Source organism: Hylobates moloch, unplaced genomic scaffold, assembly GCF_009828535.3.
Source record: "Hylobates moloch isolate HMO894 unplaced genomic scaffold, HMol_V3 SCAFFOLD_2, whole genome shotgun sequence".
In the NCBI taxonomy this organism is placed as follows: domain Eukaryota; kingdom Metazoa; phylum Chordata; class Mammalia; order Primates; family Hylobatidae; genus Hylobates; species Hylobates moloch.
In genome coordinates, this window is record NW_026652277.1 from 66621836 (window position 1) to 66851136 (window position 229301).

The 229301-nt window shown below is 39.4% G+C and overlaps 5 protein-coding genes across 13 annotated transcripts in view; 3 read left to right on the plus strand and 2 right to left on the minus strand.

Annotated features, from left to right (window-relative positions):
* The window catches only part of SRD5A3 (steroid 5 alpha-reductase 3), a 31313-nt gene extending 22371 nt beyond the window's left edge, over positions 1-8942 (plus strand). Inside the window, exons 3-5 of the mRNA XM_058435721.1 lie at positions 1729-1926; positions 4261-4395; positions 6452-8942. Coding sequence (XP_058291704.1) covers positions 1729-1926; positions 4261-4395; positions 6452-6711 — 593 coding nt within the window. The 3' untranslated portion in view covers positions 6712-8942. The remainder of the gene's footprint in view (positions 1-1728; positions 1927-4260; positions 4396-6451) is intronic.
* A 21973-nt stretch (positions 8943-30915) lies between these two features.
* Positions 30916-64841, plus strand: TMEM165 (transmembrane protein 165). 3 transcript variants are annotated; one of them, XR_009211927.1, is made up of 7 exons: positions 30916-31405; positions 46507-46732; positions 52233-52408; positions 52959-53141; positions 60090-60195; positions 62610-62727; positions 64530-64583. XR_009211927.1 is itself a non-coding variant. In XM_058434370.1 (7 exons), exons 1-7 carry the CDS (start codon positions 31121-31123, stop codon positions 64748-64750), a joined length of 1320 nt encoding a protein of 439 aa, XP_058290353.1. In that variant the 5' UTR covers positions 30916-31120; the 3' UTR covers positions 64751-64841. The 3 variants fall into 3 exon arrangements, 2 of the variants coding, with proteins under 2 accessions (XP_058290353.1, XP_032007302.1); XM_058434370.1 differs by having other exon boundaries at positions 62605-62727; positions 64530-64841; XM_032151411.2 differs by lacking the exons at positions 62610-62727; positions 64530-64583 and adding an exon at positions 60932-61727.
* A 1099-nt stretch (positions 64842-65940) lies between these two features.
* Positions 65941-184277, minus strand: CLOCK (clock circadian regulator). Of its 7 annotated transcripts, XM_058434357.1 has the most exons (26): positions 183839-183917; positions 146934-147087; positions 125518-125609; positions 125262-125344; positions 122510-122666; positions 118843-118932; positions 115784-115843; positions 114955-115103; positions 112107-112198; positions 106835-106924; positions 99659-99779; positions 95069-95182; positions 94813-94931; positions 92132-92214; positions 91812-91918; positions 89288-89435; positions 88659-88734; positions 85694-85835; positions 84994-85094; positions 84378-84467; positions 80152-80304; positions 79184-79393; positions 77930-78132; positions 73809-74073; positions 70990-71154; positions 66202-68969 (listed from the first exon to the last, which is right to left on the minus strand). In XM_058434357.1, exons 6-26 carry the CDS (start codon positions 118887-118889, stop codon positions 68934-68936), a joined length of 2571 nt encoding a protein of 856 aa, XP_058290340.1. In that variant the 5' UTR covers positions 118890-118932; positions 122510-122666; positions 125262-125344; positions 125518-125609; positions 146934-147087; positions 183839-183917; the 3' UTR covers positions 66202-68933. The 7 variants fall into 7 exon arrangements, with proteins under 7 accessions (XP_032007239.1, XP_058290346.1, XP_058290340.1 ...); XM_058434345.1 differs by lacking the exons at positions 125262-125344; positions 183839-183917 and adding an exon at positions 184135-184277; XM_058434366.1 differs by lacking the exons at positions 66202-68969; positions 125262-125344 and adding an exon at positions 69559-70342.
* A 9275-nt stretch (positions 184278-193552) lies between these two features.
* PDCL2 (phosducin like 2) lies at positions 193553-219029 on the minus strand. The gene is made up of 5 exons (XM_032166732.2): positions 218904-219029; positions 217606-217696; positions 206809-206952; positions 199515-199723; positions 193553-193818 (listed from the first exon to the last, which is right to left on the minus strand). Exons 1-5 carry the CDS (start codon positions 218932-218934, stop codon positions 193664-193666), a joined length of 630 nt encoding a protein of 209 aa, XP_032022623.2. The 5' UTR covers positions 218935-219029; the 3' UTR covers positions 193553-193663.
* A 9438-nt stretch (positions 219030-228467) lies between these two features.
* Positions 228468-229264, plus strand: LOC116467590 (coiled-coil domain-containing protein 43). Its single transcript, XM_032151424.2, has one exon. It carries the CDS (start codon positions 228495-228497, stop codon positions 229167-229169), a length of 675 nt encoding a protein of 224 aa, XP_032007315.1. The 5' UTR covers positions 228468-228494; the 3' UTR covers positions 229170-229264.
* The last annotated feature ends 37 nt before the right edge of the window (positions 229265-229301 follow it).

Consider the following 229301-nt stretch of genomic DNA (forward strand, 5'->3'; position numbering starts at 1 on the left):
GGCCTCTCAAAGTGCTGGGATTACAGGCGTGAGCCACCACACCCAGCCTGTTTCTTTTATTTGTTTTGTTTCTTTCTTTCTTTCTTTTTTTTTAAGAGAGAGGGTCTCACTCTGTTGTCCAGGCTGCAGTGTCGTAGCATGATCATAGCTCACTGCAGCCTTGGACTCCTGGGCTCAAGCCATCCTCCCTCCTCCACCTCTTGAGTAGTTGGGACTACAGGTGCACGTCACAATGCCCAGCTAATTTTTTTTTAATGTTTTTAGAGATGGGGGACCTGCTGTGTTGCCCAGGCTGGTCTCAAACTCCTGGTCTCAAGCAGTCCTCCAACCTTGGCTTCCTAAAGTGTTCTGTTTCTGGATCTGGGTGCTGTTATATGGGTGGGATTGGTTGGCTTAATTTGTAAAAGTTAATTAAGTTGCATCTTTATGGTTGCATGCGTGTGTGTGTGTTTGTGTGTATGTGAGACTCTTTTTTTTTTTTTTTAATGGAGACAGAGTCTCGCTCTATCTCCCAGGCTGATTGCAGTGGCCCGATCTTGGCTCACTGCAACCTCCACCTCCCGGGTTCAAGCAGTTCTACTACCTCAGCCTGCCAAGTAGCTGGGACTACAGGCGCACACCACCACGCCTGGCTAATTTTTTGTATTTTTAGTAGAGACAGGGTTTCACCATGTTGCCCAGGCTGGTCTCGAACTCCTGAGCTCAGGCAATCCACCCGCCTCCAACTCCCAAAGTGGTAGGATTACAGGCGTGAGCCACTGCCCCCGGCCGTGACTCATTTTTTTTTTAAGTGACTGGGCGTGGTATCTCACACCTAAAATCCCAGCACTTTGGGAGGCTGAGGCTGGAGGATGGCTTGAGGCCCGGAGTTCGAGACCAGCCTGGGCAACATAGGGAGACCTTGTCTCTACAAAAAAAAAAAATGTTTTTAATTAGTCAGATGTGGTGGCACATGACTATAGTTCTAGCCACCAGGAGGCTGAGACAGGAGGATCACTTGAGCTCAGGAGTTCAAAGCTTCAGTGAGGCCTGACTGTGCCACTGCACTCCAGCCTGGATGACAGAGCAAGACCCTGTCTCAAAAATAAAGAAGTTGACACATAAAATTAACCAAAAAATAAAAAACAAAAAATAAAAGAAAAAAAGAGAAACTAAGTGTGTGGTTTTTTTAAAGCCAGCTTTTCTTCAGATTTTTTGGTGGGCAGGTCGTGAAAGACAGGTGGGGAAGTAGATCTTGGGCTCACCATCCCTCTAAAAGTATAATTTCTTTTTTTTAATGTGAAAAGAAATGCATAACTCTGTTTCTGTTCCTGTCCCCCTGTCTGCCTCTGTGGTGCCTGAGATGCTGGGGATCCCACAGCTGGGGCCACTCAGAGGCTACCGGGAACTCTTCCAGTTTGCATCTGGCTGTTAGTGCCAGGGACCAGAAACCTACAGACTTCTTCACAGACCTCCTGACCATGATGTCCCTGAAGCCTAGAAGGCTGTCACACAATGAAGCAGAATTGAGGGATGGGTGTTTGGGCCAGCCCTGTCACTAGCTTACTGTATAAACTGTGTAATCTGAGTGAAGTCAAGTTCCTTGACTTCATTTGGCCCATTTCTTCCTTACTACCAAAAAGGAAGATGTTAGACGGGATTTAATACTCTGCTTCACAGTAGGGAAAAACAAAACTGTGGATTAATCCCAGAAGAGAAATGCTGACCCTGTCGCCTTCTGAATTGTAGGAGGGGAGCTGGCACTGTCTGCATTCTTAGTGCTAGTATTTCTGTGGCTGCACAGCTTACGAAGACTCTTCGAGTGCCTCTACGTCAGTGTCTTCTCCAATGTCATGATTCACGTCGTGCAGTACTGTTTTGGACTTGTCTATTATGTCCTTGTCGGCCTAACTGTGCTGAGCCAAGTGCCAATGGATGGCAGGAATGGTGAGTGGATCCAGCCCTGCCAGGAGCTCCCCACCCCAGGGTGTATGACGTGCTTTCAGGGCTTGTGCTCTGCTAAGTATTATGAGACATGCAAAAGTAAGAGACAGGCCCAGTGCATTTTGCATTTGAGGAGATAAGACTCAAATCGATTTTAAAAGGCCGAGCGTGGTAGCTCACACCTGTAATCCCACCACTTTGGGAGGCTGAGGCAGGTGGATCACTTGAGGCCAGGAGTTTGAGACCAGCCTGGCCAACATGGTGAAACTGTGTCTCTACTAAAAATAAAAAAATTAGCTGGGCATGGTGGCACATGCCTGTAGTCCCAGCTACTGGGGAGGCTGAGGCAGGAGAATTGCTTGAAACCAGAAGGCGGAGGTTGCAGTGGGCTGAGATCGCGCCACTGCACTCCAGCCTGGGCAACAAAGCAAGACTCCATCTCAAAAAAAAAAAAAAAGAAAAGAAAAGAAAATGAAGGAAGGGAGGGGTGCTTGCATGGAGTTGGGATTTGCAGAGGGGGTGGGGAGCCGTTTTGTTGCCACTTAGTTCCTGTGATTGTTCCCATCACAACAGAGCTTTTCTTCAAGTGACGCTGCCTGAGAGGAGAGGACAAAGAGTACTGTGGTAGTGAAAATTGTGTTTTAGTCTCTAAGCTCTCACTAGCCAGGAAGAGGGAAGCCAAACCACGACCTTGTTTATGAGAAGGAAATGAAATGGATTTTTTGTTTTATGGGGGGAGGAGGGGACGTTATCTAACACATATGACTACCATTTTTGTAAAAACAATGCATGATTATAAAGAATTCAAGTCACTTGGGGTGATGGGAATGAGTTTATAGTGCTGAGGTTAACCTGACCTTGCAGCCTTAGTATCTGTCAGTCTGGTCCCTGTAGGTCTGTAATGACCATTGTCTCTAAACCCAGGGCTCCATGTTTCCAGCTGCCCTGTCCATCCTTGTAAACTCAGGCTGAGGTCTAGCGATTTCCAACAATCTGTGAGTGAGCTTCCTCCTCAGATTAGATTTTGGTATGAGTGCCCCGTGAAAGTCGTCTCTCTGTTGCTGTAGCTCAACCTAAGGCCTCTGACTAGAGGAGTGATTTTAAAGGAGGATTTATTGATGATCTTTCTCAATTCATGAATTATTGATTGGCTCCAGCCACTTAGCTATCATCTCTCTGATTCCTCTGAACTTACTCCTCGCCGGCATGTCTGTGATGGCATTCTGCCAGCCAGTACCATGGAAGGGGCTGTCATTCCTGGTGGGCAGTGCTGGTTCTCCCGCTAAAGGAACTTTGCAGAGCACTCGGTGGCTGCTAACTTTCAGCATGTTTGTGTCTGTTGGCATTACCTGCCTCTCCCGGAGGTTCCTCTACTGGCTGCATCTCAACTTCTGCCTTCCCTCCTGCATAGCCAGTCAAGGAAGAGGAGCCCACAAAAATAGCTTTCTAAGCACTCCTTTCTGAAGCTGTTTTCTGTTTCACCTCCTTGTCCTTCAAGGGTCATCTGGGATCATTTGGGACGATATGGGGAAAGTTGGTTTCAGTAATTCATTGAGAGAAAACACATTGGGGCATTTGCCAACCAAAGGGTGTGATAGAAATAACATGGGAGGCCGGGCACGGAGGCTCACGCTTGTAATCCCAGCACTTTGGGAGGCCGAGGTGGGCGGATCACGAGGTCAGGAGATGGAGACCACGGTGAAACCCCGTCTCTACTAAAAAATACAAAAAAAAATTAGCCGGGCGTGGTGGCGGGCGCCTGTAGTCCCAGCTACTGGGAGAGGCTGAGGCAGGAGAATGGCGTGAACCCGGGAGGCAGAGCTTGCAGTGAGCCGAGATTGCGCCACTGCACTCCAGCCTGGGTGACAGAGCGAGACTCCGTCTCAAAAAAAAAAAAAGAAAGTGTTTTTCTTCACTGTAAAACATAAGAAAGAAGACTTAAAACTGGACTTAGCAAGGGAAACACAAAGGAGTCTTACCATGTGAAAGTAGATCACAGTAGGGGAGCTGAACTTTGTGCTTGAACCATTTAGAGAAGAAGCAGGAGAATGTGTCTGTGTGGAATTCTCTGCCGGGGAACTGAAGCTGCCCATAGCTGAGAAACATATCTCCTTTGTCCAGAGAGACAGGGCTTTTCCCTCTGTATTGGGAAATTACATCAGGAAATTACATCGGGATATTGAGGAACAGGTTCCCCTCTTTGTACTTGGGAAATTATATTAGGATATTGAGGAACAGAATAAGTGGATAATTGTGTTTCTGCTGACTAAATGATTTGTTTAATTCCCTGAGCCTGTGAAGTTGTTTAGTGTTGGCTAACAATTCTCATTCCTATAGCCTACGTAACAGGGAAAAATCTACTGATGCAAGCACGGTGGTTCCATATTCTTGGGATGATGATGTTCATCTGGTCATCTGCCCATCAGTATAAGTGCCATGTTATTCTCGGCAATCTCAGGAAAAATAAAGCAGGTGAGACCTCTTTTAGAGCCTCTGCATATGGATTTTAACCCTCAGAAGTTAGTTCTCCGTGGTCCTGCATGCTTTTCCTTCCTGCCCTAGTTAGTTGACTGTATCAAATATTTATTTTTGGCAAGACACTTCTCTGGGCCTTGATCTTCCCATCTGTGAAAATGAGAGCCTTACATTGAAAGACCTCTCTAGACCCAAGTAGCCCTGACATTCTGTGATGCTACGTTTTGTGTCTGATCAGCATGTGAGAGCTAGTGTTACCACGGAGTTAGTACCAGCCACAGCATAAAAACTTGACCTTTAAGTTAGCTTGTGTTGACTTATCATAGGTATAGTTTCCATTAGGTTTTTTGAAATATTAAAAATTGAATAGGCCAGGCGCAGTGGCTCACGCCTGTAATCCCAGCACTTTGGGAAGCCAAGGTGGGCGGATCACTTGAGGTCAGGAGTTCAAGACCAGCCTGACCAACATGGTGAAATCCTGTCTCTACTAAAAATACAAAACTTAGCTGGGTGTGGTGGTGCGGGTGCCTGTAGTCCCAGCTACTTGGGAGGCTGAGGCACTAGAATCACTTGAACCTGGGAGGCGGAGGTTGCAGTGAGCCAAGATCACGCCACTGCGCTCCAGCTTGGGTGACAGAGCTAGACTCTGTCTCAAAAAAAAAAAATTGAATAGTTTTATTTATTTATTTTATTTTTGAGACGGAGTCTCGCTCTGTCACCCAGGCTGGAGTGCAGTGGCATGATCTCAGCTCACTGCAACCTCCGCCTCCCAGGTTCAAGTGATTCTCCCGCCTCAGTCTCTCAAGTAGCTGGGACTACAGGTACGCACCGCCATGCCCATCTAATTTCTGTATTTTTTAGTACAGACAGGGTTTCGCCATGTTAGCCAGGGTGGTCTTGAAATCCTGACCTCAGGTGATCCACCCACCTCGGCCTCCCAAAGTGCTGGGATTACAGGCGTGCGCCATTGCACCTGGCCTATTATTTATTTATTTTTGAGACAGAGTCTCACTCTGTCACCGAGGCTGGAGTGCAGTGGCACCATCTCAGCTCACTGCAACCTCCTCCTCCTGGATTCAAGCAATTCTCATGCCTCAGCCTCCCAAGTAGTTGGGATTATAGGCGTGTGCCACCACATCTGGCTAATTTTTATATTTTTAGTAGAGATGGGGTTTCACCATGTTGGCCAGGCTGGTTTTGAACTCCTGACCTCAGGTGATCTGCCCACCTCAGTCTCCCAAAGTGCTAGGATTACAAGCACGAGCCACCGCGCCCAGCCAAAAAATTGAATAGTTTTAATATTTATCAAGTACTTATTTTGTCCCAGGCCCTGTTCTGAGTGCTTTACATATAGCTTCACGATGCCAACATGAGATGACTACAGTCCAGTCTTCATTTTACAGATGAGGAAACTAAGGCACAAAGAGGTTAAGCAACTTATCTAAAGTTACACAGCTAGTAAATGGGAGAGCCAGGATTTAAACTTGTGCAGTCTGACTCTGGAGTAGTCTGAGTCCATTGCTGGAGTAACTGGCTTTTCTCTTGTGCTATTGACAGTTGACAATTTAACCTAAGCATATGACTTTTCAATATGTAATAGACTGACAGTAGAAGTGTGACAGGATGGTGGTTTACACATATGTATGATACTCTTTTCTAAATAAGAGTTTCTGGGCTGGGCAGGTTGGCTCACACTGGTAATCCCACCACTTTGAGAGGCTGAGGTGGGAGGATCACTTGAGCCCAGCAGTTTGAGACCAACCTGGGCAACGTAGGCAGACCCTGTCTCTACAAAAAATTCAAAAAATGAGCCAGGCATGGTGGTGCGTACCTGTGGTACTAGCCACTGGGGAGTTTGAGATGGGAGGATTGCCTGGGCCTGGAAGGTTGAGACTACAGTGAGCCATGACTGCACCACTACACTCCAGCCTGGACAACAGAGCAAGACTTTGTCTCAAAAAAAAAAAGTTTCTGTAAATGATTTGGGAGTGAAGTGGTGAAACTTTCTTTTCAAACCTTTAAATGCTTATGAGATCTTCTTTTACCCTTTCAGGAGTGGTCATTCACTGTAACCACAGGATCCCATTTGGAGACTGGTTTGAATATGTTTCTTCCCCTAACTACTTAGCAGAGCTGATGATCTACGTTTCCATGGCTGTCACCTTTGGGTTCCACAACTTAACTTGGTGGCTAGTGGTGACAAATGTCTTCTTTAGTCAGGCCCTGTCTGCCTTTCTCAGCCACCAATTCTACAAAAGCAAATTTGTCTCTTACCCGAAGCATAGGAAAGCTTTCCTACCATTTTTGTTTTAAGTTAACCTCAGTCATGAAGAATGCAAACCAGGTGTTGGTTTCAATGCCTAAGAACAGTGAAATCTGGAGCCCAAAGTACAGTTTCCGCAAAGCTGTTTGAAACTCTCCGTTCCATTTCTATACCCACAAGTTTTCACTGAATGAGCATGGCAGTGCCACTCCAGAAAATGAATTTCCAAAGTATCTTCAAAGAATAAATACTAATGGCAGATCTGCGATTTCTGGGTCCACTTTCTGAGATGCTTTATAAAACCAACCAACTGACAAAAAGTAGATGAGACTTCTCCAAGCTGCTTCACAAGCAAACTAACCAAAAACATACAAACAGCTTCACACACACACACACACACACACAAAGGAAGAGATAAGATCATCAATGGCTGCAGTAGCCTAGTAGGAATGGACTATATAATAATATAGCAGGTGCTCAATAACTGTTGCATTTCAGTAAAAGCAGAATAACCTTTCAAAATGATAATAGGCTGGGTGCAATGGCTCACACCTGTAATCCCAGCACTTTGGGAGGCCAAGGTGGGCAGATCGCGTGGGCCCAAGAGTTCGAGACCAGCCTGGGCAACATGGTGAAACCCTATCTCCATGAAAAAATATAAAAATTAGCCAAGAGTGGTGGCACATGCCTGTAGTCCCAGATACTTGGGAGTGGGCTGAGGTGGGAGAATTGCTTGAGCCCAGGAGGTCATGGGTACAGTGAGCCGAGGTCACACCACTGCACTCCAGCCTGGCCTGGGCAACAGAGCAAGACCCTGTCTCAATAATAATATATAATTTTGGCCGGGCGTGGTGGCTCATGCCTGTAATCCCAGCACTTTGGGAGGCCGAGGCGGGCAGATCACGAGGTCAGGAGATCGAGACCATCCTGGCTAACACGGTGAAACCCCGTCTCTACTAAAAATACAAAAAATTAGCCGGGTGAGGTGGCGGGCGCCTGTAGTCCCGGCTACGTGGGAGGCTGAGGCAGGAGAATGGCGTGAACCCCGGGGGGGTGGAGCCTGCAGTGAGCCGAGATCGTGCCACTGCACTCCAGCCTGGGTGAAAGAGTGAGACTCCTTCTCAAAAAAATAAAATAAAATAAAATATATTTTTACACCAAAAGTTTCAGGGAAAAATGAGTTTGTTAGAGTTAGTTTATACTTTCACATATTACCACAAAGATCTCCAGTTAAATAACTATCAATAGCCATTTCCATTCATCTCCCCCTCAAATCATAGCCTAACAGAACACTTTGAAAGCTCTTTTATGTAATATTTTTTTACATCCTTTGAAGGGAGTGCTTCAAAACTGAAAACATCAGAAGATCAAATATTTTTATATGCATAGCAAGCCTTCATGAATGGAAGTGACACACTCTGGATTGAATAATACTGTAGCCTCATTCATATGTAGTTATTCAAATTGGATTAATGTCTGTGTGAGTTTATTTGAACTAGCAGAATGTATCTGAAGATATTCAGGAATAAAGTTTATACTTAAAATAGCTTATGTTAAAGAAAATACCTGTGATTAATTCAGAGGGAAATAAATGCATGGTATAAAAGAAAACCAAAAACTTAAAAAAACAATACTACAGCCTGAGCAACACATTAAAACTGCACATTTGTGCAGCATAAGATTCTCCGGCTTATTGGCTGAGGTGTTAAGTTTATTCCTTTTATGAAGATGTCCTATTACAGTCAGCTAAGCACTAAAGCTTTGCATTTAAATGTACTTTGCTATGGGAGAAAGAACCTTATGATTAATAAGACACATATCAAATGCATAGTCAATCATTCCCACCCCCATCCCTGGAGCTGTAACCCAAAACTGTTAAACTAAGATTCCTTTTTTGTTGTTGTTGTTTTTGTTTTTTTGAGATGGAGTCTCACTCTGTCGCCCAGACTGGAGTGCAGTGGTGGGATCCTGGCTCACTGCAACCTCCGCCTTCTGGTTTCCAGCGATTCTTCTGCCTCAGCCTCCCAAGTAGCTGGGATTACAGGCACATGCCACCATGCCTAGGTAATTGTCGTATTTTTAGTAGAGATGGAGTTTCACCATGTTGGCCAGGCTGGTCTCGAACCCCTGACCTCAGGTGATCCACCTGCTTTGGCCTCCCAAAGTGCTGGGATTACAGGTGTAAGTCACCGCTCCCGGATGCGTGTCAAGCACATTCGAAAGTTCTTACAACAATTCTGATGGAGCATTTTCTCTCCCATCAGCCAAACACCACTTAAGATTAACCAGTGGCTCAGTCTACTTAAATAAATGACGTATTTATTTTACTTATAGTTTAGAATTTGCCATTCTCAGAAACAAAACTCTTTGTACATTGGAAATGGAAAACATTGCAATTTGGTCTTAATTTCCACATGAATATCAAATGTAATTTTTAATAAATTATTTGGAGAAAAATGTATTTTATTTTAGCATGCAATTTTATGCCCAGGTTAGACTAGAGATTTGGCTGATGTTCTGGAATCTCATTGTACTCTTAAGTAAAATAACGAGCATCCCATTACGCACCCTGTCAGGGGTTGTGAGAAAGCTGCAGTGTCCAGTTTCCCACCCCTGTTTCCTGCTGTCTCCCACTCATCCCTGTTTCTTACTCATCCCTTTTCCTTCTTTGCCCAAACATCACATTTCTAGGCAAAGATAAAAGAGGAAATAGTGATGTCCCGAAAGGGGTTCAGAACAACGTAGCATGGCCTTTGATGAAAGCGTCACCGATGGGAAGTAATTGAGAATTGTGCAGTGCTTGCAGTGTCAGAATCAGCACTGTTTTTTTGTGTGTTGGTGAAAATATTTCATGTGTGTAAAGGGAGAGCATCAGGGACTTTGCAAATTCTTCACAAGGACCCAGAAATAGCTTAAAGGTAGAGATTCATGATTTTCCTGTTGGCTTGAATAGCCTTAATCTTTCATTTTCTACTACTATGAAGTCAGGGGAAATGACATTGAACTACCTCATTGGCAGCCTTCCCTTGATTAACTACTGACTAAAAGTGTGCTGAAAATGGCCTTTGTTTTTGTGAAGCTCATCCTATACACTAACATTTGCTTACTCTAACCATGGATTATTTTGTCTCTACAAAGCTGTGCCCTGTATTCGATTTTTACTTCAATGAGTGGTTATTGCTAGAATTCCTACAAAAGCAAAAAAAACCGTTGCAGATATTTTTGTATGTAGCTTAATAGATATTTGGTTTAAGGAGACTGCAATATTTGCATAAGGTGCCTGAAAACTCAAGAGCCATTGATAAGTGAGATCACTCAAAATGAGCTGATATATTAAAGAAGACCTTAAAACAGTAAATGAGCAGTCAAATTTCTTTACCCCTGTAACCTATCTAAGCAACTTCTGCCCACTCTTTCACATTACTTATCAGGGGAAAAAAAAAAAACCAACATTCAACTGGTTTTTCGTAAATAAATTAGTCTAATCTAAGATTTTCCTGATAAATAGACAAGAAACAGTGGAGAGGCCAGTGATCCATAAATAATGTATATGATACCTCATCGTTTTTCTCAAATAGCATTGATCTCCTAGAAAGCCAAGTATTGGTTTTGGGAGAAGTAAAACCTAATTATCCAAATGAAACTATACGTCAAGGGCTACTTTATGCATATAATTGAGAAAGTATAATATCGGGTCTCTTCCTTCAAGAAGACTGAATGCTTGAAGCAATTTGAGGATACCAGTCCACAAGGGGTTTTTCAACAAAAGGGCACATCTCCCTCCAGTTCAGCCCTCTGGCTTAAACCCCATGGTGCATATGCAGTCTTTATCAGAGCCCCCTGGCCTATACAGCACCCTTCTGGGAAATAGAAAAGGCATGACCCAAGGAACAGCCCCATGGTGGCAGGGCATGAGCCTTTGTGGGCCAAAAAAGTCAGCTGGTGATGGGGCCACAGTCAGTGAGCAGAGCTCAGGATGGATCTCAGCCCAGTGTCCCTTGTGCAGTGTACAAACTGCACAACCTTCCACAGAGCCCCTGCTCATCATGCTGCCTGCCTGTCTGCAGATTTTGTTCACTCCTGGAAAAAAAAAAAAAAAAAAAACTTGATTGCATGGAATCAGCACATTGAGAGAGACTAGAAGGAGGAAGAAGTAAGCACTCCATGGAAAACACCTGTCCTCCTACACACAGAAAGGGGAGTGTGGTGGTTAGCAGGTAAGTGATCCTCGAACAATAGAATGTCTGTTCAGATGCTAGAATGCTGACCCCAAACAGAAAGTGTTGTTTTCTTCCTTTCTGACTACTAACACCTGCCTTTCCAGCTCGTTGTTTTAGTGCTGCAACTCCAGCAATCTCTCAACTCTACTGGGATCTCCAGTCTTTTGATCTCATCACATTTTCACTGTCATTCATTTCTCATGAGTTTTCTCTTACCTTCTTACCTGGATTAAATTCCTAGCAAATCATTATAATCAGTCCTTTATATATATCCCCAACTCTCTTGCCTGCTTACATTGCTTCTGCCTACTCACTTAGCAAAGCCAAAATCCTGGTTAAATTCAACCCTCCCTCCTTTGTGTGTGCACCTGTGCAGTTGAACTGTGCCTGGAGAAATTCAATCCATTAGCAGCTCACTTTAAATTCATGACCACTAACCTCAAATGGCTTTTTTTTTTTTGAAGACAGTCTCCCTTTGTCACCCAGGCTGGAGTGCAGTGGTGTGATCTCAGCTCACTGCAGCCTCTGCCTCCAAGGTTCAAGCAGTTCTCCTGCCTCAGCCTCCCAAGAAGCTAGGATTACAGGTGAGAGTTACAACGCCTGGCTAATTTCTGTATTTTTAGCAGAGACGGGTTTCACCATGTTGGCCAGACTGGTCTCAAACTCCTGACCTTAGGTGATCCGCCCACCTCGGCCTCCCATAGTGCTGGGATTACAGGCATGAGCCACTTTGCCTGGCCTCAAGTGGTGTTTAATGCTGCAGTCATACTAAAATTCTCTAGTCCATTGCCACTCTCCTATTTTACATCTTTTCTTTTCTCAGAAAAGTGAAGCTATTGGAAAGAACTTGCACCGGTTGGCACCACCACTTCCACCCACCTAAGCATCTGTGTGTGCATTACCTCCCCTCGTGTTATTACTGTTGAAGTTGAAGGATCCTTTTTTTTTTGTTTTACTAGAGTCAAGGTCTTGCTATGTTGCCCAGGCTGGTCTTGCGCTCCTGGCCTCAAGCGATCTTCCCATCTCAGTCTCCCAAAGTGCTGGGATTACATGCACTGCACCTGGCCTCTTTAAAAAAAAAAAAGTTTCTCATATAAATATAAAATGAACATGTGCCAAAGATTTTACTTAACTCACTAATAAAGGAACTACTAAGATGTTGGAACCAGTTTAAAAAATAATCCTAAAAGCAGATACATATATAGATATGAGGCATGTCAAAATGAATTTGCTTAATAGATGCACAACTGGCCTCTACAATGGGGGAGGGGAATCAACTGTGCCTCCACTAGGCAAAATTCACTTGTATGTCTATGGAAAAGAATTATTTGCATTTCTATCAGTTGTCTGCCATTTACAGAGTTGTAAAATACCTCAAAGACAATGAAAGACACAGATAATAACTTGAAGAGACTACTAGATAAGACACCAGTAATATTTCTTGTTCATTTCAGCCGTTTACATTTTTTTTCCTGAAACTGTAAACGAACTTTGAATTTCTACCCAAAACTCAGCCCTCTTGAGCACTAGATTGGATTCCCTTTCACCTATCTAAGGACATTGGCCATTTTTCCCTCTATTATATCAATTTTTTGCCCTCTTCTCAACATTCCCACTTTCTTATCAGAAGACGAATCTCTTTTTGAGGCCGGGTCCCCTTCTGTCACCCAGGCTGGAGTGCAGTGGCATGATCACGACTCACTGCAGCCTTGACCTCTCTGGGTTCAGGTGATCCTCCTGCTTCACCTTCCTGAGTGGCTGGAATTACAGGTGCGCACCATTGTGCCCAGCTAATTTTTGTATTTTTTATAGAGACGGAGTTTCACCATGTTGCCCAGGCTGGTCTTGAATTCCTGGGCTCAAGCAATTGGGCTGCTTTGGCCTCCCAAAGTGCTGGGATTACAGGCATGAACCACTGCGCCTGGCCCCAAATATCTTTTTAAAACCTAACTCCATTTCCCTCACCAGATACCACCTGATTTCACTGGTTCCTTGGCAGCAAAGCTTCTGGAAAGATTAGTCTATTTTTACTAACATCAGTCCTTTCCCTCCCACCGCTAAATCCCCTATGGTCACTTTTTTTATTTTTATTTTATTTTTTTTTTAGCTCTCAGAACTTTACTAAACTGCTCTTGAAAAGGTCTAATGACCATGCTGCTAAACCCGACAGTTGTTTCTCAGTGTTCATCCCAGCATGGTAGCAGTTGGTTACCTCATTTGAGATGCGTTCTTTAATTGGTTCTGAGACACTACACTGTGGATTTTCCTCCTACCTCCCTGTCTGTTCCTTCCCAGGTTCCTCTGCGGATCTCGTCTGTTTCCTGATGTCTGAATGTTGAATTGCCCCAGTTCTCAGTGCTGAGTCCCTTTCTTTATCAATACTTGGTGATCTCATCCAGTCTCATAACTTTAAATACTATTTATATGCTGACAACTCCTAAATTTATATATTCAGCCCAGACATCACCCTGACCTCCAGACTCATATATCTAGTTGCCTACTTAACAGCTCTACTTGACTTGAACAGCACTAGCTGTTCTCAAGTTTGACATGATTAAAGGTGAATTTCTGATTTTCCTCTTCCCCACACCTGATCCACCTACATTCTTCCTGTTTTTTCACTTACTCAAACCAAAACCCATGGAGTCTTCCTTGACTCTTTCTTTCACAGTCCAGAAATCAGTGGGTCCACAGTTAGAGCATGTCCAGAATCTACCTCTGTTATCATCTTTCTACAAACTACCATCGTGATTTTCATTCATTTCTTGCCTAGCTTATTGCAATTGACTAAGTGAGCGCCCTGCTTTCCCCCTTATACCTTACAGACAATTCTCAACACAAGCTAGAGTGATCTTTCACAAACATAAATGAGGTCATGCCACTACTGTCTCCAAACCCTGCAACACAGATGCCAATTTCTCTCGGAGTAAGGCTAAAGTTCTTCTAATAACCCACTAGGCCCAATATGTTGTGGCTCCCAGTCACACACATTACCTCGTCTGCTATTCTCCTCAGTGGACTGTAGATGATCATGTACATGATGCTCCTTATACACATCAGTCATGCCCTGCTTCAGTGTCTCTGCACTGGCTTTTTCTCTGCCTGGAATGCACTTCTCCAAGATATCCACATGGCCTTCTCACTCAGCTTCTTCAAGTCTTTGTTCAAACATCACTGTATTAGTTATTTACTGCTGTGTAACAAAGTACTCCAAGTCTTAGGAGCTAAAAACAAACATCTATTATCTCATTGTTTCTGGAGTCCGAATTCCAAGTACAACTTAGCTGGGTGCCTCTGCCTCAAGGATTCTCTGCAGTCAAGATGTCCCCACGGCTATTGTCTCATCTTTAAGCTCTACTGAGGGAGGACCCACCTTCAAGCCCACTCACATGGTTGTTAGCAGGATTCAGTTCCCCATGGGCTCTTGAACTAAAGGCCCTAGTTCCAGGCCAGGCATAGTGGCTCACACCTGTAATTTCAGCACTTTTGGAGACCAAGGCAGGTGGATTGCTTGAGCTCAGGAGTTCAAGACCAGCCTGGGCAACATGGCAAACCCCATCTCTACAAAAAATACAAAAATTAGTCGGGTGTGATTGCTTGCATCTGTAGTCCCAACTACTTGGGAGGCTGAGGTGGGAGGATCTCTTGAGCCCAGGAGGTAGAGGTTGCAGTGAGCCAAGATTGTGCCACTGCACTCCAGACTGGGTAACAGAGGGAGACCCTGTCTCAAAAAAAAAAAAAAAAAAGAAAAGAAAAAAGAAAAAAAAGGACCCTCATTGGCTGGGGCCCCCTTCAGTTCCTTGCCTCTGTGGAGGGACCTCTCCATAGAGCATCTCACAACATGGTACCCAGCTTCCATCAGAGCAAGTAAGCAAGGGCGTCCACAAAAAAAGACAATCTCATTATAACTTAATCTTGGAAATTTCGTCTTGTCACTTTTGCCATATTCTTTTTGTTAGAAAGGAGTTACTAGGTCCAGCCTATACTCAAAGAAAGAGGATACACAAAGAAGCCCAGGAAATTCAGACTATTGGGGAACATCAAAGAGGCTGCATACCACAGCTGCCTTCTCAATCAGGTGATCCCCTTATTTAAAATTGCAATCCAACCCCCTTGTACCTCTCCTTCTCTCTTCCTCTTTCTCTCTCTATCACACATACATTTCCATTTTCCTTTCCCTTTGCTCTGGTGAACAATAATAAATACTTATTGTTTTGAGTCACTGGTTTTGAGGTGGTTTGTTCTGTAGAAATGAACCTCTACAATGTACTTTTTCACTTATGTGACTGACTGCCACTGCTACTGCTTGAGACCATCATTACAAGACTGAAGGAAGGGACGGACGTAGAAATGTAAACTTAAGACAAAAGAAACTATTTTAAAGGAAGGGGAGTCAGGAAAGAAGAAGAGAGCTCCCCGCTTCTAGTGAGCAAAGGCAGCCCCCAAGTTTCCACAGCCCTTCTTATTTATTGGGTAGAAAGAGCAGGGAGGAGGAGGTAACGATTGGTCAGCTGCTTAATTGATCACAGGTTCATATTATTACTAACAGGCTTCAGATGTACATAATCACAAGAAACACTGCGCTTGGGGCGTGACTGCCCTCAGCATTCTTTCTGGTGGCAGACGCAGTTTGTCAGTTTGCCAACATTCTGCGTTTATGAGAACAGTTTGCTGTTTACTCACATAGCCTCCAGTGGTATACTGAGTTGATAACGACCCTCAATCTTTCGGCCTCCAACACACTTAGGTACATTATTTTTTGCCTGTGTTTCCTCAATGTAATGTGAGCTACATGAGGGCAAAAATTTTTGGTTTTGTTTTTATTGTTTTGTTCACAGATAGATCCCCAGCACTAGTAAAGTGCCTGATATATAGTAGACACTCAACATTTATTAAATGTATGACTCTGTTACTGTTATCTGCATAAGTAACTAGGTCCCCTGGCTTACTTTACTCTGTTGCAGAATTGCAATAATATCTTTCTTTCAAAGATTGAATGCAGTTTATACTGACATGTGTGAAATGCATCCAATTGTGCATTTATATTACCAAGAATCTGGTAATAATTCTCATTAGGAGGAAGTAAAATGAAAGGCAAAATAAATGTTTAGGAATTCATAAACTGTTACAATCTTTTTTTTTTTTTGAGACGGAGTCTTGCTCTGTCGCCCAGGCTGGAGTGCAGTGGCACAATCTCGGCTCACTGCAAGCTCCGCCTCCCGGGTTCACGCCATTCTCCTGCCTCAGCCTCTCCGAGTAGCTGGGACTACAGGCGCCCGCCACCACGCCCGGCTAATTTTTTGTATTTTTAATAGAGACGGGGTTTCACCGTGGTCTCGATCTCCTGACCTCGTGATCTGCCCGCCTCGGCCTCCCAAAGTGCTGGGATTACAAGCGTGAGCCACCGCGCCCGGCCGGCAAACTGTTACAATCTTATCCACATCTTTTTGTCAGGTTTTTCGATTTTTGTTTTGTTTTTTTCTTCGAGACAGGGTCTCACTCTGTCACCCAGGCTGGAGTGCAATGGCATGATTACGGCTCACACCAGCCTCGACCTCCTGGGCTCAAGCTATCCTCCCACTTCTGCCTCCCAAGTAGCTAGGACTATAGGCACAGGCCACCACACCCAGCGTTTAACAGGTTTTATTAGAGAAGTGCAGCATTTGTGGGAATTGGAATAAATATATTTACTCTTCAAAATATTAAGATTAAGACCTGTTGGTGAAGAGGACAGTGATTAGTCTTTAACTTAGAGACTTAGGTCTTTAATATTTGTTCTTCCCATAAACTTAAAAAAAAATCAGCACTTTGAGATTTCTTGCTCCCTCACATCTAGACCTATAATCCTGTGATCTGCTATTAACTAATAGCATGACTAGTGATCATGAATTTTTTTTTTTTTTCCCAAGACAGAGTTTCACTCTGTCGCTCAGACTGGAGTGCAGTGGTGTGATCTCGGCTCAGTGCAACCTCTGTCTCCCGGGTTCAAGCGATTCTTCTGCCTCAGCCTCCCGAGTAACTGAGATTAACAGGCACTTGCCACCGTGCCCGGCTAATTTTTGTATTAGTAGAGTCAGGGTTTCACCATGTTGGCCAGGCTGGCCTCGAACTCCTGACCTCAGGTGATCCGCCCGCCTCGGCCTCCCAAAGTGCTGGCATTACCAGCGTGAGCCACCACGCCCAGCCAATCATGAATTTTTGACATGTAGGTTGTGTAAAATCTTTGAGGTTAAAAAAAATTCATGCTACAGGAACCATGTAATCCAGTAAATGGGAAATAACTCATTCCTCTATAATGTTATCCCTCCTTTCTGTTCTTATGCAGTGAACGTAAATAATGTTCAGTGCAAAACGTAGCCCATAGTAATAGATGGAAAAGGATGGACTTTGGCTTATTAGGTTAATAAGTTACTTCTTATTACTTTAAGTACTTTAGCTTATTAGGTTAATAAGTTTCATCACCCTTTCCCACCTAATTGTCATGGCCAAATTGAACTTCCAATCCTTTCTTCTTCTCTATCTGAAATTGTCCATAGAGTTTCCTTCTAGGATTTTGCTTTTAAGACATGGAAACAAAAGGGAAAAAATGAAATCCATCATGTGATTCTCTGTATATGCAAGCAAAACTAGAAGGAGTCTCCTTTACCAAACTCAGGAAGTTTATACAGGGCACATTTGTGGAAAGAACACAGAAAACACAATGCTTACTAATGATATTTCTCCTCCTGGATCAGACAAGATCAGATTTTTTTATACCAGTTTTGATCAGTTTAATGCCTTATATAAAAGGACCACCTGTTTCCAACTCTTTACATGTTACCCTTCTGAAACAGAAGAATAGCAATTTATGTGTTCAACCTAACGTACTTAACATCTGCTATATGGAAGGCACAGAGGTAGGTCCCATGGGGAATACAGGGCTACATAAGACAAGATTCTTGCTCTCAAAGAGCATTCATTTAAGTATGAAGATGATGTAGATTTATCAACAACCTATTGCTTTAAGTTAAGATCATGGAGGAAATCTGTCAGTGCCCATCATTTCCTCACCACCTTATCCTCTCTTCTACACAAAGCCCAAATCCTGACACCTAATCGACTATCTATAGGACCATATGCTGTGCAGTTGCACTCTCAGAAGGGGCCCATGCTTGGTTTAATCCTCTGCTGCTGCTGTCTTGGAATTCTTAGTGATTTTATCTTTGAATTTGTGTTTGGTAAGTGAAGCCAGTGAGACAGTGAAGCATGCACATGAGCAGTGGAAACACTCCAGCCGGGAACGCATGCATGTGTGCATGATTCCGGGCAGTCCGGAGTGCAGCTGAGCCAGTACCTGGGCCCAGTTGCAGTGGTGATGGTGGCGGGCAGCAGGAGTAACAGTCAGGACAGCAATGGCTGTGGCTCCAAAGACAGGAAAGGGCTCTGCATATGGACATTGCCAGGACCAGCAGTGGGAGACCAGCTCACCTGTCCCTTCCCAGAGCTTAGCCCTGCATCATCTGCACAAATAGTAACTCTCCACCCTGAGTACTGGGACAGGAACTCATTCTGCTAACTTCTCAGTAAATTAGTACAACATATATACAATAAAAGTGTATACATGAATATTGTCAAAGCATAGCAGGGGGTTATTAGAATTCTTAAAGGATTTAGAATGTCTAATTTTGAAGACTACTACAACATGGCAAAGCAAATAACCTCAGGCTTAGAAACAGAAATTAAGTTTAAAGACTGCCACATTCTACAGAAAAGAATGCTATTTTCCTAAGAAGTACAAACCAATTGTTTAGCAGAAAGATAATTAAACATGTTTTTTTTCTTGTAATTGAAGAGTCAGTGACAGAATACATAAACAGGCCTTATGAATTATATGCAAATTATGAAGCCACTTTCAGTTTCTTGTAAGACCTCCACAAGTTTCAGGAAATATTTCCTTATGTCTGCAGAAACATTAAAATATCATTGTATAAATTTATACTTAAAATTAAATTCAGACTTTTACATAAAACTGAGTTGTCTAAGGAGTTAAGTCCCTTTAGAAAAATTATTCCACAAGAACCAACAACTCTAGAAGTACTAAAATTTATATTTCAAAATAATTTATCAGAAATTTATCTCAGTGTTGTCACAGTTTATGAAACACTCTTAACAGCTGCATCAGCAGAAAGATCCTTTACAAAATGAAAAATCATCAAAATGTATTTGCGATTTTATATTTCCCAAGACTGGCTGGTGTTGCTTTCAGTCTTATCTATTGGTAAAGAAATTGTATTACATAAATTTCCTATCTACTGAAAATGAAAGTGAAATGAAAAGAATAAATTTTGATGAATTTGCAGAAAAGTGAGCCAGAAAAATATAATAGTCAGGACATCACATTAATGAATGATTATTGTTTATTGTATTATATAAAATTATGACATCACAACTATTAGTTTTGCAATGTTTAAGTTCATGTAGTTACTCCAGTATCACGATTATTCCATTACATTAGTATCTTTAACTGTACTTTTTTCCTGTTTTGTACAGAGGAGGTCCCATATTTTCATTTTGCACTGGGCTCAGCGAATTATATAGCCAGCAATGACCACAAGTAAGAGTGTTACAGATTTTTGTTGTAAGCCATCATAGTAGACAATGCATGCCTATGAATGCTTAAGGAGAGTAGAAAAAGAGCAAGAAATGCAAGAAAATGCATGTTCTTAATGTGTGCCATAGAAAATCTATCAGGTAATAGGCATTTAATCTATATTAAGAGTAAAGCAATATAGCCAGGCGTGGTGGCTCACACCTGTAATCCCAGCACTTTGGGAGGCCAAGGCAGGAGGATCACGAGGTCAGGAGTTCAAGACCAGCCTGACCGATATGATGAAACCCTGTCTCTACTAAAAATACAAAAATTAGCTGGGCGTGGTGGCACACGCCTGTAGTCCCAGCTACTCGGGAAGCTGAGGCAGGAGAATCGCTTGAACCCGGGAGGCAGAGGTTGCAGTGAGCCAAGATTGCACCACTGCACTCTACCCTGGGCGACAGAGAGAGACTCTGTCTCAAAAACAAAAAAAAAAAAAAAGAAAGAAAAAAAGAGTAAATAATACTGTGGGCTATAGTGCAGAATTTGTCATAAGGAAAAATCTGTTTGCATTTGATCCAGGACTGATGTCACAAAGCAACTGGGGACAATGTCTTCAATGGATGCCATTCTCATTAAAATGAGGAGTTTCGGCTGGACACAGTGGCTCATGGCTGTAATCCCAGCATGTGGGGAGGCCAGGGCAGGAGGATTGCTTGAACCCAGGAGTTCAAGACCAGCCTCGGCAAAGTAGTGAGACCCTCATCTCTACAAAAAATAGAAAAAAATCAGCTGGGTATGGTGGCACGTACCTATAGTCCCAGCTACTCGGGAGGCTGAGGTAGGAAGATAGCTTGAGCCCGGGAGGTCGAGGCTGATGTGAGCTGTAATCATGCTGTTGCACTCCAGCCTGGGCAACAAGAGGGGACTCTGTTTCAAAAATAATAATAAAGGCCGGGCGCGGTGGCTCACGCTTGTAATCCCAGCACTTTGGGAGGCCGAGGCGGGCGGATCACGAGGTCAGGAGATCGAGACCACGGTGAAACCCCGTCTCTACTAAAAATACAAAAAATTAGCCGGGCGTGGTGGCGGGTGCCTGTAGTCCCAGCTACTCGGAGAGGCTGAGGCAGGAGAATGGCGTGAACTCAGGAGGCGGAGCTTGCAGTGAGCCGAGATTGCGCCACTGCACTCCAGCCTGGGTGACAGAGCGAGACTCCGTCTCAAAAAAATAAAAAAAATAAAAAATAAAAAAAAAAAAATAATAATAATAATAATAATAAAAATTTTAAAATTATGTATTTTGCTGTCCAAAGCATAAGTTTGACAGGGATAAACATCCATTCAAATGGGAGTCAAATTCAGGTATCTTATAAATGGCAAGCCTGTTAGATTGTCCTCCTATGAGCATTCTTAGTTTTCAAATATGGAGAACTATTTTTCTAAAGATCAGAGAAATGGCCACCACAGTATGGGCCCACCTCATCTATTTTTGGTTTCTTCAAAAATGATGACTCCAATGAACTTTGCAGTAAAAACAAAATGACAATACAGATGACTTACTTGTGAAAAGTAAACAGCAGGGAGAAGCACTGAAGCCAGATAAACCAAATCTGCTTCCCATAAAGTGAAAAAAGATCCACTGAATTACAATTGTTTTTATTTTTATATGATGATTGTTGCATAAAGCTAATTTGTTGCTGAATTAAGAAACATAAGACATATATTTACCCTAAATAATTTTAGTTCTATCTCCTGGCTTTTAGTGAAATTATCGATTTCTAGGTGATATAATTTGTGTGCTGGCTGGGCACAGTGGCTCATACCTGTAATCTTAACACTTTGGGAGGTGAAGGCAGGAAGATCACTTGAACCCAGGAGTTCAATACCAGCCTGGGCAATAGGGTGAGACTGTGTCTCTACAAGGAATTTAAAAATTAGCTGGGCATGGTGGTGCACGTGTGTAGTCCCAGCTACTCAGGAGGCTGAGGTAGGAGGACCAATTGACCCTGGGAGTGAGCTGTGATCACGCCACTGCCCTCCAGCCTGCATGACAGAGTGAGACCCTGTCTCAAAAAAAAAAAAAAAAAAAAAAAAAGTGTGTGTCAATGCTTTTTTTTCCTCCTTCTTTTTGTTTTTATTTTTTCCTCACTCTGTCACCTAGGCTGGAGGGCAGTGGTGCAATTATATCTCACTGCAGCCTCTATCTCCTGGGCTTAGGTGATCTTCCTGCCTCAGCCTCCCGAGTAGCAGAGACTACAGACACATGCCACCATACTCGGCTATTTTTTTTTTTTAATTTTTTGTGGAGATAGAATTTCACCATGTTGCCCAGGCTGGTCTCAAATTCCTGAGCTCAAGCAATCTGCCCACTTCAGCCTCCCAAAGTGCCGGGATTGCAGGCATGAGCCACTGTGCCTGGCCCAATGCTTTTAATGGGCCCATTTTAGCCACATTTCTGGTACTTATATTATTCAAATAGACTCAGAAAAGCTGTAAGCCTGTACAGAATTACAGTGTAAGACATCATAAACAATGTTTTAAAAATTAGAAAAACCAATTGCAATACATGTAAGAAAGAAAAAATAAATATTCACAATATATAAACCGCTCTTACAAATCAGTGACAACACAACTTTACAGCATGACAACTTTGAAAGAGAAACACCAGATAAGAACTGTCTGGGGTGAGCATAGAAGAGTCTCATTCCTCTGTCTGAGTGGTACTGGGTGAGTAGAATGGTTGGTGATTACATGCTGACAAAGCCCTGGGCTTTTTCTTAGCCCCAGCTCCCTACCTTCTCCCCTCGCTGCCCCCTCCTGTGACTCTAAATCACTACCTAGCAACTGAGGTTTGGGTTTTACAGTGAAAATAATTTTATGAGTCAGAAAGGAGTCAGAAAAGTGTGTTATCAGATAGCATTCCACAGTGGTAAAAGCAAAACAAACAAAAAACAGGACTATTTCTGTACATACTGTCTGGGACTTTGGGACCTTCACTGCAGACCTCTTGTGGCAGTGTATGTGTGATTCCAGTCGCAAGGTGGGTATGTGGTTAGGGTATTATCACATCGTAGGTCTATAAAGGGCCAAGCCCCTTGCTCCAACATGCAAAGAAAGGATTGCAAACTGGCAGGCTGCAGGTCATACCCTGCTCATAGACAGCTACTGTTTTGTATGCACAGTTTTTAAAATTGTGAATTAGTGTAATGGTTAATTATATGTGTCAACTTGGTTAGGCTATGGGGCTCAGTTTTTTGTTCCAACACTAATAACAATGTGGCTGTGAAGATATTTTGCAGATATAGTTAATATCTACAACCAGTTGACTTTAAGTAAAGGAGTCTACTTTCAATAATGTGGGTAGGCCTCATCTAATTAGTTAAAAGCCTTAAGAGCAAAATCCGAGATTTCCTGGAGAAGGACTTCTGCCCCAGGACTGTAACTTAAAAATCTGGCTTGAGTTTCCAGCCTGCTGGTGTTTTCTAAGATTTCAGACTTGTTGTATGCCTCCTACTGGTTCTGTTTCTCTGGAGAACCCTGACTGATATAGTTACTATGACACAGACTATTAATTGCTGACCCCAAGAGCCTTTCTCCCTTTATTCTCTATAGTAAGTGCCTCTGAAATAGAGACTACATTTCCCAGCTTCCCTTGCAATTAGCTGTCACCATGCAGCTAAGTTCTAGCCAATAAGATGCAAGCAGATGTGTTTTGTGGCAGCTCCCTTAAAACATACCTGATGCATACCCTGTGTCTCCTTGTTTTTCCAGCCAGTCCTCCATCCTTCTGCTGGGAACTTGGATGCTAGAGCTCTTGCAGCCACACTGGGCCATGAAGATAAAGGTCACCCCCTAGGAATGATAGAGCAGAAAGCTGGAAGGAACCTGGATCCCTGATCTCTGTGGAGCCACTGAACTGCCTCTAATGAAGGAAAACATTTCTCTCTCATTTATGTTGCATGTTCTTTTCGATTTTATGTTATGTTTAGTGGAGTATAATCCTAATTTGATACAATTGCCAACTTTTAAAAATTAGGAAATTTCACACAAATATTCAGCTCTCTGGCTTTTCTCTTGAAAATTTGGTCCATCTGACAAAACTTGAGGTCATGCTTCCCATTGCAGCAACTGACCTGGGCAGGATAATGGATGCCTGCTTCAGACAGGGCTGGAGACCTGGGGGAGATGGAGTGCCCTGGGTTGAAGGATTCTTGGTGAGTTAAAGACCCATTATTGTCTTTGGCTGTAAATGAACTCAAGGTCGCTAGGAAGTGAGTGGAAAGTCAGATGAACTCTGTCTCTCAGAGGCAGGCCAAGCGCAAAGAAGGCACAGAAGCCACTTCAAAACTGCTCAGGCCTTTTGGGAGGAAGTGGTGGGTATGGAATGAGGCTGACTTTCAAAGATGAAGCTGTGACAGATCAGAAATCTGTATTTTTGAGCCAGACTACGTCTGTGTCTAGATTTGCCTTTGTCTTTTTGTTGTCAGAATTTCATTAAACTAATTATTCATTCATGTATGAGTGTCTTCTACAGCCAGGAACTCTTTAGACAAGATTCTGGCCCCGATGACACTTACGTTTTAGTTGCCAATACAGATAATAAATATAAGAAGTAAACAAAGGCTGGGCATGCTGGCTCACACCTGTAATCCCAGCACTTTAGGAGGCTGAGGAGGGCAGATCATTTGAGGTCAGGAGTTCAAGACCAGCCTGGCCAGTATGGTGAAATCCTGTCTTCACTAAAAATACAAAAAAAAAAAAAAAAGAGCTGGCAAGATGGCACATGCCTGTAATCCCAGCTACTCAGGAGGCTGAGGCATGAGAATTGCTTGAACCCAGAAGACGGAGGTTGCAGTAAGCTGAGATCGCACCATTGCACTCCAGCCTGGGTGACAGAGTGCGACCCTGTCTCGAAAAACAAAAAACAGGCTGGGCGCAGTGGCTCATGCCTGTAATCCCAGCACTTTGGGAGGCTGAGGCGGGCAGATCACTTGAGGCCAGGAGTTCAAGACCAGCCTGGCCAACATGGTGAAACCCCGTCTCTACTAAAAATACAAAAGTTAGCGGGGCACAGTGGTGCATGCCTGTAATCCCAGCTACTCCGGAGGCTGAGGGAGGAGAACTGCTGAACCAGGACTTGGGAGGCGGAGGTTGCAGTGAGTGGAGATCACGGCATTGCACTCCAGCCTGGGCTACAGAGTGAGACTCTATCTTGAAAAACAAAACAAAACAAAAAAAGAAGTAAACAATTAGATAATCAGGATGGCCAGGTGTGGTGGCTCACACCTTTAACCCAGCACTTTGGGAGGCCAAGATGGGTGGATCACTTGAGGTCAAGAGTTTGAGACTGGCCTGGCCAACATGGTGAAACCCCGTCTCTACTAAAAATGCAAAAATTAGCCAGGCATGGTGGCATATGCCTATAATCCCAGCTACTCAGGAGGCTGAGGCAGGAGAATCGCTTGAACCCAGGAGGAAGAGGTTGCATTGAGCTGAGATCATACCACTGCACTCCAGCCTGGGCAACAGAGCAAGACTCTGTATCAAAAAAAAAAAAAGATAATTTCAGATAGTGATAAATGCTATGAAAAAACTTTCAAAAATCCGCAAACTTGAACCAACAATGAGACACAGTGACAAGGGTGAATGGAAGAGTCTATTTTAGATGGGTGGTCTGGGAAGGCTGCTCTTGAGGAAGTGGACTTTAACCTAAATGACCAGAAGAAGATAAAAAAAAAAAAAGTTTTCTCAGAAAAGAAACCAGAAGTATGAACAGTCTGAGGTGGAAATAAGCTCTTGGTTGGGCATAGCACATGAGGTGGAGAAAGCCAAGAGACAAGGTCACACAGGGAGGCAGGGGTAGCTCACATTAAACTTGCTTTTCTTTTTTTTTTTTTTCGAGACAGAGTTTCACTCTTGACACCCAGGCTGGAGTGCAATGGCGTAATCTTGGCTCACCGCAACCTCTGCCTCCCGGGTTCAAGCGATTCTCCTGCATCAGCCTCCCGAGTAACTGGGATTACAGGCGCCTGCCACCATGCCCAGCTAATTTTTGTATTTTTAGTAGAGATGGGTTTTTGCCATGTTGGCCAGGCTCGTCTCGAACTCCTGACCTCAGGTGATCCACCCGCCTTGGCCTCCCAAAGTGCTGGGATTTACAGGCGTGCGCCAACGCACCCGGCCTAGCTCACATTAAACTTTAATTCAGAGACAGGGACTTTGGACTTTATTCTCTGTCCATTTAGAAGTCATTACTTTTAAGCAGTGGAATGAAATTATTTTAATTTTGAAAGCTCATTCTGGCTGCTTGTTAGATTCTAGATTGGCAGAGACAGGGAGACCAATTAGGAGGCCATTTAATTGTCCGGGTGAGAAATGACACCTGGTTTGTACAAGGTGGTAACAGTGGAGATAGAGGTGAACAGATTCAGATAGATTTTAGAATTAGAGACAAAATTTGCTGGTGGATTGGATGTGGGGTATGGGGAATCTAATGGAGTAATCTAATATGGTGGATGTTGGTTCCATTTACTAAGATGGAAAGCCTGAAGGAGGAACAGGTTTTTGGAGGGATATCAAAAGACCTGTTTGCCGTTGCTCTGTTGGAAATGCCTGTGAAACATCCAGAAGGAGATGCAAGGAAACAGTTGGGTAAATGAACCTGGAGCATGTATTTAGCATTCTTTTTGGAATTTTCAGCCTGCTTGTGGAAACCTAGGAAAGCCCAAGAATGTAGCGAAAGGGCTGCCCTCCCTTTCCCCTGTACCAGCAGAGTTCCCATACAAGGGTCCAGATCCCCATCATTTAAAGGGGTTTAGCAAGCTGATGGATAGCAGTGTGCTTTGTTTCATGTGCTTTAAAGAGTTGAGAAGGTCAAGCAAGTTGCAAATTGCTATTCGTCATTCACTTACATTTGCTGAGTGCTTTAATTTTTTTTTTTTTTTTTGAGACAGAGTCTTGCTCTGTTGCCCAGGCTGGAGTGCAGTGGTGTGATCTCAGCTCACTGCAACCTCCACCTCCCGAGTTCAAGCCATCTCCTGCCTCAGCCGCCCAATCCCAAGTAGCAGGGACCACAGGCACACGGCACCACACCTGGCTAATTTTTGTATGTTTAGTAAAGATAGGGTTTCACCATATTGGTCAGGCTGGTCTCGAACTCCTGACCTCAGGTGATCCACCTGCCTCGGCCTCCCAGAGTGCTGGGATTACAGGTGTGAGCCACTGTGCCCAGCCTGAGTGCTTTAAATTTGAATGACCTTCAGTTGACTCTTAGTGTGAAGTTTCTGGTTTTTGCTTCTCTTCTTTACTCATATCTCCCTGCCCTGGCTTCTTTAACCAACCTTTGCTCTGTGGACTATTTAAGGCAAAAAACTTTAATGGGCCTTTGCTGATTATGGGGAAGGAGGGTTGTCCAGCAGAACTCAGGAAATAGCTCACTTCTCCCTATTTCTGAAACACTGAGGATGAAAACAGAGAGTGACACAGACAGGAGGCCAGGTTGGAAGGAACAGTTTTAGGTCTGGTGGCCAGGTGGGCTGGGCTGATACTGAAGTCCAGAATCAGGAGCTGTTGAGTTGCAGGCTGCACTGGGCTGGGGGCAAGCCCCGGAGAGAACAGCAGATAATGTTTTTCCCTTAGGGGTCTGTCTCCCCAGAGGAAGAAGGCACTTACTGCTACTTACTAGCTGTGTAATTTGGGGAAAGTTCCTTGACCTAAGTCTCAGATTTCTCATTTGCAAAAAGGAGGATAGAAATAATTCATGTAACACACTTAGTGCTCTGACTGGATCAGAATAGCATTCAATAAAGTTTTACTACTACTTTAATGATAACTATTCCCATTACTTTCTTATATAATCTACTAGGCGCTAGGAATATAAAGATAAAAGGCATAACCTTACCATCTAGAAGCTTAAGGCTTAGTAAGGATGTTGGAATAAAAGACATTAAAATACAGTGCAGGCCCGGTGCAGTGGCTCACACCTGCAATCCCAGCACTTTGGGAGGCCGAGGTGGATGGATCACTTGAGGTCAGGAGTTTGAGACCTGCCTTGCTAACATGGTGAAACCCTGTCTGTACTAAAAATACAAAAATTAGCCAGGCATGGTGGTGGGCGCCTATAGTCCCAGCTACTTTGGAGGCTGCGGCAGGATAATCGCTTGAACCTGGGAGGTGGAGGATGCAGTGAGCCGAGATCGCACCACTGCACTCCAGCCTGTGTGACAGAGCGAGACTCCATCTCTACATAAATAAATAAAAAATAAAATATAGGTCGGGCACAGTGGCTCACGCCTATAATCCCAGCACTTTTGGGAGGCCAAGGCGGGCAGATCATGAGGTTAGGAGATCAAGACCATCCTGGCTAACACAGTGAACCCATCTCTACTAAAAATACAAAAAATTCGCAGGGCGTGGTAGCACGTGCCTGTAATCTCAGCTACTCAGGAGGTTGAGGCAGGAGAATTGCTTGAACCTGGGAGGCGGAGGTTGCAGTGAGCCGAGATTGTGCCACTGCACTCCAGCCTGGGTAACAGAGCGAGACTCCACCTCAAAAATAAATAAATAAATAAATAAAATACAATACAATGTAATGCACATGTAGCAGCGTTTCTTTCCATAGGATGCCTGACAGTGGTTACATTTTAGTAAGACTGTATCGGTGCAGGGTATGATTAAAAAAACAATCATCTTGGAATTGTTGAGCCACCACATCCTTATTGGGTAGGGGGTCTAATAAGTAGCTTCAGTTGTTCTTCAAGAAAGGTATCAGGAAAGCTCCTATAGTTTTTAAATTGTTTTTCTTAAGGGAGTTAGTCATCAATGAGGACTAGAAGAATGACGGCTCTAAACCCTCAAGGTACTGAAAACTGGAACCAGCCTTGATTTAGCATGCCTGAGCATGGACCCCAGGAGGTAGATGTGTGTGGAAACAGAAATACCAGATCCCATGAGAATCAGACACCTAGAGCCTAGCCTGGCAGCACCTGAAGCCCCTTGGTTCAGGGTGACACTGGGGCAGGCTAGAAAGGTCTCACTCTGGCCCAGATTCTGATGCTTTGCTGAACCACTGTGCCAGTTCGCCGATGCTTTATTTCCATTTATGTTACGTCTTCTGCCAAATAGCTTTGCTGCCTTGCCCCTGAGCCACTGCATGCTCAGCAGCTAGTGCTTCAGCATCCTGCAGCTGTAGCCCAGAAGTCCTCACTACCGCATATGTTGAGATGACTGAATTTGGCTAGGAGTCCTTCCTGTGAGAAAGCCCTGGAGTGTGGGCAGCCCATCCTAGAAAATAAACAAAGCAGCTTTCAGCAATGAGGGACACACAGCCAGTTTTGCTACATTCACCCTTCTGGCTGGCTCTGTCTTCAGCCTAAGCTGCTCCTTTCAGGTCCCTCCCTTGGGACCTCAAGCCTCCTTTTCAGGCCCCTTTTAAGCACAGCAAATCCTGTATGCATTAAGGGGAGGTAGTTGAAGAAGTTTGGGCTTCTGGGTTTTATGTTATTACTGGCTTATGAAAGCTCAAACATTTGCACTCCAGCGATGATAGTTGCATCTGTTAAATTTAGTGTAAAGCTGCCTCCTTACGTATTTTAAGTTCAGCCTAAAGGTTTCCCCATACATAGTGAACTGTAGCCTAATTGGGTATGTAAACAGACTGTAACCTATTCTTGTACCAATCACAGAGTTTTGGCCAATCACAAGTGGCCAACTGTTCAAACCGTGTTCAAATAAGGCAAACCCGAGTTATAACCAATCCAGCTGTTTCTGTCCCTCAATTATGTTTTCTGTCAGTCACTTTATTTTTTCCGACCACTGGGCAAGACTGGAGCCTCTCTGAACTTACTTTGGTTTGGGGTCTTTTTGATTTGCAAATCATTCTTTGGGTTCTTTGCTTGATTAAAAGCTGCTAAGTTTAATTTGTCTAAGGTTTTTCTTTTAACACACCCCAAACTGTAAGGGGAGGCATCCTACTTACACAATAATAGAAGAATGCATAAAGCTATAACATGAAGGAACAAGTGACAAATTCTGTAACGGCATGTGTTGGGGAAAACTTCTGAGAGTGGTGGCTTGAATAGGTATTGGAAGTATGAGTAGGAGTTTACAAGGAGAGAATGGAAGGAGGGGAATTACGGACAGAACAACATGGACGGAGGCCGGCCGCGGTGGCTCACGCCTGTAATCCCAGCACTTTTGAGAGGACGAGGCCGGCGGATCACCTGAGGTCTGGAGTTTGAGACCAGCCTGACCAACACGGAGAAACCCCATCTCTACTAAAAATACAAAATTAGCCGGGTATGGTGGAGCATGCCTGTAATCCCAGCTACTCGGGAAGCTGAGGCAGGAGAATCGCTAGTACCCGGGAGGCAGAGGTTGCAGTGAGCCGAGATCTCACCATTGCACTCCATTCTGAGCAACAAGAGCGAAACTCCGTCTCAAAAACAAAAACAACAAAACAAAACAAAAAAACAGACGGAAATTTTATTATCCTATGACAAACGCTGTATCTTCGGTGAACTCAAAGTAGGTTTGCCCACTTTCCCACAGATTGTTTTGGTGAATTAATTTTTTGTTTCAGTTAATGATAAACTTCCTTAGCTCTTTACTGAGTTCAGGTTTACTGTATGTAAATATGTGTAATATTAGATTAGCGCCTGACACATGGTTAGCATTATCGATTTTTATTAGGGACTAGGTCTCAAACTTATGGTAATTAAGTAGCTTTTTCTTTTGGGAAGACGTAAAAATATTCTCAAGCCTAACTAACCATCCTTTCCTGTCTTCTAGTCTTGCCCACCCAAAGCTCCATCCTGCAAAAGTCTTCAACAGTCCATTTCAAAAGCCCAGCATTGTTAAACGGTCTAAGGAATAGCACAAAACAAGATGCACCCAAAACGTCAAGGCCATACTGGACAAGGGCAACGTTAGCCATTTTTGGTCTGGGGTAACTATAGGCAGTATCTTAAAACAAGGCTTGAAAGATGTCATGTTATTTCCAAATCCCATTTCAGAACTTTAAAAAAAAAATTGCATTTTGAGCTCCCAAGAACGTTTTTGGCGGTAGGTGGCCACATGGAGGGTGGCACAGAGGCTCGGCGGCGGAGAGCGGAACAGAGTTGGGCGTGGCAGTGCCTGCGAGTCAGCGCCACGTAACCAGAGGCGCTCGCACTAATTTGACCTCTAAGACTAAGCGCAGGAACAGCGGGTGCGGACATTAAGGCGGAAGGCTCAGGAGGAAGCAGAAGTGAAGGGCCCCGCAGTCCTGGGACGGTGGGGCACAGGGAGAGAAAGGAAGCCCCGGGCGCGGCGCGGCGAGGATGCGAGCAGAGGAAGGACACGCGGCGCCAGGTACCTGCCGGCGTTGCCGGATCCAATGGGAGGAGGGCGCGCGCCGCACCTCAACCTGGCCGAGGACGTCACGACGTCAAGGCGGACGCCGGGCCAATGGGAGGCCGTCGCGGGCAGGAACGGGGCCGAGAGGAGTCGGGGCTGGGCCGCGCCGAGGCGGTTGGCTGACTCCAGTTTAGCCGCCGCCGGAGAGAACGGGTCCCGAGCCGGGGCTGCGGAATCCGGCCTGCCCCTCACCTCACTCCCGCTGCTCGCACCTCCCGGATGGTGCTGACTGCTCCCTAAGCGGCGGCAGCGGCGAGTCGTGAGGACGCGCGGCGGATGCTGTTTGGAGTCGAGGCTTCCCGTCGCCGGCACTTCCTCTTGCGGCGCCCGTGCGCGGCCGGCCCGGCAGGCGGGATGGCGGCCGCGGCTCCGGGGAACGGCCGCGCATCGGCGCCCCGGCTGCTTCTGCTCTTTCTGGTTCCGCTGCTCTGGGCCCCGGCTGCGGTTCGGGCCGGCCCAGATGAAGACCTTAGCCACCGAAACAAAGAACCGCCGGCGCCTGCCCAGCAGCTGCAGCCGCAGCCGGTGGCTGTGCAGGGCCCCGAGCCGGCCCGAGTTGAGGTGAGCGGGCCGGGATGGGGCGGGCGAGGCTGCGGGGCCGACTGCACCGGGTACCAGGCTCCAGGCCTCTGAGAGCGCCGCACTCCCCCGGCCTCAGCTGGGGGAGGGGAGCCCGGCCCCTGCTCCCGGGGTGGAGGGCGGTCTGCTGCGCTGTTTTCCGGTGAGGCCTGGTCTTGCCCGCTCCTTTAGGGAAAGGGAGAGGGAGAGTCCAAGAGGAGCCCGCTATAAACGTTGATCTCCGGAGGACCGAGATGCTGCTCAGGAATGGGCGTTTTATTGATTAGATGTGTCTTAGAGTAGCTAGAAAGACTCATCCCTACCAAAAAGTTTTTAACAGATGGCTGCTAGGAGGCTTTTTGTATTCCCTGAGGATCATCACATCGGCCATTTCATTGTTGAAATAGCTTATCCCAAACTGCTTACCCGAATTCAACTTGGCACTGCCTGTGCTTTTTGCCAAATAAATATGGATTATGAACCATGACTCTCACTTTTTAAAAACGTGCTTTGGCTAGCAGGAAGTAGCCTTTAGCAACGCAGAAGAATTAGTCTCCGGCAGTACAGCGTGCTGCAGCGATGTGGGATGCCAAAACTATATTTATAAGTAAAACAGAATCCTGTATTTTGTCCTTCCCTGAATAGATACTATAAATCAACTTTTTAATCTGTTAATAGGATCAGTCCTTAGTCACTTGGCAGCGTTTTAACATTTCTCCCTTCTCCCAGTCGTGGGTTTTGTCGTCATTTCCAGTATCTGCTCCCTGAATCCCGGCCAGTGTGGCACTCAAACCCCCACTCCCACCCAGGCCACATCCAGCCCATCTCCAAGTAACTAATCTTCCCGAACATTGAATTCTGCCATCTTGTCAGAAGTCGTCGGTGAGTTGCCTCCACTAATTTCAGTCCAGCCTTTTTAGGAGGGTGATGTTCAGGTTTCTCCTGATGTGGCTGCAGCTCACCTCCAGGCTTTTTAGCCACTGCTTTCTTGCTCATATGCTAAAGGGATATGCTCATCTGCAAAAAAGAATGTGCTTCAAGAAGCCTTTGGGACAGGCTTTGTGCTCTTTTGCCAGTTCCTCCCAAACACAAGACCTTTTCAAAGAAAAAAAAAAAGACCTAGAGTTTGAAGCCACGGCTCAACTCTTCCCACCTTGGAGAACCAGCAGATACCTACTCTCTGTGAAGCCTTCCCTGAAATTTCTTGGTTAAGAGTGATTTATCTCTGACCCTTTCCTTTCCTTTCCTTTCCTTTCCTTTCCTTTCCTTTCCTTTCCTTTCCTTTCTCCTTTTTCCTTTCCATTCCTTTCATTTCTCCTTTGCTTTCCTTTCTCCTTTCCTTTCCTTTTAACGTTTTCTTTGTTGAGACAGCGTCTCGCTCTGTCGCCCAGGCTGGAGTACAGTGGCGCCGTCTTGGCTCACTGCAACCTCTAATTGATCCTCCTACCTCAGCCTCCTGAGTGGCTGGGACTGCATGCGTGTGCTAACACGCCCGGCTAATTTTTGTTTATTTTTTTTTTTTAGAGAGGAGATCTCACTATGTTGCCGAGTCTGGTCTCAAACTCCTGGGCTCAAGCGCTTCTCCGGGCTTGGCGCCCCAAGTGCTGGTGAGCTCTCACACCGGTGCATTGTTTTCGTGTTTCATGTTTTCATTACATGTTACTTTCTTAGGCTTTTCCAATTTTCTGTTGTTTTTCTGTGTAAGACCATAGGATAGAACTTTCTGAGAGACTGATCTTGGTTTCAGTAAGCAAGAACATTTGTAAGAATCAGTGCTGTCCCAGATGTAGTAATCGATATTGAGAAATAATGAAGTTCGCCTTACTGGAAGTACTCAGGAGGAAGTTGAATGACTAACTGCCTATGAGGAGATTGTGGTATGCGAGGGAAGCTGGGAGATAAAGTTACTGGGAAGTGAAGATTCTGTGAGCCAATTTAATCCTCACAACAGCACGTTAAACAGGTAGAGGAGGTTTGGAAGGAATAATGGTTTAATACACAGAGCTAGAAGCTAGTTTCAGCAGAACCAGAATTAGAATCTGGACTTCTGTGCCTTACTGTTCTATTAGCATTCATTGTGTCTTCCTCTTTTGACTTATTTAATTCACTAATGGATTTTAATGGTTTATTGGATTGTATGCTGGTGTACTTCTTTGATCTTGAGCTTAGCTTTCTCTTTCTCCTCTTTCAGGGAGCTTTATTGTGTATATTGTGGCATGTTTACACACACATCTTGCTGCCTTGGGTTCTTGCAAGTTGTGTGCATGTTTTATGTGTCCCTACTAGCTTTTAGGTGTCTTGAGAGCATGACTGGTTTACTCATGTCTGTCTATTCCAGAAGACCTTGTCTGTTCTTGGCATTTATTAAGTAATTTTCTAAGACTGGGTTGAAGTAGTTGCATGTCAAGTTTATATCAGCTGTTAAATACCTTTATGGAAAAACTGGCTGTAAAATAAACTCAACCAGGAAAAAAAACAACAACAACCCGATTTTTAATAGTGTCTATCCAACCTTTTTTTTTTTTTTTTTTTTTTTAAGTTGCAAGGGATCCACCAGATGGAATTAAGAAAACTAAGCTTTTATCATCTGCTGGATATAATGTGATTTTGTACCCATTATTGGATTGGTGTTGGTTTAGACAATTTAGTTTCAGCTGACTATATAGTTAATTCTGGGACTCTTACAAAGTTTTTTTAAGAAAGAGAAGATCAAAAGCACTGGAACTCACGAGTAAATAACCCATGATAACAGATATAATGCAGTGATGTCAGAGGTGTACAAGAAGTGTGAATCATTTAACATGTGAAGCCAGGGTCTTTAGTCCACTTGGGCAGAGCACAGTGGTGAGTGGGCTTCTTCATCTTTTTCCTTCTGCCTGCCCTGCTGCCCCCAGCCATATGCTTAGGAGTGGGACTCCCATTTACACTGCTGTGCTTGTCGCTCCTGGGCTCAGCTGACCCTGCTTGACATGTCCACTTCAGTAAATTGAACTGAAATGCTGATTCATGAACTTAATTCTTAGTGTTCATCTTTTAGCCCTGTCATTTACCCCAGTATCACGTTTATTTTTAAACAATAACTATTTTGGATTAAGTTAATTGTGTGAGTGAGAGATTATGAATATGAAACTTTGAAGGTATTTTGTTGAAGTTTTAGTCATATTGGAATTTTTAAGATTGAAATAATGGTAGGTGTAGAGCTACTAATATCCTTTTTAAGAAGCTAGGAAAAATCTAGCCATGCAAAATGCCACAGTGGTAGAAACAGTGTCCAGTAAACATATTAAATGGTCTTGAGGATTCTTGTCTTTTAAAGTTCTATTTAATTTTTTTTATAGAGACAAGGTCTTCTTATAGCTCATAACTCATTGCAGCCTCCAGCTCCTGGACTCAGGCCATCCTCCTGCTTCAGCCTTCTGAGTAGCTGGAAAGGGATCCTTGTCTTTAAACTAGGGGTGTGGAGGGAAGGGCGGGTATAATATAATATGATTTTTCCATTGAATATTGTCATATATTCTTGGTGATTCATTTTAGTTAGGCATTTATTTATTATTGTTTATTCTAATTTTGTATTATAGTATATTATAGTAGAATATAATTGTCTTGTTTTCTTCCTTTTTTTTTTTTTTTTTTTTTAGAGACAGGGTCTCACTATGTTGCCCAGCCTGCTGTCAAACTCCTGGGCTCAAGGGATCTTCCCCTCTTGGCCTGCCAAAGTGGTAGGATTACAGGCATGAGCCATCATGCCTGGCCTTGTCTTGTTTTTATTTTATGTATGTATATATATACATATAAAATAAATAAATATATATATATATTTTTTTAGATGCAGTCTCGCCCTATTGCCCAGGCTGGAGTGCAGTGGCCCGATCTTGGCTCACTGCCATCTCTGCCTCCTGGGTTCACGCCATTCTCCTGCCTCAGCCTCCAGAGTAGCTGGGACTACAGGCACCCTTCACCACGCCTGGCTAATTTTTTGTATTTTTAGTAGAGACGGGATTTCACTGTGTTAGCCAGGAGGTCTCCATCTCCTGACCTCGTGATCTGCCCGCCTCGGCCTCCCAAAGTGCTGGGATTACAGGCGTGAGCCACCGCACCTGGCCTTAATTGTACTACACTTGATCTTAGCCAAAAGGCCGAGAAGCGGTTTTAATTGTATTTTTATGTAACTTTTTGATACTATTCAAGTATTTTTTCCTCTATGGCACTCACTATGCTGAAAGATTTTTCTTTCACGTTTTCTAAACTGTACAATATAAGCGTCATTTGCTATTTTTGTCCACCTGATGGAGGTAAGAAATGATCAAAGTACAGTTTAACAGCAGTATTAGCAAGAGTTGAGCATTGCTGAATATGTAAGTTTCGGCGGATTTGCTTTGCAACTACATGCAGTAGATCTTTTAAGAGGGTAGGATGTTTAAATTTAACCTTTTTGTGCCACTGTGTGAGAGTGGGCTTCTGAAAATGGAGGGGGGAAGCATCTCTTCTTGGTTAGTAGGCATTCAAATGGAAGATATGTTATAAAAACCTAGTTGTATGTTATAGGGTGCTAAAAGCAAGGTGACTGAACTTCTAACAGGGCATTCTACATTGAGTATGTACTTTTCTCTATAATTAGGCTAAAAAAAGTTGGTAAGTAATATGAACTTACAATCATGATTAACCCCCAGTTTACAAACCCATGATAAAAAGTGTTGTTGATTACTTGGATCCTATCTTTTCTGCAGTTCGTGTTTCTAGTGGCTTACTCAGTAGTTTTTTCTTACTCATTCCCTGGGCAGAATTTGTAATATAAGAAACATAAGTCCTTTGAGTTGAGGGAGATTAGATAGATTTAATAGAAGTCATTTATACTTTATTGCATATTCTGGAAGTCCAAAGAAGAATGACTCTGGTTGCATAGCACTTCTAATAAAGCCACAAAATCATTACCTGACTCAGTGCCAGTTCTTGTTATCATATTTTTACTTTACTGTTTTTGGTATTTCATTTATTTATTATATTTCAGCTGTGAGAGTATCTTCTACAAAACATTTTAAACTTTTTTCTATTTTCATTAAGTTGCAGTCCCTCTCCACCCAGTCCAGCCTCCTAATTCTAGCCTCTATACAGCTAAGATTGAGGCCATCAGTTATAAGGACACCTGCTCATAATTACCTTCTCAGAAGGTAATTACATTAATACTGAATTTATTTAGTGGTATTCTGTCATCAAAAAAATTCATTAAAAAAAATCAATGAAGGCTGGGTGCAGTGGCTCACGCTTGTAATCCCTCCACTTTGGGAGGCCGAGGTGGGTGGATCGCCTGAGGTCAGGAGTTCTAAACCAGCCTGGCCAACATGATGAAACCCCATCTCTACTAAAAATACAAAAAATTAGCTGGGCGTGGTGGCGTGCGCCTGTAATCCCAGCTACTCAGGAGGCTGAGGCAGGAGAATCGCTTGAACCTGGGAGGTGGAGGTTGCAGTGAACCAAGATCGTGCCACTGCACTCCAGCCTGGGCAACAAGAGCAAAACTCTGTAAAAAAAAAAAAAAAAAACAAAAAAAGAAAAAAAAAAAATAAACTAAATACATTTAATAAATTTCCAGTGCATAAATACATTACAAAACAACATTCATAAAAATAAACATTCATTAAAACAAAAAAGATAATTTTATAACAAAATAATTATTACATATAAATTCTAATATAAATTAACAAGTAACATTAATAAAGTATTTAAAAATAGTGAAACCATTCACAAAAATACATAATAATGAAAATTAAAATATATTATCTTTAATGACATCTTTCGAAATCAGGTTTATCTGTGGTGTCATGTATATGTGTATATATATATTTTTTATTTTTTTTAATTTTTTTTTTTGAGACAGAGTCTCACTGTCACCCAGGCTGGAGTGCAGTGGCGAGATCTTGGTTCACTTCAACCTCTGTCTCCTGGGTTCATGCAATTCTCATGCCTCAGCCTCCAGAGTAGCTGAGACTACAAGTGCATGCCACCACGCCCAGCTGATTTTTGTATTTTTAGGAGAGATGGGGCTTTGCCACGTTGGCCAGGCTGGTCTCAAGCTCCAACCTCAAGTGATCCATCTACCACGTCTCCCATGTTGCTGGGATTACAGGCATGAGCCACCATGCCTGGCCTAAGTGCATATGTATTTTTGTGCACATTTTTACAACTTTTAAAAAAAGCCTTTTTTTTTTTTTTTTTTTTTTTGAGACGGAGTCTTGCTCTGTCGCCCAGGCTGGAGTGCAGTGGCGTGATCTTGGCTCACTGCAAGCTCCGCCTCCCGGATTCACGCCATTCTCCTGCCTCAGCCTCCCAAGTAGCTGGGACTACAGGCGCCCGCCACACGCCCAGCTTATTTTTTGTATTTTTAGTAGAGACGGGGTTTCACCATATTAGCCAGTATGGTCTCGATCTCCTGACCTCATGATCCGTCTGCCTCAGCCTCCCAAAGTGCTGGGATTACGGGCCTGAGCCACTGTACCCAGCCTCTAAAAAAAAGCTTTTTTTGACTTAGTAGTGCCCAGGAGACAGTTCTAAGCAAATTGTAAGCCTTTTCTTCTGACTCCTTTGTCTTCAGATAATCTCACCTCTTGTTTGATAACTTATTGAGCAACTTTGTTTTTGTTTTTTTGCTGGGACATCAGTCTTTTTCTTGGTAGCAAGCTGTAGATTTTGTTTCAAAGAAAGCATCTTCATCTTCTCTAGTTTCATCATGTAGAGATGGAGATTCCGATACAGGTATCTGTATCAATTTCAATACAGTCACATTTGTGTTCATTTGAACTCTAGAACTAGAATAGGAATTACTTTTTTCTTTGATTTTCTTTTTCTTCTCTTGAGGATCATGAAAGTATAAAAGAATACTTTCTAAATGAGGGTGCTTTTTTCATTTTTTTTTTTTACAATTTTTAAATGTGGAATTAAAATTTTAACTAGAAAAGAGTTTTTATTAAGCAAGTTTTTTAAAAAAAATCTAAGTGGTTAATCCTGCTCTCAAGATGTAAGTAAGGTGTGTTTCAGACATTATTAAAATACTGAAATAGTGGTATTTGTACCAAAACACGAGTATCTCATTACTTACTATGATATATAACACTGTATAACTGAATAGTGGAATACCAAAATTGGAATTGCACACTGCATCTAATCCTGTATGCATCTAAGTATATTCTTCTGTGCCTGTACTTTCTGCCTTTTCCATGTTTTGGACAAAACTGTCATCCTTTGTGTACCTCCTCTCTTGTCCACATTCCTATTCTCCTCCCTCAGTGCCTTTATTCTCTCTCTTCCCTTTGCTTCCTTTATATCTGCTTACACATGTTCATACATTTCTCCTATTTTGGAAAAGAAAAAAAAAGGTCATTCATTTAATCTTACTTGACCATTAGTTTCTTTTCTCTTTCTTTTCTTTCCTTTCTTTCGTTCTTTCCTTCTTTCTTTTTCTCTCTTTCTTTCTTTCTTTTCTTTCTTTTCTTTCTTTCTTTCTTTCTTTCTTTCTTTCTTGAGATGGTGTCTCGCTCTGTTGCCCAGCCTGGAGTGCAGTGGCACAATCTTGGCTCACTGCAACCTCAGCCTTCTGAGTAGCTAGGACTACAGGTGTGTGCCACCATGCCTGGCTACTTTTTTTTTTTTTTTTTTTGGTACTTTTAGTAGAGACGGGGTTTCATCATGTTTGCCAGGCAGCTCTTGAATTCCTGACCTCAGATCTGCCCACCTCGGCCTCCCAAAGTGCCAGGATGACAGGCGTGAGCCACCGTGCCCAGCCGTATTAGTTTCTTCAGTTTTATAAACCAAACTTCTAACTAGGGGATTTGCTGCTTTTTCACTTTACTGTAGTATGTTGTTATCTGGCTTCGGTCCTTGCCTTTTTCTTGAAATTTTTTTTTAATTTTAAAGACAGTCTTGCTCTGTTGCTCAGGCGGTTCAGTGGCACAATCATAGCTTACTGCAGCCTGGAACTAGTGGGCTCAAGTGATCCTCCCACCTCAGCCTCCCAAGTAGCTGAGACTACAGGTGCATGCCACCACACCTGGCTAATTTTATTTATTTTATTTTATTTTTTTTGTGGAGATGAGGTCTCACTATGTTGCCCAGGCTGGCCTCGAACTTTTGGCCTCATGCAATCCTCCTGCCTTGGCCTCCCAAAGTGCTGGGATTATAGGCATGAGCCACCACAAATTCCATTTTTTGAAAGAATCTTGTAAGTTAGCAGATTGCTAAATCCAGGGGTCTTTTTCAGTTCTCATTTGACACTTAATTCTCTACTTTTTAAGAATCCATCTCAGGTGTATGAACTTGGCAGAATAATGAAGCCCGTTTGACCTCAGTTTTCTTGCGTTAAAACAGCTCCTAAGTTTTTTTGAATATCAAATGCAACAATATGTCTGAAAATATCTGGCATCTAGTTAGTAGCTCACCCTAACCTGATGGTCTGTGATGCTTTAGTTGCTGCCTGGCTCTCGAAATATCTAAGATAGCTTTTTTTCCTATTTTTTTCCTCCTTCCACCTTCTTTAAATAAAGACATTCTCTAAGGCGCATTCTTTGAACTTTATCTCTTTGCCTTATCTGTTGGAAATCTCATCTACTTGCAGAGCTGTAGCTGATAAATTTGGGCCGCCGGTAACCAGATACAGTACGTCCTCACTTAATGTTATTAATAGATTCTTGGAAATTGTGACTTTAAGTGAAGTGACATCAAATGATGTCATTTTAATTCAGTGTTGTTTCATTATAACATTGATGAGAAAAGAAAGTTGGTTTTCTTTTACATCATTTCACTTAAAGTTGCAGTTTCCAAGAGCCTGTTGAGGACACGGAGGCTGTCAGCCTTGAGGCTACATACCTTGAGGCTGTCCTAGGCTAAACTCTGGTGATCCATTTCCGATAACCTCTTTCAAACCTTCATTTGAAATGCTTTTTATCACCCCAAGTGAAATGTATATGAAACCAAACCCCTTGTTTTTATTCCCCTTTCCCACATACCTTTTAAGAGTACTAAATACATAATGGCATTTTAAAAGTACTAATATTTCTGCCAACCAAAAAACCTCATCACCATCTTTGATTCCCTGCACCCCGCCTACCTTTTTTAAAGGTCTAGTGATTTTTCTTTCCATCGTGTGCAGAATTTTTTCCTTCTCTTATTTGTCTTAACACGGGTTTCATGCGGCTGACCTCCTGATCCAGTGGCTGGTACTCTCCACTCTGCGCTGATAATTGATCACAGTGCCTTGATGGTGTTTATGTGTTACACAAAAATAAAAATATGTAAGGACTTCCCTCTTGCCTCTGAGCTTGTCCACAAACATAAAGGATTTCAGGCCCAGTTTATCTTTCTCATCTTGCCCCACCCATTCTTCTGATGGTTTACTTCTTGTTCTCAGAACATGCCTGTATTCTTTCACATTGTCAGTACAGAAAAGAGGTATACGCAGAAAAGGAGTGATGTATTTTCAAGTTAGCCACTCCGTGAGTGACTAGTACTGAATCCCACTGAAACTTCCAAGGAGGCTTATGAAATGAATCTTAGAACCAGCTTCCATATTGGTTGCCCCACAGCTATTAACTCCCCACACTTCCAGGTAGTGAATGAGTAAATACAGAGCAGTGCTTTTTGGTTGGACCTGCCCGAAGTCAGTCACAGCTTACAAGAAATTGATCCTCTATAGCTGGCATAAGATGTTGGGTCAAGAGGTTTTTGAAATGGTACATAGCATGTGTCTATAATGGTGTGAAAGTTAAAAATTCCAGAAGATACAGAAGAATGTAGAGTGAGAAGTTATGTCTCTTTTCCTTTTTTCTACTCTAGAAAAAGTTTGCCAACCCCTGTTCTAGTCATTCTGGTTCCTTTCCTGGAAACATTTATCATTAACTTGTTTCTGGAGACTTGGTGTGTATTTATGATTCTTACACCATCCACTTACACACATACTTAGTATATACTTTTTCTCAACTTCAAAATATCTTAATGATTTTCTATATTAGTATATCGAACATTCTTATTATTCTTTTAGTTCTATAATATTCCGTTATGTGGATCTACCGTTTATTTAACTAGTTTTCTATCAATGGACATTTAGTTGTTTTTTTCTCTCTTTGTTTTGAGACAGGGTCTCACTCTGTTGCCCAGGCTGGAGGGCAGTGATGTGATCTCTGCTCACTGCAACTTGCACCTCCTGGGCTCAAGCGATCCTCTCACCTCAGAGCCTCCCAAATAGCTGGAAACTACAGGTGTGTGCCACCACACCCAGCTAATTTTGTATTTTTTGTAGAGATAGGGTCTCACTTTGTTGCCCAGGCTGGTCTTGAACTCCTGGGCTCAAGGGCTCCACCCATCTCCCAAAGTGCTGGGATTACAGGCATGAGCCACTGAGCCCAGCCGACATTTAGTTATTTTGTGTCTTTATTACAAATGATAGCATTACATTTATACATATTTGTAATCCGAAAAGGTCAATTCCTTGAGTGTTCCTATCTTGAAATTTTTTCTGTAATAGGCCTCCCATACTCATTGCCCACAGTTTGCATTCAGTTTTATTGTAGTGGGTCAGGATCATTAAGAGCTGGAGTTGCTGGGATAGGCCTTTCTCAAGAGGTTCTACTTGAGTTGGACCTTGAGGAATCTGGATGAAGAGGGGGATAATGAAAAGGAGGTAGGAAGGGAAAAAGGACTGTGTGGCTGAAGGCTTGTGGTTAGCAAAAGCCTGGCCGGCCTTCGAGCTGCACTGCCCAGCACTGTAACCATGAGCCATGAGTACATGTGGCTGTGAGCGCTTGATATGTGGCTAGTCCAGAGTTGAGGTGTGCGGTGAATAAATACCTACCAGGGTCTGAAGACTTAGTATGAAAAAAAGAATGTTAAAATATCTCAGTAGTTTTAAAAATATTGCTTATAATTTAAATAGTAGCATTTTGGATATATTGGGTTAAGTAAAATGTTATTAAAATTTTTACCTGGTTTTACTTTTAAATATATGGCTACCAGAAAATGTAAAATTGCATTATGTGGCCTACCTTTGTGGCTGCATGATTTTTTGTTAGACTCTGCTCTGGCTCATCCTTCAGGATGGAGAAGCAGGTTCATTTGGGGAACCTGGTATGTGCTTCAGTGAGAACTGTTGGATAGTTATCGGAATCAAGTATTTGGTATGAAAAGACCATTACGTTTCTTAAAATAGTGAAGTTAACATGAAATTAGTTTCAGGAAGATTCAACTGTTTATATTTTGTGGCACTACAAAAACTAATTGAGCACTTACTGTGTACTGAGCACTGTCCTAAAGGGCTTTATTCATTTAATCCTCACAGCAACCCTTTGAGACATAGGTAGCCCTTATGTTACAGATGAACTTGAGTCACAGGGAGGTGTACCTATTGGCCCAAGGTCACGCCGTAACTGATAATGACTTGGCTATGAACTGGCAGTCTGATTCCAGAGCCTATACACTTAACCACTACACTGTGTCCCTGTGAAGGTGAATTAGACAAAGAAGATGATCCTTGCACATAGCAGCGAAGGAATGGTAATGGATCACTTTTTAATCCTGTTAATATTTTAATTAAAAAAAATCTTCTATCTTCACAGTACCCTGATACTTTTCATTTTAAGTTCTTCTCACCATGATTGGTTGTATGATTTTGGCCATCCAGGACTAGCTTAGTATGTAACAAGCTTTAAGTTTATTTTTCTGGTGTTTTGTGTATAGGAAGGTTTTAAGAATATGTAGTTTTTAAAAATTTTGTTTTGTTTTACAGTCATGCATCGCTTAATGATGGGGATGTGTTCTGAGAAACGCATTATCAGGCAATTTCATTGTTGTGCAGACGTCCTAGAGTGTACTCAACACAAACCTAGATGTATAACCTGCTATATACACCTAGGCTAAATGGTATAGGCTGTGGCTTCTAGGCTACAAATCTGTACAGCGTGTTACTATATTAAATACTGTAGGCAGTTGTAACATTATATATATAAAATATAGAAAAGGTACAGTAAAAATTTGGTACTGTAATCTTATGGGACTACTGCTGTATATTCGGCCCATCATTGATCAAAATGTCATCATGTGGTGCATGTCTGTACTCTTAAAGCAAATTTTATTTTATCCCTACATTTTACAGAGGAACAGAGATTAAGTAATGTGGCTGAAGTTTCATGGCTGGGAATTACAAAACCATGAGACTATGTAGCTTTGATCACTATTGTGTTTGATTTAAAAAGTAAACATTTTGTGTTTGAGCTTAGAGCTAAGTGATCATAAATGGTGTATATTTATTCCTAAAATTTTTCTGGGATTTAAGATCCTGAAATTTCATATGAACCTTTAAGAAGCATTTTCAGGAGGAAAATGTGTCAGAGCCAAGTTGAAATTTGAAATGCCTTTTTTTTTTTTTTTTTTTTTAAAATATAAGGATTCTTAATATTGGAAGAGAAAGGAAGTTGTTGTTTTGAGAAGGGGGCTTGCTCCATCACCCAGGCTGGAGTGCGGTAGTGCCATCATAGCTCACTGCAGGAAGCTCATTTTTAAAGGGCCATCAACGTAGATGGAACCAAAATAGTAGTGGAGAGAAAGCAAGAAGCTCTTAAAATGATACTTGCTTAATTAATTAAACTTAATTCATTAAGAGCTAGCTGTCAAGGCAGCAAATACTTTCCATTTTGTTAAATTTCTCCAGTATTTAGCTCAGAGGTCTAGTCTGAATGGTAATACTTAAATTTTTCTGATCTTTACTGTGGAATTTTGGAATCAAGTTTATGTTATGTGTTAAGGAATGACATGCACACTAGGAATTTACGATTTTATTCTCACCTGTGACTAGGGCCTTTGTAATAAATCTGTTTTTACCCTGTCCAAAATTACTATGTTCTTGGATTTCTTTTTCCTTGTCTCTTGGGTTTCTAGAGATTCATAAGCTTTAAAAATTAAAAATAAGTTATTAGGATTGGAAGAGACCTTTGGAAGTGGTTTATCTAGCCTAGGGCGTCTCAGTCTGGGAACTGCTGACATTTTGGATACATAATTCTTGGTTGTGGAAGGGCTGTCCTGTGCATTGCAGGATGTTTAGCAGCGTATCTGGCCTCTACCCACTAGATGCCAGTAGTTCCCCTTTGATTGTGACAGCTAAAAATGTCCCCAAGCATTGTCAAATGTCCCCTGGGAGACAAAATCGCCCTGGTTGAGAACCACTAGTCTAGCCCATTTCCTGGGAGTGGTGGTTCCCTTCTCTGGAACTCAGAAGTTGAGAAGAGAAGGGTATTTACCACCTCCTCTAGCAGTGTATTCCAACTTTGGGTGCCTCTTTGGAGATAGAAATCTCTCCTCTCTGTTAAGCTAAAACCTGCCATCTCTAACTTTTTAGTTCTGCCTCTTAGGACCGTATAGATTGGATAGATTCACATATAAACTTTCCCAATTATTGGAACATGATACCCCATCCTTCCTGGTCCCTCATGGGATTGTTTTAGAGCCAAGTCAGCAAACTTTTTGTAGTTGCCATGTATTTGCAGGCTACCAATCTCTGATGCATAATCTTCCTTTCCTTCCCTCTCTCCTTCTTGCCTCCCACCAGCCTTCTCTCCCTTTCTCTTTCTTCTTTCTTGTAACTTCTTAAAAATGTAAAAAAACATTTTTTTGCCCTTACAGGCTGGGTTTTGGCTTCAGTAACTTGCCATCCCTGGTTTTAGAGTCTTTGACATCTGCTAATCTTCAAAGGGCAGTGCAGTGCTTTAGAACTGTATAATAGAACTTTGGGGAAGGTCTGAGCAGCATAGAATAACGTTGGACTTGTCATTAACTCCTTCAAGCGAACAGCTTACTGCTTTTTTGGAGCTTTGTCACATTTTCAGCATAATGACAGCCAAGACAGTGGTTTGTCTTTTTCATTAGGCCACCTTACCTTCTTTTTTTTTTTTGAGACAGAGCTTCACTCATTGCCCATCGCGCAATGGCGCAGTCTCAGCTCACTGCAACCTCCACCTCCCAGGTTGAAGCAATTCTCCCGTCTCAACCTCCCAAGTAGCTGGGATCATAGGCTTCCGCCACCATGCCACTTTACCTTCTAAGATATTTTTAGACTTCAGCGTAGAACCATCCGTGTAAACAGCTGTATTAAACTTGTCTTAGCTGGAACCAACTCTCTATATCCTGCTGAGGTTTGTGGGTCTTAGTTTGTCCTTTAGAGTGTTAATGAAATTTTTCTTAGCTTCATGTCATTCAAATGTTTTTTAAACATAGCTGGGTCTTTCACGTAAGTTGCTAATACAAATTTAAATGAGATGTAGCTAAGAACTAAATCTGAAATCACAAATGCCTAACAAATAAGGTTATTTTGGCCAGGCATGGTGGCTCACGCCTGTAATCTCAGTGCTTTGGAAGGCTGAGGTGGGTGGATCACTTGAGGTCGGGAGTTCGAGACCAGCCTGGCCAACATGATGAGAAACCCCGTCTTGACTAAAAATATAAAAATTAGCTGGGCTTGGTGGTGCATACCTATAATCCCAGCTACTTGTGAAGCTGAGGCAGGAGAATCGCTTGAACCCGGGAGGTGGAGGTTGCAGTGAGCCAAGATCACACCACTGCACTCCAGCCTGAGTGACAGAGTGAGATTTTGTCTCAAAAAAAAAAAAGGGGGAATTTTAATGCATTGATAGAACAGGTCTGTACTCTGTTCTTAAAATTGTTTTGGAGAATTATATGTAAATCTGCATTATACATGTTTAGTATCCTCAATCTAAAATCCACAGTGCTCCAAAATCTGAAACTTGAGCACTGACATACATGAAATGCTCAATGGAACATTTTGGATTTCTGGATTAGAGGTACTCAACTATGATATAAATATTCCAAAATCTAAAAAAATCCAAAATTCCAAATACTTCTGGTCCCAGGCATTTCAGGTAAGGGATACTCAAATTGTAGCAACCATCGTCAGAGGTTACTGTCATTACTGATGGCTTTCAGAGTGATTAGACAGTAAATAAGTGTAATGACCATGACAAGAATATTTTCAAAAAAACTAAATCTTATTTACGTGCAAAATAAAATAATTTTGAATAATGATTTTAAGAAGTAACTGCTTTTTTTTTTTCCAGAAAATATTTACACCAGCAGCTCCAGTTCATACCAATAAAGAAGATCCTGCTGCCCAAACTAATTTGGGATTTATCCATGCATTTGTCGCTGCCATATCAGTTATTATTGTATCTGAATTGGGTGATAAGACATTTTTTATAGCAGCCATCATGGCAATGCGCTATAACCGCCTGACCGTGCTGGCTGGTGCAATGCTTGCCTTGGGACTAATGACATGCTTGTCAGGTGAGTGTGCTTTTCCCCCTCATGAGTTCGCTGAATTAAAGGGAAAGCATGTTGTGTGACATGGAGTCATTGAGTCATTAACCTAGTCATATGGGAATTTGACTTACACCATATTCGTGGTCTTCCAACCTTTTCCTTGTGTATCCTCTAAAATAATTTTGTACCCCCTTTCGCATAGTTGTCTAAAATTTTTCATCTTAAATTTAAGAAATTGCAAAGGTCTAATTTCTGTTATATTGTGTAAAGTAAGATTGTTAGGGCTGGGCACAGTCGCTCACACCTGTAATCCCAGCACTTTGGGAGGCCAAGGTGGACGGATCACGAGGTCAGGAGTTCCAAGACCAGCCTGACCAACGTGGCGAAACCCCATCTCTACTGAAAATACAAAAATTAGCTGGGCATGGTAGTGTGCGCCTGTAATCCCAGCAACTCAGGAGGCTGAGGCAAGGCAGAGTTGCAGTGAGCCGAGTCCAGCCATGATCCAGCCTGGGGAAGAGTGAGCCCCATCTCAAGCGGGGGGAGAATGTTAGGGTGTTTTAAAAATATACCCAGTGACTCTGAATACCATTAGCAATTTGATACCCACTATCACCATCATTCCTTTAAAACAAGTGTGAATATACTTTTTTAACAGTTGGAAATTTACATTTTTTTCTTCCTATAATTTATATTTTCATCTGCTTTCCTTAATTTTACTCTGATGATTATAAATTTTTGCTTCAAAATTTATTACAAAGCTGGTCCAAGTGCAGTGGTGTTTACAACTAATCGATGACAAACCAGTTACAGATTTCTTTCTTCTTTGTCTACCCCCAGTGCTTCACTTCATGAGCCTAAAGAAATATATATATGGATCACCCCATCATATCTACCTGCAATAAAAATATGCATTTAATATCACTGAATTTTCAAAGATATTGTAAATTTCTCCTAGTAAATCTCTTAAGTGTTAACTCTATGAATTGAGTTGTTACAGTTATTAGTACTCAAAGAAAATATGTTACAAATTTAAATAATCATTTTAAAAAATTGGAAATACATCTCTTAATGAGATGATAGGGCTATTTTTTATTTATTTATTTTTGTTTTTTGTTTGTTTGTTTGTTTTTGAGACAGAGTCTCACTCTGTCACCCAGGCTGGAGTGCAGCCACGATCTCGGCTCACTGCAAGCTCTGCCTCCCGGGTTCACGCCATTCTCCTGCCTCAGCCTCTCCGAGTAGCTGGGACTACAGGCGGCCGCCACCACGCCCGGCTAATTTTTTGTATTTTTAGTAGAGACGGGGTTTCACCGTGGTCTCGATCTCCTGACCTCGTGATCCGCCCGCCTCGGCCTCCCAAAGTGCTGGGATTACAAGTGTGAGCCGCCGCGCCCGGCGTTATGTATTTTTTTTTTTTTTTTAGAGACTGGGTCTTGCTCTGTCACTCAGGCTGGAGTGCAGTGGCGTGATCATAGCTCACTGAGACCTGGAACTCCTGGGCTCAAGTGATCCTTCCACCTCACCCTCCTGAGTAGCTGGGACCACAGGCTCATGCCACCTTGCCCAGCTAAATTTTTTGTTTTTTGTAGAGACAGGGTCTGGTTGTGTTGCCCAGGCTGATCTTGAACTCCTGGGCTCAAGCTATCTTTCCACCTTAGCTTCCCAGTGTACTGATATTATAGGTGTGTGTGCCTGCCCTTCCTTTTACCTTGTTTTTATTTTTTAAATTTTTATTTATTTATCTTTTTATTTATTTTGAGACAGACTCGCTCTGTCACCCAGGCCGGAGTGCGGTGGCATGATCCCGGCTCACTGAAACCTCCACCTCCCAGGCTCAGGTGATTTTCCTGCCTCAGCCTCCCAAGTAGCAGAGACTACAGGCACGTGCCATCATGCCTGGCTACTTATTGTATGTTTTGGTAGAGATAAGAGTTTTACCATGTTGGCCAGGCTGGTCTCAAACTCCTGACCTCAAGTGATCCACCCACCTTGGCCTCCCAAAGTGCTGGGATTACAGGCGTGAGCTACCGCGCCTGGCCCCTGGCCCATCATTTTACAATTTTTAAACATTTTATAGAAATAATTTTAAGTTTACAAAGCAGCAAAAATAAAATAGTACGAAGAACACTTATATACCTTTTGCCTAGATTCACCTGTTAACATTTTATCCCATTTGTTTTAGCATTTGTACTCTATCTAAATAAAATTGTAAATGTGTATATATACACATTGTTTAAATACCTGTCTACAGTGTGTACATATACATACATTATTTATAAGCTATATAAGCCACACATATAATCACAACATTTAATATATATTATGTATTGATACAGTACTTGAATCTGTCATCCATATTTTAATTTTGGATGACCTAATGTCCTTCTTTTTTTTGTTTTTTGAAAGGACATAGGCCGGGCACGGTGGCTCACGCCTGTAATCCCAGCACTTTGGGAGGCTGAGGCAGGTGGATCACAAGGTCAGGAGATCAAGACCATCCTGGCTAACACGGCGAAACCCCATCTCTACTTAAAAAATACAAAAATATAACCAGGCTTGGTGGCGGGCATCTGTAGTCCCAGCTACTCGGGAGGCTGAGGCAGGAGAATGGCGTGAACCCGGGAGGCAGAGCTTGCAGTGAGCCGAGATGGCGCCACTGCACTCCAGCCTGGGTGACAGAGCGAGACTCCGTCTCAAAAAAAAAAAAAAAAGAAAGGACATAAAATTTATTAAATATTTCACTTGTGATACCAGTTTTATGTAATTTAAGTGGGTTTAACAGTCTTTATATTATTATTTTGCCTCAACTGTTAAATCATATTTCTTTATTTCTACATCTTCTCTTTTACAGCTTTATTTAGTTTTATAGATTTAACCACTTTTTTTTTATACTTTATGTTCTGGGATACATGTGCAGAACGTGCAGGTTTGTTACATAGGTATACATGTGCCATGGTGATTTGTTGCACTCATCAACCTGTCATCTAGGTTTTAAGCCCTGCATGCACTAGGTATTGGTCCTAATGCTCTCCCTCCCCTTGCCCCCGACCCCTCGATAATGTCCTTTATATCAGTGTTTTTCCCTTCGGTCTAGGTCAGATGTTGCATTTAGTTATTTATTATCTTTTTAGTCTTTTAATCTGAAATATATCCATAGCCTTTTTAAAAATGTTTTCTGACATCAACTTTTTTGGGAGAATACAGTGTATCCCTCCTCCCTCCACCCCAGGAATGGACTGTTCCCCATTTTTTGTTTGTCTGATGTTTCCTCATGGTTAGATTGAGGTGGGCATTCCTGACTAGAAAACTGCATAGGTGATACTTTGGCTCTCCAAGAATGTCTCATCTGGAAGCACATGGTGTCCATTTATTCCTCATTGGTGACATTAATTTTGGTGACCCAGTCAATATTTCTTTTCTGTGTTGTCTTTGTCTTCCCTTGCAACTAATATCTAATCTGTAGGGATATACTTAAAGACAGTACAAATACGCTCTTCCTCATCAAAATTTCTCCAGAGATTTTGCATCAATTGATGATTCTTGCATAATTAAATCTTTCCTTGATGCTTGCAAAATGATGCTTTTAATTCTAATACTTCTTGCATATTCACCAGTGAGCCTTGGTATTCTACTGCCAGCAAGAGCTCTCCTTCCTTTCCCATTTGTTTGTCTTTTTAGTATCAGTACAAACTCATGGATTCCTTTTTTCAGTGGTTTATAATTAATTATTTAACTATTTTGCTGATTAAATTATCCCATGTTAGGCCAGTGAGAGCCTCTCCAAACTGTGTTCTGTGTCTTTGTGGCATGCTCCCATTTGTTTTTGCTCCTCACTTTCTAGTACAACAAGATATTACACGTTCATCAATCACCTGCTCTGCCCAGTCCTGGAACTGGCCATTTCTCAGCGGAGTTTTGAGGAGCTTTGTAGGGGAGAATGGTATTAGAACCAAGATCTAGGTGCAAGGTTACTGAGCTCCTTGTTACTGAGATGTCTTTGCCTCTTGTCTTTTTCAGTGGACAGAACTAGAAAATATATGCTTGTATCTTGTGTGTACACATACATATATACAAATATACATCCATACATATACACACACACAATAATTTAAATACAGATGTGCACACAAACATAGGTTTGCTACATTTCTAACCATGATTTTAAGATCTTTTCAGTTTTGTAATATAGGGAATTATTTACATACAGGTTATACATTTAATCTTCAGGCAGATTTTTAAGTGTTGTACCCATTTTATAAAAAGAGCTGGTGAATTAAAGAGTAATTGTATTTTTCTTTCTTTCTTTTTGTTTTTTTTTTCTGAGATGGGGTCTCATTCTGTTGCCCAGGCTGGGATGCAGTGGCATGATCGCAGCTCACTGCAGCTTTGACCTCTTAGGCTCAAGTGATCCTCCTACCTCAGCCCCTCAAGTAGGCTGGGACCACAGGCGTGTGCCACCCCGTCAGGCTAATTTTTGTATTTTTTTGTAGAGACAGGATTTCGCCATGTTGACCAGTGGTCTCAAGCTCCTGGGCTCAAGTACTCTGCTCGCCTCGGTCTCCCAAAGTGCTGGGATTACAGGCATGAGCCACTGTGCCTGGCCAGAGTAATTGTGTTTGTTATGTGTATGGTCGTGTCCTTTGTTCCTTACATAGCAGTTTTTGTTTGTTTATGAGACAGGGTTTCACGATGTTTCCCAGGCTGGTCTCGAACTTCTAGGCTCAAGCAATCCTTCCACTGTGGCCTCGCAGAGTGCTGGGATTATGCCATTTCGCCCAGCCAAATTTTTAAGTTTTAATTACTGAATTAGTATTACTGATGTACTTGTGTTTCACCATTAGGATTTGAGTTCTTGATGTAATTCCAAGCATCATTTTTTCTATAACTTACACAGATGTCTTTCCTTATCAGTGGGAAAGAGTGGAACTGAATGTTTGAGCCTGTTGTAACATTATTTTAATATATGTTATAAGAAATTTTTAGATTTTTTTCATAAAATGTACTTAAATAGTTACAAAGGAGCAGAGTTTGAATTTTGCTATGTGAGAATCTTGTCATGATTCTTCACTAGAAGTTTGTGATTGAAAGATTTGTGATAAAGAAATACCACTACGCAAGTCGCGTGGCTTCCAGGTTATAAAATCTGAGCTCTTGAGAGGGCCTCAGCTAACTTCTACTCCAGGTACCGTGCCTTGCACAACATAAGGCAAGCCAGCCTCTGGCTGAACATGCCTGGAAAGGAGTTTAGTATCTTACTTAACATCTCTCAGGAAGATGTGCCATCTTCAGCTGGACCATTGGCTTCTGAGTAAGCTGTGTTAGACCTGGGCTAGACCTAATGGTTTATCATTGGTGGAGAGAAAGAACTGGAAATACTTGAGGTTATTACATACTAGATTAGCTTCTAATGTGAATTATTTTTCTTTTAACAGTGATAAATTATTATTTCTGAAGTTAACTGTTCCTTTAGTCGGTCGTGATACAGACTCGATTAACAAACATGCTGTTGTATTTTTTCCAGTTTTGTTTGGCTATGCCACCACAGTCATCCCCAGGGTCTACACATACTATGTTTCAACTGTATTATTTGCCATTTTTGGCATTAGAATGCTTCGGGAAGGCTTAAAGATGAGCCCTGATGAGGGTCAAGAGGAACTGGAAGAAGTTCAAGCTGAATTAAAGAAGAAAGATGAAGAAGTAAGCCATGGCACTGGTGATCTGGACGAAAAAGGCACTCAACTAGGAATAAACACTCTACAGAGGTTTCTCAGTGGCCCCATCTGCGTGATATGTGGGGCTACACAAAAATAGCTTCTTTTGCTTTGTTCTGTTCTTATACCTGTCTGTGATCTGACTTGGGGTTGGTGTGAATGTAGTAGAGAAAGGAAGCTGACAGATGAATACTGAACACAGGTAATCAGTTTCCTTAATTAGGTTGATTATAAGCTCCTGAAAAGCAGGAACTGTATTTTATAATTTTACATATTTCTCCCGTAGTGTCTAGGATAGTAAGTGAGCAGAGCAGTAAATACTGTTTGGTTTGTTCAGCTGAGGAGAAACAGAAGAATTGAGACTATAGCATTTATTGCTGTGTGAGACCAGTGGTTCAGAGGGGAGGTTTGGGGGTCACATAAATGTATTTTTTTTGGAGCATATTTCATAGAATTTAAACACTTAGAAAAGTGATTTGTGTGCTATTTTGATTTGCTTCCTGTGCTTACTTTCATTTGTTTATTATTTATTTTAGTTTCAACGAACCAAACTTTTAAATGGACCAGGAGATGTCGAAACGGGTACAAGCATAACAGTACCTCAGAAAAAGTGGTTGCATTTTATTTCACCCATTTTTGTTCAAGCTCTTACATTAACATTCTTAGCAGAATGGGGTGATCGCTCTCAACTAACTACAATTGTATTGGCAGCTAGAGAGGTGAGTGATATTTGAGAGGAGACTGTTTAAAATGAAATGTAATTAATATTACTTTGTTCCAGAAAACACTGGACACACTCAAGTGGGCCACAGCATTCCTTCATGTGCAAGACTGTTTTACATCCGATAATTCTGCTGCTGTCTAAAAGTGGCCTTCTCTCAGTCCCTCAGCATTCCTTCCTGTGCAAGACTGTTTTACATCCGATAATTCTGCTGCTGTCTCAAAGTGGCCTTCTCTCAGTCCCTCAGCATTCCTTCATATGCAAGACTGTTTTACATCCGATAATTCTGCTGCTGTCTCAAAGTGGCCTTCTCTCAGTCCCTCTACCTGCAGGTGAAATTCTTGTAACCAAGCTCAGTTGGGCTCTTTTTACTCATCCATTTCCCTTTGGTTTTGCCAAAATGATGCCGTGGTACTTGTCATCTTAGCTTGGTTTTCTTTCTTATCATAGAACTTTCTTTTTTATAGTTGTTGAGAATATAAATCAGTATAATATTGAAGGCCATTTTGTTGTTTAATATCTAAAGCCTTAAAAATGTGTAGCTAGCCGGGCATGGTGGTATGCACCTGTAGTCCCAGCTCCTCAGGAGGGTTGAGGTGGGAGGATTGCTTGAGCCTGGGAGGTTGAGGCTCCAGTGAGCTGTGTTCGCGCCACTGCACTCTAGCCTTGGTGACAGGGAGACCCTGCCTGAAAAAAAAAAAAAAAAAGTGTATAGCTTTTGGTTCATCTGTTACACTAAAGAAATTGAGTGTTGCACAGACTACTTACAATTATTGTAACTTAGTAAAAATTTAGAAACAACCTAATAATCCAGCAGAAAATTGGTTCGACTGTTTACAAATCTCTGTGTAGCTCTTAGAATATTCACTCTTCAACATCATTTCAGTGACATGGAAAAATTTTAAAAGGAGGTTTACTTTTAAAATATAAAAAGAAGGCCGGGCGCCTTCCCTCACGCCTGTAATCCCAGCACTTTGGGAGGCCAAGGTGGGCGGATCACCTGAGGTCAGGAGTGTGAGACCAGCCTGACCAGCATGGAGAAACCCCTACTACTAAAAATACAAAAATTAGCCGGGCAAGGTGGCTCATGCCTATAATCTTAGCTACTCAGGAGGCTGAGGCAGGAGAATTGCTTGAACTGGGGAGGCAGAGGTTGCAGTAAGCCTAGATTGCGCCACTGCACTCCAGCCTGGGCAGCAGAGCGAGACTCTGTCTCAAAAAATTAAATAAGTAATATATAAAAAGAACAAAAAATACTTAAGGAAATAAAAACATTATTTTTATTTCAGTGCTTATCTATCGTTGTGTACTGCTAATATGGGTAATTTATTTATTTACTTTTTGGTAGGAGTGGGGTCTCACCATGTTGTCCAGCCGGTTTTGAACCCCTGGCCTGAAACTTCCTGCCTCAGCCTCGCAAATAATCCTTGCGGGATTATCGGCGAGAGTCACTGCTCTGGCCTAGGTGACTTGTTTGTTTCTGTGTAGGAACTTTTTGTTAAGTCTTAGCCCAAGAATCCTAAGTTCTAGACTGGGAAGCTAGAGACCTCAGCTCATCTTGTAGCTTTTACTCTTCAGATGAAGAACCTGACTCCCAGAGAGATCGGGTGACTTGGTGAGGGAGTAAGCTGGCTGGCTGTGGCCTTCTTCACAGTTCAATGCCACTTATTTAAAACATGCCCATTGGCTTTTGATTTTTTAATTTTTCTTTTGAGGGGAATAGTGAGGTTTTATATGAGGCTCTTGTCATTGTTCACACGGATTTATTAAGATTTCCTGTGGAGATGGTTGTGGAATGGAATACTGCTGCCACTTTTCAACCTCTTTTTCATCTTAACTAATATTATTTCTTATGTGTGTTTATATCAAATTCTCTTTTTATAAGATTAAAATTGTTTCTAATTCCTTGGAACTATCATAAAAGAACAAGTTCTTTACTTATAGGCTATGGTTTAAAATATAAGACAGTTGAAGGCCAGGACTAAGATAGATGGGAAAGGCTACTTTGTCATCAGAGAAGCCTCAAAAATGCTGTATTTTGGGAAAAAAAAAAATGGAACTCTGATTTTCATTTGATTCTCGTAAAACAAACTTTTCTTTAAAAATATCACTTTAATTAGCTGGGCGTGGTAGCGGGTGCCTGTAATCCTAGCTGCTCGGGAGTCTGAGGCAGGAGAATCACTTGAAACCAGGAGGCAGAGGTTGCAGTGAGCCGAGATGGTGCCACTGCTCTCCAGCCTAGGTGACAGAGTGAGACACTATGTTAAAAATATATTTTTTTTTTTATTTAATGGCTGTACCCTATATTCTTCTTGATTTCCAGCCTTTTATTGGCTCTCAGATTGCCAGAGTTGGGACTGAAAAGTAAGTAACCATTTTGTTGAGGTGGTAGTGGTTCTACCAGGGTGAGTTATCATGACAGCAGAATCACTGCATTTTTCTGTCTACTCTGTGGCATAGACTCTATGCCATAGAGTGACATGTGAAAGGCTTGAGGCTCCCTATCTACGAGACACCCTGGTCCATTCTAACAGTGTGGCACGTGCTGACTGGGTTTGAGTCTCTCGCTGTATAATCATATTACTGCACTTCCCTGCATTTTCTCATCCAAAAATGGGGATTACCTGCTTTGTGGATCGGTTTGCAGATGAAATAACACACGCAGGGCATCTAGCACGGTCCCCCACATGGCACATTCAGTGTTAGCCACACTTCCATACTAACTGCACTGCGGGGATATTTAATGAGCTCTTAAATGGCAGAAATGTTGTGTCTTTTCCTGTTCCCTTAGTATTCCTATTTTTTTTTTTTTTTTTTTTTTTGAGGCGGAGTCTCGCTCTGCCGCCCAGGCTAGAGTGCAGTGGCGCGATCTCGGCTCACTGCAAGCTCCGCCTCCCGGGTTCACGCCATTCTCCTGCCTCAGCCTCTCCGAGTAGCTGTGACTACAGGCGCCCGCCACCACGCCCGGCTAATTTTTTGTATTTTTTAGTAGAGACGGGGTTTCACCGTGGTCTCAATCTCCTGACCTCGTGATCCGCCCGCCTCGGCCTCCCAAAGTGCTGGGATTACAAGCGTGAGCCACCGCGCCCGGTAGTATTCCTATTTTTGTTGGTAATTTTTCTTATGAACCATGCAGTTGTCTAGTTCAGGCCATTTTAGTATGCCGTTTTATCTTTGCTTCCAACATGATTTAATGTTCCCAAATTGGATTTCACATAATCCTAGTGTCCTTTGAGACTTGAACTGGTTCTAGGCCAAAAAAGGGTGAGGGGGAAAGAAGAAATTCAGAGTCAAATTTGGCAAATAATATATGCCTGGTGTTTTGTTTTTTTGTTTTTAAGACTCGAGCCGGGTGTGGTGGCTCACACGTTTAATCCCAGCACTTTGGGAGGCTGAGGCAGGCAAATCACCTGAGGTCAGGAGTTCGAGACCAGCCTGGCCAACACGGCGAGAAATACAAAAATTATCTGGGCGTGGTGGCACACACCTGTAGTCCCAGCTACTTGGGAGGCTGAGTCGGGAGAATCTCTTGAACCCAGGTGAGCCAAGATTGCGCCACTGCATTCCACTCTGGGCGACAGAGCTAGATTCCATCTCAAAAAAAAAAAAAGACGACTCAGTATACAAATAAAGACTGAAAAATCCTATGTTGAACTAGTTAAATACTAGTTTGTTTTACTTAATCTAGTGAATTTTTAAATTTTTTTCTTTTTTTTTTTTTGAGACAGGGTCTGGCTCTGTCAACCAGGCTGGAGTGCAGTGGCACAATCTCAGCTCACCTCAACCTCCACCTCCTGGGCTCAAGCCATCCTGCCACCTCAGCCTTCCAAGTCTGGGACTATAGGTTCCCGCCACCACGCCTGGCTAATTTTGTATTTTTTGTAGAGACGGGGTTTTGCCATGTTGCCCAGGCTGGTCTCGAACTCCTGAGCTCAAGCAGTCTGCCCACCTTGGCCTCTCAAAGTGCTGAGATTATGCCCGGCCTAAATATTACTTTCAAATAGAACCATCTTCATAGGTAGCAGTTTATAATACACAAGTAGAATTTGGGAAATGGAGTCCCAGTCTTGCATTCTCCACAGTGGATGATGCTTCAGCCGGTTTCCTGTCTCTGCACACACACTGCCCGGCAGCGGACTTTCCCTCCTCCTTCAGAGCAGCAGCAGTTCCCTTTCTTCATTCCCACCCATCACAGTGGCAGCCCCTCTGCCCTCCTGTATTCTGAATCCCACCCTTATAATATGCTTAGATTTTGCCTTTCTCCCAGCCGTTTTGTGAGCATTGTTAGTGTGTACCAATTTTTTCTCATCCTTTAAAAAGAAAAACAAAAGCCCCTTTTCTCAATTCTACATCGCAAATCCCACTCTTGCCCTCCTGCAGTGTCAGAGGGCTTGGCTGTGATGGGAATAAGCCTTGGCTCGGTTCTCCTTGCATACTTAGCCCATGGGAACCTGGTTTCTGGCCTGGTTCTGACCTGGTTTCAGGAACGTTGTTGTGCTTTGAGCTCCCTGTGGCCTTCGATGGTGCCTCCATTGGTCCTTACAGGAGGTGATTGGCTTTCTCCTGTGGACCCTTCTTTCTCAGTCCTTCCTTGAATGCTGCCTTTGTCCCTCATGATTATGCCATCAACATTCTTCTCTTTCTGCTTTCTGTATAACAGGGTTATTGACTCTTTTTTTGAGAGTCTTACTCTGTCACCCAGGCTGGAGTGCAGTGGCACAATCTTGGCTTGCTGCAGCCTCTGCTTACTGGGTTCAAGCGATTCTTCTGCCTCAGCCTCCCGAGTAGCTGGGATTAGAGACATGTGACACCAAGCCTGGCTAGTTTTGTATTTTCAGTAAAGATGGGGTTTCACCATGTTGTCCAGGCTGGTCTCAAACTCGCAACCTCAGGTGATCTGCCTACCTCGGCCTCCCATAGTGGTGAGATTACATGTGTGAAGCATCCTGTAATCAGAGTCACCCTGATTCAGCTGACTCTAAACTTTAAAAATCACATTGGTCTTACCATAGTTCATCCAAAGAATTATGGGAGAGAAACTTGGGTGTCATGCTTGATTTTTTTTTTTTTTTTTTTGAGATGGAGTCTCACTCTGTCACCCAGGCTGGAGTGCAGTGGCATTATCTTGGCTCACTGCAACCTCAACCTCCTGGATTCAAGCAGTTCTCCTGCCTCAGCCTGCCCAGTAGTTGGGACTACAGGTGCCTGCCACCACACCTGGCTAATTTTTTGTATTTTTAGTAGAGATGGAGTTTCACCGTGTTTTAGTCTCCTGACCTTGTGATCCGCCCTCCTCAGCCTCCCAAAGTGCTGGCATTACAGGTGTGAGCCACTGCACCCAGCCAATTTTTCTTTTTTTAATAAGAGATGGAGTCTTGCTTTGTCACCCAGATGGAATTTGTAGCACAGTAGTGTGATCATAGCTCACTGTAGCTTCAAAGTCAGGCTCAAGTGATCCTCTCACCTCAGCCTCCTGAATAGCTGGAACTACATGCATGAACCACTGCACCGTTATTTTATTTTTAAGAGACAGGATCTCGCTGTACTGCTCAGGCTAGTCTTGAACTCCTGGCCTCAAGTGATCCTTCTGCCTTAGCCTCCTGAGTGGCTGGCTCTACTATGCTTGGCTCTGATATTTTTCCATAAAGCCTATCATTCATTTATCATGGAGGTGTGTTAATTTTGCCTTCTTACTTTCTCTCAAATTCACCTGATCTTTGCCTACAGTCATCTACCCCGATCTGGGGCAACACAGTTTCTTCCCAGGGCCGTTGCTGTAGCATCGCAGTGGATCACCCTTCCTTCAGTCTTGTTCCCCTCTGATTCTTTCTCTCCAGTAGACTTTAAAAAATTTTTGAGATAGGGTCTTGCTCTATTGCCCAGGATGGAGAACAATCACAGCTCACTGCAGCCACGAACCTCCTGGGCTCAAATGATCCTCCCACCTCAGCCTCCCGAGCAGCTGGGACCACTTGTACTTGATAGGATGCCTGGCTGATTTTTAATGTTTTTGTAGAGATGAGGTCTCACTATGTTGCCTAGGCTAGTCTCAAACTGCCAGGCTCAAGCAATCCTCTTGCTTCAACCTCCCAAAATGTTGGGATTACAGGCATGAGCCACTGCACCTGGCCTAATGGACTTTTAAAGCATAAATCTGTTCTGTTACTTTCCAGCTAAAAACGAACAAGTGTCTGAGGACACAGTTTAAACTCCAAGATGATAGGGTCCTCCCTGATCTGGGCTCCCACCTACCCTCATGACCTCCTTTTGTGAAATGCTGAAGGGCTCTGCAGCTGGTTGTCTGGTACTGCTGGCCTTTGCTTTCTATTTAGCATGTTCCTTCTCCCACAAAACAAAATCACATTCTCACTGCCCCCTGCTCATTCTTCAGGGCTATCTTCTGGGAAACTTTTACTAAATACCCCTCTCCCCCTAATCTGAGTGCCTGCTTTGCTCAGGTAGCATGTGTTCACTGGATAAATCCTTGGGTCCTGGCACTGAGGCAGGGTTTCTGTTCCCAGGAAGCAGAGGCATACTGTTCTGTGAAGGATTGACTGAGTTTCTCGTAATACCAAGCAGTACCTGAGGGAACAGATGTCTAGCTTAAAATCCTCCCTAGAACTTGTCATAGCAGTGCTACGTATTGCCTGTGAAGGAAGGTTAATAACTGCTGAAAGGTTCGATTAACTTTATTTCATCAGGATTTGTTTGACTTTACAAATTGATTTGGGTTATTTCAACTTTTAGGTCTAGTCTTAAGTATAACTGGTACATATTCCTTAAAACAGCCATTATACCTTTCATAAATTTATTATATACTTGCATTTTTATAACTATTATGCTTTTTAATTGTTGGCCACCATTTTTAGTGCTTCTGAATTGTTACGGTTCTCAAGCAGCAGTTGTCACCTTGGTTTTGAATTAATGCTGTGACGCTTGCTTCCAGGACCCCTATGGTGTAGCCGTGGGTGGAACTGTGGGGCACTGCCTGTGCACGGGATTGGCAGTAATTGGAGGAAGAATGATAGCACAGAAAATCTCTGTCAGAACTGGTAAGTCTTGAAAATTACAAATCAGATAACATTTTAGAATCACTGAGAGATTAAAGGGTGTTAGTTTTTATTATTTAAATTTCTGCTGCTGAAGTATACTTGGTTTTTGTAATTACCTACCATCTCTTATAGAGGTATTACTCGTGGTATGGCAAATACGGACTTTCTTCACCTGTGTACAAGTTAGCAAAATACAAAGTCATTTGTATTGAATTCATAGTAGCTTCTTGTTAACATATTATCTTAGTAAAACAATTGTCATTTGGAAGTATGAGAGGTTTTTGGCTCTAAAAATGTGTAGTACAAGACTGGAATCATGTGGAGACCATATGTACTGATTCTGCTGAATATGTCCTGTGAAGCTACAGTTAGGTCTAGAGATGGAAGAATTGCCTCTTTGCTAGTCAGAAGACTTGAACATTTTCTTTTATAACTGGATTTTAACATGAGTTATATAGTTCTACTATTGCTTGCCAGCACTGTCTGGATTTAATACAGTCCTGTCATTTATCAAAACAGTGCTGGAGAAAAACCTGATTCTTACTGTTCACAGTCAAGCATGTTAAGTATTGTTCCTTGCTATGTAAAAGGGGTTGAAGTGATTCTAATTTGTTTTCAAGGTTAGTTTAATAGATGGGAAGAATAATTGGCCGCCTCATCGGCTCCCTTTTCATTTTGTACAGTGTCAAGGTACAGGAATTTTGCTGTATTTGACTTTTTTCCCTCTCTCTTCCAGTGACAATCATAGGAGGCATCGTTTTTTTGGCGTTTGCATTTTCTGCACTATTTATAAGCCCTGATTCTGGTTTTTAACAAGCTGTTTGTTCATCTGTATTTAGTTTAAAATAGGTAATATTATCTTTCTGTACATAGTGTACATTACAACTAAAAGTGATGGAAAAATACTGTATTTTGTAGCACTGATTTTGTGAGTTTGACCCAGTATTATGTCTGAGATATAATCATTGATTCTATTTGTAACAAGGAGTTTTAAAAGAAACCTGACTTCTAAGTGTGGGTTTTTCTTCTCTCCAGCATAATTATGTTAATATGGTCCTCATTTTTCTTTTGGTGCAGAATCGTTGTGCACTGGGGTCTACCATGCAATTTTCTTTCAGCACTGACCCCTTTTTAAGGAATACAAATTTTCTCCTTCATCACTTAGGTGTTTTAAGACGTTTACCTTAAAGTTTTTCTTGGGGAAAGAATGAATTTCTGTTTCTTAAAACATTTCCCTGAGCCAGTAAGCAGTAGTTTAATCATTGGTCTTTTCAAAATTAGGTGTTTTAAAAAAGAGACATATATGATATTACTGTTATATCAATAACATGGTACAACAAGAACTGTCTGCCAGGTCATTCTTCCTCTTTTTTTTTTAATTGGGTAGGACACCCAATATAAAAACAGTCAATATTTGACAATGTGGAATTACCAAATTAAAAGAGAATACTATGAATGTATTCATATTTTTTCTATATTAAATAAACAATGTAACATAGATAACAATATAAATAAAAGTGGTATGACCAGTGCTTGTTTTTCCTTGTGTGTCATATACAATTATCAGTATTGATAGGCCAATTTCTAAAGCTGATGTAAAAACACTAACATATTAAATATGTGAGATGCCTAAAGTAGCTACACAGGGGCCAGGCATTGTTCGAAAGCATTGTCATCGCCCTTACAGTTCTGTGAGGTAGTAGGTACTAATATAAGGTTAAAAAAGAAAAAAACTAACTCACCCAAGGTTACATGGTAGAGTCACACCAGGCGGTTTAATTCCAGAGCCTAACGTCATTCATGATGCGAAGACTACCTCATTTTTTCATAGCAACCTCAGTCGTCACTGTCGTTTGAGTATATTGATTTGACTACTACTTCACCCAAGTAGCATAACAGCTGCTTTCTCTCAGCCTTTTATATTCTAAAATCATATGCAGTAACATTCCCATTAATAGCCTCACTAAATTGAAGGACAATTCTACAGAAACATCCATGTTATTTGTGTGAGGTATAATAGGAGACCCAGAGCAATTCAGGTTTATGAGCTACTACAAAGGTCCACAATGTAGTTTGCAATTTGAAGAGATTGTGAAAGAACCCAGTTAATCATCCAGCACTGTAGGACGCAGCAATTGTCCTACATGGTAACTAACTCTGTGAGGAAGACAGCTACTACTGTGGAGATCTTAGGGGTTTCAGCTAAAAAGTAGCTTTTAAATGCCAAGTTAGAAGTAGCACATGTTGGTGAAAAAGGTCATATTTGTAGTTCTCTGCTATAGGAAGTATCAAAGGGTAGAAAACAATGTCTGTGGATTAAGATAAACTCTGTGGTTAGGCAGTCTATATTGCCTTAGATTATTATAGTGAGGAATTCTCACTAGTACGTTGTTTTTTTTTTTTTCTGAGGTAAGAGTCTCACTCTGTCGCCCAGGCTGGAGTGCAGTGGTGTGATCTCGGCTGACTGCAACCTCCACCGCCCAGGTTCAAGCAGCTCTCCTGCCTCAGCCTCCCGAGTAGCTGGGATTACAGGTGTGTGCCACCATGCCTGGCTAATTTTTTGTATTTTTAGTAGAGATGGGGTTTCACCATGCTGGCCAGGCTGGTCTCGAACTCCTGACCTTGTGATCCGCCTCCCAAAGTGCTGGGATTACAGGCGTGAGCCACCATGCTTGGCCTACTAATAAATACTTTTTTTTTTTTTTGAGACAGTCTCTCTCACTCTGTCACCTGGGCTGGAATGCAGTGGCGCAATCTCAGCTCACTGCAACCTCCGCCTCCTGAGTTCAAGCGGTTCTGCCTCAGCCTCCCAAGTTGCAGGGATTACAGGTGCCTGCCACCACGCCTGGCTAATTTTTTGTATTTTCAGTAGAGACAGGGTTTTACCATGTTGGCCAGGCTGGTCTTGAACTCCTGACCTTAGGTGATCCACCCACCTCGGCCTCCCAAAGTGCTAGGATTACAGGCGTGAGCCACCGCACCCAGCCGTTTTTTCTAATAACAAACAGAAAAGACAATTCCTCGTAGAGAGTAGCTGGCACCATCATCGCCTAACCTCAGTTCAGGTAGCTTGGTCCCATTACTAGCTTCATAGGCGAATAACAACAGCATCGCATTCTGAGCCACCACAATCTTGTAGCAGGACATAATTCCTCTGAGAATTTGGTAAGTCAGACCTAAGCTACAAGGTAAAAATCGCTATTGCAGTTAGGCTCCATTGTTGAATAAAAGAAAGGGAAATGTCATTGATAGTGATCTTAAAATATTTAATAGTCTTTCTTTAAAATCCAAAATGTGATTCTTACAAGTTATGTGCCACATGAAGCAGGTGTTATTTTTTGAGAAATGCAGGTGATACTGAAAAACATAGCACTGAGGTATTTTTTATTTTTGAAATTGAAGGAAACAAAGTCTGGATCTAATTATTTTTACATTTACAAAAACTGCTACTGCTTGGCTCTTTTGCTATAAGTTTAGGTTCTGAATACATGACAAGAGTATGGGAAAGAGCAGAATAATAGTACACGCAGTTTTAAAAGCTACGCACATCATAACCTGGAATAATGATTACACAGCAAGAGGCCTGAGTGGAGGTAGGCTAACAACACATTTTGACTTTCTCCTCAAAGGATAGCTTTGAAAAACAAGTGTAACCAATTGTTACACCAAATTAAAATGGCAATATTAAATCGGTAACAAAACGATCCACATTTTATACAATATTGTATTTCCAAACATACATAGGTCATGAAAATCAGAGAACCTAATATAGCACCGTTGAAACCATTCATTATCCTTCATGCGTGTATGCAATTCAGAATTTTGGCAGAAGACAACAAATGGAAAATGTCAGTTTCGTTTCTATAAATCAATTTGGATTTCAATTAAATCTTTGCCTTAGTAAAGGGTATTCTTATCTCAAGATCAATTAGCCGTTTTTAGCTCCACCGTTTTGGAAGTAAAAATGATGGGCTACATCTACTTTTTAATTTAAAACCAAGAACCAAGCAGTAAGGACAGCAATGTCAAGAATATCACATTGAGAACCACACAGAACATTATAAAGAATTTGGTGCATGTTTTAACAACTACCAACTGATGTTAACAATGAAAAATTTACAAAGGTAAAACTTTTTTTTTTTTGCACTGACTGGTTTCAATACAGCACTGAATTTAACTCATCTTTGGGCTTCAATCTTTACATAGAGTGAATATGAAAGTGCCATACTGAGGCCTTCCCCAACTTACACCATTGTAAAGATTTCAAAATCATTCCAGAATGGTCTGAATGATAGCTGTTCTGGCTGACACATCTTTTTTTTTTTTTTTTAAAGACATTTCCTGGCCAATTTTTTTGCTTGAAGATGATTGTCTGGTTATACAGGACATCAATCTGAAGGTAACAACTTATTTTAACTTTACTGGCATAACCATTGCCAGCAGTGAACTTGCACTAGTCCAAGCCAACTCAAAAACACATTATAAACATTTGAATGTCATTTTTAAAAGCGATGTCACAGTTTGTTTCCTAAGAAATTTAAAAGCTTTTATTTGAAAACGTATCTTCAGTTCAACCCTCGGAGTTAAGAAATATTTTTTAGATCATTAAATTCAATTGTGGTTGACGTGCTTTAACTACCATTCTCTAAGTTGTGTGCTATACCTAGCCTGTGGGACTCCATAGCTTCTCTGAGTCCTAAAGTGGAGGATTCTGTTCCAATGCATGTGAGCAAGAAGGATCCTCAAATGTCTAGGCTTCCAATATTCCAACACTGCTTTATTGGGCAGTGCCGTGTGTATGGAAGTTTTGTTTTGTTTTCAAAGGACCAAGTAACATGACACCATATTAAAGACAGCAAACATTTTTTGTAGAAGTTTACAGCCTGTATACATTATTCCACCAAATTTAAGAACTTTAAATGGATTTTAATATGGATATGATAATGACAGCCATTAAAAGATGCTATTTCTTTTATTAACATTTCCCCAAATGGGCAAAATAGAGGCATCATGTGCCATTGGTTCTGTCATACTGGCCTTTGGCTGTGTTGGGGAAGTAATCATACAAAAAGTGCCCATAAAACAGAGAAGGCAGCACGTGAAACTAGAAAAAGGTCGGAACTGTATGAATCCGATTTGAAAGGAGTTATTTTTAAAATTCTTTCTTAGATGACGTGAGAAGAGGAGGGAAGTGCAGGGGCATCTGGAGTTGGCCCCTCCACTGCCATCCTGAAGTAAAGTAGATTCAGACTGTCCGTAAAGATTATCGTGAAAGTTGGTGACTGCACCCCAAATCGGAGCCAGTTCTCTAAGAATATGGTGCAAAACAAAACAAACCACAAATTAAATACATGACACCGAAATCACTTTGATGAGAAAACAGAACACACAAATATTTTAAAATATAAATAAATACATTTAGCCATTTTTATTCAAGAACCCCAGAGAACTGCTTTAAAAGCAATTGCTTCTTTGAACCCCTTTCTAAATTCTTTCATAAATACTTACTAGTTTGATTGTCACTTAATGCAGCACCTCAGTGTTTGCTGGTGGTGGTGATGGAATTTCACTTAATTGTCTCTCCATAAACTATATCCCTATTCCACTAAATAATGTTTCCCTGAGGAAACCCAGGCAGCTTACAAAATACTGTTAAACACAACAAAACCTGCGGAGTATTTTATTTAAGAAAAACAAGGAATGTAGTGTTATGACAGGGGGAAAAAACTATGCAAAACAGTCACATGGAAAAAAAGTATTTTAATTTTTAAAATCCAAGTTTGCTTAATTTCTTGTGAACTGTTCAACACTGTTTTAAATATCCTGAATAACTGTGCCAACAAAATTTATCCCCAGTGTTTCCACAAGAGACATTAAAATTAAAGACCAAATTATACTATTTTTTTCCTTTAACCAAAGTAGTCTTTTTCTCAGTCCTTTTTGTGCAAAAATATTACAGGAGCAATTCAAATGGAAATGCTGAAATGACATGCCAACATTTCAGGGCACATTTAAAACACTCAGAATAATTCTTGAAATTATTATATTCTAAAATACTACTAGCAATCACTTTTAGATTAGTTCTGTACATCTACTCACACGGATGCAATTTTCCTACACCTCTGAAAAATAAACAGGCTCATTGGTCTCTTTTGGTGTCCACACAATAGGCAAGATAGGTTTACAATAGTGTTTAAATCAAACTAGGCATCTACAATCTCTTGACTCCACATTCAAAACAAAAGTCAAAGTTGATTTGGCTATCTTGAAATCACTCCCATAAACCAACTACGGTTCACTGGACCTAAACATTTCTCAGAAATGTGTCATTTTATATAATTTCACCTAAGTAAGTGATGATTTGGGGATCCTTTAGAAATGGTTAACGCCTAAGAATAAACTTTATCAAAATGAGTAATTGCAATAAAGTGCTTGTTACATTTCAAAATGATGCTTTTAGACTGTGGTAGGTTGTTTTAAAAGTGTGTGCTATTCCTTCCGTAAAGGATCCCCAGGCATGAGAGTTGGGTCTTCTCACCTGTCTCATAAAGCAGCAGCACTATCTTTTGGTAGGCTGACAATAGGCACATTACCCATGCGGATGAGGCTATACTAGTGCTATGGCAAAAGGGGAAGTAAATTAGAAAAGTGGGAGGCATGTAGAGGGTTCCTATTATACTCATAGTTATATACAAATATATTAAATATACTATAAAAATAGTCGATTCTATTCCTTTGCAATTACTTCAGAAGCTCCTTTCAGAAGAAAGCTCACCCAATCCAAACTTAAAAGGTTCTCTTTCTGCAAACACTTAAAATGGCAAGCGCCTTTGTGCTGTTTCTTCTCTACCATTCAAAAATTCCAATCAGCTTGTCCTGGCTAGAAAGACTCACTCAGCAACATTAATATCCAGTGTTTACGCCCTTCCAACAGGGACTCCCCGTGGGACTAACAGGGCCACAGGTAATTGGAAAGGTTATAGACTTGAATGCGTTTTACACAAATATTCATCAACAAACTTTCAATTACCAAAGAAACAGAAAGAAAAAAGCAGAAATACTAAAGTAAAATGCTATTTGCATTCCACTTTTAAAAAGTTTGCCTCAATGTAGTGGAGACATCTGAAAACATGTTGAGTAATATCCAGTTTGAAAGAATTTTCACTTGTCTGCGTAGAGTACTATTTTAAGGATCCCTTTCTACGGCTTCCTGAACAAGGGTTCTTCTCCCTTCAACACAGTGCTCTTGATGGAGCTGGACTGCTTCAGTGCTCCTAGCGTCAAGCAGACTGCTTTAAGGCAATGACCAACAACTATAGCACTTCTGAAGAATCCAAACATTTTCACTATTTTGCACTGAATATTCTATAACAAACTATTCCAAATCACTGGCATCTTGTTATTACTATTCCATTCCTAAGCCAGATATAAATGACAAAGGAGAGCACAGCACTGTCAAGTTACCCCCAGAATTTGGGATGCTTGAAGGCTAGACCATAGTATTTACTCACATGCTACCTGCATCTCCTATACTTGTTCCTCCAATATTTTCCATTCAAAAAATGAAGTACTTTCTAAGTATCTGGGTTCTGGTTTGACACCACTCTGAGGAGCAACTTTATTAACGCTTGTAGTTCTCACTTGCATTTGTTAAACAATACTGACTCCCCCAAAACTATGATAACTGCAAGTCCAAAGCACGGTAACTGCAGAGTAGCTAGCACTTTTCCTGAAACTCAATAGTTTCTTCCTAAAAAGTACCACCCAGAATAAGTGTTTTTAAGAAAGATGAATACCTGTGAGAGTAAAGCAGAGGGAAGACTTTTTTTTTTTTTTTTTTAAGCTGGAAGGTGTTTCTATTTGGCATTTTTAAATGCTATAGATTTGGGATTTTAACTAACAGCTTTGGCTATAGAAATGAATGAAGAACAGACACTGCTGAATCTTCACTTGAATGCTCAAGTTTCATGGGGCAGGGTGGGGGGCGGGATAGCTTTGCAACCCAAATTTAAGAGAATCAGGAGGAAAACAAAGCAGCAAAGAGGCAGCTGGTGTTTACTACCTCTTCCACTACTATGCTTCAGACTGACAGAAAAGCAGCTAGCTGCTCCTTTAAATTAGCAATGGTGAATTCTAAGCAGGAAAAGATGAGCTGCGAAGAGCAGTAACAATCATAAAGGAAAATTTTAATTTTTTTCCCCAACTATTTGTGGAGATGGGAAATAATTGAAGGGGCTGGAGTAGGACAATGTGAGTAAACAGTTTAGACGTTTACCTGGGGCTTGTCTTATGCTTTGTTGCTGTCAACCTAAGTAGTACTCACAGTTCACCATCTTTTAAGTGTGGTGTGTAGAGGGCAGGCCTCAATATAATCGTTCTTCATATCTTTTGTTAGCTAAATCCATATTACTAGGTATTGCCAATAAATAAATGAGGCACAACTCAGATATATATGGAATGGCATAAGGTCAAGAAAGGCAATTTGAAAGGGGAGAAGAACAATGCTATTGCCATATTCCACAACATCCCCCTTGTCTGTGTACGTATGCTCAGGTACATACATATTCTGACAACTATTCTTGATATTCATGGGAATGTGGGAAATCTCTACTGGATGGTCATTTAGCTAGAAGAGCTCCTTGATATGTTAATTACGGATTAACATGATTGGTATCTGGTCGCACTTCTTTTGTAGAAGGGTAAGTACCAATTTTCTTTGGTTGTTTTCTTTTTCAACATTAATGTTCAAAGTAATTGTAGCCAGGTAGAATTTTCTGCAGAAAGACAAAGTATATGCCTTAAGGGTAACAGCAAAGCAGAGGACAGAGAAGTCTTAAGAACTGGCTTAGCATTCCCCTGACCTCTTTACCTAGCAATTCTGCATTAGGTTAATTTTCATTGTTCAGAACCTCTTCTGTTTTAACAACCTCAACTCTGTTACACATTTTCTTTTGAGGTCAATTTTGATTACACTGTCCTCTCCTCCCTTTCCTCAGTAATAACATTTTTTATATTCTAATAATGTATTTCTACTAATCCTCTTCTGTTCTATCACTGTAAATTTCATTAGTACCATAAAATCTATAAAAGGTTTTTAAAATGTATGTAACTTGTATTGGAATTTATTACTTTTAGAATATGATATTGCCAAAGGAAATCTTAGTTCACGTTTAGAAGGCATGTGAGTTACAATATTCCAGTGTAGTAAAGGCATAGCCAAATCTCTACCCCTTCTTTTCTCTTTGTAGGAATATCAAGATCATATTGAGCAAATATTTGTGGTAAATTCTTAAATGACTAACTTTAAAGAAAAATGCTAATTTAGGAAACAATTTTAGGATCACATTAATAACTATGATCGTGTTAGGTTGTCATCTTTTATTTCTAAATTATTTGTACCTCCAGTCCAAGAGACTGATAGCAGTCTTCAAAGGAACTTATTAGGAGACTAATAATGACACTGACACTCACATGCTGTTAAAAAGGTACTAAAGTTTCAAAACTGCTACAGAAACCGGACAATGACTTCAAGATGGTGAGTTATCACCTGAATTAAAATCAAGGCACTATGGGGTTTTTTCCCCTCAAATAACCCTGAATCATTTCTGACTAAAAGAAGCATTGAAATTGTGAAGGATAATAAAAAAGATTCCAACAAATCCCAAAAGTTAAAATTCCCATGACTGAGAATGTTAAAAAGTGCCTAAGATGTTTTGTGTGCAAATTTTACCTCTATAACTGAAACATTCTTGAAATTACTTTCAGGCTTGTTGAAAACCATTTACACAAATATTTCCAACTATGAACTATATAACAAAATATGCAATCAAAACTCCCAACCACCTAAAATAAAGCAGTGCAAATCCTATTTTCAAACATAATTGAAAAATAATGAAATGAGGGATATTTCTGAATAACTTGAAAATCCTGCTGTATCAATAATTTAACCTGAAAAAAAAAAAAAAATCCATTCCCAGCAGCACATCATACCTCACTGAACAAACTGTGACATCACAGCCAAAGTATGAACAAAAAAACTTGTGCCCCGGAAAAGTGAACAGAACACTACTGTGTTGTAAACAAAAGGAAAAACAGAGGATGGTTCAGTTTGCACATGGTGTCAGAATCTCAGGAAAGGTGCTCATACCTGTAAGGAAGAGATAACGCTTTCATGCAGCATACAAAATGTTTTGCTTTCTCTCCTTTTATCTAGACATATATATATTTTTACATCATCTGTACATAGAGAATTTGAACCCACACAACATTCTGAAAGTAATTACTGTTCCATCATTATCTGAAAAGGGAGAGGGGTTGGGGGAGGGGGTCGCTACCAAGTCTACTGGACTGTCTTCATGGCATCACCGTGAGAAAACCCCTGACATGGCAGTGCTATGTCCTCTGTAACACTTGATAAGAGGCACAGAACCACTGAAAGTTACTAACATCATTAGTGCCTTTCTGATTCCCTGGAGGTCATTTCATAGCTGAGCTTCTTAACATTTGGCAATATATTCTTTTTCCATCAAAAAATATCCAGGCACCTAAAACACTGTCAGAACTGGCTATGCCCCTATGATCACCTCCTGCTGGCTGGTATTTAATATACATCTGTAGCACTAGGCAGCATTTTCTCTGCCAACTAATTCCAGGAACTAAAACACTCAATACTGCATCTCATGAAACTGCTGGAACTTTCCCTCCTTTCCTCAGGTCATTTGAGTAACTCTTAATGGGCCATCCCCTTCCTCCCTTGATGTCAGAGAGGAAGCACGTGTGCTACTGTGGTTGAACCTTGGAAGGGTCGGGCAAGCTGTCAGTCCTGTGCCGGCTGAGTTGCTGCTGTTGCTGAGACTGATGTTGCTGGTGATGTGACTGAGGGAAGGTGCTCTGTTGTAGAGGAAATGCAGCAGAGAGAATGAGTTGAGTTGAGGGATTCCCATGGAGCAACCTAGAAGTCTAAAAAACAAATGGATTATGCAGCATTGCTTTACTCCCTTTATGGCACCCACGTAAGATTTACTCACACTCTCCCCTGTCCATAGGGACAAAATCCTTAAAATTCTACATAATGCATATCACTTTGACTCTCTGGTTTAAAAATTCTAATTTGGAAAATGCTTATCAGGCCTTCCCTCTTTCTAAAAGTATGAGAGAGTTTCATTTTTTTAAAGGAATCTGAGCTGCAGATTTTATGGTATAGAAAGCAATCTAGATCTTGAGCCAAATCACACAGGTTTTTTCACTTTATGTCCTAAAGACCCATGTTTTAAATTATAAAATTTGAGCATAGTTATGACTATATGAAAAACAAATACTCTGAGGCCAGACAATGCCTTCTGCACACAGGTTCACTCAGCTGGTTAGAGTGGCACAGTTAAGTGGCCAGGAGCGTGGGCCCTGAGGTAGACTGAATGGTTCAAACTTGGGCTGCCCTACTTACCACATGTGTGACCTGGTCAAGCTGTTTACTTCTCTGGGCCTCAGTTTCTTTCTTTAGAAAATATGAATAACAGTGCCTACGACACTGGCTTCTTAATAAAGATTAAGTATTTATATTATTTAAAAGCATCATAAATATGAAGGCAAAGTTGGAGCCTTAGGTCCGATAAGCAGCAGTGTGGTATAAAGACAGACAAAACAAAACAAAATGAAAAAAGGCACAGGATTTGCAGACAGAAGCCCTGCATTTGAGTTTTGCTCTGCCATTTACATAAGTAAGCTGTGTGACTTTGGGCAAGACTCAAATATATGAGCCTCTGTTCCTTTCACCAAATTTTTACTTCTGACATGCTGTTCATTAATGTAAAATTTTCAGATACAAAAAAACGTTAACGGAAAGAAAGTGAATTTTTACAATGAAAGTCCTTTCCCCATTACTGACAATACAACTTGTTGCAGGGTTCTTAATTTCAAATGGAGCTGTGGTGGGCGATTTTTGCAAATGTATATGAAAGAAACATGCACAAACACACACACAAAAGAGCAAATCCCTGGCAAACCTTAAAGACTACTACACTTTGTCAAGGACCTTCAGAGTTTTCTTTCTCTCTTTGTTATTAGGAAAAGCTGTGTAAGGCAAGGACTTCGGGATACTTATGAGCCTTATAAGGTTACAACAGAAGCATGTTTTAGAACTAGATATTACATAATTTAGAAAAGCCAAATTGTGTATTTATTACCTACATACAAGTGTATTTATGAGGGGTATTGCCTGTCTCATTTCTTTGTGGGTCCTATGTCTTTGGGATGCCATCTGAGAATGTTTATTCTTTTAAGGGCCTTTCTTCCTTGACAGAAGGCTGAGATGTTAAGGCAGGTCCTCTCCTTTTTTAGCTTATGCTTACTTCTCATTGGATACATTTTCCCTACATAATTTAGAACTTGTCTTAAACTGTTGTTATTTCTTTATTTGTAATAGTAGCTACCCCAGTTATGTCTGCAGTATAGGCTTAAGGTCTAAGAGACTGTATGACTCTCAGATATTTAGGCAACTAGCCTGTTTTAGTTTTCTACATCACAAAGACAAGGATTATATTTGGACCAGGACACAAAGGGTGACAAATTAAGACTATATTTATGCCTGAATATAGAGTACAATAATCACATTACGTTATATAACTCAGAAATTGATGATAAGTGCCCGGCCTAGATGAAGTGGTCTCTAGTACATATCCAAACAAGCCTACATTCAAAATTGCTCCAGCTAGGCCAGAAGGGGAAAAGGTAGGTTTCTAGTAAGGATCCTGAGGTCCAGATAAGGGTTTTGTTCATTTCTCTGCTGAGGATCTTGCCTAGTGACTTTCTTCTGTATCCTATAGATAAGGAGAGCCTGTCTGATTTATGTACATGATATCTGTGTCTATATTTTGGCTAATCCAAGTGTCTATTACATTTGTCAATATAGCGGTCACAAATAACAGCTAGCTATGTGCCTTGTCTTATATTCAGTGATTTACAAGCATTATTAATCCATGAGGTATCAACTATTATGACCTCCACTTTACATGTGACGTTTAGCAAGAGTAAGCAACCTGCCAAAGGTCACACAGTACGTGGTGCAGCAGTGACTCAACCCCAGGGCAGATAGACTTTACAGCCCAAGTTCTTAGCTATACATATACTTAGCTCATAGATATACTACACCTCCGTGGTATTTCTCCTGATATTAATTTACAACTGAAAAATTATAATGATTGAATTCAACAAAATAATTTAAGATAACACCTATACTAGTAAAAAGAAATCCTGCTCTGTACAGAGTAGAGTTTATGGTAGGCTAGAAAAAGGAGGAAAGAGGTGCTTGCTTAAGTTCCAGAAACTCTAGCCAGAGACTGAGAAAACAGGTGGGCAGGAAGTAGGCCACTCACTCTATCCAGCAGTTCTGATAACTGGGTATGCCCAATGGCAGGTCTAAAGTCTTCCAATGACTGAGAGCAAGGGAAGAAAAAAAATCGCCAACCAGGACAAGCTTTCTATCTTTGTAGAGATTTAAACTGTACAATAAGCTTTTGTGAATTTTTCACATCATTCACAAAGCTGTTCACTTAATGCTTAATTTCATTATATGAAAGTAAATGAGTTTGAAGCAGCTTCCCCATGGGAAGAATTACCTGTAAAAATTGTTGCGGTGGCTGGGTCAGCTGAGCCTGAGATGGTTGCTGAACTGAAGTGAGCTGCTGCTCCTGGGAGCTCTGCTGCTGCTGCTGCTGCTGCTGCTGCGTTACTGACAATGTCTGTGACTGTTGCTGTTGTGTAGCAAAAGTAGGATATGCAGTCACCACCTGGCCCATGAGCATAGTACTAGGTACCATGACTGCCCCACAAGCTACAGGAGCGGTCACTAATTTGGTCACAAGTTGTTGACCTTGAGAAAATCTGTTAGAAGAAAGAAGGAAAAAAATTGGAGTCCAAAGTACAAGGTATACATCATAAAAGGCAGTGGAGTAAATACTTACCTAAAATAATACCCAATGACATTGCCAATTTAGTTTTTCAAGGTCTGTATATTCCTACTTTGTTTCATTTGAAGATTCCCTTTGGTATAACAGTAAAACAAAAAATTCATACAGCAAGATCAATGTATAACAAAAATACAAAAGGTTTTTGGATATTCACATTCAAAAGAATAAAGTTAGATCCTTACCTCACATCACAGACAAAGATTAACTTGAAATGGACCAAAGACCAAAACATAAGAGCTAATGCTACAAAACTCTTAGAAGAAAACATAGGGGAAAAGCTTCATGACATTGGATTTAGCAATAATTAGCAGTTGGAATTAGCAATGATTTCTTGGATATGATACCAAAAGTACAGGCAACAAAAGAACAGATAAACAGATAAACTGGACTGTATCAAATTAAAAATCTTGTGAATCAAAGGGCACTATCAACAGAGTAAAAAGGTAACTCTCCCATCCCACAGATGGGAGAAAATATCTGCATATCATCTTTTTGATAAGGGATTAGTAACCAGAATGTCTAAGAGCTCCTTCAACTCACCAACAATCAACCCAATTAAAAAAATGGGCAAAGGTCAAACTTGAACAAACATTTCTCCAAAGATACACAAATGGCTAATAAGCACATGAAAAGGTGCTCAACATCACTAATCATTAGGGAGATACAAATCAAAACCACAACAAAAGGCTACTTTATACCCATCAGGATGGCTATTATAAAAAACAAACAACAACAGAAAATGACCAGTGTTGGCAAGCAAGTACAGAAACCTTGTGCAGTGCTGGTGGGAATGTAAAAATGGTGCAGCCACTATGGAAAACAGTATGCAGTTCCTCAAAAAATTTACCATAGGATTACTATATGAAGGAATTCCATTTCTGCTTATATATCCCCCAAAATGAAAGCAGGGACTCACAGAGATATTTGTACACCCATAATCATAAGCAGCGTTATTCACAGGAGCCAAAAAGTGGAAGTAACCCAAGACTCCATTGACAGACGGAATGAATAAGCCAAACACAGTAGAGTGAAATATTACTTAGCCTTAAAAAGGAAAGAAATTCTGACAATTGCTGTAACATGGATGAACCCTGAGAACATTATCCTAAGTAAAATAAGCCATTCACAAAAGGACAAATACAGTATGATTCCATTTATATGAGGTACTTAGACTAGTCCAATTTACAGGGACAGAAAGTAGAATGGTGGTTGGGGAGAGAAGAATGGGGACTTGTATAATGGGTATGGAGTTTCTGTTTGGGAAGATGAAAGAAGTTCTGGAAATGGTTAGGGGAGATGGTAGCAATCGTACTCAATGACAATGAACTGTATACTTTAAAATGGTTAACATGGTAACTTTTATGTCATTTGTATTTTTCCACAATAAAAATTTTTTTAAATCTATAAAAAAAACCTTTTTCTTTTTATAAAATTACTAGGTTCTAGGGGAGTCAGATATATGTGGCACATGATTCATCTGCTACACTGGCACACAGTTCATGAATAAACAAAGCTATTATAATGTAATTTTTTAAACTCTAGGTTTATACAAGAAATTTACACAAAATTGTATCTTATAAATTTGATTCAAAACCAAATGACATTCTAACAGTGAATAAAAACTCCTCTCAATTTATAAATTTATCAACGCAGCATAGAGTCCTCTGTGCTAGAATTCATTAATTTTTCCCTCTTTCCCTGCTTCCTTTTGCTTTTTGAAATGAAAGAACAATAACACACAAAAAAAGATGCTTCTTTGTGCAACAATATTTCCATTTGCCTTTTCTGTGAGATGAAGTTAGTTTATAACATTGGTCATTATGGTGAGATATGACCCTAACGTACATGTGGCATGACATAACTGTACTTACAAACTCTTTAAAGTATGTAACAATATTACACTTAGTACAGATCTTGAAAATAAAATACCGTATTTTATATACTACACAACCAAATACTTTAATGCAAAACAAAAAAGAATTAAAATTGTCCAGATTAAGAAAGTCCAAAGAAATAAGTAATATTTACAAAGTACACTTAGTCACAGAAATACTAAGTGCTGACTTCTCCGTAATCTTAAATGAAATTAACGTCTGAATTAGCCCATGGCTCACTGGTAAATGTGATAACATTTTCTGTAATTTGCTTTCCTGTAACTCACACTTCTGCAGCTTTGTATACTCTGGGCTCCCTCTGCTCAGAATGCCTCCCTAGACTCCATGCCACACCCACACCTAAAGCCAAGCTCAAGTCTTGAAGAGTCAGGGCAAGTATCTTTGCCTTGGTGAAGCTTTCCTGACCACACCTTTATTCACCTGCTTGCCTCAACCCATGAAACTGCTTACAAAAACAAAACAAAACAAAACAAACAAAAAACTGCTCACTTCCTTCTTTCTAAAGACCTCTGAAGTATTCATCACACCAAACAATACTGATTTGTTTATCTTTCTATTGCTTTTACTAGTTTGGTCTTTCCCTTGGGGAAGGGATGATGCCATACTCATCTAGGTAGGCCTTCAAATGTTTGCTAAGATGTGGTTTCTGTCCCCTTCAAAAGATAGATGTTCAGAGAAACGCAACTTAAAACCACAATTAAATATCACCTTACCCAGCCAGACTGGCCATTACTAAAAAGTCAAAAAACAATAATGTTGGCGCAGATGTGGTGAAAACACTTACACACTGCTGGTGGGAACATGAGATTTCTCAAAGAACTAAAAGTAGATCTACCATTTGATCCAGCAATCCCACTACCGGGTATCTACCCAAAGGAAAAGAAGTCACTGTATCAAAAAGACACCTGCATACATATGTCTATCGCAGTACAATTCACAATTCCAAAGATATGGAATCAACCTAAGTGCCCATCAACCAGTGAGTGGAGAAAGAAAATGTGGTATGTATACACCATGGACTACTACTCAGCCATAAAAAAAAGAACAAAATAATGCATTTTGCAGCAACTTGGATGGAGCTGGAGGCCATTATTCTAAGTGAAGTAACTCAGGAATGGAAAACCAAATACCATATATTCTCACTTGTAAGTGGGAGCTAAGCTATGGGTACAGCAAAGGCATACAGAGTGATATAATAGACTTTGGAGAAGGATGGTGGGGGTGAGGGATAAAAAACTACATATTGGATAGAATGTGCACTGCTCAGGTGATCAGTGCACTAAAATAAGTCATAGATGGTTGCTTTTCCAGAGCAGTCCCCAAAACCTCCCTGTAATACATAATTAAGCACTTGAGCACTGAAATGAAGACACCAAGATCTGTGTTCAGAGCTCCCTTCCTCATCACCTTAACTAGCTATAGATCCCTTGGCTGATTACTGAAAACTCACTTTTTTCTTATCTGGGAAATAAAAGAAGGCCCTCACGTACATTTAAGTTTAATAAATGACAATTTGAGATAATATATTTTGAGCATTTAACAAACTTAAAAAAGGTAAGCTACCCTAACCACTGTTACTACATGGAAATTCTCTAGCATCTATATTGAAAAGACAAAAGCTTCACAGTGACACAGAGCCTGTCATAAATCTTTTCTAACAGTGTGCTGTAGAATTTGTATTCTATAATATTTTGTAGCATATTTTTAGACAAGAAAAAAATTTGTTGTTACCCTTTAATTATGCAGTCTTTAAACAATGAATACATTCTGTGTTTTTATTTCAAATTTAAGAACACTGGCTGCAGTGAGCAAATTATTATTTTCTAATCAATCGGTTTACAATTTTCAAAATAACAAATGAAATATGACAACTACCTTATCTGCCTGTCCTGAGTGAATGTAGTTACTGCAGCACTCTGGGTGCTGTTTTGTGGCATACTAGATGGAATCTGGACCATGCTTCCGGCTGCAGGCTGAGAAATCACCATAGTGTTATACAGTGGGGCTGTAAGAGTGCTCTGTGTCTGACTGGGTAGAGATGTTTGCTGACTGTGCCCACTCAGTACATTTTGTTGACTCTGTTAAAAATAAAGAGAGATTTTATAGACAGATTAACTGAAAATAATTATTTGAGAAGTATGCTAGAATTCATCATTCTAACAATATGACAATATGACAGAGAAAGAAGTGGCAGGATATATTACTCTGGGAGAAAGATAACCACAAAGGAATGACTCGTGGTAATTGAGAATGAATTAGTCTTGAATATCTTGCTGGAAGGCAAGCTATGACTTTAGAAAGGAGTGTGATTGTAATAGAGATGATATAAAATATACCCAAAGAATTTCTGTTAAATGCCCAAAGTGAATGACTAATTAGTGGGCATTTTTCTATTTTTCATTTAAATCCTTGAGATTTATAGTCACAGATGTACAATAATTACCAACATTTTCTGGAATATTCAATAAACTATTATGCCCCCTCCCCCAACAGTCTATTCTGCACATATGGGAACAGGCTTCCTGGTCAGCCTCTTGAGCAAGTCGTACCTTTTAAACACACAGAAATAGTCTAAGTTACAAGAACTTGGTATAACTACTAGACTACATCTTTAAACAGATTGTGACATATTTTAAAGCTTGGCCAGGCGCAGTGGCTCACACCTGTAATCCCAGCACTTTGGGAAGCGGAGGTGGGCGATTACCTGAGGTCAGGAGTTCGAGATCAGCCAGGCCAACATGGTGAAACCCCATCTCTACTAAAAATACAAAAATTAGCCTGGTGTGGTGGTGGGTGCCTATAATCCCAGCTGCTCAGGAGGTTGAGGCAGGAGAATCGCTTCAACCCAGGAGGCAGAGGTTGCAGTAAGCTAAGATCACACCATTGCACTCCAGCCTGGGCAACAGGAGCAAAACTCCGTCTCAAAAAAAAAAAAAAAAAAAGCTGAAAATACTTGATACTAACATGATTTGCACAAAATATTTTAAAAATCACTCTCAATACTGTACTTTCTAAATACTATTAAGTTTTGAAATGATATTTTATCATTAGAGCTTTACTTCTGTTTCAGCGATAGTGTGCCTTCCAACCACTGATCACTCCATAGCCCGCTGTGCTCAGTAACATTACCTGAGTTGGTGTACTCTGTAACGTCTGTTGTTGTATCATGTGCTGGGTTGTGCCAATGTGTCCAGTATTCATTCCACTTTGAATCTGGTTAGTAGGAACAACTTGGCCTTGCATATTTATAGGTGCAAGTTGCTGGATGTTAGATGAATTTCCAGAAGAAAGTTGAACGGAACCAAAATTCAACCCAGGATTTGATTGTTGCAAAAACATCTTTAAAAATAAAGATTATGTTAAAATGAGCTTTGTAGACTGAGAAGAAGAACGAGCATTAAAAAGAAGGCAAAATCAAGCTACAAAGTACGTTTAAAAAGCAAGTAACAAGGCTAAGTCACTTTGAAAAATTAGCAATAAATAAGTAGTGAATAAAATATGAAACTTTATATTCAATCCTTCAGTTATCTTAATTTTATCATGTTTCCAATTGTTAGAAAAAGTGTAACCAGTGTTGGTCTGTGGACTGACAGCTCTGTATCACTTATCATTTATAATTTATAATATCAGACAGAAGTAGTTTTCACTCCAAGTTTCCCTTTACCAAAGTCATAGTCTCCTAGAGTGGTCCTGCTGGTTGGTCATATAAGACTAATTTGAATCATACATACTGGTAGCTTAATAAAAATATTACTGATGATTGATTTATAAGTTCTGTACCCAAGATGTACCTAAAACTTTATGTAAAATATAATTTTTATATTATGGATTCAAACTTACTAAAATTTGGACTGGTAAAAAAAGATGACTGGAGAAACAAGGATGTTGACAGAAATACCCTCAGGAATGAATTTTCTTTAGAGACTGTAAGTATAATCATACTGAGTAGGTAACCAGTGAATATTTATTGAACTGAATTGATAAAACATATCTCTTGCATCTCACTTAATTCAGAGAAGTTAATTTTCCTAGAAATCCAAAATTTCCTAGAAATCCCAAAATGGGATGCTTTGTTTGTATTCAAATACAACAATTACCTGCAGCCCCTGACCATGGACCATCTGAAGTTGTTCTTGAATTTTTCTTAGTTCTTCTTGTTGCCGATGAATATTTGCTTCTATCATGCGTGTCCGTTGTTCCAATTGGTCTTTCAGATGTTGCATGGCTCCTAATTGAGCTGAAAACTGAAACTAAAGTACCACGTATGGAAAAAGTGTAATATATTTTAGAATTACTTACTCCTTGTAATTGCACAATGTGAAAAGTAAGCAGTATAACATGAGTGAAGGATGTTATGCTACTTAGGCCCTTAGTTTCTAATCCACCCATCTTTGCTCTGCTTTGTAATATTGGACCTGGACCTTCAAAGTATTTCTCCTTTGCCAGCAGGCACAAAGTTATCCACATCAGTAGGTGGTGCTGGAGGGACACTGCCAAGAAAGTGCTCAACTCCTGGTTCTGGTGCTTTTCCTTCTTGCTCTTACGTCAGGGTGCCAACGGGAAGCTTCCCAGTTAGCCTTGTCAGCTCCCCAGCGGGTGGCTTTTCAGCAAGTCTCAATGACATCCTAGTGGGCAGCTTCCCTGCAAGCTTTACCAGTACCCCAGCTGATGGCTTCCAGCTCTCTAGCTCTAATCTGTGGCATGTCAGTGAACTTCTCTATTATCCAGTTGCTATAGTCACATTTGCCCCCAAAAGATCTGCATCTTAGCCTGGTATGGGGGAAGAGGAGGTTAGGAGCTTGTGGGGAGTCTTCTAAGTATGTTCCTTCCTTAGGTACTCTCCATCTACCTTACAGTTAGTGGCTGCTCTCTGCATCTGCTATTTCTATATTCTTTTTGTTTTTTTTTTGAGACAGGATCTCACTCTGTCACCCAGACTGGAAAGCAGTGATGCAATCATGGCTCTCTACAGCCTTAACTTTCTGGGTTCAAGAGCTCCTCCCATCTCAGCCTCCCCAGTGGCTGGGACTACAGGCATGCGCCACCACATCTGGCTAATATAAAAATATATTCTTTTGTACAAACGGGGTCTTGCTATGTTGCCCATGCTGGTCTTGAACTCATTGGCTCAAGAAGTCCTCCTACTTCAGCCTTCCAAAGTGCTGAGAATACAGGCATGAGCCACCACACTCGGCCTTATTCCTATATTCTTTAGGTTCTCTTTACTTCTTTTAGGAGTTAATCTGTGTTAGCAGTTAATAATTTTTTATATTATTCCTGTTCAAATTTCTGGTATGCTTCTGGCTTCTGACTGGATACTGACTGATTACACATACACCCTGGATTTACAAGACCTGAGCTCATATTGTGGCTACCACCTACTGGAAAAAAATTTAACTTTTTTTTTTTTTTTTTTTTTTGGAGACAGAGTCACCCAGGCTGGAATGCAGTGGTGTGATCACAGCTTATTGCAGCCTCAACTACCCAGGCTCAGGCAATCCTCCCACTTCAGCCTCCCAAGTGGCTGGGACTACAGGCATATGCCACCATGCCTGGCTAATTTTTTTTTTTAAGAGATGGGGTCTCACTATGTTGCCCAGTCTGGTGTTGAACTCCTGAGCTCAGACAATCCTCCCACAAGCCACCATGCCCAGCCTTATTTAACTTCTTAGTTTCATTTCTACCCCTTAACAGAGGAAAAAGTAGTCTGCACCTGGAGTTAATTTGTATCAATTTCTGTCATCCCTAGAATGTCCTCTATGTGTACATGAGTAGAATTACCCAAAGTTGCAAAAATCTGACAGATAACCAATAATAATATTTTCACTTCTGTCTTCAATGGAGACTATACTCAGGTGAGTATAGAACATGGGCTTTTAAAGACTAGGCAAGTATGAATGAATAAACGCATACAGGAATGAAAATAAAATTATGTTTTCAATCTTATTTCACTGTTTTACTTGAGTCATGAGCAGCTCCTATTTTCTTCTGCTTATAATTTACCCACATTTGGTGATTCATCTCTTAAGTCTACACAGGCTCTTTAATTATTCCCATGAATTTTCAGTATATGATACAGTATAAGAGCAGAAAGAGTTTCACTTTATTGGAAGGAAATCTGTCTTAAAGTAGCCTCTTACAGTGAACTGTATGTAAAAGTGAGAAATGTCCTTCCCATCCAAAGCTTTTTAACTCTATCTTCAATAGTTTGTATTCGGGATACTAAATTACATTTCAGGGCACACAACTTTGATTTTAGAAATTAACAATAACTGGACCATATCATATATTAAGTGGTTGAGAAAATATTAAAAATTTAGTACCTCAACTTCCTCAAGCTTTTTTTTTTTTTATATTAGTCAAAATGTTATAATTATGGCCGGGCATGGTGGCTCACAGCTGTAATCCCAGGACTTTGGGAGGCCGAGGTGGGCAGAATGCTTGAGTCCAGGAGTTTGAGACCAGCCTAGGCAACATGGCAAAACCCTGTCTCTACTAAAAATATAAAAATTAGCCGAGTCTGGTGGCATGTGCCTGTAGTCCCAGCTACTCGGGAGGCTGAGGCGGGATCGCCTGAGCTCAGGAAGCAGAGGTTTCAGTAAGCCAAGACTGCGCCACTGCACTCCAGACTGGGTGACAGGGTGAGGCATCATCTCAAAAAAATAAAAAATAAAAAAGTTACATTTATGTCATACAAATGTTATTTTATTATAACTACAGTTATTTATACCTTTGGACAAGCATTATATTGCTATCACTTAAAAGATTTCTATCAAGTACAAAAAGAAAATAGTAACAAACACAGAAGGCAGGATAACAGGAAGTAAAATTACAGAACTAAGAGGCAAAGCATTTGGCTTTATTGGTGAACAAAATGTGAGATGTGAATGCTTACTAACATTTTTGACATAGTACATATCCTTTATTTCATGAAAATATCCCCATAACATGTTAAGAAATGCTTTAGAATCCTGAGATTAAAAAACTAATAATATAGAAAGTATGTATCTCCTATATGTATGATTTAAATAACCATATAAGATGGAGCTTTTTTTTTTTTTTTTTTTTTTTTTTTTTTTTTTTTTTGAGATGGAGTCTCGCTCTGTCACCCAGGCTGGAGTGCAGTGGCGCGATCTCGGCTCACTGCAAGCTCCGCCTCCCGGGTTCACACCATTCTCCTGCCTCAGCCTCTCTGAGTAGCTGGGACTACAGGCGCCCGCCACCACGCCCGGCTAATTTTTTGTATTTTTAGTAAAGACGGGGTTTCACCGTGGTCTCGATCTCCTGACCTTGTGATCCGCCCGCCTCGGCCTCCCAAAGTGCTGGGATTACAAGCGTGAGCCACCGTGCCCAGCCAAGATGGAGCTATTTTTAAAAAATACTGTTTTTACTTATTATTAATGATCATTCCTTGAAATCAAGACCTGCTAAGGTATATTTAATGCCAAACAAAACAGAAAAGTTGAAGAAAAATACTACTTCTCTGTAGCATTTTTAATGTGTTTGAGGCACTGAATGAGTACAGAGTCATAAATTACAAGTTGGGAAGTTAGGCTCCAAAGTAACATAGCATCACTCTTGGAATCACTCCCCCTTTTTTTTGGCTACTTTCCACATTCAGGCCTCCTTCTGGACTTAGGCCAAGAAACAATTCTCCTAGAAAGTTTTCTTTCACTTCCTCAGGTTGCATTAAGGAGTCACACAATCTGCTTACATATCAACTTACATACTTTCAGCACAGGCAATATAACATGGTATTGTAGGTATCTGTCATTCCCTCTACATGTAATGGTATTTTAGTACATATATTTGTACTGTCAGCATCTGCAATGCCTGTTACACACAAGGAACTCAATAAATATCGAAAGAATGAATATACAAATAAAGTTACTCAATTCTTCCAATATTCATAGGAAGAACAAGATGAACAGCTACATTTCATCCTTAATATCTTTATGTCTATAGTGTTTCTCAATGAGGGAGTGTTATAGCATATTAGGCAGGACAATTCTTTGTTGTGCAAGACTCTTATGCATCCTGAAAGATATTTAGTATTCCTGGACCATGCTCACTAAAGGCCAGTGATACCCCACAATCATTACAACAATCAAAAATGTCCCCAGATATCCTAAATGACCCCAGTTAAGATTCACTGCATCTGTAACCGTGTGTGTGTGTGTGTGTGTGCGCTCCTACCTCAGCCTCCCAAGTAGCTGTGGCTACAGGTGCTTGCCAGCAAGCCTGGATTTTTTAAAAAATTACATTAGCTTAAAAGCAATTTATCATTTTCAAATACACAAATGAAACAAAAACCAAAAAATACCTGAGACATGCCTTGTGGAATTGGTAAATTTGTAGCTTGAGACATCACTGGCTGCGTTAATGATGAACCAACAGACTGGGAATTTATGGACTAGATAGAGCAAAATAAAAAATAACATTGAAGTGATTCTCATTCCCATACATGAGTACTTCCAGCAGAAATATCAATATGATATTCATATTAATAAACTTACCATTTGCCTCATACTTTTGTTAGCTGAATACAGCTATGTCTTCCCATCTATACTGGAAAGGCCTGTTCCCTATTTATTTTTTATTTTCCAAGGAACTTCCTACAGTACCTTGAACAAGCTCTCAATAAAAGTTGGCCAGACTTAAGACAATTGGTATTTGAACTTAGACATAAAACAGCTATCAATTATGAGCTTTCCACAATTAAAAAAAACTAATATTTTACTTGAAAAATAATTAAAAGGACCAATACATAAGACAACCACTTCATACAAAAAAAGGAAGTCTTGAGTAAGTGTCATATATCAGTAACTATTTTGATCTTCACAAAGAGGGCTAACAAATAGATGAATTTCTGGAGATTTAGATCATTTTTCCCCTCTTAATAAATCTTTACTCAGAAGAATATCCACTAAAGAGCTTACCTGACTACTAAATGATGACCTTCTTTGCACCATCTTCTCATGAGCTGGTAAATGCTGCCTGGGCGGAGTGCTCGTATCCGTCGGGATCTTGGTTGGTGTTGCTGAAGTTAGTCAACAATATCAGAAGAGCATTAGTACTTTATAAAATATAGTTTTTAAAGATTAATCTCAAAATGTATTTCAGTTAATAAAAATGGCTTTTGAATTATTTTTCCAAACCATTCAATGAAAGTGAAGTCCATGACAGATGATTCAGTGTAGTTACTGCTATCTTTTTATGAGCACAAAGAAAGTATTTGAAATAGGAAAATTTTAAATACAAAAAGTTACTAATTTAATGACAATTATACAAGTCTTCATAAAGAGAAGACAATAAAAAACTTTCAAAAAAGCAAACCTAAGAACACTTACTGGCCCTACAGTAAAAAACACAATATAATAGTTACCTTTCTTTTTGAGGGATGATTAAGAACACCCCCACCACCATTACCACCTATATATTTTAATAGGCTACGTGAAGAACTTAATTCTTTGCTAAAAGTGGGCAATGTGCCTTTAATTCACTGGAAAGGTTAATACATTTCAGAAATGTAAAAACCTATAATTTTAAAGAAGCATTTGATGAGAAATGCTGATATAAGTAACTAAAAGTTTAGTTAGTTACTTTAAAGGAAGTCTGCTTTGAAGCAAGGGTACTCACAGGAAGGGTCTGAGACTGCCGTGTGAGATGATTTTCTTGAACTCCGAGAAGAGGCAGAAGGGGTTGGGCTGTGATCAAATCTTTCCAATGCTTCCTTGAGACTGACTGTGTTTATACGATTATCTGACCCAGAATCTTGGCTCTATGGAGACAGAGTAAAATAAATGTTTTCTTGTGGTTCAGTTCAGAGATCTCAAATTCACAATACTGTTAACAACAACAACAAAAAAATCAGTTTTTGTCTATAACAAGGCAAAAGTACCTGTATGTATACACATGTAAAGAAATGAAAATTTATGTGTTATAGCCAGAAAGTTTTGGCTTCATTTTCTATTTAAAGAAACAGAAGAAGAATGAAGTTGGAATCTCTTACACCATATACAAAAATTAACTCAAGACCAGGTGTGGTGGCTCACACCTGTAATCCCAGCACTTTGGGAAGCTGAGGCAGGTGGATCACCTGAGGTCAGGAGTTTGAGACCAGCCTGGCCAACATGGTGAAACCCCGTCTCTACCAAAAATACAAAAATTAGCCAGGCATGGTGGTAGGTGCCTGTGATCCCAGCTACTCGGGCGGCTGAGGCAGGAGAATCCCCTGAACCGAGGAGGCGGATGATGTAGTGAGCTGAGATCTTGCCACTGCATTCCAGCCTGGGCAAAAGAGCGAGACTCCATCTCAGAAAAAAAAAAAAAAAAACTAACTCAAAATGAATCAGAGACCTAAACATTAACAGCTAAAACTACATAACTCTTACAAGAAAACACAGGGGAGAAAGCCAGGTGAATGCCTGTGGTGCCAACTACCCAGGAAGCTGAGGCAAGAGAATTGCTTAAAGCCCAGGAGCTAGAGTTTCATAGTTTCATACAGTGATACTAATCTTTCCCATCACCAATGTTTCTTTCTCCATCAGCTCATTCTCATCAGTATACAAACATGCTGTTATTTCTCCCAACTTAAAAAAAAAAGGCAAAAACTTCCTTTAAGCCCACTTTCCCTTCCTACCACTGCCCCATTTCTCTTTGTAGCAAAACCCCTCCCTATTCACTGTCCCTAATTCCCCCATCCTGGAAAATTGTCTTTTAAACCAATTCTAATCATGCTTTCACTCACACTACTACCCCATAAAATCTGTTCTTATTGATCACCAATGAATTAAATGTTAAAGTCAATGCTCAGTTCTCAACACTCATCTAAAATTTAACTTATTTCAGCTGAATCTGATAAAGTTGATCATTCACTCCTCACTGATAACTCTTGTCTTCTAAGTAACTTCCTGGTTTTATTCCTAACTTACTAGCTATTACCCCCCGTTGTTGACTCTTCCTTGTCTCCATCACCTCTTAATACTGGAGTGCTCCAAGACACGCCCATCCCCTTGGTGATCCCATCAAAATTCACAATTTTCAAAGCATCCACACATTGAAGTTTCTCAAAAATATCTCAGAAGGACCTCGTCCCTAAACCCCAGGTGGATCATGATGCTGGCAGTAAACATGGTGGGAAAGTAGACATAGCTGGAGTGTATTTTGGAAATAGGGCTAATTTAGGATTTACTAGGATTGAATCTTTGCATAAGGGAAAAAGAAGGATAATTAATCTCTGTATTACTTCAGTTTTCATAATGGTCCCCTAATCAAGGAACCCTAGATTTTAAGAACTTTTCTCAGAAAATAATGTCTTTTACCAAAACATACTATGTCTTCTTCTTCTAAACATACAAAACCTCTTTGGAAAAGTTCTTTCACGTGGGATCCATGAAAGCAGGGAAGTTGTTTGCATTATTCAGTGCTATATTCTCAGTATCTAGATCCATGCCGGGTAGAAGGTACTTTATAACATTTGTCGAATGACTGAATGACATCCACCATATTGTCCCCTGGAATGCTGCCTATTTAACTCAAGTTTTATATAGATTTTTGACTCTTTTCATTCTGCTTATTTTCTGCAGGTCCAAAAATACTGTGGTAGGCAATTTCTGACATGGCTCACAATTCCTGCCTTCTGGTATTCATGCCCTTGCATAATCCTCCCATCTTAAGTGTGGGCTGGATCTACTGATTTCCTTCTATAATGCATAGAATAGACAAAAGTGGTGAGATATCAATTCTGTGATTAGGTTACAAAAGACTGTGACTTCCATCTTGCAGGTAGTTTCTCTCCCTGGCTCATCTTGCATGTTTGCTCTGATGGAAAAGGTCACCTGGAAAGGAACTGAGGATAGCCTTCAGGCAGCAAGAAACCAAGGCCCTCAGTCCAACTGCCCATGAGGAACTGAAGCGTGCCAGCAACCACTAAGTGAGGTGGAAATAGATTCCACCTCAGTTGAACTTTGAGATGACTGTGGCTCCCACCAACACCTTGATTACAGCCTCATGACAGAATCTGAAGTAGAGGGTCCAGCTAAACTGTGCCTGGACTCTTGACTCACCAAACTAGGAGATAATAAGTGTGTTGTTTTGTATCACTAAATTTTGGAGTAAGTTGTTACACAGCTATAGATAACTAATATACTACACTTCTGACCTGATATAACAAAAAAGAAACCAGAGTTCCAATTCTTACTATAATTTCCCAGCCAGTGTCTTTAGAGAAGATTTTTTTTCCCCTCTTGAAACCCCAATTTCAGTATTTTCAAAGTGGGGATATTACCTACCTGATAAAAATATCTGAAGTGTAAATTATATTTCACAATTCATATAAATAACCTAGCCAGAGACTAGTACATCACTGGGAATAAATGGTAGTTTTAATCTGAGATCAGATATCTCTCATCCAGTTTTCTTTTTAGAGGCAGGTGAGACTCTAAAATATTAAATTAAAAATAAGTAGTAAAGTATAATCACATCCCTGTTATAAGTGAGGAAATAAAATATTTTTGAAAACTAGTTTCCCTATTAATTGAGTTTCATCTTTTATTGGGGAGAAATTAAAAATAATTTTTTTTTTAAATTATAAGAAACATACTTTGTCAGCAGCTGTCTCAGGAAGAGACTCTTCAATGCCAAGTTCTCGTCGTCTTTCAGCCCTAACTTCTGCATAACTACAAATGGAAAAAATAATCAAATTTTAGTGTTTGGTCATTCATTTAAAATACTGCACAGCTGTAACTATTCGGTGTTGTTATGTGTCTCATCTGTTCATCTAGACTATTTGCTATGTGCTACACAAACTTAAAATATACCTATAATGTCTTAATTTAACTTGCATTTTTCTAGGTATCTTAAAGTTTCATACACTGCTGTAAATGATCCATAACCACATAATACTTAAATTAAGAAAAGCTAAATAAAGGAAGTGTATGCTTATCTACCTACAGTTTTCCTTTTACATGACTGACACTACTGCATAAATGACAGTAACAACTTCTGCTGTAAAGCACAAAATTTATATCAAGGCTTATATATCTATATCATTCCTATATTATATTTATATATAATGCCTATAAGTAAATTTAATAATATATTGAAAGGATCTATCAGCAATTGAGAAAAGAGCACTTTGTAGTTCTTTAACAACTTACGCATAAAAGTTACATTGCCAAAATCATCATAGGATGTTACAATAATTCAGAAATTCTCTAAAAGAATTATTACCTTACTACAGTGTGAGTACAAACAATAAACTCTGGCCTTGAATTCCACTGATGGTAAGTGATGTAATAATGAGTCTGAAGCCAAATCCACTGTTGCCCTTTAGTCAGGAACCTATAATAACATGATTTGCCTTTCCCATATTGCATTACTAAAAGGAAAATAGAAAAATATTTTTTCTTTAATTCATATTATATAAAGATTCTGTTTTTTAACCAAAAGCTATCATTTACATTTAAGTTTACACATACTATTATTTTTCTGGCCTTTTGATAACATATATGTCCATGTGAAAATGTTATTCTTTAGAGCTAGTTTAAGGTCCCAAGCAATTATCAGATCTACAGTGCCCAAGTCACAGCTAGTCACTGCTGATCTTACAATCTTTCCATACACAATTAATACTTAAGAATTCACACTGCTGACTTCCTCTTGCCTAGATATACAGAGGGTAATAACAATAAATAATCACCCCTGAGTTTTTTCTCCTAACTACTCTGGCAGGCACAGAATCTTTGAAGCATTTAATTTTAAACCTTAACCAAAATCAAAATAACTTCACTGTCTGAAGTAACTGAGTGCAGTAACTGCCAAAACATGTGCTGTGGATTTTAAATTCTGAAGCCTTTTAACAGATATTAAACAAAAAAATGGGTTTTGGGCTGGGTGTGGTGGCTCACGCCTGTAATCTCAGTACTTTGGGAAGCAGAGGTGGGCGGATCACTTGAGGTCAGGAGTTTGAGACCACCCTGGCCGACATAGTGAAATCCCATCTGTACTGAAAATACAAAAATTAGCCAGGCATGGTGGCACGTGCCTGTAATCCCAGCTACTCAAGAGGCTGAGGCAAGAGAATGACTTGAACCCGGGAGGTGGAGGTTGCAGTGAGCTGAGACACGCCACTGCACTCCAGCCTGGGTGACAAAGCAGGACTCCATCTCAAAAAAAAAAAAAAAAAAAAAGGGTTTGTAGTTAAATTAATTTGGGAAACGTTTTGTTAAATAGGTGTCTTCAGTTTTCTCAAAACCTGAGTATGCATGTACAGATTCTCTGAGGGATTATGAAGTGTTTCCCCGTCTTCCTTGACTATAAAGTCTTTTTTTTTTATGGACTAACATTCGGTGGAACAAACCTTAGGAAATGCTAGTCAAGAATCTCTCAATCTGTCCCCCGACCCCCCAACCCCACCGCCACCACCTCTCACTCTCTAAGGAGGAAATCAAGGTCTACAAACAAACTTGCTGTCCAAAGTTACCCAGCTAGTTAATAGAGGTATCAGCTCTTTACACAACGTCATGGTGCTTAATGCCCACATCTTTTGTGCTGAAATGACTTTACTCTGAAAATTTTCCATAGAGTTAATGCTGTTATACAACCTGCTTCATTTTTGTACAGAGAGGTTTATAACAGCAGCATAAAATGTCATGAAAAGGTCTAAAATATCTAGTTAGGCTTTAGTGAACACTCAAGAGGGTAAGCATCTGGGAGGAGGATCAGAGAAGCAAATAAAATATATCATGAAGACAAACCTCATCATTAAAACAAACTTCTAAAATAAATACATGTGATAAAAAGAGTAGGCCTAGGCTCCAATCCTGTCTCTGCCACCAATGAGCTATGAAATTATGAGTGAATTACTTAGCCTTATTGTGTTCTCAGCTTACTCATGAAGATAATAATAGTATCTACCTTTTAGAACTGTGATGGAGATGCTGGGCGTGGTGGCTCACGCTTGTAATCTCAGCACTTTGGGAGGCCGAGGCGGGCGGATCACGAGGTCAGGAGATCGAGACCACGGTGAAACCCCGTCTCTACTAAAAATACAAAAAATTAGCCAGGCATGGTGGCGGGTGCCTGTAGTCCCAGCTACTCCGAGAGGCTGAGCCAGGAGAATGGTGTGAACCCGGGAGGCAGAGCTTGCAGCGAGCCGAGATTGCGCCACTGCACTCCAGCCTGGGTGACGGGGCGAGACTCCGTCTCAAAAAAAAAAAAAAAAGAACTGTGATGGAGAATAATGGAGATAATAGATGTAAAGTGTTTAGAACAGTGCCTGGTACAAAGGATGATAATGCTCCTGCTCTAACAACAATAATAATAAGCAGATAACACCAAGCACTCACTATGAGCTTTCTAAGACAGATTTTTCCAAACATGTACCTAGCTCCTGAAAAGATTCACATGCCTCAAAATCAAGATTTAGGAAACAATACTCCAAAAGTTTGAAGTATTACAATTTTCAAAGGAATCTACTGCTCTTACTCCAGATATAGAGCTCACATGCTTCAGAACAAGGTGTATTAGATGCAATATTATAAAATTCTACTTATTATAAAAATAGGAACAAGTTTAATTTAAACTTGATCTATGATTCCTACTAGATTGGTTACATACATAAAGCAAAATCTTTTAGCATATTTCAAAAATGTGAAAATGATTATAAATCTGTGTCTTACTACCTATCATTTCAGGACAGGACTTCTGCTTATATAAACAGTTATTATCACCAGAAATGTTAAAATCTACTTACAGTGCTCATGACATTTTGCCAAATTTTCTAGGTCATCCACATGATAGTAATCATAGCCTGATGTTCCCAGAACTTCAAATGGCAAATACCCTATTATGGGTGGTGCCCTAAATTACACAGAAAACAATCATTATTATAAGTTTTTCCTTAATAAGAAATATTCCAACTAGAAATAAAATGGGGGGGGGGGCTTTATTTCTCAAAAAATGGGAACAGGTTTCAAAGTCCTAATTTAAAAAAAAGTTTGCCCTTGATCCATTAATTTCAAGAATTATATAACATGACTATTACCTTTTCATGGAATTTAAAAATGGAATTACCTGTGATCTAGAAACAGAAACTTCCATTCTAAACTATGTCTAGATGTAAACTCTTCATTGGGTTCTTCAACAGTGCACATTTCCTACAAATAAATAATTAAAATTTATAAATACTTTGTGTCCTTAAGAATATTAAATATTGCTACATATAAAAATAAGTCATGGCCAGGTGTGGTGGCTCACACCTGTAATCCTAGCACTTTGGGAGGCTGAGGTGGGCAAATCACTTAGGTCAGGAGTTTGAGACCAGCCTGGCCAACACGGTGAAACCCGATTTCTACTAAAAATACAAAACATAGCAGGGCACGGTGGCGGGCACCTGTAATCCCAGCTATTCGGCAGGCTGAGGCAGCAGAATCACTTGAACCCAGGAGGTGGAGGCTAAATAAATAAATAAATAGTCATTACTAGATAACTTTTCCTAAATAAGTTAGTTGTTTCTATGTATGTATGTATATATTTACTTATTTCTTTGTTTGAGACAGGGTCTCACCCTGTCACTCAGGCTGAAGTACAGTGGTGTGATCTCAGCTCACTGCAGCCTCAACATCCTAGGCTCAAGCGATCCTCCTGCCTCAGCTTCCCAAGTAGCTAGGACTATAGTGATGCACCACCACGCCTGGCTAATTTTTGTATTTTTATTTGTAGAGGTGGGGGTCTCACTATGTTGTCTAGGCTGGTCTTCAACTCCTGGGCTCAAGCAACCTGCCCACCACAGCCTCCCAAAGTGCTGGGATTCTAGGCATAAGCTAAAATGCAGGCCCTTCTAAACAAGTTAATACATTTTAATTTTCCAGTACTAAAGAATGTGGTAATAAATAACCTTTAGATGCAAGCTTTTGGGTGGGTACTTCTCACTCTACACATTTTCCATTCACACATGCCTATAAACCCTTATTCAAAATTCAAACCCCTCTCCTGAATTACAGTTCCATATTTCCAAATATCTGAATGTCCTCATACATCTCAAATTCAATATGTCCTAAAATAAACTAATTGCTTTACTCCTCACACCCAGTCACACAATTTTCCATATTATTCTATACATGTATAGTGGCCACTGTCTAGAAATCTGATAGTTAAAAAAACATACTCTTTCATTTTTACCTTTCATCATCTAAGTGGCCATTACTAAATCTTTTCCATTTCATCTAAGTATTTAAAAAATCAATTCTATCTCATCCATCTTGAGTGCATTGGTTTAGACCCCTGCCATCACTGATTTGCTACAGTGTTCACCAGTCTCCCTGTCCTTCAACTCATCTTCTCTTCTAGGGCCACAATTACCTTACCAATACTCAAATATTATACGACTTCCCTGCTAAAAAACCTTCAATGGTTCCTTGTGCTAAACTCTCTTCAGCGTGGAGAAATAAACAAGAAAGAAACAAATTTTATTTCTGGTTTCTGATTACTTTTCTAGCCTTACCTCCCACTATCTCTTCCCCCTCCACACACTAACCTTAGACTCTAGTCATACTAAACAATGTATTCCACTCTGCCTCTGTGTCCCTGACTGACCTGCAGCACACTGTAATAGTTGAGAGCTTGGGCTTTCAGAAAAAAACAATTATTAATTAATAGAATCAAGTCCTAGTTTCATCACTAATAGCTGAGACTTTGGGCAAATAACTTAACTTCCCTAAGCCTCTGTTTCCTTATAATGTAAAATGAGGGAGCGTAATAATGTCTACCTTATAGGGTTGTCATAAGAATTAATGAGATAATGCATGTAAAATACACAGCATGTAGTAAGCACTCAAATGTTAACAACTATTATTTCATTAAGATCAAAACAAACCAAGCAAGACTGGCTTAAGATCTTCTATTAATTCAGTACTTTGTCCTATACTATGATGTCCCCCCAAATGTATTTGAGACAGAGGGAGACTCTGTCTCAAAATAAAATGCAAACACAGTTCACTGCAGCCTCGACCTCCTGGGCTCAAATGATCCTCCCGCCTCAGCCTCTTGAGTAAGTGAGACCACAGGTGTGTAACACCATGCCTGGCTAATTTTTTGTATTTTTTGTAGAGATGGGGTCTTGTCATGTTGCCCAGGCTGGTCTCAAACTACTGGGCTCAGGCAATCCTCTCGCCTTGCTCTCCCAAAGTGCTGGGATTACAGGCATGAGTCACCTTGCCCGGCCCCGCCTAAATTTTAAATCTTAGCCTGGCTGCCTCTTTTCAGTCAGTTTCTAGTGGTTGAACTCTTTCACTTTCCCACTTCCCTACTTAACATCTGTTTGTTGGGTCCAGGAAATAAAAATAAGATACTTAATTTTACATTTGAAAAGGTAAGTTATATGTGGCAAAGAGCCACTTGTACATTTCAAATAAAAATTTAAAAGTGACCTTCTAAAAATAAAGATTCCAAAAACCTAGATTTTTGGACTTTCCCTTTTAATAGAGATAATGAATAACACACAAAAGGATCCTAAAATCTTCCACAAAAGTAGGGCAATATTGGTATATGATAATCACTGGTTAACTGCAAAGGATATATACTAAAAAATTAGTTATACAATTTAATGAGTGTCTTGATAACTCGTCGTTTCAAAAATATTATCATGCATATTTAATGACTACATAGCCATTCCACCTCAATGTCTGCAGGAAGTTTCAGGCAGTTCTAACCATATGAACTGAAATCCCCTTTGGGAAATAAAATTAGAAACATACCTTGATGAACTGAGGTGTAGCTAACCTGACAGTAGCTACAAAACAAACTCTATCTTCATAAGATGGCCTATGTGTGCGTTGTATAGTTCCTTCAAAACCATTGTGTGCTGAAGAGGATACTAAAACAATAGGGAAATATGTATCATCAGTTATGCCAGCAAAACCTAATTGTTACTGATATTCAAACATCTATGTCTTTAAGAGCATAGAAAAATAACAAGTTAAAACACATTGTGAGAGAAGCATTTTAACTCACCACTGTTTAAAGATTTGAAATTTCCTATAAATTTTACATATTCATAGGTAGATGGCTCCTTTGGGTCTATTGTTCCTCGGAGCATATGACAACAGAATTCTAACTGATTTTTTGCTGAAATAAAGAGATTTAAAAAATCACATATTTGTGATATAAAACAATGATTGATATACCATATTAAATAAGATCATAAAAGTTGTGTAAGTTTACAAACATTATTTTCCCCAACAGAAGTCGTCAATGACATTTAGTTCATAAAAGTAGAGTACCTTCAGGAGAGGACCTCACTTTGTCTTTAACAGAAAAAATAGATTTTCTGGTGCAAACAACTTAAGTTTCCCTGTTTTTATCTACTCATCCTTTTCATTCTTTACTCACTTTCAAAGGAAAGTTTTGCTTCACATTCTAAAGCTAATCCTTCCATCTCTACTATTTATAGTCTTTCCTATTTTCTCTAGGACCCGGGCCACATCACTGTTGCTTATTCCTTTAGCATCTACACCTTTGGGTCCTTACTTTCTTCTTTTTTTTGAGACAGGGTCTTGATTTGTCACCCAGGCTGGAGTGCAGTGGCATGATCACAGCTCACTGTGGCATCGAACTCCTGGGCTCAAGTGAGCCCCCTGCCTCAGCCTACCAAGTACCCAAGACTACAGGTGTGAGCCACCATGCTTGGCTAATTTTTAATTTTTTGTAGAAATGGGGTCTCACTATGTTGCCCAGGCTGGTTACAAGCTTCTAGGCTCAAGCGATCCTCCTGCCTCAACCTCCCAAAGTGGTGGGATTATAGGCAAGAGCCACTGCACCTGGCCAAGGGTCCTTACTATCTACTTTTAAATTTGTTCAGGTCTTCCATCTGAAACAAAGGAGTTTTGCTAATTATTTTGGTATTATAGATCTCCTTCCTTTTCATTATGGGCTCCATCTTCCATATATTCATTTCCCTTAACTTCACACACCGTGGCTTTCATCCTTACACCTCTACAGCAATTATTCTTCTCAAGATTACTAACATTTGTATTGTTAACTTCAATGGTTTTTCATTTCCACTTCTTCTTAAAAGTCATCCTTTGTCATTCCCACAGCATAAATTTACCTTCCTACCTTACTGACTATTCCTATCTCTTCTGCTAATCCATTTTCATACTAGGGGTTTTCACAAAGGTTCTTCTGATCCTAAATCTCTCTCTCCAACTCTAGCATTTTATGTGAGACAAAGTTACCTATCATTTGCTTTCAGGACATTCGTACTTGATTGTCCCATCAGTAACTTAAATTCAAAATATTTGAAAGTGAATTTATCTTTCTTTCAAGCTCCCTTCGTCTATGTATGCTTATTTCCCAAGTTAGAAACTGTATCAATTTGGTCTCTTCCTATCACAAGTCCCAAACCTAATCTGTCACCAAGACCTGCTACTTATTTCACCAAGGAAGCCTGCCAATTTAGTGCAGTTGCAAATTACCTTGCATTTAGGTAACCGAAATATGTATTCATTATGCCTCCACAGTCTGCCACTCTGATTCAGTCTTGTCTATTACTCTTAGACTTGTAACTACTTTCATGGTATTATTTCGGCACTCAAGGACTTACTAGTCCTTAACACCTTTCTTTGCTCACTACTTCAAGCTTATATTCTTCAGTTATTATCATCATAGATGGCTTTTTCATCTAACCTAACAGGTTCAAAGTCTAACTATCTTCAACCTTCCCCACTGATGATTCTTAGTCAGTTGGTCACCTGAGCCTACCACATCAAGTCCTATTGAGTTTACACACTTAACAGTCATATACTTTCCTCTCCATCCTTTTTTTTTTTTTGAGACAAAGTCTCGCTCTGTCACCCAGGCTGGACTACAGTGACATGATCGCAGCTCACTGCAACCTCTGCCTCCTGGGCTCAAGTGATCCTCCAGCTCAGCCTCTTGAGTAGCAGGAACAACAGACATGTGTCACCACACCCCAGCCAATTTTTTTATTTCTCTTTATTGTATAGACGGTGTTTCACCATGTTGCCCATGCTGGTCTTGAACTCCTGGGCTCAAGCAATCTGCCTGCCTTGGCCTCCCAAAGTGCTGAGATTATAGGCATGAACAACTGTGCTCAGCCCATCCTTACTTTTATTGCTAGGATTATATGGTTTTCCTTTTTGTCTCCAGTCTGGTCCTTTTCAAAATTTTCTCCCTGAGTGATTTTTTTAATCTCCCAAACCAGATGACGAAAATGGCAGCAACTTTTATAAGCAAGGTACTGCTGCTCTTTCTAGGCCAGAGATGCTGGTGAAAGATGCTTTCACTGCAATGAAGACCTGGACCTCCATGAGGCAGAACAGCTGTTACAGGAAAAGTAGTAATAGTTACTGTACCAGGCAGTATGGCCAGCTTGATCATCAGAATGGTCTGATCCATAAGATCTCTGGTTGTGTTTAACTGAACCCTAGGAATGAAACTGAGGAGTAACTCCATAAAGCTATCACTTGATTTGTATAGTACGAAATCTGCAGGTCAGGTGAGCACAGCCTGAGTTGAGCCACTATGATGAGAAATCCAGGGCTCTTCTTATTCAGCTCTCAGACTCAGGGCCTCTTTATGAAGCAGAAGCCAGGTAGGCCTGGGGTAGGCAACCCACTGCTCCAAGTCTTCTTCCTAGCCTTCTCCAAATCAACTTCCCACTATTTACCTGATTTTGTTTTTCCTTTTTTTGCAGACAGCAAAACTACCCAAATCTCCTTCACTGGCTCTCTACTCTGTAAAAAATAAAACTCAAATTCCTTAGCCCCTTTATAATTCTGTCCTTATTCCTTCTCTAGACACAAATTTTACCACCTGTACAATCTCAACTTCATTATGGCCAAAATGACCTACCGAATTTTCTAAGCAATTTTCCCTGTGTTTTAACTTGTGTTTATTCTTTTGGCATGAAACTTTCTTTTTCCTGGGGCAAGAACTCTTTTGTATATCATTTGTTTAACTAGGAGATCAGCAAGCCATTTAATTAAGACTTTTCTTAAGTATTCTTGCCATTTTCATTCCTGTTCTTGGAAGCAGAAGCCTAAGCTCTTTCTGCCAAAGGCTTTTATTTAGTTCTCCAGCCAATTTTATTCTTAGTAGGGTTTTCAAAGCAAATGCCTTCTCCTTTGTCTTCCTATTGCTATCTCCAAAGGGTTCCACCTTTCTTTCTTTTTTTTGAGACAGAGTCTCGCTGTATCGCCCAGGCTGGAATGCAGTGGTGTGATCCTGGCTCATTGCAAGCTCAGCCTCCGGGGTTCAAGCAATTCTCCTACCTCAGTCTCCCAAGTAGCTGAGACTACTGAGCATGCACTACCATGCTCAGTTAATTTTTGGTACAGTTAATTTTTGGTAGAGATGGGGTTTCGCCATGTTGGCCAGGCTGGTCTCAAACTCCTAGCTTCAAATGATCCGTCCGCCTCAGCCTCCCAAACTACTGGGATTACAGGCATGAGCTACCAGGCCCGGCTGGATCCCACCTTTCTAATTTTTCTCTCCTTGTTCTATATATTTACCTCAAGCTTTCCATTCCATCCATGGCTTCAAATACTAATTGTAGGCATCTATTATATCCAGCCTAAATCTTTCTAAGTACCAGACTAGAGTGGCCTAATGGTCAATGTCATATAAACTTGGTTTTAAAACAAGGCTTGAAATGAATTCTCCAAGTCTAGTTTTTCTCAACTCTCGCTGAAAGCCCATCCACTCTTATCAAAGTTATAGATACATACAAATTTGTGTGTGTGCGTGTGTGTGTGTGTATGTGTATATCTCAATTTTTAGACAGTATGCTACAGAATTTGAGGATTCAAATACAAAGAATCTTTAAGATAATGTCAGTATTAGCAGATGAGACACATTTAAAAATAATGAAAAAGGTGATTAAAGAAGGTATCTAATAGCTAATGGCCAAATGTACTGCTGTAACAATTCTGGATTTTATACAGGGTAATATATGAAGAAAATGAGGTACTCCAGTCAAATAAATTTGTCAATGGACCTAGTAGAAATGTCTGATTCTACCATAATATGCTGTGTATCTTGACGGTGAGAACTATTTTCACTATTCTTGATATTTTTATGATACAGCACAAGTACCTAGCAAATTAGATACGTCTAACAAATGACCGTTCAATTGTTTAATAAGGTAGATAATTTACCTTTATATTTAATAATTTTAAAAGAAACAGAAATTTCTTCCAGTTTGAGTGTCCAATTGGTTAACAATCGTTAAAATTAGAATGTTTAATTTTCCCTTATTAAATATGGTAAAGTTTTATTTATAAATTAATAACAATATATTTCCAGGTCTCACTTTTGCATAAAATACAGCTTTATGGAATAATGGGAGTCCAGGATTTATTATAACAAATAAGATGGGATTTCAATATACTCTGAAACAGATTACAGATTTTTAATATGGTCACAATTTCATTTTATATATATTTTAATACTGAAAAAGGACCTAATAGGGCATATGGAGTAATGCTGTATTTAAAGAAGTCTGTATTTTTCATAAACTTGCAAAAGGATAGTGCTACCGAATATAACATTTGACTTTTTTGCTTAACAGCTACTACTTACATTTTAAATATTCTGGGGTTAATGAATCACTTTCCAGCAGATGAGTAGAGAGTATTTTATAAACCTCTGAATGTTCCCCTTCTGGGATAAAATTAAATATACTTTGATCCACAAGATCAGACTGAAAAGAAAATTGTTAAAAGTAAAATAACTTTAATGATTCAAGAGACAATTGCTTTAAAAGTACATAATCGCTATTAAACACAGCAGTTAACTTTCAATTATCTGTGAAAACCAACAAATGTCAAGTTATAGACCAAATCTCAAAAAACAAGATTGAGATGATACTGTCATCCGATCCATGACCAATATGACCTTGAAAGCCTGAAAAATTATTTGCAAAGCTGTGTTTCACCAAAATGTTTTGAACATTTCAAAATACAATGGGACCAAGAGAGTTAATAAGAAAAATCTCTGGCGACAAGTCATAGCCTTACCATATACTCAAACCTATGGTAAACAATGGTGGTATATCCTACTATAAAGGACTACGCACAAGCTAAATAAAGTGGAGATTTTGTTTTGGTGTGATTTCAATTGTCCAATGTGTCCTTTATTTCATCTTTTCCTGGCATTTATCCTGCATCCCATTGTACAAAAGCCTTGTGTTTAGTTATCCCCCCTCAAAAGGACAACTAATATGTTAAGCATTAGAATTCTTGTTAATACATAACTTTAATCGTGATTAATCAATAGCAATTTGACAAACATCAGGTTGGCTACAATGTGCCATGGCTGTGGAATCAAAGATGAGTAAGATAGTTCCTCTACTTAAGTACCACTGATAACAAAACTTCCATGACTTTACATTTGCTACTATGCATTCTACCTGGTTTCCTGTGTTTCCAACTGCTCTGTGGAATCCTAGGGATACTGAGACAGTATCTCAAAGACTGTAAAGGTGGGACTAGAGGGTGGGGAAGTAAAAAGGAGCTGTGAAGCAGGGCCCAGGGTCCTGCCTCTGTATTAAACTAAAGCAGTTCTATTTTTTGTTTTTATTTTATGCATCTGTAAAGATTTTGTTTGAAGAGCTCCACTGCTTAAAAATAAAAAACAAACAACAACAAACACAGGCAGTAAGAATGGCGAGAGGGGAGAAAGGGGTGTTGTATTAGGTTGGTGCCATACTTTTAATAACAAAAACCGCAATCACTTTTGCACCAACCTAATACTATTCTTCATATAGGCCACACATTCCCATCATTTCTTCTGTCTTTTCTCCAGCCCTCCAAGCCCACTCCATGAAGTGAAATGACCTTCCCCTCTCTCTACATATCTGTATCTTTCTCCTTTCAAAGACCAGTTCAAATCACTTCTTTCAAGAAAGCATTCCCTTAACATCATAATCCACATTAAAAATAAAATTCCTTTAGTATTTATTACTTGTATCATTCATTTCCCATTTAGCAGAATTCAGCCAACCATGGATCAAAACTATTCAGGAAAAACAAACAAAAAATGGATGGTTGTGTCGGTACTGAATACGTGCAGACATTTTTCTAATCATTCTCTAAACACTATAGTATAACACATATTTACACTGTATTAGTTATTATAAATAATCTAGAGATGATTTAATGTAAATGGGAAGATGTGTGTAAGTTACATGTAAATACAACACCATTTTATCTATGGGGCTTGACGATCCATGGATTTTGGTATCTGCAGCAGGTCCTGGAACCAATTCCCCCATGGATACCAAAGGATGACTATATTTTAATGTCTATGTCCTGTTGCCCTACAGGTGAATAAAAGGGGCCTCTTACATCTTTATCTTTCTCACTTCCAATCAAGGCACATTAACACCGTGCCTTGTGTTTAACAGTTATTAGTACAATAAATGATTTTAGACTAAGGAGGTATTTGATAATGGCTTAAGGGATAAACACACCAAAAATATATCTGTACTTCAATAAAGGATTTTTCTGGAAGTCTGAAAAGCCGCTACAACTAAAAGAGTGAACTAAAAATTCAGGCATGGCTGGGTGCAGTGGCTCATGCCTGTAATCCCAGCACTTTGGGAGGCTGAGGCAGGTGGACTGTCTTGAGGTCATGAGTTCAAGACCAGCCTGGCTAACATGGAGAAACCTCGTCTCTACTAAAAACACAAAAATTAGTTGGGCATGGTGGTGTGCACCTATAGTCGCAGCTACTCGGGAGGCTGAGGCAGGAGAATCGCTTGAATCCAGCAGGCAGAGGCTGCAGTGAGCTGAGATCCTACCACCACACTCAAGCCTGGGTGACAGAATAAGACTCTGTCTCAAAAAATAATAATAATAAATAAATAGGCCTGAATAACACAAATGCTAGAAAGTTGCCTTCTATTGACAAAATAAATAATCAAAATATAGTATATGATATTGATGCAAAAAATAATCTGATATGGTTTGGCTATGTCCCCACCCAAATCTCATCCTGTTGTTCCCATAATCCCCATGTGTTGTGGGAGGGGCTGAGTGGGAGGTGATTGAATCACGGGGGAAGTTACCTCTATGCTGATGTTCTCCTGATAGTGAGTTTTCCCAGTTCTGATGGTTTTGTAAGGGGCTTTTCCCCTTTTTGCTCAGCACTTTTGCTTCCTGATGCCATGTGAAGAGGGACGTGTTTGCTTCCCCTTCCGCCATGATTGTAAGTTTCCTGAGGCCTCCCCAGCCATGCTGAACTGTGAGTCAATTAAACCTCTTTCCTTTATAAATTACCCAGTCTTGGGGAGTCCTTTATGGCAGTGTGACAAGACTAATACGTCATCTTAATAGAAAAACATGCCACCAACTTGAAATATTAATAGGAACTAAAATTTTCATTTTTGAGAATGATTATAGTTTTCTACTATTATTTGTTACTAACAATTTCTTCTACTACTATTCGGTAAATTATGATGTGACCTATCTTATCCTTGTTTTTTCATCTATAACTTCATAGGATGTTTCGTATTCATAGATAAAAGAAAATGAATGCCTGTATCAAGAGCAGTACGATCACAAGCAATGCCTCCCCCAACCATTATGCCTCTCCTGCCACTTTAATAGGTGTCAAACTTTCCATTAACCACTACATTTAAAATCTCTAAATAAGGCTGACCATACTTTATGTGACCATACATACACTCAGTTCTCAAACACAATTCAAAAATAAGAAAAGAAAATGGTAACTACTTGGATCTTTTTATCTCCCTTACTCGTTTCATGAAAAGGAAATATAAGTTCTGCTGATTTACTTCTATGACATAAATCAGTAGCCTTTGTTTTTTTTTTTTTTTGAGACGGAGTCTCGCTCTGTCGCCCAGGCTGGAGTGCAGTGGCGCAATCTCGGCTCACTGCAAGCTCCGCCTCCCGGGTTCACGCCATTCTCCTGCCTCAGCCTCTCTGAGTAGCTGGGACTACAGGCGCCCGCCACCACGCCCGGCTAATTTTTTGTATTTTTAGTAGAGGTCAACATTACCATTTAGTGATTGGATGACACAAACAATTTTTTAAAATCTAGAAGATGTTAATAACAGAGGAAACTGGGTATAGGGCACATGGGAATTCTCTGTACTACCTTGTCCATTTTTCTGTACATCTAAAAATGGTTCCAAAGTTAAAAATGTTTTTAAAAATGTCCAGAAGAAAATGGGAAGGTGAGAGGTTTTCATTCAGGGAAGTGGTAATCAAACACTTCGATTCCAATGAGATCTATCACATGTTGCCTATTTCAAAGGGCAATTAAACTCACTAAAGATTAGAAAGGGATTTTTTTAAAACAGCCAAATCAAGTAGCATACTCATTTTCATACATTCCACAAATAATCACTGAGTGACTCTCCAAGAAAACAGCTAGCTCCTCTGGATACAGAGATAAAGTTCCTGCCTTTAAGAAGCTACAACTACCATAACTATCCAAATAAACAGAAAATTACAATTCTCTGTATCATGACAGTAGTACATACAAGTTAACAGTAGAACAGAGATGAAGGGCATCTAATTCTGAATGGAATTCAAGCAAGTGCCAAGAAGCAGGCTTTTAGAAAGTGTGAACACATTGCAAACGATGCTCTACGACTAGATTATATAGTTTCTGTAAACATGACAAAACACAATACAGTTATATATGGTTTAAAAGATATTATTATACTTATTTTAAACTAATTAAACATTATCTTAATCCTATAATGGGATTCTTTCCCTGGGTTTTCTTGCTATGAAAACAAATTTTTTTAAGTTGTCCAGAAAACTCAATCAGTCTGTCCCTTTTTCTGCCTATGCTAGTTTACTTATGTGTTGCTAATAATCTCATGTTTTACTCTCAAACAAGTTTTTAAATGTTGGGCTTATCCTACTATTTGAGCTTACTAGAAAATAAAGCCCCAGAAGAGTAGTAAAGTCAAAGTTATTTTCTGTATGAACCACAGAAATTAGCAAATTATGTACTGCGTGGCTTTCAACTTTAAAAAATGCCCCTTTAGAGCCTGGACTTTTAAGTGCTAAAATCCATTCATTCTCTTTATAAGGTATGAAGTATCAAAGTAATCAGAGGGAGAGAAATACCACTTTTCAATATCTCTTGAAAGAGATATTTACAAGCAGAATTACTTTACCCTGTTATAGAGATAAGCTATTTTTTTTTTATTTTTTGTAGAGACAGGATGCTTCACTATGCTGCCCAGGCTGGTCTCCAATTCCTGGCCTCAAGCAATCCTCCCACCACAGCCTCTGAAAGCATTAGCATTAAAGGTGTGAGCCACTGCACCCAGACAGAGAGAGGCATTTTAAGAGTAGTTATAAGTAACTTTAGAATATTTATACCATGAGCTCCATCTTCAATAACATCATTACATATTAAAAACTGAAAATTCCCCCCCAAAAGCCTATCAGTTGTGGCACAGCACCTAGCATGGTGTCTGGCACAGAGTAGATATTAATAAATACACATTAGAAAAAAAGTAAGCACATAAACCAGGTATTCACCATCCTAATGAAACAAAATACACTTTTCTAATTCTCTACCCTTTTGGTCATATAATGAATTAAAATATGGCCAATAAGACATTATCAGTTCAAAGTCACATAGCATAAAAAGTTCTGTATCTACTATTTTTAGAGTGTTTTTTATAAGTAATTCTATCGAGAAAAATATTTACGAGTTGCCCTAATTGCAACAAGTATCTCAGCAGAAATTTATTCTCAAGACATTCTCAGTGATTTAACATTTTAAACAGGCCGATTAAAATGGAAACGCTAAAAAGTTAGCATTAGAATAAAGAAGACAGGAAGAAGAGAGGTTAGATAAAGTGGTACGACCTTGCACTGCATAACAATGTTTCAGTCAACAATGGACTGCACATATGACCACAGGTGGCCCTAAGATTAAGGTGGAGCCGAAACATTCCTACTGTCTAGTGATGTCATCTGTTGTAATGTCATAGATCAATGCATTACTCATCCTTTGCACTTGTGTTTGTGGTGATGCTTGTGTAAACAAACCTACTGTGCCACCAATCATATAAAAGTTTAGCACATAAAATTATATACAGTACATATGTACATGATAATAAACAATCATCTTACTAGTTTATGTATTTACTATACTTTTAATGATTTAGAGTATTCTCTATTTACATTTTTTTATTTTTTGAGATGGAGTTTCGCTCTTGTTGCCCAGGCTGGAGTGCAATGGCTCGAACTCGGCTCACTGCAACCTCTGCCTCCCAGGTTCAAGCGATTTTACAGGAATGCGCCACCACGCCCGGCTAATTTTGTATTTTTAGTAGAGACAGGGTTTCTCCATGTTGGTGAGGCTGATCTCAAACTCTCAGCCTCAGGTGATCTGCACGCCTCGGCCTCCCAAAGTGCAGGGATTACAGGCGTCAGCCACCACGCCCAGACTTATATATATATTTTTAAGTTAACTCTAAAACAGCCTCAGGCTGGTCCTTTAGGAGGTATTTCAAAAGGGCACTGTTATTATAGGAGATGACTTCATGCCTATTGTTTCTCCTGAAGACCTCCAATGGGACAAGATGTAGAGGTGGAGGACAGTGATGTTGATGATCTTGACCCCGTGTAGGCCTAGGCTAATGTGTGTATGTTTCTGTCTTAGTTTTACAAATGTTTAAAAGGTTAAAAAAAGTTTTTTAAATAGAAAAAAGCTTTTGAAATAAAGATATAAAGAAAGGCAATATTTTTGTACAGCTGTATGATGTATTTGTGTTTCTGAGGCAGGGTCTTGCTGTCACCCAGGCTGGAGTGCAGTGGCACTATCACGGCCCACTGTAGCCTTGGCCTCCTAGGCTCAATGCAATCCTTCTACTAGAGCCTCCCGATTAACTGGGACCACAGGCGCATACCACGACACTCGGCTAATTTTTATGTTTTTTTAAAGACAGGGTTTCACCATGTTGCCAAGGCTGGTCTCAAACGCCTGAGCTCAAGCAATCTGCCAGCATTGGCTTCCCAAAGTGTTAAGCTAAGTGTTACTACAAGAGTAAAAAAGTTAAAAAAAAAATTTTAAGTTTACACAGTAAAAAAGTTATAATAAGCTAAGGCTAATTTATTATTGAAGAAAACATTTTTATATAAAGTAGCCTAAGTGTACAGTGTCTATAAAGTCTATAAAGGTGTACAGTACTGTCTTAGTCCTTCACATTCACTTATCACTCACTCACTGACTCACCCAATGCAACTTCCAGTCCTGCAAGTTTCATTCATGGTGAGTGCCCTATACAGGTATACCATTTTTTACCTTTGAGACTGTATTTTTTATTGTACTTTTTCTATGTTTAGGTATTTTTAAACATATAAATACTTACTGTGTTACAACTGCCTATAGTATTCAGTACAGCGGCATGCTGTACAGGTTGTAGTCTAAGAGCAACAGACTATATATACCATATAGCCTAAGTGGGTAGTAGGTTATACATCTAGGTTTTTGTAAGTATACTCTATGATGTTCACACAGTGACAAAAGTGCATCAGAACATATTCCCGTTATTTAGTGAATAGCTGAATATTAAGTTACTACAGATTAGTTATGACTGAGCTGAGAAAACACATGCTAAAACAAAGACATACTGAGAGCTCTGATTCCTACCCCTTTAACCACTGTTGTACACTGCTCTCAAAGTCCACTTCCTAGTGCTTTAGAATATTTAAAATAGGCATTTTAATAAGAAGTAGATTGTAGGATCTTTATACTTACTGGTAAATGTTCAAGTAATGAAGTTACACTCTCAGACACATATATTATGCTTCCATCTGTCATGATTGCTAAAAAAAAACCATCAAGAGCCTGAAATTAAACATAATGATATGTTAAATGAAAAGAAAAAAGTATTTTGCAGGACAGAAATAAAAATCTGAGATAAATGACAAAGGATTTAATATGGAAATATCTAAAGTTCTGTCAAAATATAATACTAGCTTTCCCCCTTTACAATACCTTGGTATGTATCTTTGTTCATTTTTAAATGTTTCTGGAGAAAAAAAGTCTCTCTCTGTCCATCTATTGGACAACTTGTCTCTAAAAGATAGAGACAATGTTCTACGTTCATCACTAGGTATATTACATCATCCAACCATGTATATACAGTATTATGGCTTATTTGAAGATGCTAATGTCTCCAAAGCATACAAGACATCAACAATGTTTTGTAGGCACACAAAGGAACACTTTGTTATTATCACGGATATGTTAACACAGAGGTGTACATTTGAAGTTTAAGGAGATAAATGAAGAATAAAGTAAAAGGGAGTAGCAGGAAATTAAGGTGAAAAATTAGACTGAGTTCATATCATAAAAGGCTTTGAATGTAAGGTTAAGACATAAGAATTTTATTCTGTATACAATGGTAAGCCAACAGAAGATTTTAGGGCAGGGGGCTGTGCTTCAATAAGAGTAGTATGGAAGCAGGGTGTAAAATGGATTTAGAGGGAAAAGAAAATTCAGTTAGGAAAATCATAGTGGCTTTTGGAATAATTAAGGAAGTTAATGGGAATCTGAATGAAATCAGTAGTATTAAGAATAAAGAAAGTACTTTGAGCAAGCACTGAGAAATGTGAAGTTCGATTTCAGAAGAGAAGTCAGAGTAGGGAGTACAAGACTTAATAAAAAAGCAATTTTGTACTTTATACACTACAAGGTATTTTCATTTGAGAATCCTAGGCACAGAAGTGACAGCTGAAGAAATGAGATCTACAAAAGACAAATCCTAGAAGAATTATCTACATATAAGGGATGAGGAAGAGAAAAAGGCCAGAGAAAATGACAGAGAAGGCTGGGTGCAGTGGCTTACGCCTGTGACGGTAGCAATTTGGGAAGCCAAGGCGGGAAGAGTCTGAGACCAGCCTGACCAACATGGCGAAACCTTGTCTCTGAAAAAAATTAAAAAATTAGCCATGTGCGTGGTGGCACATGCCTATGGTCCCAGCTGCTTGGGAGGCTGAGGCGAGATCACATGAGCCCAGGAAGTTGAGGCTGCAACGAGCCACGATCATGTCACTGCACTCCAGCCTGAGCAACAGAGTGAGACCCTGTCTCAAAATAGTAATAAAAATTAAAATTACAAAAAAGAAAATCATAGAGAAGACAGAATACACTGTCATCAAGGAATCAATGGAAGAGAGAATGACAGTGAAGAGGAGAAGAATGGTTTGGTATAAAATGAGATAAAGAATAAGAAAATGAGAAATGAATTTTGGTGATTTTCAAAAAGTTATATTAACAAGAAGGCAAGTCAGACTACAATGAGTTTAAAAATGAGTACAAAAGCAGAAGGCTATTACAAGTCACTCATTCATGAACTTCAGAAGGGAAGAAAAAGGCAAACAGTTCTAAGGGGGTGAAGTATAAGAGAAGGCATTTGAAAAAAGAGCAAGTATATTTGTAGTCTAAGGGAAAGGAAGATCCAGTGGAGAAGTAGAAGATACACAGCAGAAAAGATACTATAAGAGGGATTCTTCTATTAAAATGGTTAACACACTAAATTCTAATTTCTTGTTTATTTAAATGGCTCTCGAAAAGGATAGTGACCTCTGGTAGGAACCATGTATATATTATTAATCCTTGTATCTGCAGCACTAGTGTAGCACAAGTAAAAATACTTGCAGTATATAATTTATAGAGCTGGGAGTTAGAGTAACCTTTCCTAACTCTATGTAATTTGACGAATATATAGAAAATGGTACCCTCCCCCTTGTCCCTTTCTTTTGGGAAAGAAATCTGGATATCACGAAGAACTTATTTTGAGTAGATGCCTATCTTCTAGAATGGCTCAAACAAACCCAGTCTTTGCTAATATAGAAGTAGAAATCTTGTCATTCGAGCAAACTCATGAATTATTTTTTTAAACCCTTTAGTACAGTAATGCCAGTATTATTATTTCATAATAGGGTCAAAAGTAGACAACTGTTCGCCAGGCTCACACCTGTAATCCCAGCACTTTGGGAGGCCAAGGCTGGTGGATCACCTGAGGTCGAGTTTGAGACCAGCCTGACCAACATGGTGAAAGTTCGTCTCTACTAAAAATAAAAAAATTAGCTCGGCGTGGTGACACATGCCTGTAATCCCAGCTACTTGGGAGGCTAAAGTGGGAGAATCACTTGAATCTGGGAGGCAGAGGTTGCAGTGGGCAGATTGTGCCACTGCACTCCAGCCTGGGCGACTGAGCAAGACTCCGTCTCCAAAAAAAAAAAAAAAAAAAAAGAAGACAAGTGTTCCTCAATTTCCCCATCCGAAAGCAAGAAACAGACACTATTGTCTACTTCATAAATACCAGCTATTATGACACATAGATACTAGTGTTTTCTTCATAAGAGTATTGTAAGGATTCAGTGAGTTAATATATAAAAATTATTCACTTATTTTTCTGATTTAAAGTACAGGTTTAAATGTTTATATTTATACTCTAACATTTTCGAATGGTAACATTTCTGCTGAATACATAAAGAATTAATCACACAATTAATTGTCCCATCTAAAATACAAACAGAAAAATAACTCAAGTTGCAAAATACTCTACCTTGCTTTAGACTTGAGACGTGGCCATAATCTATTTATGATTATGTATTAACATAATCTATTTATGATTATGTATTAACAAGGCATACCTTGTTTTATTGTGCTTCGCTTTATTGAACTTCAGTTACTGGGTTTTGTTTTGCTTTTTGTTTTTTCACAAAGTGAAGGTTTGTAGCAACCCTGGGTCAAGCAAGTCTATCAACATCATTTTTTTAAATAGCATGTGTTCACTTTGTGTCTCTTGTGTCACATTTTGGTAATTCTTGCACTATTTCAAACTTTTTCCATTATTATTATATCTGTAATGGTGATTCGCCCACATAAGGTGGCGAATTTAAATGTTGTGTGTGCTCTGACTGCTCCACCAACTCACTGGCCATTCCCCCATCCCTCTCCCTCTCCTTGGAGCTCCCCATTCCCTGAGACACACAACAATATTGAAATTAGGCCAATTAATAACTCTACAATGGCCTTTAAGTATTCAAGTGAAAGGAAGAGTCCCTCATCTCTGACTTTAAATCAAAAGCTAGATGTGATTAAGCTTAGGGAGGAAGGCATGTCAAAAACTGAGACAGGCCAAAAGCTAGACCTCTTGCAACCAAACAAGTAGCAAAGTTGTGAATGAAAAAGAAAGGTTTTAGTGAACACATGTATGATAAGAAAGTGAAACAGCCTTATTCCTGATATGGAGAAAGTTTGAGTGGTCTGTACAGAAGATCAAACCAGCTACAACATCCCCTTAAGCTAAAGCCTAATCCAGAGCAAGGCCTTAACGCTCTTCAATTCTGTGAAGGCAGAGAGAGGTAAGGAAACTACAGAAGAAAAGTTCGAAGAGAACAGAGGTTGGTTCATGAGGTATAAGGAAAGAGGCCATCTCCATAACATAAAAGTGCAAGGTGAAGCAGCAAGTGCTGATGTAGAACCAACAGCAAGTGATCTGGGAGACCTAGGTAAGATCATTGATGAAGGTTGCTACACTAGATACCAGAGTTTCAGTGCAGATGAAACAGCCTTCTACTGGGAGAAGATGCCATCTACAACTTTCATAGTTAGAAAAGAGAAGCCAAAGCTGGCTGCAAAGCTTCAAAAGACAAGCTAACTGTCTTGTCAGGGGCAAATGCAGCTGGTGACTTTTAAGTGGAAGCCAATGTTCATTTGCCATTCTGAAAGTCCCAAAGTCCTTAAGAAGTATGCCCTGTAAATAGAGCAACAAACCCTGGATGACAGGACATCTAATGACAGCACATCTGTTGACAACATGGCTTACTGAATATTTAAAGTCCACTGTTGAGACCTACTGGTCAGAAAAAATAGATTTCTTTCAAAATACTATTGCTAACTGATAGTGTACTTGGTTGCCCAAGAGTGCTGATGGAGATGTACAAGGAGATTAATGTTGTTTTCATGCCTGCTAACACAACACCCATTCTGCAGCCCATGGGTCTAGGAATAATTTTGACTTTCAAGTCTTATTTAAGAAATACATTTCATAAGGCTACAGCTCCCACAGATAGTGATTTCTGTGATGGATCTGGGCAAAGTCAACCAAAAACCTTCTGGAAAGAATTCACCCTTCTAGATGGCATGAGAACATTTGTGATTCATGGGAGAAGGTCAAAATATCAACATTACCAAGAGTTAAGAAGAAGTTGATTCTAACCCTTGTGGATAACTTTGAGGGGTTCAAGGTGTCAGTGAAGGAAGTAACTGCAGATGTGGTGGAAACAGCAAGAGAATTAGAATTAAAAGTGGAGTCTGAAGATGTGACTGATTGCTGCAATCTGCTAATAAACCCGAACTGATGAGGAGTAGCTCCACTGATGAGTAAAGAAAGTGATTTCTTGAGATCGACTCTACTCCTGAAGAAGATGTGAATACTGTTGACATGACAGCAAAGGATACAAAATATTACATAAATTTAGTTGATAGAGCAGCAGCAGGGTTTGAGAGTACTGACTGTAATTTTGAAAGAAGTTCTACTCTGGGTAAAATGCTATCAAACAGCATTGCACATTACAGAGAAATCTTCTTGAAAGGAAGAGTGAATCGATGTGGCAACTTCATTGCTGACTCATTTTAAGAAATTGCTGTAGCCACCCTAACCTTCAGCAACCACCACCCTGATGAGTTAGTAGCCACTGACACTGAGGCAGTACCTTCCACCAGCAAAAAGATTAAGACTCGCTGAAGGCTCAGATGATTGTTAGCATTTTTTAGCAATAAAGTATTTTTAAATTTAGGTATGATCAGCATCTTTTCTATAAAGCTATTACACACCTAATAGACTACAGGGAAACAAAACAATTCATGTGACTCATTTTATTGAAATATTAGCTTTATTGCAGTGGTCTGGAATTCAACTCGCAATATCACCAAGGTACACCTGTATATTAAGTCACCCTGTGATTTCTTTTTTGAGGAAAATAAAACTTTCAAAAATTAAATCTGGACATACCTCTAACATTAATTGTGTAAACTCTTCATTACTAAGGAATGTAGGTTTCCAGTCCTGTCGAATTTCACTAGCATCTGACTGTGCAGTGATTTCTGTAAACAGATTGACATATTAGTGGCATACTCCAACCACCAGAGGAGTACAAAAGCCCTACAAGTTGTCTTGTCTCTTCCCACTCTAATTAAAGATGACAACCATAGGCATTAACATTTATTGGGTAGATATCAAGAGGTCCAGGTTTTGGTATGATGAAGTATTTGAGATAACATGGCAAGTTATCTCCTTGGATTTGGTCTCTTGGTAATACCAGTCTCTTCAGTTTTTCTCTTGGTGCTCTGATAGTTATGTTGTTGATGGGCCTGAGATTGCTTCCTATTTGACACAATGACCAAAGGAGATTTTTGCTCCAAGAATTTTGAAGAAATTCTTTTTTTCCTTTTCCTTCCCTTGCCATTCAAATAGCAATATCTAGAGCAGCACTAGGGAAATTAGCTGAAAAAGGCCAAAGAGGTCACTAGGTTTGCTTTCAACAAAAAAGGCCTTAGGCCTGCCTACTGCTGGGCAAAAAGCTTCTTCCCAATCTTAAGTGCTCTATCTTAATTAATCAAAGAGACTAAATTAACATTTTACGCAAAAACTTTACTACAGTAATATTCCCACGGTGATTTTTCTTAGTGTCCTCTTTGTACAATAGCAGAGAGCTGGTCAAAAATTTGGAGATCCCTGCTGTGGGACATACGTTTGTCACAATTATTACTATTTTATTTCACTACATACTTCTAATAGACTTAGTTATGAAAAAGCTATTCATAAATGATGAAACCTAGTAACAAATGTTTTTCTATTTTTAAATGTAGACATATTAAAACAAGCAGGCAGAATAAAAATCTATGTCATAGACTATATTCTACAAAATATACTCTACTTTGTAGTAAGAAGTATAAACTAAATTCTGATTTTATCATCAGATAGAGAAATACAGCATACTGTCCCTCATCAAAAGTTAGCATATTAGAAATGCCTGTAGTGGAATATGAAGAGTAACTAAGAAGTAGAGCTACTAAATGTGTGGAATATAATTGTGCTTTTCAAATTCACATCAATTATATACACTTGGGAAAAGGATTTAAATCCACAAACAAATCCAGTCAAGTTTCATTCAACATAGGCCTATTTTAGGATGATATGTATATAAAATCCTTTTACCTTAACAGAAATATCATTTTTGTGAGAATTATGTATCTGATTTTGAAAAAAAAAATTACCTAATGCCAAAATTCATCCTCTATTGTCAGGGGGAAATATATGCATTTCATTTCATTCAACAACCATTTATTGAACTCCTAGTATCTTTGGACTGATTTCAATGAGTGTGCCATTTAACAATAGGCACTGAGGTTAGTGAGATACTATTTGTAGAGGTAAAATGTAATAATAGTGGTGGCAATAAATATTGACATGTTTACAAAAGAATCAACAGAATTTGGCAACTGTGATACGGTGCTAAGGAAGCTGAAAAAAAATCCTAAAATTTTTTCAGGTTTAAGTCTTAGGTGACTAAAAGGATGGTGGTATAAAAATGAAAAAAGGCAAGTTAAGAGAAAGAGGTAACTTGACAAAATGAAAATAAATTCAATTTTAGATGCACTGAGTTTGAGGACATGCAAAAGAAAGATCTAGAAGTTATCTGGAAATATATGGCTAAAATGTTTGCATCTAAAAATAGAAATCTGGTAGTTTAATAGAGACACAATAGCTGAAGCTATGGAATGAGATAAGCAAGAGAAAGAGTGTACAGAAAGCAAGAGAACAAGGATAAGACTTAGGAATGTCACATTTAGAGGGTAGAAAGAGAGGAAAGAAGTTAGTTTCAGTTAGACAAGGGGAGGTGAAAGTACAATATAAGGGAAGCCAAGGGAGGAGGGATAAAAATTTCCAGTGCTGTACAGATGCAGAAGAAGATGAGGTATAAGAAAAAGCTATTGCTTTATTGAGGGATAGGAAGGTAATGTCATTAGTGAAATTAACAAAAACAGTTTCAACGAGTGGTGGAGCATAAACCAGTCCGGTAAGGCATTACCAACTGAGAAGGCGGAAGTAAAACAGAGGCACTAATTACTAACTGTCCTGAGTTTAACAGTTTCATTTGCATTTGAAAAAGGAAATCTCCTTTTACAGTTTTTTTTTTTTAAATCTATTATGTTACCAAAATTCTTAATATTCTTTAAATTTTCTTTCCATGACTCATTTGTCAAGATGATCTTCTTCTATTAACAAATATTTATTTTATAGCGTTGATTTACTAGATATACATTGAACCTTTTAAAATGACACATAAGAACTTTATACTATCTAGTTTTTTCCTTTCTTTCAAATACACCCATAATTTTCCAACACGAACATGCTTCAGTGACAATGAAGTCTCCCTGCCTCTCTGCTTTTGCACATATTCCCTTTGTGTGACATGCTGTCTTCCTTAATCTAAAAGACTCAGTTGAAAAATCAACTATTTTTAAAGTCTCCCTGACATACTCTTTCCTGTGTTTCTGCTGCAAACAGTTTACAAGCACTACTCACATTTGTAATTATGTGCTTACATGTTTGTCTGCCCTGGCTTGACTTACTTGAAATCCAGAACTGTTACCCTGCATCATGAGGATTTAGCATGTAGTAGGCACGGAGTAAATGTTTGTTGAATGAAAGAATGAACATATTAGGAAATCTTTTAAAATGCAATTGATTTCTCTCTCTTAAAAAAGCCAAGGAAGCATTCAATCTTAAGCATCTCTGCCAAGATTCTAACTAATGCTTTGAGAGTCTGTTCCATTTTACAAAGTTAAAAATTTACCTTTATGTTTTCGTAAAAAATCAATGCTTTTCTGCAGAACAGTAGATTTGTCCATCTTTCTAGCATTACCAGGAAGCATGGATCCCAGTTCTTTAATGAGAACATTAAATTGATCTCTACGTTTCTTTTCAGATTTGTTTCTAGATACTCTATGAAATGAAAAATATGCATTTTTTAAACAATCCATTTAATTACACAAGTAGTTTAATACAATGTTAATTTAGACATGACACAGCACGTACTTCTATCAACATAGATGGCAACAAATATCTCCTAGGTTACCAACAATATACAGTTAATTTGGGCAATAATTTTTCAGCTTAGTTTACTACTACAGAAAATTTTACAAATCATGCATTTGACATACATGTTTTTATGAAAATGCCACTAAGAAAAACTGCATTCAAATCACAAGTTTTATTTAATCTAATACTTCCAGTGATTGTTAACTTATATGGTTATTATAAATATATGTACTAAATGAATAAAGACGCTATTCTGTGTGAAGCAGTAACCAGTAAACAAAGAGCTATTGAGAAAAATAAACTTGATTACTTATAAAACAATCATTTTATGATACCTGTAATTATCTGCTTTGAAGTTAGATTTTCTAATTCAGTCTGTTTAAGCAAAGCATACTACTTTTCCAAAAGGTCAGAAGATATTTAATTTATAAACTACATACCAATATTCTAAGTTCTTCCACCTTGCTAATATATCTAAACTCCTAAAGCACATAGCTTTTGGAAATCATTAATTCACTATTTATTTACCATTATATTTATCTATTATTCATTTATTTACTATTTTATATCTCTAATCAAACTACCTTTTTGCTTTGTCCTTGTCATCTTCTTCCACCAACCCATCAAAAATACTACTGTCATCTCTAAAAGAAAGTGGATAGAGAAAGAGCAGACTCACTAAGCAACAGCAATATTAAAATGACATGTAAATCAACTCAGTTATGCCCTATGATTTTTGTAAAGTTAATGAGTTATAAAATTCAAACTACTAACCTATTTCCTAGTAAACATTTGAAAATCAAAATTCAGTAATAATTTTATTTTTAAGCTTATTACATAAATTGTAAAAGTATTTATACTTAGCTATATTATGAACACATCACGCTAAACAAGAATTTAACCAGTTTAAATATCTTGTTTCAAACTTTTAGTAATCAGTGCAAACTTACAGAAAGTCAGTGTTTGCCATTATATAAAATTATTTTTGTTAACTATAACAGCATAATTTTTTTCTTAGATATTTACTTTATAAAACCACAAATTACTTGTAAACATCACAATCTAATGCATTAACTTATATTTATACATTTCATTCATTTACTAATCCATTTGACAAGTATGTATTAGCATTCATGTGCTCTGTTCTGGACATGTTTAGTAAGCAATGAACAAGACATTTAGCTGCTTTCCTATAGTTTTTCCTTTTTTTCTGGAGACAGGGTCTTACTCTGCTGCCCAGACTGGAGTGCAGTTGCACAAACATGGCTCACTGCAGCCTCAACCTCCTGGGTTCAAGAAGTCCTCTTGCCTCAGCCTCCTGAGGAACTGGGACCACAGGTACATGCTACCATGACTGGCTAGTTTTTTAAATATTTTTGTAGAGATGGGGTCTTGCTATGTTGACCAGGCTGGTCTTGAACTCCTGGGCTCAAATGACCTTCCTATCTCAGCCTCCTAAAGTGTTGGGATTACAGATGTGAGCTGCCATACCCAGCCTCATTTTCTAGTAGATAGAAATAAGTATAAAAATGGGAGATGAGGCCAGGCGCAGTGGCTCACGCCTGTAATCCCAGCACTTTGGGAGGCCAAGGCGGGCGGATCACGAGGTCAGGAGATGGAGACCAACCTGGCTAACACGGTGAAACCCAGTCTCTACTAAAGATACAAAAACTTAGCCGGGCGTGGTGGTGGGCACCTGTAGTCCCCGCTACTCAGGAGGCTGAGGCAGGAGAATGGCGTGAACCCAGGAGGCGGAGCTTGCAGTGAGCTGAGACTGCACCACTGCACTCCAGCCTGGGCGACAGAGCGAGACTCCGTCTCAAAAAAAAAAAAAGAGATGAGTTTTAATTTTTTTTAAAGGGGTGATGTTTTAGTTACAAGAGTCTGAGTGGTTAGTGGGGAACATGTGAGCTAGGATCTAAGTCACAAGAAGGGGCTGGCTATGGGAAGATGTAAGGAAAGACTATTCCTAAAAAATAAAATCAAGAGCACTGGGGGCTAACTCAACCCTAGGAGCAATATTAAAGTTTCTGCCGATTTATGAGGTTTTATATAAATTCACTATTCACTCCTTTAGCCACACCTTTCTATGGCCTATAAAGGCCTATATGCTATCAAATGGAATCACTATGGAGATCACCTGTAACCTCCTATCATGGTGGAGGTGCATGTATGAACTTTGGGGATTCTATGTAGGCCCTGAAATTTATAAAAAATTTTTGTATGTATATGAATTTTCCGAGGACAGAGTTCATAACTTTCACGACATTCAGAGATAAGGAACCCATATTAATAATCACTGCTTTATGTCTGAAAACACAAATGTCATCCCCAGATGTCATACTATCTAGAATAGGAAAAGCATAATGCCAAATTCATATTTTATCCATCAAAGGCAGTAAAGAAATATCTTCTCCAAGAAAAAGACTATCATTAATTCCACCTGTAACTATGGCACAGTTCAAAGCTATTGACCTAGTGCAGGCAGGCCTCTTTAAGGAAGTTTCTTGCTCCTCAGATGTTAAGTTCTGGTGGAGTATACATCTTTACTATCTAGCTCATAAAAAGGGAGAAAAGCTGTCCCAAGATGTCAAAAGTCACTTCTGTGTACAAGTCTAGCTGCAAAACTCTTAAATCCCCAATGGATGGAGCACACCGAACAGTGCAATAAATGCATAACAACTTTAATGTCAGACAAACCAACACAAGTAAAAATTCCAGATCATATCTTACTAGCTATGTGACTTTAAACAAGTTATTTAACCTCTCTGACCTACAGTTTTCTCATTTGTAAAATCTTGCAGAATTATTGAGGTTAAATAACATGTAAAAAAGTATTCTGTACATTTGCTGTCAGAGTAGATGCTTTAAAAATGTTGTTGGATTATATCAAATTTAAGATATTATTGACTGTTAAGATCACCATTTTATGTGCCCTTAAGAAAAAGAGTGCTACCAATTAAATTATCATAAGATGCTAAAATGTAAAAAACAAAGACAACTTAAAGTCTTTTCTACTTTTACTTTAGGTTCAGGGGTGTATGTGTAGGTTTTTCATGTGGGTAGACTATGTGTCGCTGAGGTTTGGTGTACCAATGATCTCACCACCCAAGTAGTGAGCACAGTACCCAATAGTTTTTTAACCCTCACTGCCCCCTTCCACCCTCCTCCAAAAATTTCAAGTATTAAAATCAAAGGAATATGGAGATTTACCCTTTTCCCAAGAGTAAGATGTAAAGATTATAATTTTAACTAATGAAATCCTAATTATAGTTACCTCTTATCAGTCACAAATGCTAAGATGCTTGAAGGGATGAAGTTAGGTAAGAAGAAAAAGGACTCTAGAAGGTTCCAAGGAAACATTTGCAACTGTCAGAATTTCCTTCAGAGCAGCTATGACCAAATCACTAAAAATTACAGGTCAGGACTCATTTAAAACACACAAGCCATATGCTGCTGACTTTGGCTCTGGAAAATACTGATATACCTTACTTATTTTTTTACACTATATTTGTTTAATACAGAAACTGAATGCAATAGTAATTATGTTTAGGCATAAAACTCCTATCCATTTCATATAGACCATTATTCTAATAGTGCATTTTAAAATAACTATATATAACTTGAGTCTTCAAAAACATACCTGTCAACAATCGAGCTCATTTTACTACAGCTTACGGTAAACAACATAACATACTACGTTTTCGTCTTGTAGTAGACATTTGTACTTCTCCTTAGGTGAAAAGAAAAATAAATGGTCATTAGTTTTCTAAAAATCTTACTTCCACCAAGTTATCTTGAGAAATACTATATGTTATCACAGAGACTTCAAAACGTTTTGTTTGTACTGAAGACCAGAACATTATTTTCAAGCAAATACCTATGGCTGAGGTACATTTGAGGCTTCTTTTTCCCTCCTAAAAAACAACTACAAAAAAAAAAGTAATTCAGGCTCATATTAACTTTCTCTTTACTATCAATCAAAATAAAATGGACATTCTCAATATTCAGTATATATTTGACTATATAACCACAAATAGTCTGTAATAACACCATCTATTCCGCAATAAATATTTGTTGAAAGCCTATTTTCTGCTAAACAGTACAGCAGGGTTTGGGCACATAACAGTGAAAGACACAGTCCCTGTAGGAAAAATTTGCAACTGAGCAGGAAGATAGAAATCTAAATAATTATAGTAAGAGGTATAATGAAGGTATATACTGTGTAATGCTATCACTGGGCAAGGAACAATTATGTCTACCCGTGGGAATTAGAGGGGGGAAACAAGAGGAAATATTCTTGATGACAGTAAGTCTGTCAGGGAGTCAAAATTCTTTTTTAATGCAAATATGGTGCAGGCATGGGCAGCATCACCATCCTCTGAGAGCTTGTTTTCAAAGGCAAAATCTTAATAAACCAGATCTACATTTTCACAAGGGCTCCATGTGATAATGTATGACCACTTAAGTTTGAGAAGCAAAAGGCTGGAGGACAGAAACAGGTAATAGGTGAAAGAATTTCAAGCGATAGGAATGGCAATTTGTAAAGGCACAGGCCTTAGTGAGACAAAAGAATATCGTATTTGAGTAACTAAGAGGTTTAGCATTTTCCTTATGAAAAACCTGGGATGTTACAATTTAAAGTTTTAATTACTAGACCATAAAGTTTGAGAATACAAGTGGTAAACTGGCAAAGGCAAGTCAAGTACAGGACAGTCTTACTATAAAGAGTCTCATACCCAAATTGAAGGAAGTAAAACTTACTGCTTTAAAGCTGGATCACAAGCCTAAAATTTGTCTCTCTATATTCTATAGGTTGAGTATCCCTAATCTGAAAACCTGAAATCCAAAATGCTCCAAAATCTGAAAGCTTTTGAGCATCAACACAATGTTCAACATTCAAAGGAAATGCTCAATGGAGCATTTCTAAACCAGAGAAGATTAAAGATATTACAAGAACATGAGATTCTAAACATTCAGTCACTGTTTTCAAATGCACCTTCATGAAAGGAAATGAGAATAACCCTGGTAACATTGCTGCATTGCCTGTATGGTTACGGCTGCAAAAGTAGAACTGTGAGGGGCTCAGAATATTTTTTTTTCTTTTTGTTTTTGAGATGGGGTCTTAGTCTGTTGCCTAGGCTGGAGTGCTGTGGCATGATCATAGCTCACTGCTGCCTTGAAATCCTGGGCTCAAGCAATCCTGCCACTTCAGCCTCCTGAGTAGGCTGGGATTAAAGGTGCTCACTACCATACCCAGGGCTAAGAGTTTTTAAAAGAAAATGAGTGGCAGAGTCAAAGATAGAAATAATAAAATGAAAAGGACTAACACCAGGATGAAATGATGTGATTTTAAGTGTCTGAGGTAGCATCAGCAGATGGAACACAGAACTACAGAATTTTAGAGGTAGAAGAGAATTTAAAGACCACCTAAGTACATCCCTCTGGTCCAACAGACATATTTATCTTCATGGTAAAAACTGAGGCTGATTCTATCACTAGAACAAGAAGAACAGTATAAAAGTAATAGGGCAAATTTCAGTGAATTCAAAAATAATTGTTAACAGTAAAAAGTTCAAAAGGCCAGATCTGAGCCTTATAAGGCACCCAGTAAGCCATCGGTATGGCTTAATTATCAAAAAGTAGAAAATAAAACAAACTACCAAAAAAAAGGGCGGGGGGTGGTGGCGGGGACTGGGCAACACCAAGAATTAAGGGTTATACTACAGGAAGAGCCTTGCTGACTACTAGAAGGGTAAATCCAATATAGTTTAGAAGATGCAGGCTGATGCTTTATTAGGCTGTTTTACTACTGTCGTTAACAATATTCTTCTAAAAATTATTTGTTGTCCAGCTAATAGAACAACATAACATCTCTCTCTCTCTTTTTTGAGACGGGGTCTCCCTCTGTGGCCCAGGCTGGAGTGCAGTGGCGCGATCTCATCTCATTGCAACCTCCGCCTCCCAGGTTCAAGCGATTCTCCCGCCTCAGCCTCCTAAGTAGCTGGGATTACAGGCCCGGACTACCAGAAGCCAGCTAATTTTTATATTTTTAGTAGAGATGGGGTTTCACCATATTGGTCAGGCTGGTCTCGAACTCCCGAACTCCGGTGATCCACCCGCCTCAGCCTCCCAAAGTGCTGGGATTACAGGTGTGAGCCACCATGACCGGTCAGATATAACTCTTAACAGTCTAGCACAAGATCTTCGTCTTTCCAGCCAATTGACATACACATTTTACTTAAGGGAAAGGGAAAGGAATAAGTAAAATAGGCTGGACATGCACCCTAGAGCAAATGTTAGAAGATTTCCCTAAACTTTTTTAAATGGTGTCAAATTAACTTTAACAAGACAAACTGGTAAGGTGGAACAGCCCAAATACTTTGTTTGCAGACTACTGCAAGTCTCACACTTTCAATTCAGAGAGAGACTAGCTAGAGTCACACTTGTCCATGCTGTGGAGTCTAAGGATACAGATGCCATGCCACTTTCCTACACAAGCTGAAGTGGAATGTCAAACATATAATCTAATATAGAATACATTTCATTATTTTTTAAGTTCGACATCAGACCACAATGATAGGCAATGTCTTCAAAAGGATCAGCTGCAGTTACTGGAATCCAAAATTCACCAGTTATATTTAAAGTAACTAAAATAGTATAATTGGATTGTTTTATAACACAAAGGATAAATGCTTGAGGGGATGATATCCCATTTTACATGGTGTAATTATTATATATTGCATGCCTTTATCAAAACATCTCATGTACCCCATAAATAAATATATATACTAGGTACCCACACAAAGTAAAATTAAAATTAAAAATTCCAAAAAACAAAGTTCCCCAATTATAAAGGATCAAGTTACAGCTAGGAATCAAATGCTCCTTTACTTAAGCAACTTGAGATCAGAGTCATCTGGTGATATGACTTCCCAGCTCAACATGCATCACATTACTATTTTATTCATACACACGCGCATTTCCCCAATTTCTCAATATCATAATTTTGGTTAGGTGGTTATATTTGGAGTTAACATCATTATGACTCCGTAAATGCCAATTCACAGCTGAGCCATATAGTATACTATAATCACTTTTCCTTTTGAGCAGTTTTTTCTAGAGTTACCATTTCATTGTTTACCTAGTTTTGTTTATACTTACCACCAACTTAGCTACAAATTGTTCCCTGTCTATATCTACTATTTCTTCAAACACATTACACATTCTACCAATTTCACCTTCTCACAGCCGTATCTCTAGAAAATCTTCCAACCTGTTTCTATTGGGACTGGAAACTATCTACTAACCTGAGGACCAGCTGTCTTCTTGTGATCATTATTCATCATCATCCTGGTGATTCCCTGGGTCTCTAGTTAGGTCATATTCCCTGTTACTTGTATCCTATGCCTTCATCTTTTTTAGTTTACTTCTTTATTTTTGTTGAGTAATTCCTCCAATAACTGCCTAAGAAAGGGGACATGACAGGCAAATTTTTTAAGACTTCATAAGTCTAAAACTGTCATTAGTCTATCCTTAATCAATAGTTTAGTTGGATACTGAATACCTGGTTGAAAATCACTTTTCCCTCTGAATGCTGAAGGCTCCACTATCTTCTAGCTTCCAGTGTGGTGTCAAGAAGTGCAAAGCCATTCTGATTACCGATCCTTTAGATGTGACCTGTTACTTATTTCACTCTGGAAGCTCCTTTGTTTTCTAAAATTGAACAGTGATGTGCCCTGTTTTGGCTTGTTTTTATATCTGTACTGGTCACTCGACAGGCTTTTCCTAACTGGTAACTCATGTCCTCTAATTGTGGAGAGTTTTCTTGAGTTGTTCTCTATTCTTTGTTTTTCCCCTCTGTTTCCTTTCTCTCCTTCTGGAGCACTTATTTGAACATTGGAGATCCTGGACAGTTGTAATTTTCTTATTTTTTCTCTACCATTTTCCATTTCTTTGGCTCTTTGCTCTACTTTCAATAGATTTTATTTTTCAAACTTTCCAATGAGTTTTTCGTTTCTAATTTCATTTCTTACTGTTTCTCGTTCATATTTCATGGATATACCATCCCTCTTACCTTTATCTAAAGTTTGCGTTTAACTTTCGCCTGCCTAACTGCTCTCCATTTCCCCTAACTTGGTGTTTTACCTTTTGGTTTGGCCTTTGTCTTGCACATAAGAGGCTTTTCCTCAGCTGTCTACTGATCTCTGAACATGAGCTCATATTTAAGGGTAAGCACTAAAAAAACTGAAGCTCTGTGTGATACAGCTTGCTGACTGTTAACTTTACTGTAGGGCTATCAGGTTGAAATATTTCTTTGGGGAATTCTCAATGTCAGAATCTTTAGATCTTTTCTTTTAAGATGATTATAATTCAGAGAAAAGAATTATGTATCTTCTCAACTCTTGCCTGAAGAGTATAAAAACCTGGCACCCTGGGTTCTTAACCCTTCTATTTTTAACATGTCACCCCCATTCTCAGCCATGTTTGTGGCTCCTTTATTTTATCCTTACTAGGGAATAAATCTCCAGACTTCTGCTAAGATAGGAAAAAGGTGGTCGCTTTGGTTCCAAAGTTAAGAAAAGGATCCATGGAATATAATTACCCCTTAAATAGATTTGCAACAAATCATCCTGTTTTAGTGCCGCCATCACTCCTATTTCCAGAAATAGTTTTCAATTCACGAAAATTATAGAGGTTCTATAGTGCCAAGAAGTTTGTTTCAGCTTTCCCACAGCAGGCTTAAGATCCTGGGATTTGCAGAAAGTTACTATGCTCCCTTTTGCAGTCCCAAATTTTGTTGCTACTGTTTCTTCTCCATTCTCTCTGTCCTGTTATGTCTTTCATAAAAATCTTCTTACTTTAGCTTCAGTGAGGTTTCAAGAGAAAATGAAATTTAATTGTATTGTTTGCCATCTCTAGCAGTTTCCCATATTCTTTCTTCATCACTCTTAATTAGGCTTTCAGCCCCACCACTCCACTCAAATTGCTCACTCTTATTAGTTATCCCAAATCTCCATATTGCCAAGTCTAATGGCTGTTTTATTCTCTATTTGACCGTTAAGCAATATGTGATGTAGATGACCACTTCTGCATTTATTAAATACTTTCTTTTCTTGGTTCCAGTGACAGAATATTCTCCTGCTTTTCTACTCATCTTGCTGGCTGCTCCTTCTCCTCTAATTAATACTGGCATGTGCCAGGGCTGAATCCTTCTAAATCTGTATACACTTCCTAGATAAATCACACTTCTACATGCCAATGACTTCCAAATCCGCACCCCTAGAATAGATTGTCAAATGCAGTCAGATATCCAACTGCTTTTTAGACATTTCTACAGATTTTAAAGGTGTCCAAAATGTCATATACTTAAAACAGAACACTTAACTTTCTTCTGTGAATTTGCTTCTCTCCCAGTTTTTTTCCCCCAAACTGATATCCATATACTCTCCCCATCATTTACTGTATTCCAGTCACACTATGCTCTTTGCTCTTTATGTTCCTCAAACATTTCATTGTCTTTCTTGTTCTCACTACCTATAAAGCTCTGCTCTCAGATCTTCACACAGCTGGCTCCTTTTGCCATTCCAATCTCAACTAAAATTCCCCTTTTTCAATTAGGCTATCTCTGACTGCCTAATGAAAGCAGTCACCAGTCTCTACCACATTATCCCTTTTTTTGTATGTGTAAGACAAGGTCTCACTCTGTCTCCCAGGCTGGAATGCAGTGGCACAATCACAGCTCACTGTAGCCTCAACCTCCTAGGCTCAAGTCCTCCTGCCTCAGCCTCCCAAGTAGCTGGGATCACAGGCATATGTCATCATGCCCAGCTAATTTCTAAATTTTTGGTGGAGATGGGGTCTTCACCAAAAATGTTTGGTGCCCAGGCTGGTATCAAACTTCTAGGCTCACACAGTCCTCCCACCTGAGCCTCCCAAACTGCTAGGATTACAGGCACAAGGCTTACAGTGCCCAGCCTTACACTATCCATTTATCCATTTTAGTTCTCTGCACAGGACAAACCACAAATTTCTCACTTGTGTATTATTTGTGTTTCTCACTTGTGTATTATTCTTCTTCTAGAAGGCAGTTCTCACGACAGCAGGGACAGCTTCTGTCTTGTTCATCACTGAATCCCCAGTATCTAAAGTAATTATCAGAACATAGCTGGTACTACATTTGGTGGTAAATTAACACACAAAAATTTTTTAAAATTAAACTTTCCTTAAATTAGTGTGTCTAAATAGTTGATGGATTCTTTTATTTTTCTGGAAAAATATCATTTTATGATGCATTCTAAGATGCACCTTTCTTTACCTTTTGTACTCTTTGGATCTTTTAAACTGATTCTTCAGGAAACTATAGGTTCAAGGTACTCTTCTATATGACCAACCATAAGTCTCAGAATTCTGTTTAAACAAGAAAAAATGTTAGATTTATTCAACTTACATAGAAGTTTATCATTAAAAGGGTTTTTAAATAATTTTTAAACATAAAATTTAGAACTCTGTCACAAAAATGTATATAACCAATTTTAAATTCTATAAATTGTTTCTAAAAGAAAAATAACTTAAAACATGAATAAACTAAAACAATCACTTAATTTTGGTACAGAAGTTAAAAGATAAAAGTATTAAAAAACTGTAACTATAAAAATGTTAATGAGTATACAACATAAAAGGATAAAATTGTGACATCAATAACAAGGGGAGAGTAAGAAAGTTAAATTTTTATACGCAATTGAAGTTAGATTGCTGTACGCTTAAGACAGACTGTTTTAACTATAAGGTGTTTTTATATATAAGCCCCATGGTAATCACATGAGGATTGACACAAGAAAATGAGAGGGGAGTCAAAGCACAACTACAATAAATAAATAAATAAACAAACAAATAAATAAATAAGAAACACAGAGAAAAACAGGAGGAAAGGAAAAGAGGGACAACAGCACTACAAGAAAGACAGCAAGCCCTTCTCTATCAGTAACTACTTTAAACGTAAATGGATTAAACTCCTCAATCAAAATACATGGAGTGGCTGAATGGATTAAAAAAAAAAAAAAAAAAGAACCAACTGCATGTTGTCTCCAAGATTCACCTCAGATTTAAGAACAGAAGCTGAAAGTGAAAGAATGGAAAAATATATCCCATGCAAATGGCAGCCTAAAGAGTATAAGTGACCATACTTAGATAAAATAGATGTAAAGTCAAATACAACAAAGAAGGACATTATATAGTAATAAGAGTCAATTCATTAGGAAAATATAGCAATTATAAATATATATACACCCAACATCAGAGGACCCAAATATGTTAAGCAAACATCAATAGAACTGAAGGGAGAAACAGCTGATACAATAGTAGCAGGAGATGTCAATACCCCACTTTCAATAATGGACAGATAATCCAAGAGAAATCAAGAAGGAAAGCACAGACTTAAACAGTGTATCAGTACAGTCATCCTTCATTATCTGAGATGGACTGGTTCCAGGACCCCCCACCAAATATTAATATCAAAATCTGCAGATGCTTAAGTCCCTTATATAAAATGATGTAGTATTTGCATATAACCTATGTGCCTCCTCCCCATACTTTAAATCATCTCTGGATTACTTATAATGCATAATAGAATGTAAATGCGATGTAAATAGGTGTTACACTATATTGGTTTCTTTATTGGTTTCTTAAATTTGTATTATTTGTAAATGGTTTTATTCTCTGAATATTTTTATCCACAGTTGGTTGAATCCACAGATGTGGAACCTTCAGATACAGAAGGCCAACTGTATAGACCAAATGGACCTAACAGACATACACAAAACATTCCACCCAACAACAGCAGAATACACATTATTCTCCAGTACACAGAGAATGTTCTCTAGGACAGATCACCTAATAGGGCACAGAACAAGTTTTAACAAATTTAAGGTTGAATTATACTAAGTATCTTCTCTGATCACAGTGAAATGAAAATAGAAATCAGTATCAGAAGGAAAACTAGAAAATTCATAAGCAGATGAAATTTAAACACACTGTTGAATAACCAAAGAGTCAAGGAAGACATCAGAAGAGAAATTAGAAAACACCTTGAGACAAACGAAAACACAACATACCAAAATGTATGGGATGCAGCGAAAGTGTTCTGACAGGGAATCTTATTTCAGTCAATGACTGCATTAAAAATGAAGAAGGATTCCTGCCAGCAGGTGTGCTTAAAAAAAAAAAAAAAAAGATCTCAAACAACGCAACTTTATACCTCAAAGAACTAGAAAAAGAAGAACAAAGCCCATAGAGAGCAGAAAGAAGGAAATATGATTAGAGTAGAAATAAAACCGTGAATAGGAAAAAAAAAAAAATCAACAAAACTAAGAGTTGTTTCTATGAAAAGACTAACAAAATTGACAAACCTTCAGCTACACTAGGAATAAGATTCAAAATCAGAAATTTTGAGAAATTACAACTGATGTCACAGAAATAAAAAAGCATTTTTTGAGACAGCTCAATAAATATACACCAACAAATTGGATAACCTAAAAAAACGGATGAATTCCTAGAAGTATGCCATCTACCACCAAGGCTGAATCATGAATAGAAAATCTGAACAGAGTTCACAGCAGCTTTATTCACAATGGTCTAAAACTAGAAACAACCCAGATGTTCACTGACAGTACAATGGATAAACAAAATGTGGTATTCATATAATGGAATGCTATACAACAAAGAGAAGACTGCATGGAACAGCACAGATGACTTTACAAGAGAGTAAATAGTTTTTTTAAGAATAGACAAATTAATCAATAAGTTAGAATGATAAAATAAAAAAAAAAATCTGAGCAGACACGTATAACTTGTAATTATATTAAATCAAAAACTTCCCAACAAAGAAAGGCCCAGGACCATATACATGACTTCACTGAAGAATTCTACCAAACAGTGAAAGAATACCAATCCCCCTCAAATGCTTCCAACAAACTGAAACGGGAACACTTTCAAACTCTTTATGAAGCCAGCATTATGCTGATATCAAAGCCAAAGACACCATAAGAAAAAAACTACAGACCAATATTCCTGATGAATATTGATGAAAAATTCTCAACAAAATACTACCAATCCAAACGCAACAGTAAATTAAAAGGATTATACCACATGACCAAGTGGTATTTATCCCTGGGATTTGAGCAAGGTTCAACATATATTAATAAAACCAACCCATGTGCTACACCACATTAACAAAATAAAGGATAAAAATCGTATGAGGGATCTCAATTGATGCAGAAAAAGCATTTAACAAAATCCAACACCTATTCATGATTAAAAAAAAAAAACACCATTCAACAAACTAGGAATAGAAGGAATTTATAAATCAAGAAAAGGAGGAATTTCTCTTTCTTAAAAAATAAATTGGTTTGAAAAGTATGCCCTTTGACCCAGTAATTTCACTTTGAGAAATAAGAAAATAATCAATGATGCATCTAAACTTTTATATTCACTGAGATATTATTAAAAATAATAACGCTAGGCCAGTCGCAGTGGCTCATGCCTGTAATCCTAGCACTTTGGGAGGCCGAGACGGGTAGATCACTTGAGGTCATGAGTTCAAGAACAGCCTGGCTAATATGGTGAAACCCCATCTCTACTACAAATATAAAAATTAGCTGGGCATGTTGGCACACGCCTGTAATCCCAGTTACTCGGGAGGGTGAGGCAGGAGAATCGCCTGAACCCAGGAAGCGGAGGTTGCAGTGAGCCGAGATAGCGCCACTGCACTCTGGCCTGGGTGACAGAGCAAGATTCTGTCTCCAAAGAAATAAAATAAAATAAAAACAGTAAAGCTAGAACAAATTTAAATGTCTAACTGTATTAACAGTGGAATGAAAATATATCAGACATAAACCTGAATATACCAAAAGTATCAACTGTGATTGCTCCTAGGGAGTTTATGGATGGTATTTTTTGTTCTTTCTTTAGTACTTTCTAAAATTTCTCCCATGAACGTGCATTACTTTTATAATCAGAAAACTTAAGTGCTGCATTTTTTTTCTTTTTCTTTTAACTGTCCGATACTAGAGGCCTAGCTATAAATGAGGAGGAAAATAAGATAAAACACAACCTGTTATGCATTCCAGAGAACAAAAACTTAAGTAAGAGAGACTATTTTTCTATGTTCTAGTCATTTAAAGAAAAAAAAGTTTCATCTAGTTAATAATTTTAAAATTATTAATTAAAAATGGCTAACTCAGGAATTTGAATTTTAAAAATTAAAACTACAGTTTTTCCCTAACCTAATAACCTACTGACCCACTGACCTACTTTGGAATTTAGGTTTGTTAATTCTGATACCACAGGTATTTCGGGAACTGATGGATCTATTAACATTAATTAAAAGTAGTGCTGAAATTTAATTGACCGGTATAATACAAAACCTAAGGAACAAACCTTAACTATGTTTATTACCATTTATGAAAAATTCTAACTTGCTTCTGCAGATTACTGATTTTGTATTATAACTGAAACAATAATTATTTCTAAGAGAAGAACTATTTTAACTTGCAAAGGCCCAAATATTTAATACTTTTTAGATTCGTTGTTTAATGTATGAGAAAAAAATGAAATTAAATAGTAGTTCTCAATTTATTCAATATTGAATTGTATTAGCCATCTCTACAACCGATATAAGATACTGGCAAAATAAAACACATATTTGGTTTTACAGCTATCTCTACAATCAATTTAAGTTTGAAAACTGACCTGTAAGAATAAGAATCACATCCCAAACCAGTTTTATGAACCAGACCTCTTAGAACCGGAGAGGATTCTGGCTCAAGACAAACATCAACTGACACTATAACTCTAGCCTGCTGAATGTCAAGATATGAGATATTCACTAAACCTCATTAAATAAACAAAAACTAAAAAATTAATACAGTTCCCTTAGTGGGACAATACTATTCCAATGATTCAACTAATATATATTTTTCAAGTAACGTCTGAGCTTCGTAATCATGTAGTAGACTGATCTTGCCCACAGAATATAGGAGCACTTTATCCCCTTTTCAGAGATAAGACTGAGGCCTACATCTGTCCTCAGCCCCAAGTAAGCCCCACATAAAACCTGAAGGTGGAGGGAGAGCACAAGCCTCAGAATGAATTTCACATGTAATCAGGTACCATAAACCTGAAGCTATAACCACTCTACACCTGGCCTTCATCCTAACACCAGCAGGAAGAAAGAGGGAGCCCTGTGGTAGGCAGAATAACAGCCTCCGAAGAATGTCCATTCCCTCTTCCCTGGACCTTATGAAGATGTTACCTCACATGGCAAAAAAGGACACTGCAGATGTGATTAAGGATAAGGATCTTGAGATGTGGCGATTATCCTGCATTATCCAAGTGGGTCCAAAATAATCACGTGAGTTCTTAAAAGCAAAGGACCTTTCCTAGCTGTGGTTTGATATACCAGAAAGAAGGGTCAAAAAGATGCCAAGTTAAAGGCATAAGAATGATACAATGGACTATGGGGACTCAGGGGGAAGGGAAAGATAGGAGGGGGAATGAGGGATAAAAGACCATACATTGGGAACAGTGTTCAGGTGATAGGTGCACCAAAATCTCAGAAATCACCACTAAAGAACTTATCCATGTAACCAAACACCCCCGTTCCCCAAAAACCTATTGAAATAATTCTTTTAAAAAGATGCAAAGTTGCTGGCTTTGAAAGTGAAAGAAGGTGGCCACAAGCCAAGGAATTCAGGTAGCCTCTACAAGCTGGAAAAAAACAAGGAAACGGATTTTCTCCTGAAGCCTCCAGAGAGAAATGCAGCCCGCTGACACCCTGAGTTCAGGTCAGTGAGATTTGTGCTGGCCTTCTGAGCTGCAGAACTGTAAAACAATAAATTTGTATTGTTTTAAGCCATTAAGTTTATGGTAATTTGCATGGCAGCAACAGAAAATTATACAGAATCCAGTTTCTCTCGATAAACCCAGCTCTCACCAACACTTCCCTTTCAGTATTTACAGCAACCTGCATAGGAGATCATCAAAGCGAATCCCATTATGCCCTCCATTCTTTTTACATCAGTCAACAAAAAATGCCCAAGACTCCCATGTCATCCCCCATCCCTATATACTTTCATCCCTATATGCTCTGTATGTCCCTACACTGACCCCTTTTCTCTTCCTCCCCCAGTTCCCGAAATCCTTTCGCAGTGTCTTCTGGAACTCATGGTACATATCATCGTTAAAATATCCTATTTCCTCAGTATTATTGTTGCACACTCTTCACCTTTCTTGCACCAACCGTAGCCTCTCTCCCCCCCTAGGAGTTCTGCTCTAGCTCCAGCCCTTTCAAACGATGGCTTCTCTCCCATGTGAGATAAAATGTATTTATTCTCCCATATCTCAGATGACCAAGCCCTGTTGGTGGGGTGAACTTCCTTGTAACTCACTGTCATTTCTGGATTATTCTCTCCCTCCCTAAAACCCTAGCTTTGACTCTCATGCCACCAGACTACATCGGCTATCATCCCCTCCTTATTGCAGTCATTCACAAACCCCAGGATAAGCCCCTTCACTCCACGAAGGGTGCGACCCTCTCCAATACCTCTTTTGAATTTCAGTGTACACAAAATGATCCCCCCAAACTGGCCAGTCAGTTCCTTGATCTCTTCTGCAACAATTTTGTGTTCCACCCCACCTCCCACTCATTCTGCTAGTGTTACCCCAGAATTCACCATTACTAATATCCAAAAGACCCTCTGTATCCTCAATTTTAAGCACCTAACCCCTCTCTTTCACAAACTGGGATAGCATGTGATCCACCTGATGCAAAAAGACAAAAAACACAAACATTAAAAAAAAAAAAAAATGCTGGGCGCAGTGGCTCACACCTGTAATCCCAGCACTTTGGGAGGTCAAGGCGGGTGGATCACCTGAGGTCAGGAGTTCAAGACCAGCCTGGCCAACATAGTGAAACCCCGTCTCTACTAAAAATACAAAAATTAGCCAGGCGTGGTGGCAGGCGCCTGTAATCCCAGCTACTTGGGAGGCTAAGGCAGGAAAATTGCTTGAACCCGGGAGGTGGAGGTTGCATTGAGCTAAGATTGCTCCACCACACTCCATCCTAGGTGACAGAGCGAGGCCGTCTCAAAAAAAAAAACCAAAAAACAAAAACAAAAAAACTGACAATATAGCTCTAACTTATTTATGTTTGGTCTTTAAAAAGAAAAAAAAACTGTGCCAGCTCATAATCTTTGTTGGACCCTCGGTTTCTCTTCCTAGTAAAGGCACAAGGGAGTAAAGCAAGTTTATTTGACATGGTCGGGAAGACTAAATATAATGGCAGTCAATGATTGGTTAGGTTGTTGATTATCTTCTATGAGAAATGCTTCATTCTTTTTCATGTTTCTCTAAACTCTAGCCTTCCTTCTGACCACTAAGTCCTTTATACTTTATACACTTAAGGACTTTATACACTAAGTCCTTTATACACTTATCATATTGATAAGCTATTCTGTGGCAAAATGTAATGATTGCTTACCACTCTAATATAGTTCAAGTTGTGCTGACTATAAAAACTTTTTAAAATCCAATTTACAGTATTTACTAACACAAACACATATAATGCAAATAATGAAAAACTTGTTCAGGGCTTTAAGGCTTCTGAAGATTATTTATCACATTCCAAGACACCAATTTTCCTTTCTAGCTTTAGTCTTATTTCTCCTTCCTCATTTCCTATTCTACTTTACTGTACACAGACTTCTTATTCTCCAGCTACACTAAGGAATCACGTCGCCATTCCTAGATAGTAGAAAATAAAGACCTCTACGTAAAACAAAGGTTTGTCCATCAGTACCCAACATATTATCAACATAAATATCTTAATACAATAAACTGGAATTGACCTTCACAGAAAATCATGTCATTCACATCAGGATTCAACTAATCATGATATAAACTTTATGTTATTAGTGAAAAACTGAAGAGGTACTATGTGTTTCCTATGGCCTTTATAAAAATTATCACAAAGTTAATGGATTAAAACAACACAAATTTACTATCTTATAGTTCTGTGGGTGAGAACCCAGTACAGGTCTCACTGGGCTAAAATCAAGGCGTTGGCAGGACTGAATTCCCTCCTGGAAGCTCTAGCAGAAAATGTTTCCTTGCCTTTTCAAGCTATAGAGGCCACCCATGTTCTTCAGCTCATAGCTCCCTCTACTCCATCTTCAAGCCAGCAGGAGGCCAAGTCCTTCTCAGGCTGCCATTTCTTCTGCCTCTTTCTTCCCTTATTACATTAAGCCCACACAGATAATCTAAGATAACCTCCATATTTTATGGTTAACTGATTAGCAACCTTAATTATTCCTTGCCATGTACCCTAACATAGTGGCAGGTTCCAGGAATTAGGATATGAACCTCTCTGAAGGGTCAGTATTCTGCCTACCACGTACCATGGACCAAGAAATCTCTGTTTGGCAAAGACGAAATCAAATATTTTTTGAAGGGAAAGATGAAACATCAAAGGATAATTTGATCTATTAATAGATAAAAGACTACAGTACTATGCCAGGAGTTCTTAACTTCTGAACTATCTTATTCTTTCATATTTCTTTTTTTTTTTTTTTGAGACAGAGTCTCGCTCTGTCGCCCAGGCTGGAGTGCAGTGGCGCAATCTCGGCTCACTGCAAGCTCCGCCTCCCGGGTTCACGCCATTCTCCTGCCTCAGCCTCTCCGAGTAGCTGGGACTACAGGTGCCCGCCACCACGCCTGGCTAATTTTTTGTATTTTTAGTAGAGACGGGGTTTCACCGTGGTCTCGATCTCCTGACCTCGTGATCCACCCGCCTCGGCCTCCCAAAGTGCAGGGATTACAACCGTGAGCCACCGCGCCAGGCCTCTTTCATATTTCTTAAAGGGAATTGGAAAATAATGTGTATGACAATTCAGGCTGCATGAGTTCAACTGTAACTAAAGTCTAACTTTATTGCTATTATGGTAGCAACAGGCTCTATGAATATTCTTCTGAGTGGAAAAATCTGTCAATGTCCAAATGAATACTAGCGCATATTTCCCCTTTTGGAAAACTAATTGTTACACCATAAACAAATATAATTTATATACACTAAACAGATTGTCCAAAAAAGATGAATTAAACCCCAGACTTTGTAGAAGTCTATTTTTTAAAAGGGCAAATGTATGTAGACTTCTGAGATGGATCTCCAGAAAAAAAAAAGAGATACAGAATTTTATCAACCTAAAAGAAGTACAGAATTTCATTAGTACTATGAATCCTCTAGGGACCTCTTAGGAAATCTGATTATTAAGTAGTACTATGACAATACTAGGCTTACAGCTAATTCATGAGATGTTTAATAACATACAACTAATATGTATAAATATAATGACAATGTTTGACATATTATGTACTACATCTATGAGGTCACCAGAGCCACTTAAAACACCACCAAAAAATGCATCGATTTTCAAGGCCACAAGTATTCCTCTTTGTGCAATAATCATTTCACTGAAAAGACAGTTGTTTCGACTTATTAAAACTCGGGTAAACTGCCAACTGCTTTTGTGTAGCCAAGCAGGACAAGCAAATTCAAAATCATCTTAAAAGTATTTCAAACAAGTTTAGATGCATCCTGAACCACAGATAATTCAGAAAAAAACTACTATAAAGCATGTCTTCTTCACTAAAATAATCATTATATCTAAGTTTATATTTAGGAAAAAATGTACTCCCTTTGAACTAGAAGATGTTGCAATATATAATTTATACATCTGTTACCCATTTCTGCTTTTCTGTCCCTATTTACTTTCAAAGCTTTCAAATTTAAAAAATTGATCTAGTTCCTTATTATTATTATTATTTTAACCCATTGACTGTTTGATCCTTACCCTAAAATGACAAGGTCTGGGAAAATGGCAGGCCAAGACCATATCTCAATCTGTGGAGTGGCAGGGGAGATGGGGCTCAAACTGCACAGGTCTTTGCATCACGTAAGTAGGAATAAATATAGGATAAATGAGGACGTGTAGATCGTACAAGAATCCACCACCAGCCAGAAGGCCTGTGACCAGGTTTCACAGAATCCAACATGGACATAACAAGTATATTATAGAACAGACATATACTCTTGATACAGAAGACACAACATCTGATGGGATTTCTACTGATTCATCTTTAAGCTCACTGACTCTTCTGTCATCTCTATTCTGATATTGAGCCCATGCAGTACATCTGTATTTCATATATTGTATTTTTCAGCTCTGAAATTTCCATTTGATTATTTCATATAGTTTTTATTTTTCAGAGAACTATTTTTCCACTGCTTTCAGAAGTGTTCACTTTTACCTCATGAGCATGAGTACTTTAAGGCTTTTTTCTGATAATTCCATCATCTGGATCATCTCAGAGTTGTCATCTGCTTATGTTCTTTTCCCTTTAAAAATGGTCAGATTTTACTGTTTCTTTGTATGTCAAATAATTTTGGATTATATCCTGGACATTCTAGATATTAAGTTATGAGATTCTAGGTTCTATTAACATCCTCTAAAGCAGCAGTCCTCAACATTTTAGGTACCAGGGACTGGTTTCATGCAATACAATTTTTCCATGGACAGCGGGGATGGTTTCTGGACAAAATTGTTCCACCTCAGATCATCACGCTTGTTAAGTTAGATTCTCATAAGGAGCATACAACCTAGATCCCTTGCACTCGCAGTTCACTGCAGGGTTCATGCTCTTATGAGAATCTAATGCTGCTACTGATATGACAGGAGGCGGAGCTCAGGCGCTAATGTTCACTAGCCAGTCACCTACCTCCTGCTGTGCGGCCTGGTTCCTAACAGGCCACAGTACCAATCACTGTTTCAGTTTTCAAAGCCTTCACAATGCAGCTTGAATCTATTCTCCGCATGCATCTCTCAGGGGCAACTCTGGGATTTGAGCAGTGGTTTACATCACAGTTCAGCTCTCTAGGTCTTTGCTATGTTTCTTTGGCTCTGTTCCATGTACGTGTAGCTCATGGATGCGGTAGGACCTTTGTGTGTTCACACACACAATTAGGGAATCTCCCCCCAAACTAAGTCTCTTCTCTCTGAGACTTCCAAAGCATGCTCCAGCTTCCAGAGTTCTCTTTCCCAATTCCTCTGGCCAGAGAGATGGCTTTCTTCTTGGGATTTTAAGTGCCTGTACCACTATGGCAATGTAATTTTACAAATGGTATCAGGGCACGGCTGGGAGAGAAAAAAAGGGGGGACTTTTCCTTGTCCTATGACTAGAAATAAAGGGTTTCTCTTGGAGTTTTTGCTAACTGCTGCACTCAATATGTACTTCTACAACCCAGCCTACCATTTGGTTAAAGCTGGATAACGAAAAGAAAAAAAATAGTAAGCTAAGCACTACACAAGCTATTCAGGTTTTGACTTCCCTTCTCAGTTTGTCTATTACTGTTTACTTTCGAAAGTCTTCAGATAATTGTTTTTGTTTCTATCTAGAGGGTTTTTGTTGTTGTTTTTGTTTTGTTTGGGGGGGGTGGTGTGTTTTGAGATAGGGCCTCACTCTCTCACCAAGGCTGCAGTGCAGTGGTGTGAACACAGCTCACTGCAGCCTTGACCTCCTCGGCTCAAGCAATTCCCTGCCTCAGCCTCCCATGTAGCTGGGATTACAGGTACACACCATCATGCCCTATTGATTTTTAACTTTTTAAATTTTGCAGAGACAAGATCTCATTATGTTGCCCAGGCTCATCTCTAACTCCTGGGCTCAAGCAATCCTCCTGCCTTGACCTCCCAAATTGCTGGGATTAAAGGCGTGAGCCATAGCATCAGCCTAACTGGGGGTTTTAAGTTCTAATCAGAGAGGCTTACTCCACTTTTGCCTATCCATTATGTTTCATCCATTTCCCAATTAAATTTCACCTAATAGCTTTAGTAGTCACGACTAATTGTTATCTAGAATCATTATTTCATTAGGAGTATGCACTGTGGTGAGTTTGTAAGCCGATCGTTCTCCAGTGTTTCCGTTTGTTTGTCTGTTTTTGTGCTTGTTTTTGAGACGGTCTTATTCTGTCACCCAGGCTGGAGTGCAGTGGCACAATCTCAGCTTACTGCAGCCTCGATCTCCTGGGTTCAAGTGATCCTCCTGCCTCAGCCTCCTCAACAGCTGAGACTACAGGCATGTACCACTCTGCCTAGGGCTAATTTTTTGTGTTTTTAAAAGAGACGAGGTCTTGCTATGTTGCCCAGGCTGATCTCAAACTACTGAGCTCAAGCAATCCTCCCACCTCAGCCTCCCAAAGTGTTGGGATTACAGGCATGGGCCACCACATCTGACCTCCAATGTTTCTTAATAACTACAATTCTTCTAACGATATGCTTTCCCTGTTAACTATTTGGTAGTCCTGGAATATAATCTGTACAGAAAAAGATTAATAAATGGTTGACTTTTTCCTTTCACTTACCAATTATTTTCAGAATAATAAATTGGTGTATATGAGGGTTTTTTTAAAAGAATTATTATGAATTCTTGAATTACTATATATTTGTGTATTTCAGTGTACTATAATCATTACACTTTTTAGTTTTTATTTATATTAAAATTTCTGTCTTTTTTTTTTTAGGAGACAGGATCTCACTCTGTCACCCAGGCTGGAGTGTAGTGGCATAATCACAGCTCACTGCAACCTCAAACTCCTAGGCTCAAGTGACCCTCCTGCCTCAGCCTCCCAAGGAGCTGGGACTACATGCATGAGCCACCATGCCTGGCTTATACATATTTTTTTAAATTAGTCAAGTGCAGTAGTGAGATGAGGGGGAAAGAGTAGAACAAGGAGTTCAATCTGTGACTGTGAAGAATCAAATGAATTAACCCATTACCTTTAGACTAGTCATGTTACACTTTTTTAAACCTATTTTTATGGGAAATTACAAATATACACAAAGTAAGAATAATAATATAATTAATCCTATATATCCATCACCCAGTTTCCACAATTATCAACTCATGGCTAATCAATCTTGTTTCATCTGTTTTGCTCCTTCCCTTCCTCTCCACTCTTTCGGATTATTTGAAGCAAATCCCAAGTACTGTATCATTCCATCTGTAAATAGTCCAGTATATTTGTATAAATTACAAGGGCTTTTATAAAACATAACTACAATATCATTATCATACCTTACGAAGTCAACAAAAGACATATAAGACCTTTTTTTACATGCAAAATAACAAAACACCCTGAGAGAAATTATAAAAGTCTAAATATAAGAAGGCATACAACCTCCCAATTGATTGGAAGTCTCAGCACTGAAAAACATCCAATATCTCCAAATTGATTTATAAATTCTACATTAAGCTAGACAAAATCCAATCAGGTTTGTGGTGGGTGGTGCGGAGGACTGCTTATAAGTTGAGTGCAGAATTTTTATTGAAATTCAAAGGATCACGAAAGCCAAGGTGATTCTGAAGAACAAATCAGAGGATTTAAACTATCAGATATCATGACTTATTATAAAGCTACAGTAATTAAAAGAGTATGGCAATGGCACAACAGACAGACCAACAGAATAGAGTCCAAAAATAAATCCATGAATAAACAGTCCCTTGAATTACAACAAATGTACTACTGCATTACGGTAGGGAAAGGATGATCTTCTCAATAAATACTACTGGAACAACTGGACTTCCACACGGAAAATAAAATGAACTATGAGGCTTACATATATCATACATAAACCTAAGTGCAATAGTTGTAACAGTCAAGTTTATAGAAGAAAACATAGATAACATCTTCTTGGCTTTAGGGTAGGCAAAGATTTCTTAAATGAAACATAAAAAGCATTAACCATAAAAAAATTTGATAAAATGGACTTTATTAAAATTAAGAAATTATCTTAATCAAGATACACTATTAAGAGTGAAGAAGCAAGCCAAAGACTAGGAAAAATATCTTCAATACAACTGAACAACTGAAATTATCTATTTCTGGGGTAATCAAGACAACCAACTCAACAGAAAAATCAGCAAAAGACATAAACAGTCATATCCCAAAAGAGGATATTCAAATGGTCAAAAGGCATTTGAAAATATTCTAAGCCTTTTAAATCATCAGGGAATTATGAATTAAAACTACAATAGATCTTTACTACATATGCTCCATAACAACTAACACTAAAAACACTAATAATTTCAAGTGTTGGTGACGATGTTGAACAATGAGAACTCTTTGTACACTGCTAATGGGAATGTAAATTAATTTAACTACTTTGGAAAACTACGATAATCTCCTAAAGCTAAACAGCCAAATACCTTAAGACCCAGCAATTTCACTCTTAGGTGTCTACTCAACAGAAATGTGTACACATGTGGACCAAAAGACATGCTCAAGAATGTTCACAGAAGTATTCTTCGTAACAGCCAATACTAGAAACACCCCAAATGTTCATCATAGTAGAATAAATACTGACATATCCATACAATGAAGTATTTCACAGCAACAAAAGAAAAGATGAACCACTGCTACATGCATCAACATGGATGAGTCATAAACAAGATTTTAAAAGGCTAGGCACAGAATTCAAAAATAGACAATACTGAATGAGTCACATAACAGTTATCTTTGGGAGTGTGTAATAACTGTTAAGGGGCATGAAGGGGGCTCCTGGGTTGATGAAAACGTCCTGTATCTTTTTCTTGATATTAGTTAAATGGGTGTTGACTTCATAAAAATTCATCAAAATGACACTCAGGATTTATGCACTTTATAATATGTGTGTTGTAATTTGATGAAAGAGTAAAAAAAAAAAAGTTAGTGATATCATGTCAGTCCCTTGATTTTTTAAATTTAATTTTTTTTGGTTATTTGTCTATGAAATTAAAAAGTCTAGTAATGCTAAGTTCTACATCAGCCTGCCTCTTTGTGGGTACTAAAAGTCATGTTCACGTTCTTTCTTAACACAATTACTGAGGAATTGTCTTGGTATGTGGATCCTTCCCATAACATGAGGACAACAGAAAGTCTAGCTTGAAGCTAGATTTATCCAATATTCACAAACTAGAAAATTGTAACACTGCAGGTACTTCTTCTTAGTGTAATTATAAACGATCAATTTTTCTTTATTACATTCCAGATCACTAGTTTCCACAGTTTCTATTTGGCAAAAAGAGGTTAGAAAAATAAAGATAAAAATAAAGGCCGGGCACGGTGGCTCACGCCTGTAATCCCAGCACTCTGGGAGGCCAAGGCGGGCGGATCACAAGGTCAGGAGATCAAGACCATCCTGGCTAACACAGTAAAACCCTGTCTCTACTAAAAGTACAAAAAAATTAGCTGGGTGTGGTGGCAGGCGCCTATAGTCCCAACTACTCGAGACCCTGAGCAGGAGAATTGCGTGAACCCGAGAGGTGAGGCTTGCAGTGAGCTGAGATCGCACCACTGCACTCCAGCCTGGGTGACACAGCGAGACTCCATCTCAAACAAACAAACAAACAAACAAACAAAAAACACAACTTGAGGCTTCACATCTAAGCTTAGTTTTAGCTGGAATTGAAAACATTCAGCAAATCAAGGCAATGTATCACAATAAGGTTGTTATAAGAATGAAATAAATATTAAATGTAAAGTGCTTAGAATATAATGCCTCAAAGTAAATGCTCAAAAATGTATTAATACCGTTCTAACAAACACATATAACAGACCCTTATTCTTGAATTTCCTTCAAAATATAATACATGGTAGTAAAACCAGACCCACTTTTAAACAAAGTATTTTTATGGAGCTGAGAACAAAATCAATTTTTAATGAATCTGAACTGAACATATTAAAGTACAGGATCAATAAAAACTTAGTAAATTGTACTCAAGAATTTTTTAAGTTCTAAATTATACTTATTGGTATTTAACTATGACCCTACGATTAAAATAACTGAGATAATCAGGAAAAATACTGCTAATATAAAGAGCTCATCTTTGCATTGCATTTTTTACATTTGTAAAGTTGTATTTCATTTCATTACCATATTACTATAAAATAATTAAACCTATTTTATAAAACATAAGTCATAAACTTACTAAATCCAGCAAAGAATCGCCGAACAGGCCAGGTGCAGTGGCTCACACCTGTAATCCCAGCACTTTGGGAAGCCAAGGCAGGCGGATCATGAGGTCAGGAGTTCGAGACCAGCCTGGCCAACATAGTGAAACCCTGTCTTTACTAAAAATACAAAAATTAGCCGGGTATGGTGGCACACACCTGTAGTCCCAGCTACTTGGAAGGCTGAGGCAGAGGTTGCAGTAAGCCGAGACAACACCAGTCTAGGTGCCAGAGCAAGACTCTCTTCCCCCAACCCCCCCACCAAAAAAAAAAAATCACAGAACAAGAAATATTTATACTTGTGATCACGTAAAGATATGCCACCCAACAAAAAAATTCTTTTCAATAACAGTACCATCATGTAAACAAAGTATATGTAAAAGCAGTTTGAAAAAAAAAAAGGGGGACTATATTTTTTAAACAGTCCTATTGCAATACTCTAAGTGTATTTTTAATGGAAATAAATGTTAATTTAAAAGTAACAGTAGCCAGGGAAGGTGGCTCACACCTGCACTCCCAGCGCTTTGGGAGGCGGAGGCAGGAGGATCGTTAGAGTTCAGGAGTTCAAGACCAGCCTGGGTAACATGGCAAAACCCCTTATCTGCTAAAAATACAAAAATTAGCTGGGTGTTGTGGCACATGCCTACGGTCTCAGCTACTTGGGAAGCTGAGGCAGGAGGATCAACTAAGCCCTGGAAGTCCAGGCTGCAATGAGCTGTGATTGCACCACTGCACTCCAGCCTGGGTGACAGAACAAGACCTTGTCTCAAAATAAAAAATAAAGTTAACTGGATGTAATTTCCAGTTTTATACATAGCTGCTAAACATGTTTCTCAAACTTTATACTTGGAAATCATTCAAACATGCAGAAAAGTTGTAAGAATAGTTCAAAGAGCTTCTACATATCCTTTATCCTGATTTGACCAACTGTCAACAACAATCCTGTTGACCAATTGTCAACATTTTGCATTACTGTGCATATCATACATAAACATATTTTTTGAACCATTTGAAAGTAAAATGCACATATCTTACCTTTTTACCTCTAAATACTTCAACTATACCTCCTAAGAACAAGGATATTCTCTTAAATATCTACAGTATAGTTACCAACTTCAGGAAACTTAAGTTACACAGTATCTTAATGTAATGCCTATTTTCTCTTTTTGTTTTAGTTGAGCAAAAACTGCCCTCCAAGACTTCTTCCCTCTTCCAGTACAGAATCCAATCCAGGGTCATGTACTGCATTTAGCTGTCATGTCTACCTAGACTTCTTTAAGCTGAAACACTTTTCTTTCAGTAAATATCTTTTGTTTTGTTTTTTTTGAGACAGGGCCTAACTATGTTGCCCAAGCTGGTCTTGAACTCCTAGGTTCAAATGATCTTCCTGCCTCAGCCTCCTGGGTAGCTGGGACTAGAGGTGCATACCAACGCACCTGGCTTCTGCTAAATACCTTTTAAACAATCTTATCTTTACATGGTATCCTGCAAGGTAAGATTTTAAAAGCTGAATTCTTAAAAAAAACTACATAGGGAAGTTCCATTAAAAAAAGAGGTTCGGTATAAGAGCTGCGAAAAGTTCAGAAGACTTAGATAAAAAATACATAAATCTTCCTATTCAAGAGTGGCTTTTTAGCATATGGTATTTATTTTATTTTATTTTTTATTTTTTTTGAGATGGAGTCTTGCTCTGTCCAGGCTGGTGCAATCTCGGCTCACTGCAACCTCTGCCTTCCAGGTTCAAGAAATTCTCTGCCTCAGCCTCCCAAGTAGGTGGGATTACAGGCTCCCGCCACCACACCTGGCTAATTTTTTGTATTTTTAGTAGAGATGGGGTTTCACCACGCTGGCCAGGCTGGTCTCAAACTCCTGACCACAGGTGATCCACCCACCTTGGCCCTCCAAAGTGCTGGGACTACAGGCGTGAGCCACCACGCCCGGTCTACAGTACACACATTTTAAAGCTTTTTTTTTTTTTCGAGACGGAGTCTCGCTGTCGCCCAGGCTGGAGTGCAGTGGCACGATCTCGGCTCACTGCAGGCTCCGCCCCCCAGGGTTCACGCCATTCTCCTGCCTCAGCCTCCCGAGTAGCTGGGACTATAGGCGCCTGCCACCTCGCCCAGCTAATTTTTTGTATTTTTAGTAGAGATGGGGTTTCACCACGCTGGCCAGGCTGGTCTCAAACTCCTGACCACAGGTGATCCACCCACCTCGGCCTTCCAAAGTGCTGGGACTACAGGCGTGAGCCACCACGCCCGGTCTACAGTACACACATTTTAAAGCTTTTTTTTTTTTTCGAGACGGAGTCTCGCTGTCGCCCAGGCTGGAGTGCAGTGGCACGATCTCGGCTCACTGCAGGCTCCGCCCCCCAGGGTTCACGCCATTCTCCTGCCTCAGCCTCCCGAGTAGCTGGGACTATAGGCGCCTGCCACCTCGCCCAGCTAATTTTTTGTATTTTTAGTAGAGACGGGGTTTCACCGTGTTAGCCAGGATGGTCTCGATCTCCTGACCTCGTGATCCACCCGCCTCGGCCTCCCAAAGTACTAGGATTACAGGCGTGAGCCACCGCGCCCGGCCCATTTTAAAGCTTTATAATGAGGAGGTTTCTAGGTTTCTTTGAGATCAGCAATTCTTAGATTAGAGGTTTATATTCTCTCTATTAAATAGCAATATATAATCAATTTATACAAATAAATTTGGCCAATGATTTTATTGGTATCTGTAGAAAATGGATCTAGGCTGGGCACGGTGGCTCACGCTTGTCATCACAGTACTTTGGGAGGCTGAGGCAGAAGGACCACTTAAGTCCAGGAGTTCTGGAGCACCCTAAGCAACATGGTGAGACCTCATCTCTACAAAAAAATAAATGAAATTAGCTGGGCACGGTGGTATGCACCTATAGTCTCAGCTACTCAGGAGGCTAAGGTGGGAGGATCGCTTGAGCTTGAGAGATGCAGTGAGATGAGATCATGCCACTGCACTCCGGCGTGGGTGACAGAGCAAGACCGTGTATCAGAAAAAAAAAAAAAAAGGCAGGGGGGAGCCAGGCATGGTGGCTCACACCTGTAATCCCAACACTTTGGAAGGCTGAGGTGGGGGGGAACACCTGAGGTCAGGAGTTCGAGACCAGCCTGTCCAACATGGCAAAACCCCATCTCTACTAAAAATACAAAAATTAGCCAGGCATGGTGGTGCGCACTTGTAGTCCCAGCTACTCAGGAGGTTGAGGCACGAGAATCACTTGAACCCAGGAGGTGGAGATTGAAGCCAAGAGAGCACCACTGCACTCCAGCCTGGGTGACAGGGCAAGATTCTGTCTCAAAAATTAAAATAAATAAATAACTTTTTAAAACAGGATCTACAGAAAATTACTATTTTCATCAAAATTCTCTCCTCCAGTTAACAAAAACATCCAGTCTCAATAAGCAAACCTTTAAAGAAAGGGGAATGACTTTGATCATGCATAGATATAACAGTTACTGGAACTGGCACATACCTTGTTCTTTCATTGGACACTTACTGTGTGCCAAATATGTGTCAGGCCTATGCTAACTGTGGAGTTGAGAAATCCAGTGGTGAGCTAAAAAGGCACAGTACCCACTCTTAGGAAACTGGTAATTTAGCAAACCACCAAGACTCCTGTTTTCAGACAGGAAAGGTTATTAGTTTTCCCTAATTTGGAAATGAAGCAATTAGATTCAGAGTGGTAAATGTGCCCCGAGCCACATAACTAAGTGTTCTCAAGGGACAAAGAAGGTAAACACAAAAATTATGGTCTTCTATCTCCTAATATAGTACTTAACCTGCCTGTGTCTGACTACAAAAGAGTTCCTTAACCATACCCTTTAGGCCTATATCCATTGACTCCAAAGGGACAGTGTACTTTCATCTCCAATGAACTACTTTTGTTTTATTGAGTCAGTCATCAACTAATCTTTTAAGTACTTAAGATACTAGGAATGTAAGGCATTATAGTAACATTAAAACTTGGTTAAAAACAGAGTAGCATACTAATTTTCTTTCTACATATTCTCACATTTTCATTTTAGAATAAAAATAATAGAAGAATCCATTTCCCCGATTTACTATTTTAAAACAACACAGGTCAATATAATTAGAATATGGGTTATACTTTCCACTAAAGAAAAAAGTACAATTAAGTCACTGAGAATTGGCATGGACTCCTACCTCTCTCTAATTTCCCCCCAATTCATCTCTTAAACCATAGCACTCAAATCTATAAATGCTTCTTCAGCCATGTAGGGCAAAGATCAGCTAAACTTACTCTGTAAAGGGCCACACGAGTACATTTTTGTTTTTTGTTTTTTTGTTTTTTTGAGATGGAGTCTTGCTCTGTTGCCCAAGCTAGAGTGCAGTGGCGTGATCTTGGCTCACTACAAGCTCCGACTCCCGGGTTCACGCCATTCTTCTGCCTCAGCCTCCTGGGTAGCTGGGACTACAGGCGCCTGCCACCACGCCTGGCTAATTTTTTGTATTTTTAGTAGAGACAGGGTTTCACCGTGTTAGCCAGGATGGTCTCAATCTCCTGACCTCATAATCTGCCCGCCTCGGCCTCCCAAAGTGCTGGGGTCTCTGCTGTAACTACAGACATGTGTCGTAGGGATACATTTTGAGAAATGCATAGGCAATCTGTCATTGTGTCAACATCACAGACTATTTCTATACTTAGATGGTATAGCCTACTACACACCTAGACGATCTGGAATAGCCTATTGCTCCTAGGCTACAAACCTGCACAGCATGCAATGGTACTGAATACTCAAGGCAACTGTAACACAATATAAGTATTTGAGTATCTAAACATATCTTAACATAGAAAAGGTAACGGGTTGTGCCATGATGACACGATGGCCATGATGTTACCAGGCAATAGGAATTTTTCAGCTCCATTATAATCTCATGGGACCACTGTCGTATATTTGGTCCATCACTGACCATGTAATGCATGACTGTACTTAACTGCTGCTATAGCCTAAAAGCAGTCATACACAAAACCTAAAAAATAAGAGTGGCTAATGTTCTAATAAAGCTTTACTCATAAACACTAAAAATTAAATTTCATATAACTTTCACGTGTCACAAGTTAGTCTTCGAGATTTTTTTTCAACCATTTACAATGCAAACATCACTCTTAGCTCATGAGTCATACCAAAGCAGGCACCAGGCTGAATAAATTTGGTGGTGTGCAGACCCCAGTGAAGGCCTGCTTGTAAAGAGGAGCTGCAGTCTGGCTCTTCTTTTACCTCCGTCAACTGACACTTTACCTCTACAGCTAAGGCCTGGCAGGAAATAATTCTTATTTGACTTTCAGTCATTCGCAAATCATCTTCCTTAAACTCAAGAAAAGATAAGTTATGATTCTTACTTTTGAGTACTAGTTTTGAGAAATTTCAGGAATTGCTAAAATACTTTACATCTGGATTTCAATTATTTTTCCCAATGAATAACTTTCTTACTCCTCATAAGAATGAAAATTCTAAAGATAAATAAAAGCTGCCAAGGAAAGTAGCAGATCCTTCCCCAATATTTTTATAATTCCTTGTCCTATGCTTCCACCAGGACGCTGCAAATCCCACCCTACCATAATTAAGGGAAAAAAAACAAAGATAGCATACCTTTGAGCTCAAAATGATGACTGAAGGTATCTAGTGAAATTTGCCAAGTTCTAAAGATTCATTTAAGAGGACTGTAGAATTATCCAAAGGCATCTTACAACGTGATAGAATCAGCTTCTGAGCTTCAGCAGCTTTGCGGGAACAAATAAAAATTCTGTAAAAAAACAGCAGTTGCTGAAATAATGCTAACCAAATTTTAAGTAACATTATTATCACTAGTATTTTTGTTTCATCGATGTATAGAATATTTATTGTGAGCCTCCTCTACGTGCCAAGAATTGGGAACGTGTCAATAAACAGATCAGATCGCATCAACCCGTCTGGGAACTCAACCATAAATGGGACAAAAAGTTTGAAAAATCACGATGGTGTGAAGGGAAAGCATAATAGAGATACACATTAGTTTGCTGGAAATTGGTTAGAAAAGTTCTCCTGGGACGGGCGCGGTGGCTCATGCCTGTAATCCCAGCACTTTGGGAGGCCGAGGCAGGCAGATCACTTGAGGTCAGGAGTCCAAGATCAGCCTGGCCAACACGGTGAAACTTCGATCCTACTGAAAATACAATAATTAGCCAGGCATGGTGACATGCACCTATAATCCCAGCTACTGGGGATGCTGAGGCAGGAGAATAGCTTTAACTCGGGAGATGTAGGTTCCAGTGAGCCGAGATTGCACCACTGCACTCCAGCCTGGGCGACAGAGCAAGACTCCGTCTCCCAAAAAAAAAAAAAAAAAAAAAAAGGTTCTCCTAAAGGAGGAGAATTTAATGCAAGAGTGTGTATGATCTAACCAAATAAAGCAAGAGGGAAGAGGTGAGAAAGAAAATTTTTTGTCCAAAGGGAACAGTGTGTTCAAATGGCTAAGTGTAGGTGAAAATATGACATTTGTGTGGAAGTAAAAGAAGTCTAATGTAGATGTTCAGAATGAAACAGCAAATGAGAAAGGGCATTTCCTGAGACAAGATGGGCAAAGAAAGAAAGTAAAAAGGTGAAGCAATTTGCCCTGAATCACACAGGGCTAAAGGCAGAGCCCATTTTAAACCCTTACCACTTGACTGCAATATACTAGCCATTCTGAAATTCTGAGCAGGAAGCTAAAAGTTCCTAGAGAGGAATTTCAGGGGACTTTTGCAAGAGCCTAAGGAATGACTGCCCTGGGCCAATAGCTGACCTTGCCATGGATGGATAAAAGAATCAACTGATCATCAAGCGTCCATTGTGCAGAATGAGAAAAAAGTCTCATCACAATTCTCAACAAATAATTAACAATTACTAAGCACTTTACTATGTGTAAAGCCCTGTTTTAAGCACTTGACATGTATTTATTCAATCCTCACAACATCACTATCAAGCAAGTGCTTTCATTATCCTATTTATCTAGTATAATTTTAATGACACAGTCCAATCATGGCTATTAATTTTCTTGTACTGACAACATTCTCAGAAATGTCAACAATACTTCTTGACACAATATTGAAAGCACTTTAGTGACTCTTCTATCAGAAAAGTACTGCTTAAATATCAACAAAAAAAGACTTTAGAACATTAATTTTGTTCCTTTAGCTTTTCTAATTTAATACCACTGTTTCCCACCAACAGTGTAGAAGTAAACTAGTTCAACCATTGTGGAAGTCAGTGTGGCAATTCCTCAGGGATCTAGAACTAGAAATACCATTTGACCCAGCCATCCCATTACTGGGTATATACCCAAAGGAGTATAAATCACACTGCTCTAAAGACACATGCACACGTATGTTTATTGCGGCACTATTCACAATAGCAAAGAGTTGGAACCAACCCAAATGTCCAACAACGATAGACTGGATTAAGAAAATGTGGCACATATACACCATGGAATACTATGCAGCCATAAAAAATGATGAGTTCATGTCCTTTGTAGGGACATGGATGAAACTGGAAAACATCATTCTCAGTAAACTATCGCAAGGACAAAAAACCAAACACCGCATGTTCTCACTCATAGGTGGGAATTGAGCAATGAGAACTCATGGACACAGGAAGGGGAACATCACACTCTGGGGACTGTTGTGGGGTTGGGGGAGCGGGGAGGGACAGCATTAGGAGATATACCTAATGCTAAATGACGAGTTAATGGGTGCAGGAAATCAACATGGCACATGGATACATATGTAAAAAATCTGCACATTGTGCACATGTACCCTAAAACCTAAAGTATAATAAAAAAAAAAATACCACTTTCAGGTCCACATAAAAAACTGAGGGTAAAGTACAGAGATTTCCCATGTACCCCCTGACTCCATTAACGCACAGCCTTCCCCATATTCAACATTCCCCACCAGAGTGGTACATTTACTACAACTGACAAACCTACATTGACACATCCTTATCACCCAAAATTTTAGGCTTCACTCTTAGTGCTGTACATTTTATGAATTTGGACAAACATAATGGCATGCATCCACTATCATTTCATACCGAATAGTTTCATTGGCCTAAAAGCCCTCTGTGCTCCACATATGCATCCCTCCCCTCACTAACCCCTACACCACATTCATTTTTTATTACCTCCATAATTTTGCCTTTTCCAGAATGTCATAAAGTTGGAATCATACAATACGTAGTCATTTTAGATTGGCTCCTTTCACTTAGTAAACACACATTTAAGATTTCTCCATGTCTTTTCACGGCTTGATAGATAATTTCTTTTTGGCACTGAATAATATATTCCATTGTCTGAATATACCACAGTTTATCCGCTCACATAATGAAAGACATTTTGGTTGCTTCCAAGTTTTGGCAATTATTTAAAAGGATGCTATAAACTTCCATATAAAGATTTTTGTATGGACAGAAATAGTCAATTCTTTGTTTGCTAGATCATATGGCAAGACTATGCTTAGTTTTGTAAGAACCTGCCAAACTGTCTTTCAATGAGGCTGTACCATTTTGCATTCTAACCAGCAATGAATGAGAGTTCCTGTTGTTCCACAACCTCACCAGCACTGGATGTAGTCAATATTTTGGATTTTCACCATTCAAATACGTATGTAGTAGTATCTTATTTTAATTTGCATTTCCATGATGACAGATGATATGGTGCATCTTTTCACATGCTTCTTGAGGTCTGTATATCTTCTTTGGTAAGGTATCTGTCAGCGTACCTGGCCCATTTTTTAACTGGTTTGTTGGTTCTCTTACTGTTAAGAGTCCATTGTGTACTTTGGATAAAAGTCCTTTATCAAATATGTCTTTTGCAAATATCTTCAAGTCGGTGGTTTGTCTTTTTATTCTTTTGATAAGTACCTTTCACAAAGCAGACACTTTTAATTTTAATTAAATTTAATTTTTTTCTAACACGGAATACATCTTTGATGCTGAGGATAAAAACTCGCTGCCTGGCCGGGCGCGGTGGCTCACGCTTGTAATCCCAGCACTTTGGGAGGCTGAGGCGGGCGGATCACGAGGTCAGGAGATCGAGACCACAGTGAAACCCCGTCTCTACTAAAAATACAAAAAAATTAGCCGGGCGTGGTGGCGGGCGCCTGTAGTCCCAGCTACTCGGAGAGGCTGAGGCAGGAGAATGGCGTGAACCCGGGAGGCGGAGCTTGCAGTGAGCCGAGATTGCACCACTGCACTCCAGCCTGGGCGACAGAGCGAGACTCCGTCTCAAAAAAAAAAACAAAAACAAAAAAAACAAACCCGCTGCCAAAGCCAGTCATCTAGATTTTCTCTTATGTTATCTTCTAGGAGTTTTATACTTTTACCATTTACATTTAGGTCTCTGATCCATTTTGAGTTAATTTTTATGAAGGGTATAAGGTCTGTCGAGATTCATTTTTTTGCACGTGGACAGTTGTTCCAGTACCATTTGTTGAATACTATTCTTTTCTCCATTGTATTGTCTTTGTTCCTCTGTGAACCATTAGTTAACTATGCAATCATGAATTGCCTAACAATGTTTCAGGACAGACCGTATATATGACAGTGGTCCCATAAGATTATAATGGAGCTGAAAAATTCCTATTGTCTAGTGACTTTATAGCTGTTGTAGCCATCATAACATTGTAATGCAATTACTGTAGTCTAAGTGTACAGTGTATATAAAGTCTATAGTAGTGTACACTAATGTCCTAGGCCTTCACATTCAATCATCGCTCACTCACTGACTCACCCTATGCAACTTCCAGCCCGACAAACTCCATGGTAAGTACTCTATATAAAGTATACCATCATCTTTTATACTGTATGTTTACGTTCCTTTTCTACATTCAGATACACAAAATCTTACTGTTATATTAAAATTACTTATAGCATTCATTACAGTTAACATGGTGTACAGTCTAGGAACAGTAGGCTACACCATACAGCCTACGTGCAGAGCAGGCTATACATCTAAATTTGTGTAAATATACTCTATGTTATTTGAACAATGACAAAATCATCCAACAATGAATTTCTCATCTCAGAATATATCCCTGTCATTAAGTGACACATGACTGTACTGATGTGGATCTATTCCTGGTCTGTCTATTCTGTTCCACTGATCTATTAAAATACTTGTCTGTGCTTTCACCAATACCACACTGCTTGATGACTGTAGCTGTAAAGTCTTGAAGTCAGGCAATGTTGGATCTCCAATTTCATTCTTTTCTTTCAATTTTAAGTTGCCTATTCTGAGTCTTTTGCCTCTCCATATAAACTCATTGGAATCTGTTTGTTAATATGTACAACAAACTGCAATTTTGACTAGAATTATATTCAGTCTACAAATTGTGAAGAACTGACATCTTGTTAATATAGTCTTCCCATCCATAAACATGTTATTTAGTTCTTGATTTCTTTATCAGAGTTTTGAAGTTTTCTTTGTACATATTTTATATATATTTTATTAGATTTATACCTAAGTATTTATTTTGGGAGATATTAATGTAATGGTATTGGGTTTTTAATTTCAGAATTCCACTTGTTCACTGCTGGTATATAGGAACGTAATCTACTTTTGCATATTAACCTTGCATGCTGTTACCTTGTGCTTATTGGTTCCGGTTTGTCAATTCTTTTGGATCTTCTACATAGACAATCATATCATCTTGCAAACAAAATGAGTTTTATTTCTTCTTTCGTAATCAGTATACATTTCATTTCATTTTCTTATCTTATTGCATTAGCTAGAACTTCCAGTATGATGTGAAAAGGAGTGGTAAAACGAGACATTCTTATCCTGTTCCTGATCTTACCGGGAATCTTAAGTTCTAGATTCTCAACATTATGTAAAACGTTAGCTATAGTTTTATTCTCACATTCATAAAATACTTTTAATCTTCCATTCATATCCCAATACCAACACCTATTTCAGTGACGCTCTTTACTGCATTTAGGCTGTTATGTCCCCTTACCTCTTTCGAAAAAATTATTATTTACCACTCTGAGGCACAATTCACATACTGTAACACTCACTTATTTAAAACCTACAATTCAGTGTTTTTTAGTATATTTACAGAGTTGTGCAACTATCACTACAATCTAATTTTATAACATTTTTATCCCCCCCGCTTTGCTGAGCTGTAGATTTTTTAATACATGTTCTTTCTCAAGTTGAAGAAGTTCCTCTCTATTCCAAGTTTTACAGTTACAGAGTTTTTTTTTTTTTAATAATGAATGGGTGTTGGGTTCTGTCAAATGTTTTTTAAACATCTATTGATATGATCATATGATTTGGTTTTCTTTAGTCAGTTAATGTAATGGATTATATTAATTTCTCACATGCTTGGATAAATCCCACTTGATCACAGCATATAGTTCATTTTATAAATGTTGAATTTGATTTGCTAATATTTTGTTGGGGATTTTTGCATCTATGTTCATAAGAGATACTGGTCTACAGTCTTCTTGCAATATCTTTGTCTGGTTTTGGTATTAGAGTAATATTGGCCTCACAGAACGAGTTAGAAAGTATTCCCTCTGCTTTTGTCTTGCAAAAGAGAATGTTAATATTGATGTAATTTCTTCCTTAAATGTTTGGTAGAATTAGAACTCACCAGTGAACCCATCTGGGCCTGGTGATTTCTCTCTTAAAAGATTATAAATAATTGTTGACTCAACTTAATAGATATAGGCCTATTCAGATTGTCTACTTCTTGTATGACTTTTGGCAGACTGCGTCCTTCAAGGAATTGGTCCATTTCATCTAGGTTATCAAATTCGTGGGCACAGAGTTGTTCATAATATTCCTTTATATTTTTAATATAAATGGGAATCTGTTATGATTTCTACTTTCATGTCTTGTATTAGTAATGCATATCCTTTTTCCTTAGTTAGCCTAGCTGGAAGTACATCAATTTTATTAATCTCTTCAAAGAACCAGCTTTTGGTTTTGTTGATTTTCTCTATGATTTCTTGTTTTCCACTTCACTGGCTGTTTTGTTTGTTTAGAGATGGAGTCTTGCTCTGTTGCCCAGGCTGGAGTGCAGTGGCACAATCTTGGCTCACTGCAACCTCCGCCTCCCGGGTTCAAGCGATTCTCCTGCCTCAGCCTCCAAATTAGCTGGGACTACAGACGCCCACCACCACGCCCGGTTAATTTTTTGAATTGTTTTGTATTTTTAGTAGAGACAGGGTTTTACTGTGTTAGCCAGGATGGTCTCAATCTCCTGACCTCGTGATCCACCCACCTCTGCCTCCCAAAGTGCTGGGATTACAGGTGTGAGCCACCATGTCCACCCTCTGCTCTAGTTTTTGTTTTCTTTCTTCTGCTTACTTTGGATTTAATTTGCTCTACTTTTTGTAGTTTCCTAAGGTAGAAACTTTGGTTTTAGATCTTTACTCTTTTCTAATATATGTATTCCATGCTATAAATTTCCCTCTAGGCACTGCATTTGTTGCATCCCACATATTTTGTTAAGTTGTTTTCATTTTCATTTAGTTCAAAACATTTTTAGATTTCTCTAGTGTTGCAAAAAAAGATGAAAGTAAAAAAATTTTTAATAGATTTCTCTTGAGAATCTTTGACCCATGTGTTGTTTAAGGGTGTTGTTTAATCTTAAAGTATTTGGGGATTTTCCAGCTGTTATTGATTTCTACTTTAATTATAACAGACACTGTCTGATTTCTATTCTTTTAAATTTGTTAAGGTGTTTTATGGCCCAAAATGTTGTCTCTTGTGGTGAGTATTCCACGTAGGCTTGAGAAGAATGTGTATTGTGCTGTTGTTGGATGAAGTAGTCTATAGATGTCTATTATATCAAGTTGTTTGACAGCACTGTTGAATTCATCAATGTCTTTACTGGTTTTCTGCCTGCTACATCTGTCCGTTTCTGATAATGGGGTATTAAAGTCTCCATTACAAGAGCAGATTAATCTGTTTCTCCTTGCAGTTCTGTTTTTGCCTCACATACTTACATGCTCCATTGTTAGCTGCATAGATGTTTAGGACTACTATATCTTCTTGGAGAACTGACCCATTTATCATTATTTATGCAATGCTTCTAGATAACTTCCTTGCTCTGAAAGCTGCTCTGTCTGAAATTAATATAGCTATTCATGCTTTCTTTTGGTTAGTGTTAGCATACTGTATTTTTCTCCATCCATTTTCTTTTAATCTATGTATCTATATTTAAAGTGGGTTTTTTTGTAGACAACATAAAGTTAAGCCTTGATTTTTCATCCACTCTGGCACTGTCTTTTAATTGGTGTGCTGAGATCACTGACATATAAAGTGATCATTGATACAGTTAGATTAGTAGCTACCATATTTGTGATTGCCTTCTGTTCTTTATTCCTATTTTAGTCTTCCAGTCTTTTTCTGCCTGTTGCAGTTTTACATGATTCTATCTTCCTCTCCTTTCTTGGCATACTTTTTTGTTTTTTTGTTTTACTTTTTTTAGCAGTTGTCCTGGAGTTCACAATACACATTTACAACTAATCTAAGTCTACTTTCAAATAACACTAAACCACTTTATGGGTAGTGCAAGTACCACGTAATAATCCTAATACCTTCCTCCTATCCTTTGTATCATTCCTGTCATTCATTTCACTTTTACATAAGCGCATATATACATACATGTATACATAAGCACACATAATTGAATACATTGTTGATAACATAATTTTGGACAAACCATCAGTTAAAAAGATAATGATTTTTTCCTTAAGCCTGTTAATGTGGTGGATCACACTGATTTTTGAATATTTAACCAGCCATGTATCCCTAGAATAAACTCCATGTGATTATTATAGTATAAGATTCTTTTGGCCGGGCACGGTGGCTCACACCTGTAATCCCAGCACTTTGGGAGGCCGAGGTGGGCAGATCACGAGGTCTGGAGATCAAGACCATCCTGGCTAACACAGTGAAACCCTTTCTCTACTAAAAATACAAAAAACTAGCCAGGTGTGGTGGCACGGGCCTGTAGTCCCAGCTACTCAGGAGGCTGAGGCAGCAGAATCACTTGAACCCAGGAGGCAGAGGTTGCAGTGAGCCAAGATCATGCACTGCACTCCAGCCTGGGCAACAGAGCCAGACTCCGTCTCAAAACACAGAAGATTATTTTTATATGTTGCTGAATTCTATTTGCTAATATTTTCTTAAGGATTTTTGTGTCTCTGTAAAGAATATTGGTTTTTAATTTGTTGTTTTTGTTCTGCCTTTGTCTGGTTGTAGTATCAGGATAATACTTGAAATGTTCCCTTCTCTTCTGTTTTTTAGAAGAGACTATGTAGATTAGACTCTGCAGTGAGTTTCAGAATTACAAAATCAATTTCCTCAATGATTATGGGATAGTAGTAGTAGAATGTTGGCTTTTTCATTACTCTCATACATTGCTGGTGGGAGTATAAATTGATATAAACTTTATAGAGAACATTATGTCAATACCCTTAACAAAATTAAGAATGTTTTTACTCTTTGGTACAGAAATATAGGGGTTATAACCAGCATTTTAAAAATGAAACATGGTAGGGGTGGGGAGTCGGATCGCAGGACACCTAGTTATGGTAAAGGGTATTTCCTGAAACTGTTGTTTCAGATATGTGTTTATCAGTGTGTATGAGTGTACTAGGTCATAACATAAAATATATTTCTTACTATGAGTTGTGGTCATGGAAGTTTGGGAGCTACTGTTTCAGCTTTAAAAGGATAACCTGAGACAAAAATTATAAGCTGACACTTAGGGAAGGGAGGGTATAATGTCAGGATATGAAGAGAAAGTTAAAGAAAATAAGGCAGATAAGGAGACAAAGCAAACGTGAGGTATGACATTACCAAGCTATGCAGAGCCATGAGAAAACTGGCCTATTTGGGGTAAATGCAGAGGAGAGAAGACGGGGAGAATTTATCTGACCAGTGCTAAAGAGACATAAGAGATCTGGCAAAGATGTTCCCACAGGGTATTAATCCCTAAACAAAAATCCCAAATATTTATTGTTTTTCTCATGACACCATCTTTGCTTAAAAGGTTGACTGTAGACATTCACTGTGCTCAGACTTCAAAGAACTATATCAGCGCTATGCTCTAAATATTTGTGCCCCTCCAAAATTCTTACATTGAAACTTAATCCCCAATGTGATAGTATTAAGACATGGGGCCTTTGGAAGGTGATTAGGTCATTAGGGCTCCACCCTCATCAATGAGATTAGTGCCCTTATAAAAGGCCTGAGGGAGCTTGTTCCCCTCCCTTTCCATCATGTGAGGACACAGCAAGAAGGCACCAGAATGGGCCTTCACCAGATACTGAATCTACTGGCACCTTGATCTTGGACTTCCCAGTCTCTAGAACTGTAAACAATAAATTTCTGTTGCTTATAAATTACTCAGACTCAGATACTTTGTTACAGCAGCCAAATGGACTAAGACAACCGACAAGCTATAAGAGGCAGTTCCAATGCCCTTGGATGACACTGAATCCCAGATCATCAATGAGTACCCTCATGTCAACACATTTTCCTCAAGCTAACCTTATATTCTGCCCCCCACCCAATCCAACACCTTTCAAAACATTCTCATACCTGTTTCCCTGGTTTCTCCAGATGCTTATTATTCAAGTCCTGCAATTTTATTTTATTTTATTTTTATTTGATAGGGTTTCCCTCTGTTGCCCAGGCTGGAGTGCAATGGAGCAATAATTGACTACCGCCTCAAACTCCTGGCCTCAAATGATCCTCCCGCCTCAGCCTCTGGAGCAGCTAGAACTACAGGCACACACCACCACGCCCAGCCAATTCTTAAAAAAAGTTTTTTGTAAAGACAAGGTCTCACTATATTGCCCAGGCTGGTCTCAAACTCCTAGCCTCAAGTGGTCCTCCTGCCTTGGCTTCCCACAGCACTGAGATTATAGGTGCAAGCCACTGAGCCTGCAGTCCTGCAATTCTTTTTGTATATAGGATAGTTCTTTCCAGAGCAGGGCTTGTAATTCTCTTCTTGGGATGTGCTAAGACCCTGACTATAGTTATTAACCAGAGGATAATGAGTCATAGTAGAGGCAGATCTTAAGAATAAACGTGATTGGACCAGGCATGGTAGCTCATGCCTGTAATCCCAGCACTCTGGGAGGCCAAGGTGGGCAGATCACCTGAGGTGAGGAGTTCGAGACCAACCTGACCAACATGGTGAAAATACAAAAATACAAAAAGTAGCCAAGTGTGGTGGCAAACGCCTGCAATCCCAACTACTCAGGAGGCTGAGGCAGGAGAACCGCTTGAACCCGGAAAGCAGAGACTGCAGTGAGCCGAGATTGGCCACTGCACTTCAGCCTGGGTGACAGAGCAAAAATCTGCCTCAAAAAAATAAAAAATAAAAAATAAAAAAAATAAACGTCATTGAACATTTATGAGGTCACTGCACTGTCTTCAAGCAATGATGACAGGAGAGGTGGCAGGGGGTCTTTCCTCTGCCAAAGGGAAATGGGATGCTTCTTCTTGCCAGGAAGCTTCAGCATGAATTGTAGGATTAAAAACCCCGAAGTACAGGGATCCTCTCTTTCCCTATTAGGGCCCTGACTTAGACACAGAAGGCCTGCAAAGGTTGCATATTTAGTTCTCTCTGCAGTTGTAACACCTTAATAATCCGATTCAAGGCCAACATTTTAGCATAGTCTCCCTGAAGTCAACAGGATAAGATTCTGTTATCCTATAAAACTGTCATAGAAGCCCTCTGGGTTCCAGAGTATGCCTTAAATTGGCAATTAGTTGTGCTAAATCTAACCACTTTTTTAAGGCCACCAACAAAAACAACAACCTCATACCACAATCCTTAAAATTATCACTGCCCCAACACCGATCAAGTGAAGTATCTGTTTTCTCCCAACACCTTGACTTCTACGAGCCTCACTCCCATTAATTACAGATGAAAGCTTTAGAATTACAATGCCAACTGTATCCAAGGGTCATCAACACCTCATTTACTAACAGCAATAGTTTTCCCTACTATACAGATGAACTGGTGAAAATTCAACTCCAAAAATGTCATTATGAGGATCTGCTTTTGTAGTATGAACTACTCCTAGAAAACAACACCCGAGGCAAAACAGACTGTTGACACAGGTATCCCACTGCTTCAAATTTATATTAATTTTACAATATACATTTAAAATAAATAAATCCACAGTAGATATACAGGGTTTTTCTCCCTCCCAAATCTTTTTAATGGTAAGGTTCAGTTCTAAGGAAACAAAGTGAGGTAATGTTAAACTCATACAAGCTACAAACTTTAGAGGCACTATAAATACTCTTTCTCCCTTACTCCTTCACAATTTTCCCAGTTCTGTGACTGGAATCAATCTTCATAAATTCCTCTTCCTATCCCCTGCCTCCAGCACCAGCCCTCTTGAATCCATCCCTTGCTTTATATCAGAAAACTCTAACATTCATATTTGATCATGTCAAATTCCTTCAGATAAAAATTGCTCCCTATAACAACTCCTTTATGAACTCCAGATTTAGTCCCCAAGGTTCAGCCTTATCTCTTTCAAGTCTCTCATGATTTAACCCTTCCCATTTACTTGCTATTCCCTACATATATAAAATTTTGTCACAACTCCAAATCTATGCTCACTGTTTTTTCAGACTACAATATTTTTACAGATATTCTTACAAAAGTGCAATTTTAACGTTGGTAAAATGGTTTCTTTCTCAAATGTACTAGAAAAAAATTCAATTTTAAATGGAACTACAGTAATTTGTGTCCCTTAATTTATCTGTCACATAAATTCAAATTTCTATGTTTTTTTGAGATGGAGTTTCACTCTTGTTGCCCGGGCTGGAGTGCAATGGCATGACCTCAGCTCACTGCAACCCACACCTCCCAGGTTCAAGCAATTCTCCTGCCTCAGCCTCCCAAGTAGCTGGGATTACAGGCATGCGCCACCACACCTGGCTAATTTTTTGTATTTAGTAGAGACGGGGTTTCACCATGTTAGTCACACTGGTCTTGAACTCCTGACCTAAGGTGATCCACCTGCCTTGGCTTCCCAACGTGCTGGGACTGCAAGCATGCGCCAACCCACCTGGCTCAAATTACTATGTTTTATAGAGCTCACTTATACATTTTAGATGTGTGCTGCTGCTCTCAAAATTCTGATTCTTGCTACGGTTATACCACAGTGGTAACGCCCCATGAATTATTGGCCTTCACAAGTATGCAAAGGAAAGAAATGGGCCTCAGACTCAGACATACTTGAGCAAATTATTCACTTTGCTTGAATTTCAGTTTCCTCACCTCTGAGTTCTCTCTAAATACACCTATGGATGCTATGCAATTTTTACTAATATCTTATATTGATCTGTGTCCATATGGTATGCATATATGAGTGTGTATATAACTAGACAAACTGATCTTAGTATTTATGTGGAAGAGCAAAAGGCTAAGAATAGCTACAAAAATTTGAAGAAGAAAATGGAGAAAGCAGTCCTACAAATAATCAAGCCTTATAATATGGGTCTTTCAAAACAGAGATAGAGAGAAGATCAGAAATAGAGTCATATGTATATTAAAAAGGCAGCATTATAAACAAAGAGGGAAAGAATGGACTATCCATTAATGGTAGAGACAACAGGTACCCAAAAAGGGCAAAAAGTTATACTGGATTTCTTTCTTACCACACGTAAACATAAATTCCAAGTGCTTCAGACCCAAATATGAAGGCAAAACATATCAATTTTTAGAAGAAAACACACAATACCTTCATATCTATAGGGTAGAAAATAACTTCCTTAAACTATCATAAACCTTAAAGGAAAACAAGCCAAGCACAAACTTTAAAGAAAAAAATAATATATTTGGCTTCATTCTAATTCAAATCTGAAATCTAATTTAATTTAAATTTTTAATTTTTCTAATTACCAAAATATCCCATAAACAAATGAAAAGACAAACCATGGACTGAGAAAATATACCACAGAAGATTAGTATCCAAAGTTCGTAACAAGATACTGCGTATCAGTAAGAAAAAAAGATAGACAAAAGATGTCAACCAGTAATAAACTGTTTTTTTTTAAAAAAAAAAAAAGCGTAAAGAAACAATAAACATAAGAAAACATGCTAAACCTCATGAACAGAATAAGTAGTTGGAAAAATAGGTAACTTAATCAGGTATCCTACCCCTTAAAGAATAGCAAGATTAACAGCCATATATTCTTCACCTAGATTCATCAATTGTTAACATTTGCCACATCTGTACACTTTCCACCATATATATGTATTTGTGAATGCACACTTTCCCTCTCGCATATACGTGTATGCATCTCCATATACAACATACAAATATGCACATGTACACACACACTCATTTACTTCTGAACCATATAAAATGACTAAACTTGAAAGCAAGGAAGCTATCAAAACCTAATATGGTCATATAAAAAAGATTTAGAAGCAAATCTGAAGGGGCTCCTACTGGCCAGATATAGGCCAGGTTGAATAAAAAGAAATTGTGAAGCACGATAACATATAATGTGTATTGTTTAGCATAAGACAAACTAACAGGCTGGGCGCAGTGGCTCACGCCTGTAATCCCAGCACTTTGGGAGGCCGAGGCGGGCAGATTGTGAGGTCAGGAGATCGAGACCATCTGGCTAACACGGTGAAACCCCGTCTCTACTAAAAATAAAAAAAAAAATTAGCTGGGCATGGTGGCGGGCACCTGTAGTTCCAGCTACTTGGGAGGCTGAGGCAGGAGAAGGGCATGAATCTGGGAGGCGGAGCTTGCAGTGAGCAAGATCAAACCACTGCACTCCAGCCTGGGCGACAGAGCCAGACTCCGTCAAAAACAAACAAACAAACAAACAAAACCAGACAAACGAACAAATGTAAAACTCTCACTTGTGACCAAATAGTAGCTAGAGTATCAAGTCAACCCTCGGGGTACAGAACAGTCATCACTATTTACACCTTCTTGGTCCAATGGACCCTTTATGTTTTCAAGTCATCTTATGAATTACTTATATGAGAATAAAGTGATAATAAAAAAATTACTAACACTGAAAAATTAAACATATCACAACCAAATTTTTATTCAAATTTTTGAGGCTCTGAAAATATATCTACATGACATGGATAATGTCCTCGGAATGCAACTAACTGATCATCCATGCATGAATCTGGAACATAATCATCCTGTACTGCTTCCGGGTTTCACATACATCTCTAATACCTCTCCAGATACATCTCTACATACATTTCAAATATATTTCTAATACTTCTCCAGATTTCTAATACATATCTCTAATTTCATATCAGCTTATCAATATTTCTACTCTTCTTGCAATTTCATCATAAAAAAAATTGAAGAAGTTTTTGAAACCTTTGATGGCTTATAATTTTATTGAAGAGTGGATACCATCTTTTTTTGCTCCAAAACTAAAACATTCTTGTTTTTAAGCACCAATTAAAATCAGCAATCCAACAATTTTTTTCTTTTTAAATAATCTATTTCCTTCCAATCACCTTTGTTACATGTCTTTGCACTACAAACTGTTATCCAGTAAATTTTGGCATGCAGACACCATAAAAGATGAAAGAACACATCATTTTAGCAAAACAGGATGGTGTAAGGCTCATCAGAAAATATTCATACCCGGCTGGGCATAGCAGCTTATGTTTGTAATCCCAGTACCTTGGGAGGCCGAGGTGGGTGGATCACCTGAGGCCAGGAGTTTGAAGACCAGCCTGGCCAACACAGGAAAACCCTGTCTCTACTAAAAATACAAAAAAAAAAAAAAAAAAAAAACTTAGCTGAGCATGGTGGCACCAGCCTGTAGTCCCAGCTACTCAGGAGGCTGAGGCAGAATTGCTTGAGCCTGGGAGGCTGAGATTGCAGTGAGCTGAAATCACACCACTGCACTCCAGCCTGGGCAACAGAGTGAGACTCTGTCTCAAAAAACAAAAACAAAAACAAAAAAAAAGAAAAAAGAAAATATTAATACCTGTTAAATGACTGACTAGACAAGAATAACTATATTTATATTTTTACACTCAGAAATATAATTCTTCATGCATTGATTTCTGAGTTTGAGAAAATTCACCTATTATATGAATAAGTGTAGCCTGAGATTTTGCTTAATTCGTTTGACCTATTTTTACTTTTTTATTTTAAATTATACCTACTACTTACCATTTGTGGTTCACATAAAATTTCTATTGGACAATGATGGTCCAGTGCTTCACATGAAATTTCTATTGAATAAAGCCTGAAGTGCATTTATTTTTCTCTTTGCATTTATGTGCTGGTTTGTCAAAGAGATGTGAAACATCTTCCTGTAATTTTTCCTCTTTGCCATAACGGGCAGAAATGAAAATTTCTAAATTCTCAGCTGTTTGTAATGAAAGCTGAAAGAGGCCTACAATGATGATATCTCCAGACTTGTAACTTCTAGAAAGATGATATAATACTTTGGGAAATGCAAAAATCTTAAAAACAAACAAAAAAATACAATAGTGACAATTTATTTCCATATCCTATCACTCTCCTAGGTGATTCCATCATTTTTCCATTTTCGTATTATCTAGGAGGGATGGAAATAATTGATGAGTAATTTGTTATGAATGAAATGAAACAAATCTTAGTAATGAAACAAGTCTTAGAATGATGAAATCACAATCCTTAAAGCTACAGGAATACAACCAATGAAAGATAGAATGAGTTTTATTCAGTTTTTAAAAAGAAAATTTTGGCTGTGCACAGTGGCTCATGTCTGTAATCACAGCACTTTGAAAGGACAACATGGGAGGATCACTTGAGGTTGGGAGTTCGAGACCAGCATAGGCCACATACCCTGTTCTTTAGAAAAAATTTTAAAAAAGAAAAACAGCCAGACATGGTGGCACACGCCTACAGTTCTAGCTACTCGGAAGTCTGAGGCAAGAAGATCACGTGAGCCCAGGAACTGGAAATTATGATAAGCTATGATCACACCACTGCACTCCAGCCTGGGTAACAGAGCAAGACCTTGTCTCTAAAAAAATAAAATAAATGAATAATAAATTTTCTTTTTTTGAGACAGAGTTTCGCTCTTGTTGCCCCAGCTGGAGTGCAATGGCACGATCTTGGCTCACTGCAACCTCCACCTCTCGAGTAGCTGATTACAGGTGTCCGCCACCACGCCCAGCTAATTTTTTGTATTTTTAGTAGAGATGGGGTTTCACCATGTTGGCCAGGCTGGTCTTGAACTCCTGGCCTCAAGTGATCCACCTGCCTCGGCCTCCCAAAGTGCTGGAATTACAAGCATGAGCCACCACACTTGGCTAAATAAAAAAAATTTTTAAAGTATATGTTATCTTTCTTCTTTCAAAGGTCTTAAAGAAAAAATGACAGTCAAGAAATTATTAGTTCTTCCATAGTTAGAACTGCTCAAAAAAAAAAAAAATTCCAGTGTGTACTGATGGTATGCCAAGGGTTAATAAGAAAATGTTTAACTATAGGTTGAGTACCCCTAATACAAAAATCCAGAATCTGAAATGCTCCAAAATATGAAACTTCTTGAGCAATGACATGACACTCAAAGGAGCATTTCAGATTTCAGATTTTTGGGATACTCAACTGAAAAGTATACTATAAATATTCTACAATCTGAAAAAATATGAAATCTGAAACGCTTCTAATCCCAAGCATTTCAGATAAGAGATATTCAACCTGTAACAGGAAATTCACAAAGCATTTTCCTTGACTGGCCTGTCAAACTGTATTTCAAGGTAGGCAAAGGGACCAAAGTACTGAAAGCTACTCCTTTAAAGAAAAATTTCAACTAAGAAGAACAAAAGAAATGACATAAATAGGCAAAAATCATCAATTCTAAAAACCATTAGGAGAAAAAGTAATGGTAAATTTCACAATGGATCATATTGTCACCAACTGAATTCACTGATCAATTTTAACATCTCTAACACTGGGACAACCACATATCACGATATAACATGTAGTAATAGTACTACTTACAGAATATTCTTGTTAAGAGTCAAACTAGAATCTATGAATCTTTAGATCATACATTCTCAACAGTAGCAATGTCACATTCAAGAAGGCAAAGAAATCTTAAACAGTAAATTAAGACAGTTTCTCATCCTCCAAATCACACTACTGTGTCTGCCCCCAGGTCTGGGGAAAAGGTACAGTGTAGACAATAAGGAAAAAAAAATCTCTAGGCCGGGCACAGTGGCTCACACCTGTAATCCCAGCACTTTGGGAGGTCGAGGTGGTCGGATCATGAGGTCAGGAGATCGAGACCATCCTGGCTAACACGGTGAAACCCCGTCTCTACTAAAAATACAAAAAATTAGCCGGGCAAAGTGGCAGGCACCTGTAGTCCCAGCTACTCGGGAGGCTGAGGCAAGAGAATGGCATGAATCTGGGAGGCGGAGCTTGCAGTGAGCCGAGATCATACCACTGCACTCCAACCTGGGTGACAGAGTGAGACTCCGTCTCAAAAAAAAAAAAAAAAAGCTCTAAAAACTCCGTAAGGAGGCAAAAATTTTTAAAAAAAGGGTTGAGAAACACTGCTTCACATCCAATTTCCAGTTACATGAATACAGGAAAGCAATAAGTAAAATGACATCAAAAGGAATAAGAAAATGCAGAATGTGAAACGTTATAAAGAAAAATTGACCCAGTTCCATCAACATGGAGGGTAAAAAGACTTGGGAGTCTTTACTGTGGTAATCATATTTAGAAATATACTTTAAAATATTAACAAATAATATGTGGAATATACTTCAAAATAATATTAGAAGAGGGTAAGGAGATTAAGGTATAGATGAAACGAGAGGTGTTGAGTAAATAAATCACTAAAAGTAGGTGATGGGTACATAGGAGTTCATTTTACTATTCTATATACTGTTGTATATGTTTAAAACATCCTGTAAAAACAAAAGCATGTTTGGGGCAGATTTTGCTTTCTTAGGCTATTAGAGAGAACAAAACTATACAACACATAGCTTGCCCAAATATTTTCTATCAAAGGTGATCTACAAACTGATGTCATTCCTCTCCCAAATAATACCTTTTTTAAAAAAAGATTCAATCATTATATAGGCATGACTGAAAATGAGAAAATAAAAATTTTAAAAGACTAAAAAAAACATAACTGGGAGGTATGTACCTGATTCAAATAAAGCAACAAAAAGGCATTTTTGAAAAAGCTGAATGTGAACTAGGTGTTTTATGATATTAAGGAAGTATTATTAATTTTGTTAGGTGTGGTAATGATACTGAGATTATGAAAGAAAATATCAGCTGGGTGTGGTGGCTCACACCTGTAATCCCAGCACTTTGGGAGGCCTAAGTGAGAGGATCAGTTGAGGCCAGGAAATCGAAAACAGCCTTGGCAACATAGCGAATTCTCATCTCTACTATAAAATTTAAAAAATTAGCTGGGCATGGTGGCACATGCCTATTATCTCAGTACTTTCAGAAGATCACTTGAGCCCAGTTCAAGGCTGCAGTGAGCTGTGACTGGGCTACTGCACTCCAGCCTGAGCAACAGAGCAAGACCCTGTCTGTCAAAAAAATAAATAAATAAATAAATAAATAAATCCTATGTTTTAAAATAAATATATTGAGGCCAAGGGCAGTGGCTAAAGCCTGTAATCCCAGCACTTTGGGAGGCTGAGGTGGGTGGATCACCTAAGGTCAGGAGTTCGAGACCAGCCTGACCAATAGAGTGAAACTCTGTCTCTACTAAAAATACAAAATTAGCCAGGCCTGGTGGTGCATGCCTGTAATCCCAGCTACTTGGGAGGCTGAGGCAGGAGAATCGCTTGAACCCAGGAGGCAGAGGTTGCGGTGAGCCGAGATCATGCCACTGCACTCCAGCCTGGGAAACAAGAGCAAAACTCCACCTCAAAAAAAAAATAATAATAATAATTAATTAAATATACTGAAGTATTTAGGGGTGAAATGACTATTTCTTTCATCCCCCGCCCCCACTGCCTTATTTTAAAGAAACCTGGGGAGTGAATGAGATGATGATGGTGATAAACACTCATGTTTGCCGCCCCTCCATGCAGGAAGTCTGTGCAGATGAGCACATAAAAACAAACAAAAAAGAATAAATCTATAGGACAATGAAAAGAACAGAGAGAAAGTGTTTACAATAGATTTCTGGAGAACAGAAAGCGGACCCAAGTGTGTTAAGTTTCAACAGAACTAAGTGAAGCACAGCCCAAAATCTACACATGAAAGGACTACAGTGGAGGTCTAAGTCAATCTTTCAGAGATTCTAGGCTCCCCTCAATGACTAAGCAAGGGCCAGTGTCACCTGTAGGTACAAAAAGTGAAATGCTCTTTTTTTCCTAAAGACAGTTAACAAACTGAACAGAAAGAAACTGGGTCTTCTGGTGTGAATGTCAGTATCTGTAGAGCCCATTTCTATATGGCAACTGGAAAGCTCCTAAGCCTAAAAACAGGTTCCCTGATCTTTTGCCCTAAACCTAACTTGCCAGCAAACAAGAGATGCTCCAACTATGTATATGTACAAAGAGTTGCCAAACAGACTTCTCATTCCAAGATAGCAATTAGAAAACAAGTCCACGACTACAGTACAAGAAACCAACAGCAGTACCTAATATAATCAAGATGGTCCTTTAGCAAGAACCATGAACTAACAATAAGGATCCCCAGACATACAAGAAGAAATTAACAGCTAGAAAAAGACCAAGATAAAGATATTATCTATTTTTTTAGTTTTTAAAAGAGACAGTCTTACTTTGTTGCCCAGGCAGGAGTGCAGTGACACAATCATAGCTCACTGCAGCCTCGAACTCCTGAGCTCAAGTGATCTTCCTGCCTCAGCCTCCCAAGTAGCTAGGACTATAGACATGCATGACCATGCTCAACTAATATTTTAATTTTCTTGTAGAGATGGGGTCTCATTATGTTGCCTAGGCTAGTCTCAAACTCCTAGCTTCAAGCAATCCTCCCACCTTAGCCTCCCAAAGTACCGTTATTAAAGGCATGAGCCACTATGTCCCGCCCAGAGCAAGACAAATAAATAGATCAAACTGACTTCAAAAAAAATCATAGTTTATTCAGGACATAGAAGAAATCTCAAAATAGAACAAAATATTCTCAAAGGACTACTGAAGATACCGCATTCAATTAAACAAAAATAGGTATATTTAACAAATAGTAATACAAGAGTCCACTATGCCAAGAACTGTTACAAATGCTTAACAAATATGAACTCCTTTACTCACAAGGTAGGTATTATTATCCTCATTTTGTAGACTAGAAACTGAGGACAAAGAGATTAATCATTTGCCCATGATCATGGTTTTGAAGTTGTGGAGCTGGAATCTAAACCCACACAGTCTGGCATCTGGTTCCATTGTGAATGCTTTTAGCTACTATCCTCTGTTGTCTCTTGAAATGATACCAGCAGAAAATAAGCAAAAGCTACTCATTAACAATTTATAAACATACAATTGAAAACATCTGTCAAAATACAGAATAAAAAAGAAAACTTGAGGAAAGAGATAAAGAAATGAGGATCAATCAAGAAAGCCAATATTCTGCTAGTAAGTATCCCAAAATGGGCAAACACAGACTAAGAAATATTACCAAGGAAATAATAAAAGAACATTTTCCATAACTGAAGGGAGGCACTTGCATTTCAACTGAAAGGACCTACTGAGTCCAGCAAAGAATGACAAAAACAATTCATATCTAAACACATAATTATAAAATTCCACAACTACAAAGGACAAAGATAAGATACTAAAGCTTATCTTTGTGAGTGAGGGAAAGGATCATTTAGAAAATAACAAGACAGAGTGGCATCAGACATCTTACCATCTTGATGCTTAACAGAATAGAGCAAAAACCTCTAAGTTGTAAGAGAAAACTAATTTGAATGTAAATTTCTACACCCAGCCAAACTATCAAGCAATTATGACTCAGGCCAAAGCTATTTTCAGACATGCAAGAATTCACAATATTTACATTGTAAGTACTCTGTATACTGAAGTTAATTTAAAATACATTCAAAGCAGGATGCAGTGGCTCATGCCTATAATCCCAGCACTTTGGGAGGCGGAGGAGGGTGGATCACTTGAGATCAGGTGTTTAAGACCAACCTGGCCAACATGGTGAAACCCTGTCTCTATTAAAAATACAAAAATTAACAAGGCATGGTGGTAAACGCCTGTAATCCCATCTACTGCGGAGGTTGAAGCAGAAGAATCAGCTGAACCCAGGAGGTGGAGGTTGCAGTGAGCCGAGATTGTGCCCCTGCACTCCAGCCTGGGAAAAAGTGCAAGACTCCATCGCAAAAAAAAAAAAAAAAAAAAGAGTAAATACATTCCAGCTAAAAAAGGAAGAATGCCATAAAAGAGGAAGATGTAGTATCTAAGAAACAGTAAATCCAACCAGAAATGCAGACATGGAATATCTCAGAATGATATATATACAGCAGCTTCCAACCTGTCAAGACTGAAGCAGGAAGTAGGAGGGCTCTAAGAGTGATATCTCCAGGAAAATGCATTCCACCTAACAGTTAATAGATATTATGATCCAAGCAGGAAAAACATCTGAGAATATGATAAAGGTATATATTTCTCTATCAAGAAAAAAAGACAATTACAAAGAAAAAGATGAACAAAAGGAAAAGATGAACAAAAATCTAGAATATAAAGCAATCTAGTGGCATGATTTCGAAAAACTGATGAAGTACAAGAAGAAATAAGTAAATATTTTATTTCTTGAGTTCCACTAGCATTATGACTTTAGACCCATAGAAAAAAAAATAGCCCTAGCACTATAATTAAGTAAAGTGTAAGTGAGCTAAATCTTCATCTTTCTTAGCAGTGAGTCAACAGATATAATTTGAATTTAGTATATCATGAAATAAAAGCAGATCTCAACAACAACAAAAAAAGCCTAGGAGGCTTTACTGGAGAATTCTATCAATCATTTAAAAGAATTAACCAGGCCAGGCATGGTGGCTTATATCTGTAATCCCAGCACTTTGGGAGGCCAAGAAGGGTGGATCACAAGGTCAACAGATCGAGACCATCCTGGCCAACATGGTGAAACCCTGTCTCTACTAAAACTACAGTAATTAGCTGGGCGCGGTGGTATGCGCCTGCAGTCCCAGCTACTCTGGAAGCTGAGGCAGGAGAATCACTTGAACCCAGGAGGTGGAGGTTGTAGTGAGTCGAGATCACACCACTGCATTCCAGCCTGGCGACAGAGCAAGACTTCATCTCAAAAAAAAAAAAAAAAAAGGAATTAACCCAATCCTCCTCAAACTCTTCCAAAGAACTAAAATAGGAGAGAACATTTCCAAACTCATTCTAAAAGGCCACCATTACCCCAATATCAAAACCAGACAAAGATACCACAAGAAAAGAAAACCACAGTAATAATCAGAATGAATAGCGATTTTTTACATCTTCAAAAAAAAAAAAAAAACCCCAGCAAACCAAATTCAACAGCACATTAGAAGGATTATATACCATGACCAAGTGGGATTTATACCAGAAATTCAAGGATGGTTCAACATACAAAAATCAATTAGGGTAATATACCACATTAATAGAATGAAGCACAGAAACCACATGATTCCAATTGATGAACAAAAGCATTTGTCAAGATTCAACACCCTTTCATGATAAAAACACTCAATAAATGAAGAATAGAAGGAAACTACCTCAACATAATAAACACCATATATGACTATCCCACAGCTAACATCCTATTCAATGGTAAAAGACTGAATACTTCTTCTAGGATTAGGAGCAAGTCAAGGATGCCCACTCTCATCGCTTCTATTCAACACAGTACCAGAAGTCCTAGATAGAGCAATTAGGCAAGAAGAATAAATAGAAGGCACTCAAATAAGAAAGAAAATTATCTCTGTATACAGATGACATGATTTATATGCAGAAAGCCCTAAAGAAGAATCCACAAAAAAACTGTTAGTACTTTTCAGGATCCGAAATCAATACACAAAAATCAGTTGCATTTCTATATACCAAAAATGACCAACTGGAAAGGAAAATTTAAAAAAAAATTCCAATTTACTATAGTATCAAAAGAGGAAAGGCAAACCATGGTGGCTCAAACCTGTAATCCTAGCACTTTGGGAGGCCAAGATGGGAGGACTGCTTGAAGCCAGGAATTTGAGACCTTATCTCTCTATAAAAATATCAAAAAATTAGCCGAGCGTGGAAGCATATACTTTTAGTCCCAGCTTCTTGGAAGGCTGAGGCCGAGGATCATTTGAGCCCAGGAGTTCAAGGTCACAGTGAGCCATGACTGTGCCACTGCACTCCAGCCTAGGTGACAGAGACCCTATCTCTTTAAAAAAAGAAAAGAGACCAGGTGGAGGGGGTAGAGTGGATAAAAATACTAGGAATAAACTTAACCAAGGAGATAAAAGACTTGTACTCTGAAAACTACAAAACATTGCTAAAAGAAATCAAAGAGAGAAGACAAATAAATGGAAAAACATTCCGTGTTTTTAAACTTAGTTAATACTGTTAAAATGTCCATACTACCTAAAGCAATCTACAGATTCAATGTAATACCTGTCAAATTCTCAATGACATTTTTTTTTTGCAGAAATAGAAACAAAACCATCCTAAAATTCATACAGAATCTCAAGGGACCCCCAAGTAGCCAAACCAGTCTTGAAAAACCAACAAAAATTTGGAGGCCTCATACTTTCTTATTTCAAAAGACACTACAAAGCAACAGTAATCAAGACAGTGTGGTACTGACATAAATACAGAGCTACAGACCAATGGAACAGAACAGAAATAAACCCTTGCACATACCACCAAATGACTTGCGACAAGGGTGCCAAGACTACCCAGTGAAGAAAAAAAGTCTCTACAACAGTGTTGGGAAAACTGAATATCCACATGCCAAAGAATGAAGCCAAAATACGATGTTACTAATTTATTTTATGATGACCTAAAAGTTTTGATCTCCAAATATTTTTTCAACACTTTTTAATTAAGTATTTTAGATACATATTAGAATATTTTTCTGCCTAGAAAGTAATTTAAATCATTTCACTGACTAAAGATTTTTGTGATTGTTCATAAATCGGTGAAAAAGTGCTTAAGGCCAGGCATGGTGGCTCATGCCTGTAATCCCAGCACTTTGGGAGGCTGAGGCAGGTGGATCACCTGAGGTCAAGAGTTTGAGACCAGCTTGGCCAACATGGTGAAACCCTGTTTCTACTAATAACAAAAATTAGCCAGGCGTGGTGGCACACGCCTGTAATCCCAGCTACTTGGGAGGCTGAGGCAGGAGAATAGCTTGAACCTGGAAGGCAGAGGTTGCATTAATCCAAGATCGCGCCACTACACTCCAGCCTGGGCAACAGAGTGAGACTCCATCTCAAAAAAACAAAACAAAAACAAAGTGCTTGTTTAAGATGCAGGAGAGTGGATACTTGTTTACTAAATTCAAGACACACTACAAAACTTTTGCTTTTCAGTAAACTCTCGATGTTTTCCTTTTTGCCTGTGTCTTAAAACATTCATGTATAAAGAACCCAATAGTAATAAAATGTTTTGTACATTTGTTTGCCATTTAATCTAGCTTGTACTACCCTATGATTAACAGCACTGAAGTAATTAATAATTACAATTGTAATATGCAGCGAGTCAAGTAGAGCATCAGTGGAACAATACCAAACTTGAAACGAGTGCTTATTCTACTCTCAACTATCACCAAGCCAATCCTCCTCAAACTCTTCCAAAGAACTAAATGTGAGTGAACATTTCCAAACTCATTCTAAAAGGCCAGCATTACCCTGATATCAAAACCGGACAAAGATATCACAAAAAAAGAAAGCTACAGCAATAAACCTAATGAATACTGATTTTTTTACTCTTAAAAAAATACTAGCAAACCAAATTCAACAGCAGTCTATATGCTGTTGTACTGCAGAATCTAATACTCCTGGGTATTTTTGTTATAGTAGCCAAAACTAAGATATCCATTCTATCCTCACATGCTAATAGATTCTAATCCCCTACACCTTGATTTGGTTTTCTCTACAATACAAATATCCATCTAGCATATATTTAACTCACTAGTTTCTCATCTGGTTTCCTCAGTTAGAACATAAGCTCCCTGAACGCAGGGCTTTGTTCCCCAGCAAATAGAATAGTACCTGGCACAGAGCAGAATGCTCAATAAATACCTGCTGAATGAACAAGATGAAGACCACCATTAAAGGTATACTAAAAGACTTTAAAGCACTACGGAGAAAAACGAAAGGCCTAAATGAATGGAGAGGTATATTGTGTTCAAGGATCAAAGGACTCAATGTTGCTATCAATTTTCTTTAAATTAATCTATAGAATCAATACAACCCTAAACAAAATCCCAGCAGCCTTTTCTGTATAAAGTAACAATTTTTTTTTTTTTTTTTGAGACAGTCTTGCTCTATCATCCAAGCTGGAGTCCAGCGGCACAGTCGATGGCTCACTGCAACCTCAACCTCCTGGGCTCAAGCAATCCTCCCATCTCAGCCTCCCGAGTAGCTGGGATCACAAGGGCATGCCACCATGTCTGGCTAATTTTTTTCTATTTTTTTGGAGAGCCAAAGGCCTCGCTATATTGCCACTACACTTCAACCTGGTCAATACAGCAAGACCTCATATCAGTATAAAAAAATTTTTTTTTGCTTCTTGATTGTGGTGATTACAAGAATGTTTAGGTTTGTCAAAACTCAATCTGCATACTTAAATTGGGCAGATTTTAATATAAATACATTATACCCCAATAAAAATCAATTTTAAAAAACATCAAAAACTGGAACCCAACAACAAAATACCTAAAGAACACTACATAAAACAGCTCATAGAGTATTCTGCATACCTTTAAAAAATAACAGGGGCCAGCTAAAGTGGCTCATGCCTGTAATCCTAGTACTTTGGAAGGTCAAAAGAGGAGGATCACTTAAGCCCAGGAGTTCAAGACCAGCCTGGGCAACAAAGTCGGATCCTATCTCTGCAAAAATAAATGACAATAATAATAATAGGAAATTGTCTGCACTTAGGTAAAATGAACTAGTTTGAAGCAGGCCAATATTCTTGCTAAGAACAACTTAAAAAGCTAAATAAATTATAAAAATCATATTTTTAAAGGCCGTGAAGAGCTGTGGAAGCATGGGAAAGAAGAAGGTCTAAAATTCCAGTGATGGGAGAATCTTTTTTTTTTTTTGAGATGGAGTCTTGCTCCGTCACCCAGGCTGGAGTGCAGTGGCACGATCTTGGCTCACTGCAACCTCCACCTCAGAGATGGGGAGAATATTTTAAGGGTATTTAGATGACCAGCATCTGTCTTTTCCCTGGGAGTATTTCCTAATTATTGCTTGGGCTAGAGGCTGAAAACTGAGGCCTGACCTGTGTAAAATATTGTTGCTGAGGAACACAGAAGCCAGGACAGCTTTTGGTGTTCACACAGGGCTGGAATAACAAAACTAGGAGACTAATTCTCCTAAAAAGATTCGCGCAAGGACCTCAAGCTTAAAGGTGGTATCTCCCCTCAGCATATTTGCTGAATTTTAAAACCGTGCAGGGTAAAAGGCTGCAAAGTTAACTAAAAAACTTTGAAAAGCAAAGTGCAATTTCCTACCTTTGGCATTGCTAAAGGGACAAGACCAACAGGCTTTGAAATGAAAGCCTTAGAAGACAACATCTGAAAAAACAAGGAAAAATAAGGATAGCAAACTACTAAAATAGCAACCCAGCCTCCACATAATTTAAGATGATGGGCTCCTGATACGGGTTGTATGTTTGTCCCCTCCAAATCTCATGATGAAATGTAAATGTAATTCCCAATGTTGGAAGTTGGGCCCAGCAGGAGGCAACTGGATCATGGGGGCAGATCCCTCATGAATGGTTTAGTACCATCTCCTCAGTAATAAGTGAGTTCACACAAGATCTGGTTGTTGAAAAGTCTGGGACCTGCCCCACCTTGCTCTCTTGCTCCCACTCTTGCCATGTGATGCACCTGCTCTCCCTTCACTTTCAGCTATGACTAGAAACTTACTAAGCCGCACTATAAGCAGATGCCAGCACCATGCTTCCTATACACTTTGGAGAACCGTAAGCCAATTAAGCTTCTTTTCTTTATAAATTACCCAGTCTCAGGTATTCTTTTATAGTAATGCAAACAGACTAATACAGCTCCCTAGTCTATCTGCATAGAAAATGAACTTCCCCTTCCCCAACCCCGCTCCCAACCCAGCAAAATGTACCATTACCTGGTAATGCTTACTTAATTTTTTTACTACACAATGCCTGGCATTCAGTCAAAAATTATGAGGCATAAACAAAACAGTCAACAGACTTGACCTAACTGACATTTGTAAAACACTCCACCTAACAACAAAACACACATTCTTTTCAACTGCACATGAAGAACACTTACCATGATAGAATATACTCTAGGCCATAAAATAAATCCGAATAAATTTAAAATTATCTCATTACAATGGAATTAAATTAAAAATAACAATGATCTCTGGAAAATCCTCAAATATTTGAAAACTTAATAGACTGTGGTGGGAGGTTCTCTTGAGCCTGAGATGTCGACGTTGTGGTGAGCCATGATTGTGCCACTGCACTCAAGCCTAGGCAACGGAGTGAGACCCAGTCTCAAAAAAATAAAAATAAAAATAAAAAATTAGCCAGGCATGGTGGCACATGCCTGCAGTCCCAGCTACTCAGAAGGCCGAGGTGGGAGGATCACTTGAGCCTGAGAGGTCAAGGCTGCAATGGGCCATGATCACGCCACTGTACTGCCTGAGCAGTAGTGAGACCTTGTCTCAAAAAACAAATAAATAAATTATAAACAATTAAAGGGAAGTTTATAGCATGCTTACATTAGAAAAGAAAAAAGGTCATAAATCAATGACCTCAGCTTCTATCTTAAGAAACCAGAAAAAGAAAACAAATTAAACCCAAAAGTAAGCTGAGGAAAGGAAATAAAGACCAGGGCAGAAATAAGAAAACTACAGGCAGTCAATTAAACTAAAAGTTAACTTTTCAAGAACCTCAATAAACTTAATAAACTTCTAGCCAGACTAATCAGGGAGAAGGGGAGCAGAGACAAATTACTAGTATTGGGAATGATACTAAATTTCTACAGGTTATACAGATATTAGACTCATTACACTTTCTACAGATATTAAAAGAACAATAATAGAGTATTATAAGCAACTTTTTGCCAATGAATGCAACAAGTTAAATGAAATGGATAAGTTCCTTGGAAAACTTAGCAGGCATGTGAAGAGACAGAACAATACAACCATATGACCCAATAACCAACAGGAAAACAAACAAGATAAACAGACCAATAGATGATGCCGATATTGGAAAAGACAAGCATTTAAATAACTATAATTAGTATGTTCAAGAGAACTGGAGTCTATTACAAGTCTATAAAACAAGATCAAAGGAATACTCTAAAACTCAAAACCACAATGTAAAATTAAGAACATAAAAGATTAGTTTTGACAAAAAGAGAAGACAGTTTTGGCATACTGGAAGGTAGGTCAATGGAAAATATCCAAACAGAGAAAAAAAATTTTTTCAACATGTGGAACATGATAATTAAGTTTAATATATGTGTAATTAGGATCTAAAAAGAAAAAAGGGGCAGAATATATGAGAAGGTGATAACAGAACTTTCCAAAACTAAAAGGCATCCAGCCAGATTCGAAAAACTCTATAAACAGAAAGCGACAAAGAAAACCACATCTGAACACATCATAGTCAAAGTGCTTTAAAAGTAAGACAGAGAGTCTTAAAAGCAGCCAAAGAAAAATAAAAGACATTATCCTCAGCAAGAATATAGCTAATATATTGCCTTCAATAAAACTGGTAGCTGACTTCAATAAAAAGAAATGAAGACAGAAAGCAACCAAACATTCTTAATGTGTTGAAAGAAAGTAACTACCAACTTAGAACTTTATAGCCAGTGAAAACACACTTCAGGCCAGACACAGTGGCTCAGGACTGTAATCCTAGCACTTTGGGAGGCCAAGGTGGGCAGATCACTTGAGGCCATGAGTTTGGAGACCCGCATGGCCAACATGGCAAAATCCTATCTCTACTAAAAATACAAAAAATTTAGCTGGATATGGTAGCACATGCCTGTAATCCCAGCTACTCAGGAGGCTGTGGCATGAGAATCATTTGAACCCAGGAGGCAGAAGCTGCAGTGAGCTCAGATCACACCACTGCACTCCAGCCTAGACAACAGAACAAGACCGTCTCAAAAAAAAACAAAAACAAAACCAAAAACCACTTCAAAAAAGCTGAAACTGCTGTGCATGGTGGCTCACACCTATACCCAGCACTTTGGGAGGCCAAGGTCAGGGGATCTCTTAAGCCCAGGAGTTCAAGAACAGCCGGGGCAACATGACAAGACCCTGCCTGTATAAAAAATTTAAAAATTAGCTGGGCATGGTGGCATGTGCCTGTGGTTCCAGCTACTGAGGAGGCTGAGGTGAAGGATTGCCTGAGCCCAAAAGGTTGAGGCTACAGTGAGCCATGTTCGTACCACTACACTCCAGCCTGGGTGCCAGAGTGAGACCTTGTCTCAAAAAAAAAAAAAAAAAAAGGGTGAAATTGAGATATTTTCAGAGAAACAAAAATAGAAAAAATCACTGATAGTAGGTAGGCCAGTATCAAAATGCATGATATAGGGAAGTGACAGTATTATTATTCTAAAAATTGAAAACAACTTCAATGTCCAACAGAATATTGATAAGTAAATTACTACAGAGATGAGAATGTTACATACCTACTAAAAATAATCACAGAGCAGAAAAATACTGACATGAAAATATGTTGATGATTCACTGTTAACTGAACAGCTTGCACTACAGTGGACTACATTATGAGCCCATAACATCATATAAGTATACATATACTTATGTAATGGCTCAACAAAATGCAGGAAGCAGATAGCTAATCAAGAAGATTAACAACAGCACTCTTGGTGGTATGACCTCCAATGATATTGTTTTAATTTTTTTTTTTTTTTTTTGAGACTGAGTCTTCATCTGTCGCACAGGCTGGAGTGCAACGGTGTGATCTCTGCTCACTGCAACCTCTGCCTCCTGGGTTCAAGCGGTTCTCCTGCCTTAGCCTCCCAAGTAGCTGGGATTACAGGCACCCGCCACCATGCCCCGCTAATTTTTGTATTTTTAGTAGAGACAGGATTTCACCATGTTGGCCAGGCTGGTCTCGAACTCCTGACCTCAAGTGATCCACCCACCTCGGCCTCCCAAAGTGCTGGGATTACAGGTGTGAGCCACCGTGCCCGGCCTAAAATGTAATCTATGCTTTCTTAGTGTTTCCCAAGTTTTCTACATTAGGGATGTGCTATTTTTTAATTGGGGGTAAGAGACAAGGGGAGAGGAGGGGAGGGGGGAAGGGAGAAAGGCAACTCTTTATATTAAACCATATTTTAATACAAATGATAAGTTCTTAGCTAGGCATATGGTCTAACCTTTATTGGTATATCCCGCACGTGTGCTTTTTAATTTTTTTTTTAATACCAAAACCTGCCAACATGAATCAACCTGTACTTTCATTTTCCACTATTTGGACCTTGAGAGCTTGCTCGAAGGTTCTAGCAGGGGAGCGCAGCTACTCATACACCCTTGACCCAAGACCAGTCCTCCTCTATTTGGGATGGTCGTCCTCTTCGACCGACCGAGCACGCAGCTTCAGCTTCACGCAGCTTCAGCTTCGGGAGGCACGCACATTGAGCGGTGAGGGAGGAAGGGGACACACCTGCCGAGCCAGCCAGATGAGCTGAATCAACCCTGGGGATCAATGGGGTAAAAACGGGGTAACAGCCAGATAGCCCTCACATTCAGTTTTCCACTATTTGGGATGAGAATTAAAAATGTTAAGTACCTGAATGTGACCTCTTTGAAAAAGAAACTTAATATTCGTCATTATTAATGTAAAAAATGAAAATGTTTCTGAAAAATGAAAAGCAAATTATATCCGAAACAGCATACTTTAAAAGACAAAGTAATTCATAAAATTTCATTTTTCACAGGTGATTTCTGTAGACTTCTAAGACTTAAAATTAACAGAATTACACCTCTGTGAAATATCCAACTAAAGTAATAACTCACAGTTGAGGCTCTAAGTTTAAATAATTTAACATTTGCATAATCAAAAAAATGGAAAAAAACAGAAATCTCTTTATCCACCTATTTCACAGAAGTTACACCTAACAGGGCTTTTAACAAACGGTTGTAAAGCAACCTGTAAATATAAATGCCATTATGTAATTATAGTCAATTAGTAACAATTACATTGCTCTGACACTTGAGTGTTCTATAAATAATTCATACGACTCCATCTAGAATTTTTGATTCAGAAAAGGAGAAAATGCAACAGCCATTGGTGTAATGCCTACAAGGAACTTAAAAAATATTTTACTTTATGCATCTGTAAAAAACTATAAGGAAACAAATAAACATCAAAAGGTTTAGCTACAGTGCAGAACTTTTGACTTTCCCCCACAATGTTGTTTTATTAAAATAGTCACAGTAAATAAATGCTTTATTTGACACAGCACTAGAAGTAAAAATGTGGGGAAGAGGTGACATAAAATATATGCTTCAAGATTGAGATAAGAGGAAATAATTTTCTTTTAATATTAACACTGGCTGACATATTTGATGGCAGACAACAGTTAACTGACAGGATTTAATTTTCTAATTTTTCTAGCAATCCTGAAATGATTAAAGAGGCTGTATTATAATTATCAAATAAAACATCAAATGGTTCTTTCCAGTGAGAAAGCTTAAAAAAAAAACTACTGAAACAGCTATCAGTCTCACAGATGCCTGCTAAAAGAGCGTAACAACTCCTTACATTATCAAGAGCTAAGATCTGAGCTAAGTTTCCTTTCTTAATTTCTCAATTTAAAGGTTGAGATACATATTCTCCCTCAAAACCCCATGCCTCTCCCCCAACCAAAAAAAAAAAAAAACAGAAATTTTCTTATAAAATCTGTCATTTTCTACCTTGTGTTATAATGTCTATGCTTTTCAGTTGGGCACGGTGGCTCACACCTGTAATCCCAGCACTTTGGGAGGCCGAGGTGGGCGGATCACCTGAGGTCAGCAATTTGAGACCAGTCCGCCAACATGGAGAAACACCATGCCTACTAAAAATACAAAGATTAGCCGGGTGTGGTGGCAGATACCCGTAATCCCAGCTACTCTTGGGGGGCTGAGGCAGGAGAATCACTTTAACCAAGGAGGCGGAGGTTGCAGTGAGCTGAGATCACGCCACTGCACTCCAGCCCGGGTGACAGAGCGAGACTCTGTCTCAAACAATAATAATAATAATAATAATAATAATAATAATAATGTCTACACTGTTTTAACCATACTAGATTTCAAAACCACTGAAGGCAGGGTCAATTATACTGCATCTTTCTAGGTATCTCCCATAGTAAATAGTCTTGATCAATACTCTGAACTTTTTGCAAACTCTATCAGCTAAAAAGAATTAAGCTTTGGTAATTCTTTGTAACCTGGTTTAAAACAAACCCTCTGGAACAATTAGAGAACCAGAGGGATGGATGGAGGAGAGGGTAGTGCATATTAGTTGTTTGTTGTCAGTTAAGCAAAAGCCAGACCAAAGAGCCTCTTCTCTCCTTTTCCCTTCAAAAGCTAAATTTTATCCAAGTCAGTATCAGTGTCCCTTAGTTAAGGACAGTCTGCTTAGGTTCACTTCAGAGGAGCTCAAGAGGCTGCTGTAATCTACGAGGCTTTCGTAGGAGTCTGCAAGCAAGTACAGAAGGAAAAAAAAATCAAAGTTTAACCCATACACTATCGATCAAGTCAAAAGCCAAAGAAAACTCTAAAACTTGGACTCTACAGAGTCCTATAAAGTTCATGGAATCCAAGCACTTTTTGGGTTTTGTTTAAAACAGGGTGTCACTCTGTCACCAAGGCTGAACTCCTGAGTTCAAGTGATCCTTCCACCTCAGCCTCCCAATTAGCTGGAACTACGGCACGCACCACCCCATCTGGCTAATTTTTTAAAAAAAAATTTTGTAGCAAAGAGGTCTCACTATGTTGCCCAGGCTGGTCCTGAACTCCTGAGCTCAAGCCGTCCTCCCACCTCGGCCGCTCGAAGTTTACAGTGAATTAAATCTATACCAGATAAAACTTACATCAGTATGACCTCCCTTCAAACTCGGCAAATGCCTCCATAACAATTGGCCCCTGACTAGTGAAAAGATGCGTATGACCTATGGTCTATATTACATGTTAAGCTTTCTGACAGGCTCCAAGTCATGTCCCTGTCCTGTAGGTAATAACACAGCCCATACTAGAGGCAAAATGGCAAAGCAGATGATCATTCAAGATGATTCCGTTTCCAAGGCTGAAAAGGACATATTTGCAAATGCACAGAAAAAGATCTAGAAGATCATACAGTGGTGTTAATAGTGTTACCCTTCAGTCAAAGGTGTAAGAGTAGCTGTGCTCCCCAGATTCCTCTGGGGAGGAATGTGAGCTAGAAGTGGATGTAAAGGGGTTGTCACTTATTATATATACACTGTATTGTTTTAACTTTTTATGACCATCAATTTACTTCTGTACTTTTAAAAATAAGAGTCCCAGCTACTTGGCAGGCTGAGGCAGGAGAATCTCTTGAAACTGGGAGGCGGAGGTTGCAATGAGCCAAGATCGTGCCACTGCACTCCGGCCTGGTGACAAAGCAAGACTCCGTCTCCAAAAAAAAAAAAAAAAAAATTGAAATGTAATTCCATTTTTTAAAAAGATTGAATGGACCCACATGGAATTCAAATGAAAAATAAGCGACACTTTGCATAAGTCTATTAGAAAAACCTACATATCAAACAGAAATAATACAAGTATTATCCTACAAAATAAAAAGGAATACTGGTAATATTACAAAAATGCCCACAGCAACTGCAATCCATTACTCACTATTCACTACTTTGATTACACAATATTAGTCACCAGGGGGAGTTTGAGGGTCCCCTCCCAAAATTATATCTCATCTAACAGCTGCCTGTGCAGTCTTAACCTCATTAAACAGGTTTTCAACAATCCACAGTACTAAAAAAATGTTCATTTTGTACACTCTTTTTTCATGAGAAACAACCAGACACACACACACACACAGCCCAACTTACATTTCACTGGGGTTCATGTTTGATTTCCTCAAAAGAAAGAAAAGTTTCCCAACCTGAAAAGCAAACTAACCTGGACAATCAAGTTTACTAGCACTTTAAGGGAATGTTCACATCCTCCTCACGTTTGTCATGAAACTCTGGGGTTAAGTAAAATTTTACCCATCTGTGACTTCTGAAAAAAAGAGGAGGGGGAAACACAAACTACACTCTGAAAGCAGCATAATCCAGCCATAATGCCAAATGTAAACAGTCATTATATATTTTAGCAAGGCAAGATATAACTAAACATCTTTAAAAGATAAATGCCTGTGACCTCTGCAATCTTAAAAATTAAAGTGTAAATAGTCATAAAATGTATCCCAAACTTCCTTTTTAGTTGATTTTCCTAAAAAATATGAAAAGCAATCATATTGAAAATGACTCAAATCACCATAAATTAGGCAACAAAAATCACACAAATTATTTGGGGAGGAGGATTTTTGTTTAATCCAGTTTATGAGTCCATAATATACACAAAAATGTGAAAACATGAAGACATACACATAATACATCTCATTTCCCACCATTCGCTCAGACTGTTTCTCCCTCTCCTCTATTGTTACTAGTTTTCTAAATCCTCCCATAATTTCTTTATATAAACAGCAAACATAAACTTGTATTATTACACCTCGCCCTTAAGATGTAACACACTATTCACAAAGTACTACTACACCTTGCTTTTTTCACTTCATAATTTTTGCGATCTTTCCATGTTAGTACGTAGAAAGCTTCCTTATTTTTTCATAACTGATTATGCCCAGCTTTAGAACATTTTCAGTCTGCTTTCTTCAGGCTAACTTTTTTTTTTAACTTCTTTATTATTATACTTTAAGTTCTAGGGTACATGTGCACGAAGTGCAGGTTTGTCACATATGTATACATGTGCCATGTTGGTGTGCTGCACCCATTAACTCGTCGTTCACATTAGGTATTTCTCCTAATGCTACAGGCTAACCTTTCAAGACATTCTGTTCAGCCAACCACTTAACACTAGAATCAATTTCCTTCCCCCAAGATTTGAAAACCAATCAGATTTGAGGTGTCCCAAGGGATAAGTTTCAGAGAAAGCAACTCATTATCTAAATTACATCCTTTTAAGAATGTTTATTTTCAAACAGGTAGAGGGGAATATTGCACAATTTTCTCCTCTAATCGCTTAAAGCTACAAATCAGAACGCAATCTTCAAAGTGAAATTACCTTTGATTTGGGGGGGATCAGCGTTATAGTCAAATCAACGACTGTAAAAGTTTACTTCTTGTGCTTTTCTTCCACTGTAAAAAATTTTTTATTTTTTAAAGAAGGCTAGAAAGCCTTAAAGTCTAATAGCATGGCATTCTAACAGCAGGAAACCACAACCTGATTTGATCTTTCATCTGCCAGGTCAGAGACTGAGGCTTTTATCTTGCAGAATTAGGCTCACCTACCACCACCAAGAGGACCTCTACAAAGGTGCACTTTCAAAGAATATAAACTCTGCGGCGCTGCGTGTAGGAAATTACACTCCAGGGGCCAGAGCGCCAGAGATAACTCCTGAAAACCCAGCTTCACTGGCGGAAAGAAATCTACAAACGCCAGCGGCGGTGACGGGGAACGGGAAGGGCGGGTGGAGGGAAGAAGAGAAACCGAGCGCCTCGCCGCCAACCCTCGAACCCGCGCGCGGTCGCTGGAGTCAGACGCTAAGAGCCGCGCGCTGCCCAGGGACGGAACCCCGGAACCACGACCACTAACGGAACCAGCCCGCGGCCGGCAACGGCGGCCGTTCGGACTGTGGACCGCGGCACGCGGGCCGGGCGCCGGGAGGGCGGGGGTTCCCCGGAGGAGCTGGCCGCCCCGGCGCCCCATTGGGCGCTGCTCCAAACGTGCCCGAGTGGTGACAGGAATAAAGTGGGTCACAAGGCCTAGCGGGTCCCCAGCGAAAGCTCTCTCGGCACCCAGTCCCCGGCTTTCCCCGCCTCCCAGCTGCTGGAATCGGCCGCAGCTCCTGGCGCCCTCAAGCCGCCCGGCCCCGCCGTGCACCCCACTCCCGCCCCTGCCCCGCAGGTAACCCCAGCTGTCCCAGAGGGCCTCTCAGGCAGGGCGGGCCTCGGCCCGAAGTCCCGGGAAAAGACGCACTAGAACGAGACGCCAAACTTGGGCTTCAGCTCCCGCCTTCCCCACCCTTGGCCGCCGCCCCCCGGCCCCACACACGCCGCCCCCCGCTCCCTCCCCTTCCCCGCGCCCTCACCGTGTGGCTTGCGGCTGCTCCGGCTTCTTCCCTCCCCCACCCAGGTCTCCCGCTGCGATGACTCGGAACCACTACCCCGCCTGTGTTCAGGAGGCGCCGCGGCTCCCACCTCCAGCTGCACCTGGGGCTGTGAGTGGCGCCCCCCACCCACCCCCCAAAAAAATTCGCCGCTCCTGTGGCCAGCTCCTCCTCCCCCTCCCTTCCCCTCCTCCACCAGCCCGGGAGCGCGCATGCGCCGCCGAGGAAGCCAACGGGCGCACGGCAGGCCCTGGGCCCACCGGGCGGGCGCCTCTCACCGGGAGCGCTCGCGGCGGCGGCCAGATTTCCTTCGCGCTCTCGCTCTCCGGGGTTTCCTTTTTTAAACCGGCAGCCGCAAGCCGAGTCCGTGATTGCGCCCCCTCCCGGCGCATGCGTCGTCAGCGAACCCGCGGGCTCCGACGGCCGGCGGAGGCTCTGCGCTCGCCCCTCCCCTCACTCTCCCTTTCCCCGGCGTGGCTCGGTGCGCATGCGACTTGCCCCGTTAGGCAGCACGGAGCCGCGCCAGGGGATCCCGGTCGCCCGAAGAGACTCCCGCTCCCCTTGGGCCGAAACCTGGCTCTGCAGGCGCACCGTTCCCTGCCCCGGCCGGGAAGGACGCCGGTTACTAGAAAGCCGGGGAGGCGGGGCCTGGTCGGGTAGAGGGCGCGGCCGGCCGGCAGAGCGCTAAGCTTAGGTCCTGGAGGCTCTTTGGCTTTCCCCCCGTATGCCGGGGGCGAGGAGGAGGAGGAAGAGCTTCCTGCCGGATGAGGGATCCGGAGGCCAGAAAGGGAACCCGCTCTCCCTTCCAAAGCAAAACACTGCCGACGCCAGGTTAGATTTTTCGGGTGTTGGCAGGAGACTTTTTCCCCCAGTGACATCACTCGCGTTTCCTCTCCTGGTGCTGGGAGAGAAGAGTTGCAAAGGCGCCTGGACCGCCAGTAACATCCTCTCCCATCTCCTGAAGGATCGCGGCTTGGGTTGCTTCTTCTTGGTGGGTGGGCCTGGGGAAGACAGGGCATGCGCCCTCGGCCGGAGGAGGGAAGCGAAAGGAGGTCGGGATTTATTTGCTCATTTGGAGATTTTCCCCTGGCCTTTTACTAAAAACTAAGTGACAGTATAATGGAAGATGCGGAATGAAGCATCAGAAATAAATCAGGACTCTAATTTGCATGGATTTCCTCGTTGGAACAACGTGTGACTACTAATCTTCAGGAAATTACTTCCCTTGATGCGTTAAGGCACATTTGGTCCACATGAGAAAGCACATTTCAGTGCTTCTACTGGAAAAGAGATCTTTACAGTCTTAATTCCTAGTAATTCCTATGTTTTAATGAATACCCTTTGGATTTGAAATAAAAGCCATCTTCTTGTTTCAAAAAATGCACTTTTCTGGCCATAAAATCCTCGCTTTAAAGTAACAGTCACCTCAGTAAACATTTTCAATTCTTGCTGTATGCTCTGGGCAAAAGAACATCAAACTGAAGCACTTATTCAGATCCTTGATCCTTCACCTAAAGATTTTTCTTTCAGGAGTGGGAAAACATGATTTGTTAATTTACCCCATCATATAGCAGAAGATATTTTGGTCGACATTTTTGCCTGTTCAGCATTCATTCCCTACTCTGATAATTTCCTTTGAAGAACTATCATTTATCCACTCTCAGTCCATATGGTCTGAACAGGACACAAGGGGAAGGCATATTTGAGTTTAATCCTCGGTTGCAAACTACTGTTCCTAAGAAGGGTGTTACCTCTTTACCAATGGGTTTAAATCTTGGAGAATGGAGACCTGGAGCCATCTTTCCACACGTGAATTCTAAGAAAGAAGGCAACATGGAAAAAAAGCAGATTTGAAGACAGAGGTTTGGCCTGAAGACATGTTTGAGGCCCAGAAACAAATGTGGATTAGATTCCTCTGGAAATTTCGTTAAACCAGTCAGTAAATTCTTGCATCTGTTTTATTGCTTAAACCAGTGAGAGGTTTTCTTTCACATGCAATCAAGAGTCCCGACTGACAAGAGGTAGGTAGCAAGACAGGAGGCAAAGTTAATAATACTGATAAGGTAGGTTGCAGCCAGACAAGAGAGGGTTTGAATGCTTTCTCTAGGATGGATTTTTGAATTTTATTCTAGAGACACTGATCCCTCCTTATATTCCCCGTCATCTAGAACATATTATCTTCAAAATACCTTTGCCCTTTTTAATGATTTCATTGTCCTGTCAGTCACCAAGATCAAACCATGTCCATCTTTGACTCCTCCCTCTTTCACTGTATTTAATTATTTACCAAGACCTGTTGATAATCCCCCGTTTTTCTGCTCAGTCCTCTCTCACTGCTTGAACATTTCCCACGGTTCAGTTCACAGCTTCTCCTTTCTCCGACATTCTCTCCAAGAAAAAAAATATATACTGGATATGTCTTTTTTTTTTTTGAGACAGAGTCTTGCTCTGTTGCCCAGCTGGAGTACAGTGGCATGATCTCAGCTCACTGCAACCTCTGCCTCCCGGGTTCAAGCAATTCTTCTGCCTCAGCCTTCCAAGTAGCTGTGATTACAGACTGCCACCACCACACCAGCTAATTTTTGTATTTTTAGTAGAGATGGGGTTCCACCATGTTGGCCAGGCTGGTCTTGAACTCCTGGCCTCAAGTGATCCACCCACCTCAGCCACCCAAAGTGCTGGGATTACAGGCGCGAGCCACTGTACCCAGCCTGTGTTGGATATTTCCAATAGCTTTTCCAACTTCCAGATCCCACATTTCCATAAAACAAAAATCCTGCCTCATAGTTTCACAGATCTTAAATTTATATTCCATAGCCTTAAACACAATTTCAGATATTCTGTTCACTCTTTCTTGTGAACCTTGCTGTCATTTAAACTGAGTATTTCCAACTCCTCTGTCAACTGATTTCCCCCACTTGGCAGGCAACGTATCATAGTGGTTAAGAGTACAAAATTAGGATCTTAACTGCCTGGATTTAAATCATAGCTTCCCCATTAATATTCTGCATGACTTTAAGCAAGTTATTTCCTGTTCTTTAATTTCCTCATCTATAAAATGGGATAATTACAATCCTATCTCATAGCGTAACTGAGACAGTATGTATATCTGTATGTGTGTCTGTGTGTGTGTAATTTTATCTGGTACATAAGAAATCCCATAGAAATGTTGGCTATTCTTGTCAATGATGTTCCTTTTTGGGTAATTTTCATGTCTCTTTTTCTCTAATTCTTGCCCTAACTCCTATGTCCCATCAGTCACAAAGTCATATCTATTCTTTCATAGTAACTCATCCATTCGTTGACATTCCTAGTTTTACTACCATACTTTAAGGTGAATTGGAGAACAGGAAGCTTTAAGATATGCTTAATAGAGAATATAAGGTTAAGTTTTTTTTTAAAGCTTGCATCGTTTATTCAGTTACTCATATTCTTTCTAATCCCTTTAAAACAGAACTACAAAACCCTGCCTCATAGTTGAGGTAGTATTATAGACTTTGTGGTCAAAACTCTTGGCTTAAATTCTGACTAATGCTGAGAGATAGTGAGCAAATCAAGTAATTCCTCTGAGCTTCAGGTACTTATCTGTAAAGTTACAGGACTAGGCATTTCAGAGAACTGTGATGATCAAAGGTAAATTAAACTGCTACATAAAGGCTAGGTGGTGATGATGGTGGTTGTAAATCTTTACAATTTCTTGTTAGAACCCTAGGAATAGTTTAAATGACTCACAGATTTTTAACTCCAGCCTTTACTTGTCCCTTGGGCTCTATACACACGTCTGGTTATCTACCTGATGTCTCTTCTTCTGTATCACAAATATCTTGGATGCTTCCTTCAATCTATTCTCCACAGAGCAGTCAAATTATTTTGAAAATATAAATGAAGTCACGTTATTTTCTTCTAAAACCCCTTTTGTCATTTCCCATTACATACAAATTCCTAATTATGGTCACAATAACCTGTTTGATCTGGCTCCTCCCTACCTCTCCAATCTCATGTCTTACCATTTTTTTCCTTTTCCTTTAACACTCCAACCCAGAAACTGCCTTTCATTTCCTTGCTAATTTCTCTCTGCTCTCAGGCTTTCATGCATGCCGTGCCCTTGCCTGGACCCCTCCTACCTTTTCTCATGGCTGGCTCCTTCTCAACCATCACATCTCAAAGATCTAACTACCCTATTTAAGGAGGTCTCCCTCCAACATCCCACCTGCCCCCGCCACCACCAATAATATCCAAAGTTATTCTCTATTAGTGTCCAGTTTCCCCCATACTACTTGTTAAGTTTAAATTATGTATATATTAGTTATATGTATTTGTTTTCTTATTAACTATTTTCCCTACCACCACAAGATAAACTCCAGAAGGGCGAGAACCATGTGTTTTCTTTGCCACTATATGTGTAGCATCCATTTCAATACCTCAGGTGAGCTGGGTAGAGTGACACATACATGTAGTTCCAGCTGAGCCGGGAGGATTGCTTGAGCCCAGGAGTTAAGGAACAGCCTGGGCAATGTAGCAAGACCCAATCACTAAAATAAATTAATTAAAATTTAAAAATGAAAACCAGGCTGGGTGTGGTAGCTCACACCTGTAATCCCAGCACTTTGGGAGGCCAAGGCAGGCAGATCACTTGAGGTCAGGAGTTTGAGACCAGCCTGACCAACATGGTGAAACCCTGTCTCTACTAAAAATACAAAAAAATTAGCTGGGTGTGGTGGTGCACAGCTGTAGTCCTAGCAACCTGGGAGGCTCAGGCAGGAAAATCACTTGAACCTGGGAGGCAGAGTCTGCAGTGAGCCCAGTTCGTGCTGCTGCACTCCAGCCTGGGTGACAGAGCAAGAGTCAGTCGAGGCAGGATAATCACTTGAACCTGGGAGGCAGAGGCTGCAGTAAGCCCAGATGGCGCTGCTGCACTCCAGCCAGGGTGACAGAGCAAGTCCGTCTCAAACAAACAAAACCACCAATGCCTGAGGTGAATGAATGATTTAATGAGTGAATGAAATGCCAGAAGGAAGATTTTTAGGATCATCTTTGTCCTAAATTATGACTGTAGGCAGATTATTGTCAAGGGGTAGCCTTAGTAAATGTGCATGAAAGTGTGTCCAGAATTTATTCCTTCCAGTGGGTTCCTGGTCTCACTGACTTCAAGAATGAAGCCACGGACCCTTGCGGTGAGTGTTACAGCTCTTAAAGATGGTGTTCTGGAGTTTGTTCCTTCAGATGTTCAGATGTGTCCAGAGTTTCTTCCTTCCGGTGGGTTTGTGGTCTTGCTGACTTCAGGAGTGAAGCCACAGACCTTCACAGTGAGTGTTACAGCTCATAAAGGTAGTGTGGACCCAAAGAGTGAGCAGCAGCAAGAGTTATGGTTAAGAGTGAAAGAACAAAGCTTCCACAGTGTAGAAGGGGGCCCCAGCAGGTTTCTACTGCTGGCTTGGGTGGCCAGCTTTTATTCTCTTATTTGGCCCTGCCCACATCCTGCTGATTGGTCCATTTTACAAAGCACTGATTGGTCCATTTTACAGAGTGCTGATGGTGTGTTTACAATCCTTTAGATACAGAATGCTGATTGGTACGTTTTTACAGAGTGCTGACTGGTGCGTTTACAATCCTTTAGCTAGACACAGAGCGCTGATTGGTGCATTTACAATCCTTTAGCTAGACACAAAAGTTCTCCAAGTCCCCACCCAACCCAGAAGCCCATCTGGCTTCACCTTTCAAAAGTACAAAGGAGAAACAAACTAAAATCAGTCAGTGAAATATGATGTTCAATTCAAGTATTCAATCACCGTTCTAGTGATTGAATACTTGAGAACCAACAAGAATATGTAACACTAATAGATATAGCTAATACTTGTAAAGAAGATGCTGACTGAAATCTAAAATAGGGCACCTCACCTTCTAAACAGCTGCCAACATCGAGGGTCAGATACCCACTCCTTCACCCAAGGATAAAAGTTGGACAAAAAGGGATCTACCATAGCCAAAACCTCCAACTCTCTACCCTCAGACCACATAAGTCCAACACTTGGCAAGAGGAAAAACACCTGACAGAATCACTGAAGCCAGGTTCCTGGGGTGTACTATGGTTTTTCCTTTCCTTTTTATGCTTCACCCTACCCCAAGTGAACAAGACTCCAACAGAATCAGTGAGGTGACTATGAGGGAGGGAGAGTGTCATCTCATTCACTATCAAATTTGCTGATATTGCCTTGTACCTACATGAAACAGGAAAAGGAGAAATAGCTGGCCGGGGAGTGGGCTGAAATAAAGCAATCTACAACATCTACCATGTGGTATAGCAAAGATACCAAGGATGTATAAGTGTCTCATGGGTCAATTGATGCTGTGTAGAAAATGCTGTCCAGGTTTGAACTATCTTGACACTGAAGGCGGAAAGAAATTCTAGCAGCAAGAGGCTGGATTTACTTCTGGGAGAGGAAACTAAGAGAGTTAGCAGAGATAGAGCTAAGACTGCTCCATCTCCTGTGTCGATCGAGGGACTGTGCAGTTGGGAAGCTGTTTCAGAGTTTCTAGGAGAACTCAATGTGCCCCATTAAAGAGTGAACATTTGGATGCAGTATTCATTGTACAGTTAAGGGAAATTTATCCCTTTCATCCCTATTCTCAGTCCCCAACATTAGAGGGACAGGCCCTGAAAGTGTTACTGATAGAGGGTCTTGACTGCAAGGTGTCCAGGTTCTTGGCGTTTTGAACTAAGAATTGGATAAAACGCCCAGCAAAGCAAAGAAAAAATAAAGCAACTAAAGAACGAAAGCAGGGATTTATTGAAAACGAAAGTACACTTCACAGTGTGGGAGCAGGCGTGAGCAGTGGCTCAGAATCTTCTCGGGTCCAAATACCCCCTAGAGGCTTCCCATTGGCCACTTCATTTCATGAAGTGGTGGCTTGCAATTGGTCTGAGTGGTTGCCAAAAGCAACCAATCAGAGGCTAAGGTGAAGTTACAAAGTTGCAAACGAACTCTCAGCCAGCAATCAGTGTGATTGGTTGCAGACAGCCAATTTCCCATCTGCCACGCACAGAAGGTGGGGGTCTGCAAAGTAGCCTCTGGTCCTTTTGTTACTTAGGCATGGAAAGTTAGGGTTTTCCTTTAAATCTAGCTCTAGGAAGTTGCCCTGAAACAGCCTTAGGTTCCCTGCCTCCAGACCTTATTCTCCTGCCTCTAAAGGAGAGGGAAAAACTGGTTAAAAACCCCACCTTTCATCTTCAGAGTTGCTTAAGTTACAAGTTCAGCCAGAGAATGTTTGCTTGGAACTGACACTGGAGTGTTCAACTAGACAGACTTAATAACCCACACTGTGGGATGGGTAAAAGAAGATGCTCAGGTTGTCTTTAAAGGATTTGCTGTCTAGTGCTTCTCGAATTTTAATGTGCATATCACCTGGAGATCTCATTAAAATGAAAATTATGATTCAGTTAGTCTGGGATGGGGCCAGAGATTCTGCATTTCTAACAAGCTCCTTAGGAATGCTGCTGATTCTAGGACCACATTTACCACATTTTGACAAAAAAGGCACTATGAAGTAGAGAAGGGAGATTCAATAGAGCACAGTTGGCAAGAATAGACAAAAATATTAGGATAAAATATCAATTTTTATAGATCAAAAAATGACAATATTGGCAATTAAAAAAACTAACTTTGTACCCCATTGAATATTCATTCAGTAAAATGGGAAACAATATTACATACTAAATAATTTCTGCATATCCTGACAAATATTTTTACCCTAGTCAAGTGAGAATGTATACATGAAGCACTGTATGGAAGTAGTAGTGACCTGTGTTGGTAGGCATCAATCAGTCCTTGCTAAAAGAATGTGGCGTGCACTTTGCTAAAGAGTGGGGCTGAAATCACAAGCAGTCAGTTCTAACATGATATAATTTTATTATTTTTACAAATGTTAAAGTCTTCAGAACCGTTTGTGGGTAAAAACTTACTGCCACCTGGTGGATCTGAGTTAAGACAAAGGGAAATAGATATCTTTTTTAAGCTCTCCTAAATACTATTATCATTTCCTTTGTTCTTTTAACTTTAAAAAGAAACAGATAAATATGTATTTACTTTTTAAAAGACTACATTTAGGGGGACTTTCTGCATTTGGTTTCAGTTGGAGGGGAAAATAATGTATATGAATGTTATTTTGATAAATATGGTTATATGCATTAGATGGCATTAGAGTTACATTGTAACTTTAGAAGATGGCTCGTCCTTTCATTTCCACAGCTGTTTTTATCCTGAATAGTAACTTATCCATCCATTTCTGGAAGGTTCAGGAATTGGATAAATAAAACTAGGCAGTTACCTCTCTGACGTGTGTGTAATGCTGTAATAAAGACCACTGTGGGTGACCTCTCTGAACTTTCCTCCATCTAGTCCCAAGATGTATCTCAGAAGAATTTTCCTAATCCTTCCCAGAATTAGATCAATTGATTTTACCTGGTGAAATAAATTCTCATTACCTTACTCAAATGTGTATTTAACTTTCCTTTCACTTCATGGTTCTCTGTAGCCTCTAAGATCCCTAAACCCCCACCAATAGCAAGAAAGAGCCTTTTCTTGACTCAATGTTCAACTGCCTCAATTCTCACCAATTTATTTTTGTAATCTAGGCATTTAAACCTAGTCTAGATTCTCTTACAAATATAAGTGAACATCCATAATGAGAATTATGGATCATGAATCCAAAGTAGAAAAAAATCTGTTACTGAACTATTATATGCTGGATTTACCAACCTTTCCTCTAAAAGTGATGTTTATTATGCCAAGACGAAACATCCTATAGGCCTTCTGCAGTGTACTAACGTATATTTTCTCATGATGAATTCTTCTGTTATTACTGTTAAAACATAGGTCATCCTACAATATATTTTTCTCACCTCTGCTCAGGATTTAGAAACGTACATGGTGTAGTGTTCTAATGAGAATACTTAGTAATTTTCTAACTTAATAGTAACTACTCAGAACAATAATAATGAATAGAGATGTTTTTATGTACTTTTCAGAATCTATTAATTGCATTATGCTATTAAGTGGTTAATGTTTTAATAGGTAAGGGATTCCAAAGAAAAAGCATTATTGTCATAAACTTAAAACTTTTTACTTAAGTCTCTAGATTTTAAAATGTGTTGATTTAAATAAAATTTCATGGTTTTCTTTCATTGCTTTAATTCGTAGTTCTCTTTGGAAGTAAGTAAGCACGAAAGGTCTTGTAACATTTGTGTTTTTGTCCAACATGAGTTAGAAAAAGGATAAACCACAGAAAAATACTAAAGGCTTAACACAAATTCTGTTTTTTTGTTTTGTTTTGTTTTGAGATGGAGTTTCGCTCTTGTTGCCCAGGCTAGAGTGCAACGGCGCGATATTGGCTCACCACAACCTCTGCCTCCCGGGTTCAAGCGATTCTTCTGCCTCAGTCTCCCAAGTAGCTGGGATTATAGGCATGTGCCATGACACCCAGCTAATTTTTGTATTTTTAGTAGAAACAGAGTTTCTCCATGTTGGTCAGGCTGGTCTTGAACTCCCGACCTCAGGCGATCTGCCCGCTTTGGCCTCCCAAAGTGCTGGGATTACAGGCGTGAGCCACGACGCCCAGCTGCCAAATTCTATTTTTTTCAGAGGCAATGAATATTCTGAAATGCCTGAAAATTTTTAAAATGAGACATATATGCCATAATTCTAATACAAAATGAAAATAAATCTATTTATGACTTTTCTGATCCCTAATTATAAAAGCAGTCATAAGTAAAACATTCAGTACACATATACTAAAAGCTAATATTTCTCTCTATTTGGTATCATTATCACTGTTGGAGTTATCACTGTCATCATGAATAGAAGTGTTTCTAATTGAAGATACCATCATATCTACAATGTCTTTTTTGGGGTTTTCTTCCAAATCAGTCTGTATTGCTCCAACTTCTGCTAGCTTCCATTCAAGTTCTGTAATAAATAACCCATCATTCAGTTAAAAATCTTGAAAAAATGAATAATTTTTCATCTATATGAAACAGGAGTTGACTCTTAGTAATATTACCATATACTTATGATATATTTATTTATAGTTTTTTTTTCTTTTTTGAGACAGAGTCTCACTCTGTCACCCAAGCTAGAGTGCAGTGGCACAATCTTGGCTCACTGCAACCTCCGCCTCCCAGGTTCAAGTGATTCTCATGCCTCAGCCTCCTGAGTAGCTGCAATTACAGTGCACACCACCACACCCAGCTAAGTTTTGTTATTTTTTTAAGTAGAGTCAGGGTTTCACCATGTTGGCCAGGCTGGTCTTGAACTCCTGACCTCAAGTGATCCCCCTACCTTGGCCTCCCAAAGTGCTGGGATTACAGGCGTGAGCCACCACGCCCAGCCTGATGATGTCTTTAGAACCGGGTGACAGTAAAAGTGCTACAATATCAAAATACACATTGGATACAGCAAAGTTATACTTAAAGGGAGAAATTATGGTTAAACTGGGTCTTAGTCTGTTTTGTGATAACAGAATACCTGAGACTTGAGTAATTTATAAAGAACAGAGATTTATTTCTTATACTTCTGGAGGCTGGGAAGTACAAGGTTGAGGGGCCTGCATCAGGTGAGGGCCTTCTTGCTGAGGTTATCCCATGGCAGAATTCAAGTGAGTTAGAGAAGGTGAGTGAGAGAGAGCAAGAGAGGACTGAACTCACTTTTAAAACAAACCCATTCTCATGACAACAACCCCACTTCTGCAATAATGACATTAATCCATTCATAAGGGCAGAGACCTCATGACCTAATCACCTCTTAAGGTCCCACTTCTCAACACTGTTTTACTGGGGATTACTAATTTTGGGGGACACATTCAAATCATACCATTCCACCCCAGCCCCCAAAATTCATGTCCTCTCACATGCAAAAGACATTCATTCTATCCCAGTAGCCCCCAAAGTCTCAACTTGTTCCAACATCAACTCAAAGGTCCAGAGTCTCATCTAAATCAGATATAGGTAAGACTCAAGACACAATTCATAGTGAGGCACATTTCCCTCCAGCTGTGAGCCTATAAAATTAAACAAGTTGGCCAAGCGTGGTGGCTCACACCTGTAATCGCAGCACTTTGAAAGGCTGAGGCGGGCGGATCACCTGAGGTAAGGAGTTCGAGACCAGCCTGGTCAACATCGTGAAACTCCATCTCTACTAAAAATACAAAAAAAAAAAAAAAAAAAAAAATTAGCTGGGCGTGGTGGCAGGCACCTGTAATCCCAGCTACTCAGGAGGCTGAGGCAGGAGAATCGCTTGAACCCGGGAGGCAGAGGTTGTAGTGGGCCGAGATCGAGATTGCGCCGTTGCACTCCAGTCCGGGCAACAGTGCAAGACTCCGTCTCAAAAAAAAAAAAAGAATGAAGTGAAATTTTAATAAATGGTGTTGAAACAATTGCATTTTCTTGCAGAAAAAAAGTAGATACATTCCTGATATGGTTTGGTTATGTCCCCACCCTAATCTCATCTTGAACTGCAGTTCTCATAATCCCCATGTGTTGTGGGTGGGAGGTAACTGAATCACGGGGGTTGTTACCTCCCTGCTGTTCTCTTGATACTGAGTGAGTTCTCACAAGATCTGATGGTTTTATAAGGGGCTTTTTCCCCACTTCACTTGGCTGTCATTCTTCTCCTTCCTGCTGCCATGTGAAGAACACATTTGCTTCCCATTCTGCCATGATTGTAAGTTTCCTGAAGCCTCCCCAGCCATGCTGAACTGTGAGTTAATTAAACCTCTTTCCTTTATAAATTACCCAGTCTCAGGTATGTCTTTATTAGCAGCGTGAAAATAGACTAATACAATACCTTACATCAAATCATACACAAAAGAAAAGCCCAATGTTATTCAAGACCTAAGCTCAAAAACAAAACTTTAAAACTCTTAGAAGAAAGTATAGGAGAATATATTTTTCACCTTGGGAGTACAGAAAGGTTTTGAAAAGAAAGCACGAAAAGTGCAAAATAAAGAAAAAGATTAATAATTTTCACTATGCCAAATCGTAACTTTTATCTGACAATCGAAATGATAAGCTATAATTGGTGAGAATATATTAGTAATACTACAAAAATAGTATCCAGAACTTTACATACACATTCATGCACACATACCCACTCTTATAAATCAATGAAACAACATATGCACACACACGCACTCTTATAAATCAATGAAAAAACACAAATGACAAAATGGACAAAGCATATAAACAGGAGAGGAAATCAGAATGACTAATGCATACGAAAAAATCCATAACCTCACTTGTAATCAGGGAAATCCAAATTTAAACAATGAAATGATACCACTTCATATCCATCAGATTGACCAAAAAACCAATAGTCTAAAATTAACAAGAACTAGTGAAGATGTGGATATATCTTCAAACACAGATGGAAGGATAAATTGATACTTTCATTTACAGAGCAATCTATCAACTATCAAGTGACGTTGAAAATGTGTATACCCTATGATCCCACAATTCTCCATATATCCTTGAGAAATTTTTACAGGTGGGCACAATGATGGTCACAGCAGAATTGTTCATAATGGGAAAATTGGAAACAACTCACATTTCTCACAGTAGGGGAATGATAAATTGAGGAATAGCTGATTATAGAATGCTAGACAGGAGATAAAGTTATTGAATCAGACATATATGAAATAAACAAGAGATTCTGAATACTATGGTTGAGATTTTTAAAAAAGCAAGTTGCAGAATGATACTACAATATAATGCCCTTTATTAAATACTTTCAATTTTGCAATTAATTATTCCTTCTATTTCTATAGATATACTTAAAGCATAACAATAAGACCAGATAGTTCCTTTTAAAATTAAAAATAGAATTACCATATCATCTAGCAATTCCATTTCTGTGTATATTCCCAGAAGAATTAAAAATGGAGATGAGCATATTATTTGTACAAATGTGTGCATAACAGCATTATTCACAGTAGCCGAAAGGTGAAAACAACCTAGGTGTCCATTAACAGATGAAGGGATACACAAGATATACTTAAAAAGGAAAAAAATTCTGATAACATGCTACCACATGGGTGAAACTTGAGGACATTATGCTAAGTGAAATAAGTCAGTCACAAAGGACAAATACTATATGATTCCACTTATACGAGGTATCTAGAGCTGTCAAATTCATAGAGACAGAATCTAAAAAGGTGATTGCCCGGGCTGAAGCAATTGGAGACTGAGGAGTTTTTGTTTAATGAGTACAGAGTTTGTTATGTAAGATGAAAAAACTTCTGGCGATGGATGATGGTGATGGAATGTGAATGTGCTTAATTCCACTGAACTGTATGCTGAAAAATAGTTAAGATGGTAAATGTTATGTTATGCATATTCTACTACAATGTTTAAAATACACCAATAAATTTCAATGATATCTCTCTCAAAAAAAAAAGCGGGGGGGACTAGATACACATTAAATTCGCGATAGTTTTTGCCCCTAAGGAAGCAGGGAGGGGAACAGGACTAAGTATGGAAATACAGGTAACTTCAACTTTATCTGCAATGTGTTTCTAAAAGATAAGCAAACAGGCCAGGCATGGTGGCTCATGCTTACAATCCCAGCACTTTGGGAGTCAAATGCAGGAGGATCACTTGAGCCTAGGAGTTTGAGACCAGCCTGGGCAATATAGTGAGATCCCATCTCTACTATGAAATTTTTCTTAAAAAATAGTTAGGTGTGATGGCAGGCACCTGTAGTCCCAGCTACTCAGGAGGCTAAAGTGGAAGGATTACTTGAGCCTGAGAAGTCAAGGCTGCAAGTGAGCCATAATTGTGCCACTGCACTCCAGCCTGGGTGACAGAGTGAGATGCTATCTCAAAAAAATAGCTGAAGTAAGCATAAACAAATGTTCACATTTGTTACTTTTGGTAATTACTATGGTCTTGAATGTTTGTGTCTCCCCAAAATTCGTATGTTGAAATCCTAATCCCCAAGGTGATGGTATTAAGAGGTGGGGACTTTGGGAGTGATTAGACCATGAGGGCAGAGCACTCATCAATGAAATGAGTGAACAGAGAGGCCAAAAGGAGCTTGTTTGCCCCTTCCACCCCGTGAGGTCAATGAAGAGGTCACCATCTATGAAGAACAGGCCCTCACAAAACACTAAATCTGCTGGCGCCTTGATCTGGAACTTCCCAGCCTCCAGAACTGTGAGATATTAATATAAAGTTTCTTGTTTATAAGCCACCCAGTTTACAGTATTTTTATTATAGCATCCCAAACAGAGAAGACAATAATGATTTCATGAATGCTTACTATATTATTATTCTATGTATTCTTTTATGTACTCTTATGTTGTTAATTTTTTTAATTAAAAAGAAAAGGTCCAAGCTACAAAAACAAGGTGGTGAAGCAAGGAAAGGCCTTAGAAGACTAAAAGAAAAATGGGAAAATTCTGGAACAATTAAAGTATCAGAGGTCTCGGTAAGGGTGAAAACAACTTTGGGGGACTGACAAGAGTCAAAGAATGCCTGTTGAAAACAACCAGCCAGGGGCAGAGGCTCACATCCGTAATCCCATCACTTTTGGAGGCTGAGGTGGGCAGATCCCTGAGATCAGGAGTTCAAGACCAGCCTGGCCAACAGGGCGAAACCCCATCTCTACTAAAAATTACAAAGATTAGCCAGGGGTGGTGGTGGCCACCTGTAATCCCAGCTACTCGGGAGGCTGAGGCAGGGAGAATTGCTTGAACCAGGGAGGCAGAGCTTGCAGTGAGCCAAGATCATGCCACTGCACTCTAGCCTGAGTGACAGAGCAAGGTTCTGTCTCAAAAAAAAAAAAAAAAAAAAGAACAAAAACCGAAAACAGCCACTCATGATGGCTTTAACACAATGGTGAGAGAAAATGATTTTTAGTTTTGTAAAACCGAGTTAAAGCAGTGCCAAAAAATGAATATATCAAAGAAATGACCTTAGGAAGTAAAAACAATTAAAGAAGATAAAAATAGAAAGTCTTGTGTTGTGTGCTAAGAAAAATAAAGTAATAGGAGGCCTGGTCCCTGCACTTTTTAGGAAGATAAAATTCAAAGGGAATTGATTCATCGACAAAATTAGATATCATGCTAATAAGTGAAAAGAAAGATGCATTGAGAATATATGCTACAGAAATTCAGTAGAGAAGAAAAAGATTACGAATTGGTCCAATATTACATAATGTGGTAAATAAAAATTGAGTAGACTCATGAAGGAATAAAGTTTGGATTTGGATAATAGAGAAAGGTAGAATACATTAGGTACAAGCAGAGAATGTGTAAAAAAGTGTGATGGCACAAATGAGTAACATATATTTGCGGGTTGTGGCTGAAGACTAGCCTAACAGGAACAGAAACTAGCAAGCACTGAGAAATATAGTTGGAGAGGTGGGTGGAGATTCTAAAGGAGAAGATTCTAAATTTTTAATTTACTTGAGACAGAGAACTATTAAGGATTTTAAGCAAGGGGGTGTTATTAGAGTATTACTATAGGAAAATTAATCTGGAGGCATATAAAAGAGACGACTAGAAGCAAGGAAAAAACCTTGGTACTAAGGAAGTAAACATTCAGGATACTTGTTAGTTTGTGGATGTTTTCACCTATCATTTTTATAAACAAAATTTGTAACATTACCTTCCAGCTTGAGATTTATCCCTCCACATTCTATAATTCCAATGAATTTGGCTTCTATCTGACCATTTTTATAAACAAAAATTGTTGGTAAACAATTGTCATGGTAATGTTGAATACAGCTATTCACGATGGCTTTAACAAATTTAGTTTCTGGAAACTTTCTTGCTAGAAGACTAAGATGCTGGTTAACCAACAAACACATTGGGATGCTAAAAAGAGAAACAGTACACACAATCTTTAACAAATGGACTACTCATCTCAGTCTAATGAAATAAGTAAAATATTGCCATGGCAAAAATATCTTAGATTAATATAAAAGCATATTATTATCATCCTGTATTGTTACCTTTCGCAATGAAGAACTGTATGTAGAGTCCTCTGGTTTTTATTGCAAGCATCATTCTAGCCTGGGAATGAAGCTAGCTACCATGGCAAGCTGATGCTTAACTTAGGGAAACTACATCCAACTGAGCATCAGTTTGGTTCAAGCAGGTTCCCAGTTTGTAGGAAAAAAACAAAAAAACAGGACACTTCTAGGAAATCCTTTGTAGTTCTGAGTTGAAACAAAAGGGTCCCAACCCTTGTTGCCATCATGAGCTTCTTTCCATGTAATGAGTTTACCATATGCAGAACTGTATTTCCTGACTCCAACAAACTTCTTCCAGTCTTTGGAATCCCACTCCATGCCATATCCTGGTGGCCCCATTATCCAGAACTATTCCTTACCAGAAATTTAATATTGATTGGAAGTGTGACCACAACCTCAGTTCTTCCTGCTTTATCACTTAATTCTCATCACACTCCTTGATCGATTAGTCCCTTTTCTCCCAGTTTATCAAATTTTCAAGTGAATCCCTTCACCTCTACTTTATTCCACATTCCTTCCATCTCCCTTGAGACCTTTGTTGGTTATTCTGCTTCCCCTCTTTTCCTGTTTTCTCATCTTTCCTTCTCCAAAGACTCTTTCTCCATTTTACATAAACATATTCAATTTGGGCTGGGTGCAGTGGCTCAAGCCTATAATCCCGGCACTTTGGGAGGCCAAGGTAGACAGATCATTTGAGGTCAGGAGTTCAAGACCAGCCTGGCCAACATGGTGAAACCCTGTCTTTACTAACAAATGCAAGGTTTTAGGGGCCAAGGGAAAACTTCTTTGCCCTCCAAAGGAAGGTTCACTGAAAGATCAACTAACAAAAGGCAGATTAATTGGAGAAAAGGCACACAAGTTTATTAACATGCACATGAGAGAGGAAACACAAAGTGATTACCTAAACCCTCCAATGGGGTACAGAAGCTTATATGCCATCTTGAGGCTACAGAAAGAATGGAGGCTCTGGCATGGCCAAAAACATGTTATTGGGGTAAATCAGGTTACAGTGACAAGACAGGCTATGGGAGGCAGAGAAGAGCAGGCCTGGCTAGCAAAAGTGATGTTGTTATGTAGATGAAACGTTACAGGTAGCAGCCCTCAAAGAGAATAGATGGTAAATATTTCTTTTAGACCTTTAAAGGCATCAGATTCTCAGTTAACTTTGGTCCTAGATCAGACAAGGGAAGGCCCTCAGAGAAGGCCTGACTGCATCAATGCAGATGTTCTCTACAGTTGCAAATCTCCTCCACAAAAGACAGCTTTACGGGGTTACTTCAGTTTTGCTGGCTCTCTGAACACCCATCTCAAAATATGTCAAGAAAGTATATCTTAGGGTAAAATATTTTGATTTCCTTCAAGGTGAAATGAGTCCACTAATATCTAATTCAGAGAAATTTTATAATTTTCATTAGAAATTTTGTCAGAATGAAAGCTCAGTCAGTGGTACAACAGATATTTGTGGGGTGGGTCAGTAGTGTGAATGGCAGAAGGCAGGTAGGTATTGGTGGCAGTGAAAAGTATAGAATTAAGAGAATATTGCATAACAGATTGTGATGCAGGGAGAAAGGGTTGCCTGAAGACAGTTCTGACAGCAAGTAGTAGGGGAACAAATTTGATGTTGGGGTTCAGGGCCAGAATTTTAACCCCAGAAGAGCTGTAAAATATGAGGCAGACCTCTAACATCACAAAACAAGTTAAGAGCCTATTTATGGTATTCAAGCTTCAAAATATACACTTGGGTATACGAATAATATAAAAGCCCCAAATTAGAATTGGGGTACAGGCATAAGATTAAATAAAACCAGAAACAAGACTGACTTAAAGCTAAATCATTAGGCTTACTGGTCCAGGTTGAGTTAGATCCCTCTAAGGCACCTTAAGGAGGCTAAGCCTTCATTTGGATAAAAAGTGGGTCTAATCCTATCAATTTAATGGCAAAGAGGCATTGAAATTATAGAATTTAGGAGCCTAATCAAAAAACAAACACCACCCTTTTATAAAATTGACAGAAAGTAGCTAAAAATGAAGCCAGCTTTGTAAAAATTTTAACAGTGAGAGAATTATGACAGTGAAAGAGATCTGATCTAACCAACCCCCATCTTCCCTTTAACCTCCAAACTGCCCTGAATCATTCCTGGACTTGGGCCAAGCTAACTTTGGGAGAAATTCAGTTTACAGTTTAAATGATAATAGCTTTTCCCCAAAACTAAAACCACCTTTGTAAAGCTAAGGGAAGACTAGGTTAGGAGGATGAGAGGAGCCTGAATTCTGCTAAGATACACACTTAATTACCAGCCATTATTCTGGAAGTCACAAGATTTGCAACTTCCTCAATTACTCCTGCAGGTAACAACACTATTGTAGAACCTAAGATTGGTCTTTTTTATATATCTTTTAAGGTTTTTGCATTTCTGATGACTGATGCCACTACCTGGACCCACCAAGCAGTCCTGTGGCCCCATACAGAAGCAGACTTAGCACACGTGAGGACTGTATTAGTCTGTTCTCATGCTGCTAATAAAGACATACCAAAGACATACCTGGGTAATTATAAAGGAAAGAGGTTTAACTGACTCACAGTTCAGTATGGCTGGGGAGGCCTCAGGAAACTTACAATCATGGCAGAAGGGGAAGCAAACACATTCTTCTTCACATGTGGCAGCAATGAGAAGTGCTGAGCAAAAGGGGAAAAGCCCCTTACAAAACCGTCAGATCTCGTGAGAATTCACTCACTATCACAAGAACAGCATGAGGGTAACTGCCCCCATGATTAAATTACCTCCCGCCAGGTCCCTCCCACGACAAATGGGGGTTACGGGAAATACAATTCAAGATGAGATTTAGTGAGGACACAGCCAAACCATATCAAGGATCATTTTCTACATCCCTATGATTGCATTCCCAACCAATCAGCAGTACCCATTCTGGCAAACTATCCTTGAAAAACCTCAGCTTCCAAATTTTGGGGGAGGCTGATTTAAGTAATAATAAAACTCTAGTTTCCTGTTCAACTGGCTCTGCATGAATTAAACTCTTTATTGCAATTCTCCTGTCTTGATAAATTGGCTCTATGTGGGCAGCAGGCAAAATGAACCCATTTGGTGGTTACAAAAACATAAATTAACAGCTGTCCTTCAACTTTACAATATTAAAAAGCTGTAAGTAAATCCATTTTTTTTGTTGTTGTTTTTTTTTTTTTTTTGAGATGGAGTCCCGATCTGTTGCCCAGGCTGGAGTAGAGTGATGTGATCTCAGCTCACTGCAGAGCTGCCTCCTAGGTTCAAGCGATTCTCCTGCCTCAGCCTCCCAAGTAACTGGGATTATAGGGACACACCACCATGCCCGGCTAATTTTTTTGTACTTTTAGTAGAGACAGGGTTTTGCCATGTTGGCCAGGCTGGTCTCAAACTCCCGACCTCAGGTGATCCGCCCGCCTCGGCCACCCAAAGTGCTGGGATTACAGGCATAAGCCACCGAGCCTGGCCAGTAAATCCATTGTTAAAAACTAAAGTTTTCTAAAGAATATTTTTAACACAATTATTTTCTGTTATATTTTATAAATTTGGATTATTACAGATTAATTTTCAAAATATATGTTTTATACCAACACAGGAATGTATTTTCCTTTTTCTTTTTTTTTTTGATTTGGAGTCTTGCTCTGTCACCCAGGCTGGAGCGCAATGCGCGATCTTGGCTCACTGCAACCTCTGCCTCCCAGGTTCAAGCCATTCCCCTGCTTCAGCCTCCCACATTGCTGGGACTACAGGCATGGACCACCAAGCCTGGCTAATTTTTTTTTTTTTTTGTATTTTTAGTAGAGATGGGGTTTCACCATGCTGGCCAGGCTGGTCTTGAACTCCTGACCTCAAGTGATCCTCTTGCCTCGGCCTCCCAAAGTGCTGGGATTACAGGCAATGAGCCACTGCACCCAGCCCCAGGAATGTATTTTCTTAATGTCCAGAAAACTCCTATGTAACTACTTTAGAGTGGCCCAGAAAAACCTTCTGAGAAGGTCACAAATACTTAAAGTATTATGAAACCACATCCTTCTTTTTGAGTCTATCAAAGCATACAATTTGAAGCAGACTAAAACACATTTAACCTCTTTATGAATTTTTAAAAAATTATTTCTAAAAACTAGTAATTTATCTGGAAGTAACCATTAAACTAGATAATTTTACTTAGAAGCCATATCTACTCTGCTAACCACACAGGGATCAGAAAAAACATTCAGTAAACCACTTTACTATATAATATTTACCACAAACAGATCCCTGTTTTATAAATGTGCATGTTTCTCATCCTTATTTGTGAGATCTACAAGCAGCATTTACAAACTGGTTAACCAAATAAATAGTATAGGTAATATGGAAGTGTGATTTCAGGAAATAACTTTTCTCTGAAGAATGCAAGTCCTTTTAAATGTTTACCCCCACGGAGTCATTAAAATGAGACAGCAGGCCAGGCACAGTGGTTCATGCCTGTAATCTCAATACTTTGGGAGGCTGAGGCAGGAGGATCACTTGAAGCCAGGAGTTTGAGACCGGTCTGGGTGACATAGCAAGACCCCATTTCTACAAAAAAATTTTAAAACCTGGCCAGATGTGGTGGTGCAGACCTGTAGTCCAAGCTACTTGGAGGACTGAGGCAGGAGAGTCATTGCTTGAGCCCAAGCATTCAAGGCTGCATTGAGCTACAATTGTCACTGTACTCTAGCCTGGGAAACACACTGAGACCCTGTATCAAAAATAAAAAGAGAGAATTACAACCTACTCCCTCCTTGACCTATGTATTCATCTCTTGAAACTGCTTGCTATTGCTTGCAAGTAGCTATAAATCAACCCAATAATACTTCAGGCACTGTAACTTTTATAGCTTAACAATATATTGTCAATCACTAATCAATGTTATTTCCTTAAGCCAAAGAGAATTCCTGACAAACAACTTTGTATCAGTCCACTCCCTGTCCTCCTTTTATGTCTTCACAAACCTGCTCATAACAAAGGCTAAAGGGAGATCATATCCAAAGTTACTTGGGTTTTAGTCTTCTGGGCAGCTATCCTCACTTTGGCTCAAGTAAACTCTTTAAATTATATTTTGTGCCTCAGCCTCTTCCTTTTAGGTCAACACATTCTTTTACAGACTTTAAAACTACCTAAAAATTAATCTACCAAGAGTTTTAGTTATAATAAAATAACTTTTATGGGACGTTTTCTTTTATGGGGCATGTTGTCCTGTCAAAATTTGACTCAGGAACTGCAAAGTATAGCCATACAGGCTATACAGGGTTATATACAGGGCTATAATTTGCATAAATTGCTCTGTATATAATTTCCCCGAGGACCTAAAGATAAAAACATTTATTATTCAGAAATTGAGATAAGGACAGTGAAGGTTGCTGTCATGGTCTCTGTTCCTAGAATGGTTTATAGCCCTGAGGCAGAGGGGTAGGGACCTAAAGCTAGAAGGACTGAATGAGAGAAACATTCAAAAGTCTACTTTCCCCATTTACTAGGCAAGACTGGTGAGGCCTAGGCACAGCGGGTTACACTTAGTACAACCAGGTATTTTTAAATTAACTGTCTTGGAGGAATGGGGGAGCGCAGGGGTGCAGGGAAATTGTTCTATTAGAAGAGACTTCAGAGAGCTGATATATCTAAATGTGCTGCATAATTCTTGATTGACTCCTTGTCCAAAACATATGTATTCATAAAAGATATTTTTAAGTCAGTCGGGAAAATCTGAGTAAGGATGACATATTAGACGGTATTAGGAATTACTGTTAATTTTGTTAGGTGAGAAAATGGTATTGTGATTATGTAGAAGAACGTTCTTGAAGGGATTCATAGTATGCCACACCAAAATAAGCCACTCTGGCATAAGGATTATTTTCAGCTAAAGACAACTGAAAAGAAACAGACACAAGAAGAATATTCTCCACCCAGTAACATCCTCACTCCTGTCTCTACCAGGAAGGGCAGGACACTCTTAATCACTGGATAAAGCTCTAGATTCTTATCATCCCAGTGAGGCACCAGAGGAATCTATATAACAAACCTTGCTAAAACAACCTTTAATTTCTATTAAATTAAACACTCTAAATATCGACCATATAGATTCAACAAGTTGAATACATAGTTTCACCCATGTATTTACCATCCCACAGTTTGTCACTCCTAGAAGCTCAGAGACCCTTTCTGTTGTCTTATCACTTCTCTACAAATTTGCTGTTCTTTTGTTAAGAATCTATATAAGTCCAAGTTCTAACCACCCCTTTGAGTTACTTATCACTGAGCTCTCCTATGTGCATGTGTAATGCACTTGTTAATAGACTTCTGTTTGTTTTTCTCTTGTTAACCTGTCTCTTGTCAGTCCAATTTGCAGGGCCCCAGCCAATAAACCTAAAATGGGTAGAGGAAATAGAATTTTTTTCTTTCCAACACCTTTATGTTTTGAAGGTGCATGCTGAAGTACACAGGAATAAATCATCATGCTATGTTCCGTTTACTTTCGGTTCACTTTCTACAAATGCAAATATACACACACACAGAAACAATTATATAAATATGGCAAAAGGTTACTTGTTGAATCTGTATGGTCGATATTTAGAGTGTTCATTTTCTCATTCCTTCTACTTCTCTGTTTTTGAGATTTTCTATAATAAAAAGTTTTTAACAAAACTACCAAAGAGTGCTTATTTTTCTAAAAAGTGTGACAAGTTCCTGAAATTAGAAATGAAGAGATCTTAAAATACCTAATTTAATCCCTGAAGCCAATGACTATCAAAAACTCTATGGATGTATATGTGTGCAATATATAGTTGCTTTTTCTTGAGTACTGTATACACTTTGTAAAACCTTAAGACCAAAAATATGTCTTTTAAAATAGTAGTATATGAACATTTTGAAATACTACGGTAATTACCTCGATCTGTATAGATGAATTATAACCCACACATCTTTTTCTGCATTTGTGACTTCATTCACATACTGATTTCCAGAAATTTCTCTTAATTCTCCAAATTTTTGTTTTTTCTTAAGAGCTTTCCATTCCTGTAACCGCTTCTTTCTAATTAAAACATGAAATTAAATTACATAAGAATACTGTCATATTCTTAAGGTCATTCTCATATGTAATAACAATTTAGGGCAATGAATATAATGCCTATCCATATCAAACACTTTAAATGATGGGATAACCATGAATGATCTTATAAAGCCAATTTCTCTTTTTATATGCAAATTTGTGTTATCATGGATATTGGAAAGTATAAGAAGTTTGCTATTGACTTTTAAATTTGTTTGTATTTAAGACTAGGTTTAAATCATAGCTATAGAGAGTTTATCTAGATGTTGTGCCAACAAATTCTCATGTATAAGTTGAATACTTCATTAAGGAGAATAATGATATCCAACATTTACCAAGTGCTTGCTACGTTGCCAGGCACTATTTTAAATACATAACATTAATGAACTTAATCCTTGTAAAAATGTTACAAAGCCAGTACTATTATTATCCCCATTTAAATGTTAGTAACTATCATGCTAAGATGATCTTCACTTCGAAGCCTTTGTGGATATTTGTAATTACTTGTTATAAATATAGATTTATTATAGATAGAGAGGTAGTAGAGGAGAGTGATTATGAGCTTGGATTCTAAGCTTAGACTACACTGGGTTTAAATGCCAGTTCCAGTACTAGTTAATAGCATAAACTTGGGCAAGTTATTTAATCTCTCTACACTTCAGTTTCCCTAACTGTACATGTGAATAATACTGATAGCTACTCACAAGGGATTACTGGGAAAAAAATGAAATAATACATGTAAATTTCTTAGCAGGGTGTCTGACACATTGCGAGCATTCAATAAATGTTGCTACCTATTTATCTATCCATAGAGAACCTTGAAACTGTTTAAAAAACCAACTCTCTCAACATTTACATAATTTGACAATTTCGCTGTTGAGTGCCTGGATTCATGAAGCAAATCTAAATGGTTTCTGACTGTCTGCAAGTTTATTAACATTTAATGATTCTATACCTCTAAGTTCGCTGGGAGTATTTACTCCCTTTCTTTCTCTGTGTATTAACCATATTTTCTTATTTTATGTATTCTTGATGCTCTGGCATCTGACACATTGCTGATTCTGTAGAGTCTGCCCCTCCCAGGGCTAGTGAACTCCATGACATAGCAAACACTCTTCAAACACAAACCAATCAATCTAGGGCCCATACCCTCAATCACTTCTTTATCAGACTGAGCCATGATCCCCCGCCCTAATCATTCCAGGGCCAGGTACCAAACAACTACAGATAGCCTCTACAGCCCAGAGCCCACCAAAATTATTGAAACTAGCCAATCCTAACGCTGCTTACCCTGCCTTGTCATGCTTTTCCCACAGAAACCATAATAAAAGCTTTATGCCCATGCTTTCCCCTTGCTCCTTCTGACTTCTGATCAATCCAGGTGCTTCACTGCATGGCCCCTGTGTGGCATGATGTGGCATGCACCCCTCCTCTTGGAAACTGTGAGTAACCAACTATCCTTTCAATAGCAACCATATCCTGACACACTTGAATAAAAACAAAACCCTGGGTACATTATAAAACATTTTGACCTTATTTCCCTCCCATGCTAGAAACATTTCAAGTAAAGCCTCTTACTTTACATAACCAGTAATCCAAGCAAAATCAAACCTAGAGGAGAATGCCAAGGATAGTAACCCAAGGCTGGCGACCTCTCATAGTTTTCAAATTGAAGTCCTTCAATTTTTCCTCCACTGGCCCAGGTATTTGGAACCTAGAGTTACTCCACAGTTCTTCTGGGAGCCCTACTTTGTTTGCACCGAGTATCTAACTTCCTGCAATTTGATCTTACTGGCTTAATATCATTCAGAAATTTCAAAATATTATTGTTCCAGTGATGACACCATGCTCTAATGGTGCAACTGTCAACAACTTCCCTTCCTGCTCCCCTCTTCCACTTCTTCCTCCCCTCTTCCACTTCTTCCTCCTTCTCATTTTTCTCTGTTATTTCAGTGGAATTGGGCAGGGGAGAACAGTAAATACATGGGCTGGTTTGCCATTAGAAGTTCACACAGTGTTCAATGGCCTGCATTTTTCACCTAACAAGCCTATCAGTTGGGATTCAGTTGCATAAACAGAAGGCCCACTAGCTATTTTAAGCAGAAAAGAGCTTAATATGGGGGAATTAAATGCTTTATCAACCCAATAAAAAGAAGGAGCAGGCTCTAGGCTGGGATACCAGGAATGACTCCCAGAACAACATGCAAAACTGGTATGCCAAGGCTTTCTCTACCACAATCCAGAAACTAGAGAATCTGGAACTACCACTCCATTGTTGGCTTTACTATCAAACTATTCTGAGAATCAGAAAGCCAGTGTAACAACTTTTGTCGCTAGAAACCTATCTCCTTAGTAATAATCTGAGGATGAGAAACTGTTGCCAAAATAACGGCTCCATTGGATACTATGCTCCATACCTGGATGACGGGATCAATCATATCCCAAACCTCAGCATCATGCAATATACCAGTGTAACAAGCCTGTATGTGCATCCCCTGAATCTACAATAAAAGTTGAAATTATAAAATAAAAAAAGAATAATGGCTCCAAAACCATGATGCAAATTCTAGATTAGTACCAACTAAATGGATGCTTTGTGTGTTTCTACTTTTTTTTTTTCTTTGGGATGGAGTCTGTCTCTGTCGCCCAGGCTGGAGTGCAGTGAGCGATCTCAGATCACTGCAAGCTCCGCCTCCTGGGTTCACACCATTCTCCTGCCTCAGCCTCCCGAGTAGCTGGGACTACAGGCGCCCGCCATCACGCCAGGCTAATTTTTCTATTTTTAGTAGAGACAGGGTTTCACCGTGTTAGCCAGGATGGTCTCGATCTCCTGACCTTTTGATCTGCCCACCTCGGCCTCCCATAGTGCTGGGATTACAGGCGTGAGCCACCACGCCCGGCCGTGTGTTTCTACTTCTTTCCCCACTTAATTCTGAATTCACATCCCCAGTGAAATGTCTAAATCATATTCTTTACCACAATAAAGTCTGAGAAATATCCTTTTAGTTTTTTAGCTTCCATGGTACTGGAATACGCCAAGAGAAAGGGGAATATATGTCAAAAAGGCCAATTTAGTATTATATGCCACAAACAATATACTGCAGATTTGTTTATTGCTATGTATAAATTTTTTTCATCTTTTTAGCTAGAAGAGCTTCTGAGCTGACTCCCTTGTTATTTTACAGCTAATTATCTACACAATAACATTTGTCTCTCCTTTTTTGAATATTACATCTTTTTAAAAAAAAAATCTTGTCCTAAGGTACTGGCGAGGACCTATTGTATGGTGTTTAATAACAGAGATGGGGCCTGGTGTCATGGCTCAAGCCTGTAATCCCAGCACTTTGGGAGGCCAAGGTGGGCAGATCGGTTGAGGTCAGGAGTTCGAGACCAGCCTGGCCAACGTGGTGAAACGCTGTCTCTACCAAAAAATACAAAAATTAGCTGGGCGTGGTAGCATGTGCCTGTAGTCCCAGCTACTCCGGAGACTGAGGTAGGATAATCGCTTGAGCCCAGGAGACAGAGGCTGCAGTGAGCTGAGACTGGGCCACTGCACTCCAACTGGGGCAACAGAGCAAGACTCTGTCCTCCTCCCCCCAACAAAAAAAACAGAGATGATAGTGAACAATTCATCTTTTTCTCATAATAGTAACTTTTAATGTTTGTTAAAATTTTTATCAAGTAAAAAAAAGTTCCATTACTTTAGCTTATCACTAGTTTTTGTTTGTTTGTTTGTTTTTGAGACAGAGTCTCGCTCTGTCACCAGGCTGGAGTGCAGTGGCATGATCTCGGCTCACTGCAACCTCTGCCTCCCAGGTTCAAGCAATTCTCCTGCCTCAGCCTCCCATTTATCACTAGTTTTTAAAAAATACTTTCTTGCTGTTTTGTTTTTACTTTAAATGAGGAATTTGCTTTAAATCAGCACTAGCAAGATAAGTACAGAATTTCTTAAGAACAAGTAATATTTTTAAACATTCAGGTACAGAAATAAAAATAATGCCATAATTTGGTGGCAACTAAATTTGTGATTTTGATGTGGAATATGCAAATAAAAGAATTTCTATTTATGGTATCGCTCTTTAATCTCTGTGGTAGAGACAGGTAGGGTGATCATCATTATAGCTTTCTCTTCTGGGGAAGCTACATTTACCTGGAGGACTACATTTGCCAGCTTGCCTTGCAGTTGGGTTAGGGTCATGAGATTAGATTACAACCCATGCCACATGAGTAAAGTGATATATACATTTCAATGACTCACCCCTAAAATGTCCCACGTGACCTTTCACACTTTCTGATTCACACAACTGGATGTAAAGGTTTCTGAGATTATGTAGCCCCTAATGAAACAGCCCAGGTTCATAGTCATCACCTGGAGGAGAGCTACTCAGGAGAACTGTAGGATAAGCATCAAAGAGTTGTGCAACCATCACCACTAATCCGAAAGCATTTTCATCACTCTGCAATAAACCCATATCTATTTGTAGTTACTCGCTATCCCCTATCCCAGGCCCTGGAAACCCATATCTATTTGTAGTTACTCCCTATTCCCTATCCCAGGCCCTGGTAACCAATAATTGCGTTCTGTCTCTATGACTCTTTGTACTAGTTTCTTTCCCCTAGCATGTTTTCATCCATGTTGTAGAACATACTGGTACTTCATTTCATTTCAATTATGGCTGAATAGTATTCCACTATATAGATATATCACTTTTGGTTATCTACTCATCAACTGATGACATTTAGACTGTTTCCATTTTGGGGTTATTGTGAATAATGTTGATATGGCCATTCCTATACATGTTTTGAATTTTCTTGGGTATATACCTAGAAGTGGAATTGCTGGGTCATATGCTAACTTTATATTTAACCTTTTGAGGATCCACCAGACTGTTTTTCAAAGTGGCTGTACCATTTACATTCCCAATGGCAATTCAAAGGGTTCCAATCTTCACCAACTTATTTATTATAACCACCTTAGTGTGTATGAAGTAGTCTCCCAATGTAGGGTCTTCCCTAACTCCAATAGTTAGTGTCAGAATTGAAGTGAATTGTAGAACACCCAGTTGGTGTCCAGAAAGTTGGAGAATTGGTTGTGGGGGAACCTGCCCCAACATTTCATGTCGGAAGTGGTATGAGTAAAACACACCAGAGGAACTAAAAAGTACAGTAACTAAAATTAAAAAAAAATACATTGGAGAGTTCCAAAAGCAGATTTGAGGAAGGAGAAGAATCAGCAACCTTGAAAATAGGACAACTGCAATGATCAAATCTGAGGAACAGAAAAAAAAAAGAATGAAAAAAATAAACAGGGCCTAAAGGGTCTGTGGGATGATACAAAGCAGACCAACAAACATGTTGTGTGAATCTCAACAGAAAAGAGAGAGAAAAAAAGCATAAAGAATATTTTAAGAAATAATGGCTGAAAACTTTCCAAATTTGATGAAATACATGAATCTAGAAACCCAAGATGTCCAACAAACTCCAAGTATGATAAAAGTATGATAAACTCAAAGACACTCACATGGTGATACATCATAAACTAATGAAAGGCAAGAAGAGACAATGAGAATCTTGAAAGCAGAGAGAAGCGAGTCATCACATACAAGGGATCTTCAATAAGATTATCAGCCAGTTTCTCAGTAGAAATTTTGGAAGACAAAAAGGCAGTGAGTTGATATTTTTTAAATGCTGAGAGAAAACAACTGTCAAGCAAGAATTCAATATTTGGCAAAACTATGCTTCAAGAATGAGGGTAAATTAATGCATTCCTAGATTTAAAAAATAAAAATAAAAACAAAAAAAACACCAAGGGACCTAGACCTGCCTAAAAAATATGTGAAAGGAGTCCTTCAGGCTGAAATGAAAGGGCACCAGATAGTATCCAAAGCCACATGAAGAAACGAGGAACATGGTGAAATTAACTACATAGGGAAATATAATAGCCAGTATTACCGTTTGGCTTTTACATAGGAAAATGTAAAAGCCATTATTGGAATTGGTTTCTTTTTTTTTCTTTTTGAGACAGAGTCTTGCTTTGTTGCCTAGGCTGGAGTGCCGTGGCGTGATCTTGGCTCACTGCAACCTCCGCCTTCCAGGTTCAAGCAATTCTCACACCTAGCCTCCTGAGTAGCTGGGATTACAGGCGTGTGCCACCATGCCCAGCTAAATTTTTTGTATTTTTTTAGAGATGGGGTTTCACCCTGTTGGCCAGGCTGGTCTCGAACTCCTGACCTCAGGCGATTTGCCCACCTCGGCCTCCCAAAGCACTGGGATTACAGGCGTGAGCCATCATGCCTGGCCTAGAGTTGGTTTCTAACTTCTCTTTTTTTCCTGTATGATATAAAAGGTAAATACATAAAGCAATAATAATAAATCTATGTTAACGGATGCACAATATATAACAATGTAGTCTGTGACACTAACAAATAAGGAGAAGGATGGAGATGTGTTTACATGCTATTGACTCTAAGTTGGTATTATTCAAAGTAGGCCATTGTAAGATGTTAATTTTTATCCTTAAGATAATCACTAAGAAAAAAACTAAAAGATAACACAGAAAATGAAAGAAGGAGGAAATAAAAATGGTACACTACAAAAATCAACTAACTGTGAAAAGAAAGCAGTAATGGAAGACTTAAAAAACAAAAATTATATAAGAAATACAGGAAACACCTAAGTAGCAGAAGCAACTCCTTAATAGTACTTTAAATGTAAGTGAATTTTAAATTAATGTGATTAATCTCCAACTAAAGGCAAAGATTGGCAAAACAAATTTAAAAAAAAGCATGTTCCAGATTTCTCAGTCCTTTTTTTTTTTTTGAGACAGAGTCTTGCTCTGTTGCCCAGGCTGGAGTGCAGTGGCACAGTCTCGGCTCACTGCAACCTCTGCCTCCCAGATTCAAGCAATTCTCCTGCCTCAGCCCCCCGAGTAGGTGAGATTACAGGTACAGGCCACTACACCCAGCTAATTTTTGTATTTTAGTAGAAATAGGGTTTCACCGTGTTGGCCAGGCTGGCTTGAACTCCTGACTCAGGTGATCTGCCTGCCTTGGTCTCCCAAAGTGCTGGGATTACAGGCATGGGCCACTGTGCCTGGCCTTCTCAGGTCTCTTTTATAAGAGCATTAATCCCATTCATAAAGGGGGAGCCCTCATGACCTAATTACCTCCCTAAGGCTCCACCTCTTAATGCCATTACCTTGTGGGGGGGATTAGGTTTCAACATATGAATTTGGGGGGGACACAAACATTCAGACCACAGCACCATCATTTAGTGGTTTTTATGGAGGTTTCATTAGATAGGCATGATTGACTAAATCTTTGGCCACTGGTGATTAACTCAATCTCTAGCCCCTCTCCCCTCTCCAGAGAGCAGGGAATAGTGTTAAGAGTTCTAACCTTCTAATTACATGGTTGGTTCCTCTGGCAACCAGCCCTCATCCTAAAGCTACTAGGATCCCCTCCACCAAGGATCATCTCATGAGCATACCAAAGGTACTTTTATCACCTAGCAAATTCCAAGTATGTTTGTGTCAGGAACTGGGGACAAAGATCAAATATATATTTCTTATTATCACAGTTCCAGAATATCTTTTATTCCTGTTTCTAACTTCTATTTCTTTATTGCTATTCTCTTTTTGATCATACATTATATTCCTATCTTTTTAGCTCTTTAAGCATCTGTTAAGATAATTGTCTTAAAGTCTTTGTCTAGTAAGTCTGACTTCTGGGCTTCCTCAAGTACATTTTCTGTCAGTATATTTTGTTCCTTTGAATGGACTATACTTTCTTGTTTGTGTATACCTTGTGATTTTTGTTGAAAACTAGACATTTGAATCCTATAACACGGTAACTTTGGAAATAAGTTCTCCTCTTTTGCCAGGATTTTGTTTTTGTTTTTGTTTTAATTGTTGTAGGCTGTCTTTGTGCTGGGGATCATTCTGAGGTATAAGCTTTAAGGTCTTCTCAGGTATTTTGTGAGCCTGCATCTTCCCCAGAGTAAATGCATTGGCTTTCTATATTTTCCCCAAAGCACAGTTGGTTTCGAATCTTTAAAAAAGGTTATAGCTCTTTTAAATTCTCTGATAGCTGCCTGAGCCAGTGGGGGTTCACACAATGGCAGTCAGCCTCTGTCCCTGTACATCCATGTTCAGAAGCAGCAATCTGTAATAAGAACACAGAACCCCAATATTTGAAGAAGAAGGTCCCTATTGTCCACCCTGGCTCTGCCAAGCTGTGTCAGAAATACAGGTTGTCAGCTGCCTGTCATGGAGCTAGGGGTTGAGTATGAACAGCTGCTACTGAACTGAGGGCTGAAATCAACTGATACTGCCATTTACCAGCCAAGTTTTCACTTGGAAACTACAAGCATTCGATATTCTCCAGAGTACTAAAACAGTCACTTCAGACAGTTCCTGCTAGTACAATCTTTGATTAGGTAGAGATGGATTTTTGGAGCTTCCTATTCTGCTATTTTCCCTGATGTCTCATTAGTGGGCTTTTTTTTTTTTAAAGAGTTATTCAATTAGGGTTTATTTGAAGTTTTCTTATAATTAAAGTTATGCATTACTGCAAACGATACCACAGAGGTGATATGTCCTTCTCAGTACAACGTACCAGGAGTTACTTGATCACCTCCCAGCATATTTTACTGGTGATATTAGCCTTGATCATTTGCTTAAGATAGTATCTGCCTATAAACTTACTATTTCTTCCTTTATAATTACTAAATATTTGGGGAAGAATTCTTTGAAATTATGGAATATCCTGTTTGTGTTTAAACTTTCAACCAATCATTTTAGCATCCATCACTGGATCTTACCCATAGGAAATTACCACTGTTCTGATGGTGATTTTTCTATTTCTCTAATTTCATTTGCATTTATTAATTAAAATTCTTCTGTAAGGGACAGAGATTACTTCTTCCAAATTTTTTATCATATGGATTTTATAATTTTTTCTTTTTGTTTACAATCTATCATATAATTTTGTTTTTTTTCAATTTTATAGACTTTTTTTTTTTTTAAGTACTTCCTTACACATAAGATGCTTCATATTCATATTATACTTTCCTAACACACACCGTGGGATCAAGCAGTTCACTAAGGAGCACTGATTCCTGTTATTAGAGAATAGTATTTATTTGTTTTTTGTTTGTTTGTTTGTTTGAGATAGAGTTTCACTCTTGTTGCCCAGGCTGGAGTGCAATGGCAAGATCTTGGCTCACTACAACCTCCACCTCCCAGGTTCAGTGATTCTCCTGCCTCAGCTTCTCAAGTAGCTGGGATTACAGGCATGTGCTACAACGCCTGGCTAATTTAAAGACACGGGTTTCATCATGTTGGCCAGGCTGGTTTCAAACTCCTGACCTCAGGTGATCCACCCGCCTCGGCCTCCCAAAGTGCTGGAATTACAGGTGTGGGTCACCGCACCCTGCCTGAGAAAGATCTGAGTGCTATATCTGCTCATTGCTCCTGGAGTATTGCTGTTCTAACTCCATTCACTGGTGGCTTTTGATTTTTATTTTTGTTTTGTAGAGACAGGGTCTTACTATGTTGCCCAGGCTGGTCTGTAACTCCTAGCCTCAAGCAATCCTCCCACCATAGCCTCCCAAAGTCTGAGATTACAGGCATGAGCCACTGTGCCCAGCCCCAATTCACTGTTTTTTTTTCGAGGTGGAGTTTCACTCTTGTTGCCCAGACTGGAGTGCAATGGCACAATCTTGGCTCACCACAACCTCTGCCCCCTGGGTTCAAGAGATTCTCCTGCCTCAGCCTCTGGAGTAGCTGGGATTACAGGCAAGCACCACCATGCCCGGCTAATTTTGTATTTTTAGTAGAGACAGGGTTTCTGCATGTTGGTCAGGCTGGTCTCGAACTGCCGACCTCAGGTGATCTGCCTGCCTCGGCCTCCCAAAGTGCTGCGATTACAAGCATGAGCCACTGTGCTTGGTCCACTGTTTTTTTATTGTTAAAATGACCTTGCATTGCATTCCTGCAACCAATACTACTTGATCAAGATTTATTATTTCCTTAAATTGCTGGACTTAATTTGCTAATATTTCCTTAAAGATTTATTGTTTACAGTCATGAGGGATATTTGTAGTACTCTGTTTTAGTGATGTCTTTGTCTGGTTTTAGTATCAGGATAAATACTGGTCTTGTAAAAAGTATTTTAGAAATTAGAACAGGTTCATACATTTCCCAACTTATTTTAGTTGTGAAGTAAGTTGGGAAATCTATGAACCTGTTCTAGTTTCTAAAATAATTTGTTTAAGAATAATAATTAATTATTCATGAAATGATAGTCACCTTTGACAGACATCATGCTAGAAAGAAAATCATGGCCATCTTTTTATTGGCCTTTTATTGCTATTTTCCACTTTAATCATATGTAGCTTGATGAAGTTATATTGTACATGATTGGATAATTTTCTATTAAATCAAAGGCAAAATATTAAGAAAAAATGATGTAATGATGTAATAAAATTCCATCTTATATAAAGGGAGTTTCAAAATGTTACTTAAAAATTAGTTTTGTTCTTTGTAAAATCTATTTGACAGGACAAATCTCTTTAGTTTTATTCTTATAATACTTCATTCAAAAATTTATAATTAACCCAAATGAATCACTGTACCTATATGTTTCAATAGCTTGCATATCTTCTTCATCAAATTCATCTTCAGCCTCCTTCAGCTGTGCAAGAGTCATCTTTTCAAATGGTTTCACTAAAACAACATAAATTATAGATTATCAAATTGTTTAAAAATTTTTTTACTATACAGTCAATGTCTAGAAAAAACTGTCTTATACAAAGGAGATCAACAGTATCTTTAAACAGCCGGGTGTGATGGAATCCCAGCACTTTGGTAGGTTGAGGTGGGTGGATCACTTTAGGTCAGGAGTTCAAGACCACCCTGGCCAATATGGTGAAACCCTATCTCTACTAAAAATACAAAAATTAGTCAGGTGTGGTGGCAGCACCTGTAATCCTAGCTACTCGGGAGGCTGAGGCAGGAGAATCACTTGAACCTGAATGGCTGAGGTTGCAGTGAGCTGAGATCGCACCACTGCATTCCACCCTGGGCAACAAAGTTAGACTTGGTCTCAAAAAAACAAACAAACAAAAAAGAGTATCTTTAAACAAACATAAAGCAGCCAGCCACCAAAAAAAGCTATACATAGTACAGAAAGTATAACATTAAAGTATTACTCCCTCAAAGTTCATAGAACTGACAGGCTACATTTAAAACTAGGTATGAAAATCAATTAGATTTCATAAATTTAGATTTCCCTCAAGTACCTGGAAATCTTGATAAATAATACATACTATAAAGAATGATCAAATATATGGTAATAAGGTAGAGGGACATGTTGGGAGAAGAAAGCTCACTTGGTTACGCACCAGGATATTTCAGCTCTGTTATTAATTAGCATGTGATTTTCAACATGTGAAATTAGTCATTTTAGGTGTCATATCCAAATACTGAAAGTAGTTGAGGGTTATATTAAATGTTTATTTGTTTTGTTTTTTGAGATGGAGTCTTGCTCTGTTGCCCAGAGCAGTGCAGGAGTGCAGTGGCGCGATCTTGGCTCACTACAAGCTCCACCTCCTGGGTTTACGCCATTCTCCTGCCTCAGCCTCCCGAGTAGCTGGGACTACAGGCACCTGTCACCACACCCGGCTAATTTTGTTTTTGTATTTTTAATAGAGATGGGGTTTCACCGTGTTAGCCAGGATGGTCTCAATCTCCTGACCTCATGATCCGCCAGCCTCAGCCTCCCAAAGTGCTGGGATTACAGGCGTGAGTCACCATGCCCAGCCTATATTAAATGATTTCTAATGTCCTCTCTCCCACTATGTTCATGAAATACCTTACTACTAACTTAACTGTATTATTCCCATCATCCAGCCCACCAAATCTACAACCATACCCATTGCTTCTTTCTGTAAACGTAAAACCATTTCTTCAATTTCGTCTTTTGACTCTTCTTTAGGAGGAAGAATGCCGAAATCTCTTAAAATGTCATTCCATTCTGTATCTTCATTGGGATCCTACACAAAAAGAAAAGAAAATTAACATGGTTGTACACTTTAATATGTATTTGGAAAATTCATTAACATGTAGCACTTCCAAGTATTCAATTGTTCATGAACTCTACAGTTAATTGGTTTTGAAGAATAAAGCAAAGTGACCTACTTTTTCCTGCTTCCCAGCACTAATGGGATTATATGCTCCACTGAAAACTTTAATAAAATATCAATTTAGAATACATATATAGAATATTAAGGAAGTATCTCCTAAGTCATGGAAAATTTGCTGAAGACTGTATTGGGCAAAACCAATTCACATCATACACAAATACAGTTTGGTTTCTTTTTCTACATAAGCATTCAAGACCATCAGATGAACTTCCTTTTTTCTTTTTTTTATTATACTTTAAGTTCTAGGGTACATGTGCACAACGTGCAGGTTTGTTACATATGCATACATGTGCCATGTTTGTGTGCTGCACCCATTAATTCATCATTTACATTAGGTATATCTCCTAATGCTATCCCTCCCCCCTCCCCCAACCCCACGACAGGCCCCGGTGTGTGATGTTCCCCTTCCTGTGTCCAAGTGTTCTCATTGTTCAATTCCCACCTAAGAGTGAGAACATGCGGTGTTTGGTTTTTTGTCCCTGTGACAGTTTGCTGAGAATGATGGTTTCTAGCTTCATCCATGACCCTACAAAGGACATGAACTCATCCTTTCTTATGGCTGCATAGTATTCCTTTTTTTTTTTTTTTTTAGACAGAGAGATTCTTGCTCTATCACCCAAGCTGGAATGCAGTGGCACAATCTTGGCTCACTGCAACCTCCACCTCCTGGGTTCAAGTAATTCTCATGTCTCAGCCTCCTGAGTAGCTGAGACTATAGGCTTGCTCCACCAGGCCCAGCTAATTTTTCTATTTTTACAGGGATTCCCCATGTTGCTCCGGCTGGTCTTGAACTCCTGCCCTCAAATGATCTTCCCTCCTCAGCCTTCCAAACTGCTGGGATTATCTTTGCTAATTTTAAAATTGGGTTGTTTTCTTACTACTGTTATTTGAGTTCCATATATATTTTAAGTAGTAATGCCATGTCAAGTGTATTGCTTGTAAATAGTTTTTCCCAATATATAGATTGTCTCTTCACTTTGTTAACTGTTTCTTTTGCTGTGCAAAAGCTTTTTAGTTCAATGTAATCTTGTCTATTTTTGCTTTTGTTGCCTGAGCTTGTGAGATTAAATCAAAAAATTCACTGCTTGGACCAATAGTGTGTAGTTTTTCCCCTGTGTTTTCTTCTTGTATAATATTTTCACAATTTCAGGTCTTATATTTAAGTCTTTAATCCATTTTTAGTTGATTTTTATAGATGGAGTGGGATAACAGTCCAATTTCATTCTTCTATATGTGGATATCCTATTTCCCAACACCCATTATTGAAGAGACTGTCCTTTCCCCCATCGTGTGTTCTTGTCCCCTTTGTCAAAAATCAATTGACTGTAAATGCATGAGTTCATTTTTGAGTTCTCCATTGGTCAATGTCTATTTTATGCCAGTACCGCGCTGTTTGGATTACAATGGCTTTGCAATATAGTTTGAAGTCAGGTAATGTGATGCCTCTAGTTTTCTTCTTTTTGCTCAAGATTGTGTTAGCTATTCAGAGTTTTTTGTAGTGCCATATGGATTTTAGAATTGCTTTTTCTACTTCTGTATAAAAGGGCATATTAGAATCTTGATAAGGATTATATGGAATCTACAGATTGCTTTGGGTAATATGAACACTTTAACAATAATTTTTCCAATCCATGAACATGGAATATCTTCCTATTTATTTGTGTCTTCTTCAATTTCTTTCATCCACATTTTATCATTTTCAGTCTATGAATTTTTCATGTCCTTGGTTAAATTTATTCCTAAGTATTTACTTTTTTGTAAATATTATAAATGGGATTATTTTCTTGATTTCTTTCTCTGATAGTTCATTGTTAGTATACAGAAATATTACTAGTTTTTTGTTGTTGTTGTTTTGTTTTATTTTGTTTTTTGAGATGGAGTCTCGCTCTGTTGCCCAGGCTGGAATGCAGTGGTGCAAACTCAGCTCACTGCAACCTCTGCCTCCTGGGTTCAAGTGATTCTCCTGCCTCAGCTTCCCGAGTAGCTGGGACTACAGGTTCCTACCACCTCGCCCGGCTAAGTTTTGTATTTTTAGTAGAGATGAGGTTTCACCATGTTGGCCAGGCTGGTCTCGAACTCCTGGCTTCAAGTGATTCACCCACCTCTGCCTCTCAAAGTGCTAGGATTACAGGTATGAGCCACCATGCCTGGCCAGAAATGCTACTAGTTTTTATACTGATTTGGAATCCTGCAACTTTACTGTATCCATTTATTAGTTCTAACAGTTTTTTTGGTGGGGACTTTAGGGTTTTATAAATACAAGATTACATAATCAGCAAACAGCAACAATTTCACTATTTCCTTTCCTGTTTGGATGCCTTTTATTTATTTCTCTTGCTTACTTGCTCTGGCAAAGACCTCTGGTACTATATTGAATAGAAGTAGTGAGAATGGACATCCTTGTCTATGAAAAAAAGCTTTCAACTTTACCACTGAATATAATATCATCTGTAGGCTTGTCATATATGCCTTTATTGTGTTGAGGTACATTCCCTCTACACCTAATTTGTTGCAAGTTTTTATCATGAAAGGATATTAAATTTGGTTGAATGCTTTTTCTGCATCTAACAAGATGATCATATGATTTTTCTCCATAATTCTGTTAATGTGTGTCACATTATGTTACTGTGGTGTGTCACATTTGTAGATTTGCATATGCTGAAACATCCTTGCATCCACAAGATAAATCCCACTTAATTGTGGTACATTATTCTTTTAATGTACTGTTGACTTCAGTTTGCTAGTATTTTGTTGGGGATTTTTACATCTGTGTTCTTCAGAGATAATGGCTTGTAATTTTCTTTTCTTGTAATGTCCAGGTCTGGCTTTGATGTCAAGGTAATGTTGATCTTGTTAAAAAGATTTAGGGCTGGGTGCAGTGGCTCATGCCTGTAATCCCAGGACTTTAGCAGGCCGAGGTGGGTAGATCACCCGAAGTCACGAGTTCGAGACCAGCCTGGCCAACGTGGTGAAACCCCGTCTCTACTAAAAATACAAAAATTAGCTGGGCACAGTGGCAGGCACCTGTAATCCCAGCTACTCGGGAGACTGAGGCAGGAGAATCACTTGAAACTGGGAGGCGGAGGTTGCAGTGAGCCGAGATTGCACCATTGCACTCCAGCCTGGGAGACAAAGTGAGATACTGTCACACACACACACACACACACACACACAAAGATTTAGAAGTATTCCCTCCTTTTCTATTTTTGGAAGAGTTTACAAAGGATTGTTATTAGTTCTCCTTGAAATGTTTGGTCGAATTTACTGGTGAAGCCATCAGGTCCCAGACTTTTCTTTGATGGGAGACTTTTTATTGTTTATTCAATCTCCTTATTTGTTATTGGTCTGTTTAGATTTTGTATTTCTTCTTGATCCACTGTTGGTAGGCTATATGTGTCTATGGATTTATCCATTTCTTCTAGGTTATCCAATCCATTGGCATGTAACTGTTCCTATTAATGTCTTACAATGCTTTGTATTTCTGTGGTATCAGCTGTAAGGTCTCCTCTTTTGTTTCTGATTTTATTTGAGTCTTCTTTATTCTTAGTATAGCTAAGGTTTTGTTAATTTTATATTTTCAAAAAACCAACGATTTTCTTGATTTTTTCTATTGTTTTTCTAGTCTTTATTTCTGCCGTTTTTTATTTCCTTCTGATAACTGTAAGCTTAGTTTGTTCTTTTTTGCTGTAGGCATTTATTGCTATGCATTTCCCTCTTAAATCTGCTTTTGCTGCCTTCCATAGGTTTTGTTGTAGTTCCATTTTTGTTTTTCTCAATATATTTTAAAATTTCTCTTCTAATTTCTTCTTTGACCCATTGATTGTTCAGTAGCATGTTGTTTAATTTCCACATGTTTGTTAATTTCCTAAGATTTCCTCTGTTATTCATTTCTGTATAGAAAAACTGTACTCATTAAATGATAGCCCCTCATTCTTTCCTCTTCCAAACTCCAGTAAACCATTGTTCTATGTTCTACTTTCCACCATGTATTTGACTATTCTATGTACTTCGTGCAGGTGGAACCATACAATAGTTGTCCTTTGGTGACTGGCTTATTTCACTTAGTGTGTTTTCAAGGTTCGACTACATTGTGGCATGTAGCAGAATTCCATTCTTTTTTAAGGTTGAATAATATTCCATTGTACCTATATACCACATTTTGTTTATTCATCCATCAGTGGACATTTGGGTAGTTTTCACTTCTCATTATTAGGAATAAAGCTGTTATAAAAATGGGTATACAAATATCTGCTTAAGTCCTTACTTTCAATTCTTTTGGGTACATACCTGGAAGGAGAATTACTGGATCATATGATATCTGTTTAATTTGGAAGGAAATTACCAGTTTTCCACAGCAGTTGCACAATTTTACATTCCCACCAGCAGTGCAAAAGGGTTCTAATTTGTCTATATCCTTATCAACAGTTTTGTTATTGTCTATCTTTTCTATCATAAACATTCTAGTGGGTGTGAAGTAGACTGTGGTTTTGAGCTGCATCCCCCTCATTATTAGTGATGTTAAGCATCTTTTCACGTGCTTATTGGCTATTTGGAGATCTTCTTTTAAGAAACGTCTATTCAAGTTTGTCTTAGTCCATTTTGCACTCTATAACAAAATATCTTAGACTGGGTAAATTATAAAGAACAGAAATTTATTTTTCACTGTTCTGGAGGCCAGGAAATCTAAGATTATGGCACTGTCAAGTTCACCATCCAGTGAGGGTCTGATCTCTTCTTTCAAGATGGTACCTGGAACACTGTGTCTTCCAGAGGAGAGGAACACTGTCCTCACATGGCAAAAGACAGAGTAAAAAAAAAAAAAAAGAAAAAGGGACATACTCTCTCTAGCAAGCCCTTTTATAAGGGTATCTAATCCCATTTATAAGGAAGGAGACTTCATGGCCTAATCACCTCTTAAAGGCCCCACCTCCTAATACTATCACATTGGAAACAACTGAATTTTGGAGCAGACACACTCAAACTATAGCAAAATCTTTTGCCCATTTTTATATTGGGTTGTTTGTCTTTTTGTTGTTCAGTTTTAGGAAGTCTCTATACTTTCTGGATATTATCATCTTATCAAATATGTGATCGGCCAATATTTTCTGTTCCGTGGTTGTCTTTTTTCTTTTTCTGTTTTTTTGTTTGTTTGTTTGTTTTTTTTTGAGATGAAGTCTCAGTCTATTGCCCAGGATGGAGTGCAGTGGAGCGATCTTAGCTCACTGAGAATTCTGCTTCCTGGGTTTAAACGATTCTCCTGCCTCAGCTTCCTGAGTAGCTAGGATTACAGATGCCCACCACCACACCCAGCTAATTTTTGTATTTTTAGTAGAGATTGCGTTTCACCATGTTGGCCAGGTTGGTCTCAAACTCCTGACCTCAAATGATCCACCTGCCTCAGCCTCCCAAAGTGCTGGGATTACAGGTTTGAGCCACTGTGTCTCACCACTTGTCTTTTCACTCTCTTGATAATATCCTCTGATGCAAAAAAAATGTTATAAACTTGGTAAAGTACAATTTATTTTTTTCTTTTGTTACCTGTGCTTTTGGTGTCATAACCAAGAAATTATTGTCAAACTCAATGTCATGAATCTATCTTATGTTTCCTTTTAAGAGATGTCTACCTTTAGCTATAGGACTTTGATGTAGTTTGAGTTAATTTTTGTATACAGTTGTGAAAGAAAAATAAATCTCAAGACCCCCAAATCACTAAGCCAAGGGAAAAGTCAAGTTGGGAACTATGTCAGGCAAACCTGCCTCCCATTTTACTCCTAAATAAAATAGCTACAAAGACACAAGCTACACACCTCCCTCACAATTTGCCCAAAAGGAAATTCCTTGCGGACAAAGGACAGACAGAACTGAAAGTCATCCCTCTCAGACTCACCTGAGACAAATGCGTATCTGATTGCTTCCTCTGCTCTACTGTTTATGTAAAAGTGCAGACTCACTGAGCCAGACTAAATTGTGTATTCAGTGGAAGGCTAATCAAGGACTCAAAAGGATCAAGGACTCTCTTATCTACTTCTGACCTGAAAGCCCCCTCTTCAAGTTGTCCTGCCTTACTAGACCAAACCACTGTACATCTTACACATATTGAATGATGTCTCCCGAAATGCAAGCTGTACCCTAACCACATTGGACGCATGTCATCAGGACCTCTTAAGGCTGTGTCACGGGTACATCCTTAACCTTGGCAAATAAACTTTCTAAGTCAACTGAAACCTGTTTCAGATATTTCAGATTCACAAAGTCTAAGATAAGGTTCCAACTTCATTCTTTTGCATGTGGATATCCAGTTTACCCAGCACCATTTATTGAAAAAAAATTAACTGTTGCCCATTTAATGGTCTTGGCACTCTTGTTAAACATTTTTTGAAAATATATGTGGGTTTATTTCAAGGTTTTCTATTCTACTCTATTTGCTTTATAGTTTTCAGTATTTATAAATACTTTTTTTTTTTTTTTTAGAGAGTCTCGCTCTGTTGCCCAGGCTGGAGTGCAGTGGCGTGATCTCCGCTCACTGCAAGCTCTGCCTCCTGGGTTCATGCCATTCTCCTGCCTCAGCCTCCCAAGTAGCTGGGACTACAGGTGCCCGCCACCAAACCTGGCTAATTTTTTGTATTTTTTTAGTAGAGACGAGGTTTCACTGTGTTAGCCAGGATGGTCTCCATCTCCTGACCTCGTGATCCGCCCGCCTCGGCCTCCCAAAGTGCTGGTATTACAGGTGTGAGCGACCATGCCCAGCCAGTACAGATGTTTTGTAACCTATTTCTGATCATTCCGTTATCTAAAAATCTCTGTAAATCTGTTTTTCTTGGTTCACGGTCTCATGGTGGCTTATTTCCTTGTGTGCTTGGTTACCTTTAACTGACTTCTGCTTTCTGTCCTCGAAAACTTATTGATGGGAATTCCTTAAAGCCTAAACTAAAGACATCTTCCTCTACAGAGGATTTATATTTTTTTCTTCCAGGTATATGAGGGCACTACAATATATAACAAATTCACAGTTTAAGATTGCTGGACCACTCAACAATACGATTCAGGTTACATATCCATATGAGAGCTGTCTTAGGCTGAAATGTTTTTCGACAGGGTTTACTCCTTTTCATTTTCTCCTCTGTTCCACTAAGCACCAAGATATCCTTCCCTGAATTCTCGTAGACATGTGTTTACCTCCGGTTCACCCTCCTATTCATCTCCCATCCTTTGATGGACCAAACCCTTTGGTTCCACCTCAAATAATTTTCTATCATTCTGACTCTTAGCTGGGACAGACTCCTGTAATAAAAGACAGACTAACAAGAGAAAAAGAGTTTATCAGTATGTATATCTCATGGATACATTGGAGATACCAGGGAAAAATGAGTGTATCTCAAAGAGGTTGCTTAAAATTCAGGCTTAAATACCATGTTTCGCTGAAACAAAAGAATAAGGGTATGTGGGAGGCAAGTTATGGGGAGGTGACCAGGAAAAGCAGGGTATATTAAGAGTAAGCTTTGTCAGCCAGGTGCAGTGACTCAAGCCTGTAATCCCAGCACTTTGAGAGGCCAAAGCGGGGAGATCTTTTGAGGTCAGGAGTCCAAGACCAGCCTGGCCAACATGGTGAAACCCTGTCTCTACTAAAAATACAAAAATTAGCCAGGCTTGGTGGTACACTCCTATAATCCCAGCTACTCGGGAGGCTGAGGCAGGAGAATTGCTTGAACCCGGGAGGTGGAGGTTGCAGTGAGCTGAGATCGCACCACTGTACTCCAGCCTGGATGACAGAGCTAGGCTTTGTCTCAAAAAAAAAAAAAAAAGAGTAAGGTTTGTTGTGCAGATTTCAGGTGGTACCTTTTCCATCTTGAGCCCAACAGTTTGAGATCAGCCTGGGTATGGTGAGACCCCATCTCTACAAAAAAAAAAAATTAACTGTGTATGGTGGCATGCACCTGTAGTCCCAGCTATTAGAGATGCTGAGGTGGGAGAACACTTGAACCTGGGAGGTTGATCATGTCACTGCACTCCAGGCTGGGTGACAGAGCGAGATCCTGTCTCCAAAAAAAAAAAGACATGAACTATGAATTTTTTTCCCCCCTGAGATGGAATCTTGCTCTGTCGCCCAGGCTGGAGTGTAGTGGTGGACTCTCGGCTCACTGCATCCTCCACCTCCTGGCTTCAAGCGATTCTCCTGCCTCAGCCTTCCGAGTAGCTGGGACTACAGGTATGTGCCACAACGTCCAGCCAATTTTTTTTTGTATTTTTAGTAGAGACGGGGTTTTGCCATGTAGGCCAGGCTGGTCTTGAACTCCTGACCTCAAGGGATCTGCCTGCCTCAGCCTTCCAAAGTGCTGGGCTTACAGGCAGGAGCCACTGCCCTCGGCCATGAAATTTTATCTAACAGAAACAGGCACCACATCTATTTGCTCAAACTATGAAGGCATTTACCATGCCATTAATAGTTGTATCTGCTTCTTCTTGTTCCCTCATTAGTAAGCTCTTAGAACAGGTCCGTATTTAAAACATAAGCACTGAATAACTGGCTGTTGAATTAATCAGTAAACCAACAAAGGTTAATGTGATGTTGCCTTCACTGCCAATTACATTTCAATCCTGAAGAGCAGATGCAAATCAGGACAAATCTGCAATGATTTTACACACATATAAAATGTGCTTGCTACGAATCCATTATTAGCATGAAAGGACTGGCCATAAAAAATTATATGTAATTGATGTTCAAGATATCCTAATAAATTATACAGTAAATACAAACACTCAAAATTAAATATGTAAAATGAGAAAAATCCTAGTGGTTTTAATCTGCAGGAGCAGGTGGGGAAAAGGTGTTTCTGTAAGTTAGGAAGACAATTTTACTATACTAAAAAAAAAAAGGATGGCACAGGCTTCTGATTAATAAGGAACCGTTAGAGGAGGAGCCTTCTAAGAAACATTTTGGAAGTCTGAGTTTTTGTTTGTTGGTTTGTTTGTTTGTTTTGAGGCGCAGACTCACTCTGTCGCCAGGCTGGAGTGCAATGGCGCGATCTCGGCTCACTGCAACCTCTGCCTCCGGTTCAAGCGATTCTCCTGCTTCAGCCTCCCAGGTAGCTGGGGCTACAGGCGCACACCACCATGCCCAGGTGATTTTTGTAGCTTTAGTAGAGACGGGGTTTCACCATGTTGGCCAAGATGGTCTCAATCTCTTGACCTCGTGATCCGCCCGCCTCCACCTCCCAAAGTCTAACAGAGTTTTTGAGGTGAGCTGCAAGAAATTCTAGGGACATATGGTATTAAGACATATGCGGAGGCGCCCTAGGGGCTTGCAGGACCCTGACCCCAAGATGGCGGCGCCCAGCGAAGTGGCCGCGGTAGCCCCTGGCGAAGGCGATGGCGGAGGCGGCGGCTTTGGCTCCTGGCTGGACGGACGGTTGGAGGCACTGGGAGTGGACCGAGCCGTTTATGGAGCCTACATCTTGGGTGTCCTGCAGGAGGAGGAGGAAGAAGAGAAGCTGGACGCTCTGCAGGGCATCCTCTCTGCTTTCCTGGAAGAAGATTCCCTCCTTAATATCTGCAAGGAGATTGTGGAACGATGGTCAGAAACTCAGAATGTTGTCACCAAAGTGAAAAAAGAAGATGAAGTACAGGCCATTGCCACCCTAATTGAGAAGCAGGCACAAATTGTAGTAAAGCCAAGGATGGTGTCAGAAGAGGAGAAGCAGAGAAAAGCTGCCCTCCTGGCCCAGTATGCTGATGTGACAGATGAAGAGGATGAAGCAGATGAGAAGGATGATTCAGGTGCTACCACAATGAACATTGGTTCTGACAAACTTCTGTTCCGAAACACCAATGTGGAAGATGTCCTTAATGCCCGAAAACTGGAGCGAGACTCACTTCGGGATGAGTCCCAAAGGAAGAAGGAACAGGACAAGCTGCAGAGGGAGAGAGACAAACTAGCCAAGCAGGAGCGCAAGGAAAAGGAAAAGAAAAGGACACAGAGAGGGGAGCGAAAGCGATAACCTTCGCCTACTCTATTCTTTCCCCCCATGAACTTATCAAAGGGAGAACTGGTTGTGTATTTAAGAGAAATGAGAGTGCATTGCCAAGTAGTTTCCCAAGGCATTTCCCCTATTGTTTACATGGTCAAAAGG

Bases quoted from the DNA above. Each gene is read 5' to 3' on its own strand.
- PDCL2 (XM_032166732.2), bottom strand. From the start codon at position 218,934: ATGGTTTTACGTTTACAGAAAGAAGCAATGG. The intron at 206,953-217,605 runs GTACAGTGATTC...TGTTTTAATTAG, and splicing joins CAAGCTATTGAAACATATAG to AAAGAAGCGGTTACAGGAAT. The intron at 193,819-199,514 runs GTAATGTTACAA...TATTTATTACAG, and splicing joins GATAAATCTCAAGCTGGAAG to AACTTGAATGGAAGCTAGCA.
- LOC116467590 (XM_032151424.2), top strand. From the start codon at position 228,495: ATGGCGGCGCCCAGCGAAGTGGCCGCGGTAGCCCCTGGCGAAGGCGAT.
- CLOCK (XM_058434345.1), bottom strand. From the start codon at position 118,889: ATGTTGTTTACCGTAAGCTGTAGTAAAATGAGCTCGATTGTTGACAG. The intron at 91,919-92,131 runs GTAATTCCATTT...TGTGTAATTTAG, and splicing joins TTTCTGTTTCTAGATCACAG to GGCACCACCCATAATAGGGT. The intron at 78,133-79,183 runs GTAATGTTACTG...TATTTTTAACAG, and splicing joins TACAGAGTACACCAACTCAG to AGTCAACAAAATGTACTGAG.
- TMEM165 (XM_058434370.1), top strand. From the start codon at position 31,121: ATGCTGTTTGGAGTCGAGGCTTCCCGTCGCCGGCACTTCCTCTTGCGG. The intron at 46,733-52,232 runs GTGAGTGTGCTT...TATTTTTTCCAG, and splicing joins ACTAATGACATGCTTGTCAG to TTTTGTTTGGCTATGCCACC. The intron at 60,196-62,604 runs GTAAGTCTTGAA...TTTTTTTCTGAG, and splicing joins GAAAATCTCTGTCAGAACTG to GTAAGAGTCTCACTCTGTCG.